At 40.8% G+C, this 288,358-nt stretch overlaps 12 protein-coding genes across 16 annotated transcripts; 3 read left to right on the top strand and 9 right to left on the bottom strand.

Moving 5' to 3' along the window:
* Window positions 1-64,143: 64,143 nt before the first annotated feature.
* On the top strand, window positions 64,144-104,780 carry LOC137297642 (DNA excision repair protein ERCC-6-like). 2 transcript variants are annotated; one of them, XM_067829540.1, is made up of 22 exons: window positions 64,144-64,340; window positions 66,400-66,638; window positions 67,467-67,654; window positions 67,950-68,075; window positions 69,100-69,265; window positions 70,373-70,498; window positions 72,410-72,502; window positions 73,568-73,734; window positions 74,753-74,858; window positions 75,241-75,359; window positions 76,980-77,190; window positions 80,264-80,377; window positions 81,249-81,297; window positions 82,774-82,963; window positions 95,372-95,520; window positions 98,556-98,674; window positions 99,787-99,961; window positions 100,299-100,570; window positions 100,974-102,288; window positions 103,173-103,259; window positions 103,467-103,560; window positions 104,048-104,780. In XM_067829540.1, exons 1-22 carry the CDS (start codon window positions 64,268-64,270, stop codon window positions 104,169-104,171), a joined length of 4,302 nt encoding a protein of 1,433 aa, XP_067685641.1. In that variant the 5' UTR covers window positions 64,144-64,267; the 3' UTR covers window positions 104,172-104,780. The 2 variants fall into 2 exon arrangements, with proteins under 2 accessions (XP_067685641.1, XP_067685649.1); XM_067829548.1 differs by having other exon boundaries at window positions 64,186-64,340; window positions 103,176-103,259; window positions 104,048-104,778.
* Window positions 104,781-105,584: 804 nt separating this feature from the next.
* Window positions 105,585-127,656, bottom strand: LOC137297654 (arylsulfatase B-like). Of its 2 annotated transcripts, XM_067829560.1 has the most exons (13): window positions 127,395-127,656; window positions 126,781-126,892; window positions 116,671-116,722; window positions 115,671-115,774; window positions 114,997-115,168; window positions 112,523-112,624; window positions 111,469-111,532; window positions 110,650-110,747; window positions 110,392-110,528; window positions 110,094-110,152; window positions 108,276-108,399; window positions 107,096-107,232; window positions 105,585-106,618 (listed from the first exon to the last, which is right to left on the bottom strand). In XM_067829560.1, the coding sequence occupies exons 1-13, from the start codon at window positions 127,501-127,503 to the stop codon at window positions 106,443-106,445; spliced, it is 1,446 nt and encodes a 481-aa protein (XP_067685661.1). In that variant the 5' UTR covers window positions 127,504-127,656; the 3' UTR covers window positions 105,585-106,442. The 2 variants fall into 2 exon arrangements, with proteins under 2 accessions (XP_067685661.1, XP_067685669.1); XM_067829568.1 differs by lacking the exons at window positions 110,094-110,152; window positions 110,392-110,528; window positions 110,650-110,747 and having other exon boundaries at window positions 127,395-127,574.
* A 3,196-nt stretch (window positions 127,657-130,852) lies between these two features.
* On the bottom strand, window positions 130,853-156,097 carry LOC137297594 (arylsulfatase B-like). Its single transcript, XM_067829447.1, has 13 exons — window positions 155,843-156,097; window positions 155,213-155,324; window positions 141,227-141,278; window positions 140,581-140,684; window positions 140,014-140,185; window positions 139,269-139,370; window positions 139,092-139,155; window positions 137,193-137,290; window positions 136,805-136,941; window positions 133,655-133,713; window positions 132,060-132,183; window positions 131,609-131,745; window positions 130,853-131,071 (listed from the first exon to the last, which is right to left on the bottom strand). The coding sequence occupies exons 1-13, from the start codon at window positions 155,949-155,951 to the stop codon at window positions 130,896-130,898; spliced, it is 1,446 nt and encodes a 481-aa protein (XP_067685548.1). The 5' UTR covers window positions 155,952-156,097; the 3' UTR covers window positions 130,853-130,895.
* A 1,678-nt stretch (window positions 156,098-157,775) lies between these two features.
* Window positions 157,776-161,950, bottom strand: LOC137275536 (arylsulfatase I-like). The gene is made up of 5 exons (XM_067808176.1): window positions 161,932-161,950; window positions 161,153-161,276; window positions 160,701-160,837; window positions 159,994-160,158; window positions 157,776-157,951 (listed from the first exon to the last, which is right to left on the bottom strand). Exons 1-5 carry the CDS (start codon window positions 161,948-161,950, stop codon window positions 157,776-157,778), a joined length of 621 nt encoding a protein of 206 aa, XP_067664277.1.
* Window positions 161,951-163,957: 2,007 nt separating this feature from the next.
* LOC137297570 (arylsulfatase B-like) lies at window positions 163,958-176,965 on the bottom strand. Of its 3 annotated transcripts, none has more exons than XR_010957691.1 (13): window positions 176,702-176,872; window positions 176,098-176,209; window positions 172,824-172,875; window positions 171,813-171,916; window positions 171,105-171,276; window positions 170,041-170,142; window positions 168,976-169,039; window positions 167,949-168,046; window positions 167,691-167,827; window positions 167,404-167,462; window positions 165,796-165,991; window positions 164,664-164,800; window positions 163,958-164,174 (listed from the first exon to the last, which is right to left on the bottom strand). XR_010957691.1 is itself a non-coding variant. In XM_067829431.1 (13 exons), the coding sequence occupies exons 1-13, from the start codon at window positions 176,808-176,810 to the stop codon at window positions 163,999-164,001; spliced, it is 1,446 nt and encodes a 481-aa protein (XP_067685532.1). In that variant the 5' UTR covers window positions 176,811-176,965; the 3' UTR covers window positions 163,958-163,998. The 3 variants fall into 3 exon arrangements, 2 of the variants coding, with proteins under 2 accessions (XP_067685532.1, XP_067685533.1); XM_067829431.1 differs by having other exon boundaries at window positions 165,868-165,991; window positions 176,702-176,965; XM_067829432.1 differs by lacking the exons at window positions 165,796-165,991; window positions 167,404-167,462 and having other exon boundaries at window positions 176,702-176,943.
* Window positions 176,966-179,487: 2,522 nt separating this feature from the next.
* LOC137275520 (arylsulfatase I-like) lies at window positions 179,488-181,487 on the bottom strand. The gene is made up of 4 exons (XM_067808175.1): window positions 181,469-181,487; window positions 180,661-180,784; window positions 180,204-180,340; window positions 179,488-179,663 (listed from the first exon to the last, which is right to left on the bottom strand). The coding sequence occupies exons 1-4, from the start codon at window positions 181,485-181,487 to the stop codon at window positions 179,488-179,490; spliced, it is 456 nt and encodes a 151-aa protein (XP_067664276.1).
* A 1,804-nt stretch (window positions 181,488-183,291) lies between these two features.
* On the bottom strand, window positions 183,292-196,352 carry LOC137297538 (arylsulfatase B-like). The gene is made up of 13 exons (XM_067829428.1): window positions 196,086-196,352; window positions 195,481-195,592; window positions 192,111-192,162; window positions 191,109-191,212; window positions 190,431-190,602; window positions 189,366-189,467; window positions 188,299-188,362; window positions 187,282-187,379; window positions 187,024-187,160; window positions 186,741-186,799; window positions 185,203-185,326; window positions 183,999-184,135; window positions 183,292-183,508 (listed from the first exon to the last, which is right to left on the bottom strand). Exons 1-13 carry the CDS (start codon window positions 196,192-196,194, stop codon window positions 183,333-183,335), a joined length of 1,446 nt encoding a protein of 481 aa, XP_067685529.1. The 5' UTR covers window positions 196,195-196,352; the 3' UTR covers window positions 183,292-183,332.
* A 2,763-nt stretch (window positions 196,353-199,115) lies between these two features.
* Window positions 199,116-213,079, bottom strand: LOC137297554 (arylsulfatase B-like). Its single transcript, XM_067829429.1, has 13 exons — window positions 212,796-213,079; window positions 212,158-212,269; window positions 210,094-210,145; window positions 209,440-209,543; window positions 208,924-209,095; window positions 208,040-208,141; window positions 207,864-207,927; window positions 205,991-206,088; window positions 205,513-205,649; window positions 201,977-202,035; window positions 200,330-200,453; window positions 199,878-200,014; window positions 199,116-199,334 (listed from the first exon to the last, which is right to left on the bottom strand). Exons 1-13 carry the CDS (start codon window positions 212,902-212,904, stop codon window positions 199,159-199,161), a joined length of 1,446 nt encoding a protein of 481 aa, XP_067685530.1. The 5' UTR covers window positions 212,905-213,079; the 3' UTR covers window positions 199,116-199,158.
* A 2,374-nt stretch (window positions 213,080-215,453) lies between these two features.
* Window positions 215,454-229,873, bottom strand: LOC137297522 (arylsulfatase B-like). Its single transcript, XM_067829427.1, has 13 exons — window positions 229,627-229,873; window positions 228,639-228,750; window positions 227,649-227,700; window positions 226,565-226,668; window positions 224,633-224,804; window positions 224,162-224,263; window positions 224,008-224,071; window positions 223,579-223,676; window positions 222,364-222,500; window positions 221,404-221,462; window positions 220,104-220,227; window positions 219,481-219,614; window positions 215,454-215,675 (listed from the first exon to the last, which is right to left on the bottom strand). Exons 1-13 carry the CDS (start codon window positions 229,751-229,753, stop codon window positions 215,500-215,502), a joined length of 1,461 nt encoding a protein of 486 aa, XP_067685528.1. The 5' UTR covers window positions 229,754-229,873; the 3' UTR covers window positions 215,454-215,499.
* Window positions 229,874-232,777: 2,904 nt separating this feature from the next.
* On the top strand, window positions 232,778-267,882 carry LOC137297505 (mRNA export factor GLE1-like). The gene is made up of 13 exons (XM_067829426.1): window positions 232,778-233,205; window positions 236,262-236,389; window positions 251,638-251,833; window positions 252,918-253,066; window positions 253,420-253,480; window positions 253,884-253,951; window positions 254,072-254,343; window positions 254,866-254,984; window positions 261,951-262,005; window positions 262,711-262,820; window positions 264,131-264,337; window positions 265,414-265,604; window positions 266,212-267,882. The coding sequence occupies exons 1-13, from the start codon at window positions 233,125-233,127 to the stop codon at window positions 266,663-266,665; spliced, it is 2,091 nt and encodes a 696-aa protein (XP_067685527.1). The 5' UTR covers window positions 232,778-233,124; the 3' UTR covers window positions 266,666-267,882.
* A 1,375-nt stretch (window positions 267,883-269,257) lies between these two features.
* On the bottom strand, window positions 269,258-277,638 carry LOC137297489 (carbohydrate deacetylase-like). Its single transcript, XM_067829425.1, has 5 exons — window positions 277,330-277,638; window positions 276,657-276,796; window positions 276,053-276,152; window positions 274,932-275,109; window positions 269,258-273,587 (listed from the first exon to the last, which is right to left on the bottom strand). The coding sequence occupies exons 1-5, from the start codon at window positions 277,496-277,498 to the stop codon at window positions 273,284-273,286; spliced, it is 891 nt and encodes a 296-aa protein (XP_067685526.1). The 5' UTR covers window positions 277,499-277,638; the 3' UTR covers window positions 269,258-273,283.
* Window positions 277,639-277,640: 2 nt separating this feature from the next.
* LOC137297473 (pre-mRNA-splicing factor SPF27-like) lies at window positions 277,641-286,417 on the top strand. The gene is made up of 3 exons (XM_067829424.1): window positions 277,641-278,120; window positions 284,330-284,569; window positions 284,946-286,417. Exons 1-3 carry the CDS (start codon window positions 277,917-277,919, stop codon window positions 285,132-285,134), a joined length of 633 nt encoding a protein of 210 aa, XP_067685525.1. The 5' UTR covers window positions 277,641-277,916; the 3' UTR covers window positions 285,135-286,417.
* The last annotated feature ends 1,941 nt before the right edge of the window (window positions 286,418-288,358 follow it).

The following is a 288,358-nucleotide window of genomic DNA, read 5'->3' as shown; positions in this document are numbered from 1 at the left end:
TTATTACCATGTTGACCGAAATTAAGATATATTTCTGTGTTTGTCTGTGTCCTTTCCTTCCTCCTGTTCTGAACCTCTAAGTACCTATTTTAAACTGTTTACACATTCACACAGACTATATAGTTTTTATTTTGTCTCTTTTCCCAGTATTAAGGGAGGTATTGCAGCAGATTCCAGTTTAATCACCCTTGTTTATATAACTGACAAAGTTATGAAATAATTAAGTAATATTTTCCAGACTCCAAATGAAAAATATGATTATATCACATTTTATATTGAACTGATTCATGTGCATAAACGCGTTCGCTCCAGGTATAAACTACTGAAAAGACTTATTGTTTGACATCTGCGTGAATATCTGTGAAAATCGACCGACTACTAACATACACAACAGAAATTGTATATCACTCACAGTAAGAATTACAATAAGAATGTTGTGGCCATGTGGATATGCTGTGTTTCCAAAGCATTTGAGTTCAAAGTCATAGTAACCTCGACTTTCCACGAACAGCTGTGTGATCATTGTTTGTGAATCATTCTTTCTACGTTTAGAACGTGCAGTTTGGCAGACGTATGTTATGGCTCTTGAAAAGATTTTGTCCCTTTTGTCAGCTGTTGAATATTAGAGATATTATCATCATAATCACACTCATACGACGACAAATAAAATCAGTTTTCCAATAACTTATTACGAGGTAACAATTCCCAACTAACAATGTATCTTGTCAGTGAGTGAGTTAATATTTAACGTCACATCGGCAATTTTGCAGCCATATCTTGGCGAGAACATTTAACACTAACATGGAATATATGTATATCATAAACACCTGTCAACTAAGGACAGTAAAAAAAAAACTAAAATGTCACAAATGGAATTAAAACTAGCGTGGAAAGGTAAAACTAATATCACTATTCGGACAAGACACTATAAAAACAGGCTATAGATTGCCAACAACTGAAGAGAGATCACCATACTAGGGACCATGGGGACTTACAGTACCTTTGCTTCCTGCATGGACCCTAGCTGGATTTACACCATCCCTTCAGATGTCAGCAATTTAGTCACATCTAGCCACAAATTAAAAATACACATATACTACGATGAAAAACAGTGGAAAGTCTAGAAGTACATGAAATGTTTTGGGACTTACGTAGCCTCTCAGGAGGACAATAATTGTACAGTACTTCAACACCCTTTGAAGGTACAGCCACTAACAATTCAAGTTAATAAACTAACCTACCATTAATTAAAATGCAACTATCTGCAGAACATAATAATCAAAATTCAGTTATGAAATCAATTTCTTTTCAAAATCCAATACAATGTATTTAAATGAGTATTAACTGTCTTTAAAAGATCCGAAAGTGTTTTACATTGGAATATTTATCCCTTATAATGGAGAATTCAACAGAGTCAAGCAGGATATACGGAGGATCCTCACCTTTTAAAAGGTATGCACGAGTGTATCTTGTAAGACCAATACGACATCGTCGCAAAATGACCTCTTCAAATCTGGACTGACAACCCAAGTACGTATAACCAATGTAGGGTTTTATTGCTTGTAGTTTATTTATACCTACTTGGGTGTCCCACTTCCTCTGCATCACATCACGAGTGTAAGCTCTAATGCTAGCTTTTTAGTCAGAATAAGGAATAAGAAGTGGTGTCACAGATTTGTTGAGTGCTGAATTAGCAGCAAGATCGGCCGTTGTGTTACCAGAAAAGCCTACGTGCCTGGGTAACCAACAGAAGACGATGTCGCATTGGCTAGTAGCAAGATTATTATACAATTCAATAATTTCAACTAAAAGTGGATTTCTACAAGAAATATTTTTTATAGCCTGAAGGCAAGAAAGAGAGTCGGAATAGATTATATACTGTTCATGTTTAAGGTGTCTTTGAATATTGAGTATTAAAGAGCCGTTAATATGGCGTTTGCTTCAGCTGTGAAAATAGAGCTGTTATCCGGTAATCTAGAAGATATTGTTCTGGCAGAAGCCACTTTGCCACCGTCCATGGACCCATCTGTAAATACGGATTTATAATTGCTATACTTATGTTTTAATTGATTATATTCTTGTTTATATGGTAATTCATTAGTTTCTGATTTTTTAAATGTGGTCAATGTTAGGTCCACCTGGGGCCGAACCAATTGCCAACAAGGACAAGAAAGAAGACGGGAGGGGACTATATTATCTAACTAAATGCTGGCAGCAGAAATAAGTGGTTTTATTCTTAAACCAAGAGGCAGAACAAGAGAAGATTTCTTATTATATAAATCCTCATACAGAAGATTGAAAACACAATTATATGCAGGGATGGACTCACTGGAAGATAGTTTTGTTACATACTGTAAAGCTAGTTTTATACATCGCTGCTGAAGAGATGGTTCATCAGCCTCGCCATACAGGCTATCAACAGGTGAAGTTCGAAAGAAGCCAAGACAAAGTCTTAGACCTTGATGATGGACAGAATCTAATAATTTTAAGTTGCTCTTACAGGCACCATAGACGATGGAGCCATAATCAAGTTTAACACGCACGAGTGATCGATACAGATGGAGAAGGGTAGCTTGATCCCCTCTCCATTTAGAATTTGAAACCACTTTCAACAAGTCAAGTGCTTTCAGGTATTTCGTTTGCAGGGATTTAATATGTGGTAAAAACGTTAAGTGTGAATCAAAGATTAGACCCAAGAACTTAGCTTCCCTCATCACTTTAATTGGCGTGCCATCTAGAGTCTTTATGTGGTTTGTATTTACGACAAAATGTATACAGTTAGTTTTCGATTTAGAAAATTTAAAGCCGTTTTCTAGACACCATTTATTGATCTTGTTTAAACATAACTGCAGTTGCTGTTCAATGGTATGCATTTTTTCAATGACAGGAAATATTAAAATCATCCACAAATAACGATCCATCAATTAAATCGTTTAAAACTTTTGATAAACTGTTTATCTTTATACTAAAAAGTGTGACAGACAACATACTGCATTGTTGAACACCCTGATCCTGAATGTAATGATCAGACAGGCTAGAACCCACTCGGACTTGAAACTGTCTGTCATTCAAAAAGTTGGCTATAAAGTGAGGCAAACGACCTCGCAAGCCGAAGTCATGCAAGTATCTTAAAATGCCATATTTCCAGGTTGTGTCATATGCTTTTTCTAGATAAAAAAGATATAGACACAGCATGTTGTCTATTAATTAGTGCGTTTTTCACAAATGATTCCAAACGCACTAAGTGATCGACAGTACTTCTGTTTTTTACGGAAACCACACTGCATATCTGTTATAAGGTTAATTGTTTCCAAGTACCAAGCAAGTCGATTATTTATCATGCGTTCCATGGTCTTGCTAACACAGGTAGTTAATGAAATAGGACGATGATTGGATGGATCACGTCCAGGTTTGGGTATTGGTACTACTATAGTGTCACGCCATGAAGATGGAATTTACCTGAAGTCCAAATATCATCAAAAATATATAAGAGCGTCTCTAAACAGGACTCTGGTAAGTGCTTCAAGAGTTGATAATGTGTGTTATCAGCTCCCGTAGCAGTGTCATGAGCTTGATCAAGGGCAGTGTGGAGTTCATGAATAGAAAATGTTTCATTATAATCTTCCCCATTATCTGAGTTGAAATTAGTAGTTATATTTTTCTTGTTGTCTTAGATACTGCTGGAATTTAGGTACATAGTCCGAAGAAGAAGAGTGTTTAGCGACAGTTTCACCCAGTTTATTCGCAATGTCTGATTTATCAGTAAGTAATTGATCTCCATGTTTAAAGATGATGGACAGTATATTTAGTACCTTTACCTTTAATTTTCTGGATCATGTTCCATACCTTCGGCATGGGTGTCCGAGAATTGATTTTGGATACACAATTTTGCCAAGATTGGCGTTTGTTCTGTTTTAAAATACGCCGCGCTTTAGCATTTAAAATTTAAAATTTATTTAAATTATGCTCCATAGGATGACGACGGAAATAATGTTCTGCTTTTTCCTTGCCTTCCAAGCTTGTTTGCAGTCATCGTTGAACCATGGTTCCCGTATATGTGGAACTGCAGAGGACTTTGGTATACATTTATCAGCAACAGAATTCAATTCGTCAGGAAAACATTTAATCGCATCAGGGACGTCAATAAAACATTCAGGTTGAAGCTTTGCAGTACACAGTGTTTCATATAAAGCCCATTTAGCCTTTCAAAAATTCCGCATTGATGATGGATGAACATCAGATGCAGTACCAGGATTTCGTATTGTAGGAAAATGGTCACTTCCACAGAGGTCATCGTGTTCAGACCATACAAATTCATTCAGCAGTTCTGAATTAGTGACTGATATGTCGAGGACAGAATACGTTCCTGTACCAGGATGTAAATATGTATCATTATAAATACGTAAATCATTAACTGAACAAAATTCCTCCAGTACTTTACCTTTACCATTTATTGTTGCACTACCCCAGAGTGGGTTGTGCCCATTTAAATCTCCCATAAAAATACAGTTTTGGGGAGTTGATCATATAGAGCTTGAAGATCGAGTTTGTGAAACGTTGAATACGGAGAAACATAGAGAGAACATAATGTAAATGCAACGTGCAAAGTTAGTCGTACTGCAATAGCTTGAAGATTAGTAGTAAATGTAACTGGGCTATGAATAACGTTCTCTTTAACTAGATATGGAAGACCCTCTTGTGGCCCTGTCACCGTTAGGCGAAAAACAATGGTATGCACTGAACGAACGCAGGCTAAGAACATCTGACTCTTTCAAATACGTCTCCTGCAGACAGAACGCTGAAGGTGATAAATCTTGGACTAAAAGTTGTAATTCGTGGAAATTAGTCCTTAGTCCCCTACAACTCCATTGTATAATAGGATTATGACAAGCTATCTTTTGGGAGGATTTATTGGGGATCTTCCCCGTACCTTTTTGGAGGTCGACAAGCTGTGTGCTCTAGAGCGGACGTTTTGAGTCCATGTCCATGTCCTCAATGGATCCATATTTGTTGTATAATTTGATTTTATTGTCTAACCCTTTGGGGGCTGTGCCACAAAGCTTTTTCAAAGAATCTGGCTTCGAACCTTTGCCTTTAGAGAGCTGGGTAAATTTTGATATAAGCTGAGATTACGCGTCAAGATCAGAAGATGTTTCACATTGGCTTTGAGATGTACTAGGAACTGATTCTGTTGTTCGGGTCGATATTGCAGGTGAGAATATCAGAGGAGACTCAGTTTTACCCAGGTCAGGTTTGTCTGACAGCATACAGATGACGTTGTTTTAGCGGTTACTACTTCTGACGGTGTTCTGGTAATAGAAGCATAGCTCTCCTTATGTTCTCAGCTTTGAACTAGCTTTTTAGCTTCCGCAAAACTAACGTTTTGAGTGAATTTGAGTGAATAGGGTTGTTCATAAGCCATGGTCATTCGAGCTCCCCACCCAACACGGAGTATCACAAGGACAATGCTAACAACAAGTGGGTCTCCAGCTTGCAGCACCAAGGGTACTCAGATGATATTCACCAGCAGAAGAGTAACAAATAACAAATCCAACAGATTGGCCCATGAGCCACCGTCTTCTGGCATATGACTCTAGGCAAAGTGCAAAACATTATATATCAAAATAATAAACATCTTATGAGAACGATTGTGCCAAGACCACAAGTAATACATTTTCCAAACAGATTAGTGTAATGACATATAAATATAAGTCCAGACATAGGGCTTGGCGTGACCAGCCGAATGGTAGAATCGGGCTGATTCTACCACCAGTCTAGGTGAAGTATGGGTCAAAGTGGTGTGTTCAGCAAAAGGATCACTGTTCAGGCTCCCATTGCCCTCAACCACCAGACTACCCTCCTCCACCGACACGGAACGCAACCCACGGCAAACAGGTTGCCCAATTTGGTCGTTTCTTACGACTAGCAATGGGTTGCTGTGGACGCATACTGCCCCGGCTTAGCGTTACCCAGCACCCACCACGAGGAGGTGGCTCTTCCCGGGTGCCATGTATCTTGTACCACACCGTGATACTTTAAGCCAATCAGAACGCCTGTTTACTGTCGTACTATCTCATGTAATTTGTCGTCTGTGTGAAAAGGTAAAGTTAAGCACCCGTGACGTGCTGTCATTGCAAGTTAGCCCCTGACTGGCTGAATCTGCAAAGCCATCAACCGAGCTATTTGCAACACAGTTGGAATGACCATGTGATTCGAAATCACGTGGTAGGATCCATGGTAGATAACGTCCCTTTCGTTACGTGGCCATAAATCGATGATTTGCGTGTATATCAAGAAGATAATTAAATAAAGATATTCAAGAAGAGTGAGTGAGTTAATATTTACCGTCACATCGACAATATTTCAGCCACATCGTGACGAGAACATTTAACACTGAAAGTGATTATATGTATATCATAAAAACCTGTCGCAGTAAAGTAACTAGAATATCACAATTAGAAATACAACTAGCGTGGAAATTTAAAACTGATATCACCATTCGGACAATACAATATAAAAACAGGCTATAGATCGCCAACAACCGAAGGTAGATCACCATACTAGAGACCATGGGGACTTACAGTAATATTCAAGAGTAAAGAAAACTAGATGAAAACATATTTTCTACTTCAAGTACTCAAATATTGAGTATATTGGTATCATATTAAACATAAACACAAAAAGACCCTCGAAATATGTTTGCACAGAATGAGGTGAAACATTGGCTCGTAAATGTAACACACGTGACGGGAATAGAGAGACGTTATATCTCGTGTTACGAGAGTGTATTTCTGTATAATTGATTAGAAATGTTTATTATTTGGGTCAAAATGTTTAAAGTTTGGAGCGATAATTATTATGGGTCACATCGTATCACAAATGTTCAGTGCTTTTAGTATTTTGGCTGCAGGCCTTAAGTTGGTTGGTTGGTTTTACAGTTTTAGGGCGACTTGGGCCAGTTAAAAGCCTATCTGCGCCCATGCAGGCCTTAGGGAAGTGCTCTAGAGTTGCCTCCCTTGATTAAATGTTTACTTTCGGGGGACTACTAAAGAATTCTACGTTAATGGCGTTGGTCTTATCGTGCTCGAACCTTCTACAGATAATAACTGTAGAAATCATCGGGTATAAAAAAATACTTTGAATGAAATGTGACTTATTTATGGTGATGATGAATAACAGGTTAGCATGTGGCTCTAATGCATGGATTAACAGGCAGTTTAGTCTGTGAGAGTGAGTGAGTTTAGTTTTACGCCGCACACAGCAATATTCCAGCTACATGGCGGCAGTCTGTAAATAATCCCGTCTGGACCAGACCATCCAGTGATCAACACTGAGCATCGAGCTGCGTAATTGGGAATCGATGACGGCCTATTCTGCCCCGGGATCTTCACGTGCCGTTTAGTCTCTGATATACAGTGAAATTTTGTAAAATATCTGTCATAGCATAGTCATTTTCAAACTAAAAATAATCCCTAGTTACCAGAGAACATCTGTATTGGACTTTTGCTTTTATCAAAAGACGAATTTGCGACACTGGACAAGGTTAGTGTCAAATGTTTTCTATGAACAGAGTAAAATTGGAATCAGTATGTTGCCTGCAGCTGCCTGAATGAATATCATTATGGCAAAATAGTTGCTCACACCACTGGAGTTGACACTGATAGATTATTCTTTACGAGGAAATAGATTAGTTATGTGGAGAAGAAAAAGTGAAGGATGGAAAATATTTGGATAACGTCCGATATATTCTGGTGCAAATGACGCAATATTTATTCAACTAATCCAAAATGGAAATCGACCTGCAACTTAATGTAAATGATTTGCATGTGCAAAGGGCTCTCTCCATGGAAAATGGGAGACAATACACATGCATTGATATTCTTCAACTGTCATTCACGGTTCAGGTATCTCTTTAAAATCCCAGATCAATCTGTGACGAAATTTTACACTTGCTGAAAAGGGTCAGGAAATAGGCCTTTTGGAAACTGGTCAAACTCAGCGGCAGGTGGTTGACCGCTTTAAAATGAGTCAGACTGTTTCGCAAATTAGAATTTCACAAACGGCTGGCGCTGTTCCATGTACTTATAAATGAAATAGTACATATCCATTATTCTAATTTTCAAAATATCTTATGAGTTCTAGGCGTTTGAATACCTTAAGCATACTTCATATTACTGACAGTGTTTGTGTACAGGTTTCCCCTCTACCAACCCCAGTGCTGAGTCTCATTACCTAAGGAGAGAGCCAGGAAGCGTAGAGGGAGAAATGGTGCTGATTTGGGGGTGCTGGAAGAGCGAGTGACAACTGAAACATACAACTTTATGGTTTACAACTTCTTTTTTAGTGTGTTTCAGCGTAGATTTCTACACCCTTAGCAAGCTGCAATCAAATAGTGAGAAGCTTATATACAGGGCATGTAGTGAGAAACAACGGATTTTCATTACCAAAAGCATGTAATGGGCTAACAAGTGGAACACAACTGGAAGAGGCCAGGATGGAACTAAAACCATCAAATAGCACCAGGGATGAAGCCCTTAAAGAGGGAGATTAAGTAGTAACTACAAACAGACACTATGCTTAGATGGTCTATAGTCTGATTCGTTCTCCATAGACCGATGGTGTATAGTATCCTTGGTCTCTGCTGATCAAAGGTTTATGGCGACGGATTTCGATGGCTCCCAGCAATTTCCTTTTGTCTTTTTGATGCTCAGCTTTGCGATTTTTAGACAACACGTGTCATTTGCAATGGAGACGCACAAAACCAACACGAAGTTCTCATGACTGGAGCTTTGGTGATAAAGGATCTGCAAATGAGAATGCGCAAGTGAGTTTTAGCTTTACGGTCTACTCAGCAATATTCTAGCCCCATGGCGACGGTCTGTAAATAATGTTATCTTGACCAGACAATCCAGCAATCAACAGCACAAATCTACTCACTCGGGATACGGTAATACGTCTCAAGCAAGTCATCGACTCTCACCACCCGATCCCGATAGTCAACAAGCATGGGTCACTGAAGTTCAGTTGTAACCCTGATCTTCGCGGGTGTTTATTAACAACTCTTTTGGTTTGAATCGGATGTTGTTGGTAGTTTCTTTATATCAGATTGAGTAAGTTTGCTGGACATATTTCTCGGGAACCTCTGCAATAAATGGCCTTACCGATTCACACGAATATAGACGATTTCATCCACAACTAGTATTGATTGCATCATTTTTGTTTCAGGAAACATGTCTGTAACTATCCTGACTTGGGTAGGGATTTCGAAAGATTTTGTAATTGACGTGATGGCGACATTTCGAGTTAAGTTTTTTTGTACACATTTGGCTTGACGTTAAAAGAAGGGGCAGGGTGACATCCACTTTCTTCAAACAGCTGCGTGATCAGTGTTAGTGATTTAGTTGCTTGAAACGTCGACAGTGTGAAGTCTGGCAGATGTACATTATGATTACTGAAAAGATTCTGTATCTTTTGTTGACTGCTATACAGAGGAGAAACAGCCATGTGATATGAAATGTAATAAATTTCTCGTTGCCTATTCGCGACGTCATACCAAATCAATAGTGTAGCATAAACAAATCTTTTACGAACAGTAGAGTTACGCTATATGGTTTTTTAGGTGTGCACAATGTCTGCGTCTGATTCTGCTGTTTGCGCGGATAAAGCAGGTGAGAAAAACTGAGGAAAGTCCGTTTTGGTCAAAGTCAAGATTGTACGACAGCATGCAGATAATGTGGTTATTGTTAGAGTAGCTTCTGACATTGTCCTGCATTGAAGCATGGCTTTCTGTGTATTCTGACCTTTGGGCCATTTTCTGTTTTGGGTGAATTCAGTTTCACTGATCGTCATGCGCTGTTTTCAAACAGGAGTCTTCAGTATAAGATGGGTGATCCCCGGTGCTGTTCTGTCACATTCATTTGTTGCATGTGTCTCTTCACCACAGTGAATACACACAACAGACAATGAACAAGTACTGACAGAATGGCCGAACTATTGGCATTTGAAACACGTAAGACGATTCGGACGGTCACTTGTCAACATTGATGTTACAGTAGCATGCATTGAGTGAGTGAGTGAGCTGAGAGTTTTCTCACATCAGTAGTATTTCAGCCATATTTTCTGTCTATGATAATCTAGTTATTTGACTGTCCTGTGGCGACAGGTTTTTCTATTAGTTGGCAGGTCACGTCATTCCCTATACAATTACTGCACATTATTGTGCTTTAATGAATGTTTACCCAAAAGTGTGCCAGAAGCTGGTGGCTCAAGGTCCATTCTTGTGAATGTTTACCCCAAAGTATGCCAGAAGCTGGTGGCTCAAGGTCCATTCTTGTGAATGTTTACCCCAAAGTATGCCAGAAGTTGGTGGCTCAAGGTCCATTCTTGTGAATGTTTACCCCAAAGTATGCCAGAAGCTGGTGGCTCAAGGTCCATTCTTGTGAATGTTTACCCCAAAGTATGCCAGAAGTTGGTGGCTCAAGGTCCATTCTTGTGATGTTAACCTCTGAATGTCTCCTGTTTCTTGTCAAGACCCAAACCAATCTGAAATTAAAATTGGTAGATAAATGCAGCTTTTCACGTCAAATTCTCTGGAGTATAACACCCTTGTATCCTTGGTGTCTCGGAGATCCGGTGCTGTATGTTTGTATTCCGTGGTGGATGATGGAGAGCAGGGGTGTTGACCCAAAACAGCCTGCTTCGAAATTAAATGAAAACAAGAGACGAACAGGTGACATTGATCATCCCACCGATGAGGTACATCTAGCCATATTAAATATACATTATCTACGATTATAAGGCGTAAAGTTTAAATTACTTGAACGTACCCTCAAATGAAAACGGTACTTTACCCCTTAAGCATACAGCCACTAAGAATATGGGTTACTAACTGAAACTGCAAAACTTGAAATCTTGATCTATTTACAGATAACTTAACACGTTTAATTCTTTTTAGAATGTAATTATTAAATGAGAACTGATGAACTGATATTCTTGAAAAGATCCTTCATAGTTCGTGATTTAGATAGTAATCCCTTGTGATGGAATATTCAGCACAGTCAACCAAGAAATGACTGACCATAATTCTTACATCAAAGGGATGCAAAACGGAGGATCCTCGCCGTTCAATAGATATTCACGAGAATATCGTGTGTGGCTAATACGACATCATCGCATCTTGACCTCTCCAAATCTGGACTGACAACCCAAGTAAGTATCACCAGTGTAAGGTTTTATTGCATGTAATTTACTTATGACTACTTAAGCCTCCCACTTCTTCTGCGTGAGATCACAACTATGAGATCCAATGGTAGTTTAATAATCAGTGTAATGAATAAAAAGTGGTGTAACAGATTCGTTGAGTGCTGCCTTGGCAGCTACATTGGCCATTGTGTTACCAGAAATGCCAACGTGGCTGGGTAACCAAAGGAGGACGATGTCATATTGGCCATCAGCAATATCAATATATAGTTCAATAATTGCTATTTTACATATTTCATAGCCTGAAGGCAAGAACGATTATGTATTGTTTATTTTTAGGGTGTCTTTGAATATAGAGCCGTTAATATGGCGTTTGGTGTTGGCTCCCTCTGTAAAATTAGAAGTGATATCTGAGATTTAACTCACTATTGCCATTCTGAGTGGGTTCGTAACCGCGAAATATTCAGAGCTATCAATTTTGTATTAATCGTAGTATATATGTCATTTAGTTTATGGCTAGATATGTCTCCTTTGCAAACAACTGAAGGGATGGTGTAAATCCAGCTTTAATTCTGTCAGTCCCCATAGTCTCTGATCCACCGTCATCTGTTAGCCATTTATAGCTCGAGTTTATATTGTATTACAGAAAATAAATACATTATATTTAATATATTTATTTTCAGTATACGAATATATGAGTGAGTGACCAATAGCACCAATGTGACATAAATTGGTTCCATGACTATTGACACGGGGCCAGTTGTTATTTACGTTTATATATTTCTTAAGCGACATAACAACATACGACATTATCAGCTGTAAACATTTCTAATGGATGAGAATATTAATCCTGTTTTCTAAATATGAAACATTTTAGTAAATATAGTGCTGAAATTAAGAACTTTGTTTTGTTGAACATTTTACACAATGTCTTGCAATTTGGCATAATTTTGTTTCGTTTGTGTTTTTCAGTTGTCGTTGTGACTAATTGCATTCCCTTTTTTATCATAACTAAACAGAATATTGAAAACGTAAAATGAGTGTGTTTTTCAGAATTACGATTAAAGAATTAAACATATTTCCTGGTCAATATTTCATCGGAGTCACAATATTTTAAGTAATTTTGCACAGTCTTCTAATCAAGTTCAAAGAATGATACAATATTGCGCAAAACACAGGGGCTTGTATTGCTGAAGATAATACATCCTGGGTCCAACAAGCGTAAACTGATATCCATACACATATAAAGAATGAAAGGGATGTAACGCGCACAAAGTTGTCAAACACCCCACACTCGATTATGGGCGAATTCTGGGTGGGAAACTGTGGAATATACAGTAGCGATTACTGAAGTAAAGCCAGATAAATTCCCTTTCGAATGAATCGAAAACTATCCCATCCGAGATATAGATGCGACTGACGGGATCGGATGGTCAATCTCACAGACTTGATTGACACGTATGCCAGTTCTATAGACCGATGATCATGCTTTTCATCACTGGTCAAAACTCGGCTATTTACAAACCGCCGCCATACAGGTGGAATACTGCTGAACGCCACGTGAAAAAAAAAAATTATACATAGCATTTATAGCTCATAAGACACTGTTTGCTTGATAAATGTCTGCCTTTGAGATGTTTTGTCATATTCGACCGTGATTAAAGCTGGTGAAGTTGCTAGAAATAGTCCTTTGAATCCTAGGTAAAATGAAATTGTAATATATGTTTCAGGAGAGCCACGCTAATGTTGGTGAGACGGTGTCAATTAAATTGCCATTCAATTTTTTCATTTGTAACTTTTGTCATGATTTCATTTCATACTGAGAGCACTAAATTTTGCCCTCACAAGGGATAAATAGTTTAATGTCAAAACACTCAAGGATCTTTTAAATGTCATTACCATTTAACCACTGAATTCTTAAAGGAAATAGAATTTTTAGATATTTTTTTAATAACATGTTACGTAAATAGAAAGTTGGTATTTCCAACATGGTGGTATGAATTAGCAACTGCAATTTTAGAGGTCTCAAAGGGTGTTAAAGTATTGTGAAATTATTGTCCTCCCTGAGAGTGTACGCAAGTCCCAAAAGTTTCAAAGTCAAATTTCAGCTTACCAGTTCTTGAATGTAGCATTTGTTTTCTTTTGAAATTCGGATTAATTATTCCTTCAATCGCCAGCGGCTGAGGGGATGGTGTAAATTCAACTCAAGTCCATGCAGGTCGCCAAGGTACTGCAAGTCCCCATGGTCCCCGGTATAGTGAGTTACCTTCAGTTGTTGGCGATTTATAGCCTATTTTTATCTGATCTATAGCCCAAATTCTGCTGTTAGTTTCACCTTCATATGCTAGTTTTAGATTTGAATTGTGATAATCTAGATGTTTTACCGTTCTTTGACGATAGGGTTTTTTTATTATATAGATATTCTTCATAATTACATTTGTTCTCGTCATGATTTTAAAATGTCGTGTTTCGAGAGTGTATTTTCTGTAAATTGTATTATTAATTAAGTAATAATTATTATTGGGTCACAACGTTTAGTGTTTTAAGTGATAATTATTATTGGGTCACAACGTTTAGTGTTTTAAGTGATAATTATTATTGGGTCACAACGTTTAGTGTTTTAAGTGATAATTATTATTGGGTCACAACGTTTAGTGTTTTGAGTGATAATTAGTATGGGTCACATTTCGTATCATAAATGTTATGTGCTTTTTGTACTTTGACAGCGGGCTTGAAGGTAGCGCTTTCGAGTTACCTCCCTTTGAGTTTGTGTTTTAGTAGAGCGTACTTTCGGAAGTCTAGAGAGAATTCTACATTAATGGCGATGGTGGCACATGTGCTCGAACATCCAGGAATCGGTGACTTTGTCTGTATAGGCTGGTTGTGTTGACACACACACAGATTAACTGGATTACATAAATCTACATGCCTCCGTCAACGCTTGACCTACATAACCGCTGCTTGACCGCTCGCAGTGTTACATTCAGTATAACTGTTTCTCACACTCACACCAAGACTTCGGTGAGTTGAAATCATATTTGTGACCCATTACTTTAGATCTGACTCTGCATTGTACATGAAACCTCTTTTGTGAATCTTTTGTATCTTGCCTTTGGGAGTTAATGAATTCAAATTATTTAAAATTTCATACTTCTCAGTGTTATATTTTGCTGGTTTCTTTGGGTCCAAGCATAGCAATAAAAGGTTTGTGGTCAGTGACAAGTGTGAAGTGAACTACGTAGAGGTATTCATAAAACTGTTATAATCCAAATATCAGGACCAAGGCTTCTTTTTCCACTTGTGCATAGTTTTTTTAACCGTGTTTAAAGTTCTAGATGCGTAGGCAATTCGTAGCTGATTTAACCCAAACAAGACTCAGGAACCTCACGCACTCAGGAACGGTAAATAGACAGAACTCATTCAATAGTCCCTGTGAGATTCAGACTCTTAAAGAAAGACTAAAGTCACATTTTTTGTACTATTAAACCATTACATATGAACGAGTTTTTAGTTAAACGGAACACCAAATGTGTAGCTGATTAATGCCGTGCGATTAAAAGTTGCCAAAAAGTTGTCTGCTTCACTCTCATCCTCCAAGGAAAACAGACTGTTTACTTAACTGTCGCCAGAGCGAACCGTGGTGACGTCAGATGAGGATGGATTTTTCCGTTTGTTTTATTATATAACATGTGTAACAACCTCGTAAATTTGCTTTTTTAAAAAAGACATGTCAAATCGTTGTGTTGGTGTCAAATGGTCCCACGTGTCAGGTGATGGTGTCACCATGCCAAGAGTTCGCCAACACCCCAGTTGTGGACCCGGGGGCATATTGGTCCACCAACCCGTTTGTCGTGGGTGTCGGTGGAGGAGGGGGATCCTGGTGGTTGAGGGCAGTTGGTTCTTGGAACCGTGCTCCAGTTGCCCAACACACCACTTTGGCCCTGACTTCACCTGGACTGGTGGTAGAATGGGCCCGGTTCTACCAAGCGGCTGGTCATGCCAGGCCCTGTGTTAAGTGTGTATTACTGCACAAATGTAATATGTATATGGTCTTGGCTTTTGAAATTGCAGTTATTGCTGATATTATATTGCCTAGGGTCCTTTACCACAAGGCGTTGGTTCATGGGCCAATATGGTGATGTTGACCGCTGTATTCTATATGTGTCTAAGTTATTGTTATGGGCAGACCCAGCCTGACAATAAATTTAGTAAACAGATATAGCTATTCATGTCATATTCGCTGGAGTATAGCACTGTATCCCCGGTGTTTGCATGCTCGAGACCTTATGCAGTTAGACACCGTCTTTGTTGACACTCCATGGTGGGTGGGGAGCAGGGCTGCCTAATTTCTTTCACATAACCATGGCTCACAATTACTCTGGTTCTAACCGAAATGAGAAAAAGAGGCGTTTGGAGGCGGAGATATTGTCTTCTGATGATGATATTTCTCTTCCAAAAACTTCAAATTCTTGGGCAAGATGTGTTGACACTCAAATATCAAAACAACATTTCATTTCAAGAAGTGGAAAAGGTTGCTGCTGGTCGAATACCTCACTCAAATCAAACCTATGCAGCAGCCGTGTCCCGCTCTATATCCACTAAGTCCATTGAATGTCAGACTGATCTGACATATGCCAAATCGAAAAACCCAAAGCTGTTAACTCAATCATCTATCAGCCAGACGAGTTTTTTCAGGAAGTGAAGAATGTGCATCTCAATCTACACCTGCTCCTGAAACAAAGGTTCCAAAAAAATCATCAGTCAAAGTGTCCAAACAAAAGAAAAAACAACTCAAGAAAATTAAAACCAAGACTCCCAGTCCTAATGAAACATCATTAGATCTACACAACTTTTTTTTTACCCTCTTGAGATGGATTTTGCTCCTTCTTCAGAACGGAGCAGTAGTTCTAGTGACTACTCTTCACGCTCACGTGAGCGATCACCAATAGAACCACCATGAGCCATTCCAATCTTCTTCAGTGGAACTGCAGAGGAATTAAACATAATTTCCATGAACTGCAATTATTAACAACAGATCTACAGTGTTCCCAGAAATTATTGAGAAAATCTATGTTTTTTTTCTAATGATGCTAAGATTGGAAAAAGGGCTTTCACTATGCACTAAGCATACTAAATAAGGGAGACAACTCTTGAAGGCTTAGAAGGCAGCTCATTACGTCAAGAGTTATCTCCCTTGTCTGAGCAGACGGCTTCCTGTGTTGGCATGGCAGAATTTACAGCAAGGGAGAAAAGAAAGCTCATTCTAGATGATTTTGAAAGGGGTGAGGCTGATGCTAAAGTGTTAGCTTGTAGACATGGTATTCCTCTGTCTACAGTATACAGAACTTTGAAGAATATTCAAACAGGAACCGGGATAGAGCACAAAGCAGGGGCAGGTCGGCCTAGGAAATTCAGTGTTGTGGATCGCCGAAGACTTGGGTAGATTGTGAGTAGGGGCAAATTGAAAAGTGTTGAGAACATCAGAAATGAAATGATTAGCAGAGGAAGTCCTCAGGTATGCAATGAAACAGTTAGGCAGGAATTACAGAGACTTAATTGGGTGAAAAATGTGGAATTCCCTCGCCGTTGATGAAAGATGCACAAAAGGAAAAACGTTTAAACTGGTGTCGGGCTCATGAAAATCAAGATTGGGATAATGTTTTCTTTTCGGATGAAAGTTCTGTTTGGCTTTTCCCTAATTGGGAAATTTGGACCAAAGATACTGTCAAACCTATCTACCAGCGACCAAAACATAGCCCGTAGTTTCACCTGTTCGGGTGGCATATCGGCTCGCGGAGTGACGCCATTGTGTTTTCACTGGAAATTTGACAAAAGAAAGATACGTTGACATTCCAAATGGTCACCTTCTTCCGACAGCACAAACATTGTATGAAGATGATTGGATTTTCCAGCATGATAATGACCCAAAACACACTACGCGCTACACAAAACAGTGGTTGTCGGGCGAAAATGTTCAAGTTTTAGACTGGCCCAGTTACAGCCCAGACCTAAACCCAACTGAGAATGTGTGGGGAGTCATGAAGGACAGAATAAACCAAAAGGGACTGAGAAATATTGAAGATATGAAGGCCGAGGTGGTCCAATATTGGGATACCCTGTCACACGATTACCTACAAACTTTGATGGGTAGTGTGCCTAGGCGTATTCAGGCATGCATTGCTGAGCGAGGAGGTCTAACAAAGTACTATAACAAGACTGAGACTGTAAAAGGATGATGTTTTAACATGTTTATGTAAGTAAAACGCCAGAAGTTAATAAACGTAATGAGTTACATGACGCAACATGATTCTCAATAATTTCTGGGAATACTATACGTCCATCAGCTATTTGTTTGCAGGAGACATACCTTAAACATACAGATAAATGTGATGTAAGACATTATAATTCTTTTCATGCTTTACATTCCATATACCTTCCTCCCTCTTCAAATATTCAGAAGCTTGAACCTCAAAAGTTATACCACCTGCTTCCTAAACCATTTATCATAATGGGTGACCTGAGTGGACATAATCCTTTATGGGGAAGTTCAAATATCAATCAAAAAGGAAAAGTGATTGAAGAATTCTTATCTGATAACGACTTGTACATCTTTAATGATGAATCGGAAACTTACCTACATTCTGGTACAGGTACCCATTTATGTTTAGATCTGTCTCTTACAGATTCAACTTTGTTGAATGAATTCACATGGTCAGTCCACGGTGACCTCTGTGGAAGTGACCACTTCCCAACTATTTTGAAATCAGTGTCCCCATCTGATGTCCCTCCATCATCACGTTGGAATTTCAAAAAAGCTGACTGGCATTTATACGAAACTCTTTGCACTAACAAATTGAAACCCGAACTTTTCATGGGCACTCCTGATCCCATAAAATGTTTCTCAGATGAACTAAATATAATTGCTGATGTATGTATACCTAAGTCCTCTGCTGTTCCTCACATACGAAAACGATGGTTTGATGACAACTACAAACAAGCAAGAAAGGCGCGGAAAAAGGCTGAAAATTATTTCCGTTGCCATCCTATGGTCCATAATCTCAATAGATTTAAGATCTTAAATGCCAAAGCTAGACGTACTTTTAAAACAAAGTAAACGTCAATCTGGCAGAATGATGTGTCAAAAATCAGTTCACGCACGCCCATGTCCAAACAAATGCTCTAAACCTGGCCTCCACCACCTTAAAAATGGAAATGAAATATCAACAGATACTTCAGATATTGTAAATAAAATAGTGAAACTTTAGCTAAGCACTCTTCCCCCTCTAACTATGTACCCCAATTTAAAAATTATCAACAGCAACAAGAACAGAAACCTATGAATTTCGACACAGATAATGGGGAAGGCTTCATAAAGCTCTTGGCCAAGCTCATAATACTGCTACAGGTGCTAATAACATACATCATCCACTTCATGAAGCACTTATCAGAATCGTGTTTGGAGACACTTTTAAAAATCTTCGATGGTATTTCCTTCCTCTTGGCGTGATGTTATAATTGTTCCTATTCCTAAACTTGGACGTAATCTTTTTGATCCTTCTAATTATCGACCAATTTCACTAACTAGCTGTGTTTGCAAAACCATCCAACGTATGATGAATAATCGACTAGTTTGGTACTTGGAAATGAATAACCTTATAACGGATATACAATGTGGTTTCCGTAAAAACAGAAGTACTGTCGATCACTTAGTGCGTTTGGAATCATTTGTTAAACTAATTATTAAACAACATGCTGTGTTTGTCTTTTTTTATCTCGAAAAAACGTATGACACTGCTTGGAAATATGGTATTTTAAGAGACTTATGTGACTTTGGATTGCGAGGTCGTTTGCCTCAATTTATATCCATCTTTTTGAAAGACCGGCAATTTCAAGTCAGAGTGAGTTCAACCCTGTCTGATCATTATAATCAGGATCATGGTGCCCCACAAGGCAGTATTTTGTCTGTTACACTGTTTAGCATTAAGATCAACAGTTTATCCAAGGTTTTAAATGAATCAATAGATGGATCACTTTTTGCGGATGATTTTAACATTGTTTGTCGCGGTAGAAATATGCACACTATTGAACGGCAAGTGCAGTTGTGTTTAAACAAAATAAATCTGTAGAAGATAAAAGCAACATAAGGACCCAGAGCTGTTTTTAAATGGCACTCCCATCAAGGATGTCAAGGAGGCCAAGTTCTTGGGTATAATTTTCGACTCCCGTTTAACTTTCTTTCCACACAGTAAATACCTAAAAAATAAAATCTTGAAGGCACTGGATCCATTAAAAGTTGTTTCCAATTTTAAGTGGGGAGGGGATCAAGCTACCCTCCTACACCTCTATCGATCGCTGGTTTGCTCAAAAATTGATTACGGTTCTATTGTGTATGGTGGAGCCTTCAAAAGCAACCTAAAACTATTAGATTCAGTCCATCACCAAGGTTTAAGACTTTGTCTTGGGTCATTCAGAACTTGCTGTTGATAGTCTGTACGAGTAAAACGCCGTATAAAACTATCTTTACAATATATTACAAAATTTTATTCTAACAAGTCTAATTCTGCATTTAACTGCGTCTTTCATCCTCTGCATGAGGATTTATACAACAAAAAGTCTTCTCTTGTTCCGTCTCTTGGAATAAGAATTAAACCATTCATTTCTGCTACCAGCACTGAGCTGGACAATATATCTCCTTACCGTTTTCTTTCTTATCCTCCTTGGCAGGTGGTTATACCACAAGTTGACCTAACATTATCTACATTTAAGAAATCAGAATCTAATGACTTATAATATAAACAAGACTATAATCAAGCGATTTTGACAGAATTGTCTATGAAAACAAGTTGTATCTCGAAAAATAAGCAAAGCGGGTGACAGGATTAAATGGCAGTAGATTGTGAAAACATGGAGCTTTCATTTTTCAAAATAATTGTCACGATTGCAGGTTTAGACAAACCGATAAACAAGACAAGATAATCTATCTATGTAGACGAATACTACAGCAATCTACATGGGTATACCTCATATTACGTCATGGAGGCGCTCCCTCCTGATTGGCTGAAATTTCTTTCGTGGGAGAAAATTGCGCAATGTCAATAAGGTCGATATAAGGTAATGGAATTGTCGAAATGAGGAGTTTTAATGATGGGGTTTCATTTATTACATTACAAAATAATAGATATAATGGCAGGTGTTTTAGTCATCATTTGGTGGATATCCTCGGCATAGAGCAACATCCTCCAAAGAGATGTGAGTAATTCAGTAGACAATGTGCCTCGCTCTAACAACGACAAAGTACACCAAGGTATGGCGATCTCGTGCCAAACTGGGCGCCGACTAGTAAGAGAAAAGGTATTAGCAAAGGGTGGAAGCTTGTCAGGTCGGGACAAAACCGCAAATCAAGCCATGAGCCATAGTAGGTCACACCAGCTGGTGATAGGTCGATGAAGGACCCCAAACCCGAGCGTTTTTGATACATGATAGAGTACTCGTTGCCAGAGTATTTGTGTGATTGGCACGAACTCAACAAGTAGGGGGCCACAACTCCCACTCGCGCGAATACTGACACAGTTGCGTCGTTTGCTGTGAAAATTGTCGTACTGTGTGTTTAAACCATTGTGTTGTTATTTGCTCGTTGCCCCGTGTGTGTTTAGGAATTTGATAGTGGATTTTGTCGTTTGTGGTGCATGTGAATTCATTGCAACTCTGTATGAAGGCTTGTCATTGGCAACAGTCACATGGAACCATACTCAGGATTGGTAAACGAACTAGCACCAATGCACTTACATATGAGGAAATTCGTGCATGTGAACCACTCACGATGGAAGGGCGAGGAAACAGCATTGAAGAAATTGAGGTAAGTTAGAACTGATGCAAGAAAAACACTTTCAAAGATTTGTAAAAGTTTATTCCTAAAATCATAGAAACGTCAGATGCACACGTATGCAATGACATAGTGACAATAAAAATAGTTATTGCTGATGAAATGACATGATGTTGCAAACTAAAGATGGCTTCGGACAAAACTGTCCAAACAATGGACATATGTTCGCACTGAATGGATGACAGTTGAAGAATGTACAATCATTTTACAGTATCCCGTCGAGGATACAGCCACGAACAATAACAGTAGTAAATTAAAACTACTAATCCTAAAATAGTTAAGTATTTACACACATTAAGTAATCAAATGAATGAACCCTTATGCAACAATTTCATTGTTGTTACAAAAGTGAATATCATGTATGTACAACAGGATGCAATGTATGTGCAACATATAAATCTTTACAATTGCGATCGGTGAGTGCCTAGCAAAGTTTATAGGTTTGGCTGTCTGGGTGCAGCGTTAAGTCCCAGGTGCATCATCTGAAATTTTAAAGACATGACATGTAAGTCATGGGGACATCAGCATCAGGAACATATAACATTATTGATATAATGGTGATACTTTTAGGAAGCCAGTGTTTACCAGTTTGGAAAGAAGAAACTCAGTCCTGGCAGAAATGAAAAAGGGGAAAAAAATCGTTAAAAACCATCACACCGGCAAGGTCTCAACAAGGTATATAGCCGACGCCAAGGCAAGAGTCAGTTGTTTGAGCATCCGCAAAAGAACAATTATGAAGAAGGTAAGAATCCACTCTTTGAATATTACATGAAATAGTGAGTGAGTCATTTTGGTTTTACGTCGCGCTCAGCAATATTCCAGCTATGAGGCGTCTGCTGTAAATAATCGAGTCTGGACCAAACAATCCAGTGATCAACAGCATGAGCATCAATCTGCGCAAACTGATGACATGTGTCATCCAAGTCAGCGAACCTGACCACCCGATCCCATTAGTCGCCACATATGACCTTATGACGAGCATAGTCACCTGTTATGGCAAGCTGAGACTGCTGAAAACCTGTTACACCCCGGGCCTACATGGGTTTTGCATGAAATAATACAACTGTCCATAATAACTGACCTGCACGTTCTTGGGCTTCCTACAGCTCCAACACCTCTGTCAACGTGTCACCAGTCCTCTGTAGGAAAGTCAGAAGCACTGCCTTGTAAGGTTGTAATCTCTCCAAACGGTCATCTGCTAAATTGACGGAATAGGACAGGTTGTCCCTGAGGAAGGCGTGGATGACGTCAGAGCAGGAATGCATGGTGTGGTGATAACGAAGGGACAGTTCTTGGTATTGAGTGATGTTAAGTCCGAAGAACAAGTCTGAGAACCTGCTGAAGCACAGGAGTGCAAGAGAGTGGTTACCCCTTCGTATGGCACAGTGGAAAGAAAACAAGGCCATGACATATGTACAAAGGATGTCGGCCATGAATACGTAGGTTTTGTCTGTTCTGTTGGACAACCAGTCTCCGAAACTAGCAACATCCGGGCGGATTCCAGAGCGCTGACATTCTCTGACACATGGGACCATGACCTCAGCTCCTGTTCCTCAAAACAACACTTCAATCATCTGCCAGGCCTTGTGATGATCAGAGGCCTTGTGATGATCAGAGGCATTTTGACAACTGGTCTATGGTTTGGCATATCTGAAACCAAGGAGTTTACCAAGGTATTGGAGAACATCATGCCAAAACAGTTTGAACGTGGCTTTGGTCATGTTGATCTCCATGTGACTTGGACTGAGAACAAGCAAAATAGCCTCAAATGTCCGGTGATCAGCAGCATCTGAAATCGTCTAATTGTGTTCACTCAGCACGTCCTTTCAACTCATCACACCCAGAGATCTCCCTACTATCACACAGTGGACAACTGAAAGTATTCGTGATAACCTTAGAGGCTAAATTAAATGGCAACCCATCACACTCAACTACAACCCACGACCGCGATACACCAATTCCAGAGTCCTGTAGGTTTCTGCTGAGCGTTACATTCATGGCAGCATAGGAACATTGGTTCACCAGGACTGGCTCACCCACAACAAGCTCTGGAGCAATAAGACCGCCAGCTTCCACAAGGGTGAACCTGTGAGCTATGTTGTCACTTCTTATGATCGTGATCTTGGTGGAGCTCTCATCAAACACTGCCCTGTATGATGCCTCCGTTCCTGCTGACGTGGACTCTGGTAGTTGATGCTGGTCATAGTCATCACGACAACCGGAAGTTGAACACTTTTGTTCACTCAGTACAGACTCGATCATGTGACTGATCACATGAGCACGATACTGTCGAAACGGTGACAGGTCACAGCTCAAAAAGGATGGCAAAGTGACAGATATTCACATCAAATCTGAACCAGCCAGACGGATTGTACTGTTCCTGAGTCTGTAAGGAGTGCTCTTGACCAGGGAATATGTGCAAAAGTGTTGTGATGACGCTGACCATGGACTTGGCATCGTAGCGGATGCGCCACTTACGTTCCAGGACTTGGTTGTTATCAAAGAAGGTGACATTCTCACCTTGAACAGACACATGGCTCTGATTCTCGACCCATTTCAGTATGCTGTGATACGAAGCAGCAGGGCATGATGTCGCTATTACACTGCATGCTACCTGTGATGTGATATACAATAATATTATTTGCTAAATATAATAAAACAATGAGGTTGTAATTTCGACAATAATAAATTTGTTCTACAGCAAGGGCGGGAGCATTATCATTTATGGTGTTATCTGCCAAAAGGTTCATTTGGTACAGCGTAGTGAGCAAAGGACATCAAGACTTGGCATCTTGATAATCCTGCCAAATGTCTTGACTATGGTCAAGTAGATCCTGCGCAATGAGTTCACCTACAGCTTCAGCAATTATTTGTAAGTCTGCAGTGGAGCAGTGACCATTTCTTATTGCCGCAGCAATATCCGTGGCAGATGTCTTTCCAGACCACTGCTGTTCAAAGTTATCAGCACTGTACACGGATATTGGTGTTTCGTGGATAAATATCCAGCAGGAATGAGGCCGTCCACAGTACTTCTTTTAACCGTACGCCATGACAACTTTAACACTTTGTATGATTTATTGACCAAGTGTCATGTTGGTTGCAAACGCAACACTTATTTCTACTGCCTGTTTTCCTATGAGTGTCTATAAATATCACAATATAGTCTTGCCACAAAATACCTTTATCACAAATTTAGACAAACCTGAAGATGTTTCCAATTCTTTGAAAAGAATCGTCCTTGGGGTACATTTATGCATTTTCTGCTGCCGGAAAATGTCACGTGACAGTTGTATCAATGTTTTAATAAAATATTGTACAATAAACAAAAGTCTTTTTTGTTCATTATACGGCCCCTCACCACGTGAAGCCACCCCTCTGCCGCGCATGTGCAGGCAACCAGGTATACATCCAAGCCCTTATCATCATTCCTTCTGCTGCATAATGCAGTGAGCAGAATTTCGGGGAGGTGGGTGAAAGTGGGTAAAGAAGTAGAAACCTCTACAGGTTTGTCTAATTCTTTTTCATAGAGATCGTCCTTGGGGTAGGTATATGCATAAACCCAGACTCCCAAAGACTTGAGGCTAGGGAGGAGGGAATTCTGGTTCAGTACGTAATTAAAAGCGATAGCAATTACGAAAATTAACTAACGCCAAAAGTTCTCACCTGTGTGCTCCCGATGAGCTTCCGCGAGAGCCATTATGGGAGAGAACCGACAGGGAGCAATCGAACCGATACCGACCTCACGCGAGTGCGTATCAAGCTGGTAGTGCTTGATGAACGTGCTAGGCCAGCTCCAAATAGCAGCAGAGCAAATCTCTTCAATGGGCAGTGCCGATGCGAATGCTTTGGAAGCGGCTACTGCCCTGAACGAGTGAGCCTTCAACCCCACAGGGGGAGGCTTGCCCTTGGCCTGGTAAGCAGCACAGATGACCGAAACTAGCCAGCGAGATAGTGTCTGTTTGCTAGCCGGCAACCCAGCCTTCCCACCACCATAACAGCAGAGCAAATGGGTATCCGTACTGATCCCTTGTGTTCGTTTGATACAGACTTTGAGGGTCTTACGGACATCCAACGGGTGAGTGCTCGTTGCAGAGGTCCCCGATGTAGAAGCCTGGGTAAGTGGGAAGTTCGACAGGAGCTGTCACATGGAGAGCGTGATCGATCTTCGGACGGTAAGAATCCGGCAATCGAATACTGACACGGTCTGGGTGGAACACAGTCAGTGCCGGGTCTGCAGACATGGCATGTAAATCACCAACCCTTCCTCCAGATGTTATCACCACAAGAAATATGGCCTTCCACAGCTGAATGGAAATAGCCGATAGATGTGAGAAAGTAGGACTGGACAACCAATCAAGCACGATTGACAAATCCCAAGGTGTGCTGGTACGCCTGACAGCCGGTCGAACCCGATTCACGCCAGCTAAGAAGCGCCGGATGAGAGGGTGCTGCCCCAGAAGAACACCATCGACAGGGGTGTGAAATGTGGAAATAGCGTGGAGTATCCACGAATGGTCGAAGCCGCCAGGCCCTCTTCCAAACGAGCTTGCAAGAACTCCAATACTCGGACTAAATCCGCAGAAAAGGGATCTGCAATACCCCTGAACACCAGTGCGCATACCTGGACCACCTATCCTCATACTGAGCGTTTGTCGAATCCCGCCTCAAAGCCAGAATTGTGTCTGCAACTGCTGCAGGAATTCTTGGTGCCTCGAGGCTAGGCCTGACAGACGCCAAGCTACCCACTGAATCCGTGGATTGGGGTGTGGTGCGCCGTTCTCAGTGAGAATGTCCGGTCGCAAAGGTACTAGAACAGCAGGCTGAGCCAGAAACCTGAGAATTACCGGAAACCAGCTCTGTGATAGCCAAAGCAGTGCCAGAAGCACAAGCAGTCGAGCTGGCTGGGTGGACAGCTTGGAGAGGACCCTGGGAATCAGTGTCGCCTGCCGGAGACCTCCAACGGACTCATGGACGAGGGACTTCACCGAGTCCATGTGCTGCTGAAACAACTGGGCGGTAGGTGTTATATCAAAACCAGATGTAGACGAAGAAGGCTGCGAGGTGGGAACGGACTCATGCTTTAGATTTAGACTTAGGGTTTTCAGTCCTATCATGCTTAGCTCTCTTAGTCTTAGACGGGGGAAGCTCAGGACGACTCCCCTTCCGCCTCCCGCAACTCTTTATAGAAGAGGAAATCTGCCGCCCTCCTCATCCGGGCCCGGGGGAGAAACCCAAACAGAGCTCACAGACCTCTGGCTCATGGCCTGCCTTCTCTAAACAGCATAAGCATTTATCGTGCCTATCTTGGGGAGGGATGTTAGTCCCACACGACGTACACGCCGTAAAAGCCTGAAAGCCAATATGCAAAGCATAAGCTGTCGGCGAACACAGCAGCACATAATTGGTAGCGAACACGTACAAAACACTGAAAATTACGTGAATACCCGCGACATGAATTAGTTGGTACTAGGCGCAATATTTCAACAGGCGGGGCCGCCGGCTTCCCGCCATGGGAAAGAAGCACGTGCGTAACCAACGGGAAAGTTACAGACAACAAGTTAGCTCTTGGTTTAAGCAAACGGTCTGTTTCTCTATGAATGAACGAATAAACCTTACATACAGGTGAGGAAGATTCAGACATCTTCAAAGTACGCATAGGAAGAGTAACTTTAACTTGTCATTTTTTTTCCAGCACGTCCGTACAGTACAGTGACAGCAGAAGGAATGATTATACGGGCTTTGATGCATACCTGGTTGCCTGCGCATGCGCGGCAGAGGGGTGACTCCACGTGGTGAGGGGCCGTATAATGAACAAAAACGACTTTTGTTTATTGTACAATATTTTATTAAAACATTGATACAACTGTCACGTGACATTTTCCGGCAGCAGAAAATGCATAAATGTACCCCAAGGACGATCTCATTCTGTGCAATGAGTTCACCTATAGCTTCAGCAATTATTTGTAAGTCTGCAGTGGAATAGTGACCATTTCTTATTGCCGCAGCAATATCTGTGGCAGATGTCTTTGCAGACCACTGTTGGTGTTTCGTGGATACATATCCAGCAGCAATGAGGCCGTCCACTGTACTTCTTTTGATCTTACGTCATGACAACTTTAACACTTTGTTTGATTCAACCGTTGACCTACTGCCTGTTTTTCTATGAGTATCTATAAGTATTACGATAGTCTTATCACAAAATACCTTTATCACAAATTAAGTTTATCGCATGTAAGGTCTATCACATAGCGGTTTAACACTCAGAAAGTTTATCACCAAATGGGTTTATCACAATTTAACTTTATCACAGATGGGTACATCACACACACGATTTATCACAAAATGCGTTTATCACAATTTCACTTTATCACAGATGCCCTTATCACAGTTTGTACCAATTGTTATTAGAAACAGGTGTCTTCTCACGGTATATACAATTTACAGTCAGTCACAATGTCAGGGTGTATCACAGTTCTTTTGTTGGCAGTTCAGATGTGACCTGTCTCTAGTTTTCTATACAAATTTCAGGTATGTACAACGATGTAATTTATTAGGATTTATTGGACAAAGTGAGATTGTCAAAGTCAGACACAAGGTCTACAATCTGTCTCTTATCACAGTTCTCTTTCACCTATATACAAAATCAATAACTATCACAGACTTACCTTTTTAGATATAGTATATTTATTGCACAGTTATTTGTTAGTTACCAGTATGAATGACTAGTACGTTGCTGGATGATACACACAACAACACAGGAATAAATGCAAAGGTCAGAAATTGAGACAACGTTACTCAAAGTGTTGAGCGATCCGCATCATTACCGCTAATGCAAGACGTTGGCCATACGAAGTGACCACGTGTTTGCACAATGTCATGCATTTATAACTTCTTCAAACCACAGACAGCCAATCCTGGGTATGGTTTCATCGGCCTGTGTGTATGTGACAAATGTCAAGCCTTCATACAGAGTTGCAATGAATTCACATGCACCACAAACGACAAAATCCACTATCAAATTACAAAACACACACGGGACAACGAGCAAATAACAACACGATGGTTTAAACACACAGTACGACAATTTTTATTGCAAACAACGCAACTGTGTCAGTATTCGCGCAAGTGGGAATTGCGGCCCCCTACTGGGTTTCCATAGTTCTTTTTGTTTATGTCATGTCTTGTTTTGATGTCGTAAGAGGTGGTGAGTCAGGCCTTTTTCCAAAGTCACGAATGTGGGCATCACCTGCGTGACATCGATTGTGGTGTGTGGACACTTTCCGACGTTGGAGGCGGTCGCATTGTCCATACTAGAGATGCTCATGAATATTCATTGAAAGGTGAAGATCCTCCGTTTTGTAACCTTGTCATTAAAGATTCTGTCAAGCATGACCTGCTTGACTTTGTTGAATATTCCATCACAAGGGATAAGTATTTTAACTCAGTAACTATGAAGGATCATTTTAACAATATTAAGCCTCATTTAATTATTGCATTTTAACGGATTTGTAAATAGATTAGCAACTCAGATTGTTAGCGGCTATGTCCTCGAGAGGTGTTAAAGTATTCTTAAAAGTAATGTCCTGAGAGGGTGCGTATGTCCGAAAACATTCACAGTTATTTTAAGCTTTCAACTGTAGCGTATGTGTATTTTTAATTCCTGGCTGCTTGTGTCCAAATTGCTAACAGCTGAAGGGATGGTATAAATCCAGCTAGGGCCCATGCAGGATGCACATGTACTGTAAGTCCCCATGGTGGTGATCTACGTTCAGTTGTTGGTGATCTATAGCCGGTATTTGATATTGTATTGCCCTTTTTATTACACTGTTTTAGTTTTACATGCTAGTTTTATGTTCATATCTGTGACAATCTACTATATTTACTGTCCTTCGATGACAGGTTTTTACGTTCTAAATTTATTGATTTTAATATGTATGAATTACCTTGTTCTCCTCATGATATGGCTGCAATACTGCCGATGTGACGTTAAATATTCACTCACTCACTCACTTTTACCACTGTTGGTGTTTCATGTGTACGTATAGAACTATCTGCTCCCTTGTGTTTCATTCAGCTGATAAAGGAGTTAAACATACCCAGAAACGTCGGGTCTTCATATAACAGAACTTGGCATCCATACATTATCCCCTTTTATAAACAAGTAGCCTGGTGAGATCTCGTCATCGGTTTTCATGTTTAGATCATGTTAAAGTCTCACATATATGATGCACAATTAATAATACTCTTTGATTTCATAGAGCGTCAAACTACCATTGTTCATATGGTGTGTAATCAAGTTTACAAAATTAAATAACTTGTAAACCATACTTCTCGTAAGAGGCGACTAACGGGATCAGGTGGTAAACTCGCTGGCTTGGTTGACACATGTCATCGATTCCCAATTGCGCAGTTCGATGCTCACGCTATTGATCAGTGGATTGCCTGGTCCAGATTGGATTATTTACAGGCCGCCGCCATATAGCTGGAATGCTGCTGAGGTCGGCGTAAAACTACACTCACACACTCATTTAATACTTCAGTAAATTCTTCGAAACGTATGTATGGCAGACTTTGCAGAGCATGTCACAATCTGAAGCGTGAATGACAAAACTAATATCTCGTAGAAGTCTTCATTTTGACCAGTTATACACATTTCTCATTGCCCTCGGTTCAGTATCGCCGTTGACACTTCAGCACATTTGTTGATGACACCTGCCACCATTGGGACAGTATAGTCTGTTTTTGGCAGAGATTTCTTGGGGAATTTTTGGACTCTTTACAAAAACCTTAAGCAATTCATGCTACTCCCAGAGTTACATCAGGTTAGCATCAGATTCTATCTCCTATGATTTCGCTTGACGTTTATCACACCTCAAACACTATTGTGTTTCCTTTGAAAATGTGAAACAGACTCGGATGAAAACAAATTGACTAAACCAAGGCTAGAAGTATACTGTCCAAGAAGTCAAGAGAAGAACACATGTTTCTCTGGCACTTGGACAAGAGATGGCAGAATATCTGTGAGATCAAAAGTTATTGTAATTTGGATAGGTGTCGTATATAAGTTTGTGATATTTGTTAGATTATCACACGGATTGTTTTAGGTTGCGATGGAGTGCCTAAATCACCCAGACAGCACTCAGAGTTGGGCCAGCATTAGCAGGCATTGCCCAACGTTGGTAATCACTGGGTCAACGATGGTAAACCTTGTCCCAACATCGGTAAGCATTGTTGGGCCAACGTCTCAATGCTATCTGGGTAGTAAGTAATCGTGTTGTCTTAACTTGACTCTTACGTAATTTCCACTGTACCACTATGTCAATAGTAGTAAAGATGTATCATTACTTAGTAGACTAGGTTGTGACAACCACCAGTTTGTTTGGGTGTATAAACTACTATCCTTAGCCCGAGTTCAACTGAATAACTATTATGATTTAGAGTATCCCACTTGAACCCAATTTACAGACACATGAATAGTTAAACGTTTGTTGCAGAACTCATCACGACAGAAATCGAAATCATTGATGTCACTTGTTTGATCGGCATTCGAGATGTTGGTGAATAAAAAATGAAACGTACAACTTTATGGATGACAACTTCGCATTTATAGCATAGAGCGACGTTTCGATGTTATCAAGGTAAAAATCGAAATCGCTGGTGTTTCTGAAGGGAGAACTGAGAACAACATACCTGACAATCGTTGGGTTGATGACAATATAAATAACTCGACACGAAGTAAGTTCTGCCGTTTATTCGGACAGCCGGAGCATGATCTACATGTCTGTCAGAAAGGCTCCTTCAGGATACATCTCGCCTTCTGCAACAGATAAGAGTTCATGCATTGTGTATACAGTTTTGAAAACAAACATAGCAAAATGTCACCGGTGCTGTTTTATTCAAGGTATCTGCTTTCAGTCACAGTCACACGTTTCCCGCATACATGCTGTTATGTGTAACACTATGGTTGGAGGCTGTGTATACGAACAGGCTTGATTTCCATGGTGACAAGATTTGTTCAGTACTGGACAGTAGCTTGTGATGATAACAACAAATTGACCCGATAAGATATGATTGTATTCGCCACCACTAATGACTGGCTAGTTGAATAGATAGAGATTTAACTGAGTTGTGATATTTTGACCAATCGTCCGGGGAAATGCTGACTGGTCGCCACGTTTTGCTGACTGGTCGCTCCGCCGGCAAGCTGCGCAGAGAGATGCTGACTGGTCTGCATGTATTGCTGACGTGTTCCTGGGGTCCCCATATAAGTCGACAGAGAGGCAGCTTGAGGCACAGAAGGGCGCTGAACACCGGCCAGCGGACAAGGCCACCAGTCAAGGCTAGCTGACCAGCTGAGCAGCAAAGTCCAAAAAACAACCTTGGTTAGACTTGGTCAACGCCTGAGAAGTGCTTAGCCTCTCTCAAAATGTCCACAGCATTCTGTAGTTACTGTTGACTGTTTCAGTTTTACATACGTCATAATTATAAAACAGTGTTGAAACTTTACATCTTTCGTGCTACATGTCTGTGTTGATGTTATTATTTCAAAACTTATAACAATGATAAAATCCTAGTTGAACCTAAACATTGAGCTTCTTTTTTGGTCGCAAAATCTTTCCAAAGCAAGGCCTCATCTTTTATTACTTTACGTGCTTTCGGTTTAACCTAGCGTGAGACAGTATTCACCTGTGCGACACTAACAGTCAAGTCTTGAACAGAAAATCCAGAGATTAAGGTCTTGATGTTGAAACATTCCTACAAAGTCTGACCACATAACTGGTCATTCCTTTGTTTACTTTGGACATATTTTAACCTTGACATCTTAGAAGGGTTGTCACAACGTTTGATGCAGAACTCACTACCTTTTGAGAACACGTTACTACCATCGAAATAGTGAATTTAATGCCAACATTGTTTTTTGTCTCGTGACCTTGCCAAAAGTGGTCCATTGCAGCAGGGATACTCTACAAAATCTATATAGGCTCCCTGATTGCAGGCTACCCTCCAGCGTTACGTTCACGACATCAATGTTCACAGAGCGCTAATCATTTTCAGTATTGTAATTAGTGCGTGTAAGGGTTTATTAAACGTTGATCTTGGTCGTTTCGTGAGTCCACAAAATAGTCCACGAGCAAATAACGTTTCCTGTCATTCGTCTCTGTGAAGCAGATCTTAAATCACCTTGGCCGCGACACTGAAAGTCCAGCAAACTCTATAAACCGTCTAAAAGTTTCTGATGATTGAAGCATTGATTAGTGTGTGATAATGATTCCCGCATTTAGCAATACACTGTTGGTGCCACTGACATCGATCTCCGTTGTTGAAACTTGACCGAGTTGTTGTGATTAACCGAGTTAGCAAGACTGACACATATGATGCATAGGCAGAGGTTCCTCGTGACTTATTCTATTACTCGGTAAGAATTGCATGTGAATGTCAACATCAATGTCCTCATCTACACGAGTATCCACTCTACCATGAGCATCACAGATATATAGATTCGGATTAATTATTCCGACATTTGCCAGCGGCTGAGGAGATGGTGTAAATCCAACCAGGGTCCACGCAGGTAGCCAAGGTACTGTAAGTCCGCAGGTAGCCAAGGTACTGTAAGTCCATATGGTCTCTGGTATGGTGATCTACTTTCAGTTGTTGGCGATCTATAGCCTATTTTTCTCTTATGTACAGTCCAAATTGTGCCGTTAGTTTTAACTTCATATGCTAATTTTAAATTCAAATTATGATAATCTACTTCCTTCACCGCCCTCACGGCGGGTTTTGTAATATATGATATACATATCTTCCATTCCAAATATCGTCTCGTCATATATGGCTGAAATATTGTCGATGTCACGTTAAATATTAATTCGCTCACACAGACCCATAGACTGACAGATAGAAAACTCACTGTACCCCCAGAAGCATAGACAGACAGATAGATAGATAGATAGATAGACAGATAGATACCTGACACCTGTCCAGATCAAATTCACCCTTGCCATCTCTCCTGCCGCATCATTTTCCGTGCCCATCGCCTTGACCATCTCCTTGACCTTCTCCTTGGCCATCTCCTTGACCTCCTCCTTGGCCATTTCCTTGACCTTCTCCCTGACCTTCTCCTCCGTTTCCACCCTCGACGACGTCTGATCCCGTTCGGCCTTCCCAACCTTGACCAGCTGCTCCAAGTCGAAGCTGCAGAAGAAAAGCTTCAGTTGTGAACGTTGCAATATCCCATATGTACGTAGATGTATGTAATCCAGTTTGGACCAGACAAACTCCTGACTGATATGATAAGCACCGAACAAAGTGAGTGAACGTGATACACACGCATGTAATCACCAGGTCAGTAATCCTGACCGCCCGATTCACTTGGTCACTGCTTCCGTTAAACACAGGATACTTGGACTTATCGCTGCATCAAAACAAAATAGGATTTTATTCTAGATATACTGGTTCAGATATGAAGTATGCATGATTTTGAATTCATGGCAACGAAAACATGGACTCACTCGCTTTTTACTTGTATATTTCCATGTCTTGCTAACTGACAGTATAGTGTTTCTTCACAGTATTACCGCTACATAACGAATTCACGGGCTACTAAGTGACTTCGTGTTATTTCTCTACTTGTTATGGAGAGACCGTTCATTAATGTGTAGTAGGGTGGTGTTACTGTGATTGCAAAAAAGGTATTTTATCCCTTGTCTTTACAATGACAAATTATCCACCTGTCATCACATGTTGTATACACAGTTTTAGTGGGCTTCTTTCCAATAAGATGAACCCGTCGCTGTTAAAGTATCCAAATAATATTATAACACTTACTACAGGGAGAACAGTTGCAAGTGACTGTTCTCTCATCATGTTCAACACAGTCAGAAGGCGTGCAAGTATTTGTACGCTCACGAGTACGAGTCTGCACCTTTGTCCCGCCTCCGCACGTCACCGAACACTGGCCACAATCAGCCCAGGGAGACCAGGCGCTGACCACTGAATATGAAATGAGAGTAAGCGAACAACAAGAATATTTGAAAACGGAAACCCCATTTCGTGTGTCCATGCTGCAACACTACATCGAATACAAATTGAAAAAAATAATGTTTTGAGACTTTTGATTGCATAGTTGACTCCAATAATACTTTTTTTTCTCAACGGGAATGTTGTGGGTCTTGAGTCTTTTAAATTTTGGAGCCACGTAAGCAATATTTCAGCCATATTGTGGATAAATATGCCATGATGACATAATATTCATTTCAAGTAACGGGAAACAACAGAAATGCACTGTAGATTGTACTAGAATATTTACTTTCACCGCAATAGCCTCGAAATGAAAGTATGCCCATATTACGAAAGGCCCAACTGGTCGTTTACAGACATTACACACTTTGTGTTGATTTTTCACAGCAGAAATTTCGACTTTCTGCTCCATTTTAAACCTGTAATCATTGCAGTCCATGCCGATAGCAAAGGCACTGTAAGTCCCCATGGGCCCTAGTCTGGTGATCTTCCGTCACCTGTGATATAATGTATCGTCCTTTATAGTTAAAGTATTCGACCCATGAAGGTCCCGGGGTAGAATAGGCCTTCCGCAACCCATGCTTGCCATGAGACCCGTGAAGGTAACGGGGTAGAATAGGCCTTCCGCAACCCATGCTTGCCATGAGACCCGTGAAGGTCCCGGGGTAGAATAGGCCTTCCGCAACCCATGCTTGCCATGAGACCCGTGAAGGTCCCGGGGTAGAATAGGCCTTCCGCAACCCATGCTTGCCATGAGACCCGTGAAGGTCCCGGGGTAGAATAGGCCTTCCGCAACTCATGCTTGCCATGAGACCCGTGAAGGTCCCGGGGTAGAATAGACCTTCCGCAACCCATGCTTGCCATGAGACCCGTGAAGGTCCAGGGTAGAATAGGCCTTCCGCAACCCATGCTTGCCATGAGACCCGTGAAGGCCCGGGGTAGAATAGGCCTTCCGCAACCCATGCTTGCCATGAGACCCGTGAAGGCCCGGGGTAGAATAGGCCTTCCGCAACCCATGCTTGCCATGAGACCCGTGAAGGTCCGGGGTAGAATGGGACTTCAGCAACCCATGCTTGCCATGAGACCCGTGAAGGTCCGGGGTAGAATAGGCCTTCAGCAACCCATGCTTGCCATGAGACCCGTGAAGGTCCGGGGTAGAATAGGCCTTCCGCAACCCATGCTTGCCATGAGACCCGTGAAGGTCCGGGGTAGAATGGGCCTTCCGCAACCCATGCTTGCCATGAGACCCGTGAAGATCCCGGGGTAGAATGGGCCTTCAGCAACCAATGCTTGCCATAAAAGGAGACTATGCTTGTCGTAAGAGGCGACTAACGGGATCGGGTGGTCAGGCTCGCTGACTTGGTTGACACATGTCATCGGTTCCCAACTACGCAGATCGATGCTCATGTTGTTGATCACTGGATTGTCTGGTCCAGACTCGATTATTTACAGACCGCCGCCATATAGCTGGAATATTGCTGAGTGCGGCGTAAAACTAAAACTCATTCACTCACTAGTTAAAGTATTCAAGATTTCTTTATCACTTTTAAAGTATATATACTGAGTCAAAATAGAAACTTCACAAAGTGTAAATTTTAAAAATAATGAATAATTTTTCTCTGATGATACATCTATGTATCCGAAGTGGGATCCCTATCTTTCCACTCGAGAAAAACGTTAGCAAAACGCACTCAAACCCATCCATTCGTCGTGCAAATGACGTTATTGCAAAATCTGGTTTTGAACGTGCAGTCGATCATGTGATCTTCGCATCGAAATTTTTTTCATTTACACGTGTTTGCATTGGCCTCAAGAATTAAAAAAAAATGACACTTTTAAACAACAGTTCTAACGGTACTTTAAATGCCACGACTGTCAGTGTGCAACGTGACCGTACCGTTGGCATGTTGCAAGCAGGAAGATCAGTTATTGACGTTGCAGGGGCAATGGGATGCACTGTATGACTTGCGAGGTCGTCTACAACAAACTGGCAGCACTTCTGATCGCCCAAGGTGATCGTGTGACGTCACGAGCAGAAGACCGTCAAATCGCCCCACGTCACCTACGTGACAGATGTCTGCTGGCTACCCGAACCAGGGCACATCTCATATTTAGAGGTCACAGACCATTCGAAATCAGTTGCGGGCTGCCAATCTCCATTCTCGACGTCCATATCATGGGCCAGTATTGACGCCGTTCCATCAACGTCAACGTCTGTTGTGGGCCTAACGTCACCTCTGACGGACCCAGAGTGTCAGTGGATTAACTGGCTCTGAACACCATTTTGACGATCTTCTTTGGCCGCCTCCTTTCCTGGATATGGCTGCCACTGAACATTTTGGTACGAAATTGGACCGAGGATTGACATGTAGACTGCTATTAACAATTGTTATAACACACAGTTATACAAGAGATTGCTGTTCGAGTAGAACCACTTGCCTCAGGCATTCTTTCAGGGTTAGTGAACTCAAAGAGGCGACGTTGCATCACCCGTGTGCAATTTTTCAAGGTAGCAATACACGCTACTAAATAGACAGTAACTATTTGCGTTCATAAATGGAATGTACGCATGACCCCTTTTATGAACGGTCCCAGTTGCGTAGATGGTTGCTCATGCTGTTGATCACTTGATTATTTACAGACTGCCGCATACAGCTGAAATTTTGCCAAACCAAGAGTACAAACCGAGTCACCCAATGTTATGACAGCGTAATGTACTCGTTCTTAACGATGCATTCTGAGGTATTATTTTGCTAAAGTTGGGTGAGTAATCAACAAAAGACAGTATTGTCAAGTTTGTTTGAGAAACCGTTGGAGAGTCTGATGTTTTCATTTGTACTATATATTAACCGTTTATTGTTCCACCCGATAACCAGTTAAACGAAATATATAAAGTAATGTTTATGAAATCAAACACATGACACAACAATTTCAAGTTCTTCCTGTGCCTTAGCTTGATACTCAATTCAAACGCAACAAACGAACTGTACAGATTTGTACTGTGAAGCCATGCCTCCGAACAATCACTGTTGCAGTTTATACTCAATCCGTGTGAGTAGGTCCATTTAAATCTATTATAGTACTGTTAGCCTTAAGCACTGTCATTCGGGATAATGTATCTGGGAATAATATCTTTCAAGCAGAATAGGTTTCGGTGGTGCATTTGCCTTGACCTTTATGGTCTTTGGCTTAATGACTTACTTGGACAGGCTCCTGGGTTACAAGCTACGATTCTGGTCTCACTGAGAGGCAGTACACAATTTGATGTATTTATGGCGATGCAAGTCCTTGTTATTATGTCTGTCCTGTTCCCTTGACCACATGTTACGCTGCACTGCCCTTCGTCTACTACAGTCAAATCTGAAAAACAGCAAGCGATAGGAATTACTTACACCATCACTGCACACTTTAAGCTTCAAACCCGTGAAGGTCCGGGGTAGAATAGGCCTTCCGCAACCCATCGCCATTAAAGGTGACTATGCTTGTCGTAAGAGGCGACTAACGGGATCGGGTGGTCAGGCTCGCTGACTTGGTTGACGCATGTCGTCGGTTCCACTGATCGATGCTCATGTTGTTGATGACTGGATTGTCTGGTCCAGACTCGATTATTTACGGACCGCCGCCATATAGCTGGAATATTGCTCAGTAAATGAAAAATAACCTCACTCACTCACTACAGATGGGTCCAAAGATGATGACGCTGTTGCCAGCGCCACTGTCAACGACTACAGAACAGTATCTTATGGAATGTCTGATAACTGTTCCATTTTTACGACGGAAGTAAATGTAATTTTACTGTCGTCTGCCGACATATTTTCGATGTTGTCATGGTATGGCTGAAAATATTACCGATGTGATGTTAAATATACACTCACTCACTCACTCACTCACTCACTCACTCACTGCAGTAAACAGGACACTTACAAAAATCATTATCTACGATGTAGCCAGTCACGTGGTATTCGTAACCTACTGCATCACCAGTCAGTGTAACTAGGAATGCTTCGGTGTTTTCCGGAATCTGCAAACAAAGGCGATTGTCGAAGTTATACCTGAACTGAACACTCAGAAGTGGCATATTTTGATGTTCAATTTCTTCGTTGTGCGTTCGTCATTTTTGCAGTGGGTGGTAAGTATATAAGCAGTTTTTTTGTTAAAAACCTATGAATGCAGTGTAATCGTTAAGATAAAGGTGAAGGTTCAGTGCCTGTATTTCAAAGACGATCATTTCAGATCATGGTGACCTCCAAAGATCCAAAAATAATATTATGAAAGAAAAGAACAATACATTTTGAATACCCTACAAGATAAATGCATTTATATATACAGTTATACAGTTTTCAGTGAGGCGGCAGTGCGTCCTCCTTAGGATGCGCATTGTTTGACAAGTCACTGCACTGCTTGGTTTAGCCTCAATAAACATGTCTTAGTAATGACCACATGCCACATGTGGTGATCATATTAAATACCTCGAATTTAAAAATCTTAAACGAACAATACATTTTGAATACCCTACAAGATAAATGCATTTATACATACAGTTAAACATTTTTTTCAGTGAGGCGGCAGTGCGTCCTCCTTAGGATGCGCATTGTTTGACAAGTCACTGCATTGCTTAGTTTAGCCTCAATAAACATGTCTTAGTAATGACCATATGCCACATGTGGTGATTATATTAAATACCTCGAATTCAAAAATCTTCAACTAATATTTCAACTTTAGATTGGTGATTTAAGAACATGCTCAAAAGAAATGAATATGTATATAAGCATTAAACAGAAGAGAAGAGGTTTTGGATGACAACCTTGGATTTGGTTTATTATATGCTCATGACGTTTATATTCTGTGTTAGTGATAGCATCAGGTTTGGTGGTGCGTTCATGGCCTGTTGCATTCTGATGGTTTATCGCCGAGATAAGGACGTGTGGGGGGGAAAGACTTGTGTAATTTCTGATACAAATGTAATACTCGTATTTTAGCAGACAAAATAGACCCTTCGCATAGCATTGGTGGTCACATGCTTGTTGTATGAAGAGGCATATGTTAAAAGAAAGGGCTTGTAAATATCTGTTTGACTTAAATTCAATGTTCCAAATTCACTTCCCATCCAACTGTGAATTGCTGTTGGGGCCACTGAAGACACACATACACTCACCGTGTGATCACTAGTTTGATCCTAATTTGGTCGTAAATCATAAACACATGGTGCATTTTGTAATCCGATTCGTACAATGGAGTATGTCTTTACAGTATTGTTTATGATTATGAAAGTATTTTAGCCTGAAGACATTACCGTGTCATCACTGACGCTAACGTTGAACAAAATCACTTTTTGACCTTGACCAAACGTGACTGTTGCTGTTCTCGGTCCTATTATGTCTTCGGGTTCTGTTGATATGTCCTCTATGGTGACACTGACGGAATCGTTCCCTCTTAAATCTCCCTCACGCTTCAACATGAAAACGACGGGACCCATGTCCTCTTCAACGGTACTTTCCTCATACTTGGAAATACTTATTTGAACACCTGAAAGTATAACATATAAGACACTCAGTTATCTGTTTCAAGTATTTGGTTTTTTTCTTGTCTTTATAATATTTAGCCCGTAGGTGCCTCTGAAAACGTTTTAACCTTAAAGGTCACATGCAACGTAAAACACAACTTTGTAGATTCTGATACCTTTCGGTATGCACTTACCGAAACAAATCATCAAAAATTTCAATTCAACCTATAAAGTTGAAAAAACGCTATGAAAAAAGGACGCGACATAGGAGTTCAAAGGATTCACTAATTCAACTTGAGCGCCATCGGAACCTGTGGTGATGACAAAATTGCAAGCGTCTCAATATGGATCTTATGGGTGAGCATGTATTTGTAGTAATTGATTACGACATCTTGAAATCCATTACCTCACATGATGTTATTAAAAGTACTGGAGATTTGGACACACCAACGGCACACCCAACGACAATAGAGACACCAGAACAACTGATGTTTAACAGAGCAATCCGGACACACTTGCCAGAAGTGAAGAACAGTTTGTTACTGGATGAAGAAGTAAGAGATCACAGATCCAGCTGGCAACAAAACTATATGCTGATAGAACGGGAAGGGCTTGTGAGTCCTGAATACACAACCTGTATGGGTTGAATATGGGTAACAAGGTGTTGGTGCAACAGAGGCGACCTCACGAAATGAAGACGAGATATGACAAAGACCACATGCAGTGGTTACCAAGACAGTTAATTGCGTGTTAGCCAAGGCAGAGAATGACAGTCGATAGAGAAGAAATTTGAGTCATGTGAAAAAGTATGTGGATTCATCATAGGGTGTTCAGTTTGCATCGTACATGCAAAAAACACCCTAACCATCCCCCCAACAGAGTCCCTAAATATAGAAATGCAATTTTTTAAACTTTAGGATTCATTAATCAATACTTCTTTTTATGAATTCAAGGAATTAGAGTTTAGAGTAACCATAGTTGGTTGTAGTGTCTCTTTTCACTTTTACACGAGAACATATGGATCGGCTGAAAATAAGGTCATTGTCTGAATTGGTGAATGAGGCTCATGTTTCAGTTTGGCTTCGTCTTAATAGTTGTCGGGGCCATTGGTGGAATGCAAGCAGACTTTATGGTAGCCTCAGCGTGGAAGGGGAAAGTCATAAATAAAGACAGAAGAATTCAAGTGCAAATTTATGCAAATGATATGCAAATGATGTTACAATTGAGTAAACTTACTTATTGCGTCTGTCGGTTGCAGGTTGGAGATAAGAAGAAACGCCAAGAGTGACAAGACAGTTGCAGTGGACATTCTCTGAAATGTACAAACACATGATCATCAACTACATGTATGACATGTTGCGAACATTGTTAACCTCAAGGTCCCATAGGAACGTGTGGACTGAAGTCGTGAACAATGCCTCCATCACAGCACGACTGATTGCGACGAATGAGTTTAGTTTTACGGCACACTATACTATACGCCGCGACATTACAGCTATATAATGGCGGTCTTTAAATAATAAAGCCGTGGCTACACAGTCCAGTGAACAACAGCATGAGCATTCATGTACGCAATTGGGACATGAGTTAGCCAAGTCAAGGAGCCTTACCACCCCATCAAAAGACAAGCATGGGTTACTGAAGATCCATTCTATAAGGGATCTTCACGGGTTCATGCAAGGGAATCAGCAAGATCCTCCACGACACAAACCTACTTTATTGGGGTCACTTTACAGAATGAGTAATAACTTTTAATACCTGGTGTATGCAGTTATGGATAAATTCGAAACCTATAGGTATCCCACACAAGTATAGCCCTGAAAGTTACCATGGAGATAATAGAAACTGTTTTCTCTAATCACATTCTTACAACTTAATTTACTGAACATTTACATTTTAAGTGTATGTTTATACTCACCAACAAACACATTGTATATCCCGTTCATATGAAATATTAGCTTACACAGATGAAGATGTCTTCATCAACAACATAAATCAACAACATTATTCATAAAAGGTGTCAAACGTACATCCAAGTTACTATTTCCAACATGCGATGTTATGTTTAGGTCACGTGACGTATTATTTCCGGATCTTCATGCTCAGGCACGATGGTTTTTTTTAATGCTCCAATAAGCTCCCGAATTTACTTGTAGATGGCGATTTCTGGAATAATACGGACAAAATAGCATTATTTTACCCAAACCTACTCTCTATATCTAAAAGTTTCGGTTGACGAGGACGGTATCCCTTGCTGGAATATGAGTGGCTCCCATGTTTACGACTGGGTCCTGTCTAAGCGCAAACGGGCATGGACATAAAAACAGTCTAGTACGATGATCAAGGATGATAACTCTGAATTTCCAAACATGGCTGTAGGAATATCCCACATTCCGTGGGCAAAACAACAATACGGTCATTACTTTTGCAAGTATGTTTCATTGTTGAAAGTTCTTCATCCTTTATCTCAAAGTTTATATTCAAATTGTGCTTGGTATAGTTTAGCCAAGTTTCAAAGTTCAACGGTTCCGCCATTTTCATGCTTTGAAATGCGTTTTCCTACGCGCGATTTGATTGGTTTGCCACGATTCTTAGCAATAATGGCGTACGGGAGGGGTACGAGTCTTCTTGCACGTCACGGAAAGAGACGAGTGATGACGAATGCATTAGAAACCAGCCTTTATCCAACGAAATCGCTCCTTACAACTGCGAAAATACCCCTGGCAAGGATACAGCGATGCTATTGATGTTCAGAATTTTCTAACGATAAAACGCCATCAAATAAATCCTCTCGAGTGTTATTCATACGGAGCTTCAAAAATGGAGGCGTTTCCCATTGCTGTGTCATGTTACCGGGCGAAAAGCCACGGCTCTCGGGAAATAGGCGACCATACATATGACTTAATTAATGTTTTAATGGTGAATTTATCTATATCATTGAATTTTCTGTCCCTTTTGACCGCAAAGTCATTGGCAGGATTCGGGAAAAGCATGATACATATGCTGACCTCGCCTTTAAAATGTCTCCCTTGCATCTTAGTTACACTGTCGTCCAGCTCCCAATTGTTCTCGGTGCCCTTGGTTTAGTACCTCCTGAAGTCTTGGCGCAGATCAGGGGAGTGTCAGGGTTCTCAGCCAGGAACACAGCCCTTCTGACAATCTGGGTAATGCAGAAAGCTGCAATGTTCGGGAGCCTTCATATTCTCGGGAAATTTCTTACTGAGTTCGACAAGGCAGTGTTTCCTGGTACAAGTCCCAATCGCTGTCTGGTTTGCGTGTAGAGGGGACGAGGGCCCTGAGCTGATGATGAGCCTTACCAGCCTAACTGTGGCAGGGTCACCCGAACCCTCTCTGCCACATTTCTATCTTAATCCGTAAAGCATCAACAATAGTTCATGTAATGAAGCGTATAATACATGCTCAAAGCGCTGATGTCAGGACGAAAAGTTTTTTTAGGAAAAGATGGGTCTTTGTGCTGTTCGAAAGGCTGACAGTTCTTTTATTTATCTCACATGCATTGGGAGATGATTTCACTATGAGGCTGCAGCAAAAGAGAAAGTTCTTTGATCAAATTTAACTGTTCTGACCTTAGGAATGCACAGAAGAGTATGTTTCTCGGAGCGGAAGGATCATGTTGGTTTGTATGGAGAAAGGAAGTCTGACAGATACTGGGAAACGTCTGAAGACGGTGTGCAACCGTTGAAGGTCCTTCCACGCAAGGGTGACTGCGATGACATGAGTTATTCTTGCTGCTGTGTTCAGGGCCCGTTGCAGTGTACCAATCTGGGATTTTGTTGCACCAGCGAAAGAAGGTGTTGCAATAATCTAACTTTGTCATAACCAATGAGAGGACAAAGATAATAGCTGATAATAGATTACTTCCGTCCAAAGTCATAGCGTCAAAGTCTGTAGTTTGTATGACCACCGTTGGCAGTAATTGCTACTCGGCACCGTCCCATGAACACAATATTCTTAAAATCACCTACGCGTTTCTTTGTCGAAGAGTGTGTATATTTCATAGCATATTTAAAGAAAGCAAAATCCCAATGCACATACGTCCATGCAGGTAGAGCAAGTCCCCATGGTTACATCTTCAGGCATGTGGTGATATTTAAAGCAACCTTCACATTGAGTTGTGTGGACCAGGCCCGGGAAGATCTTGGCAACCCATGTTTGCCACAAAAGGTGACTATGGGTAGTAAGAGACGACTAATGGGATCGGGTGGTCACACTCGCTGACTTTGCTGACACGTGTCATCGGTTGCGGTGGCACGTATGAATTGCGAAGATCGATGCTCATGCCACTGACCACTGGATTTTCAGGTCCAGACTGAATTGTTTACTCACGCGGAAAACTAACAGGTAACATTTTATATATAACAGGTAACATTTTTGTTTATATTTAGTGTTAGATTAAACGCTCAGGAATCATCATGATCAAGCAGACATCGTTTCCTTTAAGCAGAGGAATCATATAGGCATTCTGTTACACACGCGTGCATGTATTAGTAACTTGATATACTGCAATGGTAATGTAACTTCTTACACCCTATATATATACATACTCTATATAATATACTATATGCACTATAATATACTCTGTACGTTATAATACACTATATAAATATGTACATACTTACCCTGGGAGTAAAGCTGACTCCGAACACCCAAAGATACGCCAAACACTCAATGTGTGAACGAATGACCAGTGACCAAGGCTGACACTGAGTGTCTACATCTGCAAGAGGGTCCTCTAGTTTGTACCAAAGCCCAGTCCTACCTGTGCCTTTAATAGCATACTTTTGTTTGCTCAAACGTGGCACTTTCCCTGTGAAGGACACGTGTTGTGTCCATTGTGATGAGAATCCAATCAGATCACTGTTTGTATTTCGATTTATTGGAACTATACAACGATCTTGTCACTGGCCAATATGACGCTGTATTGTTCACAGTATCAATGGAGTACCTACTTCTGCTATAGTTCCAAGTGACTATGCACGTCAAAGGATCACGAAACAATACGAAAAGCCTTTAAAATGCAACGCTGGAGGCAGCTATAAGTGAGATATTTAGTGAGAGAGACGATTTAGGGGGTGAAGCTGACATAAAGACCATCACGATGACCATACCTCCGTCTTTTAGAGATCAGTACTTGCATCAAATGTCTTTGTCATGCCTAACCATGTCTGGAATGAATGACCGACGGAGGAAACGTTGTCCTCCATATTGTTTCCATTGCATGGCAGAGGGTAACGAGTCATCAAAATATGACATATTCCCCCGGAACGTTTGCAAAAATCGTGTGCACCCTATCCCTTCAAGTATCTGAAGATTATTGCGCCATACCTTAACCCCAAGGATCTTAAATTGGCAGCGAAGACACACGGAGCAATTATCGCGATATATAGCGAGACAACGCTGCAGCGCGATTGGTGCTCCTCTCGGTAATATGCACTTCAGCCAAGAATTCACCCATCACTAAACTGAGTCTTATTTCAACTTTCCATGTGTAAGACTTTTTCAGAAGAGTCATTGCCGGGTCAGCGTCTAAAAGCAATTTTGCTCACAGATTTCGTCAGCCAGGAAAGGCTAGTGGGTGCCACTAAAATAGAATGGATTTTCCGATTCTGCAATTCAGAATTATGCACTGACCTGGTAAAAGTGTGCTCTGCCACGTGTAAAAATGGTTTGAATTGAAAGTGTATTAGTTTATAAAAGTTTCTGATCAGTATAAACACAGAATATGCGTTTAAATTAGATATTTATGGAAAAAATCGATTTTAGCATTATCAATGAAGAAAAGCGGGACAACTATTTCAGACTATCCACATGAAACCACTTCTGTGATTGTATTTAGTCATGTTGACTAAACGTTTTAGGTTTGTCTTCTTAATGTCGCATGCGGATTGGCAGTTCATACTTCTTCCATCATCTGATATACAGCGAATGTAAAGAAATGTTTACAGTGCCAGCAATATGCGTTGACAAACGCGGTATATATATTTTACATACATCAGCTGTGTAGGTCCATCTCCCACCCCAAAAATGGGTGGGAATAAACTAATGAACAGAGTAGGTTTAAAGTTTTCACGTCGGAGTGAATCAAGAGTTTTTGTAACATCATCAATATTTCATCTATACTGAATCAACATCGCATTCTTTCTTCGGGGCACTATAAAAGATAAAGAGATGGTAAGATGGTTAAATTGTCATCATTTCATTGCTGAGATCTGTGTGATGTACTCGACACACTGACAGTGCCACAATCAGTTCCATTAGGCTACACCATCGTTCCAAAACATGGGTAAACAGAATGTCAAGTCACAAGAATAAAAATTCGAAATTTCTCAGTTCAATATTGTGTGTGGCGCCCCGCGCATTCACCACTGCCAAACACCGTCTCCTCATCGACTGCCTGATACTTGTGAACACGTGGTTGGGGATTCTGCGCCATTGCTCTTGCAAGGCAGCGCCAAGATCCTCTAAATTCTGAGGTTGGTTCCGAAGACCACGAAGCCTTCTCCCAAGTGCATCCCAAACGTGCTCTTTTGGATTAAGGTCAGGGGACCTCGATGACCAGTCCATGACGTTGATTCCAGCGTTGTGAAGGAAATTTCGTGTCAACATCGCGGTATGCGATCGAGCATTATCATGCTGGAACTGTAGACCTGGGCCATGAGCCGCCGTGAAAGGAACGAAAGGAACGGTCGCGGTAAGCAGCAGCTGTGAAGTTTTACACGGATGAGCAGAAGTCGGGAATAGTTGTCCTCCACAGAAAACACCCCACACCATTCAACTTCCACCCCCGAATCTGTCGACTTCCTGTACACAACATTGGGTATGCCATTCACGACGTCGTCTCCAGACTCTCTGCCTGCCGTCCGCGAATCTGAGGAGAAACCGGGATTCATCGCTAAAGACGACTCTATTCCATTCTGTCTGGGTCAATCGGAGGTGTCGTTGGGCCCACAACAGACGTTGACGTTGATGAAGCGGCGTCAGTATTGGGGACATACCGTGGGTATGTACGTTGAGAATGGAGGTTGGCAGCCCGCAACCAATTTCGAATGGTCTGTGAGCGATCAGATTTGTAGACGACCTCGCAAGTCATGAACATTACGACGGATGCACCACATGGCTGTTGCGACGTCAATAACTGATTTTCCCGCTCGCAACATGCAAACGGCACGTTCACGTTGCACATTTGACAATCGTGACATTTAAAGTACCGTTAGAACTGTGGTTCACGTGCAAAGGAAGAAAACTTCGATGCGAAGATTACGTGATCGGCTGCATGCGCAAAACCTGATCTGGCACAAACGTCAACTGCGCGACGAATGGATGGGTTTGAGTGGGTTTTGCTAACGTTTTTCTAGAGTCGAAAGATAGGGATCACATTTCGGATACATAGATATATGGTCAGAGAAAAATTATTCATTATTTTTAAAAAATACATTTTGTGAAGTTTCTTTTTTGACTCAGTATATATCGTGACTAAAAGTAGTTCTAATTTCATGATAAATACATAGAATTTATAAAACCCTGTCAACGAAGGACAGTATCATCACTAGGTTATCATGTATTTCTTACAACTGGAACAAGGACAATTAAAATAAAAGACGTACAATTACCGAAACGAGATATTCTAAGGGGTCGCCAGCTATGGGAGGTAGGCCACCATAATAGGGAGCACAGGGACCACATCCGCGTGAAGATTAGTAAGTATATCAGACTGGTGCTAAAGTATCCGACAGAAATTGCAGAGGTAAGCACTGTATATAAGAACTACGTTTAGAATGTTCTGCCTAAATGGGCACGTTGTGTTTACGACACATTTCATTGGAAGGTGTGTGTGACCTTGACGTTCCTGGAACAGATGTGTGATCATTGTCTGTGATTTACTTCCTGAAACGTTTACAATGTGCACTCCGAGATATTGTGCTTATTGAAAAGATTTTGTCCCTTTGTCAACTGGCGAACATGAGAGATATTGTCATTATAATCATACTCATGCGACTATGAGTTAATGTAAATTTTCCATTACGTAATCACGACGTAATAGGGCCCAACTAACATGTACCATAAACAAACTTTGGATTTTACTGAACAGTAGAGTGAAGCTATATGCTGTTTTCAGGTGTGCACGATATCCATTAGCAACGCCTTTTTACGATGAGCAGGACCCGTGAAGGTCCCGGGGTAGAATATGCTTTCAACAACCCATGCTTCCCATAAAAGGAGACTATGGTTGTCTGTCGTGAGAGGCGACTAATGGGATCGGGTGGTCAGGCTCGCTGACTTGGTTGACACGTGTCATCGGTTCCCAATTGCGCAGATCATGTTGTGAATCACTGGATTGTCTGATCCAGACTCGATTATTTACAGACCGCCGCCATATAGCTGGAATACTGCTGAGTGCGACGTAAACCTAAACTCACTCACTCAATCACTCAATCACTTGAATATTTAATACAGAAATAGGCCTGCTAAAAAAACCCGGAATATATCTCTTGTGAGAAGGACGTCTCCCACGGAGAAAATTACAGCAATGCAACATCATTACTCACTTACTCACTCACTTAATCACTACACTGAGCGGTACGGTAGGCACAGACGAGCGACCTCGGGATAATTTTATTTAGTTACATCTTACAGACATGGCTTGTTGAAGATCAATTCCAACCCGGATTTTGACGCTCGAATCCTGTATATGTGCCTATCAAATGCCTTTGGACATAATACAAGTAATATCTACAACAAAAGTATTGGTTTGGTTCGCATTACTTTAAGGAAATATTCACGGTATGTTAATCGGGATCTCCTGATACTTCAATAAATGCCCTGACAATTCTGCTGGATGTATTTGATTTAATCCACAAGTGTATGCATTACATCATCTCAAGTCGTGGTTGAGGTAACATTTCTGTAATTATCATGACACGTTTTCGTTGCGAGCATTCGCGACCTTGGAGAGATTTAAAAGGTTTTGTTCTGGACGTGATGACGGTATTTCTAGTTATGCTTTCGTTCGTGACAATTGGCTTGACGTTATATGAAGTTGTTTGCCAAACCGGTGGTTCAAGGTGCCCTTAACTTTCCTCGAACAGCTGTGTGATTATTGTTTGCGATTTACTTCCTGGATTCTTGAAGTCTATATATCATTATTACTGAAAGAGATTGGATGCTTTTGTTAACTGCTGTAGGTATGGGTTTTGTTATTATAATCATACTCATGTAAAACCAAATTAAATCAATTTTCATTGCCTTATTATGTCGATCGTTCGACGTAAACAATCTTTAGACTTTGATAAACAGTATAGTCACAATATGGGTGCACACTACACCTGGAACAAAGAGAGAGAAGAGCTGTCGGCACAGACTATTGTGTTCATGATCATTTTAGAAACAAATTACACTTCAACGCCAGACTATTCTTTTTTCATTACGGAGTAGTCTCATGAATAAAACAATAGCTCAGATTGTATGCCGTTAGCTGTGATGAAATATGAAACTTGCGTTTGTTTCCTTGTTTCCAGTTCTCAGTGAACACACTGATGCAAAATAATACCTCAAAGACACAGTTGTGGACTGTGGTGCGATGGCGCAAATAGCTAAAATAGTTTGCCATGTTTTTTTTTCAATATATGGATTTGTAGAGGATTTGTGAATACTGCCATCAGCCATTTTCAGTAATTGTCCTTGACAGATCTGAAACGGGCCAGAAGTATCAAAACATATTTCAAGCGATATTCTTTGGCATAGTGTCTCAAATAAAGACCAATGTGTCTCTGTAAAATTATATCAGGATGAAGGTGGAATATCAGCTGGATGACACTAGCGAAAGTGATGTGGGGAAATGTTCAGTTTCACAAATGTCATGATCAACTATCCATTCAAATTCGTTGAGCAACCTTGAATCTGTTAGCGACAAATCACGAGAGGACCATGTCCCTATGGCAGGGCGTAAATAGGTGTGTGAATCATCATTAAAAACACATGAATCTTTATTGGTAATACGTTCCAGTAGGACCTGCCCTTCGAGGTTGTGTGCGTACCACCCCAAACCGGGTTGCTGAAAGATGATCACCCTTGATGACACACGGTTTAGGTAGTTAATCATATAAGCACTGATGATTAGATTGGTGAAGAACGAAAGAAGCGGAACATACGAAAGAGTACAGTGTAAACAACCACGTGTAGTGTAAGGAGTTCAGGTTTGATGGACTGAATTGAAACAAGCTTTTACGCTTCGGTATAAGTTTGCTTGTTTGTTTGTTTGTACAGAGGAGTACAATGTAGACAACCGTGTGTCATGTAGGTCGGACGGCAACAACCTGAAGGATGCTGTTCAATTTGACAGGGAATTCCTGTTCGTCATTCATGTTTTAACTGATTTGGGTGCTTATAGGGACGAAAACGAACATCCGTTTCAGTTCCTCAAAGTATGGTAAATCTAAGCCTTATGGATCTTCCATTTCCGAAAACAATTCAGCGCTGACAGCTTGCCATGTCTTCAAACAGTCGTCACATTGATCCTGCTCTGTGACGTTTGATATTATTAATGTCATCCGGTATTCCGTAAATATCATTTGCAACCGTTGAAGGGTTTAATTTCACTGACGTGTTTTGTTTTTCAACGTGCTGACGACTTTTGGTTATGGTTTCGGGTACACAACAACTGACGTGTGACCTTGTTGTGCATCACACGGGTGGAGCTTGGTGAATTCCACTTTCCTGTAACAGCTGTGTGATCAATGTTTGTGATTTACCCCCTTGAAACGTTGCCCATGTTTCGAGCGTCACGCAGTGTTGATAAACCACCAATCGTAATGTAAAATTACAATATATATATTTTGTTTATTGAATAGATTTTCTCATTTCGTTAGCTGTACATTTAAGATATTGCCATTATATTTATACCCATGTGATTAAATGCAGTCAATTTTCATTGTCATGTCAAACTAACAATATAGCATAAACAATATTTTTACGTTGATGAACAGAACAGTCAAGCTATATGATTATTTTTCATTAAATCCTTTTACGGTGATTGGATTTTCTGGTCCAAGGACGATTATTAACAGACCTCCGTTATATACCTGGAATATTCCTGTGTGTTGGACAACGGACAATCAAACAAATATTCACACTGAGCCTGTGGACACCAAAATAACTCAAAACTTCGGGTGTTGTTATTTAACGCCATACTCAAGCAATGTAGCCGGCAGTATTCCATCTAAATGGCGTCGGTATGTAAAGAATCGAATCTGAGACAATCCAGTGATCAGTTCTATGACCGTCTATCTATGCAACTGGTATACGATGGCGTCTACCATGCAAAATAAACAGTTCGTTATACCCGTCGGTTACTTATACATGTATTGAAAACAATAACCATGAAAAGCCAACTCCCCAAAATGGTTCATGAAATAACACGTAACAATTTGGATTTTTTTTAAAACAAACTTAGCACTCGCTTCTCGATCTTGACATTGCCATCAACAAAGCAGTGGAGAGATAATAATTGAATTATCTTTATTGCTATGGGAGCGACGTTTCGGTGTAGGTTCTAACACGGTTATCAAGAAAGTGACGAACCTAGAACCTACACTTAAACATCACTCCCATAGCAATAAAGACGCCGTTCAACCATATATTGTCATCCTTCCTTATGCCATAAATCTTGTCTTACACCACTATGGTAACCGGTTTTGGCAACGATCTAAGATGGAAGTCATTGTTGAGTTATTTGCCTGTGTCATAGCTTTAATGACCATAAAATGAAGTGTCATTTTCAGTGAGTCTACCCTCAAAGGATATCAGTTACTGACATAAGATGCCTTTCTATGTTACCTGTCATCGTGTCTGCTCGTATTTCGTTTAAACTCTCTTTAGAAACATTTTTGACAATCGTAGTATCTGCGATTAGCTGAAAAGAAGAGAGTTACCGGCCTTTGCAATATGTCGTTCATTCCAGTGACGTAACACAAAGGAACAATTGACTGATGACATGGAATGATCCCATGACGACATCTCATGTGTGCCAACCACAGTCGTCAGCTAAACAGAAGACCTACATTTCTTGCTCCTCGGAAACGTCGTTGTTTCTTGCTGCTTGGTGTAACGTTTTACCAGAACCTTTTTATTTGTTTGTGTGTGTTTTGTTTGGTTTCATAAACAATCTAATTGTCTCTCTTCAAAGATGTGATTTAAAGGTTGTGTTCATGGTGGACGTCAATAGAACACTACTAGTGTTGTAGACACCAGGCTCCTTTCAGTTCCTTGGCATTATTCTTGAAGCCACGATTCAACAGTTACAAATTCAGATTTCTTAATATTATACCTGTATCTCTACAGATGAGCCTACAATGCATTCGGGAAGTCGGTAGATTCTCTCCCCGGTCTTTGAAGGAGATGAGAGTAATTGTCTCTCATGCGACTAACGACGGCAGAAAGGAAACATTTACTTGGTGGGTGTGGCTGCTCCTCTGACCTGTAAAATCCCTGTCAAGACATAGCCCAGTCTCCACACCGCAGCTCCTCCAGTTCAGCCGAAGAAGTCACCCAAACCCTACACAGGACGATCTAAGAAGTGTGTGTGCAAAGTCTGACCTCCCCGCTTCCGCACATGGTGACAACAAAGCCAAGGCCAAGGTTACAAGCTGAAAAAGTTAACGAGTTTGGGTGGTATTTTGCAAAGGGACCAATCAGATCTACCACAGCTGTTTTTATGACGAAGCGATTTCGGAAGATGTGATAATTACAATATTGAAAGTGAATTGTTAATATTTCAATTTCATGTTGTTGTCAGATATTTTATTATTGTACGTTGATATGACTTTGCAACGAAGACAATGGCTTATCTTATTTGAAAAAAAATCCGGGTTGTATTTTTATTATACAAAGGTAAATAAAAAAAACGCTGACCCTGTCGCATCAGAAAAGAAGAGGACGACAAACGGCTTTAATGATTGAAACTGATCTTGGGCTACTCATTCAAGTCTTCGCAAGACAGTGGACCGAGGTGGCCCCATCGTTTTGGGCAGGTGAGGAATTGTAGGTTTGATTCCAACGATGTCGTTTGGTTTGTAAGCGCAATAACCGTGCGTCTGAGATCAGCATTTCTGAATGTCTTCCGCTGAATACTACTGCAAGAATTATTTCCCTGAAGGCTAAATCTTATCACATCTCTCCTGTTTTCAAATTCATACATTGGCCACCTATTCATCAGAGAATCAACCAACTTCTCTGCATCACTTTCAATTGTCTCCACATTCACGCCCCAGAATATCTCACTGAACTCATCACAGATTAGCATCCCATCAAGATCATTTCGGTCCCAGAACCAGTTTCTACTACAAGTTCCCAAATCTTACCAAGTTTCGTTCTGGAAAAGAGCTTTCTCTTATGTTGCACCAACTCTTTGGAAATCAAACTCTGTGAGTCTCCCTCAACTTTCAAGTCAAAAGTTCAAACCCACCTGTTTCAGAGCACAGCGACTTGTATCGCTTAGAAACAGCGCTCGAAAGACATTATGATATATTATAGTACTAGGGGAGGGTTTATACACATATATGTCTTTCGAGCGCTGTTTCTAAGCGATACAAGTCCCTGTGTCATCATCATCATCATCATCATCATCATCCTGTTGAAAGCCGGATAGTACACGATTGAATATGACCGGGTTTACGTATGTTTGCAGATAGTTCCAACCTTCTGGCATATATTTCATACAAATCTATACTTTTGAAACACGTGCTCATCGTACATTTTCGCATGCACAAGCACCTCGTTCATGTATGCCCTGACCGGATTGTCAGGTATTTCCAAACATGAACTGCAAAACAGATACCCTGGCAAATACATTATCATACAGTATTTCCAATGCATTCCTTTGAATTTCAATGGGTGCTGAAATTCTACTTTCTACGTTTACTCGGTTGGGAAACGTGAATTTCCTTTGGTGGGAAAACACATGTAAATTTTCAAATCGGAAAATGTTTGTTGTTCAATATTTACGTCTCGTACCGGATTTCAGGGGTATGTACATGAACGGTTCATACATGCTCATGTTGCCTGTGCTCAAGCAAGATGATCATATGTTTCCATCATGTGAATTACTTGATTCATGTAATTTCACATATAACATTCACGTGACCTCATCATTCTTATCACCAATGAGTGAATGAGTGAGTGAGTAAGTTTTACGCCGCCTTAAGCAATATTCCAGCAATATCACGGCGGGGGACACCAGAAAATGAGCTTCACACATTGTACATATGTGGGGAATAGAACCCGGGTCTTCGGCGTGACGAGCGAACGCCTTAACCACTACGCTACCCCACCGCCCCTCTTATTACCAAAAGAGCAGTATTATGCAAACTAGCTCGCCTTATTGTGCTACACTCGCTCTTGCTACCAGCATTAGTTACGCCTTATCGGTGGTGTTGGAAAATCTTGTGAGGTAGACTAAAATGTTCAGTAGTGAACAAAGGGCGGTGCGTTGCACCTTTGTCCTTGCAAGTGAGCACGACTGAATACACCACAAAAAAACAGCTCGTAGTTTCTTAACTCTCTACCACTGGGACAGGAGTGACCGTACACAACTGGAATACTATTGCACTGCGTGTGACTTTTCTAAATAGTCTAACAGTGCCTGAACCATGTTTATTTTTCTTTCCGCTCAATTTTTGGTATAAGAACGCCATACATAAACTTTAAAGTTGTCGACATTTGTTTTACTAACGCAAAAGTATACAACAGGCAATGCCATATCAAATTATATATTCTGTGAGACATGATAGCGAAAAACAGTTTTTATCGTGTAGCGAGTATGACCAGATAGCTCAGGCGGGTGCGTTCTCTCAGTATACTATAGGCATGTTGGATCTCCGTGCTTTTTGTGAAATTCGTCTTGACTGTCCGGTTTAAATTAACGTCCTATAAATTTACATTGCGAGTAAATTTGACACAAGTAAATGTGATGTAGCATTGCAATTCCTTTCAGTATGTATCATCATAAACGGGCCAAGATAAAAGTACATGTCATTCATCCCCACATTATATCCCTTCTATAGACACAAGGCAAACACTTTCTTCTATAGGTTTCTGTCGGTTTCATGCTTCATGCATGTATTCAGATTATTCGTGCCCTTATTCGCCGTATAATGACGTCACCGCAGTTTCAGATCAATTTATAAGTAGTTAGAAAGAAGTGAAATGAATCTGCTCAACATTATAATAAAATTTATTTTATTTGTTCATCCTAGATTTGCGATATAGGTGAATTTCAATGTCCGTCTTGAACTGTGATGTAACTTGATCGTGAATGTACCACGGGACGCCACTGCGCAATGGTTTGTTGATGTAACACAGATGCTGAGATATCAGCTGTTGGACTAAATGAAGAATAATACAGACCGGACCACACGTTCTTAACAGACAGTGCCAAAATGGCAGACCCAAGATAACTAATTTCAAAATGATGACAACTGAGTCTACAGTTAAGTTACAGGTTTGGCGTTTCCTTATAAGTACTTAAAGTTAAGCTATCTTATTCTGCAATCACTTGACCGTCGTTTCTCTGCACAGAACACGTGTTGACAGCCATTATCACTGCTACAGCAGTGCCCATTTTTTTTCATTTTCTGTTTGTATTAACCTTTACACATCTCATACGTTACCTCATGCAGAAAGCGTTCTAAGACATATAAACGGCAAAATTCACCCGCTCGTCATATTCTCTTACCACGGTCTCTCAGTTGATGGTCAAGTTCAGGAAATAAACACTGACAGCTCAATCGCACATACTCCAACTTTTGATTGACAATGTTCATCAGTTTGTTAAGTGAGCCAGAAAGTGGTTACCAGCGCACTAACGTTCACGTGTCTGCGGGATGAAACTATGAGGTACTGTAGCTGTTTCACCGGTTTTTTTTCCAACCGCAATTTCTAGACGCTGCCAACGCATTATATAAAATCGCTGAAGACGCAGAAAATACGGAATCACACGTGTTGTAAAACTTATCAGCTGTTGTACGTCTTTTCAAACAGAATGACATACACTGAAGAATACCATTAACAATGTGGCGATTCACTGACAACAGAAAATGTATTATGTAAGTTGTCGATACCACATTATTAACTTGTTATATGTGTTTCGAAATAGTCGTAGCAACTGAATGGGCACGTTAAAATATACAGCAATGTGCATGTCGCTGAAGTAATTAATTACCAATGAATATAACTGATTTGTCGATATCAACAGCTCCATTATATGCATTTCTAAAACACAGTTCTAAGAAAGGACCATATGCATGCATTCATTGATTTGGAAATAATGTAGTTTTATATTTGAACAATTAATTCACAAATAGGTTTACCAGTGCGTTTGTTGATGACGAAATCTATGATAGCTTATCAGACCTTTCAAGAACAGGATGCATGAGTTTTGGTTTGGAACGCCTAGCATCAATTCTTAAAACCACATATTCTGATGGATTGTACCTTTTCAGACGCATTTAATCTTTTGTCGTAGGAGGCGACTAACGGGATCGGGTGGTCAGGCTCGCTGACTTGGTTGACACATGTCATCGGTTCCCAATTGCGCAGTTCGATGCTCATGTTGTTGATCATTGGATTATCTGATCCAGGCTCGATTATTTACAGACCACCACCATATGGCTGGAATATTACTGAGTGCGGCGTAAAACTAAATTCACTCACTCATTCACTCACTTGAATATTTAATATAGCCATACGCCTGCTCAAAACAACGGAATATACAGTGTTCCCAGAAATTATTGAGAAAATCTTTGTTTTTTTTCTAATGATGCTAAGATTGGAAAAAAGGGCTTTCACTATGCACTAAGCATACTAAATAAGGGAGACAACTCTTGAAGGCTTAGAAGGCAGCTCATTACGTCAAGAGTTATCTCCCTTGTCTGAGCAGACGGCTTCCTGTGTTGACATGGCAGAATTTACAGCAAGAGAGAAAAGAAAGCTCATTCTAGATGATTTTGAAAGGGGTGAGGCTGATGCTAAAGTGTTAGCTTGTAGACATGGTATTCCTCTGTCTACAGTATACAGAACTTTGAAGAATATTCAAACAGGAACCGGGATAGAGCACAAAGCAGGGGCAGGTCGGCCTAGGAAATTCAGTGTTGTCGATTGCCGAAGACTTGGGCAGATTGTGAGTAGGGGCAAATTGAAAAGTGTTGAGAACATCAGAAATGAAATGATTAGCAGAGGAAGTCCTCAGGTATGCAATGAAACAGTTAGGCAGGAATTACAGAGACTTAATTAGATGAAAAAACGTGGAATTCCGTCGCCGTTGATGAAAGATGCACAAAAGGAAAAACGTTTAAACTGGTGTCGGGTTCATGAAAATCAAGATTGGGATAATGTTTTCTTTTCGGATGAAAGTTCTGTTTGGCTTTTCCCTAATTGTGTGAAAATTTGGACCAAAGATACTGTCAAACCTATCTACCAGCGACCAAAACATAGCCCGAGGTTTCACATGTGGGGTGGCATATCGGCTCGCGGAATGATGCCATTGTGTGTTTTCACGGGAAACTTGACAAAAGAAAGATACGCTGACATTCTAAATGGTCACCTTCTTCCGACAGCACAAACATTGTATGAAGATGATTGGATTTCCCAGCATGATAACGACCCAAAACACACTGCGCGCTACACAAAACAGTGGTTGTCGGGCGAAAATGTTTAAGTTTTAGACTGGCCAAGTTACAGCCCAGACCTAAACCCAATCGAGAATGTGTGGGGAGTCATGAAGGACAGAATAAACCAAAAGGGACTGAGAAATATTGAAGACATGAAGGCCGAGGTGGTCCAATATTGGGTTACCCTGTCACACGATTACCTACAAACTTTGATGGGTAGTGTGCCTAGGCGTATTCAGGCATGCATTGCTGAGCGAGGAGGTCTAACAAAGTACTAAAACAAGACTGAGACTGTGAAAGGATGATGTTTTAACATGTTTATGTAAGTAAAACGCCAGAAGTTAATAAACGTAATGAGTTACATGACGCAACATGATTCTCAATAATTTCTGGGAATACTATATATCTTGTGAGAAGGACTTCTCCGATGGAGAACATTACAGCAATGCATCATCACACTGACATGTGTGGCATTATCTCTTTCAAGGTGGGTTTATCGATCGCCAATTTAACTATGACAATCAAAACACAGGATAAACACGCCTATGGTACACACAGAGAACGCACCCGCCTATGCTATCCGGATATAATCCCTGCACGATGAAAGCTATTTTTCGTGTCTCACAAAATATATATTTTGATATATCATTGTTTTCTGTACTTTTGCGTTAATGAAGCAGATGCTGACGACTTTAAAGTTTATGTATGGCATTATTATAGCAAAAGTTGAGCGGATGGAGAAATAAAATGGTTCAGGCACTGTGAGACTGTTAAGGAAGGTCACATGCAGTGCAATAGTATGCCAATGAGACTTTCTCCTTGACTCTACTAAACTTTATTCCTAGATAATAGTTTTGCCATGTACTGGTTACACTAATAAATTATGGAAACAGTATTTTTGTGTTTTCTGTGGCACCCTGCCACACAAGTGACCTCAACTGTCTCATGTTGCGCACAATGAAGTGGACGTAGATGAAGATTGTCACTGACTCTCATGTTGCGAACAATGAAGTGGACGTAGATGAAGATTGTTACTGACTCTCATGCTGCGAACAATGAAGTGGACGTAGATGAAGATTGTCACTGACTCTCATGCTGCGCACAATGAAGTGGACGTAGATGAAGATTGTTACTGACTCTCATGTTGCGAACAATGAAGTGGACGTAGATGAAGATTTGTCACTGACTCTCATGCTGCGAACAATGAAGTGGACGTAGATGAAGATTGTCACTGACTCTCATGCTGCGCACAATGAAGTGGACGTAGATGAAGATTGTCACTGACTCTCATGTTGCGAACAATGAAGTGGACGTAGATGAAGATTTGTCACTGACTCTCATGTTGTGCACAATGAAGTGGACGTAGATGAAGATTGTCACTGACTCTCATGTTGCGCACAATGAAGTGGACGTAGATGAAGATTGTTACTGACTCTCATGCTGCGAACAATGAAGTGGACGTAGATGAAGATTGTCACTGACTTTCATGCTGCGCACAATGAAGTGGACGTAGATGAAGATTGTTACTGACTCTCATGTTGCGAACAATGAAGTGGACGTAGATGAAGATTGTCACTGACTCTCATGTTGCGAACAATGAAGTGGACGTAGATGAAGATTGTTACTGACTCTCATGTTGTGCACAATGAAGTGGACGTAGATGAAGATTGTCACTGACTCTCATGTTGCGAACAATGAAGTGGACGTAGATGAAGATTGTTACTGACTCTCATGTTGCGAACAATGAAGTGGACGTAGATGAAGATTGTCACTGACTCTCATGTTGCGAACAATGAAGTGGACGTAGATGAAGATTGTCACTGACTCTCATGCTGCGAACAATGAAGTGGACGTAGATGAAGATTGTCACTGACTCTCATGTTGCGAACAATGAAGTGGACGTAGATGAAGATTGTTACTGACTCTCATGCTGCGAACAATGAAGTGGACGTAGATGAAGATTGTTACTGACTCTCATGCTGCGCACAATGAAGTGGACGTAGATGAAGATTGTCACTGACTCTCATGCTGCGCACAATGAAGTGGACGTAGATGAAGATTGTTACTGACTCTCATGTTGCGAACAATGAAGTGGACGTAGATGAAGATTTGTCACTGACTCTCATGCTGCGAACAATGAAGTGGACGTAGATGAAGATTGTCACTGACTCTCATGCTGCGCACAATGAAGTGGACGTAGATGAAGATTTGTCACTGACTCTCATGTTGTGCACAATGAAGTGGACGTAGATGAAGATTGTCACTGACTCTCATGTTGTGCACAATGAAGTGGACGTAGATGAAGATTGTCACTGACTCTCATGTTGCGCACAATGAAGTGGACGTAGATGAAGATTGTCACTGACTCTCATGTTGTGCACAATGAAGTGGACGTAGATGAAGATTGTCACTGACTCTCATGCTGCGAACAATGAAGTGGACGTAGATGAAGATTGTTACTGACTCTCATGTTGCGAACAATGAAGTGGACGCAGATGAAGATTGTCACTGACTCTCATGTTGCGCACAATGAAGTGGACGTAGATGAAGATTGTCACTGACTCTCATGTTGCGCACAATGAAGTGGACGTAGATGAAGATTGTTACTGACTCTCATGTTGCGCACAATGAAGTGGACGTAGATGAAGATTGTCACTGACTCTCATGCTGCGAACAATGAAGTGGACGTAGATGAAGATTGTTACTGACTCTCATGTTGCGAACAATGAAGTGGACGTAGATGAAGATTGTTACTGACTCTCATGTTGCGAACAATGAAGTGGACGTAGATGAAGATTGTCACTGACTCTCATGTTGCGCACAATGAAGTGGACGTAGATGAAGATTGTCACTGACTCTCATGTTGCGCACAATGAAGTGGACGCAGATGAAGATTGTTACTGACTCTCATGTTGCGAACAATGAAGTGGACGTAGATGAAGATTGTCACTGACTCTCATGTTGCGAACAATGAAGTGGACGTAGATGAAGATTGTCACTGACTCTCATGTTGCGCACAATGAAGTGGACGTAGATGAAGATTGTCAATGACTCTCATGTTGCGCACAATGAAGTGGACGTAGATGAAGATTGTTACTGACTCTCATGTTGCGCACAATGAAGTGGACGTAGATGAAGATTGTCACTGACTCTCATGCTGCGAACAATGAAGTGGACGTAGATGAAGATTGTTACTGACTCTCATGTTGCGAACAATGAAGTGGACGTAGATGAAGATTGTTACTGACTCTCATGTTGTGCACAATGAAGTGGACGTAGATGAAGATTGTTACTGACTCTCATGTTGCGCACAATGAAGTGGACGTAGATGAAGATTGTTACTGACTCTCATGCTGCGAACAATGAAGTGGACGTAGATGAAGATTGTTACTGACTCTCATGTTGCGAACAATGAAGTGGACGTAGATGAAGATTGTTACTGACTCTCATGTTGCGCACAATGAAGTGGACGTAGATGAAGATTGTCACTGACTCTCATGCTGCGAACAATGAAGTGGACGTAGATGAAGATTGTTACTGACTCTCATGTTGCGAACAATGAAGTGGACGTAGATGAAGATTGTTACTGACTCTCATGTTGCGAACAATGAAGTGGACGTAGATGAAGATTGTCACTGACTCTCATGTTGCGCACAATGAAGTGGACGTAGATGAAGATTGTCACTGACTCTCATGTTGCGCACAATGAAGTGGACGCAGATGAAGATTGTTACTGACTCTCATGTTGCGAACAATGAAGTGGACGTAGATGAAGATTGTCACTGACTCTCATGTTGCGAACAATGAAGTGGACGTAGATGAAGATTGTTACTGACTCTCATGTTGCGCACAATGAAGTGGACGTAGATGAAGATTGTCACTGACTCTCATGTTGCGCACAATGAAGTGGACGTAGATGAAGATTGTTACTGACTCTCATGTTGCGCACAATGAAGTGGACGTAGATGAAGATTGTCACTGACTCTCATGCTGCGAACAATGAAGTGGACGTAGATGAAGATTGTTACTGACTCTCATGTTGCGAACAATGAAGTGGACGTAGATGAAGATTGTTACTGACTCTCATGTTGCGCACAATGAAGTGGACGTAGATGAAGATTGTTACTGACTCTCATGTTGCGCACAATGAAGTGGACGTAGATGAAGATTGTTACTGGCTCTCATGTTGCGCACAATGAGAATAATCACATTTTTGCAAATAAATTACGCATATCTGTGGGTCATGATTAACTTGTGTATTAGGTTTGGCATGTAGAATTTTGGTGATATGCTGTAACCAGGTAGTCATCAAACACATTTTATACCAAGTCATGTTTCCATGGAAACAACAACAACAAATTCGGGGGGGGGGGGATTAAAATAGCAAAGGGCACATCAGTGGTAATGACTAACATGTGTGTGAAGTTTGGTGAACCCAGCACATAAACTTTAAGAGTTATGCTCCGGATAAAACCATCAAACACAGTTGGCACTAAGTCGCGTTTCCATGGAAACAGCCAAAACACAAAATTTTGAAAAGAAACTTCAAAATAGCAAATGGCACATCTATGGTTAATAATTAACATATACACGAAGTTTGGTGAACCTAGCAAGTCACAACGGAATAGCCCAACCATATAGTTATATGTAATCCTTCTTTGATGTTCTAGAGCGCCAAATTTTAAAATACCATCTCTCTGCCGCTCTCATCTTCGTCTCAGGTCCAGCGGGGTGGTGTTAAATATTGTAGCATAGTGGTTAAGCATTCGTTCGTCATGCCGAAAGAGCCCGGGTTCGACTCCCCACGTGGATGCAATATGTGAAGCCCATTTCTTGCGTCCCCCGTCGTGATGTTTCCGGAATGTTGCTAAAAGCTACATGAAACAATATTCACTCACTGACTCACTCACTCAGCTCCAGCTTAAATAGTTTATTCATCAGTGGGTTTCTTTATATGGTGTTTACAGTAAAACAATCAATCTATACGTTTTTGGCTTGTTCAATACTCGTGGATTCCTTTGCGAATGCGTCACGCCGAAGACCCGGGTTCGATTCCACACATGGGTACAATGTGTGAGGCCCATTTTCTAGTGTCCCCCGCCGTGGTATCGCTGGAATATTGCTAAAAGCGGCGTAAAACCAAAGTCACTCACTCACTCCTTTGCGAATGTTTTTGTTTAATCTGAGATGCGAGTATTCTGGGACTATAAGTTGGGCCTTGGGATACTCTCACAACCCTTTGACTGTATGATTGATTGATTGATTGAATGAATGAATGAATGAATGAATGAATGAATGAATTAGGAGCAAGAATTATATGTGAATGAATGGAAGAAATGAAGAAAAAGAACAAAAGAAAGAATACATATGTGAATGAATGAAAAAATAGATGAGACGACATATCCCTCCCTAAACATGTTAAAGAAAGAAAAGCTATCACTAGAACACATGTGTTGTACACCCACCGCTCAAATTCAGATAGTTTAAAACTATCACAAAGCGTTGTAACCACCTTTCCAGTTTTGTCAAATACTAAGATCAACAAGGGAGAAAGAAGTTAACTATAAAAGTCAAACATCAACGGCGGATTAGACCAGATCGCCGATATGTCATTTTTTTTCACACACATCATATACACCATATTATTTCTAAAATCATAAAACTATCACTATTACTTGTAAACACCTTTCATCTGATGGTACATTAATTGCCCTGGTAAAACTTACAGGTGTATGTGAAAGACGTTTTAGAATAATATCTAGAAACACTCAAACAACGCCGTGACGTATTCCAGTTTCGGATCAGATCGGATCGGTGAAATCGCACATTTTTCACACACCTCAAACAATATTTTCTTTAGATCACGAAAATATCCCTATTACTTGCAAACACCTTTTTCCTAATAGTATATTGTCCTCGTGAAAATTAAAGGTGCATGTGAAAGATGTTTCGAAGCAATAACAAGAAACATTCAAACAACGCCGTGTAATCAGATCAGATCGACGATACGTCATAGTTTTAACACACCTCAAATACACCCTAACATTTTTTAAAGTCACAAATCTGTCACTATTACTTGCAAATCCCTTTCACCTAAAGGTGCATTTCCCCTCTAAAACTTAAAAGAATGTGTGAAAGAAGTTTTTTTATCGACACAGTTTAGTCTGTCTTCGCGGTGAACCGAGAATGGAAGCCAGTGAGCTATGATATGCCGACATGAAACGTTACTACAACTCTATTGTGGTGTTACTTACACTAATAACAAATATTTGACTCAAACTGAATTGACAAAATAGTAAGCTTATCTTCTATATGCTGTTTTTCAGTAGTCACAACACTGAGCGAAATTAACAAGAAGTAGTTTTAACAGCTATGCTGCTCTGTGCTCATAACCCACGTGCGGTGTGTAGGGTCGAGGAGCTTGAAACAGTATGCCTGTCCGGAGTATGGGGTCATGAGCGGCACTTTAATCGTTTAATATTGGTTATGTCCACATACCAGTAAATGATCTACTCGTAACGCACGCACGCACCGGCCCTGACTGGCTTCGGTATCGCGGCTGCTTCGTTTCGAGGGAGGTACCCAAATACAAAATATTGCACTTTTGATTAGCGATTATACGCGTATGATTATGTGTTTGTTTTTTCACAACCACCAGTTCATTTTTATAACATGAACAAGGGATATTTGTGTTTTAATTATGTCTGTTTGGGGTTTTTTTTCTTTTTTTGGGGGGGGGTTGCATGTGACCTTTAATTTAAGCGTCAGTCTACTCGCAGGACAGGGTTCCTGAATCTGTGGTAAACGCTCCACACAACGCTATGTTTACGGACTATGTAAGGAGTTTGTTAAAGGGCGGTAACTGCAAGACAACATTTACACAGAACTTCCTGCTTATTGGCGCACTTTTCGAAAGGCTGAATATCATCGACATGTGTCTCGTGGTTTGACTTGACTATCATTGTGGATACAGAAACACTCGTCATGGATTCTGATGTTGAAAACACGGAGAGACAGTTTGGTGGCATCACTATCAGTGATAAGAGACCATTCAAAGGTGAGCTGCTGAGCGGTAATGTGACAGGCTGGCTAAATCCTGATGCAGGGTCATGTTTTGACTGTACAGGACCGCATCGCGACCTTAGGCTAGCTTTGAAACGTTCAAGAGTCAGTTTTTCTGTGCGTACGTTTAATACGTACGAGAAACAGGCTATGGTCGTTGCCAATCTTTCGATTATTTTGTTATGTCAACCAGTTGCAAAATTTAGTTATAATACAGACATATTCAATCACGAGATTTATCAGTCCAGCCACTGGTGGGTGTTCCATTCATATCATTTAGTGGCATAAAAAAGGCTTTGCTTAGTCATTTTTGTGACTGTCTTTTGGCGATGCATACATGATATTAAACTGTGCCATAAGCTGGTGCCCATGGTGCATACTAAGGCATATACCGTCATGAATGCAATTAATTAATTGTGATTTCTAGAATCAAATACTCGTGATTTTTTTTAAAAGGAGTGTTTTTACTGTTAATTGAGTCTTAATTTATCAAAGATTTGGAAAATGGAATATATCCAAAACAGGCAGGATTATAATCAGCATTCTCATCTGATTAACTTGGCAGTAATCTTGTCACTGATTATTGTCATTATTATGTCAAGTAACCTTGACACTCTCAAGATTAAAACATGATAAGAATCACTTTATTGTTTAACTGAAAGTAATGTGTAATACTACAGACATGCTCTCTACTACCTCTACATTATTATTATTGCATACTTTAATAACTTCATTATGAGCAGATATGAAATTAAATTCTACATATGCAGTTTCAAACCAAAAGTGGAAATTATCTAGTAGTCCACAGACAAGTAAGATACCATGATTTGATTGCCTGAAATAAAAAGTAACTTGGCAGAGGAATCAGGCGAAGGGATTTCTGCCCTGCTCAATGTATTATACTTGGATTCATCGCAACCCTAGTGCATACACAGTTGCTGCAGTAGCAAAGAAAATCTAGTATTGGTGAAAACATGCAGGTTAACTTTGTGATAAGAGAGATGCCACTTGTCTGATGCTATATAGATCAACCTATTTGAAAAACTTGCCAACAAACAGGGTGGGATTTATATCACACATGAAGTTGTATAATACGTTAATTATGTTTGATTTTTTTCTTGCATGTGGCCTTTAACTAAAATCTCTGAAACTTTTACTCATTTGGATATACAGTAACAATGACATAAGAAAAAAACTGTTTTGTTGCCTTAAAACGTACCATATCATTTGCTGTCATGTGCAGGGTAAAGCTGTATAATATGTCACGTCCTGTTATAGTTTTAGGACGGAAAATATGACCTAATAATTGATGCAGGATTACTCTTGATGTAGAAAGTTTTGATTCATGCCAGATGTAATGGCAGTAGGGATCATACTAGTTTCAAAATGTTCCAGAACTTACTGAAAAGATGAATATTTTAATATTTCTACAATTGGGTGAATTGTTCTAGCTCTAACTGTGAATGAGAGTTGGTTGTTGTGTGACTGGTACTGTCAAAATCATCACCTTTTGCTTCAGTGAGGTTTACATATTTGAACTGGAAGAAAAGTACTGCCACACTCAGGCACCAGTTAGACATTTCATGAACCTGGAATATCCGTAAACAGCAGGCATGCTGTGAACCCAGTATGGGGCAAATACGGTATAATCCCAATTTTGGGGTAACATATGCAAATATCTAGTGGTGGTCCAATTATCATTAAATGAAATAATAGAAAATTGCTTGCGATGACAAAATGTGTTTTGAGCAATTTGAAAAAGAAAGAGCTATATGTATTTTCTAGATTTATTATTCATTTACAAACACATTCAGGAAGATCAAATAAATGACGCAAACTAAATATTTTTCATGATTGATCAGTTGTATAGCACCAGTCCCAGTAGTCCAAATGTTGGGTAACAATTGCAATAACAAGCCAGAAGCTGAATACTAGTAAATAATTGAATTCATCCAAGGATACAGTTTGATTTAATGAAAATGCTAGTGAATCGTAACAGCATTACTAAACAAGAAACAAGGGTAAATAAAATGTGTTCTCCATCACATTCACAGAAGTTCAGAATTTGCAGCAAGAATCCCCCATGTCCAGTAAACCACAGTGGAAAGACAGACAGCCCTCTGGTTCCGATGGTGACCACCAGATAGATGAGCAGGTCATGTTCAACAAGCTGGTCACCAGGGCCAAGAAGCTGGCTTCTCATGGCCAGGTTGAGAGAGCCCTGGAGTTCAACAAGCGAGCCCTGAAGATCCACTACACAGAAAAGTTGGCCAAACGGATCAAGAAAATGGAGGTTAGTGATTGGAAATTTGTTTTATGAGTATATTAAGCAGCAGTCAGACATTTGGTGTGTGATTTGAAATCGAAATGACTTAATATTGTTTGTTGTTACAAACTACATTCATTGTACATTTTTAAAGATAGGATGCTTAAAAGCCATTGACTGGATGAGCATTATAAGACTTTCGCTTTTAATTCAATTATTCAGATCATATGGCATTACTTTTTAAGGGGCAGTGGGGTAGCCTAGTGGTTAAAGCTTTTGCTCATCATTCTGAAGACCCGGGTTCAATTCCCCACATGGGTACAATGTGTGAAGCCCATTCTGGTGTCCCCTGCTAAGATATTGCTGGAATATTGCTGAATGTGGCATAAAACTGAACTCACTAGCTGACTCATTATTTTTCATTTTAGAAGTAATTTGGTCATGCTTTCAGGTTTTTATATAGACCTGCTCCGGGGCTGACATTTGGTTCCAGCTCTGCAGCAAATATCAGTAAAAGTAAACCGATTTACATACTCTGCGCAGAGACTGCCCTTAAACTGCAGTGGGATTTCCGTGTTGTTAAAGTGTTAGCTCATCATTCCGAAGGTCCACGTTCAATTTCCCATATTTGTACAATTTGTGGAGCCCATTTTTGTGTGTTATTTCAAGAATATTGCCAAAAACCGGGTAAAAACTATCTCACTATCTCTTACATGTCAAAAATCTTGAATTACTATAGATTTGATTGCCTTGGTTTTGTAGAAGTGACAATGTATTTTAGTGATCAGGTAATATATATTTTTCTCCCAAACTGATATAGAATTCCACTTAAAACCAGCAAACATTCATTTCCAGGCGTACCTAGCAGAGTATGGTGGGGGAAGTTCGGAGGAGGAAGATGGCACTATGGAACATCTTGGTCAAGGCTTCTACCTGTACAGGGAGTTTTATGAGAAGCTCTATGCGCATCAGAAAGAAGGCCTCCTTTGGTTCTGGGACATCTACAGGAAGAAGAAGGGTGGCATTCTGGGAGATGACATGGGGTACACAAATCTCTCGCACCATCAAAACTTCGCCAGCTAACCAGATTTCTTTACATCATCCATCATAATTCCTTTGAAATCATGGGCAATATAGTCAATAAATGTTTTTACTTGTTGGTTAATGGAGTAAGTGTTTTGTTTGGGGATTAAATGACCAAAGGTGAGTCATGTCTCATAACGTTTAGGCATGCCATTACGGCACAGAGAACATTTTATATCCATGCCATTTCAATATTAATCGTGCCATGGCATGATAATATATGGGGTATTTTGAACCCTGCAATAAATGTTTCAGATTAGGGAAGACAATCCAGGTGATTGGGTTCTTGTCTGGGATGTTTGACATGGACAAGATCAAGTCGGTGCTCATTGTGATGCCGGTCTCTGTCATCGGCAACTGGGAGAAGGAGTTCAGTAAATGGTGAGTGGGAGTAAGAGAGTTTACTTTTACGCCACACTCAGCAAAATTCCAGCTATATGATGGCAAATTGTAATTAATCTGGGCAAGACAATCCAGTGATCAACAGCATGAGCATCGGTCTTAGCAATTGGGAAGTGATCCCATTACTTGCCCCTATTGAAGTCCAGGCTAGCTATTCTCGAAACGTTTTTAGCCCTACGAACTTCTTAAGCCCATTCTTAACACATTGGCTACGATCAGAGTTAAGAATTCTTAGGGCTATGAACGTTTCGAGAATAAGTACCCAGCATTCTAAGTTGTACCTTCAAGGTGAGATGGTGAGTGGGAGATTTATGGGATAACATTCCAGCAGAGTTGGTATTCGCATACAGCAAGCGATACAATACATTGCTATACTGAAATTGTAGTCATGACAATATGTTGCCAGATTATTGTGCAATGAAACTGTGAAGATAAGAATCCTGATATTATGATGGCGATATGATCCGTATCATGATGCTAAAATATTTAATTCGAATACCAACACCAAAAGATGAAAACAAATCCAATTTTAGATTCCATCAGCTTTGTTCGAGATTCTACCATGACTTCAGTAAATACAGGATTGTGATTGGTTAATCAAAGTCATTCAGAGGTATGTGATTAAGTACGTCTGATGTTTCAACACTGTATGTATTCTTTGTAAACCTTAGTGACATGTTTATGGCAGAATGGAGATAAGCCTACTGTGTTGGAAAGTCAGAGGTATATATAACGAAATTATTATAGCTCTAAATTTGATTAAAGCTAAACACGTAGAGGAATATAACGAAATTATAGTAGCTCTAAATTTGATTTAAAACCGAAAACGTAGCCATTACAATTTCAGTGTATACCTCTGATGTTCCAACACAGTAGGTTTTTCTACTAATTCATTTTCAAATATGATAATTAAGTTTATCCGTGAACTGTAAATTTGCTGATGTGATACTAAATACTTACACATTGACTGACCGACTCACTCGTTGTTCACTTCTTCCCCCAGGGCTCCAGGTATCCGTGTGACTCTCTACCACGGCAACAGCAAGCGGGAGAAGGAGCGAGCTCTGTCCAAAGTGCAGCGGCGTAGCGGTGTCTGTCTCACATCCTACGGTCTCGTTGTCACAAGTTCGGAACAGCTATCCCAGAAAGATGGATCAGAATTTGTCTGGGTGAGCACAGTTTCAGAGACAGATATCTTGTGATTAATTCTCGTTCTTTTGTAATGCTGGGACAGTAGGGAAGACTGGGCGTTATAGTGTTTGTTCGTTATGCCGAAGACTTGTGATTCAATTCTCTGCATGGGTGCAATGTGTGAAGCTCATGTCTGGTGTCATCTGCCATGCTACTGCAGTAATACTGCTGGAAGTGATGTAAAATCTTACTCACTCAGAAAGATGGATCAAAATTTGTCTGGTTGAGCACAGTTTTTAAGGTAGATATCTTGTTATTAATTCTCGTTCTTTTATAACATTGGGACAGTGGGATAGCCTAGTCGTTAAAGTGTTTGCTGAAGAACTGGGTTTGCTGACCCACAGGGTACGATATGTCAAGGCCATTCGGGTGTCACTGTTGTGAAATTGCTTGAATATTGCTAAAAGTGGTGAAAGACAAAACTTAATCACTCAGTCTACACCAATAGGGCCAATAACTAGCATTTGAAATAGCTGCTTGACTATAGCTAAATGCTATTTGATAGTGAATTGAACCAGCAACATATTGTTATTACTATTCCAACTGACTGGCTTGAAATCTCAGATAATTTGTTCTTTATTTAATGTGCATGAATATGATAAAGTCAAATATTGATGTCTTATTTAAAAGTCTGTCCGCAAAAGTTTTGCAACAATATTATCTCACTGTCACACGAAGATCATTGTATTGAAAAATGTTAAGCGCATTACAATACAAATGTAACGTTTAACTTGATTGTATTCGTTTGATTTATGTTGTTTGTAAGTGGAGATAACAGGTGCCAGTGAAATATGATGTGGGCAAGCTCCATGCTTACTTAAGTAGCCCTGATGGCCTTTGGCTTTTTAAATTAATTCATATATTGCCAGTAACCATAGTTGAATTCTCAATCTGGATCTGGATTTCAATGTCAAAGTTCATGGTTGGAACGAAGTGAGATGGATTAGTACTACCTGTGAAACTTTAATATGGTTTTGTATGAAATGGCTAATAACCAATCCAAAGCTTTGCACTTTTATTACTAAGGGATAATAAAATGGGTTCCATCTAACATACCTCAAAATAAGTGTTTTTGACTATTTCAGGACTATGTGATTCTGGACGAGGGTCACAAGATCAAGAACCCTACGAAGACAACGAAAGGAGTTCATGCAATCCCAGCTAGGAACAGAATCATCTTGACTGGCACGCCTGTCCAGAACAACCTCCGGGTGAGTGAGTGTTGAGAGCAGAGATGCCGAGAAATATGGTTTGTTTTGACCAGTGAGGGTAAAATGTGTGAAGCCCAATTCTGCTCTCTCCGCTCTCTCTCTATCTGTGTCTCTCTCTATCACTCTCTGTGTTTCTCTCTTTCTATCAAAAAGCGGTGTGAAATCACTCTCTCACTCAGTTCACTTACTGAAGTATGGTCTCTGACTGGTAATTTTAATACTCACATGACTCAAGTCGTTTTAGAATATAAAGTACATTAATGCAAGTGCAGTTCATGATCTAACCACTCTAAGTAGTTGGGAAAGGAAGCCAGTCTTGAGAGGCAGTTTGAAATAGGTCTTGTTCTGTAAACCAAAGAGCTCAAAAGTCGGAGACTGTTTAAGATGTAAGGGGGCATTGTTTCACTTTAAAGCTGCATTATAAGCAAAAGATTGTTGGCTATTTTTCGCAGATTGTATCCATTGTTTTAAGCATGTAGAAAGGAACTAATTTGACTTGCACTTGCTTCACAACCCTGAACACTACACTACACCACATCACACCACACCACACCACACCACACCACTCCACTCCACACCACACCACACCACATTACACTACACTACTAAATATTTGTATAGCGCCGATATCCAGGTGGTTCAACTGCTCAAGGGCGCTTTGTTTTTCCCTCGATCATTGGATCTCCATCACAACAGCACATAGTATTTTCAATCTCAACTCACTGGGGATTATACCACTCTTGCAGCCTACCAGGCGCACTGAGTTTATGTGGCTTTCCCATCCATATGAGGTACCCATTCACAGCTGGGTGGACTGGGACACATACTCGTAGTCACAGTACTTTGTCCATGTTTACTGCACGTTGCTGTACCCGCAACAAGGTGTTTGCACGTATTCGTGTGACCACCATCTGGTCATCTACCAACGGATTCGTGGTACCCTGAAAAACACTTGATTAAAGTCTCATGATGAACTTACTAATGTGTGTGAGGGGCAGTGGGGTAGCCTAGTGGTTAAAGCATTAGCTTGTCATGCCGAAGACCCGGGTTCGATTCCCTACATAGGTGCAATGTATGAAGCCCATTTTCTGGTGTCCCCCTCCGTGATATTGCTGGAATATGGCTAAAAGCGGCGTAAAACTACACTACACTGTGAAACTTTGACCACATGTTTCACCATGGCTAGAGTCAACAAAAATATCCAAAACCTGCACCATGGCACTGTTAACTTGATGCTTTATCAAGTAGAACTTCAGGGAAAGTGAGTGACATGGGCTTCATGTCACTTTAAGGACTATTCCAGGTATAACAAGCATGTCAGCTTAATGGTGGGGAAAAGAGAAATGTCATGCAGGTAACATCGAGTGGCATTTTAAAAGCTGGGAAGTACAATATAGACAAACTTTTGGGATAACAACTTCAAGTCAACTTGACATGTCATTTGTATCCCAACTGAGTAGATCGATGCTAGTACTGCTGATCATTGGATTGTCTGGTGGATCATTGGATTGTCTGGTCCAGACTCAATTATTTACAGACTGCCACCACATAGCTAGAATGCTGCTAAGTGTAGCGTAAAAGAAAACTCCTTCACTCACTCACTCAAACGTGAAGACAAGTCTACCCTAATACACTTGTTTGGGCAATAGAAATAACACCTATCTTTCTGTTTGCATATTGTTTCAGCGAGAAAACTTTCACTTCACACACAAACTACACAAAGTCTGCTTTTTGTGTTCATTTGATACCGTGTACCGATGAATTTTATATTAAATACCACACCTATAATGAATTAGTTGGAATCAGTACAAAATTTTGAATAAAATTCTGTCATGTTCAAGTACAAATTTTGTCAAAGATGTATGAGGTAGTTTTGTTATTGATCTCCATATGAATGTTGTATTTGTTCAGGAGCTGTGGGCATTGTTTGACTTTGTGCACCAAGGACAGCTACTGGGAACAGCCAGGACATTCAAAATGGAGTATGAGAATCCCATTATACGGGTAAGAAATTGAGAACATATTTTCTATACCAATCATTGTGAAAATTTCTAGAAAGAAGGAGACTTAATCGTATGATTGTCAGGCTCAATAGTCACTCGTGTGTAGAATAACCCCAGGGGTTACTTGATTGATGCTCATTACATTAATCACTGGATTGTCTGGTCCAGGCTTGACTTTTAACAGGCCATGTCTCATAGATAGAATAGAGTTGCGTGCAGCATTTAACAACAAATTTGCTCACCTTTGTTTTTAATTTGAGGAGTTCCACTGTCTTTGCTTTGTTGTTGTGTGTGCCTACTTATGAAAAGCCATCTGTTAATTGGGAGATGGTTTTGGGATGTATTTGGCAGGGGGGAAATGTTAAAATCGACCAAATTTTTATAAAGTTATTGTAAAAGTGTTTTGTCATGTGAATGAAGGATTTGGGTTCATTAAAAAAAATATGCTAGAATCGGTGACTGAAAATTTCAGTATTTCCCAGGTTTTGAACATGTACACATAACTATCTGCAGGGTAGCCTAATGGTTCAAACATCCACTTGTCACGCCAAAACATCAGGTTTGATTCCCCACATGGGTACAACGTGTGAAGCCCATATCAGTGTCCTGTGCCATGATACTGCTGGAGTATTGCTAAAATAGTCACCTGAATCTGTATTTTGATCAGAAAATAGAATATGAACTGAAAAATATATAATGTAAATATTGCATCAGGATACTGGTCATAACACCGTCATGTTATTGGGTGTGATTTATCATACAACCATTTTGTATTTCTTCGGGGACAATGTTTTTAAATTGTCCAAAACTGGATATTTTTAAAATTCTGATTTTGAGAAATTAGGGTTTTTTTAAATACAGAATGGATCTTTTCTCTTCTTTTTTTCTCCACTTGCTGCAGACTTGGAACCAAATGTCACATTTGGAACAGGTCAAAATTAGTCCCAGCATTTAAATATTTATGTCTGTGGTCAAATCACAGTATATTAAAGCTATATCCAATGTGACTGTTAGCTTGTGAGTGAAGATTGCTGTCAGTCTCTGAGCACAGTGAATGTTGTTCCAGTCTCGAGAGCGTGATGCCACAGCTGGCGAGAGACGACTTGGGCAGGAGATGGCTGAGAGTTTGAAGAAGATCATTGAGCCATACTTCCTTCGGAGAACCAAGGCAGAAGTGACAGACAAGAACAAAGGAGAACAGAAAGCTGAAGATGGAAAGAAAGAGCTCACAAAGTACTACCCTTAATGCTTCATGTTAGGGATCAGTGTGATTAGATGCATGATTGCTGGTTATCTTATGGTAGATGGTTGACTGGATGGTGGGAAAGTGGTTGGTTATAAGGATGCAGGATGAATGAATGTTTGGATGAGTGTGTGGTTGGATAAATGGATGGATGGGAGGGTAGATGTGTGAGTGGTTGGGCATGTGGGGGGGTGGATGGATGGATGGGTAAATGGTTAGATATAGGGATGTATGGGTAACTAGTTCTGTATACAGAGGAATGGGAGGGTGGATGGTTAGACGGGTAATTGGTTGGATATATGTATGGTAGGGTAAATGGTTTGATAGATGGGATGATGGGTAAGTAGCTGGATAGATGAGAGGGTGGTTAAGTGGTTCGATAGGTGGGAGGATGGTTAATTGTTTCTATAGATGGGAGGATGGATGGAAGGATAAGTGGTCAGACACATGGATGGATGGGAGGGTGAGTAGATTGATGGGCAGGTGCTTGGATGGGTAGATGGACTGAGTGTGAGGAATGGATTTTGGTTGTAAGCGAAGTTTTCACAAATTTCAGAAAGACTGATTGTCATTTGGCTTTGGCTTTGGCTTTTTTAAGCTATGGAAAAAAAATAAAACACTTCAACACTGTTTCTGTACCCTTCCCTGACTAAAATATGCTCCATCCAAAGACAAAGTCTCATCAGAATCATTGCTGCGAGCTCCAGTGATGAATTTATGAAATCTGTATGTAGGCAATCATTGAATCTGAGTAAAACAAATTCTGATGGTTTGTTCTTTGGATCAGACTGGTTTCTTTATTGTTTATGTACTTTTACAGTGAAACAGATGCTCCTAAAGTCAAACCTAAGACATCTATTGTACAGATTTATTTTTATCGTCATAAGGTTTAATGTGGATTATTAGATGATTTTGATATTAGGCATGAAATGAATAGTTGCAGCTGGAGTTTTTAAAAAAAATATTCAACAATGTAAAGCCTTAAAAAGGTTACTTGTTTTATTTTAGAATGCCATCTCTTGGGCGGAAGAATGATTTGGTAGTGTGGCTGTTCCTTACACAAACTCAGCTGAAGATTTATGAAGATTTCCTTGCTCTGGACAGTGTTAAAGAGGTGAGATTAGGCCACATCAAAGTTTGCAGTAATGAGCCTCTTGGGGCCAAAAGCTTCTCTCCTGAAAATCTGACATGCACAGCCTTGTCATTGTCAGAAATGGAATATTTTATAAGAGTCAGTCTGTGTACTGAAACAGTGAAGTAATTCTAACAGCTCTTTGCACTCAGTACATGAAGATCTGGGTTAGAATCTTTCTTCAGCAACCCAGTATTGCAAATGTCAATGCTCATGATGTTTGTCTCATTAACATAATTTGGGTCACAGTTTGTTCCATTACTTTGTGGAACACCTCCAAAACCTAGCTTTCTGTCCCTGTAGTTGTGATCAGTATAAATAACTTGCCATGATGTAATGTGACAGCTATATGTTTGATTGACAGCTGCTGATGACCAGCAAATCGCCACTGGTGGCGTTGACTGTCCTCAAGAAGATCTGTGACCATCCAAGGCTGCTGTCCACCCGGGCTTGTGCCCAGCTAGGTCTTGATGGCGATGATGGGTAGGTTACCGACACACTCTGATATTTTCTCCTTGCCAGTTATGATGGTATTCTTGCACTAAGTTGGATAAGGAGAGACTTTATGGATGAGCCACTGATTTATTCAGGTGATGCAATGTTCTCATACAGATTCTTGTAGCGCTGTCAAGCTGGTATGAATCAGGTAGAAAACAGAGCTATATATATATACTGAACAGCAAAAGAAACACAACTGTCAAAAAAATTAAATCCCATGAAAGTAAGCATTCATGTTTATGTCTTCTATTTAAAAACTTGACAGAAAGGCAGCATTTTGTTTCTTTTGATGTTCAGTATATGTATACTGTATATAATTAACAAAAAGAAGAAGAAGATACTTTAAACGTACAGTAACACTGTGATGACAAGGGATTTCATCTAGAACTAGTAGAAGACAGTGGGATGTACAGAACAGAAGCTGAACATATTTACACCAGCAGTTGGGTTTGATTGATAGGTTCATTGTATGCAGATGGGGTGAAATAATCTTGATCCCTTTAGATCAGCGGTTGGTACTATTTGATGTATCTTTGTCCTTATCTGACTCTCCATCTTCTCAAAATGCCTTTCAAAGTCCCCTCCCTAAATCCTTGTGATAATGTGTTTCCTCCCTTATTCCAGTGATGTTTTCCCCTCCTGATTCAGATGGTTTTTCTTCGCAACCATGTGCCAAAAATGTCTTTGACTAACAGATTCTGATGTTCTCCTTTCCTTACCTAACTTTCACAATGGTTTGCTTCCCCAGACACACTTTCCTTACCCTATCTGAAATGACCCATGAAACTGGTCTTCAGCAACCCATACTTGTTGTAAGAGGTGACTAACAGGACAGGGTGGTCAGGCTCACTAAGTCGTTAACACATTTCATCGCATCCCATTTGCATAGATCGATGTTCATGATGTTGATCACTGGATTGTCTGATGCAGACTCGACTATTTCCTGAGCACTGCCATATTGTTGTAATATTTGCGGAGTGCAGTGTAGACCTAAACTCACTCACACTCACACTGTCTCCTTTGACTGTCAGACTTCAGTAATGTGTTCCCTTTGACTGTCAGGCTTGAGTAATATGTCCCCTCTCCCTGTCAGACTTCAGTAATATGTCCCCTTTGACTGTCAGACTTCAGTAATGTGTTCCCTTTGACTGTCAGGCTTGAGTAATATGTCCCCTCTCCCTGTCAGACTTCAGTATTGTGTCCCCTTTCACTGTCAGACATCAGTAATGTGTCCCCTATCCCTGCCAGACTTCAGTAATATGTCCCCTTTGACTGTCAGACTTCAGTAATGTGTTCCCTTTGACTGTCAGGCTTGAGTAATATGTCCCCTCTCCCTGTCAAACTTCAGTATTGTGTTCCCTTTCACTGTCAGACATCAGTAATGTGTCCCCTATCCCTGTCAGACTTCAGTAATATGTCCCCTTTCACTGTCAGACTTCAGTAATGTGTTCCCTTTGACTGTCAGGCTTGAGTAATATGTCCCCTCTCCCTGTCAAACTTCAGTATTGTGTTCCCTTTCACTGTCAGACATCAGTAATGTGTTCCCTTTCCCTGTCAGACTTCAGTAATGTTTCCTATCCCTATCTGACTTCTTTTCCCCTGCAGTCTGAACGATTCAGGTGACTCTCCATCTGGCATGGAGAGTGCTGCCAACAGGATCAACCACATTGACGACGAGGTGCTGATCGGAGAGTCAGGGAAGCTGCTGGTGTTAGTGGACCTGCTGGACAACCTCAAGTCAGAGGGCCATCGCTGTCTGGTTTTCTCTCAGTCACGCAAGATGCTGGACATCATACAGAAAGTGGTTACCAACAGGGTGTGTGTTCATACTCATATGGGTTCATACAGGGCAGTGTAGGGTTCATACAGAGCAGTGCAGGTTTCTTGAAGGGCAGTGCAGGGTTCATGAAGGGCAGTGCAGGCTTCATACACGGTAGTGCAGGGTTCATGAATGGCAGTGCAGGGTTCATACAGGGTAGTGCAGGGTTCATACAGGGCAGTGCAGGGTTCATACAGGGCAGTGCAGGGTTCATACATGGTAGTGCAGGTTTCACACTAATGTTGGTCAGATTAAATGAAGTAATTGAAGACTGGCACAATGATTAAATGACCAAGCAATCGATCATGTTTTCTCATAGTCAAACAATTATTTGCTTCAACAATATTTTTCTCAAGGTTGGTTTTGTCTGCTACATTTCATAAGCACTGCTAGCTTGTTCCAAGTCAGGATTAAATTTATCTGAAAGAATGCAGGATCTTTAGGTTCCTAACATACTAAAGTACTCTTGGAAATATAAGAATGACTGCTTTTGTCACGTTTTTTGTACAATTTTTATGTAGTTGACATGTGAAAGAGTAAAATATCTGTTCACATAAGTTTGGCCTTACTACAGTTCCAGTGGTAGGGAGATAGGAAATGTGAAAAAAGTTGTCCCTCCTGGATTCCGCAGCACATTATTCAGAATTCCGCGGCAAATTTAAGCAAATTCTGCACTCCAATTTTCAATATTCTGCAAAACATTCTGCGGTTACAACATTTAGAAAAAAACAACAAAAACATTATACAGACCTTCATGGTTTAATTCTCAAACTCAAACACAGATATAAAGTTAAGTCAACAGTACACATCACGTCTTGAGTTTGATGACAAAGCACACACACCTTTATCTGTGTTTGAGAATCAAACACTCGCTGAAACATATTTCTCTCCTCTCAATTGTAACTTTAATGCAGACTAACAACTTCCGGTTTCTTGCAAACAATTCTATACCTAAAAGAAATCTGAAATAATTTCAGCTTGCAAAAATTCATCTAATATGAGTTGAAAGATGCTTAAAACTTTATTTTTAATCATGATTATTTTGAAAATGTTATTACAATAAATATGTCAGTCCTTTTTATGTGTAAGCAATCCTACTTTTGACTTTTTTAACTCTACTTTTCGTTTCGGCTGAGTCAGTTTTCAGAGGTTTTAAAATAAATAAATTCAGCGACACAAAAGTGGCAAATTCTGCACGGATTCTTAATGAAAATGTGTTTTCCGCGATCCAGACGTTTTTCTGCATGGCAAGGTAAATTCTGCGATTTTTTCTGCAATTTGCGGAATCCAGGATGGACTGAAAAAGGACTTGACTGGGGAGAGGTTAACGCAGAAATGAGCCACGTAGATTTTTTCAAAGTTCGAAGCGACTTATTTGGAACAGGCCATGGCCTTATGCAAATTAGTGTGCGATGATATTGTCTTACAAAGAGCACCTTTTAAGTACCCATTTTGAAATTAGACTTAGCTTTATGATAACGTCAAAAACAATAATGTTCATGCTGAAACTATTAAGGATGTAGCTGCCATGGAGTCTCACTATCACTATAAAAAGAAACAGGTAGCAGGGGTCATCTCAAAAGCAAAACCGGGACTGGTGTAGCAGACAGTGGTTGGAGTAGGGATGGTTGATATCACAGTATCCAGTCCTGTCGATATTCCTATATATTTTGAGACATTTGATGCTTTGCTTCTCATTACATATCAAGTATAATACTATTTTACATAGCTTAACGTAAACTTCATGAAAGAAAGACATATAAGATGTTAATCAACAGATGAGACATAAGAACATGAAAACACACATGAAAAAGTATGAAATGTCTTTGAGATGACCCCATGTGCCAGTATTCAGCTCATTTATTTCATGCCAGGTATCCATTGTCATACCTGAGTGACCTAATTACCATCTATAGTCTGATCTATTGTCTTCAGCAGCTAGTCATATTTTTTCTCTAAGTTTTGCCCGATTTTGCAAGTATACATGCTTTTCTAGATATCAACTTTCACATCCCACTGAATGCCGAATTAGGCCATAGTGATTTATTTCGATAAATCCTATTTTCAGTTGAGTAAATTTGAGGGATACAGGGTAACTGCCTAAAAACTTTTTTTTTTCAATTTCTGACAGTACTTTAGTTATCCTTTAAAGATGCAAAATTTGCAAAAGCATTTTGTGCAGTTGCAACAAAAAAAAACTTGAAAGACCTGTTTTTTCTTTGTTTTTGTGCATTAACAAACATAACCAGAAAAATTGGATAAGTGATGCAGATTCATATTAGCACGGGATATATGAAGGAATTGCAGGAAATTTGAAGGAATTGCATCTCAAATGTAAACAAATGCAGCCGACTCGCGAAACAATTGCAGCGATATTGGTAGTTTAGCGGTAATAACATAAACAAAACACCCCTATCAGAAACAATGTCGCTAATACTTGAAACACGCTCAGCCATTTTCGGAGATTTCTCGGCTCCGTTCCGTAATTTGTTGGTTACATCCTGAAACTCACACATCAAAACATGGCGTCACTGGAAGGAGCACCCGTCTCTGTGAGTTTTGTTTTTAATTTCCACTGTTTTCATTTTTATAATTATCCATCTTTGACCACCCTTGTTGTATCCGTTTAGGTATGAGGTGTTTTTGTAGCTATAGATTATTTTTTTAGGAAAAGATCGTCACTGCAGAATATTTTTTAACCAAAGGATTGTCACTGCAAAACAGCGTCATAAGTCATGCGCCCCGGAGGTTGTTTACGTCTCATGTATTACGCTCTTTTGCAGTGACAATCCTTTCCTTAGAAAATATTCTACAGCTCTGACAACACCTCATACATACACTCATTTAACACAGGTGGTCAAAGATGGATAATTATAAAAATGAAAACAGTAGAAACTAAAAACAAACTTCACTGAGGCGGGTGCTACTTCCAGTGATGCCGTGTTTTGATGTGTGAGTTTCAGGACGCAACCGACAAATCACAGAACAGAGCCGAGAAATCTCTGAAGATGTCCGAGTTCAAGTAACTAACAATGAGACACTTACCAAATTAGGTATGTATTACCCACAGGGACACAGGGTGATGCGTCTGGACGGCACCATAACCCAACTGTGTGACCGAGACCAACGCATACAGAAGTTCCAGGCAGACAACTCCTTCTCAGTCTTCCTGCTCACAACACAGGTACAGTCACATTGAACTGATTGGTGATGCATTCTAATGATTTGAATGATTGTGGCAGCTTATCCAGTTTGTAACAATTGTCTGTCCAAACATGTGAAAGGTTTGGAGAAGTCTTTCACATTTTTCAGTGCTGTATTAATATCAGTTTGTCCATCATCCATTTTGAGTGATGAACCACAGTGAGTGAGTGAATATGGTTTTATGCCGCTTTTAGCAATATTCCAGCTATATCACAGTGGGGACACCAGAAATGGGCCTCACACATTCCACCCACGTGGGGAGATGAACCTGGGTCTTTGGCGTGACGAACGAACACTTTGACTTCTAGGTTACCCACGACCCTATGTACCAGACAATGCTGTCATTGACAAGTTCGTCTGAATGACTCATCTCTACATCAAACTATTTCATGCTGACAAATTCAGTATTTTACTTGGTAGTTTGGTTTGGCGCAAGCCCTTGTGTAAAACTTGTTAAATCATAAAATGCAAATTGGCCCTTGTAGCAGTTTCAGTATATAGGTAAAATATACAATGCATTGGCTGTAATAATTGTTAATTGTTAAAAGTTAAGGACAGCATGCTGCAATCTTACAGGTTGAAAATCATTGTAAAGGGTACTGGATCCAGTTTTCACGTTTTTGAAACATTTGTGCTTTTCAAAGGTTTGTAAAACGTTAAAATGGTCACCACATCAAATTAGTTGTCAGTTGTATCAATTTGTATCATACCTTTGGTTCCAGCTAAAACTTCTTGACACTGGATACACAATCATAATTTTACACCCACAAAACATGGAGCAAAATGTTCCAGAAAATGACATCCATTTGGTAAATTATGCGTATACATTCTTTTTCTGTTCTTTTCTTCAGGTTGGTGGTGTGGGACTGACACTGACTTCAGCAGACAGGGTGGTCATTTGTGAGTGTTTACAATATTGCAAGACATACTTACATACTTCTTGCAAAAGAAACCGTGTCTCTTCACAATAATACGGTTCTATGAAGGATGTCTTTTTCACTAGATTCCTTTCACAGAGTTTAAATATGGCTTCATTTCTGTTTATCATTACAGTGTTCAAATACATAATTGGCATGCATTAATAATCATATGTTAAGGGGTCCCATACAGTCATCTGCCTTAACATCGTTAATCACTGATATTGCCATGGATGGACTCACAGTAGAGATAGACGACAACAGTAATTCTATCAATACCTTATCTTCTAGTATTTCCCTTTGGATAGATTTGTAAAACTTCTGATAAGATAGTAGCATATGAAACCATGTTGGTGGATCTGTCATGTGACACACTACATGGGTCATGTGACACACTACATCTGTCATGTGACACACTACATGGGTCATGTGACACACTACATGGGTCATGTGACACACTACATGGGTTGTACGAGCAAACATTGTTTCAAAATTGTACAGTTGACGTATACAATAAGTATAAATAGAGCAATAGAATTGTTGCCATAATTTCTTATTTGTTTGTGTCAACAAATATTTCCAAAGGTCAAATGTTTCTGTGTTTCACTTGTCATGTAACAAAATCTCAAATTTTTATCATAAACTAAGATATCCTGAGTTATCTCCCTTTATGATCGTTTGGTCGTAAAATCATGGTGAAACGTTTTGGGTCCCATTCTGCCGAAGTTGAATGTTATTTAACATAAGCTCAGTCAAAAGATCCTAAGGGTAATAAATTCGTCACAGTGTTTTCAAAGGGTGTAAGGGACTGTAAGACAATTGTAAATTCTGTATTTCCTTCAGGTTTGGCTCACGAAATATGGAAGTTACAAGCGCCTTACAGTCCTGAAAACCCATTCAAAACACTCTGTAACTAGTAATGTATAGTATAAACACCAATAATGGAACATGTATTCCTGGCTTTTCTTACATTGTCCAACCAATCCCCAAACAACAGTTGCTGTTTGTATGTGTTTCCTGGTGTCTTTACACCTTTGAATACACAATGCCTTTAGAAAATGATCAAATGTTTTCTTCAAGATTACACTTCTTTACTTTGGAGGGGAGGCAGGAAGAGTCCCAGCTATTGTTGGATGGGTGGGTTAGGTTGTATACATGTACTGGTGCCTTACTTTAGAGTGTGACTCCTGGATGGGACTTGCCCTATAAAACTGACCACTTTCTAATGTGTATTCATAGCTTTGGCAATGGGGGCCATGCCAGTGTACTCAAGTGGTACAGAGTCCATGATCTAGACTACAGTTGTTAAGCTTCCATTTTTGCGAAAGAAACAGGTGGCTGAGTGGGTTAGATTGAGTTTGTGTGCTGGTGAAAAGGACTGTGACCAAATATGGACAGAATATGTGTTTACTGAGGAAAGTAAACATAACATGTTGCATTTCTTCCAATCAATATGCAGATGATCCCAGCTGGAACCCTGCCACAGATGCCCAGGCCGTGGACCGAGTGTTCCGTATTGGCCAGAACAAGAATGTCGTCATCTACCGACTGATCACTTGTGGGTCGGTGGAGGAGAAGATATACCGTCGACAGATCTTCAAGGACTCCATCACCAGACAGACCACAGGGAGCTCCAAAAACCCTTACAGGTATGTCATTTAAGATCCTGCAGTGTTCCAACATTTCACTGAGCAGCAAGGTAAAGAAAAGGGAAAGATGCCTTCTAACATTTTCTTGTGATTTCATACAAGGCTAGTGTCTATTCTAGAACTGAACATCTAGGGCGGATTTGTCGCCCCCAAACAAAGGGGGAGGGGCATTTGGAAAAAGTAGGGGGGGAATATCTGTATTACAGTCTTTCAAAATAGTGTGGATATGCGGAAATTATATTGCTCATTTTATTTTGGCTACAGCAGTCACATATCATAGCATCAAGATCATTTTGAGAGAGCCATGGACATTCTTTCAACCATTTTTTTCTGAAGAACACAGGTTTTTTTTGAACGACCGAGGTCAGTCGAGGTTTTGCTTGCCTTTCGATTCACACATCTCCTTAACAGATGTACTGGTCTGAGGAGACTGACACTGTTGCTTTCTCAGTGGTATTTTGTCCAAAATGTCAATTATTTTCATTCTTTAGCATGACGTTATTCACGCCAAATTACCACAAACCGTACATAAGAATTCCGTATTCATTTGTCATTTGTCAAAAACTGATGTTGTGAAAAAGATCCACTAAACTGTGTTTTGCAAGCACTGTACACATGCACGTTGTCAATTAATCAAATCATAACTTCATCGAAAAATGTTATCAATTTTCATATTGGTATGAATGAAATTTAGTTTCCCCAGTGCCGATAGTGGTTTTAACCAAGGGAGGTTACTCTGTTATGTTTACATGTTGTCACTTGAACTTGACTATGTGTCCGAATTTAAAAAGTCATTCTTTGTCAATATAAAGCTTTTTTCATGTTTTTTGACGAAGCAAATTTTGACGTCAGTTCATGCTCTGTTGTTTTAATGAGGAGCGAATCACGCAACCGTGCATCCCTAGAATAGACATTGCAAGGCTTTAGATAGTTAGAATGTGTGCAACAGGGTTCAGTGTCATAGCAAATGGCAATGGAATTTAGATAACATTTCGATTCCACATTGCTTGCATTACATAGAGGCTAATATCTGAGTAACCGTCCATTCCAAGCAGAGATGAGGTACATTATTTTCAAGGAATGGAGAATTACAAGGATATTACTGTACTTTTTAAATTACTTTCAAAGTATTAGGAATATTTCTTTCTTCAAAATTAAATGTCAAAATGAAGTGTTATATTATACACAGGTGTGGTACACATCTCTCCATTCCTGAAAAGTAATGGAGCAAGCAGACAATGGAATGATGTAACAAATATAATTTAGTTTACATTTCTTACACATTTCCTTCACATACACGTCAAAATATACCTTGAAAATGAAAATGAAAATCTCTTGCCAGTCAATTCTTAATACATGTGCACAGAGTCCCAAGAATTTCAGTTTTATATAAGTTTAGCCTGGTGCAGGTAATGAATAGTTCTACTTCCTCATGCAGTGTTCACGATGGTTTTTCAAAGTAACAGGACATTGGGTCCTGTATGTTTCAGATGTCTGTCTGACCCACTAAAAATTCACAAGACCCACAGAATAAAGTTAAACAAGCATTTCAGATTTGACATTTCTTATATTTGGCATTGAAATTATTAACATTATGTGATAACAAACATAAGATTTCTAAACTGCAAACAAGTGTCAGCTTCACACAAAGACATTGTGAAATATTCAGACACTGGGGCTGGCAGATTTGTCAGAGGGTCAGGCACTATTCGTGAACACTGCATGCACACAATAAAAAAATTGCTTATTCTTGTTTCAAGGATTAGATCAAATGCTGACGTAATATTCATTTACCAGTATTAGCCATAGGTAACATAGTTGCATTATTTTCATTGTAGCCCTATAAGAAGCAATTCATAGTAGCATATTTACAATGTGCAATTCTGACGACGAATCAACATTTGATCATAAGATCAACAAATCAAATTTGTCATCCAAATATCAATCTGGACGCATATATTTTACATATGTTTATGTTAGGTAAGGTGTTGAAACTCAAGCTGACCTGGTTTCCTATGAAGTGGGTGACTAAACAGGTAGATTGTCCCTGACATGTCCCCAGCATATGTAAGTGCTATTGGTGATGTGACAATACCACTGTACAAATCCTGGGAATACACTGGGAGAGTCTGCCGCATCCTGTCATGGCTTCTCTTGGTTTTTCTATATTGTTTCAGTACCAATTCTTTTTTGATTCCTAGGTTTTTGTAGATAAGGCAAGAATTTATATATATGCGTGACAAATTCATTTTGAGGAACAAGAAATCACAAGGTATGTTCTTACTCCTTTATCAGGTGAAGGAAAAACCCTGACCAGCAAAAATGCAACTCTGGCTTTTTGTCCAATTTTTTGACATAAAAACATGTATGCTTTTATGGGATTTCATTTTTTATTCAAATATTGCATTTTTTGTTGCTGTACAGTATATTTAGTATTTACCCAAGATCACTAATACCACTTCAGATGCAAAGTGCCTGCATAACAAAATACAGCAAGAGAAATTCAGCAAGATCAGTGATATGCAAGTGACAGGTTTTGTACAAAACAGGCAGCCATGTGATCAAAACAACTCGCAGTGCAGAGGTAGAAGTATGGCTCATCATTGAAAACACAAATACAAAATACCTGGATGTGCCAATACGATGTCATCAATGCTATTTTTGTAGGAAACATGTGATACTTTTGTGTCTTTGTCACTCAGGTTAGCAAAATCAAAACATTAAATGATACTAAAGTTATGTGTTTGTCTTACATCGTCAAACAACCCAAACACCGGGATATAAAGTGTTCCTCTCCATCACACACCCTCCAAATCCCACAATTCATTTCATTCACCTAAAGTATTGGTGACAATTCAGGTAAATATCAGACGACCCTAGGTAATTTCTCAACTTGAAGGCTGATGAATACCAACATATCCCCAGCATCAGTAAGTGCTATTGATTGTCTGGGAATACCACTACACAGATCCTGGGAATATGAGGGTCAGACAGCAGTTGGTCCAGCTGTTCAGTGATGACTGACTTCATGGGATCAGCAGGGGTGCTTCTTTTGATGATCATCAAAGTATTAATGATGTTCAGATGAGACAGTGAGTTATTTAAGCACAATTAAGCTAATTTTCATGAAGCTGATCAATCCCAAAACAGCAGCAGGGCTGTACCAATGTCTCAATTCAGTACAGCTTGTCATAATTAGTTACCACAATTGCCTGAATATTGTCAGTGGCTTAAAACAAGCCTCATTCACAGAACATACATTGGTGTAGGATAGACCCATGCACGTCCCCAGCATATGTAAGTGCTATCATTCATCTCACAACAGCACTCTACAGATGCAAGGGACATACTGGGTCATTGGACAGAATCTTCACCAAAACAGACGAGGGTACAGGATGATAATATAGCGTTAAGTGAACAGTACTGAATGTTTCACATTACATTCCATATCAGGTCCCTGCCTGGTGCTTAGCAAGGACTGGCCAGCTCGAAGTCATCATAATGTGTTGGAGTGGGGTATTTATGCTTAACTGCGACATGGTATCTCAGTGACCTAGCACTGTAAAACCAGCTTAAATCGGGGTGGGTTAAAAAAGTCAGCAAAAAGTGAGCAAAATCACCTCATTATCATGCTAGTAGCTATGTTTAATAATAATATGCAAAAGCAAATTATAAGAATATCCTGTATAAACCAAAATATTCTACCATTTCAAAGCAGTATCATACTAATAGCTCGTGTGGTTACTTTCTGCAGATTCTCCCCAGCATTCGTAAGTGCTAATGTCACCATCAACCAGCACATCACAAATGCCTGGGATGACCTGGAGAGCATTGGTTGCTATTTCTCAAAAAAATGTAGAAAGTGAATTTATCAGCATTACCATGTGATGATTTTCAGATGACAGATCCCTAGCAACAACAAGTGCTACTTGATATGACGTAAGCACAAAATTGTTCCCAGGAACTTGCTACCTGATACAGGTTTCATCCCTGAAGGGGTTGTTCTCTATATCGCCCATATCTCTATTATTTGCCTACATGCTTGGTTGGTTGACCACAGAAAACACTCGTCCACCCTGTGATCTGAAGGAGAAAATTTACAACCCTCTAAACATCTATCTCATGGAAATAAAGCTCGTAAGTCCTTATATCACTACTAAAAGAACTTGTACATGTAAATACATAATGGAATTCATATTGAATACTCCACTACTTCCTACCCCAGTAAATATTCCTATTACAACATTCAATCACTATAGCCCTGGTGAGGACGGTTTCATTATAAGAGTAGGGATGCATTTTTACATTCTATTTATTAAGCTTTGTTGGCAATTGGAGACAGACGAATAGAGATGAAGGCAATTGGAGATGACATGGCGTGCAACATCCCCAGCATCAGTAAGTGCTAGTTGACAGTATCACTAGCCCAGACAGATTCTGGGAAAATTGCTAGCTATGAAGAATACCAGAATGTGTATCCATTATCCTTGAAATAGAAAAGTTTAGCAAACATTTTAGTTCGGGAGGAAGTACAATATTGACATCATAATTGACAACTTGTGAACAACATTTTAATACAGATTCTTTTAAAGCTGTACCACATACCTGTGTGACAACTGTCCAAGAATCTGTATCTGTAAAATGCCAGTGTACGTATATGACATCTTGAATTATTTACCTGATCCTGGAAAGAGACTTGTTAGGATTACATATATTTGTAACATAAAGCAGTAAATTAAGGGTATCAAGTGACCAGCCTCTGCAATTAACCCTGAAGATCTCACCTGAGTGAGATACCTACCCCCCTGTCAACTAAGTAACTAACTAGATATGTGTGCCTGGCAGGTCATCAACACCTGGGCTATTGTGTAATTAATCTGCCCCAATTAAGAGGGACAAAGGCCTGCATCATTCAAGGTCGTGTTTGCACACCTTGTCTCACCTGGCATCAAATTGGTGCAGGAGGTAATTTACCTGTCACAATAAGATACCAGGGAGTCAGACGGCTGTGTCACAATATTGTTCCACCTTTGGGAGAGTCACGGATGCAGCTGGACAAAGTAACCCCGTAGGCTATAAGATAAAGACATATTTCATTGTGATCAGGAGGTGTAACCATTAGAAATTCAGGGATAGCAATTTTGGGCAAATCCGCAGAAATCTGGATTTCAATGCAAAATGATCTTGAGATTTGTCTAAATCTGGGAATATTAAAATATTTAGGGGGTTGGGGTCCCACTTACCAGCTTCAAGTACCCACATATGTGTCTCTTGGACTATCAAAATTTCAGAAATTCACCATACGTCCTTTGATTGTTGAAACCCCAAGCCAATTTCAGTTGAAATCACTTTCACCTGTTGCTATCCCTGAAACTAATTGCAAGAATAGGTGTCAAAATGTGTAGTAGTTTTGGATAAGATTTCACCATACAGGTCATGCTCAATAGCTGATCAGTTGTAGTATTGTATTTGTCATAGACCAGAGCCCGGCATTTACAAGTGCTAGTTGCAAGTCTCACTGGCACTGTGTAAATACAGGCCCAGAACCAGACCACATCATAAACGTAAACCAGCTCTTTTGAAGTGTAAAGACGAGAAGCAGGTGCTTGGCAGGGACTATAGGCAAGGGTGTCTTCTAGGCAGGATGGGAGGCCCTACAGTGACTGTAGGTTCATGTAGGTAGTAAGATGACAATAAGTAGGAGCATTGGCAGTCTCCTGGCATCAAATTGGTGCAGGAAGAACACCTGGCACTCAAGCTGATCCCAGGAACCAACAACACTCATGTCCCACAGGACCAGCTGGTCCATCTGCCATACTCTTCCATCAAAGCTGATGTTGATGGTTCCTTAAGTCTACTCTCTGGCATCAAAGTGGTGCAGGAGAACTGAAACCTGTCACCAAGGAGATCCCAGGACAGATGCAAGGAATAAACGTGTGCTGCCATTGGCAGCTGATTGTGTTTTACACGTATGACAGACGATACTACTATGACAGAAGATACTACTCAACTACACCCTGTCTTAGACGTGTTTCATCAGATTTCTAAATGTGAAGTAAGATACCTAACTACTTGCCTGGTATCTCCTTGTGTCAACTGAAAGGTGTGTACAGGGTCTAAACAAATAAGTGTTATGAGCAACAAGGAAAGTTCTGTGAATATACAACTTTTGATATGAGCAACGTGTCTGTGTAGGTTCTAATACTGTTATCTAGCAAGTGATGAAGAAGTTGTACCATGTCCATAGAACTCTCCTTGTTCATTAACCAGCTTCTAGGTGCCACTAAAGAAGCTATTCTTACCTGTAGTTTCTTGCTTGCCTTCTATGTCCTCTTGGGCTGGAGAGCCAGTTGGAAGTGTGACCAAAAATCGAGTCCAGGCCCCTATATACAACTCCCATGGCACCCTGAGTAATGCCAAACACTGCCTTCCACAATCTGCTTAGACATATGCAACCAAGTAGGGCACAATAGCTGCAAATTGCTATCACAATGGCTGGTCATTCATAACACAGACTGGCAACACAAAAGGCAATTTGCTCATTGCTTGTTTCAACTCAACCAGCCCCTGAAAACAATAGCTTAACAAGTCTTAATCCCCTATATGTGTAATGCTCAATTGACTGGGGTGTGACATGTCCTTTAATTGACAGTTAGGACCACCCCTTTTTCATTTTCTTGCTTCTTATTGGTTGATGGATTAGGGTCTTGTCCTTTGATTGGTTCATGCCAATCAGTGTCGTGATTTGACAGGGACTTTTTTAATTGGGTGACATTTTCAAGTGAATTCTGTAATTTAGGTTGTTTGTTTGTCATTTTCGGGGGGGGGGGGGTGGGTTCTTTCTTTTTTTTCTTTTTTTTTCTCTGACATTTTGGTATGGATGTCAAATCAAGAGATTTTAGTGTTTAGTGTCAGTTAAATGCATAACATTTTATCATGGATGTTTTCATGTCCAAGGGTTTTTTTTGTCTGTGATTGTCTATGAATTTTGTTAATCAAATCATTCAGAGAAAATTATCCACATTGAAATAATGATCAGAAAAATCCCTTAGACATACATCAATACTATATGATTTAACACACACTAAAAAAACCCAAAAATTATTCTGTTCACCATTCATTAATCTGGAATGGTTTAATAGCACCTTAACGAAAGAAAATACGGAGTATAAATAGGTCATATAAGACAGAGTCATTATGATCAAATTGTGTCTTTTACAAATATTATAATATTAATTTCAGAGAATATTAAATGCATATGTGTATTTACAAGAATCAACGTTTACAATGTTTAATTCATACTAATGCTCAGGTCAATCTGCAAAAGCAGTTATGAGGAGAAATATTAAAATAATACTTGTTTCAATGTTATTGTTCATCATGAAATCATGGAATTTGTATGTTGATTAAGAGGGAATACACTGATAAGATTTCAAATAATTTTACAGCATCTTTTGTGTTTTGTGTAATAAGGCGATGTTAAATATAACTGAGGTATAAACATAGTGTCCTGGAGATGAATCATAGTTCCACTATAAAAATATTATCTCTGTTTCCTAATAGCCATGCATTTGTACATATGAAATCTCCAGTAGCAGTGATTACAAAATGAGTTAATAAGTATATTTAATATACAATGCATGTTATAAAAGACATAATATGTTTATTGCCTGTAAGTAAATCACATCCACATTGATTCTAAGTATTTTATGCACGCAGCTGTAATAGGATAGGAGAAAGACAATCTCCTTGTGGTACCCAAGTATGGCCATGTGGTTTGTTAACAAGCTGCTTGATGGAGTAATAAACATGTCATACAAGGGTCACCTCATTATCTGTAATTAGTCAACTTGTGTTTAATTTTTGATTAAGAACATGTCTACAGTTCTTTGTTGTAGATGTCTTTGGTAAGATTTATCTAAAGGAGAGATATGGGAATCTGTAAATACTAAAGTAAATTAAGCAGTGTGATTCAGTGGGGATTAAGGGTGATGCAAACACATGCTTGGTCTTATTTGAACTCTCTCACCATGGTATGATATAATTCTCTATTGTTTGTTTAGTCTGCGGAGATATTGGTTTCTCCTGAAGTAGTGAGTCATAAATTGCAAATAATATGATGTTTGGAAATATTGTATTAAACAAATCATCATGATATTATTTTACAAAGTGTTGTGAAGATCTGTTTGTGTAGAAATGCAACACCAGGGGAGGTCATGTCTGATTTTTGGTTGTGCATTCACACAATTTTCACCTTTATAACAGAATCTGCTTTGTTACATCAATAAATAACATACAATATGTATTGTAAAACAAATATCATTTATTCATAAACCAACTTACTATATTTTAATGTGGAAATTCTTATAACTGGGTCCACAACTTACTGCAAAATGCAAGAGAGACTTAAAAATAACATTAAATGTTGATGTTTCATGCCAAAATATTTTCCCACCTCAAAATTTACACAATTGTATATTTTTCATTACATTTAGTTTAACTTGTATTACAGCATTGTTTGCTTGTAGTGTAGGTTTTATTTAATCTAGGAAAAAAGTGTATTATTTAAGCAAAGTTATCACATTTTACAATGTAAACATCCGTTTATTTGACAAAGTAATGTTACTTAAAACCATGATACATTTTTGTTTTGTACAAGTTATGAAATATATTTAAAATAGTATAAGAAAGTGTGGTTAAAGACATGCTCATTCTAAAGTCATAAACCTCCATAAACCTAAATGAAACCGTGTTGAAAGTATATTGTCAGTTCATGTTACAGGTGTAACAGAGCTGTCAACCTGTCTATGCATGTACTGGTCTTGTGTATAGCTGTCACAGCCAATTGCTTCTTTGTCTCCAGGTTGTATGTTAATTACTCCCATTGTTCCTGTCATCCAGTTCCTAATTACTTTCAAAACAGGCCAGACCATTGAAGTTATAGCTGTGTGTCTGTTGCCATCTTTGACCTCTTCAGAAGTAACTGTTTACACCTTTGATGTTTTCCAATTGTACCGTGTTGCCATTTAGCATCTAGATGATACCAGTGCACTTTTTCTTAAATGAAACATCAAATAAATGGCTATTGTCACCATTAATGACATATTCTTGTTGTCGATTGTCTGATGCTCAAGCATAGCTTGCAGGGGGATGCAGTTAGTGCAACATGTAACATGAAAAATTGGTAATAGGGATTTATATAGATGATCAGGGGAAAAGTCTTGGAAAAAAATCTTTGGAAAAATCACTGTTATGAAACATTCTGTACATCTAACGTCTCCTACAATTGTAAAAAAGCATCCTATTACTTTATTTATTTATACTGTGTTATTAAACACAATTTCAACAATACTGTGACACTTTTTCTGCCTGTAAAGTTAGTATCTGTAGTTTATTAGTTAAATATTCATAAAAATCCTGAGAGCTGAAATGCCTGTAGACCAGAGGTATTATTGTAAAGTGTAACCGTGAATCTCAGATTTAGTTTATTTCTGTCTTATTTCAATTCAAGTGAACTCAATGACCATAGTGTTAGAGTTAGGTTATTTACGCAACCCCTGGTAACTAGCGTAAATATGCTTAAAGTGGATTACCTTACTAGTCAAGCTCATATGCTGCAATGTGATATAATAAGATCAATGAGTATTATTATGAAAGGTTGAGAAGCAGGGATTTATCTGCACATTCTCAGGTCTAAATGATTGGTAGTAAATATGAAATGAAAATGAAATGTGGTCATTTTATGGTCATTTTAACAAAAATTAAGAACGCAACATATACCGAGCAGCAAAAGAAATGCAAGTTTCAAAAAATGAAATCTCAAATGCGTACATGTTTATGTCTTTTATTCATAAACTTGAGAACACGTTTGTTTCTTTAGCTGATCAGTATATGTTATATGTAAATATTGAAAATGTTTCTGGTGCCTGGACAGATTTAACAGTAAAGCTTCAACAAATAGGAATGGATACCTTTCACAGGTTTACCTTGCTTCACAAACACAGTGGTCCTGGGGACTCCTAATTATTAGTGATAATGGTTCTTGCAGGAAATACGAAGGTCCTGTGAAGAAACAGGGTAGAGAACTGTCTGTTTTGATAATTTCTTCAGGACCTAGAATGAATCATTGACCATGTGGCCTGATGGATGACATGATGCACGTAACTGCACTGAAAGAAACAAGCAAACACTTAGCAAAGTCATTGGTGTGTTGTGGGTATAATCAGTAATGTTGTCCATCCTTCCGGAAGTAGTGAATTGTTTTTGTTGTCCATTCTCTACATTTGTGTGACCTGACTGCAAATTGGGTAAAACGTTGTGAGTGAGTTTGATTAAAGTCATGCCGGCACTATTTCAGCTAGTGGTGTTCTGATGATCAAAAATAATCAGAAATTAGTAGAAAAGAGGATTAAAAATAATTATTGATTGTTAAAAACTATTTGTGATCAATCAGCATTTTGTTGTTTTAGTATAACACACTTGAATGAAGTAACCAACCATTAAGTTTGATGAATATTCATGACCAAACAAGTGCTCACCATCGTAAAGCTATGTGTGTATTTTATTCATATTTTGTATTCATCACTACGGTAAATATCACTGTAGCCTGTTGATGAATATCCTTTGCCTCTGTTGTGAACCTGAGATATACTGATAAATATTTGCCATGTAAATAAATAGAATAATTACATTAACATTAGATAGAAAAAAACTGGTGGAAAACTATTAAAACTGATGATTACATTGAATACAGATGCGTGCGTGATAACCATCACACTTTAGACAGAGTGACCATCAGTTTTCACTTTGTTTCAACATTCCAAACTAATCGTTCGCAAAAATTATTTTAAACCATGTAAAATAGCTTTAGTCTGTTCACATTATTCCTGGTTGTGTACAGTATGTAACATGTATGTTGGCAACTGATGTGCATGTTCTTATGGTCAGAATCAGTTTGTTCTTTCCAATCAATGGTAAAACATACTTATTTGAAATTTGTTAGTCAAACTTAATTATGGGAATTTTTTAGAATACTTCAGGCTTTGCATCTTGATGTTAAATGTGTTTACCAATAAGTGTTTATGAATCAAAAGAAATTGTAAGTATATTCATGATGTCAGCGCTCCCCAAAAAATGTAAACTATGGACACCTGCTTGGAAAGTTGATTATTGCATCAATATTGATTTTTTTTATTAATTCTTTAAGAATAATGGACCTCTTTGATGACTGATCAGCTTTCAGTTGCAGGTTATTGTTCAATATATTTTGTGGTATGTCAAAGTCAATTTTTGTGAGGAGATGAAAAAAAATGGTCATTACTATTGAATTATAGAACCTGTCAATGTATATCTCTTTTGCATTTATCAATAGAAAATCTGCTTTAAATGTCTATTTTATAAGTATTTGACATATGCTTTTCGGCTTTTAGCTGTTAATGTTGTGTGTATAAATATATTATATTCCAGTGCCATTTTAAGTACCCAGTTATTTCAATGGCTTTTTATTAGAAACAATCTTATATGGAACATCCTCCTTGAATCCACAAACTCAGTCAAATATATTAAAATCAGTCCATCTATTTTTAATTTGACCTGGGCGATTTAGCTGAGCATACCATACATTACAACCCATAATTATAACAAGCCTTAGTGCTATGAATCCCGACTGCAAACGACATAAGTGCATAATAACCATCATGATTTTAATTTTCTGACTATATGTTGTAACATCTTTCTTTTATCATGATACTCTATGTACATTGGAGAGGTCTTCGTATCAGTTCTCTTGAGCTTGTTGACCAGTCCAGTTCATGAAAATTCTGTCATTGCTTTTTCATGAAGTAAATATGTTTAAACCAAGTATCAAATAAAGATTGATTGACATTGGTAAATGCTCACTTTCCCACAAACTTATCTGCAGCCCACTTTAAAAATTCTTTGTACTTAAAGGAGTAAACCATCAGAATGTACAAGTATATCTCTTGATGAGACTTTGAACTGTGGTTCTGGAATACCAGAGGTTTCCTGAAAACAATGAACATGTACTAAACTCACTTAAAACACTCACTATATGTTATGTATATATATATGTGGTTACATCGAAGATGATTTTCTGCTCTAATTTGGGGGAATCATGTGCAAACCTTATACAGATGAAATATACGAGGATCATGCATCAAATTGCTGATAAGCATGTGCAAATTTTGTGTGAACAGCTGTGTTTTGTTAGGAGTTCACCAAATTTCACTGTTTCATCATTTATTGAACTGATGACAATAATCGTTTTTGTTTAATCAGTTTTATAATACATCAGTTCATGTGTAAACAGTACTTTAAAACAGTATACTCTAGTGAGTCTATAAACTTTTGATGGGTAGTATATTACGATGGTGTGTATTTTCTGTCCAGGTATTTCACTAAGGGGGAACTACGTGAATTGTTCACACTGGACGATGCCCGCTTCTCCAAGACACAGAGACAGCTGCAGGACATGCATGGTGTTGACAGACGGTCAGATCCCAGACTGGACTCTCATATCGCCTATCTGCATTCACTGGGTAAGAGCAAATGATGATATTGAATGAGGGAGTGAGTGAGTATGGTTTTACGCCACTCTAAGCAATATTCCTGCAATATCAAGGCAGTGGACTCCAGAAAGGGGCTTCACACAGTGTACACCTGTGGGAAATTGAGCCTGGGTCTTCGGCGTAAGAAGCTTCTTGTCCACATCGATGATGGTGGTGATGATGGTGATGGTGGTGGTGGTGGTGGTGGTGGTAATGATGGTGATGGTGGTGATGAGGATGGTGGTGATGATGGTGGTGGTGGTAATGATGGTGATGGTGGTGGTGGTGGTGAGGATGGTGATGGTGATGATGGTGGTGGTGATGATGATGGTGGTGGTGGTAATGATGGTGATGGTGGTGGTGGTGATGATGGTGATGATGATGAGGATGGTGGTGGTGGTAATGATGGTGATGGTGGTGGTGAGGATGGTGATGGTGATGATGGTGGTGGTGGTAATAATGGTGATGGTGGTGGTGAGGATGGTGATGATGATGATGGTGGTGGTGGTAATGATGGTGATGGTGGTGGTGGTGCTGATGATGGTGGTGGTGATGGTGGTGGTGGTGAGGATGGTGATGATGGTGGTGGTGATGGTGATGATGATGAATTGTTTTTTATTTCACTACTAGTACAGAAACTGTAGTTAGTTTTTTGCTATATTTAACATTGCATGTACAACTAAGGTATTTTTCCGACAGGGTAGTACACTTATTGAGAAATGAGGGGAAACAATAGAAATTTTGAAAGAGTGGTGTTATTAAGGGAGATTTAGATGGGAGGCTGAATTAAAAAAGTAAAAAATATGAAATAAGTAAACAGTAATGGAGATTTGTAAATCAATATAGACGTAGTATGAATATTAATGAATGGCTATTGTGTTTTGTTAGTGTGTTTAAAAACATTTATTAAGTGAGTAATGATGAACATATAAACTTGATAAAAAGAGAAAACTGTAGGCAACAGATGTACTGTAATACTCCTGAAAGTGCTGAGATCACACATGGGAAGCACAGCTTCAAATGTCAGACACATTATCTAGATGAACCCTTTACTGTGCCAAAGGTCTTTTAATCAGCATGTAAGAAGATCTTGACCCCCATTCACCCTAACCAGCTTTGTTTTTACTGGAATTTTCACGTTAATTCATGAAACAACAAATCTTGCCAAAAGTCCACACAGAAGCTTGTGCTTATCTTTCACTGCGCGGCATGTATCAACATGTTTGTGTAGTATTTAACACCTCAAAGATAATCCCTGACTAATCCCCAGCAGTAGATACAGTCCTGCGGATTAACGTCACAGCAATTTAGCTTCTGATATCTGCCAGACCATGGACTTCACAATGGAAGATTTTTTTCGTCTTTAGTTTAATAATCTCCTCATGTTTTGTTTGTGAGCGTAGTGATTTATGTAGGCAGCCAGCTGTAATGGATGAAATGTTTGTTTGTTGTCCATTTTGTTATCACACTCCACACTCACCATCCCATAATTCTCAAATTTTACTATACTTATAAATTTAGTTACGTTTTATATTTTCTACCTTCTTTATTGATTAAATAATTTACAAATAAAATTCTTTGTTTATGTTATTATTTTGATTTATCTTGATTTTTCTCTTTATTTATTCAACTTCTTTATTGTAAACATATTAAGTTAAAGTCCCATCACATGATATATTTTGTGTATATTAGTTTACTGCCTGATACATTTTAGTAAAAGAGTTTGTTTTCCACTGTTTTTTGCAATATTTCAGCAATGTCACAGCAGGAGACACTGAAAATAAGGCTTCACACACAGTCCCCAAGTGGGGAATTGAACCCGGATCTTCAGCATGATGAGCAAACACTTTAACCACTAGGCTACCTCCATCGTCCCACATAATCTAGTTTATTGTTCATTAATTCCCACCCACCTAGCAACATTAACCAAACTCTGAAGCCATGGTAAAATCTTCAGTGACTGAGTGTTCATTTTTGTACCTGTTGTAAGATGCAATGTCTCGTTCACTAATGTACTGGTGCAAGGGAAAGTGTGCTTGTGCAGCCTAAGTTTTGATATGATCAAACTAGTGGTAATTTTAGTTAACTTCTTTGAGTAGCATTTTGGAAAACTGGGAAGTATGAAATTGACAAACTTTATGTATAACAACTTCTCTATTACGAGAGTGCGATATTTTGAAAATAGCTAACTGTCAAATGTTATGAGCGAATCAGATAGATTCTCAAACAAAGTTTACATAGTAACTGTACACATGAACTACAGAAAGAAGCATTCGTGCAAAGACAGCTAGTTATATTTGTAACACTCATTTTGATTAGTTCATCTGAAAGTATCAGCTAGTGAAATCGCTTGTCTTGTTAGGACTCAACATTATTATTTTTTTATTTGTTTCTGTTAAATGACCATACAAATGGCTAAAATTGTTTATAGTGATGTTTTGAAACATTTTTTTTTTTAAATTACTGGCATAGGAAATACCTTTCTTTTGAAAGAAAAGGGTTTCAGAAAATTTGATAACTCACTGAAGATCAGTAGTAACCATTTATTACAGACACCATGGGCAATGTGAAGGTCCTGGGGTAGAATAGGCCTTCAGCAACCCATGCTTGCCATAAAAGACGACTATGCTTGTCGTAAGAGGCGACTAACAGGATCGGGTGGTGAGACTGACTGACTTGATCAGCACATGTCATCGGTTCCCAATTGCGCTGCTCTTGTTGTTGATCACTGGATTGTCTGGTCCAGACTCCATTACTTACAGACCGCCGCCATATAGCTGGAATATTGCTGAGTGCAGCGTAAAACTAAACTCACTCACTCACACCACGGGTAAAATACCCAGACTGCCAAAAGCTTATCTGGATCTGGATGCTAGTTATTTAGCATCATTACCAAAACAGCAAGATCATACATCATGTGTGTCATCGAACAACATGTTTAACTGATGGAATTCATCAATAGTTTGCCATATCCCTCTGCTTGATATTGATGAAGTCATCCCTGAAAATGTATAGTTTTATTACAGAGATATTTGGTGTCAGTGACCACGACCTTATGTTCAGCCAGGAACATGCTAATGATGTGGACAGCGATGCAGAACATGACACCCAGCAGGTCCATTCTAATGACTACATCCAGCATCGGGTAAGAAACCCAAGGGAAATGTTCGGTTTAGAGTTTGCTGACTGATGGGTAGGGCTTGAAATTTTTACTGCAGCCACATAATGGCTGTCTGTGCCATATAAGGTGTCCTGATTGATTGAATGGTCAAGTGCTAGTTTGATGGAGTGTATTTATGTTCTGATGGCTTTGGATTGTTGGTTATGTTATTGATCGCTGGATTATCTGGACCAGACTGGTTTATTTAGTCTGCCACTGTAAAGCTGGGATGTTGCTGAGTGAAGTATTAAGCTGCATGTATATGAAAACAAAATAATTGTAATTATAACCTGACCACTGATAATGTAAGGATTTTCTTTAAAACATGACATATAAATCCAGTGTCCTCCAAAGTGAAAAAGGAGTATATGCATGAAAAGTTGTATGGCTTTTATTATGTTTTTCTGCTGGAAATATTTAGTTTTTCAAAATCTTTTACTAATGCTATTAGGATGAATAAATTACTGTACATAGGTGATCTTAAACTCTTATGAATTTTGACTACTTTCAGCAGATATATATAGATAATGGAAGGGCGAAAACTAAATTTCTTCCCTCTTTTACCTCCAACACCAGTTAAAATTTTGAAAAAATAACAAGAAATGTTTCAAGTTGAATTTGAACTCAAACTCAAAGGCCTGACTGAGGAATCTGTGACTGCCTGTGTCTTGTCTTGTCCGTGTCTGTCCCTAAATCTGTGTCTTCTCTGTGTCTGCCCCTGAATCAGTCATTTGCATCTGTATTTTGTCAGTGTATAGGGATGGAGAATTCTTGGCCAGACTCATCAGTATCTTCAGTTGGCATCAAGGTTGATCCCTGTCAGGGGTGAAGGAGATGAGATTTGTTGGTCAGGGAAGCCGAACTAGGCAGACATGCAGTGATATTACTGGAAAAATGTTTGAACCCAACTCACTCACTCACTCACTCACTCACTCACTCACTCACTCATATACGCGTCTGACAGGTTTACCTGTAGTTTCATGAACCATGCCAGTCTGATATGGATACACCTGTCAATCTAAGAATTTAACATACCCAAAATGTTGATCAGCCAAGGAATCCATTGTCTGATCCAAATCCATGTTTAATGTGTTCAGGTGCAGAAAGCCCAGGAGCTGCTGCAGATGGAGTCTAGTCTGTCATCAACGCTGCAGGAGAGAATGGGACAGTACCCCCGAAACTGTGATATCAACAACCGAGCTCAGCTGCGCAAATCCCCTACAGGTTTCTTCCAGCCCAAACAATATGAACAGAAACCAAACAGGCCAAAAGGTATCTGTTCTTTCCTCCATTTTAATCTATGTCTGTTGTTAACACCATCCAGGGTTCAAACCCATACTCAGTTTCAGTGATCGTACCCACTCAGTCACCACACCTTCAACATGCAACTGGAACAGTGGTGAATGAGACTTGGCAAACAAACACAGGTATATGAGGATATATTTCCCTGTATGAAGTCATGAATCACTATCACTATATGGCAGGAAGTCTATGAAAATGACGTGGCATTCTTTCAACAGAGCAATAATTTGGTGGGTTTTTCTTACTGCTGCCTAATTGTTGCAAGCATATAGCAAAAAGTCATGTTGGCATCTTCTATACATTCCAGGCAGCTCTGACTATGACAGTGACGTTCCCCTCCCCACTACTGTGGACCTCACTGTCATGGATGAAGATGAAGGAGTTCAGGATTCACCAGTGAAGGTTAAAGAGGAGAGGGCACCAGTTATGCAGAATCAGAATGGATTAGACAGTTCTTTGATTGAAATTCTTGATTCTCCTGTAAAGGTTAAATCAGAATATTTACCTCCTGAGGTCAAGGTTGAAGGGTCAAGTGTGAAGACAGAGGTCAAGGCTGAACATGCATCTATCCATGATGAGGTAAGAAATTATTTTAGGATCGTAAAACCTTGCCTAGGGAAGGTTTTCTCTTTCATTTGTCACAGCTTATATCAAGGTAAAAATTTGAACATCCCACAAAAATGTAAATTGTATTTTTGGTATATTTTTAGCATGTTAAGTACAGCATTTTGACATTTTCTATCAAATCCTGAGTTGACAAGGACATCATCCCTGAAGTGATGGTGCTAACACCACAAAAGTATGAATTCTGCTCTCATATGTGTGAAGCCTGTTTTTGGTGTACCCAGCTTGATTTTGCTGGAATATTGCTAAAAGCAGTGTAAAACTAAACTCACTCACTCACTCACTCTCTAGATGCCTTATAGTTGTTTTCAAATATACCTGTTTATTGTAAGTTACAATACATCTCCCCTCCTTCTAGAATAAGTCCCAGTCTGATGAAGGATCTGATAAGTACGACGTGTCAATGACAGAAAATGATGTGCCATCACCTGACAATCATATCAGCAGGAAAAATACATCACGAGCCAGCGATGACACAGAATATAAAAGCTGTGAAGAAGAAATTAGTTCTGAAACTGATTTGGTTATGAAAAAACATCTTGATGCCCATCAATCAAATGCCAAAGACAAACTGTCCAATGAAATTGACGATGTCATTGACAGAATTGATCAAAACATGAGCATCACAATACAGGCAGATTCCGATGCTGGTGGAGGTGACAAAACATCAGGATTGGATAGTTCGCAAATGAATGCAACTTGTGAAAGACTTGAAGATTATTTATCCTCATCTGACAAGGAAACAGAACTGATGGATGACACTGATGAAGGATTGACAACCACCACAAAGTCAGAGGATCAAAAACTGCTAACAGTGAAAGAGGAATTGGAATCTCCAACAGAATCCAAATACAAAAAGTTGACACCTTTAAAGAAACGTCCCCTGGTTGTAGAGGAGCAGATCTTGATCTCTCCTGAACCTGCTAGTCCTTTGATGGAGCTGAAGGCAAAGAGACCACGCGGTTATTCTAAATCTGCATCTCCTGCTCAGTTTCTGAGTCGCACTTTAATGAGCTGTGCATCTGACAGTCCTGAGAGTCAATCCTCCCCTTCCTCTGTCCATAGTGATAGACTTGAGGAGACCTATGTTGGTGATTCTCCTCCTTGTAGGAAGAAGCTGCAGGATAATCTAGAACATGCTGGTGTGCCAGGAATTAAGACTTTAGATTCACTGAAAAGCATCCATGTTGTGGACTCTGTAGAAAACACTCCAGTTGTTGAGGAGGAGGACTGCAAGGTGGAGAGTAGCATCTGTGATGAGGACATTGTAAGAGATAGTGACGCAGATACTCCAGTGAAGAAGAACCGGCGGAGGAGTGTGTGCAAGAGGAATATTGTAATTGAGAGTTCAGATGAAGAGGGTGAGGAACAAAGATCATCAAGTGCTGAGCCAACTGAGAATAGTGCAATGAGATTGCCCAATTTGGACAGTGAGGGTGATGAACTGCCAGACCTTATGGCCGATGAGGCAGAGGATTCTGGAGAAGTTACTGCAGCTCGGGGTGAGGTGAGAGGAAACAGGAGATGCAAGGACTCTGTTCTGTCATCAGGGAACAGTTTGTCAGAGGCAGAGGAGGGTGATGTGGAAAAGTCCTTGATATCTGAGGAAGAAGAAGCTGAGGCTGGTCCTGCTGATGACTGTGATGTGGAAGGTTCGGAGGAAGAGGAGGAAGGTGAGTCTCAGGTGTTCTGATGAACAGGATGATCATTCATGATGACTGAAACTTATTAAATTTAGATTTGAAATTGAAGAATTTGTGTCTTGTTTCTTAGAATCAATGTTGAACAGACTCTTAGATATCCTCCTTAAAGTTTAGATGCAACTTTCGAAATGAACATAATTGAAACACTATTACCATTTATTCGTGACATATAATATACATTGCTGATTATGAAAAAACCCAAATAAACAATATTATGAGCATACAATCACAAATCCAAAGTTCAGTATTTTGTAGTTGGATTTGCTAACCTCAAAATGAAGCATCCAGGATACTGAGTCCATTCTTAGTGGGTGGGCATGTCCTCAAGTGTAACGGCGACTTTCATTGGCTGATTCATTTGCCTATTAGTGTTAAGTTCAAATTGCTTGTGGTCAATGAATGAAGGTGTGTTGCATATTGTCATTAGCAGACAGGCAGGCAGGCACATAGGTGTCAATGAAACAATGTGTTTTGTCTGTGACATGTTTTTATGTTTGTTTCCAGAAAAATGAAATTAAGCATTTTTATACAATGAAATTAATATTTATGATGTATACCTTCATGAAAAATGAAGTTTTGTGAATAATTTTGAGATTGCTGTAAGAATGGTCAGTCACCAAACCATCAAAACACATTCCCAATGTCTGCAAATTCTGATTTTGGAATTCCAGACAATTTGTTCTTCAGTAACTGCTTTCATAAGCTTTGGAAAATGGAATTTGTAAGATCAAATGTAATGCCAAAATTAGTGAAATTATCACTGAATTAAAAGGATGGAAAAACAAGAAGCTGCGACATTGCAAGGTCACATTGCCCTCTAACCACTGACAGCTGCATTGGCAATATTTTTTCAGAAGATGAAGCAAATAGTGCTGATGATGACTTCATAGATGATGATGATGAGGAGGAGGAGTTTGAGGAAACTGAAGATGAGGAAGAAGGTAAATATCACAATCTGAGGACACTGATTGTAGGTGTCGTGTGATGCTTGAATGTTTAATCTGTACTTACTTATGGCAACTCTACAAATGTTATGTATGATGACGCATGTTAGTAGAATAGCTGCACCGTGCCCCGGTAGCAGCAGTGTGTACAGTGAGTATGTGGACAATATTGTAGCGACCTTTACCACTCTGACATCTGTCCAGGTTCAGCGTCCAGTGAAGAGGAAGGGGATGATGATCTTGATGCTTTGTCTCCAGGTCTGAGGTCACAGTTTGACAAGTTTGTACAGAGAGGCAGGTCTGTATATTTCAGCACCATAATAGGCTGGTGTCAGGTGTCCTGATGAATATACAGTTGTCACATGTTTTTCTCTCTAAAGCAATGTATTTGCTCTCATCTTTTACATTCACCTTTCAAGTGATCATTAACAAGGTAGGACACCCATGTAAGCTGCATTCTTTTTTCTTTTGTTTTTCTTTCTCTTTTTAAAGATCTCATTCAAGAGTGTATTTGTTGCTGTAACACATGACCAACTTTCCAACTATCTGAAAGATATAGATGTAAATTTAAACCAGTAGAGAAATGTACACACACTCTTTCTTAGTTGAACTGCTGATGTCCAAGATGAGCCTGTCACTGACAGACATAACGTTTTACTATTAGACACAAAGCAAAATGACTTTCCTGATCTTTCGTTTTGCCAGGAGTTGTTAATTTGGCTTGGCAATGTACACCAATTAATATAAAAAATGAGACTGAACCCATGATACCCTCTTCATTCCAGAACTTTGTATCTTGACGGTCAGCATGCAGAAGCTCTGGCCAACATCCTCCAGGCGCTGGAGATCCACTCCGACTCATCTCTCCAGGCCATGGCGCTCAAGATGCATCAGGATTTGGCCTCTTGATTTTGTGTGTGTGCGTGCGTGCGTGCGTGCGTGCGTGCGTGCGTGCGTGCGTGCGAGCCAAGATCACTTTTGTAAATACCCTGAGCTTATTGATCCTGTCAGAGTTAAGCTGCAGAATTCAAGGACACTGCCAAGGACCTTGAGTCAAAAGAATTACATCTGAGGTATGGCTTCTGAAGAACCATCAGCAAAAAGTGCTTATGTAATCATGAAATGAGTGTGATTTGTCTTGTACCCTGTGTTTGATCATGTTTGTACATGGTGCGTGTCTTACGTGACTTGTGAAGTTGCATGTTTCATGTAGTTATGTTTGAAAAGGACCTCTGTATTATAAAGTCAAAGGAAGGATTCTTTTTAACCAATCAAAGGCTCATGGTAACTGCTGATTTCTTTTGTAGAAAGAACTACTGCATATTCTTGATATATACCTCAAGAGGGTAACAAGGAATGTTCTCTTTGTGTACATATAATTGTATACTTTGTAGGCTCAGGTGTTTCAGCAAATGAAATCAAATTCTGATGATTTTGATTGTTATCTCCTGTCATAATACAAATCATCTTTCAAAGGCTTTCATTTCAAATGTGACAATAAAAACTGTACCTTCATAATTGTTCACTTGTGTTATTATTTGACTTTTAAATGAAAAGTACCCTTGTAATGATAATAATAAGGGCATTTATATGGTGCTGAACTCCACAAGGCATGCCCTAAGTGTTTATAAGTTTAAAGATGAATAATTGCCAGTGATTATCAAACAGATGGATCTTAAGGCTAGATTTAAAGGAAGTCAAGGAAGGAGCACTTCTGGGATGAAGGGGAAGAGAGCTCTATATCACAGCAGCAGAGTGTTAGAAGTTTGAAGGATTTACCACCAAATGTCTTCAACATAAAGGGAGGTAGAGACAAAAGTTTGTCGGCTGAACAAAGGTTGTCATATACTGATTGGTAGGCAATACGTGCAATTTGATACTGTAGTCACTTTGTACAATTAGAGAGTGAAAACAAACCTCTGAATACTCTTACAGCAGTTTTCACCACGCTTCTCAGAAAACCAATATTGCATTTCTCTCCTTAATGCTATGGGCCCCCTGTGAAGCTACCATACAATTTATTCCTATTAATATATGCATTAAAAAGTACAATATGAAACGTAGATGATCATATGAATTAATGCAACACTAAATCGACTCTCGTGCCCTCTACCACCAAACTTTGTTTCAAGAGAACACTCAAGGAATTATGCCCCCTGGGATGCTCTTTATGAATAACTTGTAACAACTGGCTTGTGACTGAGGGCAGTTTGGACAAAGTCGCATGTGACGGTTTTTGATATTTGGAGCAATCATTTACATTCCATTAATGGGAAGTGTTATCTGTTCTCCTTGAACTTTCAATTTTCAGTTTCACACAAATTGCAAGGGATAACAAGTCTTTCTTTATTTGTATGAGTAGGAAACTAAAATATGAGCATATGCCCCAATATATATATTATAGACCAAAATAAGATCAAGCGTGGCATTGTGCCTTTAAATTTCAGTCTGATCAGACAAATTGTCCTTGTGGAAGTTCACAGAGTTCTGGACCATCTGTTTGGTCTAGTGGACAGATTGAAAACTGCAAGCCATAAGTCACACTTACAGACACAAACCCATTTCAGCTCTAAAAGCCTTCATGAGAGTTGTGACCCTCACACATGACCCTAATTGTGGCAAATCATGGTGGTGAGGGACATTAAACAGCAAAAGTTGGGTATAATGCAACAGTCAGCAATATTGCTGTTACATGGGTCGATCTGCAGATATGACCGAATTTGGCTTTAAGTCCCTTTTACCAATAATCCAGCAACATCACTGCGGGGGACACCAGAAATGGGCTTCACACATTGTACCCATCTGGGGATTTGAACCCATGTCTGCGGTGTGGCAAACCAGTACTTGAACTATTACGCTACCCCACAACCCCTCTGTAGATATGAACCAGACAAGCCAGTGATCAACAGCAATCAAGTCACCAAGCCTGGTGACTCATTATTCGCCTCTTATGCCAAGTATTGGTTGATAAAGACCGCGTCTTAGTGATCTTTGGTAGCAGTACGCAAATGAACACATCGTGAAACAAACTGCAACATAACGCCTGCCTTCCCAGGGAGCCGAAAGTTTGCTTTTGAAACAGCTGATCAGCCCTGCGAACTATACCCAAACTACTAGTCATACTCGAAACACCAAGCAAACATGCAATGACTTGATTTCCATGCTGGTATAACAGGAAACTCAGCACCAGCCAGGTGACCAGACATTGCCGTACAGCTCGGGGTTGCTCTCGGGGTCGGGAAGTAATGGGTAATTAGGTGGCACCGCTTGTTTCTCATACCAGGCCAGTCTGGCCGCTAACTGCTTCACGATGTCTGGGTGAGAGGTGGACAGATCGTTGTGCTCGGTAGGGTCATCTGTAAACACACATGCATCCGGTCATTGCAAGTACTGGAAGGAATGATGCACGTTTTGCCGGAAAAAATAAAAATGACTGCTGAAATTGTACCGGAACCTGGAAAGCGAATGCTTAAAGCGTCTTTTAACCTAAGGAAGCATTGGACATCTGAGTGATGTTTTGTTAGTTCCGAATAAAGGAGACCGCTTGTGAATGATCTGTCGGTGCTCTTTTTTGTGTCCTTTCTTTCAAGCAGGTGGTAAATAGCTACGGCACTCTTTTTTTTCCTTCCACAGTGAGCTGAAAATGTTTAAACCGCTTTTGAACCAAATTTAATCAGACACAAGTGAGGGATATCAAGTCACAACGCCACCATTTTACGTTTCAAACCTTTGGAGAATTCAAGGAAGGTTATTACCTCCAGATCTATACCCTAACCATTCGATGGAAAGATACTCGATTGAGTGAACAAGAATCCATGTGGTATGTTCCTTGCCTTTCAAATTGAACAGTTGATACTTTGTGGCCCAATCCTTGATGTTGGTGAGGTTCAGGTCAGAGGTCACTTGTTCCGGCTTGTACCAGCCATTGTAGAGTCCCGGGTACCCATCGATCAGTTTGTAGTCACCCACCCTGCACAGAATACGAGCCTATTACGAGAAGTGCTCAGTACCTTACAATATATATACGAAACGTTTTTAGTCTGAAACTGGTTTATTCCACTGAGTGAGTGTGGATTTACATCGCCTTGAGCAATATTCCAGTTTCATTACATTGTGAGACTCCAATAATGCACCCATTGCACCCATGTATGGAATCGAACCGGGGTCTTTGGTGTGACGAGCAAAGCCCTTCTTCCAAAGCAACCCGAGGCGATCTGGTGTAGAATTTGTCTTCAACAAACGGTGTTTGCCCTAATGTACAGTTAACGTGATCTCGCGGCTAGGCTCAAAGAGATGTTATGCATGGGATTACACTTTTTCAGTAAAGTACACATTCTAGTACTTTGTTGGGCTGAGTCCCACCCGGGATTCGAACCCACGCCTTCAAGAGTCTGGTTCCTAAATGCCAGCAGACAAAATCAGACACCAAACCCATTTAGCCACCGCTTCGTCAACAAAAAACGAAAGTCTGACAGTTGATAGTCTGGACCAGACTTTATGTACCCCACTGAAACTATGTATCTGCTAAATTTGTGCGATACTCAATCAATATTTTGTGTTGTGTTTTATAATGGAGCGTTTCTTGGTGGTTTCTTCTCATGTCCGCTTGACTTTCTGGGAGGAAAAGATATATAAGTGTGTTTTTTTTTATTATAAAAACAAAAACAAAACAACTCGTCTATCCGGACAGTAGTTGATATGTGTCTGGATAAGCGAGGTCCGTTTGTCATCCAATCCAGATCATTTTCAAGTCGAATATAGCCGAAAGCCTTAATATCTGCCAGCGTACGATGGAGACAGTATAATACAAAATGTGACACACTTGCCACGTACAAACTGCATTTGTCATTGAATACTATAATAGAGTGTCTATATTTCACAAAGTCGAGTTCTACGTTTATAAGCACTGAACTGTAGAGACACATGTTTTTCCAAGAAAGACATTTAATACACCTATTTAAAGACTACCAAATGCATTTGTCAGCGTCCTCATCAACGCCAACATCGACGTACCTGATGGCCGCATGTCCTTCAGTGGGGAAGAGGTGTGAGTCGTAGTTGTAAACGACCTCAGTACGAGGGGACGGGGAACCTGTGCTGAGACTCGGCCACAAGTTGAAGCCGTCACGGTCTGACTCTGAAGACGTTAGTGTGATATTATATCCATTGTCAGTTAAACAACATCAGCTCCATGCGTTAAGAATCAAACCATTCTTCAAATACAGAGAGATTCATTCTAGTGGTACGACATCCCCTACCATAGATTCTGCTACATAGTTTAGCGAGTTCCGATATGTTATTAATGGTAAAATACAGGTTAAAATGATTTCCTTGGTCTTAATATAGTTGATCAAAGGTTAGGTTTCTCTAAATCCTGAGCATGTGCTTCTGTGAAAGGAGCTGAACGTAGTTAGAAGTGAGTCAGTTTAGTTTTACACCTCTTCTATCAAAGTTTTACACCTCTTCTATCACACCCGTGAAGGTCCCTGGGTAGAATAGGCCTTCAGCAACCCATGCTTGCCATAAAAAGCGAATATGCTTGTCGTAAGAGGCGACTAACGGGATCGGGTGGTCAGACTCGCTGACTTGGTTGACACATGTCATCGGTTCCCAATTGTGCAGCTCGATGCTCATGTTGTTGGTCACTGGATTGTCTGGTCCAGACTCGATTATTTACAGACCGCCGCCATATAGCTGGAATATTGCTGATTGCTGCGTAAAACTAAACTCACTCACTAACTCACTCTATCAATATTCCAGCAATATCACAGCAGGGTACATTAGAAGGACACTTAAAATAAAATAACGTCCACTTTTAAAGCGCCTGTTTCCACACAATTGTGCATGCTCAAAACTCTAACACATCATTGCCCAGGTTAATCCAAGCTAGTTAGGCGTTAGAAGGTTATAGTAAAGTTACTTCATCCCACCGGGTACCCATTTTCTTGTGGAAAAGCGGAGACAGACCCTTTTGAACAGACTCACGTGCCTAAGGTGAGACCACATGTATCATATGTGCTTCGTTGTGGGCAAGTTTGAAGTAATAGACACTCTCAAGAGTCAAGCTGCCAAATACGCTCAACCCACTCAAGAACTCTCGCGGCCGACGTTGCTTAATTTTTCAACTGATCTATTTCCTGAGCCCAGTACACAGGACCACATACCACCACGTCACACAATGTAACTTTTTGAGAGGAATGATACCCGCGTATTTGGCGGGAGCCAACGCTTTAACTACCGGGCTATACCCCACCGTTTCCATATACTCTTGGAAATAGAGACATCTTGTCTTGAGGACAGGACACTTTTCAGCAAGTCTAAATTTCAAACGTATGTATGACACGATCCGGTGGTCCCCCGGTTTCGTTAGTCATCCTTTACGGGTGTCATATTAAAGAATGTGTTCTAATCCGGATTTTCACGGATCCGCAGGACGACTAATGTCCTCTAAACTAAGTGGACGTTATCCTTTACATTTTTCTAAGTTACGCACTGACTGCCACCACAAGTATGCTCGCAGTATCAGTGTCGGCTAAAATTTGCCAGTCCGGGTTATCTTGTACCAAAATTAGCGGTATTTTCAAGCAAGTTTCATATGCTGGCAAAACCTTCACAAGAATCAATTGTCTCCATGCGGTAACAGAGAACGCCATGAGACGTTTGTTTCTTGTACCTAAGAAGTCGTATTTGCAAACCCGACAAGAACTGATACTATGAGTATACCAGTCAGAGGCAGTCAGCGTATTGAGACGCATGCCAAGCTGTATTGGTCTAAATGTTGATGTCTGAATAGACTATCGCGACTCTTGTAACAGCCACGCCCTACTGTACCTGGGGTGCCTCCGGCAGCGGCAGTCAACGTGGGCAACCAGTCCACGGCATGGATCAATCTACAACGATAGGTAGGTAGGTAGGTAGGTAGGTAGGTAGGTAGGTAGGTAGGTAGATAGATAGATAGATAGATAGATAGATAGATAGATAGATAGATAGATAGACAGATAGATAGATAGAACAGTGAACAGTTTTATAAATCCTTGTGGTTCAAGCGTGTGCTCGTCACACAGTTGATTGGTACAAGGTCATGTGTCTGGAAATCACATTGACCGATTGTGATTTCGTGGTTGTTTACCCGTCAAATACAGTTCCAGTTTTCTCGAGACCTGATCCATGAAGGAATGCCACCGCTCTCGTTCCTCCTTCGTACACAGTAAATTTGCCTCCGCGCAGAGGGTAGTTGTTTCCTTGTTCGGTGATCCAACCACCATTCTATAGAAAATTGAGACAAAGAATGGGTTTAAATACTTTCATCGTGTTGATCGTGTTTGACGTGTTTGACGTGTTTATATTCTTCTTACCGTGATTGGAAAACCCCAGAACCTGTACTCACGTCAGCAGTGAACAGAATCAGTGTGTCGTCCATTAGCCCACTGTCTGTCAATGTTTTAGTTATGTTTCCAACTGCTTCATCGAGAGCCGAGACCATTCCTAGAGACAATTCAGCAAATTAAGTCTTCATTCAATATCTTCACCATGAAGGGCTTGGCAACGACCTTCTTTTACTGTTCGATGTGGACTGGGCGGTTGGTTAGCCTAATATTTAAACTGTTCTCTTGTTACTCCGAAGAACCGGGTTCGATTCCCAACATGGGCATAGTGTGGTCAGCCCGCGGTGAGGTTACTGGAATATTGCGAAGAGCGGCATAAAAATATACTCACCCAGTGTTGGACGCATTCCTTACTTTTGTCTTCTTGTTTGTTTGTTTGTTTTGAGGGGTGGGTTTGTTTTGTTTTGGTTTTTGTTTATGCTTTAATGGGGGCAGTGTGTGTGTGTGTGTGTGTGTGTGTGTGTGTGTGTGTGTGTGTGTCTTCCTCCCGTATCTCTTTATATTTTAGTAATTAATATTAAATATAAGTGCTACCGAAATGTTTAATTTAATCGAAAAGCATTTATCCACGCAGCCTGTTCAATTCTGTTAAAACATGTTTCTTGATGAGTTTTGCACGTGTGTGGTGCCCTTAAGTGCACAATGGTCTTACGTGCACAGAAAGCATTAATATTCATCAGCGGGCGCACAGCACACATTGGAATAAGATCACCCTAACTCTTTGGTTGCGTTCGTTGCGTAACTTGCGATCGTCTTGTCCTGGCAAGATCACGTGTGATCACAAAGTGTACATGTAAGTGAAACAGATACTTCGTACATACCGCAAAACTTTCGGCGATCTTCTGTTTTTACATTCGGGTACAGTGCCTCATACTGTGGTGGGACCTTCGAAATTGGAATAAAGATGTTTAGACTACACAGGATGGAAGCGCTGTCCACAAGAAATGTGGAGTTGCCCCACAACCAAATCCGTTTCCTCTCTGGACAGTGAAGGAAGAACACGTCGCACAAGAGTAAAGGTAAGTTTTCCCTCGCATTTTCATTAGTTAGCAAGTATATCAGGATAATTGAAAAAATACTGACGCAATGAAGCCTGCGCTGTCAATGAAGACCTAAAAACTATATCTAAGAATTGACAGCTAGAAAAGGCGCATCTGCTAATGATGATGTCATATTTCCTGTTGAAACGATCATCTTCCGCCATCTTGTTTCGACACTCAGGAGGGTGGCCTCGCTTAACGCGCAATTGCAATAAATAACGAAGGTCTCAAGCTATTACAGAAAGATCTGTAGATTTCTAGACCCCTCTGTCAAATGACAAAGCATGATATACTTGCAAAATAATGAAAATGAGAGGGAAAATTTATTTTTACTCTTGTGCGACGCGTTCTTCTTTTTCTGTCCATCAAGGAAATGGATTTCGTGTGAACAGCGCTTCCACCATCTGGACTAGCAGACAGAAGGCGGGCGGCGGTACGGTCTAGTGGACGATATTTAACATACAACATTCATATGTCCACGGCATCAAATGAAGACAAAAAACGGACTTTGTGTAGCTTGTGTGTGAAGTGAAAGTGTTCTCGCTCAAACAATATTAAAATGGAAAGACAGGTGTTATATGTATTGCCCAAGTTGACCTATTAGAGCACACGTTTGAGCACACCCTTAATGAAGGACGGTACGCATGCACAGCTATAACCGGATATGGTTGAAATTTTGTCCTCGCATTTTACTGAAACCGTTGAACTTGCTTCCTTTTGCTTGGTCTGATCTCCGCACTTTGAATGGCTAGTTCCCGGCTACGCCAGAAATAAGAAATGAACAACCGTCTGGCTCCACCGGAAGAAGAGCGAAATTCTTACGATCAGTGTTTACCTCTATAGGTGCGTGGACAGCCTGGAACGGAAGGTAGAGAAACAAAGGCTGATTCTTGTCGTGGCGTTGAATGATGTCTATGGCAACATCTGTGAACCGGAGCTGGAAGATAACCATAGAATGATGTTATTTACCTTATTTTCATGTAAAATACTATAATTTCATTGGTCAATGACGCATTAACAAGATTCAAGTCACCCCTCCCAGAAGACATTCTCTTCCCACAGAGGTTACTCCTGTCATACCTTCCTACGTAACCTCTGTTCTAATACGGCCATTTCATGGTGCGAGTGTTCAAGACTCGCGATTGGAGGCGTTCAGATTTAGTTGTGCAATCAGAGACGTTGTTTCAAGAGTGATCATTCGCAAGATCTCGGTAATTTCCTAATCCATTGGGAAAACTTGCCACTACCAGTTTTTGTTTCTACAAATGCATCATGGCGATTGATCCCTGCACTCTCTATTGCCAGTTTCTGATTTTCAGTTAAACATGAAATACCTTTCTATTTAACGCGTGTTCTGATTGGATACTAACAAGGGAGATAATTCCTGTTGCGATTGTTTGCCGCAAGGGGATTTCTCGATGACCGGGAAATATCACCGTATTAGAACAGAGGTTACGTAGGAAGATATGACAGGAGTAACCTCTGTGGGAAGAGAATGCCCAGAAGAGTGACAACTGAAAAAAAATATTACCCGCTGCCACGGTACCCGCCAATCTCTCCCCTGAGAAGCTGCATCTCTAACAATCGTATGACAACATAATATGATGCATGCTGTGCCCGGAGTTTGAAAACCGTTCGATTAGCTGTTTTTGAGTTCACTAACATGTAGATATTTATTTTACCGATTTTCACTGCTTTATTTAAAGTATTTTATACATTATAACAGTTTTAAACCTCTCAGAATATGTTTCACTGATTTTAAAAATTCAGTTGAGAGGCATATGTCATATAGTTGGTAGCGATCTCAAAGATAAAATAAAATGATTATGTGGACATTGTCAAGATCACAATTATTATAATGTATACAGTATATGTTGAGTGTTAAATCTGAAGGGTGATAAGTGTGGAGTGAGGACTTGTGAGCGAGTGCAGTAATGCAAGCGTTGAGCTATTGTTCGGATCTGAGGTGTGCAGTAGGAAAGACTATTGTATGTGGCTGGGTAGAAGGCTTGGGGTCAATCATGTAGCTTGGGGGTATATAAGGTTTGATTTGAAGATTGTGAGTTGGCAACCAGTTGGAAAGTGTATGTGTGTGAGGTTGGCTGTTTTCCCTATATATTCAGCTGGTGTGAGTATTATGATTTTGTGTTATCTTGTGATTGAATTGTTTGTATATGTATTGAAGTTTAGCTTTCACCTTATAATATGTAATATGTGCCATATTATTGCTGAAGTTTGGAATGTGAAAGAATTGTGATTTATAATGAAAGCATTTAGAATGTCCCTAAGCTAGTATGATGGGGTAATAACGATGTTCAGACAACACTTATGTGTAAAGTACAGTGATAGTGTGGTATATTAAGTACTGTAAAACAGCCCTGTAACCACATTTTGTATGTGCAAAACCCATATGTTGTGTATGTGTAAAGATACCATGTACATGCTGTGCTTTTTGTTACACCCCGTAAGGCTGTCTCGCCGATCGTGAGAGATCGATGTGCCGCCTGTGTATAGCTGAACTGACCTGGGTGTCTGTGGGAGCGTGCCGTGCCCCGCCAGTAAGGCTGCACTGATTGATCATTAGGGATCAAAGTGACATGCCAACCAAGTGTGTGAAGATTAACTAATATACCACCGAAATCATAAACTGTTTGAACCCCTACATATGGTGACATGACAACAACATCGATTGTGATGGGAACAGTGAACAATAATAGACTGATGTGTGCTTTCAATGAATGGTTATTGTCTATTCCATCTTCAGTGTAAATAATATAAGTATATGATTTGTGGTGTATTTCTTTAAAGACATTTGTAGTGTTGTGATATTGTGAGTTGATGGGAGTATTGGTATGACTGTATGTGCGTAAATTTGAAGTGTGAAGTATGATGAGCGTGCGTGAGTGTGCAGGGAAAGAGTACGAGGGTGTTTGATGAGGTGATAATGCAGGTGTGAAGGCAAACCTAAATGGTTTATTGTAAATGAGGTAGATTTAGTTAATAAATTGCATTAACTTTTAAATCTGAGGTTTGGCTTTTACTGTAGTATGTGACAGACATGACATGCTTCTCCCACGTGTATTATGGTCTGATGTACGCCTCTTTATAACAGTGTTACCCGAGCCTGTAAGCGACCCTAGCCTGTAGGTGAGGGATAACACTGCTACAAGAGGCAAACATCTGGCCATGTTACCCTCGAGAGATGCCTACAACTTATAAATGACCATTGTCTTCATTTGCTTCACAGTTGTGATTATTATGATGGCCGAGAGGAATGAGTGTGTATATTGTTTAAAGAAAACTTGTTACCGTTGAGTAAGTTCCGTTCTCCGTCCTCTCGGGGCTGGTGTTGTTACGGTAGTCCAGGAAGCCAGCGGTGGTGTGGGTGTAGTAGTCTTCTTGTGCGTTGTAGTAGCCGAAGAAGCTGTCAAAGCCACGGTACGTTGGGGTGCAGTTCCAGCTGCAGAAGCCAATGTGCCACCTGGACCAAACAACAGGGGCACTGTCAGCAACCCAAGCAAACACCCCCACCTGCTCATCACCAACTTGCTTACCCCCACCCCTCCTCCCACTACTACTACTACTACTACTACTACTGCTACTACTACTACTACTACTACTGCTACTACTACTACTACTACTACTACTACTCAGACTGATAGTACTACATCTTCTGTTCCATCTGCTACAGATATTGCAAAATGCATCTAGTACTGGGACTGTCAGGGGGACACGAGAAATGATGGACCCGGTTGTTTTCTACTGTTGACCCATATCTGGTGTCCCCACGTCTTGAATATTGCTGGACTATCTCTAGAACCGCCGTAAAACTATAGCCACTCAACTACGGGTCGGGTGGTGGAGTAGCCTTGTGGGTAAAGCGGTCGCTCGTCACGCCGAAGACCCGTGTTCCATTCCCTACATTGATGCCACGCTTAACATCCCTACATGTGCATGGTCATAGGTTCCTCCAGTTCACTTACTTGCCGACAATGTGAGTGGCATAGCCAAGCTCCTTCAGTTTCTGTGGCAGGATCGTGATGTTGAGTGGTAGACACACGTGCTGGTTGTTCAGAATGACCAGGTGCTGTGAAAGATAACGAAGTATGAGGTACGTTTGTCTCTTTCTTTGCCTCCACAAGTAAAGAAGTACCACGCATTAGTTAGCACCACTGTCAACTATCATCCAGCCTGTGACTCAAATCTGAATACGGAGCTATGTATTGTCCAGTGATTCACAGAAACCTGAAATCAAGTTTTTAATGGGCTAATCCATTAACATTTTCTGGATATTACGGATTATCTACTCACCAGTGCCTAACCGCACCTGGGAGTCACGGTTATCTATCGGCCAGTGCTTAAACGCACATAGATACCACGGTTTTCTATTGGCCTGTGTCTAAAGACAAGTGAGTGGATACCTCGGTTTTCTACTGGCCAGTGCCTAAATGCACTTGGATACCACGGTTTTCTACTGGCCAGTGCCTAAATGCACATGGATACCACGGTTTTCTATTGGCCAGTGCCTAAATGCACATGGATACCACGGTTTTCTATTGGCCAGTGCCTAAACGCACATGGATACTGGGGTGTTCTACTGGCCAGTGCCTAAACGCAAATGGATACCGCGGTTTTCTATTGGTCAGTATCTAATATCCACCTGGTACGACGGTTTTCTATTGTTCTGTACCTTAAACGAAACTTGTTACCACGGATATCTATTGACCCATGTGGGAAACATGACTGGACATCACGGTTGTCTATTGGTCAGTACCTGGGCTCATATTCTCGAAACGTTCGAAACGCCCTAAGAATTCATAACTCTGATCGTACCCAATGTGTTAAGAATAGGCCTAAGAAGTTCGTAGGGCCACGAACGTTTGAGAACAGCTAGCCTGATTCTCAATTGAGTAGCACGGATATCTATTAGTCAGCACTGGACTCTAGAGCATAAACAATTTTCTATTTCAGCTAATCACTCACCTGCAAGCCAGTCTTAAAGGGGTAGTAGCCGGACATAAAGGCGCTTCTCGACCTGCGTGTATAAAATATACAATTAGATATACGTTTTCGTTCTCTCTATACACAGTGTAACCAGAAGGGGATATGACTGGACCGTCTGAACGTCACTGATACAGAGTGGCCAGCAGATGTCAGAAATGGAAGACCTACAGTTATACATAGCAACCAGGAAAGTCGCCTGATGACCCTGCACCAACAAATGTATATTTGCAGCATCAACAACAGCAACTCCACTTCATATCCACCAATCGCCACAGCCTTTCGGTCAATCAGAGTAATGACGTTGAGCTAACGTTGACTGCAACGTTGGAGACGTCAACTTCAACGTTGGCAATGTCGCAACTGCTTCAGGTGGGCCATCGGTTTGTTTGATGTTTAAAGCCACATCCAATAATATTCTTGCTATATGGCGTCGGTATCAAAATAATCGAGTCTGGACGAGACAATCCCGTGATCAACAGCATGAACATCGATCTAAGCAACTGGGATACAATGACGTGTGAACCAAGTCAGTGAGCTTGTTATTACAGTTGGCGTAGTTATCACCCGATATTGATATCGCGCTCCATTATTGACACTTACATGATTTTCTGAGGATTCTATATCAGTTGTTATCAGTTACAGGCAGTATTGGGGTTTGAATAAGTACCTTTGTTATCCTTAATAATATCATATTTGTACTATGAACCATGGGATGTTGCGATTCAATTTTCCATGTATGTACATAACTTGGATATAGATTAGTAACTCAGATTTAGTTTACATTGAAGGGAGCCACAATGCGATATGAGCTTCAAAACCTATGGAAAATATAGAATTGATCTATGCAGGATGGTAACTGTACTCTGCAAAATAAACAAAATCGAAAACGTATTATGATACAGTTACTGTGAGTGAGACAATTGGTGATTATAAGCTAACACAAGTCTGCTTCGATGTTGACAGTTGAAATCAGCTTTTAAATCATTTTGAAATTATGATTTATAATATCTATTAAGCAGTTTCAACAACGTTGTGAAGATATCCAGTTTTAAGATTGGCATTCTAAGATTAATAATTCTCACTTTTGGGGGGCATATTCTGAACTGAAATCCTGAAATTAACTCCTGAGAAATACATGTCCGCACTTGCTAACAGACACCATTTGAGAAGAATCCAATGTAAGTTTCGTTGTCTTTCACTTAAGTTAAATATTTAACAGTATAGGTTTGATAAAACTGTTGAAAAAAGAATGTTATTATGCACTGAGCGCCAATTGCAGCAAATCGAGGATGAGTACCATTTTTTGCTTATTTGTCCTTATTATTCTGGAAGCCGCAAGAAAATTATTCCATCATATTATCATGCTAATCCATTACGGGCTATTTATTATCAGTTACTGACATCAACTCATTATGAGCACATACTAGCTTTAAGTATCTATTTGAAACGAAACTTGCCAATTTGAGTATATTGGCAGTACACAACCCTCCACTCTTTGTACACGGCTGTGCACTGTTTCTTTTGTATATTTAATGTACTTTAGGCCATGTGGCATTCATACTGAAATAAATTGTCATTGTCATTGTCATTGAAATTATGATTTGAAACAAAGACAACCACACAACAAAACTGGCAATCTACAGACAGGATAAACAACAAGGTTTTTACGTTACTCATTCAAAAAATCATGAACTAATATTTACGATCTACGGAAACGTTGAAGGGCCATATATCTATTGTCAAACATGTAGTTATTACTATTTCACCATGTACAAAGGGTGCTGGTCAACCCATGTCATGTCAGCTTATATTAATTTTCTCGCTTGTATGCTGACATGGCATTACATCAACTACTATTGTGTCATGGAACTAATATATACATGCATGTTACACTTCACTGCGTACAGCCAAAACTCACCATTATGACGTCTGTCATGGTTTGGTGATGGTTTTATATATCGCCTCGGGATGAAATATTTTGCTGCTGCTGAGCACATGTATGTGTATTTATCGCTTTAATAAAACATGAGCATCTGCGAGTGGTGATCTGTCGAAAGTGAATTTTTTTTACGTTGAATTGTATATAATAAATCAAATCAAATAAAATATAAACGAGTTACTGATACAGACCGTTGAAAGGTTTGAAAACGTAATGTATTGTAGGTACGTGCATATTATCCAAATATATTTTAATGTTTCTGGAGGTTTTATATTAAGCATTGTTCTAGTGTGCGTGAGTGAGTGAGTTTAGCTTTACGACTCAGCAATATTCCAGCTATATGGCGGCAGTCTGTAAATAATCGAGTCTGGACCAGACAATCCAGTGATCAACAACATGAACATCGATCTGCGCAGTTGGTTGACATGTTTCAACCAAGTCAGCGAGCATGATCACTCGATCCCATCAGTCGCCACTTACGACAAGCATAGTCACCTTTATGGCAAGCATGGGTTGCTGAAGGCATATTCTACTCCTGGACCTTCACGGGTCGCTCTGTTGTGCTGTTCTGGCAATATCACGGTAGAGATCATTCAGCCGGGAATGACCAGTGAGGAATTGCAAAAGAAACTGTACCATGCAGTCACGTCATTCCAACCCATTCAGCAAAATGAAACCTACTATGTTAGAAAGGAAACAGCACTTTCAGTCCCACAATCAACTTTCCATTTTAATTCATGAAGCAATAAGATTTTGGGTTGGAATTGGTCTTCAGCAGTCTATGCGTATTAACTGGAAGAGGAAGCTAACGGGATCTGGTGGTCAGGTTGATACATGTGAACGCATTCCATTTGCGTGTATCGATGCTCATGCTGTTCATCACTGAACTGTCTGGCCCAGACGCAATTATTGACAGATCAACGTCATGGAGTTTGGCGTTAAACATCAATCAATTAATCAGTCATGAAGCAGTATATTACTGACTGCAGGCCATTTGAGCACAGAAGTGATTCAATGTCAAACCTTACGTATTTTATGAACTGTAGGTCATTTGGGCACAGAAATGATTCAATGCCAAGCATTCTGTTTTTACGAACTACGGGCCGGTTGGATACAGGAATGATTCAATGTCAAGACGTCTGTGTTTTACGGACTGCAGTGAGGTTGGACACAGGAGTAGTGGAGTTCCAAGCTAACTGCTACTTATCCACTGCAGACTGTGTGAATACAAGACTGATTCAGCATTAAGTCGCCTATTTCCGACGAAATACAGAGAGGCTGGGCACAGTATCGATCCAGTCCCAAGCCTTCTGAGTGAGTGAGTGAGTTAATATTTAACGTCACATCGGCAATATCTCAGCCATATCGTGACGAGAACATTTAATACTAAAATGAAATATATATCTATTATAAAATCTGTCAGCGAAGGACAGTAAAACAACTAGGATATCACAGATTAGAATATAAAACTAGTAACTATACCTAAAACAATTTATCTATACAGGACAATACAATGTAAAAATGGGCTATATATTGCTAACAGCTGAAGGTAGATCACCATACTAGGGACCATGGGGACTTACAGTACTTTTGCTACCTGCATGGACCCTAGCTGGATTTACATCATTCCCTCAGCCATCAGCAATTTGTGAAATCTAGCCATACAATAAAAAGACATTTATTCTACGATTAAAAACCTGGAAATTTAGAATTTACTTTCACTGTTTGTGGACTTACGTACCCTCTCAGGAGGACAATAATTTTACAATACTTCAACCCCCTTTGAGGGTACAGCCACTAACAATTCTACTTACAAATCTAAACAACCAATAATTAAAATACATCTATTTACAGAACATGTTATTCAAAATTCAACCAAAAAATCAAGTTCTTTTAAAAAACCTATAATTAAATGAGAATTAATGTTTGTAAAAAGATCCTTCATTGTTTTTACTGTAAAATACTTATCCCTTGTGATGGAGAATTCAACACAGTCAAGCAGAATATGTTTGACCGTGACTCTCTCATCACAAGGGATACAAAATGGAGGATCCTCACCTTTTAAAAGGTATGCATGAGTGTATCGTGTATGGCCAATACGACATCGTCGCAAAATGACTTCCTCAAATCTGGACTGACAACCCAAGTATGTATAACCAATGTAGGGTTTTACTTCATGTAGTTTATTTATACCTACTTGGGTGTCCCACTTCTTCTGCATCAGATTACGAGTGTAAGCTCTAATGCTAGCTTTGTAGTCAGAATAAGGAATAAGAAGTGGTGTCACAGATTTGTTGAGTGCTGCCTTAGCAGCAAGATCGGCCATTGCGTTACCGGAAATGCCTACGTGGCTGGGTAACCAACAGAAGACGATGTCGTACTGGCCAGTAGCAAGATCATTATATAATTCAAATATTTCAATTAAAAGTGGATGTTTACAAGAAAGATTTTTAATCGCCTGAAGGCAAGAAAGAGAGTCGGAATAGATAATATATTGTTTATGTTTATGGCGTCTTTGAATATATTTAAGAGCTGTTAATATGGCGTTAGCTTCTGCTGTAAAAATAGAACTGTTATCTGGTAATCTAGAAGATATTGTTCTGGATCCAATGACAGTGGCACAAGCTACTGCACCACCGTCCTTGGACCCATCTGTAAATAAGGATTTATAACTGCTATATTTATGTTTCAATTCATTATATTCTTGTTTATACTGTAATTCATTAGTTTCTGATTTTTTAAATGTGGTCAATGTTAGGTCCACTTGGGGCCTAACCAACTGCCAAGGAGGAGAAGAAAGAAGACGGGAAGGAGCTATATTTTCCAGCTCAATGCCCGCAGCAGCAAGGAATGGTTTAATTCTTAAACCAAGAGGCGGTACAAGTGAAGATTTCATATTGTATAAATCCTCACACAGAGGACTGAAAACACAGTTATATTCAGAGTTTGACTCACTGGAATATAATTTTGTTACATACTGTAAGCTAATTTTATACGTCGCTGCTCAAGAGATGGTTCGTCAGCCTCGACATACAGGCTGTCAACAGGTGAAGTTCGAAAGGAGCCAAGACAAAGTCTTAGACCTTGATGATGGACTGAATCTAATAGTTTTAAGTTGCTTTTGCAGGCTCCACCATAGACGATGGAGCCATAATCGAGTTTCGAACGCACGAGAGATCGATATAGATGTAGAAGGGTAGCTTGATCCCCTCCCCATTTTGAATTAGAAACCACTTTCAACAAGTCAAGTGCTTTCAGGCATTTAGTCTTAAGTGATTTAATATGCGGTAAAAACGTTAAGTGTGAGTCAAAAATGAGACCCAAGAACTTAGCTTCCTTCACAACTTTAATTGGTGTGCCATCTAGAGATAGTTCAGGGTCTTTATGTGGTTTATATTTACGACAAAAGTGTATACAGTTAGTTTTCGATTTAGAAAATTTGAAGCCGTTTTCAAGACACCATTTATTAATTTTGTTTAAACACAACTGTAGTTGTCGTTCAATGGTATGCATATTTTTACCACGACAAGAAATATTAAAATCATCCACAAATAACGATCCATCAATTGAATCGTTTAAAACTTTTGATAAACTGTTTATCTTTATACTAAAAAGTGTGACTGACAAAATACTGCCTTGTGGAACTCCCTGATCCTGATTGTAATGATCAGACAGGGTAGAACCCACTCGGACTTGAAATTGTCTATTATTTAAAAATTTGCCTATGAATTCAGGCAAACGACCTCGCAAACCGAAATCATGTAAATCTCTCAGAATGCCATACTTCCAGGTTGTGTCATATGCCTTCTCAAGATCAAAAAAGATAGACACAGCATGTTGTTTATTGACTAGTGCATTTTTCACAAATGATTCTAAACGCACTAAGTGATCGACAGTACTTCTGTTTTTACGGAAACCACATTGTATATCTGTTATAAGGTTATTTGTTTCCAAGTACCAAACAAGTCGATTATTTATCATGCGTTCCATGGTCTTGCAAACACAGCTAGTTAATGAAATCGGACGATAATTAGATGGATCGGTATGATCACGTCCAGGTTTAGGTATTGGTACTACTATGGCATCACGCCATGAAGAAGGAAATTTCCCGGAAGTCCAAATATCATCAAATATTGATAACAGCGTCTCTAAACAGGATTCTGGTAAGTGCTTCAGGAGTTGATAATGTATGTTATCAGCTCCTGTAGCAGTGTCATGAGCCTGATCAAGAGCGCTATGGAGTTCATGAATAGAAAAAGTTTCATTATAATCTTCCCCGTTATCAGAATTGAAATTAATAGTTTTCTTTTCTTGTTGTTTTTGATACTGCTGGAATTTAGGTAAATAATTAGAGGAGGAAGAGTGTTTAGCGAGGGTTTCGCCCAGTCTATTTGCAATATCTGATTTATCCGTAAGTAACTGATCTCCATGTTTAAGATGATGGACAGTAGATTTAGTACCTTTACCTTTAATTTTTTGGACCATGTTCCATACCTTGGACATGGGTGTCCGAGAATTTATTTTAGATACATAATTTTGCCAAGATTGGCGTTTGTTCTGTTTAAACGTACGCCGCGCTTTAGCATTTAAAATTTTAAATTTATTTAAATTATGCACCATTGGATGGCGACGGAAATAATGTTCTGCTTTTTTCCTTGCCTTCCTAGCTTGTTTGCAGTCATCGTTGAACCATGGTTTTCGAATATGTGGAACTGCAGAGGACTTTGGTATACACTCATCAGCTATGGAGTTCAATTCATCAGAAAAACATTTAATAGCATCGGGAACGTCAATAAAACGTTCGGGTTTAAGTTTTTCAGAACACAGTGTTTCATATAAAGCCCAGTTAGCCTTTATAAAATTCCGTCTTGATGATGGAGGAACATCAGATGGAGTAACAGCTTTTAATATAGTAGGAAAATGGTCACTTCCACAGAGATCATCGTGGACTGACCATTCGAATTCATTAAGTAGTTCTGAATTTGTGAGTGACAAGTCGAGAGCAGAATAAGTCCCTGTACCAGGGTGTAAATATGTGTTGGAACCATCATTATAAATACATAAATCATTGTCAGAACAAAAGTCCTCCAACAATTTACCTTTAGTGTTTGTATTTACACTACCCCAGAGTGGGTTGTGCCCATTTAAATCTCCCATTATAATACAGGGCTTCGGGAGTTGATCATATAGAGCTTGAAGATCGGTTTTGGCAAACGCCGAAGACGGCGAAATATAAAGAGAGCAAAGTGTAAACGCTACATGTAAAGTAATTCTTACTGCAACAGCCTGCATATTAGTAACAAGAGAAACAGGGCTTTGAATAACATTTTGTCTGACAAGAATGGATGATCCGCCAGTGGCTCTATCACCCGGAGGTGCAAAACAATGATATGCATTAAACTGACGAAAATTAAATGTATCTGTTTGTTTTAAATATGTCTCTTGGAGACATATCGCTGAAGGTATAAAATCTTGGACTAATAGCTGTAGTTCATGTAAATTAGTCCTCAATCCTCTGCAGTTCCACTGTACAATATTATTGGTATAAACTATCTTTTGGGGGGATTTATTGGGGATCTACCCCGCACTCTTTTGGAGGGCGACAAGCTATGTGCCCTAGAATGGACGTTTTCAGAAACGTCCATATCTTCAAGAGACCCATATTTATTGTACAATTGAATTTTATTTTGTGACCCCTTAGGAGCTCTGCTACTGTGTTGTTTTAAAGCATCAGGCTTTGGCTTTGGTTTACTTTTCACCGTTTGCTGACTATCAGATGTTGATTGAGACCTTGAATGTGACTCAGATGATGATGATTTGTGATCAGAAGACGGCTTTGAGGTACTAGGGAGTGGTTCCTCAGTCTGTGATGATATAGCAGGGTACAAAAGCTGTGGAGAATCGCAGTTGACCCAAGTCAAAGTAGTTTGGCAGCCTGTGGATGATTTTGTTATTTTGGAGCGTGACTCCAATGTTGTTTTTGCCACCGCAGCATAACTTTCTGGAAGATCAGTTCTTTTTACTATATTTTTGGCCTCAGAAAAAGAGATATTTTGAGTGAATTTGAGTTTATTTATTTCCATTTGTTCTTTCCAAACAGGACATTGTTTAGAAAATGAGGAATGGTCGCCTGAGCAGTTGGTGCATTTTTTGAAGTTACTGGTACAATCTTCTGTTGTGTGTGTCTTCTCACCACAGTGGGCACACACAACGGACAATGTACAAGTATTTACACCATGGCCGTACTTCTGACATTTAAAACATCTCAGTGGGTTCGGAATGTACACGTCAACCTTGATGTTGCAGTAACCAGCCTTTAATGATTTTGGAGCTGTCGGAGATGAAAAGGAGAACAGATACGTATTGGTTGGAACACTTTCATTGTTCTTACGGACTGAAAAGCGTTTGACGTCGAGCACACCTTGATCTTTCATTTCAGTCATGATGTCAAGTTCTGTCATGTCAGAAAACAACCGATCACGGTCTCTGATGATCCCTTTGCTCGTGTTTAACGTCTTATGAGCAGATACAGTAACCGGAATTCCAACAAACGATTCTATGCTCATCAAATTGACTGACTGCTGCCGTTTCCCACACTCAACCTGCAGTGCACCTGAACGTAACCGTTTAATGCTCTTAACTTCCCCGGCAATACCTTGAATACTTTTGGCAACTGCGAACGGGTTCAATTTTAGAGGCGTTTTATCAGCAGATTCAATAACAAGAAAGCGTGACCAAAACTCAATTGATCTGGACGGTCGAAGGTCATTATCATCAACATCATTTTCAAGAGGACGTTTGTTTTTTTTGTGGGGATTTCATAAGCCATATTTAGTGTTGAGATTTCATCATCCGAGCTCCCCACCCACCACGGAGTATCACAAGGACAATGCTAAAAACAAGCGGATCTCCAGCTTGCAGCACCAAGGATACCCGGATGATATACTCCAGCAGAAAAATTAAAAGATTAATAGTTCCACCAGATTGGCCCATGAGCCACCGCCTTCTGGCATAGGACTCTAGGCAAATTTCAGAACAACATATGTCAAAATCAAAAATGTTTTAGATAATATAGCCAAGTCCAAAGTTATAACAATTCTAAAGTGTGCATTGAAAAATATAACAATACTCCATGCACAGGGCTTGGCATGACCAGCCGATTGGTCGAACCGGGCCCATTCGACCACCCGTCTAGGCGAAGTCAGGGCCAAAGTGGTGTATTGAGCAACAGGAGCACGATTGCAGGCCCCTATTGCCCTCAACCACCAGGATCCCCTCCTCCGCCGACACAGGGCCGCAACCCACGGCAAACGGGTTGGTGGACCAAATATCCCCCCGGGTCCACTACGGGGGTGTTGGCGAGCTCTTGGCGTTACCCAGCACCCACCACGAGGAGGTGGCTCGTCACGGGTGCCCCCAAGCCTTCTGCTACTGACGACACCCAAAGACTGATTCAAGATCCATCCTATGCTAATTACGGACAACGGAGCGGCTAGATATAAGAATACCTCAAGATCCATTCTATGCTAATTACGGACTACAGAGCGGCTAGATATAAGAATACCTCAAGATCCATTCTATGCTAATTACAGACTACAGAGCGGCTAGATATAAGAATACCTCAAGATCCATCCTATGCTAATTACGGACTGTAGAGCGGTTAGATATAAGAATACCTCAAGATCCATTCTATGCTAATTACGGACTACAGAGCGGCTAGATATAAGAATACCTCAAGATCCATCCTATGCTAATTACGGACTACAGAGCGGCTAGATATAAGAATACCTCAAGATCCATTCTATGCTAATTACGGACTGTAGAGCGGTTAGATATAAGAATGATTCAAGATCCATCCTATGCTAATTACGGACTACAGAGCGGCTAGATATAAGAATACCTCAAGATCCATCCTATGCTAATTACGGACTACAGAGCGGCTAGATATAAGAATACCTCAAGATCCATTCTATGCTAATTACGGACTGTAGAGCGGTTAGATATAAGAATGATTCAAGATCCATCCTATGCTAATTACGGACTACAGAGCGGCTAGATATAAGAATACCTCAAGATCCATTCTATGCTAATTACGGACTACAGAGCGGCTAGATATAAGAATGATTCAAGATCCATCGTCAAATACTTACGGACTGCAGAGCGGTTGAACATAGGACTGATTCAGTATCACGCCTTCTCTTGCCAGTCTGTCAATGTTCGGTGTGATCATATCGGGGTTATGTAAACCAACATCGTTCCATCCTGAAAACCGTTTTGAAAGTTTCTGTTGAAAGCTATAATGAACTCAACCCAGTCCATGATACAATTCTGGCAGATCTGTCAGTTATACGTGCTCAGTGACAATAACAACTGTTCTGGCGGTGTGGCGTATGTGCAGATAAATGGGAGATTTTCTTCCTGTAATGAACTTCGGTGATGAAACACGTTGGAATATGTATTTGATAATTCGTCGTAGTCATCATCACCGTCATCGTCATATTTATGTATCGCCAGTTCTGGTCCCAACGTACTGCTCATTTGCACTCTCCGGACAACTCGAGAATGAAACGTTGGACGCTGTATGTGTTCTTTACAAGGCATGATAGACACAAATAAATTAGCGCTATTGTCTTATAAACCACAAGCAACGATTTCCTTTGTTACGATGTGATGAAACCACATATATCGAAATCATACCAATAATTTTGCCCATAATTTTTAGTAATTGATGCATTAAAATACTTAATAACTAAGATAATTTTACCGAGATCATCCGCCACGATGAAGACAATATGCCGTGGACCTCCCGCTGCAGCAACTCCATCCCAAAGGTTGACGACGACCCAAACTGTGCAAAACAAGTGGACAAACATCACTGCTCCCGTGGACAAGTATCACAGGGTTGTGTCCTATTCCTTGGGACCGTGTTGTCTGCGGTTTTAATATCAGAAACGCGTGTTTGTAATCGATTAGCCAGAGCACCGGCTGACAACAGCTGACACTATTCGGGATACCGCTCGAGTTGTGTGCTACTACCGTAAATCCTCTACCGTTGTATAACCCGACTATGCTTGTCGTAAGTGGCGACTGATGGGATCGAGTGATCATGCTCGCTGACTTGGTTGAAACATGTCATCGGTTCCCAATTGCGCAGATCGAAGTTCATGTTGTTGATCACTGAATTGTCTGGTCCAGACTCTATTATTTACAGATCGCCGCCACATAGCTGGAATATTGCTAAAACTAAACTCACTCACTCTACTGTTTCAAGTTGCTGGATGGTTGGTTGACAATGAGTTAATGACCATTCACGACCATTAACACACGCGCTGCATTCTCGGAGACCAAACATCAGAGGGTTACCTTTTGGGCATGTTGTTTAATACTGTAGCAATATGGCGGCGGTCTGTAAATATGTTTCCAGACAGTCCTGTGATTAATGAATCAATCAATCAACCAATCTAAGTAGTATTTATAGCGGGTTTACAAGTACAGGACACCCAAGTGATATTATTTTTGGGGATAAATTTTGTTCCGAATACCATGGTACCCCCATGGTTTTATTTGTTGTTAATATTGTTCCGAATACCAAGGGGGTACGAATACAGAGTACCCTTAGCCGTTGATTGGGTGGTTACTTTTTTTCAAATGTAGTCGTAATGGATTTGTGATGACTTTATGAGAGCAGAAAATTCGTCGGGACTACCAAGATTTGTACTACCTATGGACACCTGGTATTTATTTTTTCTGACAATTTTGACAATCATTTAGAGATATGGTAGTATAATAAAAGTACAGCACTACGAAAGGTAGCATGAAAATATTCAGCAAATGGCAGTCGTAATCACTTCCTAACATATGCCTTTTCTGCGGATCCAGAAGTCTACTGGAACATATTTACTGCTGGAAAACACCATGGATATCAACCTCGTACCGGAAAGTGTCGACTATCTGGCATGCACTATTGGAAGAACAGACCTACAACCTTTGAAAGGACCACCAACTTTCGTGAACAACATTACCTCTTCGGCTATACGCTTCACAAGGACCGTGTCTGGAAGAAAGGCAAAGAAGGATGTGCACCACTCGTGGTTTTGAGAATTTCCAACATGTTACAAGATTCCTTGCCGAAACAATAATACACATAAACGAACATCCCACACACTGTGGAAAGACAAGCAGAAACCTGCGGTTCAATACGAACCACCATTGTGAGAATAGAAAGAAAACCTGGAGAGAAAGCAAAGAAACAATGGCAAAAGGTCCACTGTGTTGTAAGACGAAAGATCGCGACGTGAATGTAGATGCATAGGCAGAAATTCTTTAAAATTCCAAATGCAGGAAGTACCAGAGTTCGGCGAAGGCAGAATACTATTGTGAAGGTCTACAAGATATCGAGGAAAACAATTGCAAGAAATAAAAGAAGCAGTATGTGTGAAAGAATGGAGAAGATCCAAGAAAGTAGGAAGACTGGACACAGAAAAAGAACTTGAGTCACTAGGATAAATAGTACGAAAGAAAAAGGAATACACAAAGACATCAGAAGAAAGCTCACAAAAATGTGGAAACAGCTCTTCAGAATCCACAAACGAAATAAATAACAGAGGTAGTGAACACGACATGGTTTCTGCTAGGATACTGCAAACAACCAGACGCACAAACATCCAGCAGAGTAACATTGTTGCAAAAAGACGTACAAAGGCAAAAACTGGAGTGAGCGAGAAGAGACTTATGACTTGTGGAGATGCCATACACAAATACGGAAGAAAAACTTGTTGGATATCAAAAGGCTAGGGCAGCAACAAACTCTATTGTCCTGTGTATCTGCATAACCCACCAGAACTTTCCAGAAAGATGGAAAAAACATATATTGGAATCGAACTGCTGTAGCCGTTGAGCCAGATCCTAGAAAACTAGAAAGAGCTACAACGAATTACTGGATGAAAAAATCATGAAAAATGCAAACTGCAGTGGCAGAGGATGCAACAGCACCGATTCCGAAGGATACGACAAAACTACTAGATGCTGAACCTGGAAAATACATTTACAGAAAGATTTCTGCCTAGTCTGAGGGAAAGTGAGAATTGTATTGCATCTGAGGGAAGATGGCAACCCAATTGCAGGCACAGAAATACCAACCTACGAATACTTGCTAGAGAAGGAAATAGAAAAACTTGGTTGGGTAGAAACCCTGCTGAAAGCAGACAGCATGCTTATAGAGTGGTGTCTATAGTGTACAGCTAGAAACAGGTAGTTCCACCAGGAATACAGAATAGAATGCCACCAGCATACCAAACGATGCGCATTCTGCTATGATTTGCAAACAGTTTTGCTGCATCTTTTCAAAGTGCCTAGTATACAAGCTGGTCGGTCTATTGGGCCTTTCGTGTGGTTTTTCCTCCACAGATCTGCTTGTCGAATTCCTCGAATGGAAAACGAAGCAGATTTCCTCCGTTGTATACAACGTGCATGAGGCAACAACATCATCATGTTTGGCTCCACACGAGCCTCGGTCGTGCCAAAGTGGTCGTATAAGTCCTAGACGGTGGGCCACGTTGACGACGCTGCCCCACGCAATACATCCGTGGTAGAGGTATCTTGTGGGTGGACAAGAGGGTAAATTTGATGGTTCTGTGGCGGACACCATGGTTGTGCTGTAAAACAAGGTCCCATTTGGAGCGGGGAGAAGGAAATGGACTCTTGGCATATCTGCTTCTGTATTCCATATTTTGCTTAGTCGATTGGAATCTATTCCAAACCGTTGTTTCATTTCTTGTACAGAGATAATTATGTCCACGCACCTTGCGAAGCTCTTTCACTCTTGCAAAAGTTGTCTTTTCGAAAGCAAAGGTTTTTCTTGTGGGTTTTTTTTCTGCTATATCTCTGCATTAGCACGATTGTCTATATAGAATACTAGGCAAAAGCTAGGCAAACTAAGCGCAAACTTGGTCTCATCTATTCAGAAACTTGGCAAACTAGGCAGAAACGAATTTTGTGTTCCAGAAAACTGGAAAACCAATTTGTCTTCAATCACCTATGTTTGTCGTAAGAGGCGAGTAACAAGATCGAGTGGTCAGACTCGCTGACTTTGTTGACACATGTCATCGTACCCCATATTGATGCTTATGTTGTTGATCACTGGATTGTCTGGTCCATGCTGGATTATTTACAGACTGCTGCCGTGTTGTGGAAATTATAAAAAGAAAAACACCGCAACCGCAATCCAAATAATGACTTTATTTCAGTGTGTTCTAACAGGAAGCTCTCAGCACCAGCCAGGAGACCAGACATTGTCGTACAGCTGAGGGTTGCTCTTGGGGTCGGGAAGCTCAGGAAAGTTAGGAGACACTGCCTGCTTCTCATACCATGCCAGTCTGGTAGCAAACTTCTTCACCATATCCGGCTGGGATGTGGAGATATCGTGACGTTCGTTGGGGTCATCTGTGAATATCAATCAAAATGACACATGCCAACGAAGTATCTTGCTACATTGACGACTTTGGACAACTATCTGCTTGCCCACATGGAATCACTGACGCACTTACAAATAGAGAGAAAGGAAAAGAAATAAATAAGAGGAACAGACAGAATGGGATAGGAACGGACACACAGAGAGAATGAGGGAAACGCAGAGAATCAGGGAATGAGAATGAGACAGGAAATGTTGTTTGTTTATTCAATATTCCAACTGCGGTAAATAGTCTGGCCTGTTCCAGACAATCATGTGACTGACAACGTCATCATTGATCTAGGCAACTGAGATACTATCACCCAAGTGTCACCCATGCGTTAAACATCGAACCTGACCACCTGATTTCGTCCGACGGCAAGACCAGTTCTATCTGGTGACAGTGATAGAAAGACAGGGAATATGAGAGACGCAGCGACAGAGACAGAGAGAGAATGAGAGAACTTAATTGGAGAAAGCAGAGCCAGCCACAGACAGAAAGAAATATTCTCATCACAGCTCACTATTACCTTTCAAGTTGAACAGCTGATACTTTGTGGTCCAATACCTTATGTCATTGATGTTTATGTTCGACGTGACATGGTCCGGCTTGTACCAGTCATTGTAGAACCCAGGATAGCCATCGATCAGTTTGTAGTCACCCACCCTGCAAATATCCAACCGCAACCTTTATTAAGGGGACTGTACTCTTACATCAGTGTCCAAATCGACGCAAATAGACCTTACTTCTGGTCCAGGTCGCCCTAAAACAATATCCCAACCGGTCCCAGCATAACGAAGGTGTCGTGTGATTGGACTCATGTGATCACAAAGATTCTATAATATGTGTATGCAATAAGGTCCTGATGACACTAATTCTATTCCCGTATTGTCGATTTTTAGTGTTCAATTTGCCATGTTCTTTCGTCTCATCTTACACACTTTAGATCATGACTCATCCAAATGCAGCATTAACCATACCTGATGGCCGCGTGCCCTTCTAAAGGGGAGGGGTGTGAGTCGTAGTTGTAGACGAATTCATTGCGGGGTGAGGGGGAGGATGTACTGAGACTCGGCCACAGGTTGATGCCGTCGCGGTCTGTCACTACAAATGACAAGAAATAAAGGTTTGACATATTACTTTTCGTGTTTTCCCTCTAGGGTCACCATATGGATTACTACAGTTTCTGAACTGTACGCAAATTGAATGGGAGATAACTATATGATTTGCCCTTTTTGGTAAATATTAGGGACGAGCTTGGTTCCGATTATGATCCATTCATCCATCCATAGGACATAACACGTACACACGTATGTACATCTCAATAGGCGGTGCGAGTGATGGCAAAGATTGTTGAATCATTCAAAGACGACCATGAAAAGTTATACTGATGCATGTAATCTGATAACAAGGCAATTTTATTGCTTTCAGTAGAATGTTGTCTTTAAGATCTCTTGTGGCAACCACGAGCCCCTAAAACTGCTCTTCGCCGTCTCGGCGTGGACTGAAGAAGTCTTTGAATTCGACCTTATGGAATCCAGGACCATTCCACTGGTAAGGACTGCGAGAGTTACTACTGATCTAAGGACTGGAGCACCGACTGAGCTTCACGTATGCGCAGGCCCAGGTCATGCCACATTCGTAACTACTCGTCTCTTTCCGTGACCTACAAGAAGACTCGTACCCCTCTCGTATGGACCCAAGAATCGTGGCAAACCAATCCAATCGCGCGAAGTAAAACGCATTTCAAAGGATGAACAACTTTCAAAAGCGAAACATATTTGCAAAGAGAACGGCCGTATTGCAGTTTTGCCTACGAGACTTAGGATATACTTAGAGCCATGTTTGGAAGTTCAGAGTTACCTTTTCTTGATAATGGTACTAGACTATTTTCATCGCCATGCCCGTTTGCGCTTAGACAAGACCCAGTCGTAAGCATGGCCACGAGAAGTGTACGAGACGCCATCCGGCTTGCCGAAATGACAAGAGTAGTTGCGAATGGTCTTGCCACAGATGGTCCATAGGGTTGAGGAGATTTGGAAGACCATGGACACATTATTAGGATATAGTTCTGAAGATGAATCGTGGCATGTGCAGTGTGTGGCTGGTATTATCCTACAGGAACAACTCCCTCTAGCGGTCAGTGATCAGAACCACTCTGAGAATTGGTTTGTTGATATCGGTACATAAGATGGTGCTGTGGTTGAACACTAAGGCAGGCTGAGACTCCCAAGCCTCCAGTCGTCCAATGACAATGTTTCGATTTACAGCAGTGAGACGAGGCATAACGTTACTGTTTCATGTAGCCAAAAATTGCCAATGACCGGATAAAAGAAAAACAGGCAAAGTACCTGCTCACGATTCCTCAGAATTGCACGTGCACATTGGTCGACTTTTTTTCCATGACATAAACATGCAAGATGGCACTTTCGAACGTAAATGTTCATCATAACAATCCAACACCAATTTCGAAAAATATTTGACATTTTAGATATCACCAATGCGTTCTGTTTTGGGGAGAGAGCACACCTTGAGGAATGTATTTCCACACCTCAATGGCCACGCCCTACTGTACCTGGGGTCCCTCCGGCAGCTGCTGTCAGCGTGGGCAGCCAGTCCACGGCGTGAATCATCCTGTAACGATACCACGACGTTGTTCAGAGACGTCCTTCAACACTTTCAACATCACCATGGAAAACAGCAAGGGACAATACAGTATACAATAAAGAACTGCCACGAAGTTCAGTACATTCTGGTGACCTTTTGTGTTCCTAGACACCACTGAACATCTTCTTTCAAATAGACTTTTAAGGCTTTTTTTGTCTTTGACTTCCAAAAAGCACGCGGATTTAGCAAAGTCCCATGTGGGACATATTTTTGCTCCTCTGAGTTTCAGTTATTTCGAACGTGTTAAAAACAGTTCCAAGTTTCTGCAAACGAAGGATCATATCGTAAACAAGCAATTAATTCTTGCAACCTTTCTGGCTAATTTCTACTGCCAAAAAATAGTATCACGGGAGGAGTAGTATTTATTACTGGCACGTGGAAGATGTTGCAGTGTAATATTTTTATGGCAGTATTATACTAGTGCAATAACGCTAGACACATGACGTCACAATGCTAATGCTGCTAGACCTTCTTGACTCGCGGAAAGCTGAGAGTCCTCGCATATGGGCAATTTTGCCGCAGTGACTGTCAGTTTATGTTGGAGAGTAATAATCAGAATACTAAAGCTGCTTCCGCGAAATACCACTTATATTTACCTCGTGAAAGATTTAGTATCAAACACGCTCTCGCTCGTTTGATACCAAATCATTAACTTGTATAATAAAAATAGCATTGCACGGAAAGTCGTTTAGTATCTTCTGTTACCAACGCAGTTGCATTTATTGACTCGTTAGTTGATCCGGGGGAATGTTGAATTTCGAGGGTGTTAAAACACACGCACACACGCACACACGCACACACACACACACGCACACACACACACACACACACACACACACACACACACACACACACACGCACACGGTTGGGGATATATGTGGTTGCATTTAAACCGGATAATAGTATGTTGTAAACTTGATTGCTTCTGTCATTAAACTGGCACTTCCATTAAGTTCATTTGATTCATAATTAGATATATAATTTGTATGCAGTAGTTACACACAATATTATCTAATGGAATATACTAGAAACTATAATACAACCGGGAAACGGGAAACAATACGTTCCTAACGGAATAATTCGATGATAAGGATAATTGGTGTCAATGGTTGGAAGTATCCAATACGCAACATTGTGCTTCACTTCTCCAGCCGTTGGTGAACATTTGAGACGTTAGATTGTCATTGCATTAGTTATAATAGGTGCAATAGGCATAGCTTTCGCTAGAATAGTAAAGTATATTATACTTCAAAATTACTAAAGCCCGTGAAGGTCCCGGGGTAGAACAGGCCTTCAGCAACCCATGCTTGCCATAAAAGGCGACTAGGCCTCTCGTAAGAGGCGACTAACGGGATCGGGTGGTCAGGCTCGCTGACTTGGCTGGCATATGTCATCGGTTCCCCATCGCAGATCGATGCTCATGTTGTTGATCACTGGATTGTCTGGTCCATACTCGATTATTTATAGGCCACTGCCATATAGCTGGAATATTGCTGAGTGCGGCGTAAAACTAAACTCACTCACTCACTCAAAATTACTAAAACGCTGAATGGAAACGTGAGAGGTAACTTCGCTACTGATCAGTCTACATCCTAATCCGACTGATAGTAAACGTTAACGTGGTCGGGATAAATAACGTGGTCGGGATAATTACTACCCCACAATCTCACTTAAACTGTAGCTACTGAATTCAAGCGTGTGTACGACAACTCGGTAAACATTATAAAAGATACCCATAGTTAGGTAGGCGTGCGTTATATACTGAATCTTTTACATCGAGATACTAGTTTTACATGCCTCTCTGTGATGTTCTAGTTAGTTCTACCGCCCTTCGTTGACAGGTTTTTACAAAGTGCCATTAATCAATATGTATTTTTGTAATTAATCGTTCTCGTCACGATATGGCTGAAACATTGCCGATGTGACGATAAATTTTAACTCACTCACTCACTATATACCGAGTCAACATCGATAGGCACATAATAAACTAAGTAAATGAATGCATTGGTTGCTTGCTAAACGAATACATATTTTAAAAAGAAAAATGAAATTTAGGTAATGGACACGAGAATGTAAATTAAACTAGTGGGCAAAAGAAAGTGAACACCCTTACAAATGATCGATAAAATCAAAACAAAGTATATAATGTTTTTAAGTTATAGTACATTTAATGAAGCCAGCATTTGGGACAATGCACCAACAGTGTCTATGAGAAACGCATCAGAGATGAAGAACGTAGGTCTGGGGTAGAATAGGAATTCAGCAACCCATGCTTGCTGTAAATGTGACTCAGCTTGTCGTAAGAGGCGATTAACGGGATCGGATGGTCAGACTCTCTGACTTGTCATCGGTTCCCAATTGTACAGATCGATGTTCATGTTGTCGATCACTGGATTGTCTGGTCCAGACTCGATTATTTACAGGCAGTCGTCATGTAGCTGGAATATTGCTGAGTGCGGCGTAAAACTAAACTCACTCACACACTCACTGATAAAGAGCAGGTGTCCTGGAATGGACAGACGGTTAGACGGTGTATGGGCATGCAAACAAATCCTTAGTAACGAGTGTGACCACCTCTAGCAGCAATACACACCCAGACTCGTCTCATCCATATCGACCTATGACGTCATTCGGAATCGTATTCCACTCGTTCCGAGAGCGTCTGCAAGTTCTTGTACGTCGTGAGTCGTCGCCTCACCTGGCGATTCAGGTGATCAAACAAGTGCACTATGGGGTTTAAGTCTGGTGAGTGTGCTGGCCATGAAAGAACTTGGATATTCTGGGCGACTTGCGTAAACTTGCGCGCATGATTAGTCAGTGTGTGGGCGAACCGTTTCGGCCTAAAAGGATTTTACTAATTTTAACAACGTTTCCAAACATTCACAATAAAAAGTGTTCACTTTCTTTCGCCCATGAGTTAATTTTTGATGACTGATCTGTTGTAATGAACCAGTCATCAATTTTTGAGACTTGAACCAATTCCCAACACAAGTATCCTCTATGTTTTATCATTGCTGCTGTTGTTTCTAGTATTGCCTGGCAGGCAGGAATTCCTCACCCGTCGTAGACAGTTCCTGGTTTCTGTAGACCAGATCCATGCATGAAAGCTGCTGCTCTCGTTCCCCCTTCATACACAGTCACCTTGCCACCTCGCAACGGGTAATTGTTGCCATTTTCGGTGACCCAGCCACCGTTCTGAAAGAAGTGTTATGAGATGTGTTTTAGGCACAATGTATAATGGCACCAAACCTATCGGAAGTTTCTCTGATCAGCATTGACCAAATGTAATATTCAGCTAAGACACTAACGTTGAATGGCACGGATTTTCATTCGACTAGGGATAACAATACAAACAAAACCAGATGTCGTTGCACAAACTGTGGTGATTGGCAAGTCTCAGAATGTCTTAATGTTTATTTGGGGAGATGGTGTGCAATAATACTTACAACTGCAGTAAACAGAATCAAGGTGTCGTTCATTAATCCGTTGCTTGTCAAGGCGTTTGTTATGTTACCAACTGCGTCGTCAAGTGCTGAGACCATTCCTAGATGCATGGAGAAAAATGAATGTATCGAGAGCATATACCTGTACAACGGGCGTTACTAAAGTATTCCTGATGTCCAGTGTAGGAAAAGCTTCCATTTTTATTTTGAAGGAATCATTAGCAAAGCAATATCCAAAATATCAGATATGTGGGTATTGTGGTTTACTTATAACAATACATTTGGGCACAGTATGTCTTTTAAAAATTGCAGAAGGTGAAAAACGATATGTCATTTTTTACCTCTTGGATAATGGTATATAAAATATGTTCGCTATAGTTTTGGATGACTATCTGTCGTGATCAACATTCAAAGACTTGGACTGATTGATTTATATTTTGATGGCTCTGCTTCGACAAAGATGTCCAGATATTCAAGCTGGCACTGTGTACATTATATTGACTGCTGACACTTACGTGACTACTCAGTATTTAGATTAAACCCTTGGCATCATGCATGAACAAGTGAAAACATTATGAAAACCTAAGTTATGATTACGTCATCTAAAAGGGGTTGGGTACTGCCTCCAAAACAAGCTCTTTCAGCAAACATACTTTATTTGGGGAGTCACATTAACAAGCAATTGTAGCTTCAAACTGCATAAATTGCATGTTTATGCACTTAAATATCTATAAACTGTTGGTTCTAGAGGACTTCTGCCTGTCGCAAACATGCCAAAGATCTGTTTTGACAGGTTGACAGATAGCATATGGTAAAATAAGAACATACAAATGACTGCATTTGTATAATTTTCTAGGTGAGACCGACTACTTTTGGGACGCCCTCGTAAATGAAAACCTTGGTGACACTTACTGATTTTGATAATTCAAGTTGAAAGAATTCAAATCATGACATTATTAGCTGCTAAATCTGTTTCACCATGAGCCTCGTCAGTCACAACTCGTGAAGTCAATGAAACACATTTATAGCCATTCTTTATTCTCAAGTAAAAGATCGCCCAAAGCCTGGAGGACCAATGATCGTGATGACCGAGTCCTTATTCTGTATCAACTGTGCCCGCATTGGAGGATTGGAGTCAAAAGAACCCTGCCAGCTGCTGGGATACGGGAACATCGTCCGACCAGACGTCGCTTCTCCACAGATAAGCATAGGCAGGCATACTACAGGCTTCGAGAAACTTGAAGAAGTGGCGCTGGAATTTTTATACGCTACCAACTGCTTTTATTGCGTGTTGGGACATCGTAGCGAGAGATGTTCCAGGGGAATGATCCATGTTGCTGAACCTTTTGGTGGTGACTCGGTGAAGGTGTGTGATTGTGTTCCTTATGACTGCGAGGTAAGAACTCCGTGGTCACCAGGAAGTCCTGGCCTTTGAAAAACATCCTCTTCCTAGTCATCCGATATCCATGGACGTCAATGCTAGACATAACCGGTCTCGTGCATTGGATCGTCCATTTGCAGAACATCGCAAACGAAACATTGCCAGGATCCGCGTGGAACCCCGATTTTTAACCCCGAGGAACAGTTTCGGGAAACTATTTTGGACGCTAAGTTCGAGAAAGAGATCCTATTGAGAATTTCCAGAAACTATCGCAGACACTTCATGAAACATGACAGAGAGTTCTGACACAGAATTGATTGTCTGTATGAGGAGGAGACTGTCCGATGCTTTCGTAGCCTTCGGTGGCTACAAGAGGTGCTCACGTGGTCACCAGGGGTGGTTCAGACGATCACGGGATATATTTTCAAAAGAATCAAAATATAGTGTTTTTGTAAGCATAATCCAACAGTGATGTTTGCTAATTGATGGACATCATCTTAAACTGAGTAATTTCTACATACCACAATATTTGCGACGACCTTCTATCTTCACGTTCGAATACATTGCTTCATACTTTTGGGGAACCTTAAAGAAAATTTGTAAGTATACATTTTTACGAATATAATTTCTTGTGAAAAGAGTGAATATCGGTTACAAGAAAAGAGTGAATATCGGTTATTACTAAGAGGAAGTCGTACCTGCATAGGGGAGTGAACGGCTTGAAACGGCAGGTACAGAAACAGCGGCCGAGTCTTGTCGTGACGCTCGATGATGTTGATGGCTTCATTAGCAAACCGATACTGAAACAGAAATACTTGAACAGTTTTGCTGAAGTTGATGTATAAAAGGTTAAAAAGGTATGCAGGCAAAAAAATTTAAAACAGTCTCATGTTTTTAGTAATTCCTTGTTCTTGTATTTGTTGTCCGATAAAAAAATCCCCCTGGCTGCTTGTTCTGAACCGCTTTTAAGCCATTTTTATCCATTTTCTAGCAATATCACAGAAGGGAACACCAGAAATGGGCTTCACACACTGTATCCATGTGGGGAATCGAACAAGGGTATTCGGCGTGATGAGCGAACACTTTCATCACTAGACTAGCCCACCGCCCCTATGTTTAGTGAGTTTTACTGAACACGGTTCATATCCAGGATGTTCCCCTGGACATGCTAAATTTCTCCAGCTCCAGTATATACAAAACTGACTAAGACAATACAGTATCATATTCCCCACTCCCCTACAATCCCCTATTCAAATATTGTTCATGATCCTGTGCTTACTTTCATTCCTAGTCACAGTCAAAAATCCTGGTTATAACTGAATTTCTGCAACCCATGCTTTTGTAAGAGGCGACTAACAGGATCGGGTGTCAGGTTCTGCATCCAATTTATAGTCCGGTGAAATCTCGAAAGTTGGAAAATGAAATAAGCGACAGATACGTTACCGTTGAGTAAGTTCCGTTGTCGGTCTTTACGGGACTGGTGTTGTTCCGGTAGTCCAGATAGCTAGCAGCGACGTGGGTGTAGTAGTCTGCCTTGTCGTTGTAGAAGCCGAAGAAGCTGTCAAAGCCTCGGTACGTCGGGGTGCAGTTCCAATTGCAGAACCCCAGGTGCCATCTGGATCAGATTATGTAATCACTTACAACTGAACGCTTATCCTACTACTGCTACTAGTGCTACTACAACTGCTGCTACTGCTGCTGCTACTACTACTGCTACTGCTGCTACTACTTCTACCTACTACAACCACTGCCACTACTACTACTACTACTACTACTACTACTACTACTACTACTACTACTACTACTTTATTAGAACCTTTAGGATGGCCCTGTGGGTAATGTAGACTCTCCTCACGCCGGGGTTGATTCTTCTCCACAAGTATCTAATGTTTTGTATCTTATTAATTATTTCTTGTGTCCCACGCGATCATTTCGCTGCGATGTATGTTCACACATATGCCCTCACACTAACTATTGCCACATTGCTGAAATAAATACAAGTAAACATACTTTCCTATCATGTGTGTAGCATAACCAAGCTCCTTCAGTTTCTGTGGCAGGATGGTGATGTTCAGGGGTAGACACACGGGATTGTGAATCGCTATATCTTCATGCTGGAAAATAAGTCCCGAAATATGCATTTTTCAGTTTCCATTTTTATTCAACGAACATTATTCGTCCGCTGTCAGAACGGTGGTAGCAGTTTGATTTCATAGTTTCAGGAGATCATTCAATTTATGCTTTCCATTTACTGAGACAGTTCTTGAGGGCTTCCGGATGACAACTACAGTGACTGAGTACGCCGCTCTAAGTAATATTCAAGCAATATCGTGGCAAGAAATGACCTCTACACATTGCACCCATGTGCGGAATAGACCCTTTGTTTTCGACATGCCGAGCGATGACTTTGACCACTAGGCTACCCCACCGCCCCCAATGATAGATAGAGATCGTATTTAGACCGAGGAGTCCTTTAGGGAATATGTCCTCAGCATGAGTTGCTGCTGTCAAAGACAATGTGGTTACGCAAAGGAACTGGTGTGTTGCCGTATCCCCATCTCTTTGTTCATGCTATCAACCACTTGTCTGTCATGTGATAATTGCTTTAAAATCAGTTCTTGTAACTGCCTATAACTCTGATATTTTCACAACTCACCTGTAATCCTGTCTTGAATGGATAGTAACCAGACATGAAGGCACTTCTCGTCCTGTTGGAAATAACCCATCATTAGACTAGAGGCTTACGGAATAGATCTCAGAAAATACTATCTTCATCTTACGAACTGCAGCCCGACTGCACACACAAGTGATTCACAAGTATTAGAAATTCTGCTACTAAGGGTCCCCGTACTGCTTGGACATAGGTACATGATCCAGTATTAGAAATTCTGTTACTTACGGACTTCACACTGGTTGAACATAGGTACATGATCCAGAATTAAACTTTCTGCTACTTACGGCTTAGTTTGGTTTTACGTCGCTCTTAGCAATATTCAAGCAACATCACGGCTGGGGATACCAGAAATGGGCTTCACAGATGGTACCCATGTGGGGATTCGGACCCAGGTCTTCGGCGTGACAAATCAACGCATTCACCACTAAATTACCCGATCGCCTGCTACTTACAGACTTCCTTCTGGTTGGCCATAGTTATGATCCAGCATTTAGCTGTGTTCTACTTACGGACCTCCTTCTGGTTGGACATAGTTATGATCCAGCATTTAGCTGTGTTCTACTTACGGACTTCCTACTGGTTGGACATAGTTATGATCCAGCATTTAGCTGTGTTCTACTTACGGACCTCCTACTGGTTGGACATAGTTATGATCCAGCATTAAGCTGTGTTCTACTTACGGACCTCCTACTGGCTGGATATAGTTATGATCCAGCATTTAGCTGTGTTCTACTTACGGACTTCCTACTGATTGGACTTAATTATGATCCAGCATTTAGCTGTGTTCTACTTACGGACCTCCTACTGGTTGGACATAGTTATGATCCAGCATTAAGCTGTGTTCTACTTACGGACTTCCTTCTGGTTCGACATGGTGATGATCCAGCATTAATCTGTGTTCCACTTACCGACTTCCTTCTGGTTGGACATAGTGATGATCCAGCATTAATCTGTGTTCTGCTTACAGACTTCCTACTGGTTGGACATAGTTATGATCCAGCATCAAGCTGTGTTCTACTTACAGACTTCCTTCTGGTTGGACATGGTGATGATCCAGCATTAAGCTGTGTTCTACTTACGGACCTCCTTCTGGTTGGACATGGTGATGATCCAGCATTAAGCTGTGCTCTACTTACGGACTTCCTTTTGGTTGGACATGGTGATGATCCAGCATTAAGCTGTGTTCTACTTACAGCCTTCCTACTGGTTGGACATGGTGATGATGCAGCATTAAGCTGTGTTCTACTTACGGACTTCCTTTTGGTTGGACATGGTGATGATCAAGCATTCAGCTGTGTTCTACTTACGGACTTCCTACTGGTTGGACATAGTTATGATCCAGCATTAAGCTGTGTTCTACTTACGGACCTCCTACTGGCTGGATATAGTTATGATCCAGCATTAAGCTGTGTTCTACTTACGGACTTCCTACTGATTGAACTTAACTGTGATCCAGCATTTAGCTGTGTTCTATTTACGGACCTCCTACTGGTTGGACATAGTTATGATCCAGCATTAAGCTGTGTTCTACTTGCGGACTTCCTACTGGTTGGACATGGTGATGATCCAGCATTAAGTTGTGTTCAACTTACAGACTTCCTACTGATTGGACTTAATTATGATCCAGCATTTAGCTGTGTTCTACTTACGGACTTCCTACTGGTTGGGCATAGTTATGATCCAGCATTAAGCTGTGTTCTACTTACGGACTTCCTTCTGGTTGGACATGGTGATGATCCAGCATTAATCTGTGTTCTACTTACGGACTTCCTTCTGGTTGGACATAGTTATGATCCAGCATTAAGCTGTGTTCTGCTTACAGACTTCCTACTGGTTGGACATAGTTATGATCCAGCATTCAGCTGTGTTCTACTTACGGACTTCCTTTCTCGTTGGACATGGTTATGATCCAGCATTAAGCTGTGTTCTACTTACGGACTTCCTACTGGTTGGACATAATTATGATCCAGCATTTAGCTGTGTTCTACTTACAGACTTCTTACTGGTTGGACATGTTGATGATCCAGCATTAAGCTGTGTTCTACTTACAGACTTCTTACTGGTTGGACATGGTGATGATCCAGCATTTAGCTGTGTTCTACTTACGGACTTCCTACTGGTTGGACATAGTTATGATCCAGCATTAAGCTGTGTTCTACTTACGGACTTCCTTCTGGTTGGACATGGTGATGATCCAGCATTAATCTGTGTTCTACTTACCGACTTCCTTCTGGTTGGACATAGTTATGATCCAGCATTCAGCTGTGTTCTACTTACGGACCTCCTACTGGCTGGATATAGTTATGATCCAGCATTAAGCTGTGTTCTACTTACGGACTTCCTACTGATTGAACTTAACTGTGATCCAGCATTTAGCTGTGTTCTATTTACGGACCTCCTACTGGTTGGACATAGTTATGATCCAGCATTAAGCTGTGTTCTACTTGCGGACTTCCTTCTGGTTGGACATGGTGATGATCCAGCATTAAGTTGTGTTCTACTTACAGACTTCCTACTGATTGGACTTAATTATGATCCAGCATTTAGCTGTGTTCTACTTACGGACTTCCTACTGGTTGGGCATAGTTATGATCCAGCATTAAGCTGTGTTCTACTTACGGACTTCCTTCTGGTTGGACATGGTGATGATCCAGCATTAATCTGTGTTCTACTTACGGACTTCCTTCTGGTTGGACATAGTTATGATCCAGCATTTAGCTGTGTTCTACTTACGGACTTCCTACTGGTTGGGCATAGTTATGATCCAGCATTAAGCTGTGTTCTACTTACGGACTTCCTTTCTCGTTGGACATGGTTATGATCCAGCATTAAGCTGTGTTCTACTTACGGACTTCCTACTGGTTGGACATAATTATGATCCAGCATTTAGCTGTGTTCTACTTACAGACTTCTTACTGGTTGGACATGGTGATGATCCAGCATTAAGCTGTGTTCTACTTACAGACTTCTTACTGGTTGGACATGGTGATGATCCAGCATGTAGCTGTGTTCTACTTACGGACTTCCTACTGGTTGGACATAGTTATGATCCAGCATTAAGCTGTGTTCTACTTACGGACTTCCTTCTGGTTGGACATGGTGATGATCCAGCATTAATCTGTGTTCTACTTACCGACTTCCTTCTGGTTGGACATAGTTATGATCCAGCATTAAGCTGTGTTCTGCTTACAGACTTCCTACTGGTTGGACATAGTTATGATCCAGCATTTAGCTGTGTTCTACTTACGGACTTCCTTTCTCGTTGGACATGGTTATGATCCAGCATTCAGCTGTGTTCTACTTACAGACTTCCTACTGGTTGGACATTGTGATGATCCAGCATTAAGCTGTGTTCTACTTACGGACCTCCTTCTGGTTGGACATGGTGATGATCCAGCATTAAGCTGTGCTCTACTTACGGACTTCCTTTTGGTTGGACATGGTGATGATCCAGCATTCAGCTGTGTTCTACTTACAGACTTCCTACTGGTTGGACATGGTGATGATCCAGCATTAAGCTGTGTTCTACTTACGGACTTCCTTTTGGTTGGACATGGTGATGATCCAGCATTCAGCTGTGTTCTACTTACGGACTTCCTACTGGTTGGACATAGTTATGATCCAGCATTAAGCTGTGTTCTACTTACGGACCTCCTACTGGCTGGATATAGTTATGATCCAGCATAAAGCTGTGTTCTACTTACGGACTTCCTACTGATTGAACTTAACTGTGATCCAGCATTTAGCTGTGTTCTATTTACGGACCTCCTACTGGTTGGACATAGTTATGATCCAGCATTAAGCTGTGTTCTACTTGCGGACTTCCTTCTGGTTGGACATGGTGATGATCCAGCATTAAGTTGTGTTCTACTTACAGACTTCCTACTGATTGGACTTAATTATGATCCAGCATTTAGCTGTGTTCTACTTACGGACTTCATACTGGTTGGGCATAGTTATGATCCAGCATTAAGCTGTGTTCTACTTACGGACTTCCTTCTGGTTGGACATGGTGATGATCCAGCATTAATCTGTGTTCTACTTACGGACTTCCTTCTGGTTGGACATAGTTATGATCCAGCATTAAGCTGTGTTCTGCTTACAGACTTCCTACTGGTTGGACATAGTTATGATCCAGCATTCAGCTGTGTTCTACTTACGGACTTCCTTTCTCGTTGGACATGGTTATGATCCAGCATTAAGCTGTGTTCTACTTACGGACTTCCTACTGGTTGGACATAATTATGATCCATCATTTAGCTGTGTTCTACTTACAGACTTCTTACTGGTTGGACATGGTGATGATCCAGCATTAAGCTGTGTTCTACTTACAGACTTCTTACTGGTTGGACATGGTGATGATCCAGCATTTAGCTGTGTTCTACTTACGGACTTCCTACTGGTTGGACATGGTTATGATCCAGCATTAAGCTGTGTTCTACTTACGGACTTCCTTCTGGTTGGACATGGTGATGATCCAGCATTAATCTGTGTTCTACTTACCGACTTCCTTCTGGTTGGACATAGTTATGATCCAGCATTAAGCTGTGTTCTGCTTACAGACTTCCTACTGGTTGGACATAGTTATGATCCAGCATTAAGCTGTGTTCTACTTACGGACTTCCTTTCTCGTTGGACATGGTTATGATCCAGCATTAAGCTGTGTTCTACTTACGGACTTCCTTTTGGTTGGACATGGTGATGATCCAGCATGAAGTTGTGTTCTACTTACGGACTTTCTTTTGGTTGGACATGGTGATGATCCAGCATTAAGCTGTGTTCTACTTACGGACCTCCTTCTGGTTGGACATGGTTATGATCGAGCATTAAGCTCTGCTCTACTTACGGACTTCCTTTTGGTTGGACATGGTGATGATCCAGCATTCAGCTGTGTTCTACTTACAGCCTTCCTACTGGTTGGACATGGTGATGATGCAGCATTAAGCTGTGTTCTACTTACGGACTTCCTTTTGGTTGGACATGGTTATGATCCAGCATTAAGCTGTGTTCTACTTACGGACGTCCTACTGATTGGACATAGTTATGATCCAGCATTTAGCTGTGTTCTACCTCCGGACTTCCTACTGGTTGGACATGGTGATGATCCAGCATTAAGCTGTGTTCTACTTACGGACTTCCTTTTGGTTGGACATGGTGATGATCCAGCATTAAGCTGTGTTCTACTTACGGACTTTCTTTTGGTTGGACATGGTGATGATGCAGCATTAATCTGTGTTCTACTTACGGACTTCCTTCTGGTTGGACATGGTGATGATGCAGCATTAAGCTGTGTTCTACTCACAGCCTTCCTACTGATTGGACATGGTTATGATCCAGCATTAAGCTGTGTTCTACTTACGGACTTCCTACTGGTTGGACATAATTATGATCCAGCATTTAGCTGTGTTCTACTTACGGACTTCCTACTGGTTGGACGTGGTTATGGTCCAGCATTAAGCTGTGTTCTACTTACGGACTTCCTACTGGTTGGACATAATTATGATCCAGCATTAAGCTGTGTTCTACTTACAGACTTCCTTCTGGTTGGACATGGTGATGATCCAGCATTAATCTCTGTTCTACTTACCGACTTCCTTCTGGTTGGACATAGTTATGATCCAGCATTAAGCTGTGTTCTGCTTACAGACTTCCTACTGGTTGGACATAGTTATGATCCAGCATTCAGCTGTGTTCTACTTACGGACTTCCTTTCTCGTTGGACATGGTTATGATCCAGCATTAAGCTGTGTTCTACTTACGGACTTCCTACTGGGTGGACATAATTATGATCCAGCATTAAGCTGTGTTCTACTTACAGACTTCTTACTGGTTGGACATGGTGATGATCCAGCATTAAGCTGTGTTCTACTTACAGACTTCTTACTGGTTGGACATGGTGATGATCCAGCATTTAGCTGTGTTCTACTTACGGACTTCCTTCTGGTTGGACATGGTGATGATCCAGCATAAAGTTGTGTTCTACTTACGGACTTTCTTTTGGTTGGACATGGTGATGATCCAGCATTAAGCTGTGTTCTACTTACGGACCTCCTTCTGGTAGGACATGGTTATGATCGAGCATTAAGCTCTGCTCTACTTACGGACTTCCTTTTGGTTGGACATGGTGATGATCCAGCATTCAGCTGTGTTCTACTTACAGCCTTCCTACTGGTTGGACATGGTGATGATGCAGCATTTAGCTGTGTTCTACTTACGGACTTCCTACTGGTTGGACATGGTGATGATCCAGCATTAAGCTGTGTTCTACTTACGGACTTCCTACTGATTGGACATAGTTATGATCCAGCATTTAGCTGTGTTCTACTTACGGACTTCCTACTGGTTGGACATGGTGATGATCCAGCATTAAGCTGTGTTCTACTTACGGACTTTCTTTTGGTTGGACATGGTGATGATGCAGCATTAAGCTGTGTTCTACTTACAGCCTTCCTACTGGTTGGACATGGTGATGATGCAGGATTAAGCTGTGTTCTACTTACAGCCTTCCTACTGATTGGACATGGTTATGATCCAGCATTAAGCTGTGTTCTACTTACGGACTTCCTACTGGTTGGACATAATTATGATCCAGCATTTAGCTGTGTTCTACTTACGGACTTCCTACTGGTTGGACGTGGTTATGGTCCAGCATTAAGCTGTGTTCTACTTACGGACTTCCTTTTGGTTGGACATAATAATGATCCAGCATTTAGCTGTGTTCTACTTACAGACTTCCTTCTGGTTGGACATGGTGATGATCCAGCATTCAGCTGTGTTCTACTTACGGACTTCCTTTTGGTTGGACATGGTGATGATCCAGCATAAAGTTGTGTTCTACTTACGGACTTTCTCTTGGTTGGACATGGTGATGATCCAGCATTAAGCTGTGTTCTACTTACGGACCTCCTTCTGGTAGGACATAATTATGATCGAGCATTAAGCTCTGCTCTACTTACGGACTTCCTTTTGGTTGGACATGGTGATGATCCAGCATTCAGCTGTGTTCTACTTACAGCCTTCCTACTGGTTGGACATGGTGATGATGCAGCATTAAGCTGTGTTCTACTTACGGACTTCCTTTTGGTTGGACATTGTGATGATCCAGCATTAAGCTGTGTTCTACTTACGGACGTCCTACTGATTGGACATAGTTATGATCCAGCATTTAGCTGTGTTCTACTTACGGACTTCCTACTGGTTGGACATGGTGATGATCCAGCATTAAGCTGTGTTCTACTTACGGACTTCCTTTTGGTTGGACATGGTGATGATCCAGCATTAAGCTGTGTTCTACTTACGGACTTTCTTTTGGTTGGACATGGTGATGATGCAGCATCAACCTGTGTTCTACTTACAGCCTTCCTACTGGTTGGACATGGTGATGATGCAGCATTAAGCTGTGTTCTACTTACAGCCTTCCTACTGATTGGACATGGTTATGATCCAGCATTAAGCTGTGTTCTACTTACGGACTTCCTACTGGTTGGACATAATTATGATCCAGCATTTAGCTGTGTTCTACTTACGGACTTCCTACTGGTTGGACGTGGTTATGGTCCAGCATTTAGCTGTGTTCTACTTACGGACTTCCTACTGGTTGGACATAATTATGATCCAGCATTTAGCTGTGTTCTACTTACAGACTTCCTTCTGGTTGGACATGGTGATGATCCAGCATTAGTCTCTGTTCTACTTACCGACTTCCTTCTGGTTGGACATAGTTATGATCCAGCATTAAGCTGTGTTCTGCTTACAGACTTCCTACTGGTTGGACATAGTTATGATCCAGCATTCAGCTGTGTTCTACTTACGGACTTCCTTTCTCGTTGGACATGGTTATGATCCAGCATTAAGCTGTGTTCTACTTACGGACTTCCTACTGGTTGGACATAATTATGATCCAGCATTTAGCTGTGTTCTACTTACAGACTTCTTACTGGTTGGACATGGTGATGATCCAGCATTAAGCTGTGTTCTACTTACAGACTTCTTCCTGGTTGGACATGGTGATGATCCAGCATTTAGCTGTGTTCTACTTACGGACTTCCTTTTGGTTGGACATGGTGATGATCCAGCATTCAGCTGTGTTCTACTTACAGCCTTCCTACTGGTTGGACATGGTGATGATGCAGCATTAAGCTGTGTTCTGCTTACGGACTTCCTTTTGGTTGGACATGGTTATGATCCAGCATTAAGCTGTGTTCTACTTACGGACTTCCTACTGATTGGACATAGTTATGATCCAGCATTTAGCTGTGTTCTACTTACGGACTTCCTACTGGTTGGACATGGTGATGATCCAGCATTAAGCTGTGTTCTACTTACGGACTTCCTTTTGGTTGTACATGGTGATGATCCAGCATTAAGCTGTGTTCTACTTGCAGACTTCCTACTGGTTGGACATGGTTATGATCCAGCATTAAGCTGTGTTCTACTTACGGACTTCCTACTGGTTGGAAATAATTATGATCCAGCATTTAGCTGTGTTCTACTTACGGACTTCCTACTGGTTGGATATAGTTATGAACCAGCATTTAGCTGTGTTCTACTTACGGACTTCCTACTGGTTGGACATGGTTACGGTCCAGCATTAAGCTGTGTTCTACTTACAGACTTCCTTCTGGTTGGACATGGTGATGATCCAGCATTAAGCTGTGTTCTACTTACGGACTTCCTACTGGTTGGACATGGTGATGATGCAGCATTCAGCTGTGTTCTACTTACGGACTTCCTACTGGTTGGACGTGGTTATGGTCCAGCATTAAGCTGTGTTCTACTTACGGACTTCCTTTTGGTTGGACATGGTGATGATCCAGCATTAAGCTGTGTTCTACTTACGGACGTCCTACTGATTGGACATAGTTATGATCCAGCATTTAGCTGTGTTCTACTTACGGACTTCCTACTGGTTGGACATGGTGATGATCCAGCATTAAGCTGTGTTCTACTTACGGACTTCCTTTTGGTTGGACATGGTGATGATCCAGCATTTAGCTGTGTTCTACTTACGGACTTTCTTTTGGTTGGACATGGTGATGATGCAGCATTAAGCTGTGTTCTACTTACAGCCTTCGTACTGGTTGGACATGGTGATGATGCAGGATTAAGCTGTGTTCTACCTACAGCCTTCCTACTGATTGGACATGGTTATGATCCAGCATTAAGCTGTGTTCTACTTACGGACTTCCTACTGGTTGGACATAGTTATGATCCAGCATTTAGCTGTGTTCTACTTACGGACTTCCTACTGGTTGGACGTGGTTATGGTCCAGCATTAAGCTGTGTTCTACTTACGGACTTCCTACTGGTTGGACATAATTATGATCCAGCATTAAGCTGTGTTCTACTTACAGACTTCCTTCTGGTTGGACATGGTGATGATCCAGCATTAAGCTGTGTTCTACTTACGGACCTCCTTCTGGTTGGACACGGTTATGATCGAGCATTAAGCTCTGCTCTACTTACGGACTTTCTTTTGGTTGGACATGGTGATGATGCAGCATTAAGCTGTGTTCTACTTACAGCCTTCCTACTGGTTGGACATGGTGATGATGCAGCATTAAGCTGTGTTCTACTTACAGCCTTCCTACTGATTGGACATGGTTATGATCCAGCATTTAGCTGTGTTCTACTTACGGACTTCCTACTGGTTGGACATAATTATGATCCAGCATTTAGCTGTGTTCTACTTACAGACTTCCTTCTGGTTGGACATGGTGATGATCCAGCATTAAGCTGTGTTCTACTTACGGACCTCCTTCTGGTTGGACATGGTTATGATCGAGCATTAAGCTCTGCTCTACTTACGGACTTCCTTTTGGTTGGACATGGTGATGATCCAGCATTCAGCTGTGTTCTACTTACAGCCTTCCTACTGGTTGGACATGGTGATGATCCAGCATTAAGCTGTGTTCTACTTACGGACTTCCTTTTGGTTGGACATGGTTATGATCCAGCATTAAGCTGTGTTCTACTTACGGACTTCCTTCTGGTTGGACATAGTTATGATCCAGCATTTAGCTGTGTTCTACTTACGGACTTCCTACTGGTTGGACATGGTGATGATCCAGCATTAATCTGTGTTCTACTTACGGACTTCCTTTTGGTTGGACATGGTGATGATCCAGCATTAAGCTGTGTTCTACTTGCAGACTTCCTACTGGTTGGACATGGTTATGATCCAGCATTAAGCTGTGTTCTACTTACGGACTTCCTACTGGTTGGACATAATTATGATCCAGCATTTAGCTGTGTTCTACTTACGGACTTCCTACAGGTTGGACATAATTATGATCCAGCATTTAGCTGTGTTCTACTTACGGACTTCCTACTGGTTGGACATGGTTATGGTCCAGCATTAAGCTGTGTTCTACTTACAGACTTCCTTCTGGTTGGACATGGTTATGATCCAGCATTAAGCTGTGTTCTACTTACGGACTTCCTACTGGTTGGACATGGTGATGATGCAGCATTAAGCTGTGTTCTACTTACGGACTTCCTACTGGTTGGACGTGGTTTTGGTCCAGCATTAAGCTGTGTTCTACTTACGGACTTCCTACTGGTTGGACATGGTGATGATCCAGCATTAAGCTGTGTTCTACTTACGGACTTCCTACTGGTTGGACATGGTGATGATGCAGCATTAAGCTGTGTTCTACTTACGGACTTCCTACTGGTTGGACGTGGTTATGGTCCAGCATTAAGCTGTGTTCTACTTACGGACTTCCTACTGGTTGGACATGGTGATGATCCAGCATTAAGCTGTGTTCTACTTACGGACTTCCTACTGGTTGGACATGGTGATGATGCAGCATTAAGCTGTGTTCTACTTACGGACTTCCTACTGGTTGGACATGGTGATGATCCAGCATTAAGCTGTGTTCTACTTACGGACTTCCTACTGGTTGGACATAATTATGATCCAGCATTTAGCTGTGTTCTACTTACGGACTTCCTACTGGTTGGACATAATTATGATCCAGCATTAAGCTGTGTTCTACTTACGGACTTCCTACTGGTTGGACATGGTGATGATCCAGCATTAAGCTGTGTTCTACTTACGGACTTCCTACTGGTTGGACATGGTGATGATGCAGCATTAAGCTGTGTTCTACTTACGGACTTCCTACTGGTTGGACGTGGTTATGGTCCAGCATTAAGCTGTGTTCTACTTACGGACATCCTACTGATTGGACATAGTTATGATCCAGCATTAAGCTGTGTTCTACTTACGGACTTCCTTCTGGTTGGACATAGTTATGATCCAGCATTTAGCTGTGTTCTACTTACGGACTTCCTACTGGTTGGACATAGTTATGATCCAGCATTAAGCTGTGTTCTACTTACGGACTTCCTTCTGGTTGGACATAGTTGTGATCCAGCATTTAGCTGTGTTCTACTTACGGACTTCCTACTGGTTGGACATAGTTATGATCCAGCATTCAGCTGTGTTCTACTTACGGACTTCCTTCTGGTTGGACATAGTTGTGATCCAGCATTAAGCTGTGTTCTACTTACGGACTTCCTACTGGTTGGACATGGTGATGATCCAGCATTAAGCTGTGTTCTACTTACGGACTTCCTACTGGTTGGACATGGTGATGATGCAACATTAAGCTGTGTTCTACTTACGGACTTCCTACTGGTTGGACATGGTGATGATCCAGCATTAAGCTGTGTTCTACTTACGGACTTCCTACTGGTTGGACATGGTGATGATGCAGCATTAAGCTGTGTTCTACTTACGGACTTCCTACTGGTTGGACGTGGTTATGGTCCAGCATTAAGCTGTGTTCTACTTACGGACATCCTACTGATTGGACATAGTTATGATCCAGCATTAAGCTGTGTTCTACTTACGGACTTCCTTCTGGTTGGACATGGTTATGATCCAGCATTTAGCTGTGTTCTACTTACGGACTTCCTACTGGTTGGACATAGTTATGATCCAGCATTAAGCTGTGTTCTACTTACGGACTTCCTTCTGGTTGGACATAGTTGTGATCCAGCATTTAGCTGTGTTCTACTTACGGACTTCCTACTGGTTGGACATAGTTATGATCCAGCATTCAGCTGTGTTCTACTTACGGACTTCCTTCTGGTTGGACATAGTTGTGATCCAGCATTAAGCTGTGTTCTACTTACGGACTTCCTACTGGTTGGACATGGTGATGATCCAGCATTAAGCTGTGTTCTACTTACGGACTTCCTACTGGTTGGACATGGTGATGATGCAACATTAAGCTGTGTTCTACTTACGGACTTCCTACTGGTTGGACATGGTGATGATCCAGCATTAAGCTGTGTTCTACTTACGGACTTCCTACTGGTTGGACATAATTATGATCCAGCATTTAGCTGTGTTCTACTTACGGACTTCCTACTGGTTGGACATAATTATGATCCAGCATTAAGCTGTGTTCTACTTACGGACTTCCTACTGGTTGGACATGGTGATGATCCAGCATTAAGCTGTGTTCTACTTACGGACTTCCTACTGGTTGGACATGGTGATGATGCAGCATTAAGCTGTGTTCTACTTACGGACTTCCTACTGGTTGGACGTGGTTATGGTCCAGCATTAAGCTGTGTTCTACTTACGGACATCCTACTGATTGGACATAGTTATGATCCAGCATTAAGCTGTGTTCTACTTACGGACTTCCTTCTGGTTGGACATAGTTATGATCCAGCATTTAGCTGTGTTCTACTTACGGACTTCCTACTGGTTGGACATGGTGATGATCCAGCATTAAGCTGTGTTCTACTTACGGACTTCCCACTGGTTGGACATAGTTATGATCCAGCATTTAGCTGTGTTCTACTTACGGACTTCCTTCTGGTTGGACATAGTTGTGATCCAGCATTTAGCTGTGTTCTACTTACGGACTTCCTACTGGCTGGACATGGTGATGATCCAGCATTAAGCTGTGTTCTACTTACGGACTTCCTACTGGTTGGACATAGTTATGATCCAGCATTAAGCTGTGTTCTACTTACGGACTTCCTTCTGGTTGGACATAGTTATGATCCAGCATTTAGCTGTGTTCTACTTACGGACTTCCTACTGGTTGGACATGGTGATGATGCAGCATTAAGCTGTGTTCTACTTACGGACTTCCTACTGGTTCGACATGGTGATGATCCAGCATTAAGCTGTGTTCTACTTACGGACTTCCTACTGGTTGGACATGGTTATGATCCAGCATTTAGCTGTGTTCTACTTACGGACTTCCTACTGGTTGGACATGGTGATGATGCAGCATTAAGCTGTGTTCTACTTACGGATTTCCTACTGGTTGGACGTGGTTATGGTCCAGCATTAAGCTGTGTTCTACTTACGGACTTCCTACTGATTGGACATAGTTATGATCCAGCATTCAGCTGTGTTCTACTTACGGACTTCCTAATGGTTGGACATGGTGATGATCCAGCATTAAGCTGTGTTCTACTTACGGACTTCCTACTGGTTGGACATGGTTATGATCCAGCATTAACCTGTGTTCTACTTACGGACTTCCTTTTGGTTGGACATGGTGATGATGCAGCATTAAGCTGTGTTCTACTTACGGATTTCCTACTGGTTGGACGTGGTTATGGTCCAGCATTAAGCTGTGTTCTACTTACGGACTTCCTACTGATTGGACATAGTTATGATCCAGCATTCAGCTGTGTTCTACTTACGGACTTCCTTCTGGTTGGACATAGTTATGATCCAGCATTTAGCTGTGTTCTACTTACGGACTTCCTACTGGTTGGACATAGTTATGATCCAGCATTAAGCTGTGTTCTACTTACGGACTTCCTTCTGGTTGGACATAGTTATGATCCAGCATTAAGCTGTGTTCTACTTACGGACTTCCTACTGGTTGGACATGGTTATGATCTAGCATTCGGCTGTGTTCTACTTACCGACTTCCTACTGGTTGGACATAGTAATGATCCAACGTTAAGCTGTGTTCTACTTACGGACTTCCTACTGGTTGGACATAGGATTGATCCAGTATCACGCCTTTTCCTGCCAATTTATCAATGTTGGGGGTGATCATATCGGGGTTGTGAAAACCCACGTCGTTCCATCCTGAAAACGCACGTATTTTTGAAATCGTCATGGCTATATTTATTGTGCAAATACAAAGAGGAATTGAGGATTGGGTTGCTCACCATTCCAATATTTTCGTTAGTTTCATTGTTGACCTTAAACCAAAATCCCCGAAACCGTCAATGTGCAAAATGCAAATATGAAACGTCGATTATATGATGAATTCTATAATTTAATAAGACATCCCAACACCTTGTCAGAGGATGTCCAGCGTTTACACGATCACATTTCTGTAGCGAAATAATGGTGTGACTGGTTCAATTTATTACCTCTTTGCCAGACGTCCAACCATAGTACGACCCAGTATATATTAAGGCGTTATGACAAATGACAATCATAAAATTCTCTGAATAGTCCTTTATACCGGATCGTTGGAGCAGGCGCTATACAAATGTTAAGTTTATATAACGAAATGTGGGACAGTGCAACACTTGTAATTAATCACAGCCACGACCTACCAGTTTGAAGAGACATATAGTTTCGAAATCTTCTCATACCTAGATCATCCGCCACGATGAAGACAATATGTCGTGGACTTCCTGCTGCACCAACTCCATCGCAAAGGTTGACGACGACCCAAACTGTGCATAACAACTGGACAAACATCACTGTTCCCGTAGACAAGTATCACAGGGTGACGTTCTGTTTCCTCGAGACTGTATTCCCGGTTTTTGGTTGAGAAAAACCGTCTGTGTTATAGTACCAACGCACCGGCTGACTCATCGTTCCTTATCTCACCTGACACAGATCGTGGGTGAAGACTGCACTCCACAACACTGCTTCTAACATAAACCCGATACCGGTCAAACATGTTAGACCCGCGGAGGTCCGGAGTAGAGTTGGCAACCCGTACCAGACTTAGGGTATCGGGTGGTCAGGTTCGCTGGCTTACTGGACACGTGTCCTCCTATCTCAGTTGCGTAGATCGATGCTCATGCTGCTCATGTCTGGACAGTCTGGTCCAGACTAGATTTTTACACCGCCCATTGCAGCTTCATTTATTGCTGATTGCCTTTTAAACAACATACATATAAAGTAAACAACGCAGCAAGTGAGTATGGTTTTACGCCACTTTTAGCATTATTCCCGCAATATCACGACGTGTGATACCAGAAATGAGCTTCACACGTTGTACCTATGTGGGGAATCAAACCCGGATCTTCAGCCCAACGAGCAAACGAGTACCCCGATTAGAACTTGAGAACGTACAGGTGGTTACAAAAAATAGTTGTGATACCCTTCACTTCATACATTCAGCTGAACAGTTGATGATGCTTACATATAGGTTCAACTCACCAGTAACACGTCTCAAAAGAGATCCAAATCTAAGCTGTCAAAGAAACTACACACATTCTGCAGTTTTACCAGGAAATTCGTTCCCGTTTCGTGAAATAAAATTCAAATTATTTCACCAAATCTAATTAAGATTGTTCATGTCTTAAAATTATATGGGTTAACATCAAAGTTAAAAACCATGTAGCACATCATTTATTACATATTAATAATATTCCTTGAGCGAATGTTGTCTCCTGTGAACAGTGATTGATTCATCTGTTGGTGTTTTGCAGGGTTTGTTGGACATTACCTAGATAATGAGTCTTCTCATATTTGAGATAAGGTCAAGGTGAAGTGATTTGAATTGGGTTTCAGCGTTGCGTTTAAAATCATTGCACATGTGGATGGATGTGCCTCAGCGTGTGTGTTTGCGTAAGTGCTTGTATCAGTCCATACTGATTCAACTTTCACAGTACCAGGGGCGCTGATGTATCAGCCCTAAGTTAAATATTTATGTCTATTTTGGTACAGCAAGCGGACTCCGACCCAACCAGTCCTTGTTTTTTTTCCCTTAATGCCGAGCACAAGGCAGGATCACAATAAGTACCATCTTTTAATGGAGAAGCATGTACAATGTGAATCCCCTCCCTGAGCCCCACCCCTAAAATTTATTTATAAAATGTCATGTACAAAATCAATCACCCTTTCCCATATTTTCAGCACAATTTGTAATTATCTACATTATGTAAAAACATGAGTACCCCCACCATCCCCGAACACTCACCACCCCCCTTCCACCCTCACCACACACACGTAAAATCCCTTTACTACCAATTATGAACAAGCCCTGAAAATAATGCATGTGTCATAGATTCTCCGCTGTGAGACGCATTAGCACTGTGAGCATACTGTCACAATGGTCAGAGATTCCAGACAGGTCCAGGGAGGTAACTCGGTGTGATAACTTGCACGTAATGTGGGATACGATGGCATGTGTTAACGATCTCAGCGAAAATGACCACCCGATTCCGTTAGTGGTCACATACGACAAGCATGGGTGACTGAAGACCAATTCTAACCTGGATCTTCACGGGTAGAACAGATACAACAACAACCGCAATTCAAATAATGACTTTATTCCAGTGCTCTCAGCTCTCAGCACCAGCCAGGAGACCAAACATTGTCGTAAAGCTGAGGGTTGCTCTTGGGGTCGGGAATCTCAGGAAAGTTAGGAGACACTGCCTGCTTCTCATACCAGGCCAGTCTGGCAGCAAGCTTCTTCACCATGTCCGGCTGGGATGTGGAGAGATCGTGACGTTCGTTGGGGTCATCTGTGGGCATTATACATGCAAATTGGCACATGATGTATTTGGTATAATACATGTTCTTAACCATTCACTGGCCATAAACACTGAACCAACCTCTTGTACACACATGACGTCATAAGAACATATGTACAGATAGGTAACATGAGTGACGAGAATGACACAGTGAGTGAATTTAGTTTTACGCCGCTTTAGCACTATTCCAGCAATATGAGGCTGGAGACCCCAGAAATCGACTTCACACATTCTACACTTGTAGGGAATCGAACCTGGGCTTTCTGGGTGACAAGCGATCATATTACTCAAAATTCAAGTGAAATCAATTCCCTTTTAAAAAATCAATGAGAACTAACAGTGTCAAAAAGATCCTTATCTGTTTTAACGGGTAAAATATTTATCCCTTATGATGGAGAATTCAACACAGTCAAGCAGGACATCATCATCATCATCATCATCATCATCAACAGGAATTATGTTTTGTTTCGTTTAAGGATATTTTTAAACGATATCATATTTACTTGCAAGTTGTCAGGCAAAAATCTTTCCCGAAGATCTCTCTAAGCTGGACAATTCAACAAAAAGTGATATTCATCTTCTAGGTCTGTTGATAACCAAAACAAAAATATTCCTGTTCTTCCTTTATTCTTGAGACTAAGTTTCAACATTAGATTGACTGTAACAAACAAAAGAATATAATTAATTATATGGCTATTATTTTCCTTCACTAAAGTCACAGAGCAACAACATCTTGACATCATATCATATACCTATGTAGATTATAGCACAAAAAGTAACTCATCACACTGCATAAATGGCAAGCTTAATATTTCAAACATCTTTAACATCAACTTTAGGCCAAAAGAACACTTGTGAACAAGTTTTGAAGTCAAAGCCATTTTCAATAAGTCAAGTCCAAAACAGCAATAAACCTAAATTATGAAAATATTATCATTGTTATGTTTTGTACAAGTTAAGATGATACCATTACAAACACATTTCACCAATGAACATGTATAATAAATGAATAATATGCATGAATATGTGGCTTACCATACTGTAGACTTCACATGTATGGGTCCACATGTGCTTGCTGCAAACCACATGGTCATTCTGCCAACCCTATATCAAATTATCTCCCTTCCCATTTAGGTTGACATAAAAGGATCACCATATCAAAAATAAAATGCAGCATTCAAGAATATGAAATAAACTTCTAACCCTTACTACTAATTAATATGACAGTATAATGGTGCATTTGAAACAGTGGAATTATGGAAATATTAACTAAATTCTTTACTTAGTTAATCAGTTGAGCCATTTAAAGTGATTTAAATTAAATCAATATTTGGCCTTTACAGGGTCTACTTTACAAGCGGGACAATTTCTTTGAGATACATCAATATTTTGCCACCTACCGACGTTATTCATTAAACGTAATACACCAGCTCTGAACTTAACCAATACTTTACTGGATTTATATTCCAAATTTAAGGATAGATATCCCTCGGGCTCAAGAAGACTCTTATATTGTGCATATGACCTGTAACATTCATTCATTCATTCATTCATTATTGATCAAGCGTTCTCTAAAAATGAGAATAAAAGCACACCGATCACGGTCTGCTTGTGAATACCAGACAAATCCAAAGCCGTGCGAGCAAAGTATATGGCGTATCTCAGACGCCCACGTGTAGTACCCAGGTGTGTCTAGGTAGTATAACATATTATGTGCCTTTTTCGGGATACGTCCATCATGCATTGTCATTAACTTAACCCAGTATTTCATCGTTCGCAGGTAGGAATTAATATAAACTGGAAAACGTCCACATTCTCCATATACTATCATATTTGGTGTCTGTGGACCGACATTTAACAATATTTTACATGCATGTAAGTGAACGTTTTCAATGCTGTAGTATCTTTTAAATCCCCATATCTCTGACCCATACAAGTATATTGGCTGACGGGTAGAGAAGATACAACAACAACCGCAATTCAAATAATGACTTTATTCCAGTGAGCTCTAACAGGAAGCTCTCAGCACCAGCCAGGAGACCAAACATTGTCGTACAGCTGAGGGTTGCTCTTGGGGTCGGGAAGCTCAGGAAAGTTAGGAGATACTGCCTGCTTCTCATACGAGGCCAGTCTGGTAGCAAGCTTCTTCACCATGTAAGGCTTGGATGTGGAGAGATCGTGACGTTCGTTGGGGTTATCTGTGAATATTAATCAAAATGACACATGCCAACGAAGTATCTTGCTACATTGACAACTTTTGACAACTTTTGGACTATCTGCTTGCCCACATGGAATCACTGACGCACTTACAAACAGAGAGAAAGGAAAAGAAATAAATAAGAGGAACAGACAGAATGGGATAGGAATGGACACACAGAGAGAATCAGAGAAACGCAGAGAATCAGGGAATGAGAATGAGACAGGAAATGTTGTTTGTTTATTCAATATTCCCACTGCGGTAAATAGTCTGCCTGTTCCAGACAATCATGTGACTGACAACGTCATCATTGATCTAGGCAACTGAGATACTATCACAAGTGTCACCCATGCGTTAAACATCGAACCTGACCACCTGATTTCGTCCGACGGCAAGACCAGTTCTATCTGGTGACAGTGATAGAAAGACAGGGAATATGAGAGACGCAGCGACAGAGACAGAGAGAGAATGAGAGAACCTAATTGGAGAAAGCAGAGCCAGCCACAGACAGACAGATATATTCTCATCACAGCTCACTATTACCTTTCAAGTTGAACAGCTGATACTTTGTGGTCCAATACCTTATGTCACTGATGTTTATGTTAGACGTGACATGGTCCGGCTTGTACCAGTCATTGTAGAACCCAGGAGAGCCATCGATCAGTTTGTAATCACCCACCCTGCAAACATCCAACCGCAACCTTTATTAAGGGGACTTAACTATTACATCAGTGTCCAAATCGACGCAAATAGTCCTTACTTCTGGTCCAGGTCGCCCTAAAACAATATCCCAACCGGTCCCAGCATAACGAAGATGTCGTGTGATTGGACTCATGTGATCACAAAGATTCTATAATATGTGCATGCAATAAGGTCCTGATGACACTAATTCTATTCCCGTACTGTCGATTTTATAGTGTTCAATTTGCCATGTTCTTTTGTCTCATCTTACACACTTTAGATCATGACTCATCCAAATGCAGCATTCACTATACCTGATGGCCGCGTGTCCTTCTAAAGGGGAGGGGTGTGAGTCGTAGTTGTAGACGAATTCATTGCGGGGTGAGGGGGAGGATGTACTGAGACTCGGCCACAGGTTGATGCCGTCGCGGTCTGTCACTACAAATGACAAGAAATAAAGGTTTGACATATTACTTTTCGTGTTTTCCCTCTAGGGTCACCATATCGATTACTACAGTTTCTGAACTGTACGCATATTGAATGGGAGATAACTATATGATTTGCCCTTTTTTGGTAGATATTAGGGACGAGCTTGGTTCCGATTATGATCCATTCATCCATCCATAGGACATAACACGTACACACGTATGTACATCTCAATCGGCGGTGCGAGTGATGGCAAAGAGTGTTGAATCATTCAAAGACGACCATGAAAAGTTATACTGATACATGTAATCTGATAACAAGGCAATTTTATTGCTTTCAGTAGAATGTTGTCTTCAAGATCTCTTGTGGCAACCGCGAGCCCCTAAAACTGCTCTTCGCTGAAGAAGTCTTTGAATTCGACCTTATGGAATCCAGGACCATTCCAGAGTTACTACTGATCTAAGGACTGGAGCGCCGATTGAGCTTCACGTATGCACAGGCCCAGGTCATGCCACATTCGTAACTACTCGTCTCTTTCCGTGACCTACAAGAAGACTCGTACCCCTCTCATACGAACCCAAGAATCGTGGCAAACCAGTCAAATAAATGAGTGTGATTTATCTTGTACCCTGTATTTGATAATGTTTATATATGGTGCGTGTCTTACGTGACTTGTGAAGTTGCATGTTTCATGTAGTTATGTTTGAAAAAGACATGTATTATAAAGTCGAAGGAAGGATTCTTTTTAACCAATCAAAGGTTCATGGTAACTGCTGATTTCTTTAGTAGGAAGAACTTCTGCAAATTCTTGATATATACGTCAAGAAGGTAACAAGGAATGTTCTCTTTGTGTACATATAATTGTATACTTTGTAGGCTCGGATGTTTCAGGAAATGAAATCAAATTCTGATGATTTTGATTGTTATCTCCTGTCATAATACAAATCATGTTTCGAAGGCTTTCACTTCAAATGTGACAATAAAAACTGTACCTTCATAATTGTTCACTTGTGTTATTATTTGACTTTTAAGTAGAAAGTACTGTTGTAATGATACTAATAAGGGCATTTATATGGTGCTGAACTCCTCAAGGCATGCCCTAAGTGTTTATAGTTTAAAGATGAATAATTGCCTGCGATTATTAAACAGGTGGATCTTAAGGCTAGATTTAAAGGAAGTCAAGGAAGGAGCACTTCTGGGATGAAGGGGAAGAGAGCTCTATATCACAGCAGCAAAATGTTAGAAGTTTGAAGGATTTAGCACCAAATGTCTTCAACTTAAAGGGAGGTAGAGTCCAGAGTTTGTCAGCTGAAAAAGGTTCTTGTAGACTGATTGGTAGGCAATACGTACGATTTGATATTGTATTATTTCAAGGACTTTAAGTCATTTCTTACAATTAGAGAATAAAAACAAACCTCTGAATACTCTTACAGCAGTTTTCACAGTTCTCAAGAAACAGGAATGTTAAAGTACACTATCACACCACAATTCTCTGAAACCCAATATTGCATTTCTCTCCTGAATACTATGGGCCCCCAGTGAAGCTACCATATACAATGTAATTTATTCCTATTAAAATATGCATTAAAGAGTACAATATGAAACGTAGAAGATCATATGAATTAATGCAACGTCGCACTAAATCGACTCTCATGCCCTCCACCACCATACTTTGTTTCAAGAGAACACTCAAGGAGTTATGCCCCTTGGGATGCTCTTTATGAATAACCTGTAACAACCGTCTTGTGACTGAGGGCAGTTTGGACAAATCCGCATGTGTCGGTTTTTGATATTTGGAGCAATCATTTACATTCCATTAATGGGAAGTGTTATCTGTTCTCCTTGAACTTTCAATTTTCAATTTCACACAAATTGCAAGGGATAACAAGTCTTTCTTTATCTTTATGAACAGGAAACTAACATATGTGCATATGCCCCAATATATATATATTATAGACCAAAATAAGATCAAGCGTGGCATTGTGCCTTTAAATTTCAGTCTGATCAGACAAATTGTCCTTGTGGAAGTTCACAGAGTTCTGGACCATCTCTTTGGTCTAGTGGACAGATTGAAAACTGCAAGCCATAAGTCACACTTACAGACACAAACCCATTTCAACTCTAAAAGCCTTCATGAGAGTTGTGACCCTCACACATGACCCAAACTGTGGCAAATCATGGTGGTGAGGGACATTAAGCAGCAAAAGTCTGGTATAACTCAACAGTCAGCAATATTGCTGTTACATGGGCCGATCAGCAGACATGACTGAATTTGGCTTAAAGTCCCTTTTAGCAATATTCCAGCAAGAGCACTGTAGGGGACACCAGAAATGGGCTTCACACTTTGACCCCATCTGGGCATTCAAACACAAGTCTTTGGTGTGAGGATCCAATACTTTAACTATTACGCTACCCCACAACCCCTCTGTAGATATGAACCAGACAACAAGCCAGTGATCAACAGCGATCAAGTCACCAAGCCTGGTGACTCATAATTCGCCTCTTATGACAAGTATTGGTTGATAAAGACCGCGTCTTAGTGATCTTTGGTAGCAGTACGCAAATGAACACATCGTGAAACAAACTGCAACATAACGCCTGCTTTCCCAGAGAGCCGAACGTTTGCTTTTAAAACAGCTGATCAGCCCTGCGAACTATACCCAAACTACTAGTCATACTCGAAACACCAAGCAAACATGTAATGACTTTATTCCATGCTGGTATAACAGGAAACTCAGCACCAGCCAGGAGACCAGACATTGCCGTACAGCTGGGGGTTGCTCTTGGGGTCGGGAAGTAATGGGTAATTAGGTGGCACCGCTTGTTTCTCATACCAGGCCAGTCTGGCCGCTAACTGCTTCACAATGTCTGGGTGAGAGGTGGACAGATCGTTGTGCTCGGTGGGGTCATCTGTAAACACACATGCATCCGGTCACTGTAAGTTCTGGAAGGAATGACGTACGTTCTGCCGGAAAAATACAAATGACTGCTGAAATTGTACCGGAACCTGGAAAGCGAATGCTTAAAGCGTCTTTTAACCTAAGGAAGCATTGGACATCTGAGTGATGTTTTGTTAGTTCCGAATAAAGGAGACCGCTTGTGAATGATCTGTCGGTGCTCTTTTTTGTGTGTCCTTTTTTTCAAGCAGGTGGTAAATAGCTACGGCAAACACTCTTTTTTTCCTTCCACAGTGAGCTGAAAATGTTTAAACCGCTCTTGAAACAAATTTAATCAGATACAAGTGAGGGATATCCAAGTCACAACGCCACCATTTTACGTTTCAAACCTTTGGAGAATTCAAGGAAGGTTATTACCTCCAGATCTATACCCAAACCATTCGATGGAAAGATACTCGACTGAGTGAACAAGAAATATGTGTCCGTGTGGTATGTTCCTTGCCTTTCAAATTGAACAGTTGATACTTTGTGGCCCAATCCTTGATGTTGGTGAGGTTCAGGTCAGAGGTCACTTGTTCCGGCTTGTACCAGCCAGTGTAGAGTCCCGGGTACCCATCGATCAGTTTGTAGTCACCCACCCTGCATAGAATACGAGCCTGTTACGAGAAGTACTTAGTACCTTAGTACCAATATATATACGAAACGTTTTTAGTCTGAAACTGGTTTATTCCACTGAGTGAGTGTGGATTTACATCGCCTTGAGCAATATTCCAGTTTCATTACATTGTGAGACTCCAATAATGGGTTCACGCATTGCACCCATGTATGGAATTGAACCGGGGTCTTTGGTGTGACGGAGCAAAGCCCTTATTCCAAAGCAACCCGAGACGATCTGGGGTAGAATTTGTCTTCAACAAACTGTGTTTGCCCTAAGGTACAGTTAACGTGATCTCGTGGATAGGCTCAAAGAGATGTTATGCATGGAATTACACTTTTTCAGTAAAGTACACATTCTAGTACTTTGTTGGGCTGAGTCCCACCCGGGATTCGAACCCACCCCCTCAAGAGTCTGGTTCCTAAATGCCAGCAGACAAAATCAGACACCAAACCCATTTAGCCACCACTTCGCCAACAAAAAACGAAAGTCTGACAGTTGATAGTCTGGACCAGACTTTAGGTACCCCACTGAAACTATGTATCTGCTAAATTTGTGCGATACTCAATCAATATTTTGTGTTGTGTTTTATAATAGAGCGTTTCTTGGTGGTTTCTTCTCATGTCTGCTTGACTTTCTGGGAGGAAAAGGTATATAAGTGTTGTTGTTTTTTTTATTATAAAAACAAAAACAAAACAACTCGTCTATCCGGACAGTAGTTGATATGTGTCCGGATAAGCGAGGTCCGATTGTCATCCAATCCAGATCATTTTCAAGTCGAATATAGCCGAAAGCCTTAATATCTGCCAGCGTACGATGGAGACAGTATAATACAAAATGTGACACACTTGCCACGTACAAACTGCATTTGTCATTAAATACTATAATAGCGTGTCTATATTTCACAAAGTCGAGTTCTACGTTTATAAGCACTGAACTGTACAGACACATATTTTTCAAAAAAAGACATTTAATATACCTATTTAAGTGGCTTCGTAAAGACTACCAAATGCATTTGTCAGCGTCCTCATCAACGTCAACATCGACGTACCTGATGGCCGCGTGTCCTTCAGTGGGGAGGGTGTGTGAGTCGTAGTTGTAAACGACCTCAGTACGAGGGGACGGGGAACCTGTGCTGAGACTCGGCCACAAGTTGAAGCCGTCACGGTCTGACTCTGAAGACGTTTGTGTGATATTACATCCATTGTCACTTAAATAACATCAGCTCCATGCGTTAAAAATCGAACCATTTTTCAAATACAGAGAGATTCATCCTAGTGGTACGACATCCCCGCATGACATCTACTATAGATTCTGTTATGTTATTAATGGTAAAATACCGGTTAATATGATTTCCTTTGTCTTAATATAGTTGATCACAGTGGACTCTAAGGTTAGGTTTGTCTAAATCCTGAGCATGTGTTACTGTGAAAGGAGTTGAACGTAGTTAGAAGTGAGTCAGTTTAGTTATACACCTCTTCTATCAAAGTTTTACTCCTCTTCTATCAATATTCCAGCAATATCACAACAGGGTACATTAGAAGGACACTTAAAATAAAATAACGTCCACTTTTAAAGCGCCTGTTTCCACACAATTGTGCATGCTCAAAACTCTAACACATCATTGCCCAGGTTAATCCAAGCTAGTTAGGCGTTAGAAGGTTATAGTAACGTTACTTCATCCCACCGGGTACCCATTTTCTTGTGGAAAAGCGGAGACAGACCCTTTTGAACAGACTCACGTGCCTAAGGTGAGACCACATGTATCACATGTGCTTCGTTGTGGGCAAGTCTGAAGTAATAGACACTCTCAGGAGTCAAGCTGCCAAATACGCTCAACCCACTCAAGAACTCTCGCGGCCGACGTTGCTTAATTTTTCAACTGATTTATTTCCTGAGCCCAGTACACAGGGCCACATACCACCACGTCACACAATGTAACTTTTTGAGAGGAATGATACCCGCGTATTTGGCGGGAGCCAACGCTTTAACTACCGGGCTATACCCCACCGTTTCCATATACTCTTGGAAATAGAGACATCTTGTTTTGAGGACAGGACACTTTTCAGCAAGTCTAAATTTCAAACGTATGTATGACACGATCCGGTGGTCCCCCGGTTTCGTTAGTCATCCTTTACGGGTGTCATATTAAAGAATGTGTTCTAATCCGGATTTTCACGGATCCGCAGGACGACTAATGTCCTCAAACTAAGTGGACCTTATCCTTTACATTTTTCTAAGTTACGCACTGACTGCCACCACAAGTATGCTCGCAGTATCGGTGTCGGCTAAAATTTGATAGTCCGAGTTATCTTGTACCAAAATTAGCGGCATTTTCAAGCAAGTTTCATATGCTGGCAAAACCTTCACAAGAATCAATTGTCTCCATGCGGTAACAGAGAACGCCATGAGACGTTTGTTTCTTGTGCCTAAGAACTCGTATTTGCAAACCCGACAAGAACAGATACTATGAGTATACCAGACAGAGGCAGTCAGCGTGTTGAGACGCATGCCAAGCTGAGTTGGTCTAAATGTTGATATCTGAATAGACTATCGCGACTCTTGTAACGGCCACGCCCTACTGTACCTGGGGTGCCTCCGGCAGCGGCAGTCAACGTGGGCAGCCAGTCCACGGCGTGGATCAATCTACAACGATAGATAGATAGATAGATAGATAGATAGGTAGGTAGGTAGGTAGGTAGGTAGGTAGGTAGGTAGGTAGGTAGGTAGGTAGGTAGGTAGGTAGGTAGGTAGGTATAGTGAACAGTTTTATGAATCCTTGTGGTTCAAGCGTGTGCTCGTCACGCCGTTGATTGGTACAAGGTCATGTGTCAGGAAATCACATTGACCGCTTGTGATTTCGTGGTTGTTTACCCGTCAAATACAGTTCCATTGTTCTCGAGACCTGATCCATGAAGGAATGCCACCGCTCTCGTTCCTCCTTCGTACACAGTAAATTTGCCTCCGCGCAGAGGGTAGTTGTTCCCGTGTTCGGTGATCCAACCACCATTCTATAGAAAATTGAGACAAAGAATGGGTTTAAATACTTTCATCGTGTTGATCGTGTTTGACGTGTTTGACGTGTTTATATTCTTCTTACCGTGATTGGAAAACCCCAGAACCTGTACTCACGTCAGCAGTGAACAGAATCAGTGTGTCGTCCATTAGCCCACTGTCTGTCAATGTTTTAGTTATGTTTCCAACTGCTTCATCGAGAGCCGAGACCATTCCTAGAGACAATTCAGCATAAATATAAGTCTTCATTCAATATCTTTAAATGCATTGGGATGAAAATCGTTTTCTCTATATCGTTCCTTCATGTTAAGTCATGCCTGTCAGTTATGACCATGTTCAGTAAAAATATTGTGCATCGTTTGAAGTATGCTTATGGTTATCTTCACCATGAAGGGCTTGGCAACGACCTTCTTTTACTGTTCGGTGTGGACTGTGCGATTGGGTAGCCTAATGTTTAAACCGTTCTCTTGTTACTCCGAAGAACCGGGTTCGATTCCCCACATGGGCATAGTGTGGTCAGCCAACGGTGAGGTTACTGGAATATTGCGAAGAGCGGCATAAAAATATACTCACCCAGTGTGAGACGCATTTCTTACTATTGTCTTCTTGTTTGTTTGTTTGTTTTGAGGGGTGGGTTTGTTTTGTTTTGGTTTTGGTTTATGCTTTAATGGGGGCAGTGTGTGTGTGTGTGTGTGTGTGTGTGTGTGTGTGTGTGTGTGTGTGTGTGTGTGTGTCTTCCTCCTGTCTTCATCTCTTTATATTTTAGTAATTAATATTAAATATAAGTGCTACCGAAATGTGTTATTTAATCGAAAAACATTTATCCACGCAGCCTGTTCAATTCTGTTAAAACATGTTTCTTGATGAGTTTTGCACGTGTGTGGTGCCATTAAGTGCACAATGGTCTTACGTGCACAGAAAGCATTAATATTCATCAGCGGGCGCACAGCACACGTGTCATTCAATCGGAATAAGATCATCCTATTCCACAACTCCTTTCGGCGTGATTCTATGATTGCGTCCTCACGCAACTCTGTGGTTACGTCCGTTGCGTAACTTGCGATCGTCTTGTCCTGGCAAGATCACGCGTGATCACAAAAGTGTACATGTAAGTGAAATTTCGAAACAGATGCTTCGTACATACCGCAAAACTTTCGGCGATCTTCTGTTTTTACATTCGGGTACAGTGCCTCATACTGTGGTGGGACCTTCAAAATTGGAATAAAGATGTATAGACTACACAGGATGGAAGCGCTGTCCACAAGAAGTGTGGAGTTGCCCCACAACCAAAAACGTTTCCTCGCTGGACAGTGAAGGAAGAACACGTCGCACAAGAGTAAAGGAAAGTTTTCCCTCGCATTTTCATTAGTTAGCAAGTATATCAGGATAATTGAAAAAATACTGACGCAATGAAGCCTGCGCTGTCAATGAAGACCTAAAAAACTATATCTAAGAATTGACAGCTAGAAAAGGCGCATCTGCTAATGAGGATGTCACATTTCGTTTTGAAACGATCATTTTACGCGACCTTGTTCGACACTCAGGAGGGTGGCCTCGCTTAACGCACAACTGCAATAAATAACGAGGGTATGAAGCTATTACAGAAGGATCTGAAGATTTTCAGACTCGTATGCCAAGTAGGAAAACTTGATATACTTGCAAAATAATGAAAATGAGAGGGAAAACTTATCTTTACTCTTCTGCGACGCGTTCTTCTTTCTCTGTCCATCAAGGAAATGGATTTTGTGTGGACAGCGCTTCCACCATCTGGACTAGTAGACAGAAGGCGGGCGGTGGTACGGTCTAGTGAACGATATTTAATATACAACATTCATATGTCCACGGCATCAATTGAAGACAAAAAGCGGACTTTGTGTAGCTTGTGTGTGATGTGAAAGTTTTCTCGCTCAAACAATATTAAAACGGAAAGACAGGTGTTATTTGTATTGCCCAAGTTGACCTATTAGAGGAAGACATGTTTTCACGTTTGAGCACACCCTTAATGAAGGACGGTACGCATGCACAGCTATAACCGAATATGGTTGAAATTTTGTCCTCGCATTTTACTGAAACCATTGAACTTGCTTCCTTTTGATTGGTCTGATCTCCGCACTTTGAATGGCTAGCTCCCGGCTACGCCAGAAATAGGAAATGAACAACCGTCTGGCTCCACCGGAAGAAGAGCGAAATTCTTACGATCAGTGTTTACCTCTATAGGTGCGTGGACAGCCTGGAATGGAAGGTAGAGAAACAAAGGCTGATTCTTGTCGTGGCGTTGAATGATGTCGATGGCAACATCTGTGAATTGGAACTGGAAGATAACCACAGAATAATATTATTTATCTTACTTTCATGTAAAATACTATAATTTCATTGGTCAATGACGCATTAACAAGATTCAAGTCAGAATAATATTATTTATCTTACTTTCATGTAAAATACTATAATTTCATTGGTCAATGACGCATTCAAGATTCAAGTCACCCCTCCCGGGAAGACATTCTCTTCCCACAGAGGTTACTTACTCCTGTCATACCTTCCTACGTAACCTCTGTTCTAATACGGCCATTTCATGGTGCGAGTGTCTAGACTCGCGATTTAGATTTAGATTTAGTTGTGCAATCAGAGACGTTGTTTCAAGAGTGATCATTCGCAAGATCTCCGTAATTTCCTAATCCATTGGGAAAATTTGCCACCACCAGTTTTTGTTTCTACAAACGCATCATGGCGATTGATCCCTGCACTCTCTATTGTCAGTTTCTGTTTTCAGTTAAACGTGAAATACCAAATCTTTCTATTTAATGTGTGTTCTGAATGGATACTAACAAGGGAGATAATTCCTGTTGCGATTGTTTGCCGCAAGGGGATTTCTCGATGACCGGGAAATATTGCCGTATTAGAACAGAGGTTACGTAGGAAGATATGACAGGAGTAACCTCTGTGGGAAGAGAATGCCCAGAAGAGTGACAACTGTCATATATTTGGTAGCGATCTCAAAGATAAAATAAAATGATATGTGGACATGACATGCTTCTCCCACGTGTATTACGGTCTGATGTACGCCTCTGTATAACAGTGTTACCCTATCCTGTAAGCGACCCTAGCCTGTAGGTGAGGTATAACACTGCTACAAGAGGCAAGCATCTGACCATATTACCCTCGAGAGATGCCTACAACTTATAAATGACCATTGTCTTCATTTGCTTCACAGTTGTGATTATTATGATGGCCGAGAGGAATGAGTGTGTATATTGTTTAAAGAAAACTTGTTACCGTTGAGTAAGTTCCGTTCTCCGTCCTCTCGGGGCTGGTGTTGTTACGGTAGTCCAGGAAGCCAGCGGTGGTGTGGGTGTAGTAGTCTTCTTGTGCGTTGTAGTAGCCGAAGAAGCTGTCAAAGCCACGGTACGTTGGGGTGCAGTTCCAGCTGCAGAACCCATTGTGCCACCTGGACCAAACAACAGGGGCACTGTCAGCAACCCAAGCAAACACCCCCACCTGCTCATCACCAACTTGCTTATCCCCATCCGTTCTACAACTACTACTACAGTAACTACTACTACAGTAACTACTACTACTACTACTACTACTACTACTACTACTACTACTACTACTACTACTACTACTACTCAGACTGCTAGTACTATATCTTCTGCTAGTACTATATCCTCTGCTCCATCTGCTACAGGTACTGCAAAATGCATCTAGTACTGGGACTGTAAGGTGGACACGAGAAATGATGGACCCGGTTGTTTACTACTGTTGCCCCATATCTGGTGTCCCCCGTCTTGAATATTGCTAGACTATCTCTATAACCGCCGTAAAACTATAGTCACTCAACTACTACAATGTCGGGTGGTGGAGTAGCCTTGTGGGTAAAGCGGTCGCTCGTCACGCCGAAGACCCGTGTTCCATTCCCTGCATTGATGCCATGCTTAACATCCCTACATGTGCATGGTCATAGGATTCCTCCAGTTCACTTACTTGCCGACAATGTGTGTGGCATACCCAAGCTCCTTCAGTTTCTGTGGCAGGATCGTGATGTTAAGTGGTAGACACACGGGCTGGTAGTTCAGAATGACCATGTGCTGTGAAAGATAACGAAGTATGAGGTACGTTTGTCTCTTTCTTTAGCTCCACAAGTAAAGAAATTAGTACCACACATTAGTTAGCACCACTGTTAACTATCATCCAGCCTGTGACTCAAATCTGAATATGGAGCTACGTATTGTCCAGTGATTCACTGAAACGTGAAATCAAGTTTTTAATGGCTTTTTAATGGCATAAGCTTTCGTGGATATCACGGTTATCTACTGTCCAGTGCCTAACCGCACATAGATACCACGGTTTTCTATTGGCCAGTGTCTAAAGACAAGTGGATACCGCGGTTTTCTACTGTACAGTGCCTAACCGCACATAGATACCACGGTTTTCTATTGGCCAGTGTCGTGTCTAAAGACAAGTGGATACCGCGGTTTTCTACTAGCCAGTGACTAAATGCACATGAATACCTCGGTTTTCTACTGGCCAGTGCCTAAACGCACATGGATACCACGGTTTTCTACTGGCCAGTGCCTAAATGCACATGGATACCACGGTTTTCTATTGGCCAGTGTCTAAACGCACCTGGATACCGGGGTTTTCTACTGGCCAGTGCCTAAACGCAAATGGATACAGGGGTTTTCCAGTGGCCAGTGCCTAAACGCACCTGGATACCGGGGTTTTCCAATGGCCAGTGTCTAAACGCACCTGGATACCGGGGTTTTCCATTGGCCAGTGCCTAAACGCACCTGGATACCGGGGTTTTCCATTGGCCAGTGCCTAAACGCACATGGATACCGGGGTTTCCATTCCATTGGCCAGTGCCTAAACGCAAATGGATACCGCGGTTTTCCATTGGTCAGTATCTGATTCTCAATTGAGTAGCACGGATATCTATTAGTGAGCACTAGACTCTAGATCAGACACAATTTTCTATTTCAGCTAATCACTCACCTGCAAGCCAGTCTTAAAGGGGTAGTAGCCGGACATAAAGGCGCTTCTCGACCTGCGTGTATAAAATATACAATTAGATATACGTTTTCGTTCTCTCTATACACAGTGTAACCAGAAGGGGATATGACTGGACCGTCTGAACGTCACTGATACAGAGTGGCCAGCAGATGTCAGAAATGGAAGACCTACAGTTATACATAGCAACCAGGAAAGTCGCCTGATGACCCTGCACCAACAAATGTATATTTGCAGCATCAACAACAGCAACTCCACTTCATATCCACCAATCGCCAACTGCTTCAGGTGGGCCATCGGTTTGTTTGATGTTTAAAGCCACATCCAATAATATTCTTGCTATATGGCGTCGGTATCAAAATAATCGAGTCTGGACAAGACAATCCCGTGATCAACAGCATGAACATCGATGTAAGCAACTGGGATACAATGACGTGTGAACCAAGTCAGTGAGCTTGTTATTACAGTTGGCGTAGTTATCACCCGATATTGATATCGTGCTCCATTATTGATACTTACATGATTTTCTGAGGATTCTATATCAGTTGTTATCATTTACAGGTAGTATTGAGGTTTGAATAAGTACCTTTGTTATCCTTAATAATATCATATTTGTACTATGAACCATGGGATGTTGCGATTCAATTTTTCATGTATGTACATAACTTGGATACAGATTAGTAACTCAGATTTAGTTTACGTTGAAGGGAGCCACAATGCGATGTGAGCTTCAGAACCTATGGAAAATGTAGAATTGATCTATGCAGGATGGTAACTGTACTCTGCAAAATAAAAAATACCAAAACCGTATTATGATACAGTTACTGTGAGTGAGACAAGTGGTGATTATAAGCTAACACAAGTCTGCTTCGATGTTGACAGTTAAAATCAGCTTTTAAATCATTTTGAAATTATGATTTATAAGATCTATTAAGCAGTTTCAACAACGTTGTGAAGATATCCAGTTTTAAGATTGGCATTCTAAGATTAATAATTCTCACTTTTGGGGGGCATATTCTGAACTGAAATCCTGAAATTAACTCCTGAGAAATACATATCCGCACTTGCTAACAGACACCATTTGAGAAGAAGCCAATGTAAGTTTCGTTGTCTTTCACATAAGTTAAATATTTAACAGTACAGGTTTGATAAAACTGTTGAGAAAAGAATGTTATTATGCACTGAGCGCCAATTGCAGCAAATCGAGGATGAGTACCATTTTTTCCTTATTTGTCCTTATTATTCTGGAAGCCGCAAGAAAATTATTCCATCATATTATCATGCTAATCCATTACGGGCTATATATTATCAGTTACTGACATCAACTCATTATGAGCACATACTAGCTTTAAGTATCTTTTTGAAACGAAACTTGCCAATTTGAGTATATTGGCAGTACACAACCCTCCACTCTTTGTACACCGCTGTGCACTGTTTCTTTTGTATATTTAATGTACTTTAGGCCATGTGGCATTCATACTGAAATAAATTGTCATTGTCATTGTCATTGAAATTATGATTTGAAACAAAGACAACCACACGACAAAACTGGCAATCTACAGACAGGATAAACAACAAGGGTTATACGTTACTCATTCACAAAACTAATATTTACGATCTACGGAAACGTTGAAGGGCCATATATCTATTGTCAAACATGTAGTTATTACTATTTCACCATGTACAAAGGGTGCTGGTCAACCCATGACATGTCAGCTTATATTAATTTTCTAGCTTGTAGGCTGAAATGGCATTATATCAACTACTATTGTGTCATGGAACTAACATATACATGTATGTTACACTTACAGCCAAAACTCATCATTATGACGTCTGTCATGGTTTGGTGATGGTTTTATATATCGGCTTGGGATGAAATATTTTGCTGCTGCTGAGCATGAAAACATGAGCATCTGCTTGTGGTGATCTGCCGAAAGTGGATTTTTTTACGTTGAATTGTATATAATAAATCAAATCAAATCAAATATAAACGAGTTATCTGAATAACTGATACAGACCGTTGAAAGGTTTGAAAACGTAATGTATTGTAGGTACGTGCATATTATCCACATATATTTTAATAATGTTTCTGGAGGTTATATATTAAGCATTGTTCTATTGTGCGTGAGTGAGTGAGTTTAGCTTTACGCCGCACTCAGCAATATTCCAGCTATATGGCGGCGGTCTGTAAATAATCGAGTCTGGACCAGACAATCCAGTGATCAACAACATGAACATCGATCTGCGCAATTGGGAACCGATGACATGTGTCAACCAAGTCAGCGAGCCTGACCACCCGATCCCGTTAGTCGCCACTTACAACAAGCATAGTCACCTTTATGGCAAGCATGGGTTGCTGAAGGTCTATTCTACTCCGGGACCGGGACGGGTCGCCCTATTGTGCTGTTCTGGCAATATCCCGGTAGAGATCATTCTGTCGGGAATGACCAGTGAGGAATTGCAAAAGAAACTGTACCATGCAGTCACGTCATTCCAACGTATTCAGCAAAATGAAACCTATTATGTTAGAAAGGAAACAGCACTTTCAGTCCCACAATCACCTTCCCATTTTAATTCATGAAGCAATAAGATTTTGGGTTGGAATTGGTCTTCAGCAGTCTATGCGTATTAACTGGAAGAGGAAGCTAACGGGATCAGGTGGTCAGGTTGATACATGTGAACGTATTCCATTTGCGTGTATCGATGCTCATGCTGTTCATCACTGAACTGTCTGGCCCAGACGCAATTATTGACAGATCAACGTCATGGAGTTTGGCGTTAAACACCAATCAATCAATCAGTCATGAAGCAGTATATTACTGACTGCAGGCCATTTGAGCACAGAAGTGATTCAATGTCAAACCTTACGTATTTTATTAACTGTAGGTCATTTGGGCACAGAAATGATTCAATGCCAAGCATTCTGTTTTTACGGACTACGGGCCGGTTGGATACAGGAATGATTCAATGTCAAGCCGTCTGTGTTTTACGGACTGCAGTGAGGTTGGACACAGGAGTAGTGGAGTTCCAAGCTATCTGCTACTTATCCACTGCAGACTGTGTGAATACAAGACTGATTCAGCATTAAGTGGCCTATTTCCGACGAAATACAGAGAGGCTGGGCACAGTATCGATCCAGTCCCAAGCCTTCTGCTACTGACGACACCCAAAGACTGATTCAAGATCCATTCTATGCTAATTACGGACTGTAGAGCGGTTAGATATAAGAATGATTCAAGATCCATCGTCAAATACTTACGGACTGCAGAGCGGTTGAACATAGGACTGATTCAGTATCACGCCTTCTCTTGCCAGTCTGTCAATGTTCGGTGTGATCATATCGGGGTTATGTAAACCAACATCGTTCCATCCTGAAAACCGTTTTAAAAGTTTCTGTTGAAAGCTATAATGAACTCAACCCAGTCCATGATACAATTCTGGCAGATCTGTCAGTTATACGTGCTCAATGACAATAAGAACTGTTCTGGCGGAGTGGCGTATGTGCAGATAAATGGGAGATTTTCTTCCTGGAATGAACTTCGGTGATGAAACACGTTGGAATATGTATTTGATAATTCGTCGTAGTCATCATCACCGTCATCGTCATATTTATGTATAGCCAGTTCTGGTCCAAACGTACTGCTCATTTGCACTCTCCGGACAACTCGAGAATGAAACGTTGGACACTGTATGTGTTCTTTACAAGGTATGATAGGCACAAATAAATTAGCGCTATTGTCATATAACCACAAGCAACGATTTCCTTTGTTATAAACCACATATATCGAAATCATACCAATAATTTTGCCCATAATTTTTAGTAATTGATGCATTAAAATACTTAATAACGAAGATAATTTTACCGAGATCATCCGCCACGATGAAGACAATATGCCGTGGACTTCCCGCTGCAGCAACTCCATCACAAAGGCTGACGACGACCCAAACTGTGCAAAACAAGTGGACAAACATCACTGCTCCCGTTGACAAGTATCACAGGGTTGTGTCCTATTCCTTGGGACCGTGTTGTCTGCGGTTTTAATATCAGAAACGCGTGTTTGTAATAGATTAGCCAGAGCACCGGCTGACAACAGCTGACACTATTCGCGATACCGTTCGAGTTGTGTGTGCTACTACCGTAAATCCTCTACCGTTTTATAACCCGACTATGCTTGTCGTAAGTGGCGACTGATGGGATCGGGTGGTGAGGCTCGCTGACTTGGTTGACACATGTCATCGGTTCCCAATTGCGCAGATCGAAGTTCATGTTGTTGATCACTGAATTGTCTGGTCCAGACTCGATTATTTACTGACTGTCGCCATATAGCTGGAATATTGCTAAAGCTAAACTCACTCACTCTACTGTTTCAAGTTGCTGGATGGTTGGTTGACAATGAGTTAATGACCATTCACGACCATTAACACACGCGCTGCATTCTCGGAGACCAAACATCAAAGGGTTACCTTTTGGGCATGTTGTTTAATACTGTAGCAATATGGCGGCGGTCTGTAAATATGTTTCCAGACAGTCCTGTGATTAATGAATCAACCAATCTAAGTAGTATTTATAGCGGGGTTACAAGTACAGGACACCCAAGTGATATTATTTTTGGGGATAAATTTTGTTCCGAATACCATGGTACCCCCATGGTTTTATTTGTTGTTAATATTGTTCCGAATACCAAGGGGGTACGAATACAGAGTACCCTTAGCCGTTGATTGGGTGGTTACTTTTTTTCAAATGTAGTCGTAATGGATTTGTGATGACTTTATGAGAGCAGAAAATTCGTCGGGACTACCAAGATTTGTACTACCTATGGACACCTGGTATTTATTTTTTTCTGACAATTTTGACAATCATTTAGAGATATGGTAGTATAATAAAAGTACAGTACTACGAAAGGTAGCATGAAAATATTCAGCAAATGGCAGTCGTAATCACTTCCTAACATATGCCTTTTCTGCGGATCCAGAAGTCTACTGGAACATATTTACTGCTGGAAAACACCATGGATATCAACCTCGTACCGGAAAGTGTCGACTATCTGGCATGCACTATTGGAAGAACAGACCTACAACCTTTGAAAGGACCACCAACTTTCGTGAACAACATTACCTCTTCGGCTATACGCTTCACAAGGACCGTACGGAAGAAAAACTTGTTGGATATCAAAAGACTAGGGCAGCAACAAAGAACAATACTCTAATGTCCTGCGTATCTGCACAGAACTTTCCAGAAAGATGGAAAACCCATATATTGGTGCTGTAGCCGTTGAGCCAGATCCTAGAAAACTAGAAAGAGCTACAACGAATTACTGGATGAAAAAATCATGAAAAATGCAAACTGCAGTGGCAGAGGATACAACAGCACCGATTCCGAAGGATACGACAAAACGTCTAGATGCTGAACCTGGAAAATACATTTACAGAAAGATTTCTGCCTAGTCTGAGGGAAAGTGAGAATTGTATTGCATCTGAGGGAAGATGGCAACCCAATTACAGGCACAGAAATACCAACCTACGAATACTTGCTAGAGAAGGAAATAGAAAAACGTGGTTGGGTAGAAACCCTGTTGAAAGCATGCTTATAGAGTGGTGTCTATAGTGTACAGCTAGAAACAGGTAGTCCCACCAGGGATACAGAATAGTATGCCACCAGCATGCCCAACGATGTGCATTGTGCTATGATTTGCAAACAGTTTTGCTGCATCTTTTCAAAGCACCTAGTATACAAGCTGGTCGGTCTGTTGAACCTTCCCTAGCCATTTCGTGTGGTTTTTCCGCCACATATCTGCTTGTCGAATTCCTCGAATGGAACATGCATGAGGCAACAACATTATCATGTTTGGCTCCACACGAGCCTCGGACCGGCCAAAGTGGTCGTATAAGTCCTGGACGGTGGGCCACGTTGACAACGCTACCCCACGCAGTACATCCGTGGTAGAGGTATCTTGTGGGTGGACAAGAGAGGGTAAATTTGATGGTTCTGTGGCGGACACCATGGTTGTGCTGTAAAACAAGGTCCCATTTGGAGCGGGAAGGAGGAAATGGACTATTTGCATATCTGCTTCTGTATTCCATATTTTGCTTAGTCGATTGGAACCTATTCCAAACCGTTGTTTCATTTCTTGTACAGAGATAATTATGTCCACGCACCTTGCGAAGCTTTTTCACTCTTGCAAAAGTTGTCTATTCGAAAGCAAAGTTTTTTTGTGTGTGTGTTTTGGGGTTTGTTTTTTTTCGTGGTTTTTTTTTGCTATATCTCTGCATTCGCACAATTGTCTCTGTGGAATACTGGGTAAAAGCTAGGCAAACTAAGTACAAACTTGGTCCAAACTATTCAGAAACTTGGCAAACTAGGCAGAAACGAATTTTGTGTTCCAGAAAACTAGAAACCCAATTTGTCTTCAATCACCTATGTTTGTCGTAAGAGACGAGTAACAAGATCGAGTGTTCAGACTCGCTGACTTTGTTGACACATGTCATCGTACCCCATATTGATGCTCATGTTGTGGGTCACTAGATTGCCTGGTCCATGCTGCATTATTTAAAGACTGCCGCCATGTTGTGGAAATTAACATAAAAAGAAAAACACTGCAACCGCAATACAAAAAATGCCTTTATTCCAGTGTTTTCTAACAGGAAGTTCTCAGCACCAGCCAGGAGACCAGACATTGTCGTACAGCTGAGGGTTGCTCTTGGGGTCGGGAAGCTCAGGAAAGTTAGGTGACACTGCCTGCTTCTCATACCAGGCCAGTCTGGTAGCAAGCTTCTTCACCATGTCCGGCTGGGATGTGGAGAGATCGTGACGTTCGTTGGGGTCATCTGTGAATATTAATCAAAATGACACATGCCAACGAAGTATCTTGCTACATTGACAACTTTTGACAACTTTTGGACTATCTGCTTGCCCACATGGAATCACTGACGCACTTACAAATAGAGAGAAAGGAAAAGAAATGAATAAGAGGAACAGACAGAATGGGATAGGAACGGACACACAGAGAGAATCAGAGAAACGCAGAGAATCAGGGAATGAGAATGAGACAGGAAATGGTGTTTGTTTATTCAATATTCCCACTGCGGTAAATAGTCTGGCCTGTTCCAGACAATCATGTGACTGACAACAACATCATTGATCTAGGCAACTGAGATACTATCACAAGTGTCACCCATGCGTTAAACATCGAACCTGACCACCTGATTTCGTCCGACGGCAAGACCAGTTCTATCTGGTGACAGTGATAGAAAGATATGAGAGACGCAGCGACAGAGACAGAGAGAGAATGAGAGAACCTAATTGGAGAAAGCAGAGCCAGCCACGGACAGACAGACAGATATATTCTCATCACAGCTCACTATTACCTTTCAAGTTGAACAGCTGATACTTTGAGGTCCAATACCTTATGTCATTGATGTTTATGTAAAACGTGACATGGTCCGGCTTGTACCAGTCATTGTAGAACCCAGGATAGCCATCGATCAGTTTGTAGTCACCCACCCTGCAAACATCCAACCGCAACCTTTATTAAGGGGACTTTACTCTTACATCAGTGTCCAAATCGACGCAAATAGACCTTACTTCTGGTCCAGGTCGCCCTAAAACAATATCCCAACCGGTCCCAGCATAACGAAGATGTCGTGTGATTGGACTCATGTGATCACAAAGATTCTATAATATGTGCATGCAATAAGGTCCTGATGACACCAATTCTATCAATCTATCGTACTGTCGATTTTATAGTGTTCAATTTGCCATGTTCTTTCGTCTCACCTTACACACTTTAGATCATGACTCATCCAAATGCAGCATTCACTATACCTGATGGCCGCGTGTCCTTCTAAAGGGGAGGGGTGTGAGTCGTAGTTGTAGACGAATTCATTGCGGGGTGAGGGGGAGGATGTACTGAGACTCGGCCACAGGTTGATGCCGTCGCGGTCTGTCACTACAAATGACAAGAAATAAAGGTTTGAAATATTACTTTTCGTGTTTTCCCTCTAGGGTCACCGTATCGATTATTACAGTTTCTGAACTGTACGCATATTGAATGGGAGAAAACTATATGATTTGCCCTTTTTTGGTAAATATTAGGGACGAGCTTGGTTCCGATTATGATCCATTCATCCATCCATAGGACATAACACGTACACACGTACGTACATCTCAATCGGCGGTGCGAGTGATGGCAAAGATTGTTGAATCATTCAAAGACGACCATTTTATACTGATACATGTAATCTGATAACAAGGCAAATTTATTGCTTTCAGTAGAATGTTGTCTTTATGATCTCTTGTGGCAACCGCGAGCCCCTAAAACCGCTCTTCGCCGTCTCGGCGTGGACTGAAGAAGTCTTTGAATTCGACCTTATGGAATCAAGGACCATTCCTCTGGTAATAATGACTGCGAGAGTTACTACTGATCTAAGGAATGGAGCGCCGATTGAGCTTCACGTATCCGCAGGCCCAGGTCATGCCACATTCGTAACTACTCGTCTCTTTCCGTGACCTACAAGAAGACTCGTACCCCTCTCGTACGAACCCAAGAATCGTGGCAAACCAGTCACATAAATGAGTGTGATTTATCTTGTACCCTGTATTTGACAATGTTTATATATGGTGCGTGTCTTACGTGACTTGTGAAGTTGCATGTTTCATGTAGATATGTTTGAAAAAGACATCTGTATTATAAAGTCGAAGGAAGGATTCTTTTTAACCAATCAAAGGTTCATGGTAGCTGCTGATTTCTTTAGTAGAAAGAACTGCTGCAAATTCTTGATATATACATCAAGAAGGTAACAAGGAATGTTCTCTTTGTGTACATATAATTGTATACTTTGTAGGCTCATTTGGGTGTTTCAAGAAATGAAATCAAATTCTGATAATTATGATTGTTATCTCCTGTCATAATACAAATCATCTTTCAAAGGCTTTCACTTCAAATGTGACAATAAAAACTGTACCTTCATAATTGTTCACTTGTGTTATTATTTGACTTTTAAGTAGAAAGTACTGTTGTAATGATAATAATAAGGGCATTTATATGGTGCTGAACTCCTCAAGGCATGCCCTAAGTGTTTATAGTTTAAAGATGAATAATTGCCTGCGATTATTAAACAGGTGGATCTTAAGGCTAGATTTAAAGGAAGTCAAGGAAGGAGCACTTCTGGGATGAAGGGGAAGAGAGCTCTATATCACAGCAGCAGAGTGTTAAAAGTTTGAAGGATTTACCACCAAATGTCTTCAACTTAAAGGGAGGTAGAGACAAGAGTTTGTCAGTTGAAAAAGGTTCTTGTAGACTGATTGGTAGGCAATACGTACGATTTGATATTGTATTATTTCAAGGACTTTAAGTCATTTCTTACAATTAGAGAATAAAAACAAACCTCTGAATACCCTTACAGCAGTTTTCACAGTTCTCAAGAAACAGGAATGTTAAAGTACACTATCACACCACAATTCTCTGAAACCCAATATTGCATTTCTCTCCTGAATACTATGGGCCCCCAGTGAAGCTACCATATACAATGTAATTATATATGCATTAAAGAGTACAATATGAAACGTAGAAGATCATATGAATTAATGCAACGTCGCACTAAATCGACTCTCTTGCCCTCCACCACCATACTTTGTTTCAAGAGAACACTCAAGGAGTTATGCCCCTTGGGATGCTCTTTATGAATAACCTGTAACAACCGGCTTGTGACTGAGGGCAGTTTGGACAAATCCGCATGTGTCGGTTTTTGATATTTGAAGCAATCATTTACATTCCATTAATGGGAAGTGTTATCTGTTCTCCTTGAACTTTCGATTTTCAATTTCACACAAATTGCAAGGGATAACAAGTCTTTCTTTATCTGTATGAACAGGAAACTAACATATGTGCATATGCCCCAATATATATATATATATTATAGACCAAAATAAGATCAAGCGTGGCATTGTGCCTTTACATTTCAGTCTGATCAGAAAAATTGTCCTTGTGGAAGTTCACAGAGTTCTGGACCATCTCTTTGGTCTAGTGGACAGATTGAAAACTGCAAGCCATAACTAACACTTACAGACACAAACCCATTTCAACTCTAAAAGCCTTCATGAGAGTTGTGACCCTCACACATGACCCAAATTGTGGCGAATCATGGTGGTGAGGGACATTAAGCAGCAAAAGTCTGGTATAACTCAACAGTCAGCAATATTGCTGTTACATGGGCCGATCTGCAGACATGACTGAATTTGGCTTAAAGTCCCTTTTAGCAATATTCCAGCAAGAGCACTGTAGGGGACACCAGAAATGGGCTTCACACTTTGACCCCATCTGGGCATTCAAACACAAGTCTTTGGTGTGAGGATCCAATACTTTAACTATTACGCTACCCCACGTTTGCTTTTAAAACAGCTGATCAGCCCTGCGAACTATACCCAAACTACTAGTCATACTGGAAACGGCAAGCAAACATGTAATGACTTTATTCCATGCTGGTATAACAGGAAACTCAGCACCAGCCAGGAGACCAGACATTGCCGTACAGCTGGGGGTTGCTCTTGGGGTCGGGAAGTAACGGGTAATTAGGTGGCACCGCTTGTTTCTCATACCAGGCCAGTCTGGCCGCTAACTGCTTCACAATGTCTGGGTGAGAGGTGGACAGATCGTTGTGCTCGGTGGGGTCATCTGTAAACACACATGCATCCGATCATTGTAAGTTCTGGAAGGAATGACGCACGTTCTGCCGGAAAAATAAAAATGACTGCTGAAATTGTACCGGAACCTGGAAAGCGAATGCTTAAAGCGTCTTTTAACCTAAGGAAGCATTGGACATCTGAGTGATGCTTTGTTAGTTCCGAATAAAGGAGACCGCTTGTGAATGATCTGTCGGTGCTCTTTTTTGTGTGTCCTTTTTTTTCAAGCAGGTGGTAAATAGCTACGGCAAACACTCTTTTTTTCCTTCCACAGTGAGCGGAAAATGTTTAAACCGCTCTTGAAACAAATTTAATCAGATACAAGTGAGGGATATCCAAGTCACAACGCCACCATTTTACGTTTCAAACCTTTGGAGAATTCAAGGAAGGTTATTACCTCCAGATCTATACCCAAACCATTCGATGGAAAGATACTCGACTGAGTGAACAAGAAATATGTGTCCGTGTGGTATGTTCCTTGCCTTTCAAATTGAACAGTTGATACTTTGTGGCCCAATCCTTGATGTTGGTGAGGTTCAGGTCAGAGGTCACTTGTTCCGGCTTGTACCAGCCAGTGTAGAGTCCAGGGTACCCATCGATCAGTTTGTAGTCACCCACCCTGCATAGAATACGAGCCTGTTACGAGAAGTACTTAGTACCTTAGTACCAATATATATACGAAACGATTTTAGTCTGAAACCTGTTTATTCCACTGAGTGAGTGTGGATTTACATCGCCTTGAGCAATATTCCAGTTTCATTACATTGTGAGACTCCAATAATGGGTTCACGCATTGCACCCATGTATGGAATTGAACCGGGGTCTTTGGTGTGACGGAGCAAAGCCCTTATTCCAAAGCAACCCGAGACGATCTGGGGTAGAATTTGTCTTCAACAAACTTTGTTTGCCCTAAGGTACAGTTAACGTGATCTCGTGGAAAGGCTCAAAGAGATGTTATGCATGGAATTACACTTTTTCAGTAAAGTACACATTCTAGTACTTTGTTGGGCTGAGACCCACCCGGGATTCGAACCCACGCCTTCAAGAGTCTGGTTCCTAAATGCCAGCAGACAAAATCAGACACCAAACCCATTTAGCCACCACTTCGCCAACAAAAAACGAAAGTCTGACAGTTGATAGTCTGGACCAGACTTTAGGTACCCCACTGAAACTATGTATCTGCTAAATTTGTGCGATACTCAATCAATATTTTGTGTTGTGTTTTATAATAGAGCGTTTCTTGGTGGTTTCTTCTCATGTCTGCTTGACTTTCTGGGAGGAAAAGGTATATAAGTGTTGTTGTTTTTTTTATTATAAAAACAAAAACAAAACAACTCGTCTATCCGGACAGTAGTTGATATGTGTCCGGATAAGCGAGGTCCGATTGTCATCCAATCCAGATCATTTTCAAGTCGAATATAGCCGAAAGCCTTAATATCTGCCAGCGTACGATGGAGACAGTATAATACAAAATGTGACACACTTGCCACGTACAAACTGCATTTGTCATTGAATACTATAATAGCGTGTCTATATTTCACAAAGTCGAGTTCTGCGTTTATAAGCACTGAACTGTACAGACACATATTTTTCAAAAAAAGACATTTAATATACCTATTTAAGTGGCTTCGTAAAGACTACCAAATGCATTTGTCAGCGTCCTCATCAACGTCAACATCGACGTACCTGATGGCCGCGTGTCCTTCAGTGGGGAGGGTGTGTGAGTCGTAGTTGTAAACGACCTCAGTACGAGGGGACGGGGAACCTGTGCTGAGACTCGGCCACAAGTTGAAGCCGTCACGGTCCGACTCTGAAGACGTTTGTGTGATATTACATCCATTGTCACTTAAATAACATCAGCTCCATGCGTTAAGAATCGAACCATTTTTCAAATACAGAGAGATTCATCCTAGTGGTACGACATCCCCGCATGACATCTACTATAGATTCTGTTATGTTATTAATGGTAAAATACCGGTTAATATGATTTCCTTTGTCTTAATATAGTTGATCACAGTGGACTCTAAGGTTAGGTTTGTCTAAATCCTGAGCATGTGTTACTGTGAAAGGAGTTGAACGTAGTTAGAAGTGAGTCAGTTTAGTTATACACCTCTCCTATCAAAGTTTTACTCCTCTTCTATCAATATTCCAACAAAATCACAACAGGGTACATTAGAAGGACACTTAAAATAAAATAACGTCCACTTTTAAAGCGCCTGTTTCCACACAAATGTGCATGCTCAAAACTCTAACACATCATTGCCCAGGTTAATCCAAGCTAGTTAGGCGTTAGAAGGTTACAGTAACGTTACTTCATCCCACCGGGTACCCATTTTCTTGTGGAAAAGCGGAGACAGACTCTTTTGAACAGACTCACGTGCCTAAGGTGAGACCACATGTATCACATGTGCTTCGTTGTGGGCAAGTCTGAAGTAATAGACACTCTCAAGAGTCAAGCTGCCAAATACGCTCAACCCACTCAAGAACTCTCGCGGCCGACGTTGCTTAATTTATTTAAACTGATTTATTTCCTGAGCCCAGTACACAGGGCCACATACCACCACGTCACACAATGTAACTTTTTGAGAGGAATGATACCCGCGTATTTGGCGGGACTCAACGCTTTAACTACCGGGCTATACCCCACCGTTTCCATATACTCTTGAAAATAGAGACATCTTGTCTTGAGGACAGGACACTTTTCAGCAAGTCAAAATTTCAAACGTATGTATGACACGATCCGGTGGTCCCCCGGTTTCGTTAGTCATCCTTTACGGGTGTCATATTAAAGAATGTGTTCTAATCCGGATTTTCACGGATCCGCAGGACGACTAATGTCCTCAAACTAAGTGGACCTTATCCTTTACATTTTTCTAAGTTACGCACTGACTGCCACCACAAGTATGCTCGCAGTATTGGTGTCGGCTAAAATTTGATAGTCCGAGTTTTCTTGTACCAAAATTAGCGGCATTTTCAAGCAAGTTTCATATGCTGGCAAAACCCTCACAAGAATCAATTGTCTCCATGCGGTAACAGAGAACGCCATGAGACGTTTGTTTCTTGTGCCTAAGAACTCGTATTTGCAAACCCGACAAGAACAGATACTATGAGTATACCAGACAGAGGCAGTCAGCGTGTTGAGACGCATGCCAAGCTGTGTTGGTCTAAATGTTGATATCTGAATAGACTATCGCGACTCTTGTAACGGCCACGCCCTACTGTACCTGGGGTGCCTCCGGCAGCGGCAGTCAACGTGGGCAGCCAGTCCACGGCGTGGATCAATCTACAACGATAGATAGATAGATAGGTAGGTAGGTAGCTAGGTAGGTAGGTAGGTAGGTAGGTAGGTAGGTAGGTAGGTAGGTAGGTAGGTAGGTAGGTAGGTAGGTATAGTGAACAGTTTTATGAATCCTTGTGGTTCAAGCGTGTGCTCGTCACGCCGTTGATTGGTACAAGGTCATGTGTCAGGAAATCACATTGACCGCTTGTGATTTCGTGGTTGTTTACCCGTCAAATACAGTTCCATTGTTCTCGAGACCTGATCCATGAAGGAATGCCACCGCTCTCGTTCCTCCTTCGTACACAGTAAATTTGCCTCCGCGCAGAGGGTAGTTGTTCCCGTGTTCGGTGATCCAACCACCATTCTATAGAAAATTGAGACAAAGAATGGGTTTAAATACTTTCATCGTGTTGATCGTGTTTGACGTGTTTGACGTGTTTATATTCTTCTTACCGTGATTGGAAAACCCCAGAACCTGTACTCACGTCAGCAGTGAACAGAATCAGTGTGTCGTCCATTAGCCCACTGTCTGTCAATGTTTTAGTTATGTTTCCAACTGCTTCATCGAGAGCCGAGACCATTCCTAGAGACAATTCAGCATAAATATAAGTCTTCACTCAATATCTTTAAATGCATTGGGATGAAAATCGTTTTCTCTATATCGTTCCTTCATGTTAAGTCATGCCTGTCAGTTATGACCATGTTCAGTAAAAATATTGTGCATCGTTTGAAGTATGCTTATGGTTATCTTCACCATGAAGGGCTTGGCAACGACCTTCTTTTACTGTTCGGTGTGGACTGTGCGATTGGGTAGCCTAATGTTTAAACCGTTCTCTTGTTACTCCGAAGAACCGGGTTCGATTCCCCACATGGGCATAGTGTGGTCAGCCAACGGTGAGGTTACTGGAATATTGCGAAGAGCTGCATAAAAATATACTCACCCAGTGTGAGACGCATTTCTTACTATTGTCTTCTTGTTTGTTTGTTTGTTTTGAGGGGTGGGTTTGTTTTGTTTTGGTTTTGGTTTATGCTTTAATGGGGGCAGTGTGTGTGTGTGTGTGTGTGTGTGTGTGTGTGTGTGTGTGTGTGTGTCTTCCTCCTGTCTTCATCTCTTTATATTTTAGTAATTAATATTAAATAAAAGTGCTACCGAAATGTGTTATTTAATCGAAAAACATTTATCCACGCAGCCTGTTCAATTCTGTTAAAACATGTTTCTTGATGAGTTTTGCACGTGTGTGGTGCCATTAAGTGCACAATGGTCTTACGTGCACAGAAAACATTAATATTCATCAGCGGGCGCACAGCACACGTGTCATTCAATCGGAATAAGATCATCCTATTCCACAACTCCTTTCGCCGTGATTCTATGATTGCGTCCTCACGCAACTCTGTGGTTACGTCCGTTGCGTAACTTGCGATCGTCTTGTCCTGGCAAGATCACGCGTGATCACAAAAGTGTACATGTAAGTGAAATTTCGAAACAGATGCTTCGTACATACCGCAAAACTTTCGGCGATCTTCTGTTTTTACATTCGGGTACAGTGCCTCATACTGTGGTGGGACCTTCAAAATTGGAATAAAGATGTATAGACTACACAGGATGGAAGCGCTGTCCACAAGAAATGTGGAGTTGCCCCACAACCAAAAACGTTTCCTCGCTGGACAGTGAAGGAAGAACACGTCGCACAAGAGTAAAGGAAAGTTTTCCCTCGCATTTTCATTAGTTAGCAAGTATATCAGGATAATTGAAAAAAAATACTGACGCAATGAAGCCTGCGCTATCAATGAAGACCTAAAAAACTATATCTAAGAATTGACAGCTAGAAAAGGCGCATCTGCTAATGAGGATGTCACATTTCGTTTTGAAACGATCATTTTACGCGACCTTGTTCGACACTCAGGAGGGTGGCCTCGCTTAACGCACAACTGCAATAAATAACGAGGGTATGAAGCTATTACAGAAGGATCTGAAGATTTTCAGACTCGTATGCCAAGTAGGAAAACTTGATATACTTGCAAAATAATGAAAATGAGAGGGAAAACTTATCTTTACTCTTCTGCGACGCGTTCTTCTTTCTCTGTCCATCAAGGAAATGGATTTTGTGTGGACAGCGCTTCCACCATCTGGACTAGTAGACAGAAGGCGGGCGGTGGTACGGTCTAGTGGACGATATTTAATATACAACATTCATATGTCCACGGCATCAAATGAAGACAAAAAGCGGACTTTGTGTAGCTTGTGTGTGAAGTGAAAGTTTTCTCGCTCAAACAATATTAAAACGGAAAGACAGGTGTTATTTGTATTGCCCAAGTTGACCTATTAGAGGAAGACATGTTTTCACGTTTGAGCACACCCTTAATGAAGGACGGTACGCATGCACAGCTATAACCGAATATGGTTGAAATTTTGTCCTCGCATTTTACTGAAACCATTGAACTTGCTTCCTTTTGATTGGTCTGATCTCCGCACTTTGAATGGCTAGCTCCCGGCTACGCCAGAAATAGGAAATGAACAACCGTCTGGCTCCACCGGAAGAAGAGCGAAATTCTTACGATCAGTGTTTACCTCTATAGGTGCGTGGACAGCCTGGAATGGAAGGTAGAGAAACAAAGGCTGATTCTTGTCGTGGCGTTGAATGATGTCGATGGCAACATCTGTGAACCGGAACTGGAAGATAACCACAGAATAATATTATTTATCTTACTTTCATGTAAAATACTATAATTTCATTGGTCAATGACGCATTAACAAGATTCAAGTCAGAATAATATTATTTATCTTACTTTCATGTAAAATACTATAATTTCATTGGTCAATGACGCATTCAAGATTCAAGTCACCCCTCCCGGGAAGACATTCTCTTCCCACAGAGGTTACTTACTCCTGTCATACCTTCCTACGTAACCTCTGTTCTAATACGGCCATTTCATGGTGCGAGTGTCTAGACTCGCGATTTAGATTTAGATTTAGTTGTGCAATCAGAGACGTTGTTTCAAGAGTGATCATTCGCAAGATCTCCGTAATTTCCTAATCCATTGGGAAAATTTGCCACCACCAGTTTTTGTTTCTACAAACGCATCATGGCGATTGATCCCTGCACTCTCTATTGTCAGTTTCTGTTTTCAGTTAAACGTGAAATACCAAATCTTTCTATTTAATGCGTGTTCTGAATGGATACTAACAAGGGAGATAATTCCTGTTGCGATTGTTTGCCGCAAGGGGACTTCTCGATGACCGGGAAATATTGCCGTATTAGAACAGAGGTTACGTAGGAAGATATGACAGGAGTAACCTCTGTGGGAAGAGAATGCCCAGAAGAGTGACAACTGTCATATATTTGGTAGCGATCTCAAAGATAAAATAAAATGATATGTGGACATGACATGCTTCTCCCACGTGTATTACGGTCTGATGTACGCCTCTGTATAACAGTGTTACCCTATCCTGTAAGCGACCCTAGCCTGTAGGTGAGGTATAACATTGCTACAAGAGGCAAACACCTGGCCATGTTACCCTTTGAGAGATGCCTACAACTTATAAATGACCATTGTCTTCATTTGCTTCACAGTTGTGATTATTATGATGGCCGAGAGGAATGAGTGTGTATATTGTTTAAAGAAAACTTGTTACCGTTGAGTAAGTTCCGTTCTCCGTCCTCTCGGGGCTGGTATTGTTACGGTAGTCCAGGAAGCCAGCGGTGGTGTGGGTGTAGTAGTCTTCTTGTGCGTTGTAGTAGCCGAAGAAGCTGTCAAAGCCACGGTACGTTGGGGTGCAGTTCCAGCTGCAGAACCCATTGTGCCACCTGGACCAAACAACAGGGGCACTGTCAGCAACCCAAGCAAACACCCCCACCTGCTCATCACCAACTTGCTTATCCCCATCCGTTCTACAACTACTACTACAGTAACTACTACTACTACTACTACTACTACTACTACTACAACAACTACTACTCAGACTGCTAGTACTATATCTTCTGCTAGTACTATATCCTCTGCTCCATCTGCTACAGGTACTGCAAAATGCATCTAGTACTGGGACTGTAAGGTGGACACGAGAAATGATGGACCCGGTTGTTTACTACTGTTGCCCCATATCTGGTGTCCCCCGTCTTGAATATTGCTAGACTATCTCTATAACCGCCGTAAAACTATAGTCACTCAACTACTACAATGTCGGGTGGTGGAGTAGCCTTGTGGGTAAAGCGGTCGCTCGTCACGCCGAAGACCCGTGTTCCATTCCCTGCATTGATGCCATGCTTAACATCCCTACATGTGCATGGTCATAGGATTCCTCCAGTTCACTTACTTGCCGACAATGTGTGTGGCATACCCAAGCTCCTTCAGTTTCTGTGGCAGGATCGTGATGTTAAGTGGTAGACACACGGGCTGGTAGTTCAGAATGACCATGTGCTGTGAAAGATAACGAAGTATGAGGTACGTTTGTCTCTTTCTTTAGCTCCACAAGTAAAGAAATTAGTACCACACATTAGTTAGCACCACTGTTAACTATCATCCAGCCTGTGACTCAAATCTGAATATGGAGCTACGTATTGTCCAGTGATTCACTGAAACGTGAAATCAAGTTTTTAATGGCTTTTTAATGGCATAAGCTTTCGTGGATATCACGGTTATCTACTGTCCAGTGCCTAACCGCACATAGATACCACGGTTTTCTATTGGCCAGTGTCTAAAGACAAGTGGATACCGCGGTTTTCTACTGTACAGTGCCTAACCGCACATAGATACCACGGTTTTCTATTGGCCAGTGTCTAAAGACAAGTGGATACCGCGGTTTTCTACTAGCCAGTGACTAAATGCACATGAATACCTCGGTTTTCTACTGGCCAGTGCCTAAACGCACATGGATACCACGGTTTTCTACTGGCCAGTGCCTAAATGCACATGGATACCACGGTTTTCTATTAGCCAGTGTCTAAACGCACCTGGATACCGGGGTTTTCTACTGGCCAGTGCCTAAACGCACATGGATACCGGGGTTTTCCAGTGGCCAGTGCCTAAACGCACCTGGATACCGGGGTTTTCCAATGGTCAGTGTCTAAACGCACCTGGATACCGGGGTTTTCCATTGGCCAGTGCCTAAACGCACCTGGATACCGGGGTTTTCCATTGGCCAGTGCCTAAACGCACATGGATACCGGGGTTTTCCATTGGCCAGTGCCTAAACGCAAATGGATACCGCGGTTTTCCATTGGTCAGTATCTGATTCTCAATTGAGTAGCACGGATATCTATTAGTGAGCACTAGACTCTAGATCAGACACAATTTTCTATTTCAGCTAATCACTCACCTGCAAGCCAGTCTTAAAGGGGTAGTAGCCGGACATAAAGGCGCTTCTCGACCTGCGTGTATAAAATATACAATTAGATATACGTTTTCGTTCTCTCTATACACAGTGTAACCAGAAGGGGATATGACTGGACCGTCTGAACGTCACTGATACAGAGTGGCCAGCAGATGTCAGAAATGGAAGACCTACAGTTATACATAGCAACCAGGAAAGTCGCCTGATGACCCTGCACCAACAAATGTATATTTGCAGCATCAACAACAGCAACTCCACTTCATATCCACCAATCGCCACAGCCTTTCGGTCAATCAGAGTAATGACGTTGAGCTAACATTGACTGCAGCGTTGGAGACGTCAACTTCAACTTTGGCAATGTCGCAACTGCTTCAGGTGGGCCATCGGTTTGTTTGATGTTTAAAGCCACATCCAATAATATTCTTGCTATATGGCGTCGGTATCAAAATAATCGAGTCTGGACAAGACAATCCCGTGATCAACAGCATGAACATCGATCTAAGCAACTGGGATACAATGACGTGTGAACCAAGTCAGTGAGCTTGTTATTACAGTTGGCGGAGTTATCACCCGATATTGATATCGCGCTCCATTATTGATACTTACATGATTTTCTGAGGATTCTATATCAGTTGTTATCAGTTACAGGTAGTATTGAGGTTTGAATAAGTACCTTTGTTATCCTTAATAATATCATATTTGTACTATGAACCATGGGATGTTGCGATTCAATTTTTCATGTATGTACATAACTTGGATACAGATTAGTAACTCAGATTTAGTTTACGTTGAAGGGAGCCACAATGCGATGTGAGCTTCAGAACCTATGGAAAATGTAGAATTGATCTATGCAGGATGGTAACTGTACTCTGCAAAATAAAAAATACCAAAACCGTATTATGATACAGTTACTGTGAGTGAGACAAGTGGTGATTATAAGCTAACACAAGTCTGCTTCGATGTTGACAGTTGAAATCAGCTTTTAAATCATTTTGAAATTATGATTTATAATATCTATTAAGCAGTTTCAACAACGTTGTGAAGATATCCAGTTTTAAGATTGGCATTCTAAGATTAATAATTCTCACTTTTGGGGGGGCATATTCTGAACTGAAATCCTGAAATTAACTCCTGAGAAATACATATCCGCACTTGCTGACAGACACCATTTGAGAAGAATCCTATGTAAGTTTCGTTGTCTTTCACATAAGTTAAATATTCAACAGTATAGGTTTGATAAAACTGTTGAAAAAAGAATGTTATTATGCACTGAGCGCCAATTGCAGCAAATCGAGGATGAGTACCATTTTTTTCTTATTTGTCCTTATTATTCTGGAAGCCGCAAGAAAATTATTCCATCATATTATCATGCTAATCCATTACGGGCTATATATTATCAGTTACTGACATCAACTCATTATGAGCACATACTAGCTTTAAGTATCTATTTGAAACGAAACTTGCCAATTTGAGTATATTGGCAGTACACAACCCTCCACTCTTTGTACACCGCTGTGCACTGTTTCTTTTGTATATTTAATGTACTTTAGGCCATGTGGCATTCATACTGAAATATATTGTCATTGTCATTGTCATTGAAATTATGATTTGAAACAAAGACAACCACACGACAAAACTGGCAATCTACAGACAGGATAAACAACAAGGGTTATACGTTACTCATTCAAAAAATCATAAACTAATATTTACGATCTACGGAAACGTTGAAGGGCCATATATCTATTGTCAAACATGTAGTTATTACTATTTCACCATGTACAAAGGGTGCTGGTCAACCCATGACATGTCAGCTTATATTAATTTTCTCGCTTGTAGGCTGACATGGCATTATATCAACTACTATTGTGTCATGGAACTAACATATACATGTATGTTACACTTACAGCCAAAACTCATCATTATGACGTCTGTCATGGTTTGGTGATGGTTTTATATATCGGCTTGGGATGAAATATTTTGCTGCTGCTGAGCATGAAAACATGAGCATCTGCTTGTGGTGATCTGCCGAAAGTGGATTTTTTTTACGTTGAATTGTATATAATAAATCAAATCAAATCAAATATAAACGAGTTATCTGAATAACTGATACAGACCGTTGAAAGGTTTGAAAACGTAATGTATTGTAGGTACGTGCATATTATCCACATATATTTTAATAATGTTTCTGGAGGTTATATATTAAGCATTGTTCTATTGTGCGTGAGTGAGTGAGTTTAGCTTTACGCCGCACTCAGCAATATTCCAGCTATATGGCGGCGGTCTGTAAATAATCGAGTCTGGACCAGACAATCCAGTGATCAACAACATGAACATCGATCTGCGCAATTGGGAACCGATGACATGTGTCAACCAAGTCAGCGAGCCTGACCACCCGATCCCGTTAGTCGCCACTTACAACAAGCATAGTCACCTTTATGGCAAACATGGGTTGCTGAAGGTCTATTCTACTCCGGGACCGGGACGGGTCGCCCTATTGTGCTGTTCTGGCAATATCCCGGTAGAGATCATTCTGTCGGGAATGACCAGTGAGGAATTGCAAAAGAAACTGTACCATGCAGTCACGTCATTCCAACGTATTCAGCAAAATGAAACCTATTATGTTAGAAAGGAAACAGCACTTTCAGTCCCACAATCACCTTCCCATTTTAATTCATGAAGCAATAAGATTTTGGGTTGGAATTGGTCTTCAGCAGTCTATGCGTATTAACTGGAAGAGGAAGCTAACGGGATCAGGTGGTCAGGTTGATACATGTGAACGTATTCCATTTGCGTGTATCGATGCTCATGCTGTTCATCATTGAACTGTCTGGCCCAGACGCAATCATTGACAGATCAACGTCATGGAGTTTGGCGTTAAACACCAATCAATCAATCAGTCATGAAGCAGTATATTACTGACTGCAGGCCATTTGAGCACAGAAGTGATTCAATGTCAAACCTTACGTATTTTATTAACTGTAGGTCATTTGGGCACAGAAATGATTCAATGCCAAGCATTCTGTTTTTACGGACTACGGGTCGGTTGGATACAGGAATGATTCAATGTCAAGCCGTCTGTGTTTTACGGACTGCAGTGAGGTTGGACACAGGAGTAGTGGAGTTCCAAGCTATCTGCTACTTATCCTTTGCAGACTGTGTGAATACAAGACTGATTCATCATTAAGTCGCCTACTTCCGACGAAATACAGAGAGGCTGGGCACAGTATCGATCCAGTCCCAAGCCTTCTGCTACATACGACACCCAAAGACTGCTTCAAGATCCATTCTATGCTAATTACGGACTGTAGAGCGGTTAGATATAAGAATGATTCAAGATCCATCGTCAAATACTTACGGACTGCAGAGCGGTTGAACATAGGACTGATTCAGTATCACGCCTTCTCTTGCCAGTCTGTCAATGTTCGGTGTGATCATATCGGGGTTATGTAAACCAACATCGTTCCATCCTGAAAACCGTTTTAAAAGTTTCTGTTGAAAGCTATAATGAACTCAACCCAGTCCATGATACAATTCTGGCAGATCTGTCAGTTATACGTGCTCAATGACAATAAGAACTGTTCTGGCGGAGTGGCGTATGTGCAGATAAATGGGAGATTTTCTTCCTGGAATGAACTTCGGTGATGAAACACGCTGGAATATGTATTTGATAATTCGTCGTAGTCATCATCACCGTCATCGTCATATTTATGTATAGCCAGTTCTGGTCCAAACGTACTGGTCATTTGCACTCTCCGGACAACTCGAGAATGAAACGTTGGACACTGTATGTGTTCTTTACAAGGTATGATAGGCACAAATAAATTAGCGCTATTGTCTTATAAACCACAAGCAACGATTTCCTTTGTTATAAACCACATATATCGAAATCATACCAATAATTTTGCCCATAATTTTTAGTAATTGATGCATTAAAATACTTAATAACTAAGATAATTTTACCGAGATCATCCGCCACGATGAAGACAATATGCCGTGGACTTCCCGCTGCAGCAACTCCATCACAAAGGCTGACGACGACCCAAACTGTGCAAAACAAGTGGACAAACATCACTGCTCCCGTGGACAAGTATCACAGGGTTGTGTCCTATTCATTGGGACCGTGTTGTCTGCGGTTTTAATATCAGAAACGCGTGTTTGTAATAGATTAGCCAGAGCACCGGCTGACAACAGCTGACACTATTCGCGATACCGTTCGAGTTGTGTGTGCCACTACCGTAAATCCTCTACCGTTTTATAACCCGACTATGCTTGTCGTAAGTGGCGACTGATGGAATCGGGTGGTCAGGCTCGCTGACTTGGTTGACACATGTCATCGGTTCCCAATTGCGCAGATCGAAGTTCATGTTGTTGATCACTGAATTGTCTGGTCCAGACTCGATTATTTACTGACTGTCGCCATATAGCTGGAATATTGCTAAAGCTAAACTCACTCACTCTACTGTTTCAAGTTGCTGGATGGTTGGTTGACAATAAGTTAATGACCATTCACGACCATTAACACACGCGCTGCATTCTCGGAGACCAAACATCAAAGGGTTACCTTTTGGGCATGTTGTTTAATACTGTAGCAATATGGCGGCGGTCTGTAAATATGTTTCCAGACAGTCCTGTGATTAATGAATCAACCAATCTAAGTAGTATTTATAGCGGGGTTACAAGTACAGGACACCAAAGTGATATTATTTTTGGGGATAAATTTTGTTTCGAATATCATGGTACACACATGGTTTTATTTGTTGTTAATATTGTTCCGAATACCAAGGGGGTACGAATACAGAGTACCCTAAGCCGTTGATTGGGTGGTTACTTTTTTATCAAATGTAGTCGTAATGGATTTGTGATGACTTTATGAGAGCAGAAAATTCGTCAGGACTACCAAGATTTGTACTACCTATGGACACCTGGTATTATTTTTTCTGACAATTTTGACAATCATTTAGAGATATGGTAGTATAATAAAAGTACAGCACTACGAAAGGTAGCATGAAAATATACAACAAATGGCAGTCGTAATCACTTCCTAGCATATGCCTTTTCTGCGGATCCAGAAGTCTACTGGAACATATTTACTGCTGGAAAACACCATGGATATCAACCTCGTACCGGAAAGTGTCGACTATCTGGCATGCACTATTGGAAGAACAGGCCTACAACCTTTGAAAGGACCACCAACTTTCGTGAACAACATTACCTCTTCGGCTATACGCTTCACAAGGACCGTGTCTGGAAGAAAGGCAAAGAAGGAAGTGCACCACTCGTGGTTTTGAGAATTTCCAACATGTTACAAGATTCCTTGCCGAAACAATAATACACATAAACGAACATCCTACACACTGTGGAAAGACAAGCAGAAACCTACGTTTCAATACGAATCATCATTGTGAGAATAGAAAGAAAACCTGGAGAGAAAGCAAAGAAACCATGGCAAAAGGTCCACTGTGTTGTAAGACGAATGATCGCGACTTGAATGTAGATGCAGAATTTCTTTAAAATTCCAACTGCAGGAAGTACCAGAGTTCGGCGAAAGCAGAATAATATCCTGAAGGTCTACAAGATATGCAAGAAATACAAGAAGCAGTATGTGTGGAAGAATGGAGAAGATCCAAGAAAGTAGGAAGACTGGACACAGACAAAGAACTTGAGTCACTAGGAGAAATAGCACGAAAGAAAAAGGAATACACAAAGACATCAGAAGAAAGCTCACAAAAATGTAGAAACAGCTCTTCAGGATCCACAAACGAAATAAATAACAGAGGTAGTGAACACGACATAGTTTCTGCTAGGATACTGCAAACAACCAGACGCACAAACATCCAGCAGAGTAGCATTGTCGCAAAAAAACGTACAAAGGCAAAAACTGGAGTGAGCGAGAAGAGACCCATGACTTGTGGAGATGCCATATACAAATACGGAAGAAAAACTTGTTGGATGTCAAAAGACTAGGGCAGCAACAAAGAACAATACTCTATTGTCCTGTGTATCTGCACAGAACCCACCAGAACTTTCCAGAAAGATGGAAAACCCATATATTGGTGCTGTAGCCGTTGAGCCAGATCCTAGAAAACTAGAAAGAGCTACAACGAATTACTGGATGAAAAAATCATGAAAAATGCAAACTGCAGTGGCAGAGGATGCAACAGCACCAATTCCGAAGGATACGACAAAACTACTAGATGCTGAACCTGGAAAATACATTTACAGAAAGATTTCTGCCTAGTCTGAGGGAAAGTGAGAATTGTATTGCATCTGAGGGAAGATGGCAACCCAATTACAGGCACAGAAATACCAACCTACGAATACTTGCTAGAGAAGGAAATAGAAAAACTTGGTTGGGTAGAAACCCTGTTGAAAGCAGACAGCATGCTTATAGAGTGGTGTCTATAGTGTACAGCTAGAAACAGGTAGTCCCACCAGGGATACAGAATAGTATGCCACCAGCATACCCAACGATGTGCATTGTGCTATGATTTGCAAACAGTTTTGCTGCATCTTTTCAAAGCACCTAGTATACAAGCTGATCGGTCTGTTGAACCTTCCCTAGCCATTTCGTGTGGTTTTTCCTCCACACATCTGCTTGTCGAATTCCTCGAATGGAAAACGAAGCAGATTTCCTCCGTTGTATACAACATGCATGAGGCAACAACATTATCATTTTGGCTCCACTAAAGCTAAGCAAACTAAGTACAAACTTGGTCCAAACTATTCAGAAACTTGGTTAACTAGGCAGAAACGAATTTTGTGTTCCAGAAAACTAGAAACCCAATTTGTCTTCAATCACCTATGTTTGTCGTAAGAGACGAGTAACAAGATCGAGTGTTCAGACTCGCTGACTTTGTTGACACATGTCATCGTATCCCATAATGATGCTCATGTTGTGGGTCACTAGATTGCCTGGTCCATGCTGGAGTATTTACAGACTGCCGCCATGTTGTGGAAATTAACATAAAAAGAAAAACACTGCAACCGCAATACAAAAAATGACTTTATTCCAGTGTTTTCTAACAGGAAGCTCTCAGCACCAGCCAGGAGACCAGACATTGTCGTACAGCTGAGGGTTGCTCTTGGGGTCGGGAAGCTCAGGAAAGTTAGGTGACACTGCCTGCTTTTCATACCAGGCCAGTCTTGCAGCAAGCTGCTTCACCATGTCCGGCTGGGATGTGGAGAGATCGTGACGTTCTTTGGGGTCATCTGTGAATATTAATCAAAATGACACATGCCAACGAAGTATCTTGCTACATTGACAACTTTTGACAACTTTTGGACCATCTGCTTGCCCACATGGAATCACTGACGCACTTACAAATAGAGAGAAAGGAAAAGAAATGAATAAGAGGAACAGACAGAATGGGATAGGAATGGACACACAGAGAGAATCAGAGAAACGCAGAGAATCAGGGAATGAGAATGAGACAGGAAATGTTGTTTGTTTATTCAATATTCCCACTGCGGTAAATAGTCTGGTCTGTTCCAGACAATCATGTGACTGACAACGTCATCATTGATCTAGGCAACTGAGATACTATCACAAGTGTCACCCATGCGTTAAACATCGAACCTGACCACCTGATTTCGTCCGACGGCAAGACCAGTTCTACCTGGTGACAGTGATAGAAAGACAGGGAATATGAGAGACGCAGCGACAGAGACAGAGAGAGAATGAGAGAACCTAATTGGAGAAAGCAGAGCCAGCCACAGACAGACAGATATATTCTCATCACAGCTCACTATTACCTTTCAAGTTGAACAGCTGATACTTTGTGGTCCAATACCTTATGTCATTGATGTTTATGTTAGACGTGACATGTTCCGGCTTGTACCAGTCATTGTAGAACCCAGGATAGCCATCGATCAGTTTGTAGTCACCCACCCTGCAATCATCCAACCGCAACCTTTATTAAGGGGACTTTACTCTTACATCAGTGTCCAAATCGACGCAAATAGACCTTACTTCTGGTCCAGGTCGCCCTAAAACAATATCCCAACCGGTCCCAGCATAACGAAGATGTCGTGTGATTGGACTCATGTGATCACAAAGATTCTATAATATGTGCATGCAATAAAGTCCTGATGACACTAATTCTATTCCCGTACTGTCGATTTTATAGTGTTCAATTTGCCATGTTCTTTCGTCTCATCTTACACACTTTAGATCATGACTCATCCAAATGCAGCATTCACTATACCTGATGGCCGCGTGTCCTTCTAAAGGGGAGGGGTGTGAGTCGTAGTTGTAGACGAATTCATTGCGGGGTGAGGGGGAGGATGTACTGAGACTCGGCCACAGGTTGATGCCGTCGCGGTCTGTCACTACAAATGACAAGAAACAAAGGTTTGACATATTACTTTTCGTGTTTTCCCTCTAGGGTCACCATATCGATTACTACAGTTTCTGAACTGTACGCATATTGAATGGGAGATAACTATATGATTTGCCCTTTTTTGGTAGATATTAGGGACGAGCTTGGTTCCGATTATGATCCATTCATCCATCCATAGGACATAACACGTACACACGTACGTACATCTCAATCGGCGGTGCGAGTGATGGCAAAGATTGTTGAATCATTCAAAGACGACCATGAAAAGTTATACTGATACATGTAATCTGATAACAAGGCAATTTTATTGCTTTCAGTAGAATGTTGTCTTTAAGATCTCTTGGGGCAACCGCGAGCCGTCTCGGCGTGGACTGAAGAAGTCTTTGAATTCGACCTTATGGAATCCAGGACCATTCCTCTGGTAATGACTGTGAGAGTTACTACTGATCTAAGGACTGGAGCGCCGATTGAGCTTCACGTATCCGCAGGCCCAGGTCATGCCACATTCGTAACTACTCGTCTCTTGCCGTGACCTACAAGAAGACTCGTACCCCTCTCGTACGAACCCAAGAATCGTGGCAAACCAATCAAATCGCGAGTAGTAAAACGCATTTCAAAGGATGAACAACTTTCAAAAGCGAAACATATTTGCAAAGAGAATGGCCGTATTGCTGTTTTGCCTACGAGACGTAGGATATACTTAGAACCATGTTTGGAAGTTCAGGGTTACCTTTTCTTGATAATGGTACGAGACTATTTTCTTCGCCATGCCCGTTTGCGCTTAGACAAGACCCAGTCGTAAACATGGCCACGAGAAGTGTACGAGACGCCATCCGGCTTGCCGAAATGACACGAGTAGTTACGAATGGTCTTGCCACAGATGGTCCATAGGGTTGAGGAGATTTGGAAGACCATGGACACATTATTAGGATATCATTCTGAAGATGCTGAATCGTGGAATGTGCAGTGTGTGGCCTGGTATTATCCTGCGGGAACAACTACCTCTAGCGGTCAGTGATCAGAACCACTCTGAGAATTGGTTTGTTGATACCGGTACGTAAGATGGTACTGTGGTTGAACACTGAGGCGTCCAACGGCAGGTTGAGACTCCCAAGCCTCCAGTCGTCCAATGACAATGTTTCGATTTACAGCAGTGAGACGCGGCATAACGTTATTGTTTCATGTAGCCAAAAATTGCCAATGACCGCATGAAAGAGTAGCAGGCAAAGTACCTGTTCACGATTCCTCAGAATTGCACTTGCATATTGGGCGACTTTTGCTCCATGACATAAACATTCAAGATGGCACATGCGAACGTAAATGTTAATTAAAGTTTCCGAAGATGCGTACATTCGTTCCAAGTACATAAACTATCACTGTTATGGCAAAATCATAACAATCCAACACCAATTTTGAAAAATATTTGACATTTTAGATATCACCAATGCGGTTTGTTTTGGGCACACCTTGAGGAATGTATTTCCACAACTCAATGGCCACGCCCTACTGTACCTGGGGTCCCTCCGGCAGCTGCTGTCAGCGTGGGCAGCCAGTCCACGGCGTGAATCATCCTGTAACGATACCACGACGTTGTTCAGTTATGTTCTTCAACACTTTCAACATCACCATGGAAAACAGCAAGGGACAATACAGTATACAATAACTGCCACGAAGTTCAGTACATTCTGGTGGTGACCTTTGTGTTCCTAGACACCACTGAACATCTTCTTTCAAATAGACTCTTCAGGGTTTCTTTGTCATTGACTTCCACAAAGCAAGCGAATTTAGCAAAGTCCCATGCGGGACATATTTTTGCTCCTCTGAGTTTCAGATATTTCGAACGCGTTAAAAACAGTTCCAAGTTTCTGCAAACCAAGGATCATATCGTAAACAAGCAATTAAATATTCTTGCAACCTTTCTGGCTAATTTCTACTGCAAAAAGTAATATCACTGGAGGAGTAGTATTTATTACTGGCAAGTGGAAGATGTTTCAGTGTAATATTTTTATGGCAGTATTATACTAGTGCAATAACGCTAGACATATGACGTCACAATGCTAATGCTGCTAGACCTTCTTGACTCGCGGAAAGCTGAGAGTCCTCGCATACTGGCAATTTTGCCGCAGTGGCTGTCAGTTTATGTTGGAGAGTAATAATCAGAATACTAAAGCTGCTTCCACGAAATACCATTTATATTTACCTCGTGAAAGATTTAGTATCAAACACGCTTTCGCTCGTTTGATACCAAATCATTAACTCGTATAATAAAAATAGCATTGCACGGAAAGTCGTTTAGTATCTTCTGTTACCAACGCAGTTGCATTTATTGACTCGTTAGTTGATCCGGGGGAATGTTGAATTTCGAGGGTGTTAAAACACACAGTCTCTCTCTCTCTCTCTCTCTCTCTCTCTCTCTCTCTCTCTCTCTCTCCCTCTCTCTCTCTCTCCCTCTCTCTCTCACACACACACACGCACACACACACATGACAATTCCAAAAGCTGACAAAAACACCAGGGCCTTCTTACACAAAGCACTAAGGTGATCGTAAGTCACTAAGGTAACCTTAGCGCAATGTTAAAGAATGGGAGTTAAGGTTTACCTTAGTAAAGGTTGTTTCGTGATAATTAAAACATGGCGAGTAACACCTAATTTCTCTTGTCAGTTAAGTAACGCAAAACCTAATTTGAACACCTATTGTAAAATATAAGAATATTGCCTTTAAAACAGCGGACGTATTTGAGGTAATAATGAAACGTTACTTACACCACGTTGAATACGGTATGAAGCTAATGTATGAAATAGCTTTTACAGCCAGTTAACTACGGTTGGGGATATATGTGGTTGCATTTAAACCGGATTATAGTATGTTATAAATTTGATTGCTTCTGTCATTAAACTGGCACTTCCATTTAGTTCATATGATTCATAATTAGATACATAATTTGTATGCAGTAGTTACACACAATATTATCGAATGGAATATACTAGAAACTATAATACAACCGGGAAACGGGAAACAATACGTTCCTAATGGAATAATTCGATGACAAGGATAATTGGTGTCAATGGTTGGAAGTATCCAAAACGCAACATTGTGCTTCACTTCTCCAGCCGTTGGTGAACATTTGAGACGTTAGATTGTCATTACAGTTATAATAGGTGCAATAGGCATAGCTTTCGCTAGAATAGTAAAGTATATTATACTTCAAAATTACTAAAGACCCGTGAAGGTCCTGGGGTAGAACAGGCCTTCAGCAAGCCATGCTTGCCATAAAAGGCGACTATGCTTGTCGTAAGAGGCGACTAACGGGATCGGGTGGTCAGGCTCGCTGACTTGGTTGGCACATGTCATCGGTTCCCAATTGCGCAGGTCGATGCTCATGTTGTTGATCACTGGATTGCCTGGTCCATACTCGATTATTTGCAGGCCGCTGCCATATAGCTGGAATATTGTTGAGTGCGGCGTAAAACTAAACTCACTCACTCACTCAAAATTACTAAATCGCTGAACGGAAACGTGAGAGGTAACTACGCTACTGACCAGTCTACATCCTAATCTGACTGATAGTAAACGTTAACGTGGTCGGGATAATTACTACCCCACAATCTCACTTAAACTGTAGCTACTGAATTCAAGCGAGTGTAACAACTCTGCAAACATTATAAAAGATACCCATAGTTAGGTAGGCGTGCGTTATATACTGAATCTTTTACATCTAGATACTAGTTTTACATGCCTCTCTGTGATGTTCTAGTTAGTTTTACCGCCCTTCGTTGACAGGTTTTTACAAAGTGCGATCAATTAATATGTATTTTTGTAATTAATCGTTCTCGTCACGATATGGCTGAAACATTGCCGATGTGACGATAAATTTTAACTCACTCACTATATACCGAGTCAACATCGATAGGCACATAATAAACTAACTAAGTAAATGAATGCATTGGTTGCTTGCTAAACGAATACATATTTAAAAAAAAAAAATGAAAATTAGGTAATGGACACGAGAATGTAAATTAAACTAGTGGGCAAAAGAAAGTGAACACCCTTACAAATGATCGACAAAATCAAAACAAGGCATATAACGTTTTTAAGTTATAGTACATTTAATGAAGCCAGCATTTGGGACAATGCACCAACAGTGTCTATGAGAAACTCATCAGAGATGAAGAACTTCAGGGATAGAATAGTCTTCAGCAACCCATGCTTGCTGTAAATGCGACTCAGCTTGTCGTAAGAGGCGATTAACGGGATCGGATGGTCAGACTCTCTGACTTGTCATCGGTTCCCAATTGTACAGATCGATGTTCATGTTGTCGATCACTGGATTGTCTGGTCCAAAGTCGATTATATACAGACAGTCGTCATATAGCTGGAATATTGCTGAGTGCGGCGTAAAACTGAACTCACTCACACACTCACTGATAAAGAGCAGGTGTCATGGAATGGACAGACGGTTAGAAATAGCACAGTTCACAGATACAATCATGGAATGTCTCAAGTCATTTCAAGTGTATGGGCATGCAAACACATCCTTAGTAACGAGTGTGACTACTTCTAGCAGCAATACACACCCAGACTCGTCGTCTCATCCATGTCGACGTATGACGTCATTCGGAATCGTATTCCACTCGTTCCCGAGAGCGTCTGCAAGTTCTTGTACGTCGTGAGTCGTCGCCTCACCTGGCGATTCAGGTGATCCCACAAGTGCACTATGGGGTTTAAGTCCGGTGAGCGTGCTGGCCATGAAAGAACTTGGATATTCTGGGCGACCTAGCCGCGTAAACTTGCGCGCATGATTAGTCAGTGTGTGGGCGAACCGTTTCGGTCTAAAAGGATTTTACTAACTTTAACAACTTTTCCAAACATTTAAATAAAAAGTGTTCACTTTCTTTCGCCCATGAGTTAATTTGTGATGACTGATCTGTTGTAATGAACCAGTCATCAATTTTTTAGACTTGAACCAATTCCCAACACTAGTATCCTCTATGTTTTATTATTGCTGCTGTTGTTTTTAGTATTGCCTGGCAGACAGGAATTCCTCACCCGTCATAGACAGTTCCTGGTTTCTGTAGACCAGATCCATACATGAACGCTGCTGCTCTCGTCCCCCCTTCATACACAGTCACCTTGCCACCTCGCAACGGGTAATTGTTGCCATTTTCGGTGACCCAGCCACCGTTCTGAAAGACGTGTTACGAGATGTGTTTTAGGTACAATGTATAATGGCACCAAACCTATCGGAGGTTTCTTGGATCAGCATTGACCAAATGTAATATTCAACTAAGACACTAACATCGAATGGCACGGATTTTCATTCGACTGGTGATAACAATATAAACAAAGCCAGATGTCGTTGCACAAACTGCAATGGTAACAATATAAACAAAGCCAGATGTCGTTGCACAAACTGCAATGGTAACAATATAAACAAAGCCAGATGTCGTTGCACAAACTGTGTTGAGTGTCAAGTCTCCGAATGTGTTAATGTTTATTTGAGGAAATGGTGAGCAGTAATACTTACAACGGCAGTAAACAGAATCAAGGTGTCGTTCATTAATCCGTTGCTTGTCAAGGCGTTTGTTATGTTACCAATTGCGTCGTCAAGTGCTGAGACCATTCCTAGATGCATGGAGAAAAATGAATGTATCGAGAGCATATACCTGTACAACGGGCGTTACCAAAGTATCCCTGATATCCAGTGTAGGAAAAGGTTCATTTTTATTTTGAAGGAATCATTAGCAAAGCAATATCCAAAATATCAGATATGTGGGTATTGTGGTTTACTTATATGTGTTTACTTAACACATTTGGGTACAGTATGTCTTTTAAAAATTGCAGAAGGTGAAAAACGATATGTCATTTTTTACCTCTTGGATAATGGTATCAAATACAATATGTTCGCTATAGTCTTGGGTGACTTCCTGTCATGATCAACATTCAAAGACTCGGACTGATTGATTTATATTTAGACGGGGCTGCTTCCACAAAGATATCCAGATATTCAAGCTGGCACTGTTTACATTATATTGACTGCTAACACGTACGTGACCACCCAGTATTTAGGCTGAACCCTTGGCATGATGCATGAACAAGTGAAAACGTCATGAAAACAAGATATGATTACGTCATCTAAAAGGGGTTGGGTACTGCCTCCAAAACAAGCTCTTTTAGCAAACATACTTTATTTGGGGAGTCACATTAACAAGCAATTGTAGCTTCAAACTGCACCAATTCCATTTTATGCACTATAAACTGTTGGTTCTAGAGGACTTCTGCCTGTCTCAAACATGCAAAAGATCTATTTTGACAGGTTGGCAGATAGTATATGGTAAAATAAGAACATACAAACGACGGCATTTGTATATTTTTCTAGGTGAGACCGACTACATTTGGGACGCCTTCGTAAATTAAAACCTTTTTGGCACTTACTGATTTTGATAATGCAAGTTGAAAGAATTATTAGTAGCTAGATCTTTTTCACCATGAGCCTCGTCAGTCACAACTCGTGAAGAAACACATTTATGGCCATTCTTTGTTCTCAAGTAAAAGATCGCCCAAAGCCTGGAGGACCAATGATCATGATGACCGAGTCCTTATTCTGTATCAACTGTGCCGGCATTAGAGGATTAGAGTCCAAAAAACCCTGCCAGCTGCTGGGATACGGGAACATCGTCCGACCAGACGTCGCTTCTCCACAGATAAGCATAGGCAGGCATACTACAGGCTTCGAGAAACTTGAAGAAGTGGCGCTGGGATTTTCATACTCTACCAACTGCTTTTATTGCGTGTTGGGACATCGTAGCGAGAGATATTCCTGGGGAATGATCCATGTCATGGGCTGAACCCGTTGGTGGTGGCTCGGTGATGGTGTGTGATTGTGTTCCTTATGACTGCAAGGTAAGAACTCCGTGGTCACCAGGAAGTCCTGGCCTTTGAAAAGCATCCCCTTTCTAGTCATCCGATATCCATGGACGTCAATGCTAGACATAACCGGTCTCGTGCATTGGATCGTCCATTGCAGAACATCGCCAGCGAAACATTGCCAGGATCCGCGTGGAGCCCCGATATTTACCTCCGTGGAACAGTTTCGGGAAACTATCTTTGACGCTTGGAGATCCTGTTCAGAATTTCCAGAAACTACCTCAGACACTTCATGAAACATGACAGAGAGTTCCGACACAAGACTGATTGTCTGTCTGAGGAGGAGACTGTCTGATTCTTTGGTTGCCTTCGGTGGCTACAAGAGGTGCTCACATGGTCACCAGGGGTGGTTCAGACGATCACGGAATATATTTTCAAAACAGAATCAAAATATAGTGTTTTTGTAAGCATAATCCAACAGTGATGTTTGCTAATTGATGGACATCATCTTAAACTGAGTAATTTCTACATACCACAATATTTGCGACGACCTTCTATCTTCACGTTCGGATACATTGCTTCATACTTTTGGGGAACCTTAAAGAAAGTTTGTACGTATACATTTTACAAACATAATGTCTTGTGAAAAGAGTGAATATCGGTTACAAGAAAAGAGTGAATATCGGTTATTACTAAGAGGAAGTCGTACCTGCATAGGGGAGTGAACGGCTTGAAACGGCAGGTACAGAAACAGCGGCCGAGTCTTGTCGTGATGCTCGATGATGTTGATGGCTTCATTAGCAAACCGATACTGAAACAGAAATGCTTGAACAGTTTTGGTGAAGTTGATGTATAAAAGGTTAAAAGGTATGCAGGCAAAAAAATGTAAAACAGTCTCATGCTTTTTAGTAATTCCTTGTTCTTGTATCTGTTGTCCGGTTAAATAATCCCCCTGGCTGCTTGTTCTGAACCGATCTTTCAGACTCATCCTTGATATTTGTCACTGAAATTAACGGATACAAACACAGTTTCCTAAGAACATGTATCAGTTGTGTTTATAACTGGTTGAAGGCTGGTTGAAGGTCCCAGTCAGGATGTTAGATCAGTATTATATTGTATGAGTGAGTGAGTGAGTGAGTTTGCTTTTAAGCCACTTTTATCCATTTTCTAGCAATATCACAGAGGGGAACACCAGAAATGGGCTTTACACACTGTACCCATGAGGGGAATCGAACACGGGTATTCGGCGTGATGAGCGAACACTTTCACCACTATGTTTAGTGAGGTTTACTGAACGAACACGGTTCATATCCAGGATGTTCCCTGGACATGCTAAATTTCTTCAGCTCCAGAATACCTAAAACTTACTAAGACAATACAGTATCATATTCCTCTTTGACCCCCAACTCCCCTCGCCCCCATAATCCTCTATTCAAATATTATTTATGATCCTGTGCTTACTTTCATTCCTACTCACAGTCAAAAATCCTGGTTATAGGCGACTAACAGGATCGGGTGTCAGGTTCTGCATCGAATTTATAGTCCGGTGAAATCTCAAAAGTTGGAAAAAGAAATAAGCGACAGATCCGTTACCGTTGAGTAAGTTCCGTTGTCGGTCTTCACGGGACTGGTGTTGTTCCGGTAGTCCAGATAGCTAGCAGCGACGTGGGTGTAGTAGTCTGCCTTGTCGTTGTAGAAGCCGAAGAAGCTGTCAAAGCCTCGGTACGTTGGGGTGCAGTTCCAACTGCAGAACCCCAGGTGCCATCTGGATCAGATTATGTAATCACTTACAACTGAACGCTTATCCTACTACTGCTACTACTGCTACTACTGCTACTGCTGCTACTACTTCTACCTACTACAACCACTGCCACTACTACTACTACTACTACTACTACTACTACTTTATCAGAACCTATAGGATGGCCCTGTGGGTAATGTGGACTCTCCTCACACCGGGATTGATTCTTCTCCACAAGCATCCAATGTTTTGTATCTTATTCATTATTTCTTGTGTCCCACGCGGTCATTTCGCTGCGATGTATGAACACACATATGCCCTCACACTAACTATTGCCGCATTGCTGAAATAAATACAAGTAAACATACTTTCCTATCATGTGTGTAGCATAACCAAGCTCCTTCAGTTTCTGTGGCAGGATGGTGATGTTCAGGGGTAGACACACGGGATTGTGAATCGCTATATCTTCATGCTGGAAAATAAGTCCCGAAATATGCATTTTTCAGTTTCCATTTTTATTCAACGAACATTATTCATCCGCTGTCAGAACGGTGATAGCAGTTTGATGTCATAGTTTCAGGAGATCATTCAATTTACGCTTTCCATTTACTGAGACAGTTCTTGAGGACTTCCAAATGACAACTACAGTGGCTGAGTACGCCGCTCTAAGTAATATTCAAGCAATATCGTGGCAAGAAATGACCTCTACACATTGCACCCATGTGCGGAATAGACCCTTTGTTTTCGACATGTCGAGCGATGACTTTGACCACTAGGCTACCCCACCGCCCCCAATGATAGATAGAGATCGTATTTAGACCGAGGAGTCCTTTAGGGAATATGTCCTCGCATGAGTTGCTGCTGTCAAAGACAATGTGGTTACGCAGAGGTACTGGTGTGTCGCCGTATCCCCATCTCTTTGTTCATGCTATCAACCACTTGTCTGTCATGTACATGTAATGCTAATTGCTTTAAAATGAGTTCTTGTAACTGCCTATAACTCTGATATTTTCACAACTCACCTGTAATCCTGTCTTGAATGGATAGCAACCAGACATGAAGGCACTTCTCGTCCTGTTGGAAATAACCCATCATTAGACTAGAGGCTCACGGAATAGATCTCAGGAAATACTATCTTCATCTTACGAACTACAGCCCGACTGCACATACAAGTGATTCAGTATACCTCTTTCCGCTACTTACAGACTTCCTACTGGTTGAACATAGGTACATGATCCAGTATTAGAAATTCTGCTATTAAGGGACTCCCTACTGGTTGGACATAGTTATGATCCAACATTAAGCTGTGTTCTACTTACGGACTTCCTACTGGTTGGACATAGTTATGATCCAGCATTAGGCTGTGTTCTACTTACGGACTTCCTACTGGTTGGACACAGTTATGATCCAGCATTAAGCTGTGTTCTACCTACGGACTTCCTACTGGTTGGACATAGTTATGATCCAGTATTAGAAATTCTGCTATTAAGGGACTCCCTACTGGTTGGACATAGTTATGATCCAGCATTAAGCTGTGTTCTACCTACGGACTTCCTACTGGTTGGACATAGTTATGATCCAGCATTAAGCTGTGTTCTACTTACGGACTTCCTACTGGTTGGCCATAGTTATGATCCAGCATTAAGCTGTGTTCTACTTACGGACTTCCTACTGGTTGGACATAGTTATGATCCAGCATTAAGCTGTGTTCTGCTTACGGACTTCCTACTGGTTGGACATAGGATTGATCCAGCATTAAGCTGTGTTCTACTTACGGACTTCCTACTGGTTGGCCACAGTTATGATCCAGCATTAAGCTGTGTTCTACTTACGGACTTCCTACTGGTTGGCCATAGTTATGATCCAGCATTAAGCTGTGTTCTACTTACGGACTTCCTACTGGTTGGACACAGTTATGATCCAGCATTAAGCTGTGTTCTACTTACGGACTTCCTACTGGTTGGCCATAGTTATGATCCAGCATTAAGCTGTGTTCTACTTACGGACTTCCTACTGGTTGGACATAGGATTGATCCAGCATTAAGCTGTGTTCTGCTTACGGACTTCCTACTGGTTGGACATAGGATTGATCCAGCATTAAGCTGTGTTCTACTTACGGACTTCCTACTGGTTGGCCACAGTTATGATCCAGCATTAAGCTGTGTTCTACTTACGGACTTCCTACTGGTTGGCCATAGTTATGATCCAGCATTAAGCTGTGTTCTACTTACGGACTTCCTACTGGTTGGACACAGTTATGATCCAGCATTAAGCTGTGTTCTACTTACAGACTTCCTACTGGTTGAACATAGGATTGATCCAGCTTTAAGCTGTGTTCTACTTACGGACTTCCTTCTGGTTGGCCATAGTTATGATCCAGCATTAAGCTGTGTTCTACTTACGGACTTCCTACTGGTTGGACATAGGATTGATCCAGCATTAAGCTGTGTTCTACTTACGGACTTCCTACTGGTTGGCCACAGTTATGATCCAGCATTAAGCTGTGTTCTACTTACGGACTTCCTACTGGTTGGCCATAGTTATGATCCAGCATTAAGCTGTGTTCTACTTACGGACTTCCTACTGGTTGGACACAGTTATGATCCAGCATTAAGCTGTGTTCTACTTACGGACTTCCTACTGGTTGGCCATAGTTATGATCCAGCATTAAGCTGTGTTCTACTTACGGACTTCCTACTGGTTGGACATAGGATTGATCCAGCATTAAGCTGTGTTCTGCTTACGGACTTCCTACTGGTTGGACATAGGATTGATCCAACATTAAGCTGTGTTCTACTTACGGACTTCCTACTGGTTGGCCACAGTTATGATCCAGCATTAAGCTGTGTTCTACTTACGGACTTCCTACTGGTTGGCCATAGTTATGATCCAGCATTAAGCTGTGTTCTACTTACGGACTTCCTACTGGTTGGACACAGTTATGATCCAGCATTAAGCTGTGTTCTACTTACAGACTTCCTACTGGTTGAACATAGGATATATCCAGCATTAAGCTGTGTTCTACTTACGGACTTCCTTCTGGTTGGCCATAGTTATGATCCAGCATTAAGCTGTGTTCTACTTACGGACTTCCTACTGGTTGGACATAGGATTGATCCAGTATCACGCCTTTTCCTGCCAGGTTATCAATGTTGGGGGTGATCATATCGGGGTTATGAAAACCCACGTCGTTCCATCCTGAAAATGCACGTATATTTTCAAATCGTCATGGCTATATTTATTGTGCAAATACAAAGAGGAATTGAGGATTGGGTTGTTCACCATTCCAACATTTTCGTTAGTTTCATTGTTGACCTTAAACCCAAATCCCCGAAACTGCCAATGTGCAAAATGCAAACATGAAACGTCGATTATATAATGAATTCTATAATTTAATAAGACATTCCAACACCTTGTCAGAGGATGTCCACCGTTTACACAATCACATTTCTGTAGCGAAATAATGGTGTGACTGGGTCCAACCATAGTACGACCCAGTAATATTAATTATAATATTTATATTTATTATAATTAATATTAAGGCGTCATGACAAATGACAATCATAAAATTCTCTGAATAGTCCTTTATACCGGATCGTTGGAGCAGGCGCTATACAAATGTTAAGTTTATATAACGAAATGTGGGACAGTGCAACACTTGTAATTAATCACAGCCACGACCTACCAGTTTGAAGAGACATATAGTTTCGAAATCTTCTCATACCTAGATCATCCGCCACGATGAAGACAATATGTCGTGGACTTCCTGCTGCACCAACTCCATCGCAAAGGTTGACGACGACCCAAACTGTGCATAACAACTGGACAAACATCACTGTTCCCGTAGACAAGTATCACAGGTTGATGTCCTATTTCCTCGACATAGTATTCCCGTTTTTTGGTTGAGAAAAACCGTCTGTGTTATAGTACCAACGCACCGGCTGACTCAACGTTCCTTATCTCCCTGACACAGATCGTGGGTGAAGACTGCACTCCACAACACTGCTTCTAACATAAACCCGATACCGATCAAACATGTTAGACCTGCGGAGGTCCGGATTAGAGTTGGCAACCCGTAACAGACTTAGGGTATCGGGTGGTCAGGTTCGCTGGCTTACTGGACACGTGTCTTCCTATCTCAGTTGCGTAGATCGATGCTCATGCTGCTGATGTCTGGACAGTCTGGTCCAGACTAGATTTCTACACCGACCATTGTAGATTTATTTATTGCTGATTGCCTTTTAAACAACATACATATAAAGTAAACAACGCAGTAAGTGAGTATGGTTTTACGCCACTTTTAGCATTATTCCCGCAATATCACGACGTGTGATACCAGAAATGAGCTTCACACGTTGTACCTATGTGGGGAATCGAACCCGGATCTTCGGCCCGACGAGCAAACCCCGATTAGAACTCTTGAGAACATAAAGGCGGTTATGAACTTCAAGAATAGTTGTGATACCCTTCACTTCATACATTCAGCTGAATAGTTGATGATACTTACATGTAGGTTCAGTAGAAGAAAATCACCAGTAAAAGATATCCAAATCTAAATCAGGTCAACACAACTTTCAAAGATTCTGCAGTTTTACTGCCGTAACTTTACCAAGAAATTCGTTTAAACTGAATAAAATTTAAATCATTTCAACAAATCTAATTCAGATTGTTCATGTCTTAAAATTATGTGGGTTGGCATCAAAGTTAAAAATGTAACCCATGACATATATAGAATATTCCTTGAGCGAATGTTGTCTCTTGTGAAGAGTGATTGATTGATCTAGTGGTGTTTTGCAGGGTTTGGTTGGACATACCCAGGTAATGAGTCTTCCCACATTTGAGATACGATCAAGCTGAGGTGATTTGGATTGGGTTTCAGCGTTACGTTTAAAATCATTGCACATGTGGTGGATGTGCCTGAGCGTGTGTGGCTGCTTGTATCAGTCCGTACTAATTCCAGTTTTACCGTATCAGGGCGCTGATGTATCAGACCTAAGTTAAATATCTATGTCCACTTTGGTACAGCAAACTAACTCCGACCCGACAAGTCCTTGTTTTTTTCTCCGTTAAGCCTAGCACAAGGCAGGATCACAATAAGTGCCATTTTTTAATGATAATTTTACCATCTTTTGATGGAGAAGCATGTACAATGTGAATCACCTCCCACCCCTAAACTTTAAATACAAGGTAAGTGATCCCTGTAGTGTGCTGGTAACTGGTTAATTTTGCGTGTGTCTAAATTGGTATGAATATGAATGTATAGAGTGGTTTCATATAGGTAGTATGAGTGTATTGAGTACAAATGATATGTGTACTAAGTTTGCATGCTAAGTGTGTAAGTTTTTGAGTATTAGTATCAAAGAGAAAGAAAGAAAGAGAGAGAGAGTGATTGATTGATTCATTTATGAAAGAGAGATTTATGAGGTGATTCAGTTACCTAGGCTAAGGTCAGTCAGATAACTCTAGATGGGTGATTGGGAATCACATGGGTATTGAGAAGCACATGGTTGAGAAAGTTGGGCAATGAGAGTGTCTCACACTAGAGATGTGGGATGGATGTGGAGGTCAAACAAAATGGTATGTACTCCAGTTTTCTTGTTATATATATATATACATTTGGGTAGCATTATGCTGATTTGGTAATTTTGAGTATCTATATTTTGCTTTTGGAGGTAACTTTGTCAATGAATGGATGTCAGCCATTTTCTGTACTTCCATGTGGACTGAAACTTACGATTCTTCGGGTTTTTTTTGTTATTTCAGTCATCTTCAGACTTCAAATTTTAACAGCATCTATGAAGAATAAATTTGAGGGATTGACATTTGTTTCAATTGGATTTTTGTGAAATAAACCGAGAATTCTATAACCCCTCTACACGTCATGTACAAAATCAATTGACCCTTCCCATATTTTCAGCATAATTTGTAATTATCTACATTATTTACATACGTGAGTACCCCCACCACCCCGAACTTCCATACACATACGCACGAAAGAACGCACGCACACATACACACGCACTCACACACACGCACTCACACACACGCATTCACACACGCGCACACACACAAACACACACACACGTAGAATCCCCTGACCACCAGTTATGAACAATCCCTTAAAATAATGCATGTGTCAGAGATTCCCCACTGTGAGACACATAATCACTGTGAGCAGAGACACAGGCACATAATGTCACAATGGTTAGAGATTCCAGACAATTCCAAGGAGGTGACTGCGTGATGACTTGCACGTAATTTGGGATACGATGACATCTGTCCACGATCCGATCACCTTAGCCACTTCTTACGACAAGCATGGGTGGGTGAAGAGCAACTCTGACGAGGATCTTCACGGGTAGAGCAGATACAACGACATCCACAACTCAAATAATGACTTTATTCCAGTGAGCTCTAACAGGAAGCTCTCAGCACCAGCCAGGAGACCAGACATTGTCGTACAGCTGAGGGTTGCTCTTGGGGTCGGGAAGCTCAGGAAAGTTAGGTGACACTGCCTGCTTCTCATACCAGGCCAGTCTTGCAGCAAGCTTCTTCACCATGTCCGGCTGGGATGTGGAGATATCGTGACGTTCGTTGGGGTCATCTGTGGACAATATACATGCAAATTGCCAAATGATGTATTAAGTTCACCATTTACTGGCCATAAACACTGAACCAATCTCTTGAAAACACATGAAGTCATAAGAACATATGTACAGATAGGCGGAGAAGACATGAGTGACGAAAATGACACAGTGAGTGAATTTAGTTTTACGCCGCTTTAGCACCATTCCAGCAATATGACGGATGGAGACCCCAGAAATCGGCTTCAAACATTGTACACATGTAGGGAATCGAACCCGGGCTTTCTGCATGACCAACGAATCCTTTCACCATTAGCCTACCCCACTGCTCCGAGACTGAGACAGAAAGAGAGAAACTGAGATAATATTTAACGTTACATCGGCAATATCTCAGCCATATCGTGACGAAAACAATTTTTATGAGAAAAATGAAAATATTTTGAAGTATATAACCTGTCCCGATGGGCAGTAAAAATACTAGTGTATCACAGATATGGATATAAAACTTGCATGGAACGTATGATATTCTAATAATTAAAGTCGACAATACAATATAAAACACGGGCTATCGATCGCCAAACAACTGAAGGTACATCAATCGACCATGAGGACAGTACCTTTGCTACCCTAGTTGGATTTACGCCTTCCCTTCAGCCGCTGACGAGTGTAAAGAATGCTAGCCGGAATTAAAATAACAAGAATATTACAATTGAAAAGTCGCTAGACTTAAATTTACATCGAATGTTTTCGGACTTACGTACCCTCTCAGGAGGACAATAGTTTTACCATACTTCAACCCCCTTTGAGGGTACAACCATTAACAATTCTAGTTACTAATGTAAACTACCAATCATTAAAATACATTTATCTACAGATCACATTACTCAAAATTCAACAAAGTAATCAATTTCCTTTAAAAAATCAATAATTAACTGAGAACTAACAGTGTTAAGAAGATCCTTAACTGTTTTAACGGGTAAAATATTTATCCCTTATTTATATCTATCAAATTTAAGGATAGATATCCCTCAGGCTCAAGAAAACTCTTATATTGTGCATATAACCTGTAACGTGAGCTTTTTTCAAGTGTAGATGTCCAATTTTGATAAAACGTATTGATCAAGCGTTCTCTAAAGTGTGAATAAAAGCACACGGATCACCGACTGCTTGTGAATACCAGACAAATCCAAAGCCGTGCGAGCAAAGCCGTGCGTGAGATATGGCGTATCTCAGACGCCCACGTGTAGTACCCAGGTGTGTCTAGGTAGTATAACATATTATGTGCCTTTTTCGGGATACGTCCATCATGCATTGTCATTAACTTAAGCCAGTATTTCATCGTTCGCAGGTAGGAATTAATATAAACTGGAAAACGTCCACATTCTCCATATACTATTACATTTGGTGTCTGTGGACTGACATTTAACAATATTTTACATGCTTGTAAGAGAACTTTTTCAGTGCAGTCGTATCTTTTAGATCCCCATACCTCTGACCCATAGAAGTATATTGTCTGAATTTGGCTGTCAAATATTTTTAAAAATACTTCCAAGAGTATTGTTCCTAATTTCCTTACGTTTATAGTTAATTCCATTAAAGCCTTTTTACTACGGGATGCAAGTTCTGAGACCGCTTACCTGAGACTACAATTACATGTGAACACAAAACCTAGGTATTGGTAGCTGTTTACCGTTTCAATGCTTCTCCCATTATATAGCCATCTTTCCTTAACCGCTAATTTCCCTCCTCTCCTAAAAACAAGGACTTTAGATTTATCCAAGTTTACAGTTAATCCCCACTTATCTGCATACAATTTTAAAGTGTCTAGCTGACACTGAAGACCACCAATGGTATCTGACACAAGAATTACATCATCTGCAAACAACAACATTAGAATATCTAGTACATCTGGGAACAGTTGGACCCCACGCTTACCGTATTTTGTGATTTCTACGGAAAGTTCGTTTATAAATAATGAGAATAACATTGGACTCAGCATACAACCCTGCCGTAATGCAAATGGACAGTTAAAATGTACCGTTAGCTCGGATTGTACCCTGACACACGATTTTACTGTTTTTCATCATACTAACATACTAAAATACATTTATCTACAGATCATATTACTCAAAATTCAACAATGAAATCCTTTAAAATATCAACAATTCGGGACTCGGGTTACGGTTCTAGTTACTAATGTAAACTACCAATCATTAAAATACATTTATCTACAGATCACATTACTCAAAATTCAACAATGTAATCAATTTCCTTTAAAAATCAATAATTAACTGAGAACTAACAGTGTTAAAAAGATCCTTAACTGTTTTAACGGGTAAAATATTTATCCCTTATGATGGAGAATTCAACACAGTCAAGCAGGATATGCTTGAGCGTGACTCTCTAATCACAAGGGATACAAAACGGAGGATCCTCACCTTGTACCAGCTATGCATGTGTACTAGTATATCTTGTATGGCCAATACGACATCGCCGCAAAATGACCTCTTCAAATCTGTACTGACAACCCAAGTAGGTGTAACCAGTATAGGGTGTTATTTCTTGTAATTTATTGATACCAACTTGGGTGTCCCACGTCTTTTGCATAAGATCACGGATGTGAGCTTTAATGCTAGCTTTGTAATCAGAGTATGGAATCAGAAGTGGTATCACAGATTTGTGTGATTTGATTTGAGTGCTGCCTTCGCAGCAAGATCGGCCATTGTGTTACCAGAAATGCTTAGGTGGCTAGGTAACCAACAAAAGATGATGTCGTATTGGCCAGTGGCAAGATTGTTATACAATTCAATAACTATTTCAATTTCAATTAAAAGTGGATTTTTACACGATAGGTTGTTAATAGCCTGAACAAGAGAAGATTTCTTATTGTTTTGTAAATTCTCATAGCGAGGACTGAACACACAGTTATGGGCATGGTTTGACTCATTCGAATGTAGTTTTGTTATATACTGTAAAATTAATTTCATAGGACGCTGCTCAAGAGATGGTTCATCAGCCTCGACGTACAGGCTGTCAACAGATGGAGTTCGAAAGTAGCCAAGACAAAGTCCTTGATGATGGACAGAATCTATTGATTTTAAGCTGCTTCTGCAGGCTCCACCATTTATAACTGAACCATAACCAAGCTTCGAACGGATAAGTGATCTATATAGGTGTGAGGGTAGCTTGATCACCTCCCCACTCTGAATTAGACACGGCTGTCATTAAATCAAGTGCCTTCAGGCATTTAGTTCCAGCGATTTGATATGCAGAAGTAAAGTTAAATGTGAGTCGACCTAAGAACTTGGCCTCCTTGAAATTTTGATGGGAGTGCCATTTAAAAACAGTGCTGGTTCCTTATGTGGTTTTTATTTATGGCAGAAATGTATGCAGTTAGTTTTTGATTTAGAACATTTAAGCTGTTTCCAAGACACCATTTAGTTATTTTACTTAAACACAACTGCAGTTGCCTTTCAATAGTATGTGACATGAAATATTAAAATCATCCACAAAATGAGACAGAGAGAGACAATGAAAGACAGAAATGGGAGAATGTGAGGGGCAGTGAGTGAGTTCAGTTTTACGCTGCTTTTAGCAATATTCTAGCTATATCTCTGCGGGACACCAGCCTTCACACGTTGTACCCATATGGGAAATCGAACCCAGGTCTTCAGCGTGAGAAGCGGACGCTTTATCCACTTGGCTACTCCACAGTCCGTTGCGGACAGAATGAAAGAGACCCCAGGACAGAGAGAAATGAGAAAATCTTTCAAGGTAAGATCAGACAGATCTAAACAGACAGACTTCACTCCAAGTTATATTTACCTTTCAAGTTGAATAGCTGATACTTTGTGGCCCAATCCTTGATGTTTGTTAGGCTCATGTTGGTCACTTGTTCCGGCTTGTACCAGCCGTTGTAGAGTCCCGGGTACCCATCGATCAGTTTGTAGTCACCTACCCTGAAATGATTGACCTGATGAGCTACTATTTCCAAGTCTTTGCATATATCCTCAGACACCTTAACTTAGGTATTCCTGATACACGTGCTTGAAGGAAGATCGTGTTTGAATTGAGTGACATACACACAGTGATTTCATCCCAGTGTCATGATGAATTTATTGATATATAATATAATAGTGTCATTCTGTTTACATATTACATATTTCTCGATACCGTGAAAATCCGGGTAGTATTGGTCTTCAGCAACTCATACTTCTAATGCGAGGCCACTAGACGGGCTCGCTGCATGATCATCGTATCCCAATTGCGTAGATCGATGCCCATGCTGTTGATCACTGGAATGTCTGGTCCAGACTCAATTATTAGCAGACCGCCGACATATAGCTTGAATATTGTTGAGTGCGGCGTTAAACAAATAACGATCAAAACCATATTTCTTGAAACAACGTGCTTCGTCTCTCACACGTCACTACATGACAGACCCCTACCTGATGGCTGCGTGTCCCTCTTCAGGGAAAGGGTGTGAGTCGTAGTTGTAGACGAACTCAGTGCGGGGTGAAGGGGAAGACGCACTGATACTTGGCCACAGGTTCATGCCGTCACGGTCGGTCACTACGCATACCAAAGGATGAATGTTGGACATCGTTTATGTTGATGTTGGCGGCCAGAAGCTGACCATACTGAATAATGTAATTTCGGACTGAACACAAACTGAATGATAAGGCTCTATAAAATGTTTCAATCCTATTTTTAAATGAATGATAGAGTCATGGATCATGTAATTAGCTGTGTTGAGTTGCGCTGTCGTTAGAAACCTATGACGTCATGCTGGGCTTCCATGTTTATTTTTCTAACCGTGCTCGGGGTCCATCACTGCGGTAAAGGTCCTTATAATCTACGTACCAACGGATTTTGTTGAGCAGAGGAAACATGACGTGAAAACATACTTCTCAAAACGGTTTTATACCGACTTCCTCAAGCAATACTTAAAATAACGACCTTCATACTCTAAATATGTATCCCAATCTATTTCATAAATACGCAATATAATTTGATAAGTACCTGTTTATCATACGTCTATAATGCGGGTTATCTCAGCCAAAGAGTGAGTCACTAGCCCGTGAGATTGAGAGATGACAATGCACAAAATGTGAAGTTTGACTACAACAGGTTTCAGAAAATATGCAATGTTTTGCATTTACTTCAAGACATCAATATGGCCGGCACGTTCAACGTCACTGGGGCGACGTTAATCAAGAAACACTTGACCAATACATGAACGTTACTTCATGCATTTATGTAAACAGTTTCACAAATATTCGGATCTATATTGCCTCCGATTTGAATTTAGAACCTGGATACCTAACATTCAAGCAGAATCTTGACGGGGAAAACCGGAAATGAGCTTCAAACATTGGACACATATAAGGAATCGAACCTAAGCCTTCAGCACGACAACCGAAATATACCCCATCGTCTCATTAACCGTAGATGAAAGGCATAGGGATCAAAATATGATGATCATATTTAAAGAAGGAACACAAAAACCAGGGGCAAAAAGTCACATGGTGTCGGAGGAAGAGTGTGTTTGTTTTGGTCGAATGCCAACACTCGTTATAACGCCACCATTTGTCCTGATAGATATGGGTGGCGTTATCACCCAGGGAACCACATCTGTCGTTTATGACAGCGTTCTTGACTATAAAATGTTCTTAGGGAAACATGGGTGTTATTCAACAAAGTCATCTGTCTTTTGAAATGCTATCCGATGGCCATGTCCTACTGTACCTGGTGTCCCTCCGGCAGCGGCTGTCAGGGTGGGCAGCCAGTCCACGGCGTGGATCATCCTGCAACGACATCACGACGTTTTCCGGAGTCATTTCTTGTTTATATACCGTCCAGTGAGCGAGTGAGTTTAGTTTTACGCCACACTCAGCAATATTCCAGCTATATGGCGGCAGTCTGTAAATAATCGAGTTTAGACCACACATTCCAGTGACTAACAGCATGATCATCAGTCTGCACAACTGGGAACCCAAAGACATGTGTCAACCAAGTCAGCGAGCCTGACCACCCGATCCCGTTAGTCTTACGACAAGCATAGTCGCCTTTTACGGCAAGCATGGGTTGCTGAAGACCTTGTCTATCCCGGGATTTTCACAGGTCCTACCGTCCAGAAGTACAAGACCTTCGTGAAGTTCAGTATTAATCATAATATTTTGTCTCACCCGACACTCGTGTACATACCTATGGAATGCCTTGTTTTCATCATGAGTTTTGACACACACGAGTCACAAGAGGATCATCAGACAAATACATGTATATAAAGTGCACAATAAATTCTGTCCAGGAGATCATCCACGTTAATCAAACCACATCTTCCAATGAAACGATTGGAGGGAGAAGGAAAATCTATTTTGTGAGGGTATTTAAGAAATACACATACTGTGTAGGAAATTCAGAGGTATAATTATAACGAAATTATAATAGCTCTAAATTTCATTTAAACCTGAACTCGAGGCGTTTGATTTAGAGTATGTTCATATCAATTATACAATAACCGCGTTGTTATGATCTTGAAAAAATACACACTGTGTTTGAAAATCAGAGGTATATAACGTGGTAATATACCCCTGAATGACTTTAATTGACCAATTACAATTCAGTATTTATTGAAGTCATGCTGTAAATATTCAATACTATTACCGCTTCTGTTGTTAGTATTGCCAGCAGGCAGGAATTCCTCACCCGTCATAGACAGTTCCTGGCTTCTGTAGACCAGATCCATACATGAACGCTGCTGCTCTCGTTCCCCCTTCATACACAGTCACCTTGCCACCGCGCAACGGGTAATTGTTGCCATTTTCGGTGACCCAGCCACCGTTCTGAAAGAAGTGTTACGAGATGTGTTTTAGGCACAATATTTAATGGCACCAAACTTACTGGAAGTTTTGACCAAATGTAATATTCAGTTAAGACACTAAAGTCGAGTGGCACGATTTTCTTGCAGCTGAGGATAAACATGCATAAACCAGAAGTAGTTAAACAAACTGTGGCGCGTGTCACGTCTCAGGATGTTAAAGTTTATTTGAGCAGATGGCGTGCAGTAACGAACACATTGTAGAAAACCTCTCACAAGCTTGCAATGCTCAATATTTGCAATGACAATGGAATCTGTCAAAACCGGCAAAAACTGTACATGTCAATATGTCCGTGCATTCCTATACACAAGACCGGCAAACGCCTCCTGAGAATCCTGGGATACTTTGTATAATAAAATCCTTAGGACTTTATGCTATGGTATGACATGTTAGCCTCTTGACTAATTGCGTGTGATCCTTCCCCTGCCATCGTGACATCACCAACAGTGACTGACCAACGTGGCAAAGGTTCATGATATCAATCACTGTACGAATCGGATATGTGCATTCCACCTTCTGCGGCATGTAACAACATACAAGAAAACAGAAATGATGGAAAACCCATGGGGATGTCAACTTGTGTAGTTCAATATATATTTCAAGAGTGTGTACTTGTTCTCCGTTATTTGTAATGTTTTCCAACTTTAATGAAAAAACGTATGCGTGTTTGTGTTAAAAGAGACTTTGGTACAATAATTTGCTTTAGTGGTTCGATTCCTTGTATGCGCATGCTCATGTGATGAAGTCCTCGTTGGTACTGCATCAATATATGTTTACTGAAAAAAATACTGGTCTTCTCCGAACATTACCACCGTCGGCCATCCCATTTTAAAGGTAAACTTTCATCACACGAGATGGAAACTCATAATAGCGCATCACAGACACTCACAGTGCCTTATGAGATCAAGTTCAAGTTCATGACGTCATAGCATTTTACAAAATCTACTGTCAAAGCGATATCTCGTATGAGATATCGTCTGATCTCACACTAGCGATATTTCCTGCTGGAACACCGTTTTGGATGATAGACAGTAATACTTACATCGGCAGTAAACAGAATCAAGGTGTCGTTCATTAATCCGCTGCTTGTCAAGGCCTTTGTTATATTACCAATTGCATCGTCAAGAGCCGAGACCATTCCTAGATGCATTTGAATCAAGAAGTCTATGACAAGTACTAAGACAACACAGAGAAAAAGTGAAATCAAGAACCCCATGACAATTATTAAGAGCGTTTTTAGAATAATGAACCTCTGAAATCAACTCCGTGACCGAAGAAAGGTAGAGTCATTCAAATAAAAATGCTCGATAACAAACATTGAGAACGTTACTAAAATCCGTGAAATCACCAACTCTGTTAAATAAAGTATACATTCTGTTTCCTTAAAAGAAATATTATTGTGCTACTTTTATAATATTAAATATTAAACACAACGAAATGAATTTTCTTGAAATGACTCATTCATACATACCACAATATTTTCGACGACCTTCTGTTTGTATGTTCGGATACATTGCTTCATACTTTTGGGGAACCTATAATATTTGAAAAGTTTTGGCATTTGTAAGTTTTAGTCAGAAACACACCAAATTGAAAATGAGTAACATTTATGAATGAAGTACTACCTCTATAGGGATATGAACGGCTTGAAAGGGCAGGTACAGAAACAATGGTCGACTCTTGTCGTGACTCTCGATGATGTTGATGGCTTCATCAGCAAACCGGTACTGAAACAAGAATGCTTAAACAGTGTTGTTATGATACTGAAACAAGGATGCTTAAGCGGTGTTGCTGTGATACTGAAACAAGGATGTTTAAACAGTGTTGCTGTGATACTGAAACAAGGATGCTTAAACAGTGTTGCTGTGATACTGAAACAAGGATGCTTAAACAGTGTTGCTGTGATACTGAAAATAGGATGCTTAAACAGTGTTGCTGTGATACTGAAACAGGGATGCTTAAACAGTGTTGCTGTGATACTGAAACTAGGATGTTTAAACAATGTTGTCATACTGTTAGACAACCAATTTGTAAAACCAGTGAACAAGTGCATGGCTGATCATGGCGTTTCTGTTACTATTTCTGTTATTCGTTACCGTTGAGTAAGTTCCGTTCTCTGTCTTATCGGCGCTCGTATTGTTACGGTAGTCCAGGAAGCCAGCGGTGGTGTGGGTGTAGTAGTCTTCCATGGCGTTGTAGTAGCCGAAGAAGCTGTCAAAGCCACGGTACGTTGGGGTGCAATTCCAATTGCAGAACCCATTGTGCCACCTGGACCAAACATTAGGCACTGTATTAGCTTTGTACACCTAATGCTGCTACTACTTCTGCGACGACTACTGCCACTACTGCTACTAGTCAACACATTGATTACAGAACTGCCTCGTTTCCTGTTTACTGGGTTCAGTCCTATTGCGCAACTTAGTGTGATAACCTGAAAAATCGTGGAAATCTCACAACGAGGCTCTGCCGCGGTACGGAATTGGTACTGTATCAATCTCACTGTGCGTTACAGAACTGCAATGAATAAGCGCAGAAACCACAACACATAACCAGTGGACCAGATGCAGTGTGAATCATTTTACGACCTCATCAAACAGGGGCAGTCAGTGATTTCTAAGTTATGTTGGATAAACCTCGCCATAAAATATGGAAAAGCAGTGTTATTAAAGTTTAAAATTAAAATTCATTTGTAAATATAATTTTCTTATGAAACAAGGATTTTGGAATTCAGTGCTTGTCTATTTTCACTTTCACAGGAGAAAATTCGGATCGGCTGAAAAGTAGGTCATTGTCTAAATAGGTTAATGAGACTCCTGTTTCGGTATGTACTACTATTGCTGCTGCTGCTGCTCCTACTACTACTACAACTGCTACTACGACCACGACGACGACGACGACGACGATCAGCACCACTACTACTACTACTACTACTACTACTACGACGACGACGACGACGACCACTGCTGCTACAACTACTACAGCCACTAGCATAACTGCTACTACTCCTATCACTACTCTTACGACCACTGTTGCTACAACTGCTACTACAGCCACGACGACTACTACGACTACTACAGGAATTACTACATTGCTACTGGCAACATACAAAAATATCATGCTGATATCAGTTATCTGAAATAATTCGCAAGCATTAATAATAAGCTAATAATTTACAATCGCGCTGGTATATATCGATAATAAAATACCAATATAAGCTGTGTTAAACACATAACACTCCCAGACATGAATATTAAAATGTATAGCATCATACTTGCAAGTTCCCTTAAGCCAGAATTTTAAATTAACTGTTTGTTTAAAAATATTAGGCCATTTTACTTATAACAATTTGCATTTTCCTATCAAGTTTAAATGTGTTTAAAATCGCGCCAAAAATCCAGGTTAGAATGAAACAGGGGACTGGATGGTCAAGCTCGCGTGTTGACACATGTGATCGATCTTCAGTTGCGAAGATCAACGATGTCAATCAATGATGTCAATCACTGGATTGTTTGGTTCAGACGCGATTTTTTATAGACCGCCGCCATATAACGGGAATATATTGCTGATGGAGGCGTAAAACAACAAACAAACAAACATTCGTAGATTAAATTTGGAAACGCCCGATGCTGTACATTGGTTAAAATGCTAAACTTAATCGAACAGAAAGGGCTAAGGACCATTCAAATTTATGGCTAGGGGGTGATGATGATTTTTATTGAGAAGCGTGTAGAATGTGACTGCGCCACCACCACCCCCACCACCACCCAAAAATATGTGCAAAGTGAGTGAGCCTCCCTGCATGTCATGTACAAAAGGAATGACCTCCCTCACCTTTCCATATTTTAAACACTAGTAGTAAGTTAAACTGGATGCCACCCTCACCCCTATCCCCAACTCCCGTGGATGAAACACACTCACAAACACACAAACACAAACGCACGCACACAGACACACACACAAACGCGCACACGCGCACGCACGCACGCACGCTCGCACACACGCACACACACAAAGGACCATGCACATACTTTCCTATGATGTGTGTGGCATAGCCCAAGTCCTTCAGTTTCTGAGGCAGGATGGTGATGTTGAGGGGTAGACATACAGGCTGATAGTTCACAATAACTAGATGCTGTAAAAGAATAAAGAACGTTATGCTCATGTACTGACTCCTCTTCAGTCACGAAGCATATTTCATCCTCTCTAAGGATGTTGGTAAGAGATGGAAATTATTCAGGACTTAAGTAAAGAAACACTTATTGTTCAACTTGGACAACTCTAACATCACTGTAATGAAGGTCTTCTTGGGAAGTGAGTGAGTGAGTGAGTGAGTTTAGTTTTACGCCGCACTCAACAATATTCCAGCTATATGGCGGCGTTCTGTAAATAATCGAGTCTGGACCAGACAATCCAGTGATCAACAACATGAGCATCGATCTGCGCAATTGGGAACCGATGACATATGTCAACCAAGTCAGCGAGTCTGGCCACCCGATCCCGTTAGGCGCCTCCTACGACAAGCACAGTCACCTTTCATGGCAAGCATGGGTTGCTGAAGGCCTATTCTACCCCGGGACCTTCACGGGTCCTTCTTGGGAAGAATATGACCTTAGAATATTTGAATATTGGCTAATGAATCGACTAAAATATGGAATGATCTCACGTTCCCACTCACTCACGTGAAGATGCGAGTTAGAACTCATCGTAATGAACCAATTATTGTCGTAAAATAATGGAACCGAGTGGTCAGGGATCTTATTCTCGAAACGTCCGTAGCCCTAAGAATTCGTAACTTTGATCGTAGCCAATGTGTTGAGAATAGAAGTTAAGAAGTTCGTAAGGCTATGAATGTTTCGAGAATAGCTAGCCAGATTCGTAAACTTGGTTGATGCATGTCATCTTATCCTAGTTGTGTAGATCGATGTTCATGCTCTCGTTTATTAGATAGTCTGGTTCAGATACGCTGATTTGTGGGCCCCCGCCATATGGCTGGAATGTTGCAAACCACTCACTCAAGCATGCACGCACATACACATGCATTCAGGCACGCACTCACTCGACACCACTTTGATACTGCTCACTACTCTATTACACTCACTCAACACTACTCACCTGCAGCCCTGTCTTAAATGGGTAATATCCTGACATGAACGCACTTCTCGACCTGGTGAAGGATATATAAATACGTTACCAGAACACACAGTATTTGTATAGTGTTAATTTGCCATGCATATCACTTCCTAGACTAAACGAGTATCATAAATCAGGAACGAGCTAATAATGTGACCCGATTTGTTGCTTTTCTTTTAACCCTGAGCTTCAAGTTATTGTACTTGTTGAGGTTTTTATTGTGTAACAATGTTCCAAATGTAATATATTGTATATGTGCACAGGGGCTTGTATCGTTTTGAAACGGCGTTCGAAAGACATACGGATGTATAGACCCTACCCTAGTACTATATCCTTTTATATAGTACTAGGGTAGGGTCTATACATCTATATGTCTTTCGAACGCCGTTTCAAAGCGATACAAGCCCCTGTGGTATATGTGCACAGTCAGTTACGGCCAGTAGGGTTCTAAATCTAGACAGAGTTCTGGAGGGTACTACAGTGTACTACATTGCTATAGGTCCTGTGGCTCTGGTCCGAGTTTGCGTTCATACGCTGAACTAAAGCATGTAGTGTCCCTCTTTCGAAAAATTCAAAATGGCTTCCAAGATGGCAGCTAAAAAAATCAAAGATTTCCAGTTCTAACACTATTTGACTTTCCCTCGCTGAATTATACAGTAACGTTATCCAGTGATGACATGTGCAATATGGTATACCAATGTAACATTAATTCTGGGTCACAGTTCCTTCAAAAACAAATACAAAATTGAATTGAACTGAACTTGAAATTACCTTCGGCTGAACGCTGTGAACACCAAATCAGACTGTGACCGTTAGGTTTCAGAAGATTTTGCAAAATTTGAGGTGAATATTCACAAAGCCCAGGACTGGATACGAGTGTCAAGCCGTCTGGTAGTAATGGACTTAAACGTGATTCGACATAAAGATAGGTTAGATATAAGAATGATTCCAGATCCATCGTCAAATACTTACGGACTGCAGAGCGGTTGAACATAGGACTGATTCAGTATCACGCCTTCTCTTGCCAGTCTGTCAATGTTCGGTGTGATCATATCGGGGTTGTGAAAACCAACATCGTTCCATCCTGAAAATCGTTTGAAAGTTGAAAGAATGCATCCGTTTATCTGTTTAGGAATCGTACTTATACGAATAAATGCTACGTATATAAGCGTCAGTGGAGATGTCGGATATCGCAGGTACCTATCAATATCTAATCACAGCGGATTATATCATACCCTTGTCAACACATTCTCGCCTCTTCATAAGTCTTAATACAGTTCCGTTCGTACGATCCGTTGTCTTCACGGACGATAACAAATTGGTACTTTTATTCTGAGCCATGTTTACATCCATACAGGCAGTCCATTATGTGATCAGGTGTACTGGCCAATGTACGTTAGGTTACCGCCAATTTATGGAAAGTATATACTCAAACTTATTAACACACACCTTTTTAAGGTTTTTGTCATTTAGAAGTGATTCACATAAGGGACAGAGTTTTGTGGATGTCTACTTCTTTTCATAAGGAAAACAAACTTTCGGAGTATATCTTTAGACCAAATGAAGGATAAAAACTCTCTTCCTCATACATTTTAAATGGTAATCTTGTGAACATTTTTGGGATTTGTGCCAAAGGTTACTCCAGACCATGTGTTCTAGAAGGGAACCTTTGGTTAGTGGTGGAGCGACATTTGGTAGAGGGCCGTGTGTGTTGGTAGAGCTTTTGTTTGCATATAATTAGGTTTTATTATTGTAATAAATATGATAATAAAGTTGGTTGCTTTCTATATCCACAGAATGAAACTGTTCACCAAGGAACAATTGACGCTTAATCTTTCCGAAAGGTCGAGTTCCTCAAAATAAAAACAAGTTTGCCTTTGCGTGATGTTCGTTATATTACCAGCAATGATTATCCAATTTGCGGAAAGAGGAACATAAAGGTTTCGAAATGTAATCATACCGAGATCATCCGCCACGATGAAGACAATATGCCGTGGACTTCCTGCTGCAGCAACTCCATCACAAAGGTTGACGACGACCCAGACTGTGCATAACAACTGGACAAACATCACTGCTCCCGTGGGCATGTATCACAGGGTGATGTCTTATTTCCTCGAGACAGTTTGCTCAGATTTCAACACTATTTGTGTCCGTGATGTTTTACCCACAGCACCAACTGACAACAGATTCCCTATCTCATCTGACACAGTTCGTGATTTTAGGTTGTACTCCACAGAACTGCTACTACCGTAAAACACCTAAATTTTGAAACTTTCTTATCATTCATACTGGAAGCCATGAAGGTCCCAGTGGTGGCCGGAGTCGAAAGGTTTGCGTGATACACTTCCCAGTGCAATATGATCACGCATATAATTTGCACACTTAAAGTTTGAATAATTGATAATAGCAACACAACTGCATGCAAGGAGCCAGATATTCCATGGCAACAATTACATAGATCCATGATCATGCGAATGATCACTGGATTGTCTCATCCAGACTCGAGTATTTTCAAACCGCCGCCGTTTAGCTGGAATATTGCTGAGTGTGGCATAAAACTAACCTCACTCACTCACTTTCTTATACAAACAATCGCGTCACAGTGTGAATGAAAGTCTGGCACCGGAGCAACGACCTTGTGTATGGATCTGACCTCTGACTATGTCTGGTGGTCGTGTATTTCAGTGTGAGCGAACTTAACGTAGTCTTAAAGCCCTCTATTCACATGACAGGAGTGTCTAACCAAATATGGAATGGGCCGTTTCTCACGATTATGTTATCTGGGGTATTATATAACAAAACACGTTTAGACACATGTGAACTATACAGTTACCACGCTGCTCCTATACTACCTATACATATACACTTCATTAAGCACCCCCTGAATGATTGCAATGGTGGGTTTTCAGCAAGTACATAAAACTTCTCGTAATGATCACGAAACATTTGTATTTCTTACCCGTATGACCCTTTGACTCATACAAAACAACAAATGATTGAAATCCATATTGATTTTATGATGATGTTTCATTTTAAAATGTCCATAAGTTATTTTAATACAAAACTATGTATGTACAAGTATGGCCCGGAATGTTTACTGTTGAAGTTATTGGTGAACGTGAATATTCAGAATGTCACTTTGCATGTTTTACACGATTCAAGGTCAATACTGAGTATGACATGCACGTGACTGTATGACAGCTAGCACTCTCCCCCTCACACCTTCTGTCAGCCTCCTGAAGTTCTGAACAAACTGAAGCATGAGTCTCATAAACAATTCAGACAATAACCTACTTTTTCAACCGATATAAATATTCTCCTGTTAAAGTGAAAAGACACCACAAACAACAATGGTTACACCGAATGCCAATTCCTTGTTTCATAAAAAATGGTATTTACAAATTAAACAAATCGTATTTCTATATCCTGTGACTAGATTTAGGCAGCAGGGTCCCTATTCTCGAAACGTTCGTAGCCCTAAGAATTCTTAACTTTGATCGTAGCCAATGTGTTATGAATGGGCTTAAGAACTTCGTCGGGCTACGAACGTTTCGAGAATAGCTAGCCAGGTTCTTAACTAAGATGTCACAGACTGCCCCTGTTTGAAGAGGTCGTTCAAGGATTCACAATCCATCTGGCTCACTGGTTACACCAGTTCCTTGTGCTTATTAAGTGTAGTTCTGTCAGGTACAATGTGATTGATACAGTATCAACTCCGTATTAGGCCGCCAAAGTCTTCTCGGGGCCGAAGGTTTCAACAGTCTCCAGTTTTCCGTTTGTCAGATCACGTTGTACGACAGAGCACTCTACACGACGTATTTGCAAGTGGATGAGGAGTGTAGTATTGTAATATACAAGTGATTAGATATATCAGATAGTACTGATTAGTATCTGTATATCCCGATGAATGGGTAGGTCACCATATTCTGTACTGGTACTAAGTTGCGCAATAGGACGAAACCCAGTCCTCGTGAAACGAGGCACTCGTATAATCAATGTTTTGACTTTGTGCTGGAATAGTTTGGTTCACCGTGAACAGTACCTAACGACAATATAGTGTTCGTATTCACAACAAATTCTCTCCATGTGATCTGAGTAACATTGGCCTAGTGTTAAGCATAGCAGAATTATGTCACCTTACCCTATAGCTGCATTGCCTCTCTGTCGACGTTTGACGTTATAAAAGAAAATCGATATATGACAATTAGAGTGGGTCATTTTTTATTTTGTGCGTATGACGTTATGAATTAACACACAAATCCATTTCATTATATACTTATGTCTTTCAGATATCAAGCGGGCGGTGGGGTAGCCTAGTGGTTAAAGCGTTTGCTCGTCACGTCGAAGACCCGAGTTTGATTCCCCACATGGGTACAATGTGTGAGGTCCATTTTCTGGTTCCCCCGCCGTGATATCGCTGGAATATTGCTAAAAGCGGCGTAAAACCAAACTCAATCACTCTACGGATATCAAGCCGTATTTTCTTCACTCACATTTTCCGTAACGATGCCAAATTTTTAATAAATCGTACTGTAGCAGAGTGCCTTTATCGGTGCACGGTACAAGACGGAAATTACTGGTTCTTAACGCGCACAAAAGTCTTGGACAACACTTAATTAGCAGTATCTATTTTTCAAACCACTGAAGTAGTCTCTCTTATAACAACGAATATGAAATTTCATATTCTACATTTCTGTGTAATTTTATAGCCGTACGCAAATTGAGGGCAACGAGAGCGCAATTCTCACACAACGTTCCCTTTTCAAACCTTGTGAAAATGTGCGCCTGAAAAAAAATGTGATACAAGACACTATTATGGATGACAACTTCTTTAATTCTTTTAACACGACGTTTCAAGGCTAATTCTTGCCCCTTCGTCAGGTGGAAAAAATGTACATCCGCCGAAGACCCGGGTTCTATTCCCCACATGGTCATAAGGTGTGACGCCTATATTTGGTGTACCTCGCCGTGATATTGCTGGAATATTGGTAAATGCCGCGTAGAACTAAACTCACTCACTTTCCTTTGGTTCAAATCTTTCCAAAATCATGTGTGAAGCGAGGTTTGACTGAAGATTTTACTGGCGCATCATTTGTTTGTCATTGTATTTTAGAGTTATTCGCTCTTCAATAATCAAAAAGTGTAACTGAAACGACTCCTTTCTCAAATTGGAGGTTGGTCAAGTAAGTTTTGTATCATGTCAAGATGAACTGGTACAATTACATGGACTTGTTTTAAATCTTCCTTGTTTCCATAAACTTGTTTGGATTGACAATGTCATGGAAACGTTACGAAAATAATATGCCGAATTCGCATTTGTTTTCCGCTACATGATTTACAAGGTAATGTTAAATCAACGCATGAGACCGAATGGAACAGAGCTGAGGATGTAAAATGAATTAGCAGACGGATTTAAAACAGAAAATAATAATTTCTGTTGTTACAACAGTCGACTACCATGGGAGTTGCTGAAGAGCTGAAAAAGACCAACAAGGGACTCCTGCGGTATAACCGAGAGCTCAGCTCGGAACTCGTGCAGGTGCGCCTTTTTAAGTTTTCAAAGCATGATTAAAAGGCTGTGGCTGTATACACGACAAGACGGTCCTTTTATATAGTGCTGCCATTCACAATGCAATTAACTAAATTAATATATGGTAGCATAATTGATAATGAAGAAGTGTTTTTCGTCACTACCAGTGTCGACTCAAATTTCTCTCTAGACACTGAAGTTTTGGTACAAATGCAGTGTAGATATATTTTCGGGGATTTTTATCAGACTGTGTGAAATGAATTTAATTGTTACGAATCTTGCATGCAGATATATTTTGTGCTGCGATTTTTTTTAATCTATAAATAGAATCGAACACAAACTAAGTTCATTCAATGATGGTACAAGGGTTATTTTCAACATATTTGTACATGCTCACATATTGACGGAACAGTGTCTGTAACAAACAATTTTTTTCTGTAAGTATTGAATGTCGTATTTGGCCTTACTGGTAAACACATATAAGATAACCCACGACCTGACAAATGACCCCAATTTGCATGCTTGGTAACGCCCCACAGAACGATCCACTTGAAACAAGAGGGAGACAGGTTGTCTGATAAATATTGAGAAGTTCATTTTCCCCATGCGTTTCACGCATGAATTGTTATAGCACACTCGATTTGGGAACAGGAACAATCCCAACGAATTGAATCAACACAATATACTGAGCAAATATGTTTAGGACCAACGATCCATTTCACGAAGCAAATGACATTTTCCTGTTTGTTTTTTTTTAACAAAATTGTTGAATATCTAAAATGCTTGTCAATGCCCCAATCATCTATTTGTCTTCGTCTTAACTAAAGGTTAGCGTGGAATATCAGTATCTTATGAAGGAAATTTCAATCTTATCATTTGAAGGAATATGGGGTGTTGATTTCATGTCATGGTTAGCATGTATTGCACGTGCATAATCATCAAGCTACCTGTAGCAGCCAAGTGTACTCGCCCAATTCGTTGTACTGCCTCTCTTGTCACAAATGCGTTTAGTGCGCAGGATCATCTAATATGTGTCTACCAGTAAGTATCCAGTGGTGACTAGTGCAGATCAACAGAAGGACCCAGTGGTATTCTGCAAGTGGTACCGATATCAAAGTCAAAATTCATTACTGTCAGAGCATTTATTTACCACCTTTATATAACCTCAGGTGAATTTTATACCTGCAAAAAGTTACATGTAAAACGACGACATATGCCAGATGATACTTATCTGATTAAAAAAAAACCCAGAATGTTAAGCAAACCTAAAAAAAAAATTGTTTCTTTTAATACATCCAGACTATGTCAAGTTATCCATTCTCCGTTAAATTGATTTGCATGCTGATAGCTTTGACAGACATATCAAGGACAGCCCATCCTTCTCTAATTGTCATAGACAATGCTCTACATTATTTCTCCTTATGCAATTAATACATGTAATTATAACAAAAATCATTCTTCTATTTAAAGGGATTCAGCACGAACACATTTATGGTAACAGCGTGTGCGTGCATGGTGGGCGAGCTGGATGAGACACCAGGCTCGTGATCTAGCAAGTTTGAGGTGTCGGTATCGAGCCCAACTATACTGACGCTTTAAGTGTTGTCACAACTCCTATTGTACAGTACACGACCCTGTACGCTTAGGTTTTTTTGCATTTTTGGGTCTGTGTGGCAGATTATGGATAGCTTATACTACTACTTACCTTCTATAATCAATACTCTATGTTGTACAAGATGCCCACTGCAGCAGATACTTATGTATTACACCAGCTTAGCCTGCATAAAAATAATTAAATGTTTCTCGGGCACATGTTTTTCAAACGTGATTAGGACGGTTGGACCTTGTTTTTTTAATTTTTGATAGAAAAAAGGTGACGAGGGAGGGACACATTTTTATTTTTTCTCTCTGAGAAATACCACTTGGAAAGTTTAGCACATGTTAATGAGTTTTAGATTCAGTCCAACTCGTTCTTACAGACGCTGATTCTTATATTGAACAAATGTATGATGGGGACGCGGCAAAATCAAACTTATTATTTTCAAAATGACAATAGAATTGATACGCGCACAAAGAAAAGTCTCGCGCCGATGAAATCATTTCTCCCTGAAGATACACGATTCAAAGAGAGAGAGAGATGTATCTATTCGTATCTCTATCTCTATCTCTCTCTCTCTCGATCTCGATCTCGATCTTGATCTCGATCTCGATCTCGATCGACAAAACGGTAGATAATGATTGCATGGTCTTAATATTTCCAAGAGAGTATGCAGGGCTAAATTCAAAGATTGCTATCCTGCTTGCACCAGGTGCAGCTTATGACAAGAACCCAGCTGCGCCAGCCAAATTCCAAAACTCCAGTTGCAGAGTAGTGTGTAAAACATCGGAGGTTTCGGTGTATATAAACTTGATGTAGTTACCATGAAACCATAGCAACACAAAGACATAGCTGACCCCTGTTTACATGCATTGTCATAGCGAAGAAGGGTCTATAAACAGCATTGTTCCATCGATATTGTTACATAATTTCTGTGCCAAATCAGTACATACTTTATCTTATACTTTAATCAGGTGTTAGCCCTTACATTAATTTTTTATAATCAATCACATGTTTGCGATCAATAGGGTTGATGGTAACTTCAAAATGTTACCAGCCCTAAATCATTTGCAAATGGATGTAGGAATGATCCCCCCCCGTATCCCCCCTTAAATTTCATTCTAGTCAAATCATATCACCTGAAAATATATTGCTTATCAGATTCAGTTTTAACCATTGTATCTTAAGATATGGAAAGTTCCAAAAAGCCACTCGAAGCAAGTCCATGTCTGGTGTCACTTGCAAGGACATTGCTGGAATATAGTTAAAAGCTGTTCAAAACCAACCCCTCACACACGTCATTGTTTGTCACTCGGGACACAAGATATATTTTAGCCTGGAACCAGTTAAATAATTACATTTGTGCCTCATTAATCCGTGATCCTCCATGACCTCAGAGATGTTGCTGTAGTATTGCTAAAGTAGTGAGACATTTCCCCAAACTGACAATAATTACTATTTTTTTCAGAAACTAACAGATGAGGTGTCAGCCCCTCCAAAATTGTTTATCTATCACCCAGAAAATACATCCTACAGGAAAGATGGCAAGGTTGTGCCAAGTCTGCAAAGTCCAGATGAAGAGAAGCAAGACAAAGGGTAAATAAAGAATATTTGATAATTGATTCTGTATTCTCTGTATTGCAGTATAGCTACTTTTGTTTACTCATTTAGATTTATCATAGTGACAGTAACCAATAAAGACTGGTCCCTGCAACTGTTTTAGACATAATGTCTGATTTTCCTACTTCAGAATAGATGTGCTTGATGGCTGCCATAGATGTGCTTGATGGTTACCATATATGTGCTTGATGGCTGCCATGGATGTACTTGATGGTTACCATAGATGTGCTTGATGGTTACCATATATGTGCTTGATGGCTGCCATCGATGTACTTGATGGTTACCATAGATGTGATTGATGGCTGCCATAGATGTGCTTTAAGGTTACCATAGATGCTGCCGTAGATGTGCTTTATGGTTACCATAGATGTGCTAGTAGTATAGGGAATGACAGTTCTGGACCACTTTCAAGAAATGTCTCTACAAAGCCTTATTTACTAAATAAGGCTTTGGTTGGGCCATTAGCTCTTGCTACTATTACCCCTACTACAAAAAAGTTGGCGGTAATTACTATGCCTATTACCGTGTGTTGGTAGGAGGTAACACTGTGCCGTACGGTACGATCAATAATTCTTCTCTTACAAACCCCCTACCCGGCCCATCCCTCAAGTAGTACAAGTTAGGTTCGTCGGCTTTCATATCCACTTTATCTATGTTGTAAGTTTTGACTGACCATATAGGATCGGTGGCCCGCTTACGGCTATCACCCTCGTGTTCCCCCGGCTGGTATAGATACCTCACTAGGGCCCTATCTGGTATCTGTTTCTCCTTCCCACGCAATGGAGCGGCCGACTCTGCAACTATTGATTTTAGTTTGATAGCGTCTGCCGGTTTCTTACCGGTGAGACGGGTGACTTCATGGTTGATTGCCGACACCACCTTGGGTAACCTCGTGACCCATTCAGTCGATCGTTTTCCAGGGGTGGCCATCTCCCTAGCATACTGATGGCCGAACAAGCGCTCAGCCAAAGTCCTATTAAATCTCTCAACTATGGCTTGGCTGCGATGGGCTCCGGCCGTGCCACGCCTGACCTTTGTATCTTGTTTGGCTAGCAGTTGTGACACGGCACCCATGAACTCCCGTCCGGGGTCAACTTGCAGCTCTGTTGGCCACGTGAGCGGACTGCGTTTGTATATGCGTTCGAATCCTCTGGCTACCTGGGCCGAATCTTTCGTGGTCAAGGGTTCGGCTTCCTTGTAACGACTGGCTACGTCCACTACGGTTAAGGCATACTTGTACCTCTTGTCGTGGGGTAGGAACAGTAGGTCTGCCTGGTGAACGCTATTAGGTATGTTAATACCGAACCTCCTTCTAGGCACGTAGCGTGGTGCCGGCAAATAGATCTGCCACAGGGCTTGTTTTTCAAGCCACGCTTTGGCTTCCTCCGGGGGTACTCGCGCTATTTTAGCTAGCTTATCTACTGCGCTAGCTCCTTTCCAGTACCCACGCGGGCTGTAGTAAATAGCCTCAAATTTTTTCATGTCCATACGCGTATGTGTTTATCCCATCAATAGCTATCCAACGTTTCGTGTCCATAGGCGACAGGGACGTCTTGTTTATAGTCAGTCCGTATATCTTATGTCCATCACTTCTAAGTGTGTTCATTTTATGCCTAAAGGTACGGGTCTTGAACAGGGCTTCCTTGAATCTGGCGTGTTTGATGTGTTGTTTCACCACATACTTCTTAACCCCCTTAGCCTTCCGGATCTCACTATTGTCGGCTTTCAGTATGGAGTACATCTTAGGTCTCAAACCTATGTACTCGGCTATGGGCGTGCCAGCACACTCGTCCTTCATCTTACCTAGGACCTTTTTATTTACCGTACTGTGTATGGCATGGGTCTTAGGGTAGTCGCTGGTGTCGTATAAATCGAGGTGTTTTTTCATGTCCTCGTACACGTCCTCGGTTCGAATCTCCATCAGCAGGGAATCCGTGTCAGTGTACAGCACTTCACACCTGTCGCCGTACTGTTTCTTGAGCTCGTTGTAGTAAAAGTCGTACATCAGGTGTTTGGATAAATCGAGGATGCTCATCCCCACGTAAACAGGCCGGTTGAATTTTATGTGGCTTTTCTTCATGTGTAGGGCAACCAGGTTGTCTGTGAATATCTTACTACGGTTGAATGCCGGACTGGCTATCAATCTCCTGAGCTTGTCTTCCTCACTCGACCGAACCAGCTTCACGGTCACGCGTTTCCTCAGGTTCTCCATAGTCTTACCAAACACCGAGTTGTTCATGAGCTTGTAGAGATTTTTCTCAAAATCACTGGTGGCTTTTTTTCGTAGGTCTGTGTTCATTCTGATGTAGGGCTCCATCCATGGGCTCTGGTCGAACATGAGCACCCTGTGTATTTTGGTCAGCCTCATACCCAACGACAGGTACAGCTGTAGGTTGCGATAGTGAACGATGTACTTGGTCTTATTCATTAAGTTAGGCACGAGTTTTTCAACGTCTGTCACACGCCCACCTGACAAGTTATGTTGGTACTCAGACATCCAGTCTGGGTTAACCCTCATACGTTCGGGGGCCAGGGGGTAGCTGTTGTGTGATGTGTGTAATTCCTTGGTATACTCTAAGTCAACCTCGAGGATATACCCTTTGTTCGAATCTGGTGCAACCCCCATAACATCAACGTGGGGTACCCATTCGAATCCCCCTGTAGGTAGATACTGGCTCATGGCCCAGCCGTACAGGTTGTTTGCGTCGAGGTAGAGAATGTGATTGGTTGGCTTGTTAGGATCGTAACCTTTCACATATTGATTATTTGCTTTAGCGTATCGTTTGGATGCCATGGAAATCCCACCTCGCAAGCATTTCTCAATGAATAGGTGCATGTCGTAATCTGTGAGCAATTCCAAATTAACTCCGGTCTTTTTAAGCAAGGCGTCCCACGACAGACCTGGGCTGGTGTAATACCATGCGGGGTCGAGTTTATACTGCTTGAAACACGTCCGCCTAAACGTTTCAAACACGTCGGCTAACAGCAGTACATCTGTCCTCAAGTACAGGTCGTGATAATCACCCAGGTTCTTACAACCCAGTTTATTCCATACGTTAGTCGCGTGCGAGTAATCATCTCGTGAGACGGACGTCTCATTCAGCTTGCTATAAAAGCAGTCGATAGGGGGTAGTCTGGTCTCGGTGAACTTGACCCAACTATCCATGTACTCGTAGGGGTACACACCCTTCCTCATAAGCAGGGGTCTAGTCTCGGCGTCTGTGTATCGATCGGTGATAGGGAAGGTATTGTTGGCCTTGACCAGACTGTCGAGTGACGACAGGAGGAACTGAAACGAGTCAATGAACCTAAGTCCGTTTAAGCTGAAGGAGATGTATCTCTCCATATTGTTGGGGATGCACGTTATATTACCATCGATTTTCGCGATGGCCTGCATGATCAAGTGTGAGTCGTACCCTCTCAAGTTGTGAAAGACAACGGGGATGTTTATTGTCTTAGGGTTGATTTTAAGCTTGAGGTTGCACGCGCTGTGAGCGGCGCCTCTATACTTACCAGTTATGTGGCAGTGATCTCTCACCGAATCACCGTTAAGTGGTGAGTCACACACGTGACAGTTAGTGCTACTAGCGTGAGCTAGCTTGTCGTCTTGGGTCAGACGCATGGGAGCGATTCTATACAATGCATTCCTAATAATTTTTTCTTCCTCCTGCAAACACTTTAGAAACCTTTCAGCCGCGTCAGGACCCCTATACACTACCGGAGCTTTCGTTTCCCCGTCACAACGGACAACAATGTATCCAAACGAACAGGCTTTATGCTCTTGTGTCTTGTGGGTGAAGGGAGCCTCGCCGGCGGCACCACTGGTGGAATCCCCACCCACAACTAAGGCTTCGAAGTCGGCGTATATGATATAAGGCACAGACATTTGGTTCTTGTGGTTACTGAATTTTAGGATTTTGTTATCTTCCTTAGGCATGTCGACTCGTATAGCCGTCTGCCCCACACCTTGACAATCATCCCGGTGGGATTCTAATAAATCAGCTCGACTGAAACCGTGTAGGCATCGTACACAAAAGTGTTTTTCCCCATCGTGTTTCGACTGGTCGTGCAACAACCGGCTGAGATGTTTTATCCACGTGTAGTGATGCTTTTCACCTCGTTGGATCATGAATATATTGATAACTTGGCGATCCTTCACCGGGCTGACCCTGTGTACTATTGTTTTGTTACCTTCGTGCCCAAAGACATTTATAGCCAGATTATTCTGTTTTTCTACTTTAGTGATCTGGGATATGGGGGTGGGTTCATCTATACCATCCCAGTTGAGCCCATCGTCTTGGGGATAGCTAGAAAGCCTATCTGAATGAGTGCCAGCTGGAAATAAGGCTGACCTGATAGCTAACCTCAGGCAATCGTTTCCTCTATTCTTAACGTTTACTATGGCATGTTTGTTCCTATAGTAGGGAGGCAAGGCTAGGTATGACCCGCCTCTGAACGGCACGTAGTTAGCTATGTCTAGATAGACATTATCGATTTTATCTACAGCCCACCCGGACCCCAAGTGTGTGTAGCGTTCTAGGTATTCTCGTATCTGCTGAAAACTGGTATCGATTGATGTGTCAATGGTCTCTGTATGTGTGACGACCTCTTGTTGACCTCGGAAGTAAGGCTGAACATATTCAGTGGTACTCCCAACCTGCTTATCGAGCGACATTTTCACTGTGATCTGAAACTTGATACTTCCTAGGTTATTTAGTTCCTGGTTGACCTTATCAGCTATCAGAGGCTTGATATCTGTAATGTCTATGTTTCTATCAACGTGCATGCGCCAACCTCTCAAATAGTTGACTACAGCGCGCTCAGTGCGCACGAACTGTAGTTCAATAGCTCTATTCTGTCGTAATAATTCTACAAGCTGTGGTTTTCTCATACGGGAATACCCGCCTAAACCCAAATCGTGTGCCTCGGCTTTCAGTTGTTTTACAGTGGGAGGTTTTGCTACGGGGGCATGTGATAACAATGCGGTTAACCCGGCTCTCCCCAGGTTTGAATAACCCGTGTATCCAAGCTGTTTTGCTTGAGCTTTTAATTGTGTTACCGTAGGAGGGGCTTCTAAACCTAGTAATCTCAACAATGCTGACTTCCGCATTCGAGAATACCCAATCACACCTCTCTGTTTTGCGACCCGCTTCAGCTCGCGTACAGTAGCCATAGTGTTTACACCTAAGAGAACCAATGTCTAATTGGTTCACAGTAAAGGGAGGTAACCCTTTCACGCACTGTAATTGGAGTCTATCTTGAGCAGTCGCCTACGTTCTTTTATGTAGCCTTTTTTATTCTCGTAGATGAGTTGATGTCTGACTACGTTCGCTCCATGAGCTTTACATAGACAGTAGTGTCCTTTAACCCCGATACCACACACAGAACACGTCTAGTTAGGACTTCCCATATGGAAACAACAGAACCCCTGATTCCTGCATTTCCTACCACAGGCCTCGGTCTTCCCCATAAGTATGTATTCGCATCGGTATGGAGCGGGTCTCATGTTTACTTATATAGGTATTTTAATTTAATTGCTTCGCAACCAACGCAGTAGCTGCTATACCCAACACTATGAAGCCCAGTTCACGATTCATTTGTCCCTTGGATGGTGTGTAGTACTGAGCGAGTGTGGGTTTATTGAGCGGTTCCAATTGTTTACCAGTTAGTAGGTAGTATTCTTTCATTGCTTCATCGACATCGTTGAATGTTTGAACGGCATGGTTTTCACGCGTGAGTTGTTCGTTAATAAAATCGATCCTCTGGAGGCGTTTTTTATCGTACTCGGCCTGTGCTCTTTGTAATTTCTCAGTAGCGAGATCGTGCCGCTTCCTTTCTTCCTGTATTTCAGCCGCGTGATCATCTCGTAGTTTCGAGAAGAGGAAATTACTCCCGGAAAATGCCAGGGCATTCACTAACGCCCCACCGACCATCATAGCTATCGTGGCCATCCTATATTTATTTCATTATATTATCAGGTATTATTCCTTGTTTTACTAGGATGTCTTTTGTGGCCATCGCCATACCAAGGTTCATTATGAGCATACCCATATCCTGCAGGTTGAAATCTAGCTTGATAGTTGGTTGTTTAAGCACCATTTAAGTCAACCGAGCGTACCCTACGGCTAGACTGGCGACCACTGTGGCGTGGTATGCGTCGTTGACGAACGTTTTCCCCTCAGACATTATGTATATGATATAAAATATTAAAATTATAACATGATATGCGGGTCTACAGTAGGGCCTGCCGGCGGCGTGGGGGTACCCCCCACACCCCCAGAGTTTCCCTCAGTTCCCCCACTATATAACCACGAGATAGCCAAGGCAGCAGTTACGCCTACAGCCAACAACAGTTGGGTTGGTCACTTTATGTTGGTTACACCACTGTTTTTTACCGGCAGCTACTCTCTTAGGATTCTTCTGCCTGGTTACTGTTGGGGGCACCCCCACTGAAGGGGTCTCCACCGTCACCTCGGGACTCACTGTTGGGGGTGGGGTCTCCTCCATCACTGTGTCCACTGGGGTTTCCTGTGCAGCATCCATCTATACTATTATTATTATTCTTTCTCTCAAATTGACAATGTTTTGCCGTGATAATCGCCGCCATCACTGGAGCCAACAACATACCATATTTGTGGTACAGCTCGCAGCTAATAGAGCTCACAGCGTGTTCAATAAAAGGGTCTTTCTCGAGGTCCTCCCACAGGTAAAGTCGGCGCTCTGGTGGAATGGGAAGGAAGTATGACACAATACCGGTGTATATCTGGGTCATAGCCGATCCTATTGTCTTTGTCATTTCTGCTCCGAGCCGGGACTCGTATCTAGCGTACAGCTTATCGATTTCTTCGGCTGACATTTTGTGAATTTTATCCGGAGTGTAGTCTCCAAAGTAATGTTTGGCTTTGCCGCCAACAGCCAACGCCACCAGTTTCTCTCGCTTGGGGGAATCCCCCACACCCCCAGTGGGGCCTGCCGTACCCCCAGGTACCAACTGTTCGAGCAATTCCTCACACTCCATCTTATAATATAACAAGTAAGATTTAGTTTTAACTATATAATACCCGATGCAGACAAAACACAGAGAAATGAAGGTTAAGTTGCACACGACAAATACTTCAAATATCATAGCTATATGCTTAGCTTTGCTTAGCTTTGCTTAGCTTTGCTTAGCTTTGCTTAGCTTTAGCATACTATATATGCTACTGGTTGGTCGGTCTTTAGCACGAGCTTAGCGTGTTCAGTTTCAGCGAGCTGTTTCTTCACCCGTTCCCGTTCTAATTTACTCATCACATCGTTCTCTCTCAAACACTCCTCGAACGAATCCCTGTCCTTGCAGTGAAATAAGGCCACCCATCGCGTCTGCTCCCTGAGGTCTTTCAACACCGAGTTGAACTTCTGCGTTAGCACCCAGACGCTGTGATTTGCATGCCGGCCGGAGAAGGCCAGGTACGATAGCATGTCTCTCTTTTTTGTTATCTCGCGATTAGCGCTGCAGTCGTCCAGTATGAACAGCGTCGGTTCCCCTTTAAATTTCTCGTGAAGAGCTTTCAACCAGTCCTGCAGGCGTGTTCCAGGGTCGATTTTGTGTACGTCCGGGTCCGTCATCACCCAAGGTCGCGCGTACGTTTTATTCATGCTTAGAGTAGGGCACATGATAACGATGTTATCGAACACATCCTTGTAGTAACCCTCCAACATATCCAACACGAAAACGGTCTTCCCACAGCCAGTCTGCCCGCACACTATGGCGCAGTGTGGGTCAGTGGGTAGTTGTGGGTACCCCAGGGGGGTGTGGGGGTCTCCCCCACTAGTAGATGGCTTGCACGAATCTCCCATTGTCTATATTAAGTTGCGCGTCCATAATAACGTACAGATATAATTTCAACTTACCAGCGGTTTGAGCCTTCTTAGTAATCTGGATGGTTATCCCTTCGCTGCCGTTATCTATACGACGCCCGCTACCGTGCAGTTTATCATCATCCGTGGATCGCATGTCCAACCATAGGGCGTACTTGGTGGTCAGGTATTCACCGATCTGCACGGAGCCGAGGTCCAGGTCCTTTGTTATGTAATCCCCCACTGGTAGCTTTTTTATCTCATCCCACTGCTGGTGTGGTCTCATGCCATGACTGAACAGCTGGTTTGGCACGCCCTCGATGGTCACTTCCACCTTTTCAATCTCGGGGTTGAAAAACTTCTCGCTGTCCCTCCGGAATGGATCGTAATACTCCACGGGGACGACCAGGATACCTTTCATCGATCGCGCCGGCACGTTCAGGTTGATATTCCACGCAGTGTCGCTCTTATCTCGCACGACTGATCTATGTCTCAATACGCGATCGTACAGGATGGCCATCTTCCCAGAGTACTGGCTTCGAACCTGCCTGGCCAGCTCCGGGCTAGTGACCATGTCGAACTCCAGAGAGATGTTGTCTATGGCATAACTGGCCTCATCACCGTTCGGCGTACGCACTACTTTGCTATAGTCGTTAAACGTGAGCTCGTATTCGAGCCTATCATCCAGCGCGGCCTGGTAAAACGGCGCGTGTCCCGTGAGCAACTCGAAGTCGAGCGGCACTCAGAATCGATTCCCGTATGCTCGAGCGATGGCCTTTTCACCGTCCGATAGCTTATCTTGCTGGTCTTGCATGAAGACATACCTTATGCGCGCCCGGGTTGATTTGCTGATACCCTGGTACACATCATTGACTCGTTCTCTCTCGCTTTTCCAGAGATCCCTGTAGCAGTGAAACACGTCGCTGTCGTCGATGCTCAGCACCTCGTTACCGCTGATCTTGACGGTCGTTTTCTTGATGATGGCTCGACCCACGTTCCGCACTAGCTCGCGTTTGTCGTTGTCGGAGGTCAACGTGATATTGAACGCCAGTCGAACAGTGCCTGGTACAATGAGGTCATTCTCACCAAGGTTTGGAAATCTGACCAGCAGAGTTTGATTCTGGTCTATCTTGCTGGGATTGTTGGTGATGGTCACCGACTGACGCACGGCTCTGGCTCCTAATGGCTCTCTCAATCTTCTGAAAGGATCTAATTTTCTGCCGTACATTATTATATATAAACGAAATATATTTTTAATACTAAATAATGGATGAAGACATACCTATGAGGGAGATGTGGGACGATAGTGCCCAGGCATTCAATGATGACCAGGAGACCTCATTCAGTACTGGCCTACAGCCGGCTGTCGAGCAGAATATCTCATTCTCGCCAGTTACCACACTCGTCAGGGGCGCCGTCGACGCTTATTACAACGCAGTTGAAGAAAGAGACAAAATCAAGCCGTGGGTAAGGGACTATACCAAGTTTACCCTTGTCGAGGGTAAGCTGCGTTTGAAGGATCACCCGGAGATCGATCTCTTTCATCAAAAAACGAGAAAACCGCTTGCTTTATCAACACTGAGAAAAGACCATAATATTGGCTTTGTCCAAGATGAACTAGGTTTCAGAGATTACGGTGGCACGCAACCGAAGAAGATTCCCCCGAAGGCCCGTCAAGATCTGGAAGTCATCAGGGACGCCACATCGGTTCAAAACATGACTTATGATATTGAAAAGGTGTTGGCTGATTACGAGAACAAGCCCTTCCCGGGCCTCGAAATTACCTTTCGGGAACTGAAGGGGTTGGACCTGTTGATGCAAACCATTCGTGGCCAGCTCTGGAAAAGCACGGCCAAAGTGAGTGAGATAGACGACCACATCGCCCGTGAAAAGGAAAAACTCGGTGAAACTGAGGACGAGTCTATGAAAGCCACCATCGAGGAACGAATACGTAATTTGGAAGATGAAAGGCAGGTCTGGTTGGAGACAGCGTCCGGCTACAAAGAAAAGCTTCGATCCCAGGTCAACCGTGTGCGGGAAACCATCAATCAAGTCCTCTACCGAGACACCACGTTAGCAGACAGGATTAGGATATTGTTCCGGGAGCAAGGGATCACCATCGCCAGCATTCTGACTGCATTGGGTTTCATCATATCAACCCTGGTGGTGTCACTGACAGGGGGAACCCCCACACCTGCCGGCGGGGGAACTCCCACTCCCACAGGCGGTGGTGTTAAAGACTGGATAAAAAAACTCGGGGAAGGCCTAGCTAAACTGGCTGGTAAAGCCGCCGAAGCCCTTCCCGGCATCCTGGGTAGCATCGTCTCGTGGTTGTTGAGCGCTCTGTCTAAAACTGCCATGTGGCTCAGTCAAAACCTGTGGGCAGCCATCGTCGCCGTGGCGGGTCTGGTGTACGTAGCGGCTAAAAAATCTTTAACCAAATAAGTCCCAAAGCTACCCCACCAACCACCAGGGCCGTTTTACTATCAATATGCTGCTGATAGGGGGGTGTGGGGGGTACCCCCACATGAATATGGGGGGCCACCTCCTGTGGTTGAACTTTAGACTCCGGGGGTGGCGCCACTATACCCGTTTCACGTGGTGGGATGTGTGGGATATAGGTGGTGTTAATATCGGGGTTGATACCCAACTTTTGATCCTTCGTGGCTATGACTATTTTGTTGTTATAACCCACCACTTTTTTTACTCTCAGTTGCATATCACTCGGAGCCATGTACAACCCCACGCCGAACACGTAATTGACTTTCGATCTGGCGTATTCTAACACGTTTTGGTAGCGTTCGATGGCCCGCGGGAGATCAACTGGAGAATTGATAGCATCCTCAACGTTGGAAACGAACTGTTTCTGAGCGTCGTAAGCAGTTCCCTTACCGAGGATGTTGGAACGCGTCATAGGCTGCGCACCCAACAGCGCCCACACGTACGTTCGAATCGAGTCGTTCAAGCGTATTGTGCCAGCACGAGTGAATTCTTTCGATGTTTTTGAGATCATTTTAGTCCAGGCTGTGGCTGCATCAGGATTGGTTTGCTTTATACAGCTGACATGGATCTGTTCATTCGTTGTGGGGCCTGTAAATGTATGACGGTGTGGGTTGTATGAACCATCTTTAGAACCGGCCTGATATGTCCCGGACCTGTAGAAGTACACGAGAACTATACCGAGACCATGGTTCACACCAGGAAGGCGAAAGTCTTTATTCGTTGGAATCTCAAACTCCCCACAAATACGTTCATAAGCGCGTCTATCATAGCCGTTATTCGTCATATTCCACCCTATATCTTGGGGAAGAGGAGCACTTATTTCCTTCAATATTCGTCTCGTTTGATAATAAATGTGAAACAAAATAACCACCTTACTCAGTTCGTCTATACCGTAGTCTAGTGTCACACCCGACCCTGTCGTCGCACACCACACAGCAAAGTTGAGTTGGTTCTGCCAAAACTGCATTGGGTTTTGATTCCAGTTTACCACCGCCTGCGCGTTATTAACGGACACGACATAGTTTTCAAAGATATTAATAAAGGTTGTTTTAAACCCCGTGCCATCTGCATTCACCACGATTTTCAAGTGTGCTAAGTCCATATTATAATATATAATTTATATATTATAATATGTACATAACACTTCCAGGAATAACGAGCGGTGAGGCCGTTCAGCTGACGCACGCGATCGATAACACGTCAGGTCAACTCGAAGTCGCACTCTGCGATATCACCTACCTACCGCAATGGACTAACATCAATATCAGCAACAATAAGCTGTTCGTCAGTGGAACTCGCAGCCAGATAACTGACGGCTACTACAGCGTGTGCTCTCTAAACGACGAGGTCTTCAAACCCCTGGGAGCCGAACTCAAGATGAACGACTCAAACGGTACAGTGGTGTTAATCAACAACGGAAGAAACCCCTTGAGGCTCGGCCGACCATTAGCGAGGATACTCGGTATGTCTCCTGACGAGATAAAACCAACAACCACCGTCACAGGCACGAAGTTACCCGACCTAGTACCGTACCGAGAGCTGTACATTCATCTCGGTCAGGTGAGCACAACGTACAACATTCAAGGAGGTCACCCTTCCACTATACTGAGAGCAGTGCCGGTGAAAACTGAGAAATACAACGACGGTAGAACTGAGTCGTTTTCACCACGGCAGTATAAGAGATTAATCCAGGGCAACATACCTGAGCTGACAATATCGGTGTTAGATATAAATCATAATCCTGTAAATATAGGATACCTCAGCTTCATGTAAAATGACCAGCGCACAAGGGCCCGGAGTTAAAAAATGCGTCAATATCGGGATCTCCGACCTCGGAGACACGCGCGGTTTCGGCGCTCCCGGAGTAGATGGTACATCGTACGCCTTGCAACTGAAAAACAACATTTACAAACGCGTTGAAATCCCCTCCGGTGGAGCCCTAAGTGATATAGTAGATACCACAAGAGCAAAAGTCAACACTAAGTACGCCCTTGTCAACACCGGTAGTAATAACTGGATAATATACCCATCGTTCGGGGGTAAACTATTCGACTTAGACGATGTTGAGAGCACTACCGTCGTCCAAAACAAACCATATATGCTCGTCTTCACCGAAGATGACAAGTGGGTGTTGTTACCCGATAACGACGACTGGTTTCTCAATATTAGACTCGTCTCTCCCTACGTGTTCACGGATAACAAAGACAACCACCTAAACAAAGTCGTGAACAATGGAACCCTGCTCGTGGCTTACGTCCCAACTCAGAGACGTAGCATAGTCGTCAGCCCACTCGACACTATGGCAGCCCACATGCTATCGAGTAAACTGACCATACAAAACGTGAAATTGCAGTTGGTGTCTGAATTCGAAGGCGTGGTCACTATACTAGAGAGTCTACCGGCAAACTCAACACTGATCATCAAAGTCTACCTAGGGGAACCATCGGGGAATGATGTCCAGATCGTGAAGGGGATCAAACTCGGGTGGGGGAAACGACACCAGTATCAAGTTTGCAACGTTTACGTGCGGGTGGGTGCCGACTCCAACACCAGTCTGCAGGGGGTCAACGTGATCGTGGAAAACACGATAACACCAACCAATATCTTCCTGCCTGCCAACATACACTTCATGGGTATGAAGTTCACCCCTGAACTATTATCAAAAAACCAGTTGGAAATTATATCGTAATAGTATAATAATGACCAGTCATCATCCCAACACTACACTTAACGACCTAGGAGATACGGAGGGATTCGATCAGCCTGGTGAGGAAGACGCCTTATATATCCTGCACTTCAAAGACAACGTGTACAGACGGGTGTCGTTATCAGATTTTAAAGAACCTAAATGGAATATCAACTTAACACTCGCCTCACCTTATATAACAATGGACGAAAATGAGTGGGTCTCTAAGATTAGTAACAACGGTAGCTGGATCGGGGATTTCATCATTCCGGAGAGGGGATTCATGATGTCTATTAATTCCGTAAATAGGTTAATGTCTGTAGGGGGAAAAAATAAATTAACATTTAGCAATCGTTTGAGTAATATAGTAAATATTGTTGAGATATATTCCCCTTCCACACTCATCATAGAAGTCTTCTTTTATTTAAGCACTGAAAACAACTCAAGAGTACACCAAATTGTACCCGGGGTGTCAATACACTGGTATGATGAACACCTAGGTCAACATTGTCGTATTATTATACAACGGGATACCCCGGGTCATATAAACCGCTTAATAAGTCTCAGTGGGGTTTTTATTACAACAGGAAAGTCTATTAACCTCTCACCTATTACCCTGAATAGTGGTATAGACCTTATAAACTTCAAATTCACTTATGGACTATTAACTGAAACCCAATTAAAATATCTTTCATTATATATATTATAGGATGGGTCTGTACCCAGTCGTAGAGGAAGTAGCGAAGACGTTGGAAACCGTAGATGGGTTCCGCTTGAGGCAGTTATGTGATGTGAAACGTCAACTAGAACAAGACCGTGACACGCGGAAAGCACTATGTAAGAAGTACAATAGAGCTTTCAATATCGTGGACGGGGCTGACACTACCCTTATGGCAACCAGCATGGGACTAGGGGCGGCAGGCGTTGGGTTGTTGGCTACCATCGTGGCTGCACCTATAGTGCTAGGTATTGAAATAACGGCAGGGGTGGCAGGGTTAGCAGGGTTGGCGCTTAAGTTATTATCACGCAGACTGCATCGTAAGGCATTGAAACACGACGAGATCAGGGTTCTGGCCGAAGCAAAGCTCAACACAGTGAGTGAGCGTATTTCCACGGCACTCTCTGATAGTAAGATCTCAGAAGAGGAGTTTCGTTCAATCCTCTCTGAACTCAAAAAATATAACGGAATGAAACAAGATATTCGATCCAAGTCTCGTAAGTCTGCTATCAGCGAGGACGAGAAAAAAAAGTACATAGAACAGGGGATACAAAAAGTCCAGCAAGCCTTTATTACGAACACCAAAGAGATCATAGGCGGTTCACGTTAAACTGTTTCATCGATATAAACGTGACATAGGCACCCAACCTTTTTGTAGTAGGGGTAATAGTAGTAAGATCTAAGGTCCCAACCAAAGCCTTATTTAGTAAATAAGGCTTTGTAGAGACATTTCTTGAAAGTGGTCCAGAACTGTCATTCCCTATACTACTGTGCTTGATGGCTGCCATTAACAGTACCAATTAAACCCAAACCTTGTCAGCTTCACTTGAAACCATACGGGAGCTATTGAAATAAAATTTTAGTTTGTTTGGAGAATACACAAAGTTCACTGGCTGATTCTAAATTATGCTCAGAACAGTGTTTTATAAGAGATCCAAGCCAAAATGTGTCACCATGCACAAGTGATGTGAAATCTGTTGATTCACTTCAGATTTGTGGGTCAGTTTTCCTCAAAATTACTTCTCCAATATCTATCAGTAATCAGTCAGCGTTCAAGTAATGATTTATGGCCAATACAGAAAGGCTAAAAATTGATTTGCATAAGCTGGATTTTACATCAATATGACTTATGTAAATTAGTTGCATGTATTTGGGGTGGTGGGGCAGACAAGTGGTTAAAGTGTTTGCTCGTCACACTGAACATCTGGATTCGTTTTTCTTACAACTTTACATGGGTTCAAAATGTCCATTTCTGGTGTCCCCTGCCTTGATTTTAAACCAAACTCACTAATTCTGTTTATTGTGATACAAACTATTTTATATCATGTATCATAATAAGGCAACATGTACAGCAATGAACTCCATGCTGCACATGCTCTACGTCTAAGCAAATATAAGATGATGGTTCTACGCGTAAGCCCACACACAACGACCAAAATGTATTGCTGTTTTGTTACTTGAATACCTGTTTAACTGTTCTAGGAAAGACGAAGTTGAGGAGAAGGATGTCTCAGCTACCTCCAGTAAGGCTGTTGATTGGACAGGAGACACCACGGAGGAGGACAAGCCTCTGACAACCAATGTGAAGCTGTACACATCACCTCCTGTATCCCCCGACTACGGCCGCACCAGTTTACAGATCCGCCACTATGAAGTCATGTGTGACAACAAGGCCAAGGTTGATTATTCATGTTGATTATTTAATATTTATGGATGACAGCTTACATTAATATGTAACGTTTCTGTATTGATTCAATTTTTCCTTATCCTGGTGGTTGGTATTATAGTTTTATAGGATGGGGTAGGCCAGCAAGAGGCCTGTTTGCGTCCAACCCATGGTCTTCACTTAATATATATCAACAAAAGGAATCATTTAGACACGATAGCAGTATCAGTATTCATTACGATAGACACATACACATATCCTGACTCATACTTATTGCTTATCTCCCCTTTCTCCAGAGGTACAGTGGAATTCTCTGTCCAAAATCCCCGAGAACAGTGTAAAAATAGCTAACCCGTCCCAATTAACAACCCACACCAACAACCTAGCGTAGCTCATCAGTCTTCCCATTTTCTACCCTACAAGACACTTGAGAGGATTCCCTTAGTTCACTATCTAAACTAATTCTCATTTATTTCATCCCATCCATGTCAAGCAAGAGTGATCAACTCTGATTACCGTATTTGATGTATCTAGTGGCCCCTCCCAAGTAAGGGTCCCCTTTCAGAAATACAATGGATGCAGAGCATCCCCAACCTCAGTTTTAGCTTTCTAATTGTCAATACTGAATGGTATTGTGATCAACAACTGAACGAAGTAGTCTGTACAGGTCACAGAGATAAGCATGAACCTGGTGTCAATTTTTGCAATACCTGCTCATTGACTGGTTTGTGTGATTTTTGATTGAGTGAGTGAGGAGGTTTAGTTTTACACCACACTCAGCAATATTCCCGCTATGTGGCGACGGTCTGTAAATAATCGAGTCTGGACCAGACAGTCCAGTGGTCAACAACATGAGCATCAATCTGCGCAATGGGGAACCAACGACATGTGTCAACCAAGTCAGCGAGCATGACCACCCGATCCCATTAGTCGCCTCTTACGACAAGCATAGTCGCCTTTTATGGCAATCATGGGTTGCTGAAGGCCTATTCTACCCTGGGACCTTCATGGGTTTGTGATTTCTGACATAAGCAGCTAATTGTCCTGGGTGTTACATGTAACGAATACAGTATTTCATCCTTGGTGCTGACTCCAGGACCTGATTGAGGCCAAGAGGAAGCAGTTTGAAAGGAACGAGCAAGAGCTGCAGGTGATGGTGGAGCAGAAGGCAAGCCAGCTGGAGGAGAAGCAGCGTGAGGAGATGAGGAGACTATATGAGCAGACGTCCAGACTACAGCTGAAAGAGTATGTCATAGGACCAGTGATAACCAGTTGCTCTGAACCATGTTGAACTTGATTAAGTTAATCATGGTCTGAACCTTAACGACAAAGATGGCAACTTTCATTGAGTAGTGTGATGAAATTGGTGAAGTATTTATGAAAGTAAGAATTCTCTGGGATGGTACGCACACTCAAAAATAGAACAACATGTGGTATAATACAGCATGACACACCATCTTTAGATAGCAGCCTGAGAAAATCTTTGGTTAGAATGGATCTCTATGAGAGGCTGACATGGTTGTTGCACATCATTGTTTCCTATATGCGTAGACCGATGCTTATGTCTCACTCATTTACTCTCACAATTTGTGCTTAAGGAAAGCCGAGACAAGCAAGAGGATTCAGCAGATGAGAGATAGTCATCGAACAAGGAAAAAGGTCAGTGTATTTTTGCAACTATGTGTCACCACAACAGTGGATAACATGGACATATGCTTCAGTTGCAGTACAATATTTGGCTCAAAACATTCACTTTTCCTTATCCTGACTCATGTTTAATTGCTTAACTCCCCTCCAACAGCCAGCTGAAACTTGAATCCCTTCAAATTCCTAAAGTTGTTGCAATCAATGAGTCACATGACTGATTACCTTGGTTTCATTAGCCTGTTTCTTATGGTATTGTCACACGTAATGAAGTCTGATTTGACATCAAGTGTCTTAGTCAGTGTAAGCAGGTGTAGTCATCATCCCCAGTTATACAGAGAAAGTGTTAGTTTTGAAATTTAATACAATGAATCCATATAAGGTGAAATTTTGATTGTTGTGTTCCTTCTCTTCTAAGATCCAAGATGACAAACTGCTTGAAGGAGAGAGGAAGAAGCTGCAACTGCAAGAAGAAGAAAGAAGAAGGTGGGCTACTGTTGACTGAACATTAAATCAGTGATCATATTAAATGGTGACCTGTGAAGATCCAGGTAAGAATTGATGAAAACAAAGCATTTCAAATTAATAAATGAGCATTGCTTTCAGGAATGAGCAAGAAAAGAGGCAAGCTGTGTTGCAGCAGTGTTATTTAAAGATCAAACAGACTCATGACAACCTCACAACTTTGTATGACAACTGTAAATACAAACAGCACCTGCCAGAGTCAGCTCAAGCTCCGAAGCAGGTGTATGTGCAGATCTTAGCCAAGGCCGAGAGTATGATGAAGAAAGGAGATGTGGCAATGGAGGAAGTGCAGGCAATGAAGAACTTGATGGAGTACTCGAAGAACACATACGACTTCATGGTGAAATATCTGGGTAGGTCAAGAGCATGTGTGTATCCTTGATGAATTATTTTGTTATGAAAAGAGCTGTATAACCATGGTGAAATATTTTGTTATGTCAGGAACATGTGTGTATCCATGGAGAAACATTTCGGAATGTCCACAGCATGTGCGTATCCATGGAGAAACATTTCGGAATGTCCACAGCATGTGTGCATCCATGATGAAACATTTTGGAATGTCCACAGCATGTGTGTATCCATGGAGAAACATTTTGGAATGTCCACACCATGTGGGCATCCATGGTGAAACATTTCGGAGTGTCCACAACATGTGTGTATCCATGGAGAAACGCTTCGGAATGTCCACAGCATGTGTGCATCCATGGAGACACATTTCGGAATGTCAACAGCATGTGTGTATCCATGGTGAAAATACTAAGGAGGGCTTGTGTGCCATATAAGTGAAAGATGCTTGAGGAGCATGAGTATTCTAATTGTCTTGTGCTACAAATTATTTAGCTCATGGAGCAGTACAACTGGTTTTACTCCTTCAGAGGAGGCTACAAGAAAAGGCAAAGCAGAGGAAGCTGAGGTGGCCAAACAGCAACAACAGAAGCAACAGCAGCAGCAACAACAGCAGGCACAGCAGAAGGCAGCAGCAAAAGCAGCTGAGGTAAATTGGTGACATTGGACGAAAACTATTCTGAGGTTTACACATAAAATGATCCTACCAATATGAAATAGTTACGATAAGTACGATTGAAAAACATTGCTTCTGCAACCAATTGTTGTATATGCTCCAGGAATAGTCTTTGAGGCTATAATGAGTAATTAGACTTCATTAAAATCAATGTCTGTGCCAAACACCACATTGTACGTCTTTACTATGTACCTATCAGCAAATGGATTTTCTGTGCATGTTTCCTTCAGTCCCACAAGGCAGTATTTTCTCTCTCATTCTGTTTAGTATTAAGATCAGCAGTTTATCCAAGGTTATAAATGATTCAATAAATGGATCACTTTCAATAGATGATTTTGATATTTCTTCTCGCATTAAAAATATGCACTCTATTGAACTGAACAGTTCAAACAAAATAGATAAATGGTGTGTCCAAAATGACTTTAATTTTCTAAGTCAAAAACTAATTGTCAGCATTTCTGTAGAAAATATAAGCTGCATAACGATCCAGAACTATTTTAAAAAACTGTCAAGGAGGCCCAGTTTTTTGGGTATAATTTTGACTCCATATTTAACTTTTCTACAGCATATTAAGTACCTGAAAAATAAAAGCTTGACAGCACTGGATTTATTAAAGTTTTTTTCTAACTCAAAATGGGAGGGCATCAAGATACCCTCCTATACCTAAATAGATCACTGGTCTGCTCCAAGCTAGATTATGGCACCATCGTATATGGTGGAGCCTGCGAAAGCAACTTAAAACTATTAGATTTTGTCCACCAACAAGGTCTAAGACTTTGTGTCATTAAGAACCTCTCCTGTTGACAGTGTCTGCGTTGAGGCAGACGATCTTTTACACAACGTGGTATTAAATTATCTCTACAGTATGTCACAAAATTACTCCCTAACAAGTCTAACTCTGCTTTTAACTGTATCTTCAGTCTCCACTATGAGGATTTATACGAGAAATCTTCTGTTCTGTCTCTGGGGCACAGAATTAAACCATTCAATTTTCCCTTATCCTGAGTCATGCTTAATTGTATATCTCTTCTTCCTGGCAAAGGTAGAGGAACACCTCAAATCCCTTGAAGTTCGCTTCTAAAAGAAGCGGTCGTAAAAATACCCTCACCCAGATAGCCTCCCTTTCCGCACACATGGTTGGAGGCACCTGGGGTCCCGATTACAGCGATAAGTTTATCAACTATTTAACTAAATTTATGTCGTATGCAGTATTTGGTTTATGTATATGTATCATAGTTTGTTAAATTAGTGATTATTGTGTGTTTTTCTTATCGCACATATATTGTCAACTCAGACTAAGTTTCGGTTGATGAAATCGTGATTGCAGTGTTGATTACGGCTGTCAGCAGTTGACCCACACTTAGTTTGTTCGGCATGTAAGCCCATATGTTCCTCCACTATTCGCTGTGAATTTTGCAGAAAATTATCTGTTTCAGAATTTACTTAATAAATTCGTTTTGTTCAAAGGTGTGCGAGGGACAGGCAACGTCGGCTTTCATTAGCCATGTCTAAATCAGATGATTTAGCTTTGGGTAACAGTTTATTAGTAACTGCTGAAATTCATTCCAGTGACCAGTCAGGCGTGTCTCAGGGGCTGTACCTTGGGTCCAGCAACTCATTCCCTAGACCACAGGAGAGAACTTCATTGGAGAAAGGGCCATCGCAACCTAAGAAGTCTAGATCATCATCGTCGTCAAAGACGAAGTCATCTGCAAGAGAGTCATCGAAGAATCAACATACTTTGTTGAAGAAGTCCTTCATCAACGAGATCGTCTCTCTACAGAAACGACATCTATGATGAGCCGCCATTGATTCTACACAATGAGTAGAATGTCACTCGGCATAGACAACTTTCGTCTTCACTTAGATCTGACCTGACTGCATTGTCACTGCTCCGGAACCCTTATGAGGGTCATCAGACAACGCAGACTTCGTCGGCAGCCTCAGCCATTGTAGCAGACAACTTTACGAGTCGGCCGTGACTACACTTAATGCAGCCGTTGGACACAGACGCCTTCATGCTACATGAGCTTGGAAAAGCATTGTGTTTTGAGAAGAACGAAGACTACAATCATCAGCTACATCGACTGCTGCTCTCTGTGAGCACTCAACTAGATCTGCATATCCCGTTGCAGTTTGGAGAGAGATCCACCTAAGTCGAGTGAGTGCACCCGCACGAGTGGCTACACTCGCATGAGTGAGGATGCTCACTTGGGTGAATGCTGTCACAGGTCTACTCGTCAGTGCAGAAGATCTTCATCAGTCTCCTCAGCTCATCAAAAGGCGCCGTCAGCATTTGTAGTCCCCTTCAGACCTGGACTCGCATAAGCAGGATCGTCGGCATCCATCGAATGCATCACATTCACGGATTATTGAAGACAGATACTACTGATCATCATCTCCAGAGGAAGCCCTCTTCTCAGACCCTGAGGTTACATCACAAATGGTCTGGACTTAGTCTCACATCCAAGGACTCCAATGAAACCAAGACTTATAGGATGAAGAATGAAGACATTAGCACTCATTGCTTTTGTATTCATATGGAGCCCTGCATCAGAGCACCAGAAGTGGATGAGGCATACAAGGCACTCTTCACACAAAAGAAGGATCAGCTGTTATGTCCAAACTCTTCGCCTCTACTACTGTGGAACTGAATCTACTTCATTGACAAGGTCATCATCATGGAGTGAAAGTTTCACAAGGCCCTTATATCATGCCCCGTGGTCAGTGCCCACAATATTTTATGGGAAGATCGAAGAGGGAGCAAGGACGATCGCTCAAGACTCCAGAGGAGTCATGACGATCAAGTCCATCGACACCTTGACAACGGTGATCAAGCAGACAAGTCAGCATTATACTAACAAGTCCATATTCTCCAGAGTCCAGAGATTGAAAAATAGAAAATTTAATACCAGAGGGTCCAGAGGAGGTAAACACTGAAGATCAAGTTCAGAACTGGACTGGAGTCTTCTACCTCAAGCCTTTCCCATATAACTGTCTCAAGTGGGTGGTCGTCTTCAACTCTCCTGGAAGAATTGGAGAATTCTCAACAATGAATTTGTCACGAACATTCTTCAAGATAACTACAAGATGCCACTGCGAACTGCACCTCCGATCACAAGAGATGACGGTATTATCTGAATCTTCTCGTCCATCCTCTCACAAAACAGGCGCACGGTGAACCATCTGTGTTCCAAGTTCATGTATGGACCGTATCAAGACCTGTTTAGAGCACAGAGGATACTCAGTGAGAGCAGTAAAAGCAGTTACTTCAGCCTTTCGGAAATCCACTCGCACCCTGTATGATGACATGTGGAAACACTTTGAGGCATATGCCAGGAAGAAAGGATTCATGGCAATGAAGACAACACATCCTCAGATAGCAGATTATCTATGCCATCTACGCCATTCCAGAGGTCTGAAAGGCTCTACATTATCAACATGCTTGACAGTTCTCAGCTCAGTCGTCACCATGGAAATGGGGACCATGCTGACTAAAGTACCCGAGCTACTCGCCTTACTACGCTCCTTCAAGCTGGAAGATCAACAACGCAGATTTAAGTCCCAGTGTGGGATCAAAATGTTGTACTCCAACATCCCACAAGTGATGTGTATGAGCCGCCTGACCAGACCTCAGGTGAATTGCCAACTCAGAAGACAATGTTTTTACTTGTCTTGGCTACAGCTGCACAAATGTCAGAAATTCATGCTCTAAACTTCAAATGAACGAGGGTCTACGATGAGATTTTATTGCGGAAAGTCAACTGCCAGGTCAACCAGACAGACAGTTCCGTATACTGGCCTTGTCTTCTATCCTTGTACCTCATGATACACAAGACTTATCATTATGTCCAGTCAGAGCATTGAAAATATACATCGCACATACCAAGTCTAGACGACAACGTTTCAAGCGCCTGTTCATCCCTATATCTACTGAGACACCTGCAGAAGTATTCCGCAACACTGCCTCAGTATGGATCAGAGCTGTTATACTGACAGACTACAAAGCAGCAGGATTGGAACCTTTGTGAGCCTCGAACCCACATGCTTTTGTTAATCAAGCACGGTGTTTACCAACCATTCCGTGCAGCAACTAATGGCTCCCCGACGGTGCTGTGTTCACTCACCCGATTCGTCACGTGACTTGTGGAACCCAGACGCTCTGCAGAGTATAATGGTGGAGAGTCCATGCGCATGTATTGAACAGACTAGCATGAGTGATTATGACCCTGTACTCGTAATGAAGATACTTGTACCTGAAGAATGGTCGCAACTAGTCTCGATTGCTATATCTTGACATTTAGTTGCATCAGACACTAGCAGAATGCTAGTTATTTTGGATATCATCATGTTCAAGTCAACAAAGCAGAAGACAAAATCGACTGGATGTGATCCCCCCCCCCGAATCTGCAATGAATATTAGAAGAACAGGACCGGATTATCGCTGCTGCAAGTTCACGAAAGGGGGAAATTAGGACATAATATTAGCAGACAGCCAGCAGAATCCAGCATGGTCTGACCTACCGCTGTTTCCGTCGGATTCTGTAAGCAATTAAGCATGGGTCAGGATAAGGGAAAATATGTAATTTTCTGAGTAACTTGATATTTTATACTTATCCTGACTCATGACGAAAGCCCTCCCAGCCGCCCCTCACAGACACACTGAATTCTCTTATTCTCGTGTTGGGCGATTATTAGGGAGAGTGGTTATCATGGCCAATCAGCTGACCATGTGCGTAGGAGGGGAGGCTACTTGTGGGTGAGTGTATTTTTACGTCCGCTTCTTTTAGAAGGGAACTTCAAGGGATTTCAGGTGTTCCACTACCTTTGCCTGGAGGAGGAGATAAGCAATTGAGCATGAGTCAGGATAAGTACAAAATATCAATTTTATTCAGAAAATTACATTTTCATTTAAAATTCAAAAGCATATGAATTACAGTATGAACAAAAATTTAGTCAGTTAAGAAATGAATGTAATACGTATAAATCCATATTTACAGATGGGTCCAACTATGGTGGAGCAGTAGCTTGTGCCACTGTCATTCAAAGCAGAATGATATCTTCTTGACAGCAGAAGCTAACGCCGTATAAACAGCCATAAAATATATTAATAGACACCCTAAATATAAACATTATATCATTTTTTCAGACTTTTTCTTGCCTTCAGGCTATTAATAACCTTTCTTGCAAACATCCTCTTTTAATTGAAATTAATGAATTGTATAATGATCTTGCTACTGGCCAATACACATTGGGGCAGTGGGGTAGCCTAGTGGTTCAAGCGTCACGTTGAAAACCCGCGTTCGATTCCCCACATGGGTACAGCCAATATTCTGGTGTCCCCCGCCGTAGTATTGCTGGATTATTGCTAAAAGTGGAATAAAACTAAACTCACTCACTCCAATACACATCATCTTTTGTTGGATACTGAACCACGATGGCATATCTAGTAACACAATGTCCAAGGCAGCACTCAGCAAATCTGTCACACGACTTTTTACTCCATACACTTATTATATAAGTACATTTAGATCTTATGTCTGTGATCTGTCCACAAAACTCAGATTGTCTACTAAGTTTGAGTTTGATACCAATTTCCGTCCATTCTGGAAAATACATGTTCCTGTTTTCTCAAATTTGAGCAAAAACTTGAACTTATGTCAAAACTCAGACTTAGTTTGTTTTGAGAAATCGGATACTGATGCAGAAGAAGTGGGACACCCAAGTGGGTGGGGTGGCTTCCTTATTTTTCTGGTAAATAATTGACCCTGGCTCAGGCAATCCAGTGATCAGGATTTGTACTGGTAGTCCTGTGACAAATGTATGGATCAGCATTTGAAATTCACAGATGCTAGGATCAGCTTTTTGATGCATAACTGGAGAATAACTTTCTACCATTCATCCCTGAATATCTGGGTTTGTATTAGTCTTCAGCAATCCATGCTGGACGTAAGAGGCGACCAACGGGATCGGGTGGTCAGGCTTTCTACCTTGGTTGACTCCTGTCATAGTATCCCATCTGTGTAGACTGATGCATATGCTGTTTTCATGATCTTGATCACTGGATTTTCTGATTGGGGGTCGATTATTTACAATCCACCATATGGCTGGTATATTTCTAGGTGCTGCGTTAAATAACAAACCAAAACAAAGAACTCCTGCCTCCCTATTTTGACCGTATGAAAATCTAGTAATTATGCTCTGATCTGTCATTTTGATCATGATGATTTTTTTGAATATTTGTAATTAGATGTGAACTGTTTGAAATGACATGGTCTTAAACTGTTATTTTCAAGCTTTTTGCAGATCACTTGTTTTTAGATGATGTGACTTTTTCTTTAATACAGTGTCCGTGCTTTGTGACACTTTCATTAATAGTTATGTCTGCTTTAGAAACTCAGTGTATGCTTTGTGACACTTTCAGTAATTGTTATGTTGGCTTTAGAAACTCGGCGTATGCTTTGTGACACTTTCAGTAATAGTTATGTTGGCTTTAGAAACAGTGTTTGCCCTGACACAGAAAACCTGCATATTTGACTCACAAATTGTTTCAAATACGCAGTGAGTTTAGTTTGCATCATTGTTGACACAGCGCTGCTGGACCCATAGTTCCAATAATCTAAACTCAGAATTTGCTGCTCCTGCTTGAAACTACTTAGTTTAATGTTTGCTCTGTACTGATTAAATGCCTGACGTGCCTTAGCTTGCTTTTTCTGGTTATTCAACAATCACACTTGATGTCTTGATAAAATTTGGAAACTGAATTTTACTCCCCAAAACATGTCCATGACTCCTGTCATGTCACCAGGGAGTTATGATGCCTCCTAGATTTTTTTGTCATGTGCAAACACTGGAAACACCTTGTATCTATATTGCCCCTAAAAAGTCAAACTATTTATGCCGATGAAAATATGTACCACTCTTGTGTATGTGTTATAGGCTGCATCTGCTTCGACACCTGGTGTTTCAACAACTGCAGGAACTCCGTCAGCAGGTAGGTTGGGATGAAGTGGTTTCAGTTTTACTAAGCTTTTGGCATAGCTTAGTGGTTAGAGCACTGGCTCGATATGCCAGGGTTTTATTCCCCACATGGGTACAATGTGTGAAGCCTATTTCTTTTATCCCCCACCTTGATTTTGCTGGAATATTGCTAAAAGTGGCACAAAACTTAACTAACTCAACATGTAAATTTTCTCACTTACTTGTTCAAAATATCATATCAGTGTTGTAAGTTTTGATATTCTGAAATGATTCCAGGCCAATTTTATTTCTTGTTTGAAGGATCCGACTGCCATATTTTTTCCAGAATAAGAAAAAAATAAAAATTAATTTTCCCGTTCAAAAAATAAAATAGTCAATGTTTTTAATGGCCAAACATGTAAACTCAGAAGAAATATTTTTTTTAGATTGTGTTTTGCCCAATATACACTTCATAAATTGCCAAACGTAAAATACTCCAAGTATTTGCAAGGAATATTACCTTGATTGATGATTTTATTCTTTTTTTCTTCCTTCCTTTAGGTTCCGTAAACCAAGAAATATGATTGATTTGGACTAATCTAGAAATCTAAATATATCTATAACCTGAAGTTATTGTACACAGTTTCTGAAGACTTTCAAGTTTCAAAGTACACATTACTTGAGAAATAGGTCACTTGCGTTGCGGATCAAAATGTATGGATGTTGTTGCATGTTTCAGCTGCAGTGAGACAGAGTGTTATTGATGAGGTGGTGACTGAGTATGAGCGTTACAAGTCCAAACTAGATGACATGACCAAGTCACTTGCTGCGTTTACCACTAACACACAGGTAAGGACTAGGTAGATGTTGTCATAAGAATTCATGGAGAACAGGGAGGGGGACACCCCCCATGGGAACTTTGCCTGCTCTACTGAGACAGCACGGTTCAGTGGTTTCAGATATTAGGCATTCTACGCTGTCTGCTAATAAGATGATGTGGGAGAAGGTTAGGCAGGAGAATTATGTGATGGTATAATCCCGTATGATGAAGCTGGTTGTGAATTGTGCCACCCTGCAGATTGGGGGACTATGTATTCTGCAGCGTCTGTGCTCATGTACATACGTCCATGTTCTTGTTCACGCAATATCTCATGAACTGTTGTACCCGGTGTCTTCAAATGTAGAGACAGCTTACTTTGGGGGATTACACAGTTGATTAAGGGTGACGTGGACCTTATTTTCAAGGTCACTATGACTGACTACTTTTCATGAGGTATTGTTAACGCAATATTTCATGAACTGTTATACACCATGTCTTCACATTTGGTGACAGCCTACATTGGGGGATAATGCAGACACCAGTTGATTTGGATGACCTTGACCTTATTTTCAAGGTCACCATGAGTCTTGTTAACAGGATATGTCATAAGCTGTTGTCCCCAATGTCCTCAAATTTGGTGACAGTCTACAATGGGGCATTAGGTACAGTCCTTTTGAGTCAGAAATCCAAACACCTTGTCTTCTGAGCTGCAAATTGCTCAATGTCGGTGTTTACTTCCATGTTTTTGTGTACATGGTTAAGTGCAAGTGATGACATGCGGACATCGCCCCTGTTGGATTCAACTACAGTCCGTTTAAATTGCAAATTTTATCATTGTACAAAATTGCCAAATAAATATAAATAGTACACATGTGTATCATGTACTAATACCCAACAGCTTTCTGATATTTGAGAATTTTCAGGACTCATCCAAACATTGTTTAAGAAACTATCATCATTAAGTGAGTGAGATAATATTTAACATCACATCAGCCTATCATCATTGAAAATACAAAAGTTGTTATCTGTACTGGTAATCAACTAGTGATACCATGCCCTTCGTGTTTCCCAGCCTGGTGATCAGCATATCAGGATAATGAGAGACAGAGTTTAGTTAGATATTGCTTGGTTACAGATGTTGCTTATCATCAGTCAATTACTGGTTTGTCTGGTCCAGAATCAAATACAGTATTACAAGTATTAATTATGTTTGTTTGTAAACAAAATGGATTTTCGATTGAGTGTCATAATTAATTATGTTTGTAAACAAAATGGATTTTTGATTGTATGTCATTAGGAAGATGACTCTGTAACAAGTCCAATTTTCTCTCATCCCCAGATGAAGAAGTATCGGTTTGAGCTGCAGAAATCTGTGAACACCCCCATCAATTCCATAGCCCCAGTGGATGGCGCCAACCTTAGAGACAAACTGCAGAAACTCATCCACCTGCTTGGAGGGCACCAGATTGAGGGGAAACATGTCTCTGCTAAAGATGCGCCAGAGGGGATCCCCTTCTGTAAAAACCTCATAGCAAGAATGTTTGTGGTAAGACTTTGGTTGCAGATGATACTTTTATATTACTAACTGGTATACTTCTTATATGACAGCCTTGATTTTATCCACCAAACTGAAGAGCAAGTTGCAAAGATTCAGTTATAACTCTAATATGTGCTTGAAATGTTCTAGACAGTCTGCTGAGAGACAACCATAAAGAACTGGATTCGAATTGGTCTTCAGGAACTGATGTTTTCTTGTAAGAGGCAACGAAGGGAACTGGATGTTCAGACTTGCTGGTTGATACATGCCATTATGTCCCAGTTGTGTTCTTCAATGCTCATGATGCCGATGACCAGTTTGTTTGGTCCCTGGTCAACCTACGACACGTGTCAGCCAAGTCAGTGGATGGGACCACCCGATCCATTTCGACAAGCATGGGTTGATGGAAACAAAAACCTAACCTGGATCTCCACAGTGTTACTACATATCTCTAACATGAGATGGCATGCCATGTGTTGACTGGAATATTAAAGAGACCTTAAAACCAACTCATTCACTCACTTTAATGCAAGACATTTTTCATACCAAAGACCATCCTCGATATCTCCAAGGTCTACGTTCCGAAAAGTCTCCACTATACCCTGGATGCATCTACGGCTCAGCCCGATAAATTTATTACCTCCCTTGGCTGGCTTTTTATCCAATCAGGTGTCTACGCTGGGAATTCTCTAACCGATTAAACTTGGCAAACAAACCATGCAGAGGTTCTCTGAAAGTATTAGATGGATTTCTTGCATATGTTTTAAAAAAGGTTTCGGACCTATAAAGTTGCATGTATGATTTCCCCAAATTGTGAGTCGCACGGCTAGCAAACCTTCGCAGTTGCAACTGCTACCTTTGTTGACACTGGCAAATTCGGTTATAACGGCGACCACTCTGATTGGCTATTGTGAGAGAGCGGAGTCAGCAAAGGGAGGTAATAAAATTATCGGGCCGACCCGTAGATGCGTCCAGGGTATAGTGGAGACTTTTCGGAACGTATACCCTGGAGATATCGAGGATGACCAAAGACATGCATGTTCTTTTTCTGGAAACAGTATCTATCAGGTGACATTCTCTTGCAGAGGAAGGGGGAGGAGCAGGTCTCATCTAAACATGAATCTGCATTTGCCATCGCCATGGTCGCAGCAGGTTTGTGGCTGGAACACAATGATATAGGGGACCTGATGTTGGCACACTTCCACAGCTTCTGTCCCTACATTGTGCCGCTCTACATACCTAAAGACAGCAGTATGTCATCACAGGAATACCACAGGTTAGACAACTATTTTACCTCCGCCTTGATTGCATTACACTCTTCCTGATATTTAATTTGATATGAGCAAAAAGAAAACAGGATGGGAGAAAACCGGCAAGGTCATTTAGCTCAGATGAGATTTATATGAAAAAAGGGATGGTTGGGAAAATCATTCACTCTCTTTGTGTTCAATAAGATAAAACTGCTAGAATTTGTATAAATATCATTCAAAAGCATGTAGCTGTCAGTGTTGACTAGAGTCCTTAGATGTGAAGAAAATCTTGTTGTGTATGAGTGCTTCTTCAAGGATACCAAGTTTACACCTTGGGGTGGGGCACAAGATCTGTGATTTTGCAAACATTTGTCATTGCTGTTCATGTTATCCTGATGACACAGACTGTTTGAAACACTGCTTTGTCTGGTGCAGACTTACTCCTTATGGAAGAATCCCTAACTTTATGAAGAAATTGATTAATAAAATCCGCTGTTTCAAGCCTGAAACAAGTACCAATTCACACAAATGCATGTTTTGTTCCCTAGGTTTAGAATGTGTTAAAACATGTTGTGGATCCTGAAGTGCTTAAGTTTGTCAGAAATTGTATTAACTCCTATTTTTTGTTTTTAGAATGCTAGGTTACAAAGTTGATTCTGATGGAACAATAGAAGCTCAGGACAAGTTCTTGAAGAGGATGTCCGGGATAATGCGTCTGTATGCCGCGATTCTCGTCTCATCTCCACCAAGATCAAACGCTGTTCACCCACACGGGATAGAGCATGCCTGGATCTGGTTGGCACGAGTTCTCAATATGGACCCTCAGCCTGACATTACAGCAACCTTGACCTATGACATGCTGCAGGTGACAGGTCACACGCTGTTCAGTGTTTACAAGGTTCAGTTTGTGAAGCTTCTGTTCCTCCTCTACAAGGAGTTCTTGCCGAAACTGAAAACAGTGTCTGTGGCTGGAGGACCAGTAGCAAGACTTGAGCAGTTCCTTGAAGAAACATTGAACAAGTTCAAGATGAAGCAAACCATGCCACATCCGGATGGGTATCTTCCACAAAACTTTTGGTTCAGTTGATGATGGAATATGGGTTCTAACATAACAGGTGTTCCAGTTTCCTTTCTTCAGGCTTCAGGAGGCATGCTGGTTGTGGAGATGCAAGATTGATACTTGATTGTGGAAGCTGATGCTGAATTGTGGATTTTGAGACTAGAATTAATTTAATGAAATTTTGTTAATTAACTCTTATAATGCCACGTTCAGATGGATATCTCTAGGAAAACTTCTCGCTTTATGATGATTAAGAGGGATACTCGTAAGCCAAGTTTCAGCACGATGGTTAGTGAGTTGCAAGATGGAAACAGGATTGTTGAAGATAATAATGAAATTTGATCAACTACCTCTTGCACAAGACATCCCAGAGGTTTATCTACGGGTTCTTGGATGCTATATGTGAACAACTGATATAGTAGCTATGCAAATAGAACTTCTAGATATCTGACCAACATGAGGAAAGACCTTATTAAAATTCCTTCTTTACCCATCGTGTGGAAATATTTTTAAATGAGGGGTAAATCCTATTATCTCTGTCATTGGTGAAATATCACCTGTTGCCATTGACACATCTGGAGTATTGATAAAATGAAATGAAGAATGCCTGATTAATTGCATAATTGTCCACATATATACAGGAGATAAACATATTTTGTTAAAAAAATCAGAGGTATACTAGGTAAAAAATTATAACAGCTCTAAACTTGATGTAAAATGGAACACATACAGATTTTGAATACAAAATTTAGAGCTTTTATAATTTCCTTATATACCTTATATACCCTATTTTTTAAATGACTTTGATTTACCAATCACAGTCCAGTATTTACTCAAGTCATGGTTGAATTTCAATTTATTCTCTCCAAAGACATTGAACAGACATGATACCCATTCTTAACTTTGAAATGGAAAGACACCATCCCTGTCAGCCCATTGTGTAAGAAAAGGCTTTTGACGTTACATGTGAATAAGATAGGATGAGTTCCATCAGCCAAACATTTCCTGAAACTGACTAATATCAAATTGTCCACGACGTGTGTATAGCTGTACATAGTGAACATCTTGGGATGTAAGTGTTGCTGCAAACTGAATTATGATGAACTTGATGAAGATTATTCACTAAACTTTTTATGAGGTACTGTGAATAGGTTTTGTTTGTAATGTGAATATGAAGGCAGTTTTTGCTGTATCGTGATGGAAATGTGTGTTCGTATGTAAATATAAATTCATTTTTAAGTCTTCTCGTCCCTTGTTTGTTTTGCAGTCTGTTCAATAATAACTCCATGCCTGTCAGGCATGCTCTAATACAAGACGACATTATTACTCCACTTAACTCACCCTACCCCTGAGGTTCTAGATGGTTAATTGTCACAACTTATCCCACCAGGTACCCATTCACTGATGGGTAAACAGAGGCACTTGAACAAACTCACTTGCCTAAAGTGATACCACATGTGTCACATGTGTGTCACTGTTCATAAGACAGAAGTTCTAGACACTATCAGGAGTCAAGCTGCCAAACTAGGTCATCCATCCAATAGCATGGATCTGAAAGACTGTTGCATCTTAAGATCACTGTAGTACGTGAACTGGATGTATCCTGTAATCTTGTGGCCCAGGTGCATCCCTGAACTGGGCTGTTAAGATCCAGGCTTGAATTGGTCTTCAGTAACCCATGCTTGTGGGATCAGGTGGTCAGACTCATTGATCCAGGCTTGAATTGGTCTTCAGTAACCCATGCTTGTGGGATCAGGTGGTCAGACTCATTGACTTAGTTGACACATGTCATCATATCCCAGTTACATGGTCACTGTATTGTCTGGTTAAGGCTGGATTATTTATTGACCGCCATCATATGGCTGGAATATTGTTGAGTGTGGGGTAAAAGAAAACTCACTCCCTCATCCCTGGACTGGTGATGGTGGAGATGAAACAATCTGATGAAACGAGGCATCAACTTTGGCAGTGTATCCCTGTTCAGTTGCTACACTTGTTTAAACTATCACAGTATTCTCTACATCAAAATTTCTCCTGCAAGTCACAAGAGATATTTAATATATATTTATTTTGGATCCATATTTCTTTCCAATTCATTGAATGCTGTTCATCTACGCTTGATATCATTACTCTTGGCTAGCTAAAGACAGACAATGGACCAGATCGGTTAAACTTGTCCACAGGGATAAAGATCTGCATATCTGTCCATTTGGTTGGATTTTCTTACATCAAGGTTAATTTTGGTGATATGTGACACATCCACATATAAATCACAGGTCAACCCTGACTCCCAGCTTTCATTATTTTAAAAACGAATGAAAACATAAACATTTAAACATCCCTGTGTTCAGTCTACGCATTGTATGCAGTGTCCTGTTGCTGATTAATGGTAATCAGGAACATATTGATTGTTAATTATCATAAGTTAAAGCAAGGATATTTCGAGAGAAAATAAGGGATCACATAAAATTTCACATTTTATTAATTATAACAGATTTCGGTCATGGTGTAAATGAAGAAAGTCAGTATCGAGTATGCACCCAACATGCTCTCCAACTGTCTGGCAACGTCTGGGCATACTTCCATTGTGTCCTCATTGTATATACAAGTGTCAAGGAATAGATGCAATGATTTATTTCCAATATGTTTTTCAGTGAATCAAATTCAACAGAATCCTGGTAATTTTAAGTCAACCAGTGACACCTTGCACAGCTAAGGGGTATAAATCTACATTACAATTTAGATCATTGGACACTTGGTGATACCAACACCACATTCGCAAGCAGAAATAGCTGGGGCAACAAAAATACAATTTCTTAAAAGAACAGGCTTGACTGACTGACTTTTTCTTTAAATAATCTTTTATCATGCAAGTTCAAGACTCAGTCCAATCACATTCTATCATATGTTGTGTGACATGTAATTGATAGTGAACAAAAATGTCATCAAAACTAGACTACACACAATTCCCACAAAATCATATTTGTGCAAAATATTGTGAGGCTTCCACCAAACTGGTTTGTATCTCTGGATAATCACGATAAGTTGGTCAGTAAGATGTACGAGTATCAAGATTACTGTAATGCCGTCCAGTGTATTTGTAGCAAATAATTTGAAGATTAGTAACTATAGTGCAGTATATATGCCTGGAGCTTAAAAATATACGCCATTGGCACCATTTGAATATGATGTGGTCTTTTTTTGAAAATGACATTTTTGCTACATCAGCTGTCACCAATCAACTTATTTCTACCAATCACAACCCAATTCTTTGATCATTCTCACCATTAATGTGAGAAATTATACTTGTAAACATACCCTCTCAATTATGGTTGCCTTATTCCTGTGGTTACCACAAACACCTACAGCAAAAACTACAAAGTCATTGTTCCCTTTGGTGGAATGTCCTAACATACTGCAGAATTATCTCCCCTCGGCGTCAAGGCCCTTTTGAACTTCACAAACTTTCTATACGTGCTATAAACAGGACATTTTCAGGAATTTTGAAAGCGATTTTCTTCTGTGACTTTGTGCTGTGACGCCTTTCATGTGATTCTCAAGATAAAGTCGACACTTTGGTCAGTAAAAATCACATTGATTACTCAACAATCTCATTTACATGTATATATATTTTTAATGGCTTTTTGATTCATATCTTCCAATCTGAACCCCATTCTTCGACTCGCCATTGATGAGCAAAATCAACTGTCTCCATGAAGTATACTAGAGAGACACTATTTGATTGTCAGGGATAGGATTATATTTAAAAAAGAAATATTGAAATCCCCATAAAATTGTTACAAAAGCATAATTAAACACACTGATATTTGGTGAAAACAATCAACCTTAAAGAAACACTAACCTCAAATCAAAGGGAAAAGATGATTCAATGCAGACTGTTTAGTTTCTCCATAATTCAAACATATTTTGAAAAAACGTATGAAGGCTTTTACAATATCATGGACTCAAACATCCATGTGAGGTACCTTATAGTATCCCAACACAAATGCAATACTATAGAAACCCCAACACAAATGCAATACTATAGTATCCAAACACAAATGCAATACTATAGTATCCAAACACAAATGCAATACTTTTCCCTTACAAGAAATATTTCTTTCAATTTCAAGTAACATCTTATTAAAGATGCTTTGGGTTTATGAACATTAGAAAAGCATCACATCTCAAAATTATGAAGTGAGGTGAAATGGGTTTAATGTCATACTTAAGAATATTTCGCTCATATGACGATGTGCATGGGTGTGTATGTGTGGCTGCTTGTAAGAGCCCAGACTTATGCAGGTTTTAGAGTGCCAGCTCACAAAGATACCATGCCACAGTTAAGCATGAATACCCAACTCTGACACACTATACTGACTCAGACCCGACCAGTCCTTCTTGTACCCATTAGTGTTGAGCACCAGACAGGGACCAACAAGCGTCATATTTTAACGTCTTTTGGTATGACGTAGCCGGTGATCTAAACACGACCTTCCGCTCTCCATGCAGACGTTCCAAGCACTACACCATGGAAGCGGTCTGTACGTGGGTGAAATACAAGTACTGGACAAAATAATTTAGGGAAATTGGTATCTTTATGACTGATATTTTATCAGTATGTGAATGAATAAATACATCATTTTTCATAATTGCAAAATTTACAAATATTCCTAACTACTCTTGTCCAGTATATATTCAATTTTAATTTTTCAAGACATCACTGCCTGCCATTTACTGACCTGGACATAGACATTACTATGTACCACTGAGCAAAAAATTAATTATATTCCCAGCAATTAGCATTAAATATATTAACATTTGTAACTAGATTCTATAACCATTAAGAAACCCCATTACAATCACAACAATAACAATTATAAACATTTATCATAACAAAATTAAATATTGATTTTAATAACAATAATAATCATAAAATTGGCACACATTTGTAAGAATAAACCATTAACAAATTGAAGGGATGGAAACTGAAGCAGTGATAGGAAGGGAGATAACCCTCTTGGGGATTATTTATTAAATGAAGAACTAAACAAAAAACAGTTACTGGTATCCAGATAACTAGACTGACAATCTACCACATTGCAGTTGGTTCCTTCGCAGTTACTATGGCATGCATACATGGCCAACTGGTATAAAATGAGACACAAGTTTCATGGTGACATGTTGCTATAGTGACATGTTGCTATAAGGACATGTTGCTATAGTGACATGTTGCTATAAGGACATGTTAAGTACTATCTCATTCAAAACACGATAGAGTTATTAAGAGTCAAATAAACATATAAAGTTACTGGACAATACTTTACACCGGAAAATAAATGCATTTAACACTTAATGTTCATAATCCAAATGGTTCAATCTGACTAGAATATGTGTACACATACACTCATCAAAACAAGTATGTGAACCGGCACATAGAAGTCTGGCAGAAAGAAAACCCATAGGAGCCTCCTACATGTGCATGAGGCGTCATTATGAATCTTGACGTTTTTCAGGCAGGTCGATAAGTCACAGTAGACCATTTTTCCCTATAATTGTCTTCCATCTGTGCATGGTCAGGGTTTCCAGGTTCAAATCATACACTACTGACTGAAAATTGTAAACCTGAAACTTTCAAGTCATTCTCCAGTCACCTAACAAGGGGGATAACTGAACGAACAGCTTTGCTTTGAATGAAATCCATGTGGTGATGCATTCTCAAAACATCCATTATTATTGTATCAACATTGATTCAATCCCAAATATGTCCCATTTTCTACAATCGTACATTGAAAGTACAGTTCCCCTACTTTTTTTATGAGTACATATGAGTAAGAAGACACACACATCTGTTTTCCTTTTCTGATTTCTTTCTCAGTATGTTGCTTGAAAAAGAGAGAGATGCACTTGATATGGAATGAAAATCTGTCCAGGACAGATCAGCACTCAATAGTGGGATTAACTGTGACAGAATTGTCTGTAGGCTGTGAGGGTTGTCTCCCTTATAAGTCTGACAGGAATGTGTGTTCAGTTCTGGATTTGGGCTGTTTGTGTTACTTGTTTGGTCAACACAATACTCATGATTGGCGGTTTCATCAAAGAGTAAATACATATATGAATTACTTTAAATCATTTTCAAGTTAAATCACTGTTTGATATGGGAGAAAAGTATTGCCAATGAATTGCTTTTAACCATTTTCAAGTTAAATCACCATCTGATAAGGGAGAAAAGTAAGGTAGGTCTCTGACATTACCTTCTTTGGTGAAACCCATTCACATTAGCGGTGGTCCAATTATTTGAAATAATTAAAGATTGGTCGCAACAACTAACACGAGATATATGCAGCACAAGCTTGTTCCAAGTCAAAATTCAAGATATTTCAAAGACTCTAGGAAATTTATGTTCCTAACATATTGTCAACCTATAAATATATAAAATCTACATATGCATTTTGAGCAGTTTGTAAAGAAAATAAAAAAAAATCCAAATTTCTTCTTACTCTTTGGCCGACTAACATAAATTGTGATTCCATAGACAATTTGTCCATCAATCAATCAGCTAGCCTGCATCTCTCTGGCATTGATTCAACATCCCATAATTTCAGTCTTTACTATTTTAAAACGTTGTTGACAAACCATTAGGTTTTACTGCCAGCATTCACTAAAAGGCACCAGCTTTATCTGTTCCTGTGAGTAGAATGCGTGCAGAGATTTGTCACTGAGTACCTGTATCTCATGTTCCCTTTCCTCTGATTGTGAGAACTCATCAGGACCTATTCCACACCCTCCCACCTCCCCATTCATATACCCTGGGTGAGCCATCAACTCACACACAGAGTTATCTCCTCCTGAGTCCACAGACTCGTATGCCTTAGTTATCCCTGTCTTGAGTCTTTCCACCGTCATATCATATCCCATGGTGCACAGTCCAAAGAAACAGTCGCTGACTCTGAAACCATAAAGAATAGAAGTCTGTGACCTTTACTTCAGGGCATGAAAACCATGATACGTATTGTTAGGTTTATATGAACAGAACACACAAACACTGCAACGAGTACGTTCCTTGTCATGTCTGCCTTGAAGGAATATGGCTGCTGTGACAGCCATTTTATTTATGAAATTTAGACATCCACCAGTCTAGTGATCTTTATTTTCATGAACAATGCTGAGTGAGTGAGTGAGTGAGTGAGTGAGTGAGTGGGTGGGTGGGTGGGTGGGTGGGTGAGTGAGTGAGTGAATGAGACTGATTTAAAACTCATCAAAGCAATAATTCAGCAATAACGTGACGGAAAATTTGATACAGGATATAATGGATAGGGATATCATGATACTTTGATACACAGATGTATCGATACTTTTTCTAGGTGATTCAGTTATCGATACATTCAAAACTGTATTGATACTGTATTGGTTTAGATATGTTTATGTTTCATTAACATTTTTTATGTTATGAGAGTTATAAATGCTTATTTTTTAGGTACAAAGATGAGAAATTAGAACTTTTCAACCCCTGAGAATACGAAATGTTGATCTTTTCATGGACAGTTATAAAATATGAAACATTAGTGTTCAAAATGTAACTAAATTTACTCAATAATGCAGAGGAAATGAAGAAATACGTGTTGATTCTTGAAACTTATGTATTGTGACAGAATGAGTAAAAATTCTTTCTTCAGCAGTAAAATAACTATCCTATCATAGATGAAGACATAAAGCTAGTATGTTACCATAAAAAAGTAATTATAAACAGAAAAATATCATATAAAAATGGGCCATAGACTGAAAACAACTGAAGGTAGATCACCACACTAGAGACCATGTGTACTTGCAGTGTTTTTGCAACCTTCATGGACTCGAGCTGGATTTACACCCTCCCTTCAGATGTTGATGATTAAGACAAAATTATCCAGGCATTAAAAGAACATATATTCTATAAGTAAAAATGTGGTAAGTCTAAATATGCTTTGAATGTTTCATGACTTTTGTATCCTCTCACGAGGACAATGATTTCAAAGTACTTTAACCTCCTTTGAGTATACAGCCACTAAAAATCTAAGTTACTAATTCAACCTACCAATTATAAAATTCTGTTGATCGATATACAAAACAGATTATAACATGGGACACAAACATATTCAGAGTATTAACTGAACAGTCAAATGTGACAGTTTATTTGATATTTACATTCTACATAAATAACTAAAGATTGGCAGACATTCTGTAAAACAAATGATACCATTGGTCTGGCCTAGTGATTAAAGTCTCATCTCCAAGGTAACATGCTGCAACCCACCTGATTCCATTTTCCCGGAACACTGGCAGACTCTCCCGAGACAACTCTATGACCACCTTGAAGGAATCAAAGTATTTGCTGGGGACCCAGTCGCCAGACAGGATGATAGGATCAATTGGCAGCCTCGTGCTCCTGATGCCTCGTGAACTTAGGACCTCAGCAAAGGCCTTTCTTGTACCTTCAAAATATAAGGTAAACTCCTACAGTGAGCCAAAGTTCTAGCTGTTATATGTGACTCTGTGTCTTGCTCCTTACAACCTTAGCAAAGGCCTTTCTTGTACCTTCAAAGCATATGGTAAACTTCTACAGTGAGCCACTTTCTAGCTGTTATATGCGACTGCCTCTTGCTCCTTATAATAATATCCAGAGTTTCTTGTTGTGAAGGGGCTGTGGGGTAGCCAAGAGGATGAAATGTTTGCTCAACGTGCCAAAGACTTGGTTTGATTCCCCACATGGGTACAATGTGTTAAGCACATTTCTGATGTCATCCACCTTCATATTGTTGGAATATTGCTTAAAGCAGAGTATAACCAAACACTCTCTCTCACTCCCATGCAGTGATAATAAGTCACATCTAACAAATTCCATCCAACAAATTCATTTTTATAACATCTACAGATCTAGGAAACTTTTCAAAATAAAAAAGTAAACATACATTCTTTGTCAAATCATATATATAAGGAATATTATATAAGAAATGTTTATACATTCGTGTGAAAGTGAAAAGAATCCTTTTGACAAAACTAATGAATATTCAATTCTAGTGATTGCAAATTAACACAGTGAATCAGTGAAGGGATATGGTTCAATTTATTCATTAGGCAAGTGAATTGCAACAATACACACTTATATGACATCAGTCAAAATCTCCATCAACTATGACTAACTCCTTAACATTAATGGGGGTGATGAGTTGGCCAGTGTTTAAAGCATTTGCTCGTCCTGCCAACCAACCCCCCACCACCCCAACCCCATTTGACTGCCCACATAAGTAGAGAATGTGCAGCCCATTTCTGGGTTCCCTCACCATTATCATGGATATATTGCCTGAATACTGCTAAAAGTGGTGTAACACTAAACTCACTCTCTCTTCAACAAAAATGAGATTTCTGTAAACCTACCAGGAAATATGTGGGCATGCTGATGTCCATCGACATGAATCGGGGGATGCCCAACAAGTTCCTCAAACTTGTTCAGCTGTGCCTCTAACTCTACTTTCACCTTCAAGAAGATCCTCAACCATTATTATAACATGAATATTCAACCATTGTGATGGCACATTTTCCGGTTTGTACAGTCAGGGTTTTCATTTAAAGCTTGTTAAACAGATTGAAAGCCTACCTGTATCGTAAATATAACATAATGTTTGACTATGGTACATGACAGTTTATTCTTCAGACATTCATTGACAGAATTACTCATACATTTCCTTGTTTGTCATAGATCATTTTCCCATAAAAAGTGTTGTCATGTTTTGTTCCTCAACTTAGTATTAGAAATAAATCCTGTTTAGTTGATTATTTCAGATAATAAAACGTTTTCAAAAATATCTTCTGAACATTGAAGGTGATGATGATTACTTAAACATGTTTGTGCATATTACTCTACCAAACATGATAAAAAGCACTCAGGAGACAGACCAATTCAATATGCTGTTGTATGAGTCTTTTTTGTTAATATCAGCTGCAGATATATGTATGAAAATATATCACCATTCATCCTTACATCTTTAATGTCCAAATGTCCACCATTTGCTGCATTCCAAAAAGTTTCTTTCTCTAGGAATATTCCATTTTTATCCACAAGGCTACTGGACTTTGTTGCCTCAGAAACTGGAACTCCCTCAGAAATATTGAAATGTAGTCCTAAAAAATAATCAGAATTCATATGATATGAAAATTTTGCATAAAGCTACACTCAGCAATATTGCAGCTATATGGTGGTGGTTTGTAAATAATACAACCTGTATTGGACGATCCAGTGATCAACAGCATGAGCATCGATCTATGCAATTGGGATACATGTCACAAGTCAACCAAGTCAGCAAGCCTGACCACCCAACAAGCATGGTTTGCTGAAGACCAGTTCTAACCAACATCTTTACAGGCACTGAAATTGGAGATGGGTCTGACATACTTAACCCATCTGAGGAAGTAAAGCTGTGTTTAACAGCCAATCCCCTCTAAGTATGAGAAACTCTGTGATTACTGACTAAAGGACGAAATACCAAAGTGATGCATTTCTTGGATGACTAAAGAGTGTACACTGCAGACAAGCCAATGAACAACAATAATATGAATCTGGGATTCGAACCCACGACCACATGCATATGCTATGCCAAACACACACAATTCTTCTAATTCTAATTAAGAAACTGATCCTGGCCAAAGTTGTCTACCCATCGGTACGTTGTATTTCTTGCACAACATGGCCCCGTGTTCTGCAGCAACTCCGTTCGCCATCAGGGAGGTGTGTGTGATAACACCCTTTCGGAAACAGTGGACAAGTCCTTCATTTCTCTCCTTGCTGTAGCCCAAGTCGTCACCGGTTATTACCAACAATTTCATGCTGTATGGGTTCGATGTACTGCTTGGGTGGTACTTGGTTCACAAAGGATAACACTGGCCTTGACCTAAGTTAAAGTATAAACAAGATAAAGTCCCAGTTCAATGATAGCCAAAATCTGCCTTTTTTGGAGTTACTCCCCTTGTTTACTCTCTTTAAGTAAAAGCGGAAAAATATTTTTTTAAAATATGGATTGAAAAACGAATCTTTTCCTGTGAAAAACAACATTTTATTAAATGTCCAAAGCTTAGTATCAATCAATAGCATATCAAGAACCATTTTCTTGCCACCTGTAGGCTGTCGTAACTTTTATAGTATTACAACAGAAGTTTAAAGAGTAAAACCCTTCATGTTTCATTATGACTATTAGTTCCGTTGTGGATACCAGTTTTAAATAAACCCACGCACACTGTTTTCAAAATGGCTGGAGAAGTCGTGGTCGATGCTTTGCCATATTTTGATCATGGCTATGACGAGCCTGGTGTACGAGAAGCAGCGATTGCTTTGGTAGAAGAAGAGACCAGGCGATACAGACCAACCAAAAACTATCTTGATTATCTCCCGCCGCCAAATTACAATGCCTTTGAAACCGAGATGATGAAAAATGAATTCGAACGTTTGCAGGTATCAGTTCCTAAATTCCGATTTACCACAGGCTACTGGGAGCACACATGTACAAAATTATGTGGGAGTATTGCACTTAACCGGGCGCACTTTTTCAGATTAATTAGTGTTCCCTAAAGGTGGGGAAGGGTACCCCACCCTGACCCCAAACCCTAACAGTAACACATGCCAGTAGCCTAAAGATCGCTCCACGGCAGTTGCTGGTGTTGCGCCCAGTGTTTTTTACTACGTCATGAAAATTATTGATCATGGTCACGGAAATTGCCGATTGTATTGGGTGAACTGGTTCGCGAAATATGTACCGCAATTTTATCATATTTTGAAGTTTGAATTGCCATATACCACTTATGGCTTATGGCTCACCCCTGCTCCTTATTTACTGCTGTCTCCTATTCTCGCGATACTTATGGATATTGACTGAAAAAATAATACAAACAGTTCTTTTCATATGTATGTTTGTTGTTCTTAAATGAAGAGATTCCCTCTCTAACATCTGCATCTATCAACAGCTTGATCCATGAGGTGTATTATCTCGCTTGAGCTAGATTGAAAACGTGGTCGTGCACCGCTGACCTTTCGAGGTGTCTCCCATTCTCGTGGTACAAAGAGAAAGTAACGTTATTAGGTGTAAGGAAGGGGAATCTTATCGGGATGGGTGGTGAAAAGTTACGATTTTTACAAGTTGGTTAACTCATTAAGGCCGAGAGCCGTGTATATGCGGCAAATTAATTAACTTCTCACAGCGAGAGTCGCTTATTGGGGGGGTAATAAAAAGCACCTCTTATTCAGCGAGAGCCGCATTTTTGGGGTTTCGAAAAGCACCTCTCATTCAGTGAGAGCCGCGTATTGGGGGTTTTACATTTTAAATTCGTACTGTACCTATAATTTCAATCAGTTTAGCAGTAATGATCAAAGATTAGCTTTTCTTACGAGAGAGGTTACTTTCTGTGTTAATCAGAAGAACTATTAATGTGTTTTGATAACAATTGCTTGCAATGTCGGGGGCTTATACGGGCAAATGAACACATGTCTGCGAGAAAAGGGATTATGAGATGTTGTTACAGGAGGTACGTGTTTGTTACTCATCATTGGGAGTGAATACTAAGATACTATGTTTGCACATTGATTGAATTAACGGCGACATGGTTACAAAACCATCTTCTAAATTAAATCATTCATTCATTCGTTGTAATTGTCCATATAATGAATCGTAGACATAAATAGCAATACTGTATTACACTCATGTTCGTGTTGATTTGAAATAAACCAAGTTACTAATTTAGACCTAATTCATTTGCGACTATTGATTTTTAAAGTTGACAATAATACATAATCGAATATGAAGTGATAACTCTTGCATCTACTCATAATATACATATATAGTACACATAAACCATACAAAGGTAACTGGGGTAATTTGTTCAAGCTGTTTCATGCTTGTTTGAAATGTGATTTTTCAATGCAGTTTACATAAGCATTGTGTAAGAAACGTTTGTATCTGATCTCTGTAATTATCTTATCCTGTGTAATGTTCACGTGTATCAGATCCATCGTCAATAAAAGGAGGATAATATATCAGTTACGGAATTGATGCATATAATCATTCAATCGGACAACACTAAATGAGATAGATATGTGAACACCTCTTTCAACCCCAAAATAACAGCCTCTGGCCGAATGCATGTCCAAGTAATCTTTTGTCCCGTGACAGGTGTAAAACAAACTAATGCGTTGTTACATCATTGGACAACCTGTTTTGTGGAGTCACGCCCATTGTCAATCTTCTGAACATCGTTTGCTTTCAAAACAAATATAAGTATGTCCATGTTCATAAATATTTGGGGAGATTCAACTTCAAGTGTATACATCACAATAAATCAGTATCATGTTACTTTTTTTAATTCTATAATACATGTACTTGAATTATGGTATTTATTTGTGAAAATGTGCAGATTAAATTGAAATGTTCAGCGAACCGTTATGTTAGATGTACGCAAAAAGTATATGCAAATAAATACCATCTCTACTCAATAGTTGGATTGGGTTATCCGGGGTAAAAATAATCGGATTGTAGCGCTTTGAGCGCTTCAAAGAAAAATAAACTTGTCAAAGTGCTTGTTAGTTCTATGTGTACATTTCAGGCATCCTTACGATTATATATGTTCACGATACACAAACTTTTCATGATAGCTAGAGTTGATAAAGCCAAAATCTAGCATATCGATTGGTCAACGATCTAACCAATAGTCAATCTGTATCCAAGCTGTCTAGTGACCGAACATACTCTTCAGAAATTTAGCCCACGCCCCATCACCTGTCATTTCCAATGTGACAGGTATCTCATGATACGATTGGTCATAGATAACAAATCAGGGAGTATATTGAACAGTTAAGATACCAAACGACCTATTCGGGAACTGTGATGACGCCCACCCCATGACCCTTTGTCTTATGTATGTGCAAGGACTAGCATTTTACAATATGCATACATGTATGTTCGTGCGATAACGTATATTTTCTGCGTTAAATCTAGATGAACCAAAGCGACAAACTGTAAATCTGTTATATGTAAGTCACAGACTAGCTTATTAGTACTTTCCTTAAAATATTCAGTAAACACTAGCAATGTATCAGCGAAAACGCTTCTTTCATAGATTATTAGGCATGTGCATAAATTCGTCTTTACTGCCATTGACATAGATGTTTTGAACAATTTAATCTCACACAATGATATGAGTGGGACATCATTTGGTTTAAGTATGTCTTACATACAAAGAATCCAAACATGTGTGAAGAAAGGCACACTTACATAATCCCTTACTTTATGTGCTATTGAAAGTTTCTTGACACTTCTCTGTAATTATCACATGTAGCAACTAATTCCGTTGATCCATCATTAGTAAAAGCAGGATAGCATATTAGTCATGGTATTGATACCCTTGCGTATCATCATTCAGACAACAGTAATAAGATTATTTAGCGCTACTATTGGTCTTGAAACAACAGTGTCCGGTAAAATTTATACGTAGCCACGCCCCTACTCCCTTATTGAACGGACTGTCCCGGGACAAGCGTAAAATAAACATGTGTTGTTATTTTGTCGGACAACCCTCTTGATGGTGCTACGTACGCTTCATTCTCTGTACTGTATATGCACACATGGGTGCAGTCTGGTGAACCTTGATAGCAATACGATATCAGACAATACACAAATTGTTACATGATAGTTAGAATATACAACCAAAACACAACATATCCACTGGTCAACAATACAATAAAAAATCAATGTATCCAATCTGAGTGACCAAACGTGCCCTTCAGAAATTTAGGCCACGCCCCATCACCTTGCCCTTCCTATGTGACAGGTTCTCACGATACGATTGGTCAAAGTATCAGCCAATATAATGAGTAAGTGAGATTTAATGCATTACATTCGTGATATTTTATCCCATCACATGACGGAAGCTTTGTTTAGCATCGAGTAATGATAAATGTATCATGCAGTATGTATGTGTATGAATGGTGATGTATGTTTACAGCGTTAGGTTAAGATGAACAGAGTGACAAATATAAATTTCTATTTGCTCCATGTTATTTACACACCTATTGATACTTTCCTTGAAATAGTCAGTAAGCACGAGCAATGTATTGGCAAAAAATGTAGACGATTATAATGCAAGTTCCCCCCTCTTTTTAAACTCTATTATAAATAATATATTATAATTCAATCAATACGATGAGAGAGACAGGAGGAATTTGTATATTTGTTCATCTTGTACGTACAAAGACCGCGTAGGTGTTGATAAAAATACAGCACACACTGGCAAAGGGGTATGAGAGACACAGGTAATAAATTACATAAAATGCTGTAATATATGTATTCACATCGACCTATTTTCCATCTTTACGACATCAAATAAATGATCAGTACTTGTTTGTGAGACTAGACAGTTTCCTGTCATATATGAGACCTGTCAGGGAAATCAGGCATGATTAGCACTAATTAGCCTCGTCGCAGCAATCAGGCAGTCAGCGAGGGGTGCCAGGTGTTGGCAGTGGAGCGGCTCCAGGGCTTAATGAGTTAAACCTCACAAATATTCATTATTTTGCAAACTTTTGATAATAAACAGATTTGAGCCACTTCCTAGTTACCAGTCAATGTTGTAAACAACTGCTTAGCATCACGTATTGGTGATCTCAGCAGAAAATGTGTTTACCACAAGAATGGGAGACGGCCCTATACAACGAGAATTGGAGAAGCCTCATTTTGTCAATGTCAGATGGATTTGTTTATCTCTGGGCTCATGAGTGGTAATTCACCTGATGGATTTAGCAGGTGATAGATGCAGATATCAGAGGAGAAGGCACTTCATTTAGAAACAACAAGTATTCATACTGTATGGATTGTTTGTGTTAAGTTTTCAGCTGTTATCAGTAAGTACCGCGAGAATAGGAAATGCCTTCAACATGTTCAAATGGCAGAGATCCACAGATACCTTTTATTCCTTGCCTTTGAAATCTCCGTGTCTAATTTGGTTAAAGATTACCTGAACGCTGACATTTTGCGCATTTGATGCAATCTGGGAGCACTTTTAGAATTCAGCACCATGACTTCTTGTGAGGACATTCTCTGTCACAGGTCGCATCACTGAAACAGGCAACCAGTTTGTGAGAACCCATTGGCTACAGCAACCTTTGGATTGTTGGCCCGACAGTTAACCATCTGAGCTACCTCCACACTTGACCAATGTGGAAATTTAGCTAGTCATTACTGCGACATCATGGGAATGAACAGAAAGAGTCGAATAGGTTACTGACAATTACAAAGATTATGGGTTGACTTTACGTGTCATGATTTTAATCTACAGACAGTGGCCGAATGGCCCCGATACCCCCGATGACACACTCATACTATTCATATAATCGACAAGATACCATGTACATGGTGTGGAATGAGCCAATAAGGCTTGAACTGAAAACAGTTGTTGATGTCAGGCTTCAGACATGGTTTTTACGTTGCACGAATGAATGATGTGCTTGTATAAAAATCACTGGGTGCTTTCGTGACAGAAAAGTGTTTCAGGGAACGCAGTAAGGATAATGTGGATTGTGCTAAGGAATGAATAAGACATGGGAATGTCTAGTGATGGCACAAGGGAGATGAAATGAACATAAACATACTGACACTGACATGGATACCAATAAGAAACCTCGATTAAGGCACCTTTTACGATCCTTATGTTTGGGGTTTAGGGCCTGGTACCCTTCCCAATCCTAACGGAACGCTAATTAACCTGAAAAAGCGCTCCCGTGAAAGTGGAGCACTCCCGAAACAATAATAACATTTGTATTTCCTTTATATTGTTGTATATTAATAGTTTTGAAAATATTTATTGGTCATGAAATTGCATTTTGTTGACTTCTGAACCATATACGTTACACAATATATATTGTTACCAGTACTCATTGAAGGGATAAAGAATCCAAAATGCCAGACACCACTTTAGATGCCTTTTGTCAAGTTCCAAACTTTAAGGCGAAGTCTTCAATTTTGAAACATTTGCAATTGATCTCTTGTGCAATCACATCAGAGTCCAGTGGCATAGTTTCAGAAGAAAGGAAAAAGTAATTTCATTACCTTGAACAATGTGTTAGTAGTTACACTTCACAGTATATTGCAATACCTATTGCACTACACCAGCATGTATCACAATGTATCACAATGCAAAACTTTTGACAATATCCAACCCAAATAACAAGGAAGGCACCTTGGTGGAATGTATGAAACTTCAGGAAGAGCGGGAACAAATTATGACATGTCCAAATTGGTATAAACTTACCCACAGTCATGACACAGCAAGATTCTGATCATCTGCAGACTTGGGCCACTTTCTAGTGATCAGTTGGTGATATAAACAACTGCAAAGTGTCCTGGATCTTCAGTCTTGGCTGAAAATGTGTTTACTGCAAGAACGGGAAACCCACAAGAATAGGAGATAGGAATATACCCAAAATTTGAATACCATGGAAGACCTGCAACAATTTATGTTTTGGGCTCTTCCCTCCCGCATGAAGCAAACACACTATGATACGATGGAAATGATGCGCCAAATTGTATTAAACCAACTCATTCCCTCAAACACCCAACTACGTCCATATAAACAGTGGGTAATATGGAAATGTCGACAGTATTATTTATGTTGTTACAGGCTCGTCTTCCAATGGAAATGATGAACATGAAGCGGTATGAACTACCGACCCCAACAGCAGGTAAAATGACTGATATCTCTGCATGGACGGAATGTTTGGAGAACTCCCAGGCCCAGCTAGAGCACCAAGCTCTGAGAATTCTCAACCTTGACCTCATGCAGGAGTACGGCGCCAGCGCCTGGAAGATGTACAATGGTGTGTTGTCACAAATGTTGGATCAAGCTCAGAAGCAACTCCAGGTGAATACAGCTTGAACAGATGGAATGTTCAGAAACTGACCTATTATAACTCAAGTATAAGTACCGCCAGTGTTTGCAATGCTTTAATTTGCTTGTTCAGTGCTGCATATGACATGCAGTCTCCATGATATCAACTCATGATGTTTTTGATTTAATGCTTTTCTGCCTCCTACAGGACTTGCAATGTACATGTTTGCATAGCTTTACATTTTAAGTACACCACCTCCATATACTTGGATTCACCTTAAGCAGTGTAACTGCATACAGGACATAATATTTTTGCATCCAGTAGACATATGAAACATTGCAATGCCGTACAATGGAATCATTACACCTCTGCACTGATTTGAGACCCTTACCTTTTTGCATGTTCCAGGACCTGCGTAAGAAGATACAGGAGATCAACTGGCAGCGTAAGAACGAGCAGAGTGTGGCTGGCAGCAAACTTGAACAGCTTGAGTCTAGCTGGGTTGGGTTGGTTAGTAAGAACTATGAGATTGAGCGAGCCTGTGCTGAGGTCGAGAAGGAGATCCAGGAGATCCAGCAGAGGCAAGGAAAGAGATGATGACCTTGACATTCTGAAGGCCAGCCATTGTGGCACATACTGTGTTGAGCAAGAATGACAAAAACTTACGATGGAAACAGCGTCTGCTCACTGCTGAAATACGGATACTGATGTGACAAATATATATTGAGAAGAGGAGAATTACTGCTTATGTGAAGGATATATCCTATGGATAGAAGGATTTCTAAATATGAGATTGAACTTATCTGGATTGTGGGTGTCTTCACTAATACTTCAGCATGTTCATCATACCCTTGTGGTACACTCTTGGGATTGTTGATGGCTGCATCACTGTTCTGTTAACAATTCCAGGGTGAGGTATTCATAATTTACCTCATCATTTGTTTGTGCTTTTCATACATCATGTCATCCTCGGTCCAGTTGCACAAAACAGTCTTCATGCTACAATGATCATAAATCCCTTACTAGAAAACAGACAATAGCTGTAGTGATAAGATCACTTTGTGCCGGTGGACCCTGGATCATGGTTACATTACATCTGAGAGTTCTTTTATATCTGCTGGTATACAGCTTGTCATGAGAAACAAAAATCCAATAGAATTTTTAATCATGTGGCCACAGTTAGCCTGTTTATGGGTAGTGAGTGTAGTGTAGTGTTATACCACTTTTATGTCCAGTCACGATAGGGGACACCAGAAATGGGCTTCACTGATTGTACCCATGTCGCCCGAAGGAAATGGGTTCGATTCTCCACAATGTGAGCACAATGTGTCAAGGCCATTATGGTTGTCCCCATGCCATGGTATTGCTAGAAAACAGCTAAAACATGTCAACAGCAGCATAAAAGTCACTCGTCAATCACCTCATTATACATACTCATTGCTTAAGGAGAAAGTCAAACCTTGAAATGTTGTTTATCTTTATTGCTGAAATAGAAAAGTTGGCATGAGATATCGCTAAGATTTTCAGTGGGCTGGTTATAACAGCCTGTGAAGAAAGGAACACTGTATAATAAGAACAATGCTTGTATATGTACACCTTCTAGCCAGTCACTCACTCACTGGTGTCAGCATCCCATCACCAAACAGGAAAATTAGGTAAGAGTGATCACTCGTTGTGCAGTAGCTTTAATAATGCTGACAAGGCATAACATCTCGTGGACTTCAAGCAATTACCATGGTATTTCAAGTTTCAGTGTGTGAAGAATTATATTGGATGTCATTCATTCATAATTTTTTTCATCATTTGACACATATCTATGCCAATAATACAAATGGTTGCATTTGTTCATCATGTCACAAATAAACATGATAAAACAAGTATGTCAGTGTGTCTGTATTCATCAGTTTTTCAGCAGATAATATGTTTAGTACACTCATGAAGACACTGGACTGAATGAGTCTTCAGCAACCCATGCTTGTTGTAAGGGGTGACTGACAGGCTGTGTTCAATGTCGGTGAGATAAATGAATTATTGTCCATCATTCCTGTGTGGCATATAGTGTCAGGGAAATGGTCCAGCATGGTGGGTAACACTGGCGGTCAGATTAATTCACTTAATCGAAGATTTTCTCATAATCAAGCAGACAATTTTTGAACACTTATTTGCTTAATTTGAATCACAAGGTTCGTTTTGTCTTACATTTCACAAGGACTTTTGTTCCAAGTCAGGATACCCATGAAGGTCCCGGTTAGTTGAAGTTGTCTCACGGAAGACCTTGATTTGATTTGACACAAGGGTGTACAATGTGCTCGTCCTACGTATGATGTCCCCACCCTGATATTTGGTGCAATATTGATAAAAACGTGTAAAATCCCACACATTGACGTACCCTGTTTCATTTTTCCGTGTCTGTTTTGAAAGATGATAGCAGCTCACTTTCCCACTTATATCTATTATATGTGCATTTATATCGCAATGTATCTTGAGCAGAGCTTTCCACTTGTCCATATGTGGTTAGATAAGATTCACTGTGTATATTTTAGTACACTCTATATAATGACCCAACATGGGATGGAAACAGTTGAATGTGGGACAGAGCTGATGTAAGAGTAATGGTGTATGTTATATAGCTAGCTTTAACCCATCTTGGTTTGTTGTTCATTGTTATACACAGGTGATCTATTGGGGGTTTGTTGTTGATTGGAAGTCCAGTCATACTGAGGGTTTGGTGTCAACTGAAGGTCCCGTCCTACTGTGAACCTGTGGTCCACTGTAGGTCTCGTCCATTTGTGGGTTTGGTGTCAACTGAATGTCCCGTCCTATTGTGGACCTGTGGTCAACTGGAGGTCTCATCTTATTGTGGGTTTGGTGTCAACTAGAGATTCCACTCTATTGTGGGTCTGGTGTCAAAAGAAGCTTCAGTCCTATTGTGGGTGTTTTGTAGATTAGACATCTAGCTCCATTGTGAGTCCGATGCCAACTGGAGGTTCCGCCCTGTTGTGGGTCTGGCTTCAACTGGAGGCCAACGTCCACTGAGCTCCGGTGTGGATTCATCTCCTTTGCAGGTGATCCGGTTCTGTTGTTGTCCCGGACTACTGGAACAAGATCTGTTTAGGCAGCATGAGGTTTCTGTCGTCGGAGGGTCAGGGTCCCAGTCCCAGTCCCAGTCCGCAAAGCAGTCGTAGAGCTACGACATTGGCAAGCCTAAGATAAACTATAGCGTAAGACAGGTCGATACGTTACGAGAACCGTGTGAATCAGAAGCCAGAGGTCTACTTCGGCTGTCTTTTCAGTTTTCTATTGAAGGTGGGTTATTTATGGAGGGTCGAGCTGTAACGAAGATAGTGAATAAACTGGGGCAGTAACATCTGTTGGAGATCAAGCGTTCATTTGAGGTTCAAAGTCTTTAGAGACCCTGGTGTCTAAAGCTGTGGAAAGGTAAAGGAGCACGAGTCTATTTCTACAAAGGCTCAGCGCCTGACCACAAATCTATTGCCATCGAGGTCCAATAGAGAGGTACGAGTAGTATAAGCAGTATATACTTATACTACTGCACGAGGGTCTCTCTTGTCAAGGGGTCCGAAATCACCCTTTTGGCGTGAACTCTATCGGAGATCGGGCCTATGTGGGACGTTCAAGATAGAATGGTTCACTGACATTGAGTTCGGCGCCAGTTAGAAATCTAGAACCAATATGTTACCATGGTGGTCTAACTTGTATTGGCAGTCCCGGTTTCTATAGAAGCATTGGGTCTACTGTCATGGAGGTCAAGCGAGTCTGTTTGTGAATCAATGTGCTTTACGCCACCTTTAGCAATATTC

The sequence above is a fragment of the Haliotis asinina genome, chromosome 1, assembly GCF_037392515.1.
Source record: "Haliotis asinina isolate JCU_RB_2024 chromosome 1, JCU_Hal_asi_v2, whole genome shotgun sequence".
Lineage (NCBI taxonomy): Eukaryota > Metazoa > Mollusca > Gastropoda > Lepetellida > Haliotidae > Haliotis > Haliotis asinina.
Note: the sequence above shows the minus strand (reverse complement) of the source record. Positions and strands in the feature narration are given on the sequence as shown.

Bases quoted from the DNA above. Each gene is read 5' to 3' on its own strand.
- LOC137297642 (XM_067829540.1), top strand. From the start codon at position 64,268: ATGGATTCTGATGTTGAAAACACGGAGAGACAGTTTGGTGGCATCACT. The intron at 73,735-74,752 runs GTACTACCCTTA...GTTTTATTTTAG, and splicing joins GGAAAGAAAGAGCTCACAAA to AATGCCATCTCTTGGGCGGA. The intron at 77,191-80,263 runs GTGTGTGTTCAT...TATTACCCACAG, and splicing joins AGAAAGTGGTTACCAACAGG to GGACACAGGGTGATGCGTCT.
- LOC137297654 (XM_067829560.1), bottom strand. From the start codon at position 127,503: ATGTTTGTCCACTTGTTTTGCACAGTTTGGGTCGTCGTCAACCTTTGG. The intron at 115,169-115,670 runs GTAAGTGAACTG...TGTTTGGTCCAG, and splicing joins GCCACTCACATTGTCGGCAA to GTGGCACATTGGCTTCTGCA. The intron at 107,233-108,275 runs GTACGTCGATGT...TATTCTGTGCAG, and splicing joins GAAGGACATGCGGCCATCAG to GGTGGGTGACTACAAACTGA.
- LOC137297594 (XM_067829447.1), bottom strand. From the start codon at position 155,951: ATGTTTGTCCAGTTGTTATGCACAGTTTGGGTCGTCGTCAACCTTTGC. The intron at 140,685-141,226 runs GTGAGTTGTGAA...CTTATTTTCCAG, and splicing joins CATTCAAGACAGGATTACAG to CATGAAGATATAGCGATTCA. The intron at 139,156-139,268 runs GTACGACTTCCT...ATTTTCTTTAAG, and splicing joins CCGTTCACTCCCCTATGCAG to GTTCCCCAAAAGTATGAAGC.
- LOC137275536 (XM_067808176.1), bottom strand. The intron at 160,838-161,152 runs GTATAGTGAATG...GGATGTTTGCAG, and splicing joins GAAGGACACGCGGCCATCAG to GGTGGGTGATTACAAACTGA. The intron at 160,159-160,700 runs GTAATAGTGAGC...TAATATTCACAG, and splicing joins TCAGCTGTTCAACTTGAAAG to ATAACCCCAACGAACGTCAC.
- LOC137297570 (XM_067829431.1), bottom strand. From the start codon at position 176,810: ATGTTTGTCCACTTGTTTTGCACAGTTTGGGTCGTCGTCAGCCTTTGT. The intron at 171,917-172,823 runs GTGAGTGATTAG...TATCTTTCACAG, and splicing joins CCTTTAAGACTGGCTTGCAG to CACATGGTCATTCTGAACTA. The intron at 169,040-170,040 runs GTAAACACTGAT...CCAATTTTGAAG, and splicing joins CTGTCCACGCACCTATAGAG to GTCCCACCACAGTATGAGGC.
- LOC137275520 (XM_067808175.1), bottom strand. The intron at 180,341-180,660 runs GTATAGTGAATG...GGATGTTTGCAG, and splicing joins GAAGGACACGCGGCCATCAG to GGTGGGTGACTACAAACTGA. The intron at 179,664-180,203 runs GTAATAGTGAGC...TAATATTCACAG, and splicing joins TCAGCTGTTCAACTTGAAAG to ATGACCCCAACGAACGTCAC.
- LOC137297538 (XM_067829428.1), bottom strand. From the start codon at position 196,194: ATGTTTGTCCACTTGTTTTGCACAGTTTGGGTCGTCGTCAGCCTTTGT. The intron at 187,161-187,281 runs GTGAGTACAGGT...AATTTTCTATAG, and splicing joins TGATTCTGTTCACTGCTGAC to AATGGTGGTTGGATCACCGA. The intron at 183,509-183,998 runs GCAAGGAACATA...GTGTGTTTACAG, and splicing joins TCAACTGTTCAATTTGAAAG to ATGACCCCACCGAGCACAAC.
- LOC137297554 (XM_067829429.1), bottom strand. From the start codon at position 212,904: ATGTTTGTCCAGTTGTTATGCACAGTTTGGGTCGTCGTCAACCTTTGC. The intron at 207,928-208,039 runs GTACGACTTCCT...ACTTTCTTTAAG, and splicing joins CCGTTCACTCCCCTATGCAG to GTTCCCCAAAAGTATGAAGC. The intron at 206,089-207,863 runs GTATGTAGAAAT...CCATGCATCTAG, and splicing joins AGGTCGTCGCAAATATTGTG to GAATGGTCTCAGCACTTGAC.
- LOC137297522 (XM_067829427.1), bottom strand. From the start codon at position 229,753: ATGCCCACGGGAGCAGTGATGTTTGTCCAGTTGTTATGCACAGTCTGG. The intron at 228,751-229,626 runs GTATGATTACAT...AACGATTTTCAG, and splicing joins CATCGTGGCGGATGATCTCG to GATGGAACGATGTTGGTTTT. The intron at 219,615-220,103 runs GTAGGGGTCTGT...CAATCATTTCAG, and splicing joins GAGGGACACGCAGCCATCAG to GGTAGGTGACTACAAACTGA.
- LOC137297505 (XM_067829426.1), top strand. From the start codon at position 233,125: ATGGGAGTTGCTGAAGAGCTGAAAAAGACCAACAAGGGACTCCTGCGG. The intron at 253,952-254,071 runs GTGGGCTACTGT...CATTGCTTTCAG, and splicing joins CAAGAAGAAGAAAGAAGAAG to GAATGAGCAAGAAAAGAGGC. The intron at 264,338-265,413 runs GTAAGACTTTGG...ATTCTCTTGCAG, and splicing joins TCATAGCAAGAATGTTTGTG to AGGAAGGGGGAGGAGCAGGT.
- LOC137297489 (XM_067829425.1), bottom strand. From the start codon at position 277,498: ATGAAATTGTTGGTAATAACCGGTGACGACTTGGGCTACAGCAAGGAG. The intron at 276,153-276,656 runs GTAAGGATGAAT...ATCTTCTTGAAG, and splicing joins GACATTTGGACATTAAAGAT to GTGAAAGTAGAGTTAGAGGC. The intron at 273,588-274,931 runs GTGGGTTGCAGC...TTATGGTTTCAG, and splicing joins TTCCGGGAAAATGGAATCAG to AGTCAGCGACTGTTTCTTTG.
- LOC137297473 (XM_067829424.1), top strand. From the start codon at position 277,917: ATGGCTGGAGAAGTCGTGGTCGATGCTTTGCCATATTTTGATCATGGC. The intron at 278,121-284,329 runs GTATCAGTTCCT...ATGTTGTTACAG, and splicing joins ATGAATTCGAACGTTTGCAG to GCTCGTCTTCCAATGGAAAT. The intron at 284,570-284,945 runs GTGAATACAGCT...TGCATGTTCCAG, and splicing joins AAGCTCAGAAGCAACTCCAG to GACCTGCGTAAGAAGATACA.